Below are 288,358 nucleotides of genomic sequence, written 5' to 3'. Positions count from 1 at the left end.
TGGAGTGGTTCCTGGTTTGTAAAGTAGTAGTTGGGGGGTGGAAGGGCCTTTAAGTATCTCTAAGCATAGTTAGTGGGTCCAGGACCACTCTACCAAGTGTGCCCACTCTCGCAGTCTACACCTTACCCTCCACAGGGGATCCAGTAGCAGCTCCAACTGGTCTGCTGCAAGCTTTTCTTTTTTCTGCCTAGGTCTCTAGCTCAATGTTTCCTTTTCAGAGCGGCAGGCAGAATGCTCTGATATATACTATATGCTGGACTGGGCAGTGGATTTAGGATGTAACTGATATTCCTGTACCCATCCTTTGTCCTGGGTGGGAGACCCAGGTTCTGGGTGTCTTCTGCCTCACTGGAACAAGATTTGGTGGCCTCTAATCAACTCATCTTGTAGAAAGATTCACAGGGCAGTTGTACACACATATATACACTGGACTGGGTGGTGAGTTTAGGGATGTAACTGGTTAGGGAGGATTCCACCAGGCTTGCTTTCTCCCATGTTTGCCTTTTGCCATCAGCAAGTTTCTGATTAGCTTCCATCTGGCTGGGATAAAGTTTGCTGGCCTGTGCTTGCTGACTGTAGGAATGGACGGTCAGAGGGGACAAAATATTCTGCTTAATTGAGGCAAGAAAATGGAGAAATCCCTCATTCCAAAGATCCTGGTACCTGTAGATGGAAGGTGATCAGACCCTGTAGGCAGGAGGAGGATGAGATAAATAGTCTCTTCCTGAAATAAACTAAAGTTGACCTGACCTGCAGGGACAGTTGGCTGTGGCACCAGGAAAGTCCTCCTTCCACTTTCAAGAATGAAATAGTGGTTCAGCTCAACATGGTGGATTGAAGACCCCCAACACATTCCTGTATCTCCACAAACCAGAAATAGAACCTTAGTTACATGGCTACAAGGAAAGGCATGCAAGATAGTAAGCCAGGGTAGGCCACCAGCAAAAGAATAGATATCTAGTGGCTAGACAAAATGAAAAGAAAAAATTATATATATTGAACTTTAGATCTGCAAAAGAAACAAAGATAAAACATTAATCAGGCAGAACCCCTGGTAGCCCCACAGAAGCCAAACCTGATTTGCTCCCTCCCTAGACTCAATGAGCACAAAACAAAGCTGGAGACATTACACAATCTGACTTTAAAATCTACAAAACTAAAATAAATTTAAACAGCATGGTACTGGCATAAAAACAAATACATTAACTAATGCCACATGATAATGAACCTGGAAATAAACCCACATACCTAAAGTCAAGTGATTTTCAGTAGACATGCAAAGAAAGGGAAGGGTCAATATGAGGAAATTACTACTCATGAAATTACTGTTCACTAACAGTGTTAGGAAAATTAGACATACATGTGAATGAAATTGGACCCTTATTCTCAAACCACATGCAAAAATCAACCCAAAATGGATTAAAAATGCTAAACTATGATCCAAAACTATAAAATCACTACAAGGAAACATAGAACAATGCTCATATTAGTCTGAGCAAAGATTTGCTGCATGAATAAAAGCAAAAATAAATAAGAATGCATCAAACCCAAAAGCTCCACAGAAAAGGAAACAATGACAAGGATGAAGACACAATCAACAAATTGGGAGAAAAATAATTGCAAACCATACATCTCATAGGCTAAATCCAGAGTAAAGGAATTCAACTCAATAACAAGAAAATAAAGAATCTAGGCAAAGGATCTACATAGGAATTTCTGAAAAGATATATAGATGGTCAGTAAGTATATGAAAAATGTTCATCACCACTAATCATCAGGGAAATACAAATAAAAGTCACAAGACATCACCTCACACCTGTTAGAAAAACTATTATCAAAAAGATCAAAGCATTGGTAAGGATATGGAGAAAAAGCAACCCTTACACAGTACTGGGAATATATAAATTAATAAAGCCATTGTGGAAAACAGTATGGAGTTCCTCAGAAAGCTAAAAACAGAATTTCTATATGACCATACCATTTCAATTCTGGTTATATATTCCAAAGAACTGCAATCAAATTGTTGAAGAGACATCTGCATTCCCACATTAACTGCAACAACAATAACTGAGATATGGAATCAACCTGTGTCTATTACTAGATGAGTTGGAAAAGAAAATGTGGGATATGTAACTATTTGGCTGTGAAAAAAGGAAATTCTGCCACTTGTGACTACTTGGATGAACTGGAAGATATCACTGCCTGATCTCACTTATATATGTAACCCAACAAAGTTGAACTCAGAAGTAGAGTGATGGTAAATAAAGGCCAGGGGAGGGGAGTGGCTGAGGAAAGATGATGATCAAAGGATACAAACTGTCAGTTAGACAGGAGAAGCTTGGAGAGGATCCAAGATGGCAACTAGGGCACAAAAGAAGACAGCATGAGCTCTGTGAATCCAAAATCTTCCTGAGAAACTGGAGCCACACTTGGCAGAAATAAAGCACTAAGGAGAATCAAAACTTCAATACCCTGAACCCCTAGCCCATACAAAGTTTCTCCACACCACACTACACTGAGAAAACAGGTGGGCTGCCACCACCAGCTCCAAACCTGCTTGGGAGACATTCAGCAGATCAAACAGGTGAGCACTAAGCATCACACAGTATTCCCCCAGCCACCCCTGGGATAAATCAGCATAGCCCCCTGGGCAGACTGACCCCCTCCCTCACAAAAAAAAAACTGAACAATAAACAATGAAGTGAAAACTAGCACACAGCAGAGTGGGCAGAAATGCTGAAGGTGCACCAGAGAAGGGGGGAGGAGCAAGGAGCTAATCTCCCTGTGAACTATCAGTAAACAAATGGTTGGAAAGGCAGGAAGGCCAACAGTGGGTGGGTGATAAGCCACTGCCTGTGGTAGGGCAGGTAGTGGACCACAAAGTTCTTCTCCTGAGCCAGTGAGCAACACCCAAAGTCAAATGGCTCTGCAAAATTGAAAAACAAATAGAAAACCATCACATGCTGACAGCAGGGGGCCAGCTGACAGATCATTGACTTTGCCCCACACAAAGGGGGTGAGGCAAAGAAGCAAGCCCCCAGTTAACAAGCACAGAGAAAACAAACTCCAAATCAGGACAACTGGTGGACTACAGAGCTGACCTCCTGAACCTGAGGACAGCATGCAAACTTAAATTGCCACATTTCACTGAGGGAAGAGCTGACCAAGCAGCTGCTGCTGAAAGACAGAAGAAAAAAAAACATACTACCCACAAGCCAACCACCTAGAGAGACTAGGACAGAGCTTCTGCTGAAATACCCACACCAGGACTGGATGCTGGAGGAGTAACACCAGAAATTAAACCAAGACTGAAATTCTGTTGTTCCTGAACCTGGAGTTGTTTTGTTTCTAGTTTGTTTGCTCATCTCTCCCCATTGATTTCTTTGGCATTTTTTGTTGTTGTAGTTTTATTATTGTGAACTAGTTAATACTAAATTACACCCAGGCCAGGGACAGAAATAGCACACACACACTTAGCTAAAAACCCAATACAGCCACAATACAAAATTAAACCAAGGGAAAGAAAACAGGTGACTGACTGAAACCAACAACTACCCTATCAAGAACATAGTTACACAGTATGAAGTGGAGTGATGCGAAGAAGAAAAAGTGATGGATACCATTCTCCCCCCAAAAAAATATTTAATACAGGATTCAGAGGGAAATGAAGAAAACAGATGCCTAGTTCTGGACTCCAACAAAACAAAGATAAATGATGCCAAGAAACCCAACAATGTCCACAAGAACACCATCAAAGAAGAAATCCTGCAAGTAATCACTGAGAATTTCATGGAGATGTTACTAGAAATGGTTAACCAAAACGTACAAGAGACACTCAAGAAATTTCAAGACACCAAAAATAAAGAATGAGAGGACACAGAAACAAACAAATGAACCCATAGGAGCCCTAAATAAACACCAAAGTGAAACAGAGAACACTATAAATAGATAGATAAATGAATTAAAGACAAAAATAGACAATATTAAAGAGGAAGTGATCCATGATATGGAAAACCTCAGAAAAAAAGAATGAAACAGAAACAAAAAACACAATGTAAGGCCACTCCAGCAGATTAGAACAAGGGGAAGACAGAATCTTGGAACTTGAAGATAAAATAGAAATTAAAGGAAAAACTGAAGAGCTATTAGTCAAACAACTCAAGACCTGCAAAAGAAATATGCAAGAACTCACCAAAGCCATAAAAAGACCAAACCTGAGAATCATGGGCATTGAAGAAGGAGAAGAGGTACAAGCAAAAGGGATTCATAATATATTCAATAAAATAATAACAGAAAATTTCCCAAATCTAGAAAAAGTTATGCCCATGTAGGTACAGGAAGCCTCCAGGACACCAAATGGACTTGACCAAAACAGAAATATCCCATGACATATCATCATTAAAATAACAAGCACAGAGAATAGAGAAAGAATATTGAAGGCTGTTAAGAGAGAAAAAACAAATAACAAACAAAGGTAAACCCATCAAAATCACAGCAGAGTTCTCAATGGAAACCATAAAAGCAAGAAGGGCATGGAGTGAAGTATTCCGAGCACTGAATGAAAATAACTATACCCAGCAAAACTATCCTTCAAAATACATGGAGTAATAAAAGTCTTCCACAATAAGTAGAAACTAAAACAATATATGACCACCAAGCCACCACTACAAAAGATTCTCCAAGGAATTCTGCACACAGAAAATGAAAGCAAACAAAACCATGAGAGGACAGGCAGTACCAAACCACAGGAGAAGAAAGAAGAGAGCAACATTGATTCAGCTGCACACAATCAAACCCTTAAACAACAAAAACAACTAAATGACAGGAATCACCACATACCTATCAATATTAACAATGAATGTTAACAGACTTAACTCCCCCATCAAGACACCTATTGGCAAACTGGATTAAAAGGAAGATCAAACAATCTATTATTTATAGGAGACCCATCTCATTGACAGAAACATGCACTGGCTTAGGGTGAAAGGCTGGAAGAAGACTTACCAAGCCAATGGCCCCCAAAAAGAGGTGGTAGTAGCAATACTTATCTTGGACAAAGTAGACTTCAAACTTACATTGATCAAATGAGATAAAGAAGGACACTCCATACTAATAAAAGGAGATATACACCAAAAGAAATAACAATTATCAACCTATATGCACCCAATGTCAATGCACCCAATTTCATCAAACACACTCTGAAGGACCTAAAAGCATATATTAACTCCAACACAGTGGTTGTGGGAGACTTTAATACCCCCCCATCACCAATAGATAGGTCATCCAAATAAAAAATCAATTAAAAAAATTCTACAACTAAATCACACCACAGATCAAATGGACCTAGCTGATGTCTACAGAATATTTCATCCAACTTCTGCACTACATACATTATTCTCAGCAGCTCATAGAACTTTCTCCAAAATTGAGCATATCTTAGGACACAAAGCAAGCCTCAGCAAATATAAGACAATAGAAATAATCTCATGCATTCTATCTGATCACAATGCATTAAAACTACAACTCAACAAAAAAACAATAGCAGAAAATATGTAAAAAATTGGAAGCTGAACAATACATTGCTCAATGATCAATGGGTCATTGATGAAATAAAAGAGGAAATTAAAAATTTCCTGGAAGTCAATGAAAATGAAAACACAACCGACCAGAACCTATGGGACACAGCAAAGGCAGTCCTGAGAGGAAAGTTTATAGCCATGAGTGCATATACTAAAAGGACAGAAAAATCTCAAATCAATGACCTAATACTACAGCTCAAACTCCTAGAAAAACAAGAATAAGAAAAACCCAAAACAAGCCAGAGAGAAATAATAAAAATAATGGCCAAAATTAATGAAATAGAAACAAACAAACAAACCATACAAAGAATCAACAAAACAAAAAGCTGGTTCTTTGAAAAAATAAACAAGATTGACAGACCCCTGGCAAACCAGACTAAAATGAGAAGAGAAAAAACCCAAATCAGAAAAACAAAAGGGGAGATAACAACAAACACCACAGAAATCCAGGGAATCATCAGAGACTACTTTGAGAACCTATATTCCAATAAATTTGAAAATCTTGAAAAAATGGACAAATTTCTAGATACTTATGACCATCCAAAATTGAACCAAGAGGATATTAATCACCTGAATAGATCTATGAAATTGAAGCAGCAATAAAGAGTCTCCCAAAAAAGAAAAGTCCAAGACTGGATGGATTCTCAGCTGAATTTTATCAGACTTTTAAAGAACTAGTACGAACTCTCCTAAAAACTTTTCCACAAAATAGAAAGAGAAGAAACACTGCCTAACTCATTCTATGAAGGAAATATTACACTCATCCCAAAACCAGACAAAGACACCTCCAAAAAGGAGAACTATAGGCCAATCTCCTTAATGAACATTGAGGCAAAAATCCTCAATAAAATAACGGCAAACCAAATCCAATAACATGTCAGAAAGATCATACACCATGACCAAGTTGGCTTCATCCCAGGGATGCAGCGGTGGTTCAACATATGCAAATCTATAAATGTAATGCAGCACATCAATAGAAGCAAAGACAAAAACCACTTAATCATCTCAATAGATGCAGAAAAAGCCTTTGATAAGATTCAACACCACTTCATGATAAAAGCTCTGAGAAAACTAGGAATAGAAGGAATGTACTTCAACATTGTAAAGGTTTTATATGACAAACCTATAGCCAACATCATACTTAATGGTGAAAAACTGAAACCATTTCCCCTAAAATCAGGAACAAGACAAGGGTGCCCACTATCCCCACTCCTATCCAACATAGTACTGGAATTTCTAGCCACAGCAATTAGGCAAGAAGAAGGAAAAAAGGAATACAAATAAGTGAAGAAACTGTCGAAATATCCCTATTTACAGATAACATGATTATATATCTTAAAGACCCAAAAAACTACCCCAAAACTCCTAGGCATCATAAACAGCTACAGCAAGGTGGCAGGATACAAAATCAGCTTACAAAAATCACTAGCTTTTTCATACACCAACATCAAACAAACTGAGAAAGAATATATGGAAACAATTCCATTTACAGTAGCCTCAAAAAAAAATCAAATACCTAGGAGTAAACTTAACAAAGGATGTGAATGACATCTACAAGGAGAACTACAAACCCCTGAAGAAAGAGATCAAGGAAGACTACAGAAGGTGGAAAGATCTGCCATGCTCACAGATTGGTAGAATCAACATAGTAAAAATGGTTATGCTACCAAAAGCAATCTACATGTTTAATGCAATTCCCATCAAAATCCCAATGACATTCATCAGAGATTGAAAAATCTACCCTAAAGCTCATTTGGAAACACAAGAGAACGCAAATAGCCAAGGCAACACTCAGCAAAAAGAGCAACGCTGGAGGTATCACAATACCTGACTTTAAACTATATTACAAAGCAATGTAATAAAAACTGCATGGTACTGGCACAAAAACAGACATGAAGACCAGTGGAACAGAACAGAGGACCCAGATATCAATCCACACAGCTATGCCCACCTTATTTTTGACAAAGGGGCCAAAAACATACAATGGACAAAAGGCAGCCTCTTCAACAAATATTGTTGGGGAAAATGGTTATCTGCCTGCAAAATACTAAAACTAGATCCATATTTATCACCCTGTACTAGTATCAACTCAAAATGGATCAAGGACCTTAGTATCAGACCCGAAACTCTGAAGTTAGTACAGGAAAGAGCAGGGAATATGCTGGAAGTAATAGGTATAGGCAAGAACTTCCTCAATAGAACCCCAGCAGCTCAGCAACTAAGAGAAAGGATGGACAAATGGGACTACATAAAATTATAAAGCTTCTACACAACAAAACAAATGGTCTCTAAACTGAAGAGATCACCCACAGAGTGGGAGAAAATATTTACCCACTATACTTTAGAAAAAGGACTGCTAACCAGAATATACAGGGAACTTAAAAAACTAAACTGTCCCAAACTCAATGAACCAATAAAGAAATGGGCAACTAAACTAAACATAACTTTCTCAAAAGAAGAAATTCAAATGGCCAAAAAACATGAAAAAATGCTCACCATCTCTGGCATAAAGGAAATGTAAATCAAAACCACACTAAGATTCCACCTCACCCGTTAGAATAGCTACCATCAAAAACACCACCACCAACAGGTGTTGGTGAGGACGTGGGGAAAAAAGAACCCACGTACACTGCTGGTCAGAATGCAAGCTAGTGCAACCACTCTGGGAAAAAAATATGGAGGCTTCTTAAACATCTAAACATAGATCTGCCATGTGAACCAGCAATTCCACTCCTGCAGATATACACAAAGGAAAGCAACTCAGGTTACTCCAGAGGCACCTGCACACCCATGTTTATTGCAGCACTACTCACAATAGCCAAGTTATGGAAACAACCAAGATACCCCACTGCTGATGAATGAATCAAGAAAATGTGGCATTTATACACAATGAAGTTTTACTCAGCCATGAAGAATGAAATCTTATCATTCGCAAGTAAATGGATGGAACTGGAGAACATCATCCTAAGCGAGGTAAGCCAGGCTGAGAAGACCAAAAACTGTATGTTCTTCCTCATATGCGGACTTTACATCTAGGCAAATGCAGCAATGTTGTTGTTGGGTCACACGCTAAGGGGAGAACACATACGGGAGGAACAGGGATAGGCAGGAAACCCAAAACTTGAAAGTGTTTGATGTGTCCACTGCAGAGAAGCTAATATAGAAACCTTAAAACAACAGAGGTCAATATGGGAAGGTGTACGGGAAGTAGTGAAGAGGTCAGGTAGAGATCAGTCAATCCAGGTTGTAATACATTTGTGCATGGAAGCAATGCTAGGAATCTCTCTGTATAGCTATCCTCATCTCAACTAGCAAAAATGCTCTTTCTTATTATTGCTTATGTCTTCTCTTCAACAAAATTGGAGAAAAGGGCAGAACAGGTCCTGCCTAGAAGCGAGGGGCTAGGGGGCCACAGGAATGGAGTTGGGGGTAAAGGGGAGAAATGGCCGAAACAATGTATGCACATATGAATAAATGAATTTTAAAAAGGACAAGAAAGATATAAAACTGAAAAAAAAGACAGGATCTTTGTCTGTTGCACAAGTAATATATTGAGTACTTCAAAATCACCCAAAATAGATTTTAATGCATTCAACACATAAAAATGGTAAGATGATGGCTTGTGAACTATTTTGATTCAATCATTTTACAATGTAAACATTTATCAAAACATCACATTGTACCCCACAAGTGTATTATACAATCATTTGTCCATTAAAAATTTTTAAAAGAAAAAAACAAAGTGGCATTAGTTTTGAACACCTACCACTTTAAATTAATTCATTTCAAGTCAGCTATACCTATTAAGTGCCAGGTACTTAGAAGTTGGCTCCTTAGTGCTTAAAAATTTATTCATGACCTAAGGAAAATTAAACATGCATATGATATGAAGTTTTCATAAAAAAATAAGAACAGCTTGATCTTAAAATTTATACCACACAGTACTATTTCAAACATAAGCTGAAGTTGGTATCATCAAAACTACATGTACTCGGTAAGATACACTAGAAACAAGGCAATTAAAATTAGCTTGGTGCATATTTAATGATAAAAGCTAAGTAACTATGTACCAAGAATTTCATAAACACTTAATTATTGATTTTAAAGCAACTATAGATACAAATTCTGTGTCAGTGTGGCAACCCAACTCATCTTAAGGATACATAGTTCTACCATATCTTATCTCAGGGCAGACAATTCTTCTATACTTAAGGTTAAGCTAAGTGTCTAACAAACAGTCCCATAAATTTTTTCATTCTTTTATGAAAAACAACAGTTATTTGTTAAAATGTTAATAGCTATTTCTGGAAGATGGGTTGTGAGTTTTTAGCCTATTTCTCTTTCTCCTTTCCTATAACAAAGATATTTTTGAAATCAGAAAAAGCAAAACAAAATCAGGGTAAGATTGTGTATTTTAAGAACTGCATACAAATGCTAAGAGACTTACATTTTATTGTGCGAATGAGAATTGTTGAAGGCTTTTAAGCACTGGATTAACATATCTAAATACTTAAAGTACTACAGTTTAGAGACTTTGAGGGCGTTCTGAAAACTGCTTCATGTACATGACTGGATTATCATGCCCTAAGTGATTGCACGATTATTCTGCATTAGTTTGGACAAATTTGGACCGAGTTAAGAATAAAATCAGATTTTGAAATAAGACATTTCTAACAACTAGTCATCTTAAAATGGAAGATCAATCTATTGTATCGTGAGCTCGTTATAGATGATTATCATCTGTTAGGGTAATTTAGCAAAATGGAAGTTTAGGGTAAGGCAAGGTAGCATATTAAGTTTAGAGTAATAGACTTGGATCTGACTCCCAGCTCCGGCATTTAGTAGCTGTTATTTACTCAAGTATGTTATTTCAACTTCCAAACCTCAGTTTTTTCATCTATAATATCAAGGCAACACCTACTCCCACAGGACTAAAATGAGTAATGCTAACACATGACCTCAGGACATGGCAGGTGCTGAAAACATAAAAGCCTTGTTATTATATACTCATTCCTATTTGAAGATTCAATGGTTCTTATGATTTAAAGCAGTAGCATTATTTAAATTACTTTAGGAAGATGGCAGAAATAAAAAGTATTATATTTGGAAAACTTGTCTCTCCTCATCCATAGGTAATACCTGGCAACATATCACACACTCCCCAAATCAAAATAGCATTGGTGCTCTGTTCAAGAAACAGATAAAGGAAGATAAAACAAGACTACAACACAGAGGATAACAGGTACTTTGGTCTGGATCTGAGAAGCCTACACAGACCTACATATTAAAGGTTTGGTCAGAGTCTGTGGCACTATTGGGAAGTAGTCTAATCTTAGGAGGTGGGGACTACTTAGAAGAGGTCAGGTCATTGGAGGTGTGCCCTTGAAAGACATATTGGGACCTTGGCCCCTTCCTCTCTTTGCTTTCCAGCCACCATGAGAACAGCTTTGCTCCACTATGCATGATGCTCACCTTGCCACAGGCCCAAAACAGTTGTTGAGCCAAGTGACCATGGACTGAAACGTCTGAAATAGTGAGCCAAAAATAAACCTTTCCTCCTAATACGTTTATTATCTTGGGTATTTTTGTCACAGTGATAGAAATTAACTAAAATAAAAAGATAGTATAAAGATCTGAACCACAAACTGGTAATCAATACTGCTGTCTTTATGTAGGTAAAGAGATTTCGACAAAAGAAAAAAACAAATGTACCAGAATTATTCTAGTTTCAGACGATTTTCCTTATTCACAGGAGATTCAACTAGCTCAACTGGAAATACAATTTGTGCTTAAAAAGTATTTGTGAAGGACTGAGGGAGTGGTAGAATACTTGACTAGCAAGCACAAGACCCTGACTTCAAGCTTCAGTAGTGCCAAATTAAAAAGAGAAAAAGAAAATACTCCTCAATAAGCAAACAATTTGCTTCTTAACTTAATGCTAAGACTGACATACCACTATAAAGTTGGCTGGGTCATAAACAATGTTAGCTTGGCTTCTGAATTAAGAGATACATTTAATTCCATTATGCAAGGCCCCAAAAGTATTATGAAATCAGAGATCTTTCCAGGAACATCCATGCCTCTCCCACGCATTCATTTCCTACATTTGAGTAGTTAGGGAAGAAATAATCCATTCATTTACAACAGATCTCCACTTCTTGCATTAATAAAGAATATGCTTATCAAACATGAGGAATGACAGACTATGCCACCATGAGAGCAGGAATTTTTGTATTTATTGTTCACTGTCATCTCTATGGCATCTAGAACCATATCTGGCAGCTGTTCAATAACTATCTGCTGAATGAATTAGTGAATTATTCTTTGAAGAACAAAATTATTTTCAGTGTTGATGTTTGTCTTAAGGCTTTGGAAGAGTTCTGTTATTTTACAAAACATTTCCCCAACTTCTCTTATAGAATATTTCAAAAGAAAGAAAAGAGGATTTTTTTATATTCCAAAAAGACAACATTGCCCTAAATAAGCCAAAAATTCACAACCTTGGGGGGGGGGGGGAAAGGTTCCATAAAACAATGTTTCAATATAATTTTATTAGCATTTATTACATCAAAATTCACTTACAGGACTCAAAGGACTGCCTTATAAAATTCAAAAGCATATGTAATTAGATTTTAACAATAGGGTAGAACTTATTCTCATTCTAGCATAGCTCTAAAGTCAAGAATACTACTTAGAATTAAGTGCAGTTCTATTAAGAACTAGAAATGAACTCTGCGTGCAGTGTCAGTTAAAACAAGGTCCCATGAAAATATAACATACTTCTATGAATGTATCAGTGACAAACATCATTCATTGGCTTCAAAACCACTGACAAAGAGTTTTCAATCAAAACACAAGCACAGACGCTTTCATCCAATATAGAGCTAGGATAATTACATAGAGACCCTGAATCTTAAGTACTGATAGTGATTTTATGTTGTGACACTAGTACAAAACACATCAACTCTAATGCATAGATTATAACATATTATGACAACAGCATCCTGTCCCACAGAGCTTTCTCTATATCACAAAATGCTGAGTTTTCCAGTGAAGTATAGAATGCTCATTGCTAATCCAGTGAAACTCTACATTCTCCAGCTCGAGCAGTATTATAGGAATCACAAATCTCACACTTCATGCCTAAAATATGGAACTGGACTGTGGATCGTCCATTACAGTCATTGCAGAGAATCTGAAAAGTGAAGAGATGAATTCAAGGTAAGTATTTAAAAACCTTGTAGATAAAAGCGGCACTATCTGCTCATAATAGTTCCTTCAAAATCACATTTGAGATTTGTAACACACATACGAACGTCTCAACATTTCCATAACAGACATAATTCTTTTCTTACTGAAACCTTAAGAGTTTATTAAGGATAGCTTTCAATTTGGAAAATGAAAAAGCAAATATGAGCAAAAATGGCTTACTTTAAAATAGCTCTGAAATAGTATTAACAATACAAACGAGAAAATTAACCTAGGCATAACCAGAGCATCACCTGATACTTACAATTCAAATAACATACATGATTTTATTATTTTTCACTGGCACTTAGAATTTACCTCTTAGCTAATAAAACTGAAATTTTTACACATTTGCAATATTTTTGCTCATTTTTAGGTAATGTATCAAGTTCTTATTCTTCAATGACACAGGAATGAATTAAAGTTCAAAAAAGAGTGCTGGGAGAGAGAAGGGATCTTGCCCATCCTTACAATGGCAACAAAATGCCATTTAGAAATTAATCTCTTTTGGTGGTGAGATCCTGAAAAATGAAAAAGGTATTAACTTGAAAACACATCAATACATTACTATGCTGTAAAACCATTAGCTTTAGAATAGTCATACCATCACAAGCAGAAAAATTCCAAATTTGCTCTAAATTATAATTATATAGCCTAGCCTAGGGAGTGACTGCTAATGAGTACAGGACTTCTTTTGGAGTGATGAAAATTTGAAAATTGTGGTGATGTTTGTATGATTCTATGAATACACTAAATGGCACCAAATTGTAACTTAAAAAGAACCCACCCATGGTATCTTAACAAAACTATTATTTCAAAAAATCATTGGCATGAACATAGCACACTTCAAACTCTAGTAAATCATATGATTATCAGTTAGCATTCTAAAAGTGACCTTTAATTGTCATTAAACAATTCATTGTAACAATTCAATTACTCACATAAACTATGAAACTTTCCAATGTGAATAAAACAAAGAATAAAAAAAGTTTCTGGTGCTGAGCTACATCCTCAGTCCCCAAAATAATTTTTATTTGGCTTTGTCACGTGGTTTTTATCTTTGTGTATGTAAGTATTTGAAGAAAACCATTTAGCTTTCCCATTCTCATCTACCACTCAATACAATGCTGAGAATAGGTTAAAAAAGCAGCATATCAGTCAGTAGAAAAAAAGATGATTGTCTGTAAGACAAAGTCACAGAAACACTTTTCATGCTTTGCTAATTAAGAGCAAATGAAGTCTAAGACAGGATAAAAAGGACAGTAAACACTAAAATCCAAAAGGTAAAGTTCAAAAATCAAGTAAACATGTTCACCTGAAATAAACTTTGAAATAACTAAAAATGAAACAATTAAAATGACACATCAGCAATCCACCGATAGCCAGTTACATTGCAAGTCTGGGGAGTGATATGCAAAAATTCAGAATAAGGCTTTTGCCTGCCATCTAGTGTTAGAAAAACTGCATAAAGGTATTCTTGGATTTTTTTTTTTTTTTCTGATCTGAGCTCAGCATAACTAAAATTTAAAGACCATTTTGTTCTTCCTATTATTCAATCACAATGGCATTTATGTCAAAGCAGTATATTTTAGGTAAATTTACGCAAAGGAGCAAAAATTAAAAATATCAAAAGAAATCTGAACACTAAGCAGTTTCTACTCACCTCCACAGTCATGTTCTGATATTCTGATGGCATAGGAGTCTGTGCCACCTCAACATCCAGCTGTCTCCAGTACCTAGTCATATCTAAAGCAGAGTGCATACACAATGGACATCTGTAGCCTCTGGAAGAGACATTTTCCACACATGAAATGGATACTACATCAACTCAGGTAACAAGATAATGCAAGCTCTCTGGCACATAAACTGTTCAGGAGGACATATGAAGGTAATCTCTTAGAAAATGCAGAAACATCACACTATAAAAAGTTTAAATTAAATGCTATGTTCTATGGTATTTTTTAAAACACTAAGTCTTTGTTCTTGATTTGTAAAACAGGGAGGAATTAGTCCATATTCTTTGTAGAACATAATTCAACCTACATAAAAAACACCATTTAAGCCATTCCTTAGCTAAATGACTTCAATTTCTTAACACATTCATGCAAAGAAGAGACTATTTCCTAAAAATTATTCAGATCATATTATTTCCTTCCTGAAACTTTGAAAAAGATCCTCAGGGTCTGGCTTTCATTTAGTATTTTTCCTCAACAATCTGCAGGGCAAAAATACAGTTCTCCTCTTTCCTGACTACTTCTCATCCTGTTTTAGTACCAGTTATAAATAATCTCTGTACAAATTTTCTTTGCAGTTCATTACTAAACATTTCTCAGCATGTTTTACAACACCATGACTACCTCTGGAAGCAACTGTGTTTCCTGGTAAGTAACGATATAAAATAAGAGGTATCTGCCTCAAGTTCTGGAAGTACATAAGGCATACTGGAGACACAAGACAAACGTGTAACCCTACATCCCCCAAGATGCCTTGGCCAGTTTAACATTATTCATCTACCCTACTCATCTCAAAATAAGAATCTGCTGTGCACAATACAATGTAAGTACCAGATGTGTTTGCCCACCTCCCAAACACACAAAAAAGCCACGTTACAATTTTTTAAATCCCATCACTCACTCTTTCAACATTTCTTCATAACACGTTCTGAAAGAAAATATAACATTATTTCAGTAAAACAAAAACTATCTCCACTATTTTCAAACATCTTTGAGGAGAAAAAATAAGTTATTTTACTTATGTAGAAGATGTCCACATGGCAAGACATGAGCAACAACACGGGATGTGTGAATGTCCTAAAAAGAAAAACAAGTGTTAGTGCTTGTATAAAGACAACACAAACATCCATGTACTTTAAAGTCAAGAAGGGAGCTGTCCAAAGTGAAGAATATTTTAAGCTTACCTCCAAACATATTGGACAATTCTGCCGGGAAACATTTTCAATGCACTGTTTAAAAGAGAACTTACATTAGCAAAAGCAGTGACAGATGAAAATGTCAGATGATAGTTAAGAGCATTAATAAAAACTAATAATAAAACCAACTTACTAAACACAGTAGCTAACACTGACACAAACTTCTTTTATGTCAGAAAACAGTTTACTAGTTCTTTAATTTTCACAACTATGTCAGTTACACATTATCTGAAACAATAAAAATGCTCAATAAAACTTAATTACTCAGACTACCTTCATTTTACAGATTAGAAAACTGAAGCAGGGAATGAAGATACTTACCCAAGATCCAAAGACAACAAGGGCTGGAACTTTTCTATCTTGTATGTGTTTTACTATAAAGCTCCGGCCTAAATTCACAGGCCAAACTAATTAGTAATGTCGGTAGCAATGACAATTCACACTGAGATTTACCAAATGACGTTTGTTAAGTACAGTACCATATATGTTCAATTCTCACAACCCTAAATGAAACAGGATCATGATTACTTCATTTTACAGATGAATTATTTGAGGCCTGGAGAAGCTGAATAACCTACAAAGTTACATACTAGTAAGAGCAAACTGTCTCCAGAACTTGAGTCCTTATCGTGGCAATACTTAATGTCTGATTAGATGATGAAAGCACCTGTGTAGAAGTCAGGACCACTTAGTAATATAGTAATAAAGATAACAATTATCTCAACCAGCAAAAACCCTTGTTCCTTCCTATTATAGCTTATACTCTCTCTACAACAAAATTAGAAATAAGGGCAAAATAGTTTCTGCTGGGTATTGAGGGGGTGAGGGGAAGAGGGAGGGGGCGGGGTGGGTGGTAAAGGAGGGGGTGGGGGCAGGGGGGAGAAATGACCCAAGCATTGTATGCACATATGAATAAAATTAAAAAAAATAATAAATGAAACAATAATCACAATACGAAAAATGTGTAGCTTTATAAAGACAAGAGTTTAATGCAGACAAAAATCCCTCAATATGAAAATCTGAATTATAATCTGAACTCCACCACATATGAAATCCTTAAGATTTTGAACAAAGTTTTACTTACTTATGAAACGAAACTTATACACATTTCATTTGCTTCTAGGGTACAGTTCACACATAAACACACATTTTAAAATCTCTATAATAAAGACATATCTGACAGCTGAGGGCATGACTGAGCTGATGAAATGCAAGTGATGTTTTGGGCTTGTGCACACACTCTTTGTGGTACATGCACACACTCTACAAGCACACTGAAAGCAGAACAGCACCACAGAAATGTATTACAGAAGATTATTGGTTACTGAAGAGAAAGGGAGGGGGCCTCCATGCACTCCCCCCAGAAAGAAGGGACTCTACATCCACATCTTACCAGGAAACTAATGAAGTTCCTGTGGAACCAAAGTAAAATTTTTAAGAATATAATGGAAAGAAGAAACCTATGGTGGATGTGAAGACCTTAATGCCATGTATGTCAAACTGATATCTTCTGATGGTCACCAATCTATTGCAAAAAGAGAACATGCACTAACATCAGGAACAATAAAAACCACGATGGGTGGCCCAGGTCAGTTGCCTGAGAATGAAACCAGTAAGGTCAATTTTAGAGACATTCCTTCACATATACTATCAAAATAATGTATTTTACCTAGAAAGTTCACTACATTAACAGCCCCACTGAGATTCCCAAATTTCTAATTGCATCTAAAATTGTACTAGATCTGCTGATGGCTGCAAACTTCCTAGACTGTTTAAAAAAAAAAAAAAATCTATAATAAATCGTTTAAAAAAAAAAAAAGCTATTGACTTCTACTATCTCCACTAGCTTAATTTCACAACTATTTTTACTTTATTAATCTATTTATTTTGAGACAGTGTCTCACTATGTAGCCCAGGCTGGCTTCTAACTCAAGGTATTCCTGCCTCAGTCTCTGTAGTACTTAGGATTACAGGAGGGGGCCACAATACCAAACCAGCTTGTCTTGCTATCATCCAAATTTAAGTTTATGAAGCTAGACTCAATCTTGAAACCCTAACAAATTCACAATCTACTCATCAACTACTTTAAGCCAAAACTGAAAATATTGGGAGTCGTCTTTATTAAGTCCCATTTTCTTTTTCTAATTCTCTGTTGCCATAACCTATATATTCACAATTCACCTTAATTTTCCTCACCACTTTACTACTTAGCTCAGGTACTATTTAGTATTGTATTTCTCCAAGAACCTCTTATTTGTATCTTCCATTCAACTTAAAACAGTGCTAAGCAAACTATTTCAAATATTCTCCATTTCTCTGACTCTGCCTCTGTACCCCTCTTCTTTCTCTCACTCAACACTCAGACACAATGTTGTTATTACTGTTCTCCTTACCTAAAATTTTAAATACTTGTAAAATATCACTTATACTTCACTTTCCACCAACCCCTCCCCCCATTCTCTAAGTTCTTACATTAGGTAGAATAAGTATTATAAATGTAATACCTCATTATATTATTTTTAAATAATGAAAGGGAACCTGGGATAAAATTCATATATCCATATTAAAAATAGTTATTCGTTAATCATAAAAAAATTTCATAAATTTTCCTAAATGATGTGCAAATATATTACACTGCTCAGTATTTCTCCTCTTTAAAAGTTAATCTTAGAAGCAGTACCAATGATAAGAATCCATAAACTAAGAAGTCATCCAACATTATGCTACTAACTGATATAAGCATCCTTACACTATAGAAATCATAGGTCAGATGTTCTGAGGGATGTAGTTTTTATCTCCTTAACACTGCTTTTCTGAAAATAAGTAAATATAGTTACACTTGATAATGTGTGAAAATTAGCATGCTTCCAAGACGCAATTTTAGTGGGGCTTCAAAACCATTGTAACACTTTAAAAATTCTGCAAACTGAATTATATACCTTATGTTTTCCTTGAAGATTCATGGCTAGGCATAAGTTACATTTCAAACAGTGGAAAAAATCTTCCTTTGGACCAATCCTAACAGAAAAAGAAAAGCCAAAAGATTAGTTTATTTTTTACTACATTGATAATTTGATCATTATATGATACCTAAATACCACTGTAAAAACAACTTCAGATCACAATGAAGAAAGTGGGGCAAACTTCCATCTCTCCAATGTCCCTCTCCAAATATAAGCACTGAAAACAGAATGGCATCCACCCTTCTGAGACTTTTCTTGTTTCCCTATAAAACTGCATGTATAAAGGGAGAAAGAGGGAGAAAAAGGAAGAGAGAGGGAGAGCGGGGGAGAGAGGGAGAAAGGACAAGGGGAAGAGGGGAGGAGGACACACTTGGACACACGCACAATTTGGGCTTCATTCCTTATACAAATAGATTCTTTCTGTGCATACTGTTCTGCAAGTTTTTTTTTTTTCGTTCAACAATATGTCTAAGGATTATTTTATGTCTGTCTATACAGAACCATCATTTTTTTTTTTTTTGTGCTTTATATTTGTATTTTTTAGCAGCATTTTAGTTGTGTGGGGGGGTTCACTGTGACATTTACATATGTGCTTACAATTTATCTTAACTAGATTCACCCCCTCCATTATTCTCCCCCATCCTCCTTTCCCCCCATTCTTAAAAAAAAATTCAAACAGGTTTCATTGTTCAATTTCCATACACTCATACAAACTCCACAGACCGTATTTGCTCTCCTTCACTCTCTCAGTTACAATATTAATGTGATACGAATGTATCATTATTTTTTTGGGGGGGGGGGATACTGGGATTTGAACTCAGGGCTTCATACTTGCTAGATAGAAGTTCTTGAGCTGTGCCCACAGTCCTTATTTTTAAAAATATTCCCTATTGAACTTTCCAAGATGGCGGCTAGAGGTAGGAAGCAGAAAGCGACCCTCCTATAGTGAAATCTTGGAGAGAAGCTGGAGACACACTTTGCAGGCATAATCACCGAGAAAAGGCATAACTTTGACTCCTCCACATCTCCAGCCGGCGCAGAGAATGTCCACTTCACGTTAAACGGAGAACCGAGGAGGCCCCGGGCCGCCAGTGGCCGGCGCCCATACGGCTTGGGAAGACGCGGACCAGGTGAGCTTCGCGGTACCGCGGTTCCCCCACAGACAAGCCTGGGCCAGAGCAGCATAGCCCCCTGGACAGACTGACCTCCACCCGGGAAAAAAAAAAAAGAGAAACTGAGTACTAAGCAATAAGAACAGTTAAGACACACTGGAAAGAGGGTGGGGCGCCCTGAGCGCTGAAGATTGGGGGAAGGGAACCCTTCCCGGGACTGTAAATAAACAAGCCGGCTGGGCCGGAGAGGTTCTGGCGGGAGCGGGGCGCGCCCAGCAACCAGGAGCAGGACGCTTGTGAGAGGAGAGAAGACCCACTTCCCACGTGAACTGTAAATAAACACGCAGGCCTGACAACGCGGGGCAGTGTCGCCTTTCCCGGTGCTTGGAAAGGGGAAAGCCTGTGGCAGAGGCCGCCGCACAGGAGAAATCTGAGCAAACAAAGCCTGTGGGACCAGGTGAGTGCTAGCTCACCCCAGAGATCTGCATAAATAACGCCGCCAGCTACAGGCTGAGAGCAGCAGGCAGGCAAGCCACAGTTGCAGATACCACTCTCAGAACTGCCTCCAGACGCTTTTTTTTCTTTTTCTCCCTACCTTTCATGAGAGAACAACCGAATTACACCTGCAAGCCGAAAAACTTACTGAAACTGTATTGCATTTGAACTGGGGACACTTAGTGGGGTTTTTTTTGTTGTTGTTGTTGTTGGTTTTTTTCTTCTGTGGGTGTGTGATTGTAGTTTTGTTCTACTTTATGCATCCCCTTTGATGAGACAACTACAGAACAACATCTGAGGCACCAACTCCAGGACTGGAGATTGAGACGGACATCCAAATTATTAAGACTGAAATTGCATTGCATATAAACTTGGAAGTTTTTTGGTTTTTTGTTTTTTGTTTTTTTTTTTTAATTTTCTATTTTCCATTTTATTTTAATTCATTTTTATAAATAGATATTACTTTCATATACTTATTTTTTATTTTTTTATCTTTGATTTTCAATCCTCTCTCTGTCTCTCTATTGTCTATTCAGCTTACTGTCGATTAGTACACTAACACTCCCTGTTTATACCTTTGAAACTCTCTTGTCTGATACCTTGTTCTGCTTTCTCCCCCTTGTCTGTATATTTGTTTTCCCCTTTTCTTTAACTTCTTGCTTTCCATCTCAGCTCACTCTTCCATTCTCAATATTACCATTGTTATTATTACAAGCTAGAAAATACTTAATTACACACAGTACAGGGACAGTAACAACACCAAGGACAATGACAGGAAGACAGAAAAAACAAGGAAACCAGTTTCCCCACAGCAAAAAATTAGTACAGGAACCAGAGGGGAATGAAGACAACAGAAACTCAGAGCCAGACTCCAACAAAATGAAGATAAACTATGCCAAAGGACCCAATGAAGCCTACAAGAATAATTTAAAAGAAGACATACTACAAGTACTCAATGAGAATTTTATAGAGATGATACTGGATAGAGTCAACCAAAATGTACAGGAGACACTCAAGAAATTCCAAGACAATAAAAATAGAGAATTTGAAAAAGCAAAAGAAGAAATAAAGGAAACCATAGAAGCACTGTATAATCACCAAAGTGAAAGAGAGAACACAATGAATAAATGGATAAATGAACTCAGGACAAAAATAGACAACAATAAAGAAGAAAACAGCCAGGATATGGAAAACCTCAGAAAAAAGAACGAAACAGAACTGCAAAACAAAACGGAAGGCCAATCCAGCAGAATAGAACAAACAGAAGACAGAATCTCAGAACTTGAAGATGAAATGGTAATTAAAGGAAAAACTGAAGAACTATTAATTAAACAACTCAAGACCTGTGAAAAGAAAATGCAAGAACTCACTGACTCCATCAAAAGACCAAACTTGAGAATCATGGGCATCGAAGAAGGAGAAGAGGTGCAAGCGAAGGGAATGCGTAATATATTCAACAAAATAATAACGGAAAATTTCCCAAATCTAGAGAAAGATATTCCCATACAGATGCAAGAGGCCTCCAGGACACCAAACAGACCAGATCAAAATAGAACTACTCCACGACATATCATCATTAAAACAACAAGTTCAGAAACTAAGGAAAGAATATTGAAGGCTGCAAGAGAGAAAAAACAAGTAACATACAAAGGTAAACCCATCAAAATCACAGCAGACTTCTCAACAGAAACATTAAAAGCAAGAAGAGCGTGGGGTGAGATCTTCCGGGCACTGAATGAAAATAACTTCAACCCCAGGATACTCTACCCAGCAAAGCTATCATTCAAAATAGATGGAGCAATAAAAGTCCTCCATGATAAGCAGAAACTAAAACAATATGTGACCACAAAGCCACCATTACAAAAGATTCTGCAAGGGATCCTGCACACAGAAAGTGACACCCAACTTAACCATGAAAAGGCAGGCAGCACCAAACCACAGGATAAGAAAAAGCAAGACAGTAGAGTAACATCAAGTTAGGTACACACAATCAAACCTTCAAACAACTAAGATAACTAAATGGCAGGAATCACCACATACCTATCAGTACTAACACTTAATGTTAATGGACTTAATTCACCCATCAAAAGACACCGTTTGACAAAATGGATTAAAAAAGAAGATCCAACAATTTGTTGCTTACAGGAGACTCATCTCACCGACAGAAATAAGCATATGCTTAGGATGAAAGGCTGGAAGAAGATTTACCAAGCCAATGGCCCCCGAAAACAAGCAGGAGTAGCAATACTTATCTCTGACAAAGTAGACTTCAAACCTACATTGATCAAACGAGATAAAGAAGGACATTCCATACTAATAAAAGGGGAAATAGACCAAAAGGAAATAATAATCATCAATCTGTATGCACCCAATGTCAACGCACCCAATTTCATCAAACATACCCTGAAAGAAGTAAAAGCATATATAAACGCCAACACAGTGCTTGTGGGAGACTTTAACACTCCATTATCATCAATAGATAGGTCATCCAAACAAAAACTCAATAAAGAAATCCAAGATCTAAAATATGCAATAGATCAAGTGGACCTAGTAGATGTCTACAGAACATTTCATCCAACCTCTACACAATATACATTCTTCTCAGCAGCCCATGGAACCTTCTCCAAAATAGATCATATCCTAGGGCACAAAGCAAGCCCCAGCAAATATAAGAAAATAGAAATAATACCATGCATATTATCTGACCACAATGCAGTAAAAGTAGAACTCAACAACAAAAGTAAAGACAAAAAACATGCAAACAGCTGGAAACTAAATAACTCATTACTTAATGAAGAATGGATCATCGATGCAATAAAAGAGGAAATTAAAAAGTTCCTAGAAGTCAATGAAAATGAAAACACAACCTACCAGAACCTATGGGACACAGCTAAGGCAGTCTTGAGAGGAAAGTTTATAGCCATGAGTGCATATATTAAAAAGATTGAAAGATCCCAAATCAATGACCTAATGATACATCTCAAACTCCTAGAAAAACAAGAACAAGCAAACCCCAAAACAAATAGAAGGAGAGAAATAATAAAAATAAGAGCTGAAATCAACGAAATAGAAACCAAAAAAACCATACAAAGAATTAATGAAACAAAAAGTTGGTTCTTTGAAAAAATAAACAAGATCGATAGACCCCTGGCAAACCTGACTAAAATGAGGAGAGAAAAAACCCAAATTAGTAGAATCAGGAATGCAAAAGGGGAGATAACAACAAACACCATGGAAGTCCAGGAAATCATCAGAGACTACTTTGAGAACCTATATTCAAATAAATTTGAAAATCTAAAAGAAATGGACAGATTTCTAGATACATATGATCATCCAAAACTGAACCAAGAGGAAATTAATCACCTGAATAGACCTATAACACAAAATGAAATTGAAGCAGCAATCAAGAGTCTCCCCAAAAAGAAAAGTCCAGGACCTGATGGATTCTCTGCTGAATTCTATCAGACCTTTAAAGAAGAACTGATACCAACCCTCCTTAAACTGTTCCATGAAATAGAAAGGGAAGGAAAACTGCCAAACACATTTTATGAAGCCACTATTACACTTATCCCAAAACCAGGCAAAGACACCTCCAAAAAGGAGAACTATAGGCCAATCTCCTTAATGAACATTGATGCAAAAATCCTCAACAAAATAATGGCAAATCGAATTCAGCAACACATCAAAAAGATTATTCACCACGACCAGGTAGGCTTCATCCCAGGGATGCAGGGGTGGTTCAACATACGAAAATCAATAAATGTAATAAACCACATTAACAGAAGCAAAGACAAAAACCACTTGATCATCTCAATAGATGCAGAAAAAGCCTTTGATAAGATCCAACATCATTTCATGATAAAAGCTCTAAGAAAACTAGGAATAGAAGGAAAGTTCCTCAACATTATAAAAGCTATATATGACAAACCTACAGCCAGCATTATACTTAATGGAGAAAAATTAAAACCATTCCCTCTAAAATCAGGAACCAGACAAGGATGCCCACTATCTCCACTCCTATTCAACATAGTACTGGAATTCCTAGCCAGAGCAATTAGGCAAGAAGAAGGAATAAAAGGAATACAAATAGGTAAAGAAACTGTCAAAATATCCCTATTTGCAGATGACATGATCCTATACCTTAAAGACCCAAAAAACTCTACTCAGAAGCTTCTAGACATCATCAATAGCTATAGCAAAGTAGCAGGATATAAAATCAACATAGAAAAATCATTAGCATTTCTATACACTAACAATGAGCAAACGGAAAAAGAATGTATGAAAACAATTCCATTTACAATAGCCTCAAAAAAAATCAAATACCTAGGTGTAAACCTAACAAAAGATGTGAAAGACCTCTACAAGGAAAACTATACACTTCTGAAGAAAGAGATTGAGGAAGACTATAGAAAGTGGAGAGATCTCCCATGCTCATGGATTGGTAGAATCAGCATAGTAAAAATGTCGATACTCCCAAAAGTAATCTACATGTTTAATGCAATTCCCATCAAAATTCCAATGACATTCATTAAAGAGATTGAAAAATCTACTGTTAAATTTATATGGAAACACAAGAGGCCACGAATAGCCAAGGCAATACTCAGTCAAAAGAACAATGCAGGAGGTATCACAATACCTGACTTCAAACTATATTACAAAGCAATAACAATAAAAACAGCATGGTACTGGCACAAAAACAGACATGAAGACCAGTGGAACAGAATAGAGGATCCAGATATGAAGCCACACAACTATAACCAACTTATCTTTGACAAAGGAGCTAAAAATATACAATGAAGAAATAGCAGCCTCTTCAACAAAAACTGCTGGGAAAACTGGTTAGCAGTCTGCAAAAAACTGAAACTAGATCCATGTATATCACCCTATACCAAGATTAACTCAAAATGGATCAAGGATCTTAATATCAGACCCCAAACTCTTAAGTTGATACAAGAAAGAGTAGGAAATACTCTGGAGTTAGTAGGTATAGGTAAGAACTTTCTCAATGAAACCCCAGCAACACAGCAACTAAGAGATAGCATAGATAAATGGGACCTCATAAAACTAAAAAGCTTCTGTTCATCAAAAGAAATGGTCTCTAAACTGAAGAGAACACCCACAGAGTGGGAGGAAATATTTGCCAATTATACATCAGACAAAGGACTGATAACCAGAATATACATGGAACTTAAAAAACTAAATTCTCCCAAAACTAATGAACCAATAAAGAAATGGGCATGTGAACTAAACAGAACTTCCTCAAAAGAAGAAATTCAAATGGCCAGAAAACACATGAAAAAATGCTCACCATCTCTAGCAATAAAGGAAATGCAAATTAAAACCACACTAAGATTCCACCTCACCCCTGTTAGAATAGCCATCATCAGCAACACCACCAACAACAGGTGTTGGCGAGGATGCGGGGAAAAAGGAACCCTCTTACACTGTTGGTGGGAATGTAGACTAGTACAACCACTCTGGAAAAAAATTTGGAGGCTACTTAAAAAGCTGGACATCGATCTACCATTTGATCCAGCAATACCACTCTTGGGGATATACCCAAAAGACTGTTACTCCAGAGGTACTTGCACATCCATGTTTATTGCAGCACTATTCACAATAGCCAAGTTATGGAAACAGCCAAGATGCCCCAGCACTGACGAATGGATTAAGAAAATGTGGTATCTATACACAATGGAATTTTATGCAGCCATGAAGAAGAACGAAATGTTATCATTCGCTGGTAAATGGATGGAATTGGAGAACATCATTCTGAGTGAGGTTAGCCTGGCTCAAAAGACCAAAAATCGTATGTTCTCCCTCATATGTGGACATTAGATCAAGGGCAAACACAACAATGGGATTGGACTATGAGCACATGATAAAAGCGAGAGCACACAAGGGAGGGGTGAGGATAGGTAAGACACCTAAAAAACTAGCTAGCATTCGTTGCCCTTAATGCAGAGAAACTAAAGCAGATACCTTAAAGCAACTGAGGCCAATAGGAAAAGGGGACCAGGAACTAGAGAAAAGGTTAGATCAAAAAGAATTAACCTAGAAGGTAACACCCACGCACAGGAAATCAATGTGAGTCAATGCCCTGTATAGCTATCCTTATCTCAACCAGCAAAACCCCTTGTTCCTTCCTATTATTGCTTATACTCTCTCTACAACAAAATTAGAGATAAGGGCAAAATAGTTTCTGCTGGGTATTGAGGGGGGGAGCAGGAGGGGGTGAAGTGGGTGGTAAGGGAGGGGGTGGGGGCAGGGGGGAGAAATGAACCAAGGCTTGTATGCACATATGAATAATAAAAGAAAAATGAAAAAAAAAAAAAAATTCCCTATTAACTTATGATCCTTGTCCTGACATCACTGAATGTATATTTTGGATTTATAAAAGATTTATACAAGATTTATAAAAGTGAAACTTGAGTCAGATACACTCCCACTAACCATGTGTAACAGTACCCTTGTTCTCCACAACCCAGGCAATTCTGGTTACAGATATGATAGACAAAATATGCCATTTTAGGCAGTATTATCTCAAATTATAAGTGGCATATACTTTAATGCTCATGAACCATTTAGATTTCATCTGTAGGTTGTCTGTTGATATGCTCTATTTTTCTACTGGAATTTTTGTCTTTTATCAACTTTAAGATCTATATAGCCTAGATATTAATCTTTTTCATTTATATTTCTTACATTTACTTTTCAGCCTGTCATCTTCTTTGCTTATATACAGCCATTTTTAATTGCAATGTTCTAAAAAATCCATCAATATTTTCCTTTACAACTTATGCTTTCTGCCTATTGTTCAGGGAAGATTTCTGTACACTATAGATCATAGACAAAGTCTCCTTTCTATACTGCTCATACTTAAGAACTTTTCCTTTTTATATTTTTCTTTAGTTCATTTGCAATTTATTATATGTGGTAACTGTGAGTGGTCTCTAAATTTCTGTTCTCTGCTTCTTCCACAAGAATAGAACATTTAACTACACAATGAATTATTCAGTGCTATCTATAGACATTTTCCAACTTCTCTAGAGGTTGTGAATAGAAGAAAAAAACAAAATTCTGTGTTGTGACCTTAAGAAGAAAGAGTATGCCTCCTCTTTACCTATTTGCCCCCTTTCCTCTGGCCAGAGTATGAACCACTGATTATACAGATAAGAAAATACCTGATGGATAGCAGAGGAAAAAAAAGAGAGGAACCTGAGCTCCTGTTTAACTATAAGATCAGACTTTTCTATAACAAATAAACTTCTACCTTTCTTTAGCCACTATTATTTTGAGTTTCTGTCACAAGATGCTAAAACTATTCTAATGAATATGCAAACTTTTATTAATTAATTTTGTTTTCCAAAGGATATCAATTACCCTAATATTCTTTTCCCTGATTTAAAATGTTACTTTTGCTATTAAGTCATGCATATGAATGTATGTCTGAGTTTTAAACAAAATATAAGAAGTTATACATTCAAATGACATGAATTTTTTAAAAAGTTATGAGAGGTTAGTTTCCAGCAATGCTGCCATTGCACATATACTTTTTAAAAAGTGTTTTGAATTTTTATTATTTAAAAACAATACTGGTGATGCACACCTGTAATCCCAGCACTGAGGAGGCTGGAAGAAGAGGATCACACAAGTGTGAGGCCAGCCTAGGGTTACACAACAGCACCCTGTCTCAAAAACAAAACAAAAATAGTAGTAATTTTTCGATTATCGAAAGTCAGTTTTGACTAAAGATAGTATTTGTCTGTCAATCTCCCCTAATAGGTTTTACTCCTGATATTTTTTAGCAAATTTCTAAAAAAAAAATCAAGAGTTCTACAAATCAAAGTGGATGTGGTGGTGCACACCTGAGTTCAAATCCCTGTACCACAAAAAAAAAAAAAAAAAGTTCTACAAATCTGCCAAGAGGCTGAATTTTCAGTCTGTCATAGGCACTCATTAAAAGCAACCGCAGAACAGACATTTCAAAGACTTCTGAACAATGATAACAGATTTAAAAACTCCTACAATAGCTACTTGAAGTGGTCATTATCATTTGTCTAAAACCTAACTCATGTCATTCTATGGTAATACTATAAAATACTTTTTATTTGAAATTTTCTTAGGTATTCTATACGTTAAGTAGAGAATTCCCAATTTTGCTTCCATGGAATATGAACAAGGTTCTGTGAGGACTGATGAAGCACTCAAGTGGTAAGAACACCTACCCAACAAGTATGAGGCTGAGTTCAAACCCCAGTGCCACCAAAAGAAAGAGGATGTGTGATCAAGTATTAAAAACCCAACATTCTTGGAGATTTACCCTGCACAATTAGCAAATTAGAAGTCCCAAGAAAGGATACAGATAAAATTCAGCATTTTCTGAATCTTTACAACTACAAAACCCTTTATGATATAACATTCATTCCATTCCACGGTCCAGTTCTTTTTTAATCAGTTCAACTATAAATATTAATATTTTACTACCTTATCTTTCTTAAAGATCATCCGAAGAACAAGGAGAAAATCTACTTTAATAGAATAAACTCATTCAATTTTCCAACTACCATTTGGGTCCAATGAACTCTTATAAATCTGATACAATATGGGATCTCAATGATTTTATTTTTCTTATATCTTAAAGCACTGTGATATTTCAGTATCTTAGGAATTTTTTCACAATATCAACTATTCTCAACTATCCTAGCCAAGAGACTAAAATGGAAGGTATGATAGAAACATCTGAAAGGATGATACATGAAATAAATTGCCACTAGTGTAAGATCCTTCCATTTTCTTTTTGCACTGTTCAAAGTATTACATCATCTATGAAGAAGCTATTAAGTAGACACCTTTCAGATATTTTAGCTTTCCTTGAACACAGTTGACAAATCAGAATTTTTCCTTTTTTAGCCGTAATGGCAAATAGAAAAGAAATAGCAGGAAAACTGAGACAAAGAAGAAGATAAATGCAAAGAAGCAGAGAGCAACACTACAGTCTGAGGTCTCTCCACCTAGGCACTGGATCACATAATGGTAGGGAACTGTCTTGTACACTATTGGATTTTTAACAGCATCCTTGACCTCTATCCAGTAATGCCATAGCACTCCCATATTACCAGTCTTCAGACACTGCCAAATATCCTCTGAGAGCAAACTCATCCCCAGTTGAGAACCACTGCTTTGGACTCTTGATGATGATGAAATTGATCCCAAAAGCAATAAATCAGATCATGGTTTTCAGACGATGGTATCATAGATGAATGGCCTCACTCAAAAAAAGGAATGAAGCAAAAGGTATAAGTACTCAGTGGAAGAGCACCTGCCAAGCATTCCCAGCACAAGGGGGAAGGGTAAAGAAAAAAAAAGGGTGGGAGGGAGAAAGAGAAATGAACAATATACTTCTAAAGAAAATACGGTATCTTCAGCTAAAGTCATTTAATGCGGACTTCAAATTAAAATTTATTAAGAAACACCTGAAATCATCAACATTTTGTTAACAATAACTTAGACTATCTCATTTTGCTAAGAGGATGTGTAACACTAATTTCCCATCTTTTATGATGTTTGTACACCAAAATTTACTTAATGTTGGAGGGAGCTTTTGGTTTTTTTCTCCCTTCCTTGTTGGAGTGAGATTTCTCTCACTCCTGGTTGTTACTGAACCCAACTGGCTCTAACTCGGGGTGACTGGAGATACAGAAAAGACACAGGACAGACAGACAAAAAGTGGGGTCAGGTGTGTTGGGCGCTAGGGTGGAGATCCACAACCCTCACTGCTTCTTTTCTCTATCTTTATTCTTTAAGGCCTTACTCCTTGCAGTTCTTTAAACCCTTGCTTCTAAAGTCTTCCTTAAAACCTTGCTTAAAACCTCTTTCCTTTGACTCGCTCTGCCCTTTAGCTGTTCCTTAGCATAATCGCTCTTAAAGTCTTTTGCCCCCAGGCTTGCATTGTCCCATCTCTCTTTAGCTTTCTTAAAGCTTTGGCGCTCAGACATGCAAACAACAGCTGTACCTAAAAACTGCATATGCATAACTCTTAAAAGTCTCGGTCCTTAGACTTGCACTGTCCCATCTCTCTTTGGCTTTTCTTTACCTTAGCTTTTCTAAGGCCTATGTATAAAGTTCTTTCTTTAGTTTAGCTTTTCTAAAGCCTATGTTAAAGTTCTTGGTGCTGACTTTCTATCAACCCCTCTTTAGCAATTCTTTTCCCTTTAGCAATTTCCCTTTAACAATTCTTTTCCCCTCCAAAAGCTTCCCACCAAAAAACCAAAGCAAAAGGCAAAAGCCCAAAAGCCAAAGCATAAAGCCAAAGCCAAAAACCCTCAAGCAAAAGCCCCAAGCAAAATCCCGTGTGGGCAGGCGCAGGTGTGCACACACACACCCACACACACACATTCAAAATCCTCCTTCAGGGGGTCTTTTATACTCAATGGCAAACAGGTAGCAGCGGTTCTAGGAAGGAGCATGACATTGCAAAAGGAAAAACCTGCATTCATGCTTCTCTGAATACAAACAACTTAGAAGAAGCAGTTGTTCTGCTGACCAGGGCTGTGCCAATCTCAGCCTCAAAAAGCAATTAGCTGCATTTCGCCTTGCTTACGTCCAGATCTCATAGGCTTCTCATAATCTGCTCTCCACAAATATGGCTTGTAAGTGGTCAAATGTTGAAGGTAGGTATGTATATAAAATTATAAAGAAGGAAACTGTAAAAATGAAAAAACTCACTAGCAATGTCTTTCAGTTATGATGCAACAATCCATATAGTTTATATGGTTATAAAAAATTTTATATCCTAAGATTAAACATATTTTATATTCCAAAGTTAAATTTAAAATAACTGCACAATCACTTCCCAGTCTTTTGGCTAAGATCAAGTATAAAATAGCAGAGTAGTTGATGGGAAAATTAAATGATTATTACAAAAACTTTGCAGAAAACTTTGCATGAAAAAACTTTGCAGAATAATGTAACAGACATATAGAGACAGAGATATCAAAACTCGTTATCCTGGATACTTAAAATAAATGCATTTTGTCAGATATAAATTATATCCCAACAAAGTTGATTTTAAAAAATATTATTGCCCTAGTACATCAAAAATATTGTTGCCCTGGATTCAGAAATGTACTAGAAAAGTACATTTTATATACAGTACCTACAAATTCCACAGTTTTCACAATGATATTGCTTCTTATCTTTGTCAAACAGATGACATATACTGCAATAATATTCTCCAAATAATGTGCTACAGTCTTCACAAGTCTGTTGGGCCTAAAAAGGACACAAGTCATTAAAAACTGAAATAACTTTACCAAAATATTTTGAATTTCTATTTAAATACCTAGAATTTATATAAAAGTATATTTTGTCTTTTACAAGTTTTTAAACATCTAAATCAAAGGTATTGCTTACTCTGAATTAAAGTCTCATTTAAAAATTTTTGGTTAGATTTAAGTCATCTTAATAAAAATGCCATAAAAAGAAAAAAAAATGTCATAAAATCTTACATGTTGAATTTTTTCACAGTTTATACACTGCACCTCCTTTACTTTAAAGCGATCTAGCTGATGATCCTCATTGTTATCATGACACAACCGGCAAGTATAAAGCTTGTCACAACACGGAGCCTATCACCAGGGGAAAAAAAGAGACAATTAGAAGCAAGGGAAGACAAGCCCACTATGCAAAAAGAAAATTTCTACTTCCTCTTCTTGGAACAAGGTTAAAGATTTCAGCCAATGGGTCAGATACTAACATTTTACTGTTTTTTCGTGTATTTGATGTCAGCTACTCCTTTCAACTTCTATCTATTTGTATGACGAACCTCACCTTAAAACACAAGAATTATAAAGAATGGAAATTTCTAGATGGAAAAATCTCACAGCATCTCATTCAGCCAAAACAATAAACAAGCAACCCTTCTTAGACATTTCCAAGTAAATTCATTTATATACCTCATCCCTTAAACATAAAATATGTTGCTTTTACTACACTAATATTCCCAATATTGCAGAGAATGCAACAAATATGAGAGATAAGAAATAGCCATTGTTTTTGAGAATGGCAAAGATTGCCAGTTGTTCACCAAAATCTATCCTCTCTTTCTTCCTGGGTACATATTGCCTAGCTATACTACAGTTAGATCACACAGATGATCCTATACCCTAACACATGGCAAATAATATAATGGAAAAAACTTGTCCCTAGAATGCCATATGGAGTGAAGACTCAACATTGATCTGAACCTCTCACCTTGGAACTAAACCTTATTACTGTTGGGCTTTTCATTACAGCAACTTAACTTTACCCTAGCCAGTATATCAAGAAATTTCCAAACCAGTGAGCTAACTCAGTGCTTTCCAATATAATATAACCTTGCAGATCTACTCCTTCCTATGCAATGATTTAATAACATAGCTCATTCTTTAAAGATTTAATAGTTTACTGGCTCCCCTTTCTTCCAATACTACTCTTGTCCTAAATCTTAGTGCCTTGACTTTCACTTTTAATAACCTTGTTTTCCAACCCTCCTCAGCTACATATCCTCATAGTCACAGCGTGTGAACAAAGGTTCACAAACATTTTAGTCTCAGAACATCTTAAAAAATTAAGGATCCCAAAGGTCTTTTGTTTATGGGAATTGTACCTACTAATGTATGCCATACTGTAATTACTGATATGTTTTTCAAACAAAAGTAACAATTCCATTACATGTAACATAAATAACATATTTAAAAAAAAAAAAAAACAGTTCCTCCTCCCAATAGCTGGATCCTCATGTTTTTGTATCCAATCAATTGTGGTTGAAGTATATGAAGAAATTCTGGCCTCACACAAATATGTAATTGGAAAGAGAAGAGTATTTTTAATAGCCTTTCAGAGAATTATGGATATTATCTGCCACTACACCAAGACTCAAAAATCTTAAGTTAGGTGCAACAGAGAATCTGAAACCATACCAATAAAACTTCTTCCTCTGTTCCATTAAAATCTGTTGGCAATAATGGCACCAATAGGTTTCAGTTCTTACTGCACCCTTAAGCTTCTATTTTCCAGGGTCATGGTCCTGCCTCCCAGGGTCACAGTCCAGCCTCAAGTCTAGCTTGAACCCTCCTTCTGCCCCAACCTCCAATCAGCATGAACCATAAGACCCTAACCAATCAGATCATGCTGAGTCCCACTGAGGGGCATTTAAGCCCCTGCCCCTCTCTCCCTCTCTCTGCTCTCTCCCTCTCCCACCCCGCAATAAAGAATCTCTTGGCCAGATCACTCCTCTCCACGTGGTCATTTTGGGGCCCACATTTCCTTACAAAATCCATTGATCTGTCTTGCACTTGGAATGTGTCTTTTACTCATTTGGAAAATATCAGTTCACTGAGTTATGTAGATCTTCCAAATGTTCACACATTTGACATGCAATCAAAAGTCACATGTGTTAGGAGTCTTTAGGTACTGGGAAGTTTCCAAGCTCAAAGGAGTTTTCCAAAATTCTAGTTTTTGCAGCAATTTTATGGCTGGCAACAAAAACTGTCAGTTTTTCCCTTGTAATGAGTCTTGATTGCTTCCTTTTTGAGAAAATGTCTGCCAAATACCCAACTCTGATCACAGTTTTTCAAGAAAAAAAAAAAGTTCAATGAAAGAAGCAAGTAGTTCCTTTTATAATCCAATTACACAAGAACTTTTCACAAGACAACCAATGCTTGATGTAACTTCCTATTTTGTCAACAGGATATGAAAAAGACATGCACTCAAGATTCGAGATTTGATAAATATCAATAACTTTACTGCTTCATCAATGATATTTTTAAGTGAAACTGGCTTTTTTTTTTTAACTACAAGTATAGTGTAGTTCAGTGCACTATATTCAACAGTACAGAATCAATGCCTTAATTCACGCATAGAATCTAACAATTTTAATCATTCCTTTTCCACCAGCACTGCAAATGTCAACACACTGGATAAATATCTTAGTATTTCCAGAAAGTAGTTTTGACTTCATAGCCTCATGGATTCCTGGAGGTCCATTCATCACATTTTGAGAGCTACTACACCCAAACCAGGACTGCAGCCTCTTTGTATCTCAATTCCAAGCATGAAATTCTCTAAGCACTAACTCTCCTCTGTTCAACTATTCCAAGTCTTCCCTTGCATATACCGTTACTCCTCTCTTCCTAACAAAATTCCCACCTACCCAAATTCCAACCCTGGTTAAATCCAACACTCTTCTACTCAACATGCCAGAAATAACATCGCCATATTGTCTGGTCTCACTTTTAAGTCCTAAGCACCCATAAAAAGTGAACCCTTAACCATAGTTCCTTAGTCAATTCCCTTATTCATCCAGAGTTTTCAAGACCTAAAATCTGGATCATCATTTCACATCTCCTCTCTCTTTAAAACTCTTTAACACCTCTTCCTCCTTCTTAACACTCTGTTTTCAGAAGAAAACATCTTCTCACAAACCGTCAACCTATTTGCAAATGTGCCTTATCTCCTGCCTTCTCTTCTTTTTCAAAGAACTAGTCAGTCCATGCTTGTTTCTAAGACTAAATTTTCCACATATGCACTGGATTTTTTCCCCTTTGACTACTCAAGGGCAGTACCCCTACAGTACTTCCTCCTGCGTTAAAAAAATGTTCTCTATTAGATCATTTCTAATAATATACAAACATATTGTAATACCTCATATCTTAAAGGGGGAAAAAAAAATCCCATGATCCCACACTTTTCAGCAACCATGGCCTCATTTTTTTTTGGGTGGGAAGGTAAAGAGAAGTGGGGGAGACTCTCCTTACAGCAAGATTACCAAAATTTTCTCTAGATGCTATTTCCAGTATCCACTCCAATCAGGTTTTATCCCAGTGTGATCTCTCCATTGATACTTCTCTTGTCAAGATCACTAGTGACCTCCACCTTGCCAAATTCAAAGGTCAATTCTTAGCGCTTATCTTTTAACACTTGCACTTGATCACTTCTTCCTTGAAACTCTTCACTTGGCTATGGGGAAGGGCAGCAGTAGAAAAGTATTTATCGTTCAGAGAGGTATCTTAGAGCTGTGAAACACAGATTTAGTTTGTGTTTGGGTTTTTTTGGGGTTTTTTTTTTTTTTTTTTTGGAGTGGTGAGTGGAGGGCAGTATGTTAAATTCAGTTCTAGACCTCAAATTTTAGTGAATATCTCAGTAGAAATGTAATCACAAGGATAACATTTAATTCGTTACACAACATTTAGTGAGTAATCATCTTTGAAAGAGCAGTGAAACAATGTGCACCAAACTACAGCCGAGTAAAGGGTTAGGTTGTCCTTGCAGGCCTGAGACTATCACTTACTTGCCTGTAATTACTCTAGTCAGTGACCAGCAGGACTGACTAGTAAAGGAAGTTGCCAAAAAAAAAAAGATGATGTTGATGAGCGGGGTGGTGGTGGTGGTAGTTAACATTTACTACTCCAGGAAATGAAACTGCTGAACACTTCACATGCACTTTAATATGTGATCCTCATATTGTTTTGAAAGGAAAACTTATAAAATCCCTATTTTACATATGGGGTACTTTAAAAAGCTGCTTGCTCAACAATCTCATAGCAGTTAAGAGGCAGAGCTAAGTTTGGGGATAAGGCTGTAGGATTCCAAAGCTCAAGCTTGCTTTCTTTTGAGAGAAGAACTGCCAGGGACTGAACTCAGGACCTGTTGCGTATTTAGCACATGCTCCACCTCTGAGCTACCCGCACCCCAAACCCAAATCTCAAGCCTTCTCAGCTTCTTGAAAGAAAAATCAGGAAACTTTAGGTGTATGAGTGCCAATTTAAATAACTAACTAAAACTCCATTGACCAGAAAGTCTTGTCAAAGGAAGCAGCAAATGTTAACTTATGCGCTGGGCACTTTTCCATACCTAATTTCTAATTTAATGACAATTACATGATTATCTTCCACATCACACATAGATTTTCTCCTTGACAGGTCTGGGCATACACACTGACTCCAAAATGAACCCGGCAGACTGTAAGATTTATTTACGACAGCAGCTGAAATCGCACTGCGCCTCTCCAGCTGCTTATCCTCTTTTCATCAGTTCATCACAACACCTGAAGATGGCCCTACAGAAAAGCCTAGGGCGGGCCTGGCTTTGCCTCAGTCTACTTCCGGTAGCACAAAACGAACTCACTCGCTCGTAAAGAGACTATGTGCAAGCCCAAGATTTTGGGAAACAAGAACGCCCTGCTTGCAAAGTACCAAGCAGGGAGGCACGCTGGTGCTTATGATGGCCCTGCCAAACGTTCTTTGCAAAAAAAGAAACCCAGTTCCAGATGGAGGTTTCCTGACACCTTAGGCTCAAACTTCAACCCAACCTAACCGCCTGCCCCCTCCGCTCCCAGCCTGCCCCGGCGGAAACTCGTAGGGGAAGAGCCCTTTGAAGTCGTCACCTTCAGGAGGCATCCTCTGTCATAGTGCTCACAGCCCCGCGGCTTTCTCTCTTGGCTGTGGACGCCATCTTCCCGCGCCACCGTCGCCATCTCTTCCACCTTCCCCTCACACGCCACAGACCCTTCCCCCAGGTTGGAAACCACGCCCAGAGAAGCAGCGCCGCTCTAACACGCCTCCTCCCCCGGACAGCTGCTACTAGACTCGGGCTGGCGGCGGAGCACGTGACTCGGGGCACTCGGATTTCCGGTTCCCGGAGCGACGGGGCGGAAGCGAAGGGGCACGCAATCTCTGTCGTCGACGTTAGTTGCCGTCCTCGCTGCTAACGGTAATAACTCTTAGGTTGGTTCTTTACCCCACATCGCTGCCCGCCCAGATGTCAGGGCGTGGTTGGGGCGAGGAGGATCGCAGCGGCGCAGACAGGCCGCCGGGCGGCCCTCGCGGAAGGGCCGCGCTCCCGCCACAGCCGCACCTGTGACTAGACGGCCCCTCCCTCGTACCCCGGCGAGAAAGGGGCGGAGCGTAGCCCCGGGCTGGGAGCGCCACGCTGGGCGCTCGCGGCAGCCGCGAGCCGCTGGTGCTCGCGTTCCCTGTTGGTTCCTGCTTAGCTCTTCATTCCAAATAGGTAGTAGCATTTACCCTGTGCCAGTCACCAGCTAAGCCGTGAAGACAAAGTGAAAAAAAAAAAAAAATAGGTACGCCTGCCATGCCCTGATGAAACTCACAGACGGGTGGGGAAGAAAGACATTAATCAGAAAATCACTGCAAAAAACCTAAGATTACAACTTGGAGAAATGGTTGTAAAGAGAAGGGTGTGTTCTAAGAGAACTGGGATTAGAGGCGATCTGACAATCAGACGTCAGGAAAAGTTTCTCTGGGGCAGCAGATTGTGGAGATGAAAGGTGAGTAGCGGGAGCAGGTTATGTGCACAGGTTTTGTGACAGTGCAGGAGGAGATGGAGGACAAACGTGCAAGCCTACAAAATTGAAATTTTAGCCCCCACATCCCAGGAGCATAGCTAAAATGCCATACCCTTAGAATTCTTTCTTGAGTTAAACTGCAGATGTTGGAAGATAATACTTTGGCTTTAGCTTTGAAGTTACTAACTCTTTATCATTTTAATTTTCTTTCAGTTCTGTTATGAGTTGCTAAAATCATGGTGAAATGTTGCTCGGCCATTGGATGTGCTTCTCGCTGTTTGCCAAATTCCAAGTTAAAAGGACTGACATTTCATGTGTAAGACTTTGTTTTGGTTGGCCAAGTACTTTTTAACTGCTGTAAAAAGTGGACAGTTGTACTTGAGTCTTCAGTCTTGAACTTCAGTTCCCAAGTTATTTTTTAAATAACTTTTTGTTAAATTTGAAGTGACAGTGATAGATTTATACTTTTATAATTATGTGCAAAAGTCTGAAGATAGCTGACAAGGAATTAGACTGGTTAACAAAAAATACCAATCATGAGCCATGGGGTGGCTCATGTCTGTAATCTCAGTTACTAGAGAGGCAGGGATTGGGAGGAATGGTGTTCAAGGCCAGCCCAAGCAAAAGTTAGGGAGACTCCAACAAAAAAAATACCAGCATGGTGGTGCACACCTGTCCTTCCTGCTACACAGAAGGCATAAGTATGAGGATCAGTGCGCCCCCCTGACAAAAAACACAAGACCTTACTGAAAAATAGTTAAAGGAAAAGACCTGGGGTGCAGCCCAAGTGGTGGAGCGCCTGCCTAGCAAGTGAAAGGCCCTGAGTTCAAACCCCAGTCCTGCTTCCCCCCCCAAAAAAAATCAAACTCACTTTTACTAATATTATTTTGTATTTTAACATTATATTTTCTTCTTTAAAGAAGTTCGGTGTTGTTTACTTGTAGCTTACAATCTGAATGAAGGCTTTTTGCTCAAATATCTGTCCTTTCTATTTAGAATAAAGAAATTACAAATTCAGACCAAGGGTTATTTAATTGTACTGCAGATAATCAAGATGGCCCTAATTTAGTATTTTAGCCATTCCCCTGACAGCCATAGGAAAGGAGTAGTAGAATTTATTACTTCTTCATTTGCTAAAGATGTTGCTGCTTTTGTGCCACGCCCTGTACTATGCCAAGTGATACTCTTTGTCATCTATAAATGAAGAAAAATTCAATCATGGATCATACTATAAGGCACTAAATGTTCATTGAAACTTTTATTCCGTATAATATGATAAAAATTGAAATGAAGGCCGTGTATCTGAAGAATTATGGGCCAAAAAAAAATCTGAATATTAAAATTGAGTTACACAATCATGAATTAGGCTTTTTCCGAATATCACAGTTCCCGAAAGAAATGATTCTAATTAAGAAATCATAGAAATCATTTTAGCCCTTTCACATAGGACAGCTTTAATTCACATATGTGTTAATAGTATTTGGTTTTAAAATATTTTTTAAATTCTTTTCTAGGTTCCCCACAGATGAAAACATCAAAAGAAAGTGGGTATTAGCAATGAAAAGACTTGATGTGAATGCTGCAGGCATTTGGGAGCCTAAAAAAGGAGATGTGTTGTGTTCAAGGCACTTTAAGAAGACTGATTTTGACAGAAGTGCTCCAAATATTAAACTAAAACCTGGAGTCATCCCTTCTATCTTTGATTCCCCATATCACTTACAGGTTTGTTTATGAGATACTGCTTACCATCAATACTCACTTTCTATGGTACTTCTCATGAATCTTCAACACTCTTGGCTGCATTTATATTGTTTGCTTATTTATTTGAAGTACATTCTTTTAGTTTTTAAATTTGTAGAGGGTGATTTCAGCATTCATAATGTGTAGCACAAGTATTTTGCCAGTAGCCTCTCATAAATATTGGTGTATTGCTAAAGTTGGGTAAAGTGGACTGACTTTAGGAATTGGCATAACTTAAGATTTATCTCTAAAAAATGGAGTTTAACATAAGAAGATTGAACTGAAGTTTCAGATTGGCAGTCCTCAAGAATTCAAGAACAAAACTGTTAACAGGACCCAAGTATACTTCTAAGAATAGCCACAAGGTTAAAACCTTGGTAGGCCCAAAAGTCAGAAATCAAGAAAGATAAGAACAGGAGAAGAAAACAAGAGATCAACAAAAAAAAAAAAAAAAAAATAGAAGGGTTGAGTAAGTAAGCTTTAGTTGAATTCTATTTTTCCTCGGGACTGGCTGCTTTACATTTAGTGTCTCTTTTGACTTTGTATATCTGAGAATGTATTTGCTTCTAACAACTATGGATTGATTGATTGATTCTAAGGTGAAAAATTTAAGGAGAGCCAACATTAACAGGTGTCTTCTTCCTGACAACTAGAAACAAAAGAAATAGTCCAGAAGCGCACCTGCCCCCATGCTGTCTTGGTCACTTGTGCAGTGGTCATATTTGCAGTGCTGGAGTGATTAAGTAGATTGCTTCATTTCTGTATTAATAAATGTACAAAATCTATGCAATCGGTTTGTTTTTTCCTACCAACAGGGTATCTTCTAGCTATAGTATAAAGAAGACTTTAAGAAACGTCATAATAAATCAAATAAACATATATGTTGATTTTCAAGAACTATTTCCTTATAACAGATTTTATTATAATTTGTTACAGGACATTATATGATAAAATCAAAAATAAAAATAGATAATTCAGAGAGAATATTGTGTACTATAGTTTTCCAATCATTTGTAAAATCATTTTGTATAAACTCATCAATATTTATGTAGGTAATCTTGTAAAAAAATTATACTGTATGTCCTTTAGCTGCTTTTTGTTTTTATGTTATATAGTACTTGCTGTCTTTCAGGCACTATTCTATGCACTTTACATATATATCAAACCCTTTTGTCCCTGAGAACTTTTATTCTCATTTTTGTCACTTAGGGAAACTGAGGCCCAGAGAGCTGAAATGCCTTCCCCAGGATCACACACCCATTAAATGGCAGATACTAAATTTGAACCCAGGCGTTTTGGCTCCAGAGTCTACTCTTAGCTGCTACTCTCCATGACATTGGTTAGTTTAAAATACAGAACCCTGTGCCCCAATCCCAAAGATTCACAATTTGTATTTAATTCAGTTTAGGTTGGAGTCCAGGCATCCACACTTTTTTTTTTTTTTTTTTTTTTTTTGGTGGGACTGAGGTTTGAACTCATGACTTCATGCTTGCAAAGCAGACACTCTACCACTTGAGCCATACCTCCAGTCCATTTTGCTCTGGTTATTTTGGTAAACTATTTGCCCAGGATTGCCTCAAACCACGATCCTCTTGATTTTAGCCTCCCAAATAGCTAGGATTACAGGTATGAATCATTACAAGCACCCAAAGATTGTGTTGCAACTTTAATTAAATATATAGTTTAATTTAAAAACATGGATGTATGCATGAAAAAGTACATCATAAGTGTACAAATCACTGGATTTTCATGCATGAATACACCCATGTTACTCCCCTTAGACCATTGCCAGTGCCTTAGAAACCTCCCTTATAGTCTTTCCCAATCACTACCCCCTTAAAGATAGCTATTGTCCTGACTTCCGTCTCTTACCAGTTGTGTAAATGGAGTCCTACCTACAGTATGAACTCAAACTTTTTGTGTGATTTATCCAGATGGCAAGTGATAGTTGTCCATTTATTTTCTTTGCTATGCAATAGTCTATCATATTAATAAACTAATTTCTCCACTTTGCTCTTCATAAACATTTGGGTTGTTTTTCACTTTGAAACTATTATGAATAGGTCACTGTGAACATTTTTGTCTGTGTCTTTTGGTGCACTTACGTATACATTTTGTGTAATACAAATATGCTTCTGTTAGAATGAGAATTGCTACATCCAGGGATGAATATGTTCAGTTTGAGTAGATATTGCCATAGTTTTCCAAAGTGGTTTGCAAATTTATACTGCCACCATCAGCATATAAAATTTCTCTGGTTTCCATATTCTTCCCAATACTTGATGATGTCAGTTTTATAGGACTTTTGTAATGACATTGATCCTACGTGTGACCAGTAGTTTCATAAAAAAAAAAAAAATAAGTACTCATTGGTATATACAGGTTATCTTTTAATATTATAAACAACCCAAAATTACTATTGCTGCAGGTAAATCCTATTCATATCCTTATTTCCCTGAAATTAATTCTAGAAATAAAACTGTTGAGTCAAAGATTATAGAGTTTTGGGTTTTTTTTTGTTTTTTTGTTTTTTTTTTTTGGTGTTACTAGGGTTTGAACTCTAGGCTTTATGCTTGCTAGGCAAGTGCTCTACCACTTGAGCTATGTCTCTTTTTTTCCCCTCTGATTATTTTTGAGATACGGTCTTGCTTTTTGCCCAGACCTGCCTAAACCACATCCCTTTTTATTCTACCCTTCCTGCCATAGCTGAGATGATGAGCACACACCACCACAGACTATTTTCTGTTAAGATGGTCTTCAGACTTCTTTGCCCAGTCTGGCCTGGAACTTTGATCCTCCTGATCACAGATTCCCATGTAGCTTGTAATGACAGATGCGTGCCACCAGACCCTGCTATTGGTTGAGATGGGATCTTGGGAGCTTTTTTCCCAGACTGGCCTTGAGCTATGATACTCTGTATCTCAGCCTCCCAAGTATTTAGGATTATAGGCATGGGCCACTGAGATTGTAGAGATTTTTTAAAGTTTTGCTTTTGGTATAGCTCTTCTAAAGATTGACTAGAAAGCTTGCACTTTCTTCCCCACTAACTGTATAAAAGTATTTACCCTAATCTTTGGCATAAGTTGTGTTCTTAACCATTGCTAAAATTGATAGCCAAAAAATGGCTTATTATTTGTTTATTGTACATTTATATTTCTTATGAGTTCCTTATTCAGGACCTCTTCTGGCAAGGTTTTATTTTGTTTTATTTTGTGGTACTGGGGAGTGAACCCAGAGTCTTGTGCATGCTAAGCAAATGTTCATACACTGAGCTACATCCCCAACCTCTGGTCCTCTTTGTCATCTTTTTCTAGGCTATTTTGTAAAATATTGAGGATAAGAATCATTCAACTGCTGCCTGTATTGCAGTTGTTTGCCTTTAGTTCTGATTATGGCATTGATACATGTTTTTAAACTCACACTTTGTATTTTTTTCTTTTCTATGATTTTCTCCATCACTATCTTAAGATATAACTATTCCCTATTTTTTCTAGCTCCTCGTGGTTTTCATTTTTACATATATTTTTAGCACATAGAATTTCATTGTGGTTTATTATCTCTAAAACACAAAACTGCTTTTCTTAGTTGATTTTTACAACATGATTTATAGACTTTCTCTTATTTAGAATGCCACTTTTATCTTAAAGGCATTATTTACTTGATCTATTTCTAAGTTTTTCTTTCTAGTCCTAAGAAAGTAGCACACTATTTTAGCTATTACAATTGTGTCCTGTATTTTTAATAGCTGTTAGGGAATAACCTCTCTCATTATCACTCTTCTTTTTTAGGAAAATTTGTGTTTCTAGATGAACTATAGAGTTGTTTTAAAGAAATTCTTTAAAAGTAATCTGAGTGGGATTTACTGACTTGTAAAAGCAATTTTCATGAAAAAAAATGTGGTATTAATTTCATTACATGAAGTTAAAAAAAGGAATAAACCTCCAAGAAAACATAGAGTATCTCAGTGATTGTTATTAACTGTTCTTAACAGGAGAAAAGAGAAACGTTTCATTGTAGAAAAAACTTCACCTTCAAAACCCTTCCAGTCACAAGCCACAGTCACCGGTTTGTTGGTGCTTCCTCATGTATTGAAGAATTCCAATCCCAGTTCATTTTTGTAAGTAAAATTACTGAATTGTAAATGCTTTGAAGATGAATTTAACCTCTCCATTAGGATCAAACTTGTCAGAATCTTAGCAAAAACCTAGAGATTTAGATGCTTGAGGTTTTTTTGTTTTTTTTTTTAATATGTAGTATCTCCAAATATTGTTGCTTCCCAAAGTCATTGTAATTCATTTGTATACAAAAACAATATAGAAGTTCTTAATCCTTTGGGTACATATGTAGTTTGAAAAATACTTTCTCAAGGATATTTCTACCAAGAAAATAATTTAATTCTTCACTTTAATTTATTTCTGTATGGAAATAAAAACAGCTATAGCTTTAGGATGTCTTGAAAAACAATCATGTACAATATAGAGTATTCAAGTTTATATTTATTTATTCATCTGTTGTTTATTCATGTTAAAGCCCGACCTGGCTTTGTAATAATTCTCAAATCGGACAGAGTTAGTCCTCCTACTCTATTCTTTTTCAAAGTTGTTTTCAGCTATTCTAGATTCATTGCATTTTTATATGAACTTTAGAATCGCTTTGTAAATTTCCTCCAAAAACCAAATGGAACTTTGAATAGTTTTGTGTTGAGTGTATAGATTCATGTGGGAAGAATTGACATCTTAATAATAGTAAGTCTTTCAACACATGAACTCAGAATATCTTTTATTTAGGCTTTAACACTGTCAGCCTTGTTTTGTCATTCTCATTCACTTTGTCAGATTTATACCTTAGTATTTTGTATGTATTGTCATATAAATGGTATTATTTTGTTTGCTGCTGGAATGTGGCAATGTGGTTGACTTTTTTTGTCTGTTGATCTTGAATCTGGCAGACTTGCTGAACTCAAATATTAATTATAGCAGTTTTGTAGCAGGAATTATACTGTCTACATAGATCATGTTCTCTGTGACTAAAGATGGTTTTTATTCTTCCTTTCTAATATGGATGCCTTTTATTTCTTTCTCTTGCCTTATTGTACTACCTTGAACCTCCAAGACTATGCCGAATATAAGTACTAAGAACTGATTTCCATCCTTGTTCCTGATTTTAGGGAGCAGAAGGTCTATCACTGTTCAATGTCATCTTAGCTATAGGTTTTTCATAAATGCCTTTTATCGGGTCAAGGAAGTGCCCTTCTGTTCCTGGTCTGCTTAGAGTTTTTATCAGAATGGATATTAGTTTTGTTAAGTGCTTCCTGTATTGGGTGTTGATACTTTTTCTTTTTTTAGTTTGTTAATACGATGTATATTGGTTGATTTTTCAAATATTAAACCAGACTTTTATGCCTAAAATAAACCTTACTTCATGATGCATTATCCCTTTTATATACTGAGGATTCAGTTTGTTAAGTTTTTATTTAATCTTTCTTGTTTGTTCAAGAGGGATATTTGGTTTCAATATCTGAATAATACCTCAAAAAATTAGCTGGAAAATATTGCTAATTTTTTCAGTTTTCTGGAAAAGTTTGTTTAGAATGGTACTATTTATTTTAAAAATATTTGATAGACTCCAGTGAAGCTATCTGGACCTATAGTTTGTGAGAAAAAAAAATTGAGTAGATTATGGCTTCCAAAGAATTTGCCCATTTCATCAGTTGACAAACTGTGATGAACCTTATTAACCTAAGGTTATTCATAACATTTCCTTATTAATCCTTTTAATATCTGTAGAATTTTAGCGAGCACTATCATACCACTCATTCCTGATAATTTCTGTAATTTGTTTCTGTTCTCTTAATATTGCTGATCAGTCTACCTAGAAATCTAATAATTTTGTTGATCTTGTCAAAGAACTCACTATTATTGATTTTCCTTCTCACTGGTTTCCATTCTTCTCTATTATTTTCCTTTTTTCTACTTATCTCAATAAAATTTGCTCATCTTTTTCTAGTTAAGGTGGAAGCTCAAGTCACTATTTGAGACTTTGTTCTGGTATAGGTATTCAGTGGTATGAATCGCTCCCTAAGTATTGCTCTAGTGGTATTAGTTTAATGGAATTAGTTTCTCCCTAAAGTATTGCATTCCACAAATGTGCTGTGTTTTCATTGTCATTCATTTAATCATATTTTCAAATTCTATTTTAATTTGTTCTTTCATCCATGGGTTATTTACAGTTGTGTTATATAGTTTCCAAATATTGGGGATTTTCTTCATATCTATTACTAATTTCTAACTTAATTCTTTTGTGGCCAGCAGATATACATAGTATAGCTTGAATCCTGCTGTATTTATTGACATATATTTTATAACCCAGAATATGATCTGCCTCGGTAAATGTTCTGTGTGATTTTATAACAGATGAGTATGCATTCTGCTGGATTACCTAGAATGTACTATAAATATCAATTAGGTCAAGTTATTTAATGGTGTTCTCTAAAGCTTCTTTATCATTATTGAATTTCTGTCTCCTTTATTTTGAGAGGGTTGTTAAAATCTTATAGTATAATTATAGATTTGTCTAACTTTTCTTGCAGTTACCAGTATAGTAGACCCTGGGTATCCACAGGTATACATGGTCCCAAGAAGACTGCCATTGAGGAAAAACTGAATGCTCAGGATGCATAGTTTAGTACTGTACACAGTACACAGTACAGTACTGAATGCTTAATTCATTTTTTCCATGACACTGCCCAACTTCCACTTAAAGGCATGCCACCTTTCAACAAATCTAAAATTTTCATTATAAAATGCAATTATCACTTCAGTAAAGCACATTAGCTTTTACCTTGCTTTTTGGGTACCATTGCTTTTCAGGAGGCATATTTTCACAAAATTTAGGGCAGGAAAACAAAAATACTCAGATCATACAACAATTTAAACTAAACACAACTAATGATAACACAGAACTAACAGAGCTTCTCCTACCAACTGAGCTGTATAATGCTTATGTGGGAATTTGAATTTTTTTTTTTTCAGTTGTACTGGGGGTTGAACTCAGGATTTCACACTTGCTAGGCAGGTGTTCTATCCCTTAAGCCACTCTGCCAGCTGAAATTTTTGTCTTTGAAATTTCTTCTGATTACTTTTATTATTTTTTGACACTTGATCAAAACCATGTGTCATAAATCTGCAAATAAGACAGCCTTACTTGTAATTGGGTTTTTATATTTTGAAGCATCGTTATCAGATACATAAACATTTAAAATTGTTAGAACTTGATAAATTAGCCACTTTATTACTAAGAAATGATCTTCATTGCTCTTAATCTGAGTTTGTCTGATATTACCCAACTGTAGCCCTCTTTCTTCTTAGTGTTTTTATTTATCTTTCAAGTGCATTTTTAAAGGCAGCATATACTTTTGAGTCTTGTTCTTTTTTTTTTTTTTATCCTACTTAACCATCTCTGTCTTCTACTTGAGTTGTTTGGACCGCTCACACTTAATGTGATGATTGGTACAGTTAAGATTCAATCTGTCATTTTCCTATTTGTTTCTTATTTGTCCAGTTTTCTTCTTTTTCTACTTCCTTTGGATTAATTGAATAGTTTTTTTGAGACAGAGTCTCAGTAAGTAGCCCAGGCTGATCTTGAACTTGCAGTCCTCCTGCCTCAACTTCCTGAATGCTAGAATTAGAGGCCACCACACCCAACTTAATGAATAATTTTTAGCTCATTTATCTCATTTTTAGACTCATTAGCTATATCTCTTTTATTTTAGTAGTCATTTATAGGCTTACACCCCATCTTTAACTTATTATAGGCTACATTCAAACAATATTCCACTTTACATATATATAAGAATTTTGAAATAGTATACTTTCTCCTTTCTCAACCTCTGTGCTATTGCTGCCATATATTTTCACATATGGTATAAACAACACACTGTATTGTTATTTTTATTTAAATAAATTATCTTTTAAAGAGATTAAGAAGAAAAAAACCTTACATGTTGTTCGTGTAGTTGCCATTTTTATAGCTTTTCAGTTCTTTATTTAAGCCCATATTTCCATCTGCTTTTATTTTGCTTGAAGGACTTACATTAACGTTTTTTTATGGTGCAGCTATGCTGGTGATGAATTCTTTCAAATTTCTGTGTCTGAAAAGGTCATTATTTAGTCTTAATTTTTGAAAGTCATTTTCACTAGGTAGTAAGTTCTAGGCTGATAGACTTAAGTTTTTTGTTCTTAGTATTTTTAAAGATGTTACTCTACTGTGTTTTCACATGCATTATTTCTAAGTAAAAATCTGTCATACTTGTCTTTTTTTTTTCTTTTAAAAGTTTGTCTTAAGCTGGGAATGGTGGTGCACATCTATAATCCCAGCACTCAGGAGGCTGAGACAAGAGAATAGAGAGTTCGAGGAAGCTACATAGCAAGACCCTGATGCCCACCCCCCAAAAAAAATCTTTGCACTAGTTTCACTAATCTGATTATGTTTTCTTCATGTCTCATGTGCTTGGGATTTTTGAGGTTTTTGGGTTTTTATCTTTGTGCTTAAATATGTCATCAGACTTGGAAAGATTTGGGGCAGGATTTGTTCGAATATTTCTTTCTATTCCAACTTTTCTTCTCTTTAGTAAGGGGATTCCAATGATATACTCGGTGTGTAAAGTTGTGCTACAGCTTGCTGTACTTGGTGTTTTGTTTTTTTTACTATTCTTTTCTGTGTTCTGCTTACTTCCTACTCATGTTTACATCTACTAATCTTTTCTTCTGAAATGTCTAATCTGCCATTCTCTCCAATGTATTTTCATCCACATAATATAATTTTATCTATAGATGTTCTGTTTTAATCTATGTTAGATCTTTCACATCACTACTTAACTTTTTTATGGTTTACAGGAATTTATTATAAATATTTAATTGTCTGTCCCAGAGCATCCATTCAACTGCCTGCAACAAAAACACCCTTGTTGAGCCACGTTTCCACATTTCAACTGAAAATGGTACTTGGGGAACACAGAATCTACTTAACTTTTTTAATGTATGGAATAGATTTGGGTTTTTGGTTTTGGCAGTATTAGAGTTTGAACTCAGGGCTGCACGCTTGCTAGGCAGATACCCTGCTACTTGAGCCGCTCAATTCCCATGTCTGTTAGTTCTAACATTTGTGTCAGTTCTGGGTCAGTTTTCATTGATTGATTTAGCTCTTATGGCTAATATTTTTCTGCTCATTTACATGCTTGTTAAATTCTGGCCATATGTTGCAGATTTTAATTTTCCAAATGCCAGATATTTTGTATTCTATTTTCTTGAGCATTATTGTTCAGTAGTAGTTACTTGGAAATAGTTTGATCCTTCCAGATTTTGCTTTGCTTGTCAATATCAGAATAGTGTTCAATCTAGGGCTATTGGTTATCTACTACTGAGGCAGGACCTTTTTGTGTAGTCTACTGAATGCTCCATGAGTCCTAAAGTTTCCAGCTAGTTTCTGGCTAGTAGAAATCGTGTCTATGCCCTGTGAGCTCAGAGTACTCAGAATTTTTCCTAATTGTTCTTCTCACACACTGTCAGCCTTGGGTAGTTTCCTCACATGCACATGCTTGTCTTAACTCAGTACAGTACTCCAGGAGGAGCCACTGGAAATCTCCAGAATTGTCTCTTTGCAGCTAGCTCCTCCCTAGTACTTTGTCCTAGGCCACATTGTTTTGCACTATTTCTTCAACTCAGTCTGCCAAGCTCTGTGTGGATTTCCGCTCCTTTCACTGCAGCCTACAAACTCTTGTAAGGCAGTAACTGGGGCAGTAATAGAGCTTGCCTATTTCCCATCTTCCCATAACTACCTTCCTTACCTGATATCCATTTAACTTCAAAACAGTGTTTAAGTCTTTTGATCATGCATTGGTTCTTTTAGATAGGAATCAATCTGTCTCTCTTTTTTCATCTTGACTAGAAGCAAAAGTCCTCCTCACTAATTTTAACATTAAATAACAGCTTTTCAAAATTATTTTATGGTACCTTTATAAGATATGTCAATATTATTGTTCCTATTTTCAAATGAAAATGAATATACATATATATGTATATATGTGTATGTGTGTGTACATACATATATCTATCCAGCAAACCAGTGCAAACCCATAATAAATATTGAAAGAGGTTAGATTATCTCTTCCAAATTCCAAGACCAGAGTCCTCTCCAAATTCCTAACACCCAGCCTGAGGACCTGCTCCAGGGTTCTTTTCCTGTCATCTGTTTTAAAGTAAAGTAACTTTAACAATTTAAAATTCGTTTGAAAGATAAAAATTAAGCTTATTAGTGCCACATTTAAGGAACAAAAGCTGTGTGGTTGTTGCAGGTGTCAACAGACATTGCAGGTGTCAGCTGCATGCTCATAGCAGATGGGAACCCTCATCTGAGGGTTCGCATCTGCACTGTTTTGCACTCCTGTCGTTTGCCTAGCACTAGAAAAAAGAGAGACACACAGGCATCCTCAATATTGCTTTTACCCCCTCTTTTTCCTGTATTCTTTAAGCCTCTTGATATCACCAACTTAGAGATCTTCTCTAAGTATCATAAATGAAGAAACAGCTGAAGCTTAGTCATGCTTTTATCTAACTACTTGTCTGTCTGATTTAATAACCTGCTGCTGCTGTTTTTATTTTTAGGAACATAGCTACAGTGTAATGGACAGTCCAAAGAAGCTTAAGCATAAATTAGATCATGTGATCAGCGAGCTAGAGAATACCAAGGAAAGTCTACGGAATGTTTTAGACCGAGAAAAACATTTCCAAAAATCTTTGAGGAAGACAATCAGTGAATTAAAGGATGAATGTCTAATCAGCCAAGAAACGGCAAGTAGATTGGATGCTTTCTGTTGGGAGTGTTGTCAAGAGAGCATTGAATGAGATTATCTTCTGAAATAATTTTATGTTATATTCTACCTAAAATTGACATTGATAGAGCCTTCTAGAAAATAATTCTCATGTGCCAGTAATAAATAATACTCATCATTGAAAGCACTTCTTTAGATCCTCTGGAGCACTGTGCATCATAGTTGTTCAGAGACTTTTTTGAAGATGTGCAGAAGTATGTGGTAGTTATGTTTTTGTGCAACTTGTGATAATTACATTTTTATAGACCTAAACTAGTACAGGTCACTGTGGTAAGATGCTAAACTCTCAAGAAAATTCCACAAAAATGAATAAATTACATCAAATTAACCACATTAAGCTATTGTGGTGGGAACTGAACACTTCAACAGCATCAGATTTTTACTTAAAACAAGTATCTTTATTTGTATATACTTTAGGAGAGTTCATTGAATTTAATATTAAGTGTATTTTACTGCAAAGCAGAATTCATTTAAATTCACGTCCATCTTGGCTCCATCCCAGGGTGTTTTATTTATTCATAATTCTAAAGGATCTTTTTGTCAAGGCATACCATTGCACTGATGCTACATATCAACATATAACAAAGATTTGTTGGCTTTTAAAATTTTTAAAAGCTGATTGAAAAAGACCACTTACAAGGTCTGTTTTTCGGTACAGCTCATCATTCCTCGTCATGATGAGTACTTCTATATGTAAACCACAATAGTTTTTTAAAGCAAAATAATAAAGGGTAATTTTAAGTAATACTGCTGAATCTCAGCTACTTGGGAGTCAGAGATTGGGAGGATCACAGTTTGAAGCCAATCCAAGTAAAAAGTTACTGAGACCCCCATCTCAACGAAACAAGTAGGCCATAGTGGAACACATCTATAATCCCAGCTATGTGGGAGGCATAGGTAGGAGGATAATGGGCTAAGGCTGGCCCCAGACCCCACCCCCCTCCCAAAAAAATGCAAGACCCTATCTGAAAAATAACTAAAACAAAAAAGGTATGTGGGCATGCCTCAAGTGGTAGAGCACCTGCCCAGCAACTGCAAGGCCCTGTCTTCAGATGCCTCCCCAAAAAAAGGTAATATTGCTGACATTTTAAAAAAACATAAAATATATAGGAAATCATTAAAAATTAATATTTTTAATTATAAGATCATGGGGTCTTCCAGTGAACATGGGAATTAGAGGAGTAGATTGTTGTTCAAAGGCTTTATTTAGAGAAATAGGTATATAAAACCACAGATTAAGTCTTAACTATTTTCTGATTCAAGGAATTTGAATCAGAAGTTCAAGTTAAAAGTGTCAGAAACTTGGCTTCTCTCCTAATTTCTTACTAAAACAACAGAAATTAAGAAAATAAATGCTGTGATTAGAATAAAAACCAGTGGCCACAGTCTCACTGCTCCTTGAAGCACATGTACATATGAGCCTTATTCAGAAGCCCACGCTGCAGTACTTACACTTGAGTGTCAGTTGTTTCATTGTCAATAAGAAGTGAATTGCATTTTGTGCTGATTTGTTCATTATAATGTTATTTGTGTTATATTAATATCAAAAAGGTTATGGACACTTGAATTTTTTTGTATTTAAGAATTTTCTGTGTTTTAATGTCTGTTATATTTTTATGTAGGATTCCAAACCTTCCTTCTAAATGAGATTTTATCCATATTTGAAAGATAAGCATTATGCTAAGAGGAAATCACAGAGGTCATATTTTTTTGTTACCTTAAAAATGTTTTTCATTAATTACTTATTTCTTAGTTTAGTTACTTAATTTTGAATTTATAATGGGTACTCTAATGAGAAGTTTGAGTTTAATCTTAGTTTTATGGAAAAGTATTTATTTACTTTGATAGAGATGGAAACTTTTTTCTTCATCCTATTTGTAAGCATATAAATTAAAGTAAGCTAGTGGTCAACAGGAAAGTAAGGGTCCAAATACAGTATCTCCAAATTCCAACACTGTTGTAAGGACCTGGAGCTGCCCATTTGTTCTTTATTCTTCTGGAGAAACGGTTACATAAAAAACAGGGTCCTCACTCACCTGCCGGTCAAAAAATACCTAATCACAGTATATATACCCCAGTCCTTTGTCCCAGAAACTTCAGCACATTTCTTCCAGGGAAGAACTGTCCTGTATAAAGTAAAGCCAAGTCACCCCATCCAGAAGTTTTTCAGGCAGCCAAAGCTGACCTGAGGACTCTAGTTTGCTTTAAAGCTTGGAGTAGCCTCTAGATCCTGGAACACCAAAACACAGTTCAACATTAGTACCAAGTCAAGAGTAAAGGACTTGATGTGGTATTGTTCTCTATATCAAGTGTAAATTGCTAAAAATGGACTCTGGTTTCTAAAGATAACTACAAGTATACCATAGTCTTTAATTTGAGAAAAGATTAAATATACTAGATATTTATTTAGTTTTAATAAAAGATGAAATTCTACAGAAGTAATTGAGAAGTGAAAAAATCCATTATTTGAAAAATAAAATATTTTTCTTGGTAATGTGTCATTAGTTTTTATAGTGTCTGTAATTCAATAAAACAGGCAGGGGAAATGAAGGGTACATATGCAGAGGTTTGCTTTCACCTGCATCTTTTCCCTCCATCAATAACTAATATGGTTCTGCTGGGTTAGATGACTCGAGTGGCAGTCTGGCTCTCTTCACAATATGAACTGGCCATTGAGCCCTCTCAAAAGGGTAAGCCTTTTCATGTCACCCAGTATACAGGAAAGAGCAGTATTCCAAGTGTGAGATATGCTGCCTTCAGAACCCAGAGAGGCCTGCCCAGCATTGTGCTTCCACTCCACAGTAGGGCATGCAAGTTTTAATAATTTGTCTTTACTTTTGAGGGGATGTCCTAGCATGCCCCAGATGAATGGACACAGCTCCCCCAAAATTTTACTAATATTGTAAGTCCTAAGTTTTGTAGATATTTATCTGATCCTATAGAGAACATGTGTTTTATCTAGGCCTCCAGTTTACTGGTTTCCCACCCCACCCCACCCCACCCGCCGCCTTTTTATGAGACAATGTCTTGTTATGTAGCCCAGACTGGCCTGGAATTCACTGTGTACCCAGGCTGTCCTCAAACTCATGATCCTTCTGCCTTAGACTCCCACGTGTTGGTGGTAATTCACCACCACACCTGGCTCACTAGTCACTTCTTGCTCATCTCCTCGAATTAACATAGTAAGCTATGTAATTCTCTTTAGAACGTCTATCTGGTCTAGGTTTCTTCTGATTAAAACAGAAGTAACAGCATTAACAGAGCCTTGAGCAAGACTGTATATGTTTACTGTTGTTCATTCCATGTGAATGTGAACATTCCTTATCCTTTAATAGGGATGGAAAAGCATGCACTGACCAGATCAATGGTTACAGAATATGTACCCATAGCTGTGTGAATCTGCTCTAGCAAAGATCAGATCTGGCACAACAGCTATATTCAGGGCCACTTGCTTGAATTTGCCTTAGTCCATTGTCATCCTGCAGGACAGGTCTAAATTTTGCAGGGGCCAGATGTGAGGTGAGATGAGGGCCAACATGGTTCATGCTGAACACCTGCTTTTCTTCTGGGAATCTGGAATTTGGGAATGTATTAAGCAAATTGTGCCTGCCTTTATGACTAACTCCCAGTAAAACCTTGGACACTGAATCCTTTAATCAGATTCCCCAATCCACCCATTTCATACATGCCACAATTTGGTGTTCCAGAAATTAAGTGTCTCTTTTGTGACTATTTTAAGAAAAGACTCTTGGACTCTTAACATCTGATTTCCTCCAGACTTTGTATGATGTGCCTTTACTCTTTGTTGATTTTGCTGCTTCTTTGTATCCTTTTCCTGTAAGTGAAGCTATACATACAATTAGTTGCTCAATTCTGTGAATCTTCCTAGTGAATCATCAAACCTGGGGATACTCTTAGAGACTCCAGCACAGACATCCTTCCACAGTTGTCTGTCATAGTCTGGGTAAAGAAAACTGGAGAGAATTCACAGGAGAAAGCACTGTCCCCTTTCTCCCACAATGCTGATCTTCCCCCAGCTGGGCTGCTGATCCTGGGATTGTGCCTGATTCATAGCAGGAGCAAGTGAAGGCAGACGTGGAAGAAGAAAATGTTGCATCAGAACGAGGACACCAGGAGCAGATGACAAATAGTAATCTAATTACATGGAGGCTGATGGTGAGCACTAGTAACAGCAGTTGAAGAGGAAATGCTGAGAACAAGCATATTCAACAATTCCACACATTTTTCATTATAGGAACTATGCCAGGGACTAGGCTAGGCATTGGACAAATGATAAAAGACCTGCTTCTGTCCTCAAGGAGAGTTTCTAAAAGCTATAATCCAGTCATGCTATCCAATTTATCTTCTCACGTAACTTTATCCACTGTCATACTTAATGTATCACATATACTGCTTTCAAAGCCCCATACACTTTTTTTTCGGGAGGGGGATCAAAACCAGGATTTGGGGCACGCAAGGTAGGCACTCTACCCCTGAGCTACATCACCAGCCCTTCACATGCTTTTGTGAAGGATTCAAGAATGAATAAGAGGAAGGCATTCATGACCTACAAGGACACAGAAATACCTAACACAAATACAGATACATGGTAGTGGTTGTGGCAATTAAAGATGCTGAGACTGAAACTAATGGAGCCTCAGAACTCCTAAGTGGAATATTAGTGTGTCAGTGTGGGCACTAGTCTGTCCCAGACCTGGTTTTTATTAGCATCCTCATCAGATGTGAGAGTAGGAGACCAAACCACCTATGGAAGAAACTAGCAGACAGATAAACCTGGGTTCAAATCCCAGTCAGGCCTGACACTTTATTTACAAGACCTAGTCAAGTCACTGAATTCCTCTAAAGAGTTACAAAATAGGTGATAATATTTTCCTTAGTTATGGAGAAAATGTTATGTGCAAAACACAAATTATACACTGAGCTTTCCATATATTGTTTGTCTTTCTTCTTTAAATCCCATCCCAGAAACATGGAAAAAGAGGAAATAAGAATAAGAGGAAGGGCAAGAATCAAGAGAAAATGCATTTATAGGGAATGGTAGTGGTATGGACAACAGTGGTCACTTAAGCTGTGTGTGCCTTAAATAACCTTCTCTCTCTGTGGCAGCTCAAAAGCAGGCAAGGAACATTGTCCCGCTTAAAGAGAAATGTTATTTAATCACCATCCTCTTCTCCATCCTCCCACCCCAACTCAAACAGCCATTTAATCCATCTTAGATAGATTCCATTCATTCATTCACTTAACTTCATAAAACATCTTCAACAGTGCTTCTCAAATGTGGTCCACAGACCAGTGTTCAAGTTAAGGAGCTCGCACCAGACTGGAGGGTGACTCCATCATGAAGCACATGGTTTACTTTATCAACACTGTTGTGATAGCAAGACTTTGAATGAAACAACATGTTGATTGACATTCTGAACACATACCTTATCTTCTAAAAGAACTCACAGCTGGCTACTTTGAGGAACACTATCTCAGAATATCAAGTCACCTGCTGAATAATCTTTGAACCAACATGAGCAGTGGTTTGTGGTCAGTTGACAGAGGAGTTCCCAATGGATTCGTGTCAAATAATAAACTTCTTTGTGGCAGAGCTTGTGCATGTGAGAAGTACCATCACATCTGACTCAGCAGATCTGGACCTGTGCTTTTTAAAAACAGAGGTGGTTTATTAAATAAAGGGAGTGAGTGAGAGGCCATGCAGGACACTAACCACAAACACTAGTGATGAGTACCTTGTGGAGACAGGCATTCAACTGCAGACTTGCAGTAAAGTATGCTCAACAAACAATTTCGATAAAAATGAAGGGCACTGGTGCTTACTAAAATGGAAGATTTTATAATGACACAAAATGTTGCCAATCTATACAACTGAAAGAAATTACCTCTGAATCCTGAGGATTTTTTTTTTTTTTTTTTTTGGTGGTGGGACTGGGCTTTCAATGCACAGCATCACGCTTGCTAGGCAGGCACTCTACCACTTGAGCCACTCCACCAGCTCAAAGATCTTAATTTTTTATCTTGCCACTCTTACTGTGACACTTGTAAATGAGTCTTAAGAGAAGGGAGTGTTAACACAGTGCCAGTGGCTCATGCCTGTAATCCTAGCTACCTGGGAGGCTGAGATCAGGAAGATTGTGATTCCAAGCCAGCACAGGCAAAAAAAAGTTCACAAGTCCCCATTACAACAGAAAAAAGCTGGACCTGGTGGTGCAACCTGTCATTCCAGTGATGGCAGGAAGTGTCACATAGAAGGATGGTGGTTCAGGCTGGCCTGGGCAAAAACCAAGACCCAGTCTCCAAAACAACTAGAGCAAAAAGGACTGGAGACTTGGCTCAAGAGGTAATACCTACCCAGCAAGCAGGAAGCCTTGAGTTCACACCCCAGTACTGCCAATAAATAAATAAATAAAAGACTAGGTAGTGTCTTGATTTCTGAGATGCACATTTCTGGGACCATCACCATTATCTAGCTACATTTTGCTAAAAAATAGGAAATGGTTTTAACTAAAAATAAAATGTGACTATCCAAAGCATCAAGCTCACCAGGGCACCACAAAGACTGGAAATTTTAGAGTGAAACGCAAATGCATTTTATAAACTAAAAACCATTTTAGCAAGGTATTTTTAACATACCTGATGGCAAAAAGATTCTGTACCCCAAGTGGTCTATGTGAGGGCTATTTGTAAGAACAGAATATGAAAGATGACCCAAATGTCCATCAACACATAAACGAGTAAATAAAACTATGTAATTAATAAGAGTTAATAGAATTAATAAGCAGCAACTCAGATCAATCTGAATTTATTGACATGGGAAGATAAGACATTTTAAGTGGAAAAAAGAGAAATTGGCAAATCAAAATAGTACTTCATTATATAAAATCGTTTAAAACCCAATTACAAAACAGTTTCAAATATGTGTATCTGTACGCATGTATGATATCTATAAAGTGAATAGAAAAGGAAATAGAAGGATATACATCCAATAGTTAAAAATGGTTACTTAGGGGCATATACTTCCTGTGAAGCAAAGAGACAGGAGAGATGGAGTCATGGTGGGGGAGAAAGAAAAAAAGGCAGGGATGGAGGGAAAGGAAATTATAATAGACAGTATTGCTATGGTTTGTCCCCACCAAAACTCATGTGGAGGCTTAATACTCAGTGCAGCAGTGTGGGAGGTGGGACCTAGTAGAAAGTGTTTGGGTCATGGAGTGGAGCCCTCAAGAAGGGATTAAGGTATTTCCCTCTAGAGTAGGTTAGTTAACTGGTTATTACAAAGCACCCCACCTCCTTTTTTCTCTTTTCTCGTTTCCATTATGTCATGATGCAGCCAGTGGATCTTGAACTTCCAGCCTCCAAAACTGTAAATTAAATAAACTTCTTTTCTTTATAAATTATTCTGTCTCTAGTATTCTATTATAGCAACAGGAAACAGACTAAGATAAACACTCTATAAATTAAAATCAAAACTGTTTCATCTCTGAAAAAGCTGTTTGTTATCATTACATTCATCATCTCCCTGGGACACTGGCTGAAGCTGGGTCCAAGTTTTGAAGTACTATTTCCTGTGACACCTGGAAATTTCAGAAGAATCTCCCCAAACCCTGCCAGCTTAACTGTGAAAATGTCAAAAACCACTGTCTGGGTAGGTGTGGTTATAAGGTTTCATTCAACATGGCTGTGACTGGTCACCTAACAGAACCCTAAAAATAGCCACCTCCAAACCCTCTTGAAAATATTCAATAAGCCCTGATACATCAGAAATATTGCATACTCACATAGAGCTGATAACAGTTTTCATAAATCCTCATTTTTCTGCCCTTTGTTTTGTTTCAGACATCCATGTTCAAGAAATGTCTAAGAAAGAAAATGACTAGTTTTCAGTAATCATGATAAGTAACATTTACAAGGTGCTGATCTCTGTTCTATGTGCTTATACTTTATTAACTCATTTATCCCACAACAAGCCTAGAAGTACTGTCATCATTCTCACTTTACGGATATGGAAATTTAACAAAATAAATCAAAGTAACTTGTCCAAGGCCTCACAACTGGTAGAATGGCAAGAACAATAAGGAGAGTCACATTCCTGTCAACTCTGATCTACAGACCCAGAGACTGGGTTCACTAAATGCTGAATTTTGTGGAACATTCACAGCATCCCAAAGGCCCACCTTCCATAATTCCAATCAGAAGCTCAGTGATAGGAAGAGGGGAGTCAGAAGGATGAACTATGAACTCACCCTGTGTCTGAAGTTTAAAAAAAAAAAGCCACAATTACTCATTACCACAATGTGGGTTTGTGTGATGCTGCCGCCAGGCACAAACAACAGCTGAGCACTCGGGGTGAAGTCACCTCACCACACACACAGGCAAGACATTCAGATATTCCTGGGTGTCTCCAGCACAGGAGTCTGGCTAGGAACTGGGCTTCTCTCAGCTCTCAGAAAGGATTCCTGGAACAAGAAAAGATTGGTCCTTTCTCTGGTCAGGCTTTACTCAGCCACTGAAACTGACAAAACTTTCCACTTCATGAATACATTTACAGTCTATAATCAAACACAAGAATATAAACATTAATAACTTTTTTTGTGACACTGGTGATCAAACCCAGGGCCTTGCACATGCTAGGCAAGTGCTCTACCACTGAGCTACATCCCCAGTCTAACCTTAATAATTCTTCTTTCTGCTTTTGAACACTAGACTTCATATAGAATTGACATTCTCTGTATGACCAAAATAGAAATATTTCAGAATCAATTTTAGCAAATCACATGCAATATGCTGTGTGTGGCTTCAGATATAGCTGGATGCAGGAGTTCAAATAATATTATCTCTATTTTGTTAATCAGGTAGCCCTCTCCCTATGTGTAGGTATGTCTCCTCACAGCTTCAAGTCCAAAGGCAAAATGTGGGCTTCCTTTCCAGTCACTCATACAAAAGACCCAGAACTAGTTTTGATTGGGCTTGATTGCCAAATACCTTCCCCTAAATCAATTGCTGTAGCCATTGAAGAGCTATGCTGTGATAGGCAGCCATAGGCTACACCACAATCCTGGAGCCAGGAGAGTAGGGGAACAATAGTTTCACAGAGGACATGCAGAGTTAGGTGGTCAGAAGAATGGGAGTGGGTGCTAGACTGGCAGGCAGAAACACTGGCAATGGATCTGAGACAGAGAGGGGTCCCTAAGAGCTGGGGTGGAGGGTCCATTGCTGCAGAGCGAGGATTTTTGTTAGGAAGCCTCTTCACAGACATTTATCCACCAAAATAAGGAGAACGGTATAGACATATTTCATCCTTGTTATAATCAGGCTAGCTAAAGCTACCTTTCAGTGCAAAACTGGGTCCACTGGGAAACATATAGAATCAGCTTGTCATTATATTTGACCTAGAAATTAAGTTATATTCCTGATCTCATGACAGAATTGTTCTCCAACTCACTGTGGCCCAAATTCAGCACATTGTTGATCTGTCTGCTCACGTACTCATGAAGTCCGGATGAATCTGTTGAGTAGCTGCCAGCACAATGCATGGCAGGGCCCCAAGTCAATTAGATCCTGGATCTCCTAAGCACGGCCAGCCACTCCACTCTCTCCCTCTGAACTGCTGTTCTTCCCGCTAGCCCTGGAAACAGGGCAGTGGTGCTGTGGACATTTCCCAGACACAATAAGATAAAATGAAGCTGCTAAAGGATGATGTTTTTCTTTTGTTTAGTTTTTTTGTTTGTTTTTTGGTTTTTTTTTAGACAGTGTCTTGCTACACAGCTGAACTGGTCTCATAGCCCAGACCAACCTGGAACTCACTGCCTCAGCCTCCTGAGCGTGGGATTACAGGTCTGCACCACCACACTCAGCTGCAGGATAACTTTTTAATACTTTTAATGATTGTGACTTCCAAAAAAAGAAAAAATAAGAGTATAATTGACTCTAATGCACCTACCACCTAATATTAATAGTTACTAAGCATGGGAATTTTGTTCCATCTCTATTGCCACTTACGCCTCTGATTATTTTGAAGCAAATCCCAGACAGTTTATACTCTAAATATTTCAGCATGTATCTCTAAAAGGTAAGGACTTTGTTTAATTTTGTTCTGAGGCAAAGCCATATGCCATCACACCTAAAAACTATTTAACAATAGCCCTTATTGTCACCACATGCCCAGTCAATGGCCATATTTCCCAGTCAGTGTCCATGTTTCCCTTATTTTCTTTGTTTTTAAACTAGAATTTATTTGAAACAACCAAAATAAAATCCAAGCATTATAACTGGTTGGTATGTCGCTTACATTTCTTTTAATCTATAGCTTCCTTTCCCACCTTGTTTTATTTTCCCTCAAAAATAAATAACAAAAAATAACAAACTTTTGAGGTAAAGCATGTGGTGACTTTTAAGGATATTTTCATGGAACTTTTACTACAATAAATTATAAGGTACAGAGGAATCAAGCACACTGATGAAGGTTGAGAATCCTGTACTTGCCTGAATTTACAGCATGAATCTGCCACTCATTAGCCATATGACTTAACTCTCTGTGCCTCTGTTTTCTCATCTTTAAAATGGAGTTGACAATAGAATAGGTTCTATTAAAACAAACTTTGTTGGGTTGTTTTAATGAATAAGTGACTTGATGTATGTCAATTGTTTAGAGAATAGTAAATAAAACACAGATGAGAAAATTGAGAGGCAATGAGGTGGCAGGACAGGGATAAGAACACTGATTTACACCCCCTCATTTAATGCCATGTTTCAAGCCATTGAAGAATAAGTACTCTCAGTGTAGTAGGCATCACCTTGGTGATGGTCTACTGCCATTCTGCTAAATCCCTGGGAAGACTTTAGGAGCCTTTTCCAGACCTCAGTCTCCCACTGTACAAAATGGGGAGTTGGAGGTATAGCAAAGATTCCTGAAGCCTCTTTTAGGAATCCTGAAGCCGAGCATTAAGGATGCCATATTTAACTTCACCTGACCATTACATCAGGCAAATTAATCAGAAAACAAAAATAATCACTGTTTTTCTTGAGATTTGCAGAGCTAAAAACATCTCATGACTAGACGATTAGGATCAGATGTGCATTGTCTGGCCACATAGAATCTTCACAACAGTGAGAAGGCGCACCCTAGACTGCAGCACCCATCATCCACCTATACAAACTACATGCTCCTAAGTCAGTTTCCCTGCAAGATGGCCTCTGGGTAAGTCTTCTGTCTTCTCAGTCAGTTTCTTGAATAAAATTGCCTCCCTTGCCTCAACACCTTGTCTCTTGACTTAATTGACCTATTCTGTGGTGAGCTGAGGGACTTGGGTCTAGTAACAATCCCAAAAGAAGACACCATCACAAGCCTGACAGGGAAGTCATCTTGGCCACCTCAGAGCTGCACCTTCAAATTGGCACCAACCACAGAACCTCTATATCCCCCAAAGCATCATCAGCCCTAGCCACACCTAGGTTTCGGTGGCTTGACTCAGAGGTACCCACCAATCCCACAGTAATCCTGATCCATTATGGGCCCAATGGCAGCTTCACAGATTACTCTGGGGCCCTGTGGGGGCATGCCTGTCCCAGGCAGCTGTACATATGTCAGCTGCAAAAGGAAGGCTAGCCTAATCAGGTCTGGGGCTGCTTGACTTTGTTTCTCCAAGGCCTGGCTGCAGAAGGTCTGGCTGCAAAAGGTCTTTTTCTGACAGTAGAGACAAGAGAGGCAGGTGACATGGATTCATCCTCAGGCAGACATCCTGGTGAGTCCTAGAGTGCCTCAAAAGCTACAGGTAGACAGAACAGTCCTGCCTTTCTACACATTGCTGGCTAAGCTGTTTAGTCTTTGATTTTTTTTTCTCTCACACTGTTGGCTTCCATTTCAATACAGAAGGGTGGTTTATACTGTCTCAAGTTGAGCATTAAAAATAAATTACTTCCAGGTGCTGGTAACCCACACCTGCAATCCTAGCTACTTGGGAGGCTGAGATTGGGAGAGCTGAGGTCTAGGTCAGCTCAGGCAAAAAAGTATATGAGACCTCATTTCAATGGAAAAAAAGCTAAGCACAGTGGTGCAGTCTGCTCATTGCAGTTATGGCAGGAAGCTTAAAATAGAAGGATTGTAACCCAGGCCAGCCAGGGAAAAAAGTGAGACCATATCTCCAAAATAACCACAGCAAAAGGGCTGGAGTCATGGATCAAGCATTACAGCACCTGTCCAGAAAATGCAAAGCCCTGAGTTCAAACTCTAGTAACACCAAAATAAATAAATAAATAAATACAAAATACAACTTACCAAATTATTTTCATAGTATCCAAGCCAACTATCTTTAGGGCTTGAGCTTCCTGAAATTCTAAACCCATTGTTAAGCCACCAGGAAAGTGGCAGGGAAGCCACTGTGAGATTCTGTCCACACTAAGGGTTCAGTCTGTGGCTGGTGGACCAGAGGTGGAGGGAGGGGCAGCTCACCTCACTGGAGTCTTTCCCAAGTGTCTATATTAGAAGCCCCAGCCTGGAATTCTTGACATCTCTTATCAAGGAGCACTTGGTCATGAATTTCTTTATCCACAAATACCTGAGGTCTTATTTACAAGGAACTGATTTATTAAACCTCTTCCTATGTGTCTACTAAAACTGTGGAGAAGCATGTAATATACATGAACTGAGAGAGAAGAAAATGAGGTGTGTGTTAGTCAGAGTACTCCAGAAAGGCGGAACCAACAGAATGCATATATACCAAGGAAGTTTAGCCTCATGCAGGCTAGCAAGTTCAAAATCTGCAGGGTATTCTATGCAGGCTAGAAACCCAGAGAAGAGCCCATATACTAGTTCAAGTACAAAGGCCATCTGCTTCAGAATTCCATCCTGCTCAGGTCTTTAACTGATTGGGCCCACCCACATTGTGAAAGGCAATCTGCTTTACTCACTTCACCGATTTTAGTGTAACCTCATGGGCTGGGGATGTGCCTCAAGTGGTAGAGTGCCTGCCTATCAGGCACAAGGCCCTGAGTTCAAACTCCCATTCTGATAGATGATAGATAGATAGATAGATAGATAGATAGATGTAATTTCATTCCTAACAGCCTCATAGAAACATCCAGAATAATACTTGATCAAATATCTGGGCCCTGAGGCCCAGCCAAGTTGATATATAAAATTAACCATCACAGCAGGAGAAGGAAAAGAAAATAGATGAGATTGCCCTGAGCATAGATCCAAAAAGCAGGGTATGACAGAGATCTAGAGGCCCCTTGGTTAAGGCTACCTTCCTGCTTTCATGTCTTACCCTGAGAGGGATTTGCTGGACAACAAGGTGCATGAACCCTTCTCGTTTCTCCAACGTTCATATGTTCGTCGATTGCCAAGCTATTTACTCACTATGTGACAAGCACTGAGGCTTAAAAAACTAATCAAGACTCATTCTTCTATACATTTAAAAAAGACCAAAATGGTAATTTTATATATATATATAACCACAACTGTAAAAAAATTAACTTAGTTCATGCCATCCATTAAGGGTCCAAAAGTCCAAAGCAGGAGACCAGAGACAAAACATAATTTCGGTATATAGGGTTACAGGTGGTAAGCTAGGGCAAGCCAGAGAAGCCAGCACCCACAAAGGTCAACAAAAATGGCCTCACTGTCTGGCCTACCTGCCTAACTGATCCTTTCTCGTCCCCACACTGAGCAAAGCTGCTGTGGACATGCGAATGTCATGGCATACCCCAACCAGACTTCTTGGTGGGACCCTCTTAGCACCCCAATGTGAAAATCTCTCTTCTCCAAAACTGCAGTTTCCCGCCACTTGCCCCTTGGCCACCTGTCCACAGATACTATAATAACTGCTCTTAGATTATAAAGTTTCTGAGCATTTACTCACTTAAGTACCACTGTATCTTCCAGAATGAGGCATTTTATTCTCCCAATTTTTATTTAGGAAGAAACAGTATTATAATAGTATTATTTTTTAATTCAACTATATTCTCATCTCCTGAACCCAGTAGTCAAATGCACAAACTCATGATGTTACGATGACTCCCCAGTGTCTCTCACAGCCTCCAAACTATGCTCGGAATCTCCCACACCTCTGCTGCCACCACCCCACTCTGACTCACCATAATCTCCCCTGGAGACTACTGCAGTGTCTGTTGGAACTGCGCAGTCTGCCCCAAGGACCTAGTCCTCACACATGATCAGAGTTGTCCTCTTAAAATTTAAGTCAGATCATGTCATCCTCTCTGCAAAATCCTCCAAGAGCTCCATGTCGCTCAGAATAATAATCCAGACCCTTGTTCATCCTTAACCTTTACCCCTGTGTATCTCCGATTTACTCTACCCCACAACAGCAATCTTCTTGCTGTTATATATTACATGCCAACCCTACTTCTGCCTCAGTGCCTTTGCACTAGCTGTACCCTCTGTCTGATTCACTCTTTCCCCCAAATATCCACATGGAAAATTTCTCTACCTCCCTCAAATCCTAATTCAAATATCATCTTCTAATTAAAATTCCAACCTCCCCCACATTCTTTATCTTGATCATCTCTTATTTTTCTGTAGCACATATTACAGAATGTTCTACCATATTTAACAAGCAAAATGATTTATTCCTGTGCTATATTTATTGTTTATTCTCCGTCACTACCTCACTAGAATGTTAACTTCACTGGGGCAGGTATTTTTGTCTATAGCCCAAATCCTTTAAATAGTGTTTGGCATTTCATCGGCATCCAAAAAGTAGTTGTTAAATGAATGAATAGATGGATGAATGGATGAAGGAATGAATGAATGAGTGAATGAATGATGAGAGAGCAACATTCACATCCCCCGAGCAACACTCCTGAGTATGAGGTGTCTTGCTTCTCTGGGCTGAGAACCTGAGGCAGAGGATATGAGGGACTTTCCCCTAAAAAAAACTCAACGAAGCCTTCTTACATTAGTATTCCTTCTGTGGCAATAGGTATCATAGATACATATTTTTCTGTAACGGTTGCCTAGCTACAGACACTGGACAGACTAACACCAATGAATAATTCCATCTTGATTAACATTTGGTTGGAATAAGTTTACATGCCAATGTGTTTCTGAACCACAAAACCCTTCAGGGCACCAACCATTTCCTGGTATTCTCCCCACACACACAAAAAAATGAATTATAACCATTGCCATACTTATAGTAGCCCTGGGAACAAGTAACAAATACCATGGGAGGTGAGGGGAAGAATTTCACAGGAAAAAATTGAAATATTCATCAAGCTAAAAGTTGGCTGAATAAATTAGAATGATTCTATCAAATGAAACACTGGGCAGTAGCTAATGTGATTGTGTAGATCTAATCTTATTGGCCTGACAGTTTGTCTCCAGCAAAGGGGACAAAGTGGGATGTGTAATTCAGACTAATAGATAAAAAATTACAGATGATGCTTCTCTGCTTCCTGCTCCCATAGCCTCCCATACTCCCTCCCTGGTAGCACTCAAAACCATTTATTGTTATTCCTGAGTTAATATTAATGCCTCTGTCAGGCTATAAATTCCATGAGAGCAGGAACCTACCGTTATTCCAGCACCTCAACCGACGTCAGATACCTGAATAAAGAAGATTCAACGAAGAGGGGTAGGTAGTTCCTCGATGGAAGAAACTGAACTTCTTCTGGACGTTCTGATTCCATTTCAAATGCTGACAAGTTATCACTTAATTATCAGTTCTAGCCAATGTGGTGGTACATACCAAACCCATAGTTCCAGATACTGAGGGTGACTTGAGCCCACAGGTTCAAGACCAGCCTGGGCAACATAGTGAGATCCTGTCTCAAACAACAACAACAAAATGATCTGTTCTAGAACTTTGACTAGGAGTAACATCAAGGCTGTAGGATTTGCTGCTTTCTCATTTGTGAGTGTTTGTCTACCTTCTAATTCATCTTGATCCTCAGTTGGCACAGCCTTCCTCCCTCATTATATTGTCAGTCCTTCAAAACCAGGGACTGTGTTTAATTTTGCTCTTCCAATGATGACGAGGAAAATGCTCTACTCAAAGTGGAGGTCTTTTGAATGATTGGATCATTTGGCAGGTACAATCTCCCAAGAGAATAAATTATGAATGGGGTTATTGTAATTTAATAACAATCACAAACACTCTCCATAGTCAAGCAGTGAGGTTTGAGCTTTACATCAATAATCTCCTTTATTCACACTCTTCAGAGAAGGCATATGCTATCGTTTGGACGTTGACTAGCTCCAAGGCCCATGTATGGAAAGCTTTGTTCCCAGCCTGTGGCATTATGAGGAGGTGGTGAAAACTTTAGGAGGTAAGGCGTAGTGTAGTTAGGTAATCGGGGGTGTGTCCTTTGACATTGCCCCTCCCTTTTCTCTCTTTGCTTCCTGGTAACCACGTGGTAAGCTTTACTATACTCCTGCCATGCCTTTCCACAGGCCCAAAAGCAATCGACCCAATTGCCCATGGACTGTAACCTCTGAACCTGTGAGCCAAAATAAACCTGTTTTCCTTACAAATTGATTCTCAGTTTTTTGGTCACAGTGCTGAGAAACTAACAGCACTAAACCCCACTGTACAGATCAGGCCCCAAAGGTTTCAGCAAGCCTCAGCCACTCGCAACATTCACCCAACTGGTAAGAAATGGAGCCAAGACTGGAGGGTTTTTCCTAACTGCAATGTCCAGCTCTTAATCACCTATGACCACCACCCCTCATTCCTCCAGCAGCTTCTCTTAGGAAACTGCTGATATATGGTATCCATCTTACAGGTGATTTGCTGAAATAGACAGAATCCTGGAAGGACAACTGTTACTGTTACACATCCAAATTCTCATGTTTGTTTAAATAGTGACCATGGTGGCCAAAGGAAAGAGTTTTCTGACTGTTCTGCCTTTGCCTCTGGACAAAAAAAGCAGAGAAGAAAAATCGTCCACCCTGACTAGGGACCTAAGAACAGACCCTTCAAACACATGGGCCAGGAAGCCTCTGGGTCATACTCTCTTCCTCATATTTTTCTCTTTTAACTAAGTCAGCTACACAGAGGAAAGCTGTTGAGCATCTCCTGGACAGCTCCCTTCCCTCACAGAGGAAAACGCATGCACACAAGCAAAGAGAAGGTGTTCACATGGGAAAAGTTTAAAGAATTTAAAAGGACAGTGAGAGCAAGTTTGTCCAAAATGAAGGAGAGATGAATGATGTTTGTTATTTAAAAAAGCTTCTGGTTGATAAATACCGTCTGGTATTTCCTTGAAGGTTTCTTACCCTCACACCACAAGCCCTGGTGGCTGTGGTCCACTATGCAAATACCAATTACCTGAATCAGGCTGCTGGTGACTCACCAACTCCCCTTTAAAGCAACACTGGGTTCAGGGCAGTGACTCTCAGGGAAGAAACCATGGCTCGCAGGCTCTGCTTCACCTCCCGGTTACTGGTCTGCTGGTTGGTGATAACTGTGGCAGAAGGTAAGGGTTTTGTCTTTATTCTACCATGGGTCCACTAATTAATAAGTTGTATGGAAAGCCAGAATTGGCTCCATGATTACACATTCCCATAAATTGGAAATATGTATCTACTTCCATCAGCCTGTGTTGTTAAAGAGGAGACCGGCTTCTTGTCTTAGCACTGTGACTTCAGACATTTATAACTCTCTGAGCCTCAGACACCTCACACATGAAGTGACAATTATAATGACATTTATCACCGGGATTATTGGGGTTGTGAGCACCAAGTGAGCTTCATGAGAAGAACTTCACATGAAACACTCACTGTTATCACTCCGAAGCCAACAGTGTCCCCCACTTTACAGCCCTAGCACCACAGTCATTTGTGCATGAAGGGTGTTTGTCTCTGTTTGTTGCTTTCATTAATCACACCCATGCTGCAGAGGTGAGCACAGGTTTCTTTAGGATTACATGAAATTCATTTCTCCACCATTCCTAGCCCCTCTCCTTTCCCCCACTACCAAATCTCCAGGTGGTCTGAGCCTTCAGATTGGTTTATCTGGGGAAAGGAAAGGACAGGGAAGATAGGAGAGATGGGAAAAGAGATCCTGGGGTCCTGGGTCTAGTGTTTTTTCTGCACTTCATCTTAGTTCCCAAACTAGATGCTGATCATGGAAAAGAGACCCAGAGTCAAGTGATGCCTTTCAGCCCTTCACATTCCTTGGCTTGGGGCAGCTTTGAAGGGACTCAGCCAGGCTGGAGAGAGATAGGGACATCAGTATTGGTTGCACAACACGCAGAGATCCCCTAATCCAACCTTTGCGCACAGTCCGGCCATCAGAGGACAAGGGGGTGTAGATTATAAACACCTGCCCCCAAAACAAGGCCCCAGTCATCACCTGCTGAAAGTGGTATCTAAAAGAGGAATCATAAAATAGATGTAGTCATCTGCCACCTTCTTTCCAGTTTATGGGAATGTGTAACCATGGAGCCAATTTTGTCACATCCTCCTGTCTTTGGGAGTTTTTGTTTTGTTGGTGGTACTGGGGTTTGAACTCAGGGCCTCACACTTACTAAGCAGACAATCTGTCACTTGAGCCATTCTGCCAGCCTGGGAGGTTTTGAAAATATACAGCTCATAAAGTTACAATGAGATAAGAGATTTACTTATCTATTTTTTTAAAAACCTCTAATCCAACTAGTTGGAGGTGGAGATAGGAGGATCGTGGTTCGAGGCCAGCCCAAAGACCCTATCTCAAAGAACAAATAGGGTATGAAGGCACATGTCTGTAACCCCAGCTATGTGGGAGACAGAGATAGAATGATCATGGTCAGAGGCCATGAGCAAAAACTGTAAAGTCCTGTCTGCAAAGTCCTAAGTGGCTGTCTGAACTCATTCTCTTCTCTCTCTTCCATGGCAGTAGCTGCTTTCTCTTCATGCTATCACTTCTGTTTATTGCAATTCTGCTCAATTCACAACATTTAAATGCCCTGTAATATCACCTTATAATAGTGGCAAAGACAATATCTTCCTTAAGATGCATTACTTGAAAATTGCAATCTTTCTAGCACCCTTGAACTCTTATAGCAATCTCTACATCACCACAGATGTGTCACGCTCTACTCCTGTTGCAGGTCCAGGCACTTGTAGCACCTTCCCCTTCCTCAGGCACAGGCCCTGTGTCCTGATAATCTCTACATTTGTCACAGCACCCAACATGGTGACCTGCACATGGTGGTTGAAGTGACTTGACTTTTAGCATAGACTTGAGCAAGGCCTATGGGATACTTTCTGGGCTCTAAATTCTTTAACTTTAAAATGAGAGATTTGACCAAGACAGCCATTCTGTGAGTGCACAAAATGAGTTGAGTTGCAGCAAATGTCAGTTAATCACAAGACCTGCTATTTCTTTCTGTCCAACTCTGAAAGCACATGAGAATTTTTCTAAAAACTCCATGTGCCGTGTAAGGGAAGAATTGCACACTTAAACAAGTACTAAGCTTACTTCCTAAAAATCAGTATAATTCATTACACACAAGCTATTGTCTGCCAAAATAACCACAGAGTACAGGTAATTATAAATAAAGATCTTCTCATCATTACTGTTTTTTTAAAGTGCTAGTTGTTGGTATATTATGAATTTCATGTCTAGACTATAATAAACCCACTTAACATTGATATCCAAATTCCAAGCAATAGTTTAGTTTTTTTATTATACTCTGATATAAATTATTATTGCAAATGTTCTGAGACTGGAATCAAATACTAAGTACTGCAAAAAATATACAGAAAGGAACATTCAGTGTCTTCCTGGCCATTCAATGAATTCATTAAATACTTACTGAGCAGCCCTAGAAACTAAGAACCATTCTGGGTGCTGGGGACATTGGCAATCACCAACAGGGTCAACAGTCCCTTGTCTTCATGGAGGCCCTAGTCTTATAACATCTGAATCATTTAGTCCTGCCCTCAATGCACAGATCTTGTATAAAATGTAACCTGATGGAGTTGGGTGCTGATGGTTCTCACCTGTAATCCTAGCTACTTGGGAGGCTGAGATCTGGAAGGCCAGCCCAGGCAAATAGTTCTCAAGACCTCATCTCCAAAATAACCAGAGCAAAATGGACTAGCTGTGTGGCTCCAGTGGTTGAATGCCTGCTTTTGCAAGCATGAAACCCTGAGTTCAAACCCCAGTCCCACCAAAAAAAAAAAAAAAATGTAGCCTGATGGGCCTAAGAAAAATGGAGCTCATGCTACTAGAAACTTTCTGTAACACTCACGATCGATAATAACAATAGCTAAGGCAACATTCTGAACAGTTTATATCTTATTTCAGATAATCTCACAACAAGCTGTTGAAATAGGTCATATTATTCTCCCCATTTTACAAATAAGTAAACAGACTCAGAAGCTAAGAAATTTGTCTATAGTCATACAGATACTAAATGCAGATCTCAGGGAGCCTGACTCTGGTGTCTTTGCTTTTAAACATGCTCCTCTGTCTCTCAAAATGTTTTCAATCTGCATTTAAAAGTGTGACCTATTTTTGTCTTATTAAGCTTGCAGAACTCTCATCTTTCACATTCAGAGTCTTTGCTGACATGTCAGTATGTAACATATGGGAGACAGTTGCTTATTAATCATCTCACTGTCCTGAGAGGTGGGAACATGGTGACTTTTACAATTATAGAAAATGAGATTTCTCTCAATCACTGCAATTCTACCTCAGGCATTGGGACTAAGGCTGAGGAGATAGCAGGGTACGAAATGGTCATGTAGCTGTCAGTGGGGCAGGAATGATAATCACGTGAATGGTGAGTATGATGCAAGTGACTCACAGTCTACTGTGGAAGCATCTTTAAGGGGCCTTTACCCAGACTCCAGTTAGGGAAGGCCTCCCCAGGAGGTCAGACTTGGGGTTTGGATTGGAGATCCGTGGAAATATGGCAAGAAATGGGGCTCTAGGAATCTGGAACCAAATATTTAGAAGCCCAGGATTATTAAGGACTTTTGTCAAAGTAGCATTTGTAGAGTAGAAGAGGCAGAAGTAGAGTGCAATGGATTAAACAGGTATGTAGTACACAAGTTTCTCTTTAAAGACAGAGAAGTAGGAACCAAAGAGCCTCAAGAAAGATCACCTCAGTTTTCTTTCTGAAATATAATGCTGAGTAATCTTCTTAGAAAGCTATAGAGAATTCTTCAAATAAATGAAGAATGATAAGTTTGAGGGAGATTTGAGGAGATATCAAAGATTCTGAAGACAGCACACAGTAGAATGAGGATAAACAAGAGATAAATGAGGATAAACAAGATCAACTCAGCAAACAGTAGAGACTGCAAATAACATCAACTCACTCACATGTGTGAGCTTAACTTTATAAGATGTGACAAGTTCCCAAATCAATCCCTAGGGCTCCCACATTTCAGAAGACTTGGGCTACCAAGTAGTGACCCAATATAATCACCATGTGTTCAGTTTGCTGGAAAAATGTATTTTTATGTGGCCATGCCCACATTCTTGACTAGATGAATGATCAAGCTTTCATCTTGACCTTGAACTCTTGGAAATTTGTAGAGGGGAGCACTGAACACTACTGGACATCCCAGAGCTTGGAAGAAAACTCACCTATGGTGTTCTAACACCCAATTGCCACAGGACTTAGATAGAGAGTAGCTTCCATTTCAAAAAAGAATATAAGATCAAGGGGTGGGTGAGTGGTTATCTTGTTTTTAACAGCTGCACAGCTTACTGAACACAGAGCTCAAGGCTTACCTAAGCCTGATTTGATAGCAAATTATCAAGAGGGGCTTAATAATAAGGCTAGCTTCTTTCCTAGTGACCTAGATTCTGGGGTAGAAAGTTTTCATGTAACAAAGATTCAAAACTTACCAGAAAGAATGAGATGAGGGATGTGGGATTTAATCATCTTTTGTAGTTATAAGTGTTTTAGTCTAATTTCAATCATAGGATTTCGGTAGCCGGGTAGGTATGAAAGAAAGGGTTGGCATTTTACTCAAGGAACAGACAGCCATTCAAGCTAGCTTTAAAAAGGGCTGGAGGCTGGATGTAGGGGCATAAACTCATAATCCCAGCATTCAGGAAGCTGAGCAGGAGGATCATGATTTCAAGGCCAGCAAGGAGAACACTAAGAATGTCAACCCTAAGAAGGACTGCAGTAGAAAGTTAAGAACCAAGGCTATTCCTCTGATCACCACTCTGTTATCATATGGTCTCTTGTCTCTTTTCTCTGTCAAAGGCCTTCCCCATTTTACTGTTTCTGTGTGTTGACTGGCCTCTCTGCTTCTCAACAATTCAACTGGCCAGTACCTGACATTCCAGCCCCTATCATGCAAATTCCACTGACATTTTCTACTAACTGCATCTCTTCTTTATAATTCTCAAGTGAGGATCAAATTCTCCCCTATAAGCCAATCAATCAGCAGTCCAATCAGTCATAGCCAGAAGGTGTGGGAAAAGGTCATTATATGACCTTTCCAGGGGTTGTGGATAAGACAGAAAATATGGAGGGAACTATGGACACAGTCCTGTGTAAGCATATTCAATGCAGCCAAGAAACCTGAATTCAACTGTCCTAAAAGGAGAATCTAGTTCTTTTAAAATGCATCAGTGCTCCCAACTTCCTGTGGGTAGCTCTTATTTCCACCATCCACACTTGGCCGCCCACTCTAGGCCTGTATTGGTACACCTCCAGGGAACTATAGGAATCACTTTCTACAGGAAAGCTTCCTTTTCTACAGTCATTTCAGCTGGGTGATTTAGCCAAGGGAAGACCTTGACACTTGAGCTTGATCCCAATTTCTTCTTCTTTTTTTTTGGCAGCACTGGGGTTTGAACCAATTTCTTCTCAAAAACTAGTTGTGCCCTGGCCCTCAGCACTCTTTCCCTTATTTTTTTCTAACATTAAATAAGTTCTTCCCAATGAATTTTCTTTATTTACTAATAATTTATACACAATAACATCCTCAAATCTTAAAGGTACAGCTTGATCACATTTTACATGTACATACATATGTATGTATAGGCATGTGGATATGTGTAAGTATGTATATAAAGGTAGGAACATATATGTTACACATGAATGTATGTATTTCATATGTATGTGCGTATATTTACATATATATATCCATTTAATAACCACCCTGATACAAACATAGAACATTTCTAAAGAGTTCGCTGGTTACTTTCTCCACTAAATAATTCCTAAGCTAACACTGACAGCTGAATATTATTGACTTTTTTTTAACCATAGATTAGTTTTGAACTTTGGTCTTTTACGATATGTACCCTTGTGTCTAACTTGTTTTGCTCAACATAACATAACATCAATAGGATTCATTCAAGTTGCTGTAGTTATTAGTAGTTTTCCTATTCCTTGAGGAATACATGTATTTCATTGTATGACTATGCGTGGTTTGTGTATCCATTCTCCTATTGATAAACACTTGGATTGCTTCTAAGTAGAGGCTTCTATGAGCATCTTTGAACTAGTCGGCTTGTATACATATACATTCAGTTCTCTTGGGTCAGTTCCCCAGAGTAGAAATGCTGGATCATAAGGTATGTCTGTTTTTCATTTTGTTGAACCATATAAATACTTTCAAACATGCTTTGAAACTTCCTTATTTCTCCCTTCCCATCTTTCTTTCTCCTTTGCCCCCACTTCCTCTGCTCTGTTACCAGGTCTGTTTCCTAACTTGTATTTTCCTCCCTACAGGACAAGAGATAGTGACTCCTCCTGGAGGCTCAGGAAATAACGTAAACCCCAAAGACTGTCAGATCTTTTCCCTCACTCCTCCACCCACCACCACAGGGAATCCTGCAACAAGGGTCCAGCCTGTCACAAAGGTCCAGCCTGTCACAAGGACATGCAAGTATCTCTTTCAGGTCTTTCCACAAGGAAGGCCCAGAGTCTACCCTAGGTTTCCAAGTGGACCTTTCCTCCCTCCAAACTGCAACCACCGTTTTCATTTCCAGCCATTTTACTGGCTGCCCGGAAGCCTCACTCCTGGTAGATATCTCCTGGGAAGGCAGCTGGAGAAAGGAAGCTCATCCGAGGAAAGCAAAGAGAAAAGAGAAACCACTGAAACACGCTGAAGCAGAAGCCAACACCTCTGAAAAGGCAATATGAAGATTTTTGTTCTCTCTTTTCAAACTAAAATTACTGGATTAGAATGTGAAATATCATAAACATAATAGACTAGAAATTACTCTCTTGTCAGCAATGAAGATATTGGATTACACATTATTTCTGTTTACAAAATAGGGCAGTAAATATATCATTGCTCATCCCACAGGATATTAATGCAAATAAAGCTTTAAATGGGTTCTTTCAATAATTCCTATTCATATTCCTATTCAATGTTGAGGAATTAACCCTCTTTCCTAAAGTAGAGGAAAAAGTATTTTAAAAAGAGATCATTATGAACCAAATGAAGACATTCATGACACTCTTTTTGCTTTTTTTTTTTTTTTTTTGGCAGTACTGGGGCTTGAACTCAGGGCCTCACGCTCATTAAGCAGTGTTCTACCACTTGAGCTACTCAACAACCCTTGTGACTTTCTTTTTTGTATTCATTGGGAAGCTTACAGAGCAAGGTGCATTTAAAAAGTGAACTGTAAATGAAATTACGAAGGTTAAAGCAAAACAAGTTACAGGGAATCTGACTATAGATAATATTTTATAGTTATAAAAAGAATTATCTAACCCAAATAACTATTTTGAATGTAGTATCCAAATTTATTTTAATATTAACTTTATTATTATTTTTTGTTAGCCAGTATTAGTTGTACAGAGGAGATTCATTGTGACATTTACATGTGTTTACAATGTATCTCAATTAGGTTTTACCCCCTCCATTGTTTTCCCTCATCCTCTCTTCACCCCTTTCTTGGATCAATTTCAACAAGTTTCCTTGATCCATTTTCATATGCATATACAAAGTACATTAACCATATTCATCCTCCTTAACGCAGTTTCCCCTGCTCCTTACACTGGTACCCTCTCCCAGACAGGACCTGTTTTGCCTTCCTGACCTTCCTTTTTTTTAAGTTATATGATTGTTGACAAGGTTTTTGCCTTGGTATTTCACACAGGTATACATCCTATTTTAATCAGATCTACCACCTCTATTACTTACTCTTTATTGCCCTGCTTCCCTATTATTCATCAGCTTTCAATGCATTTCATCATGCCATCTTCATACACAGATATAATTTATTTCAGTATTATTCACTCTCATTATATTTTCCTCTCCTGCCTCTCCTTAGTCCCCCCAGACTTAAAGTTAACTTTTTAAGTAAATGGTGCAATTACTTAATTACTCACTGTTTCTCCTATAATGACCACATAACCATCAACTAAAATAAATATTTTCCTCAAACTTTCAACACAGGCTTGTGCTCAAATGGTTGATTTAAAAATTATCTGGATGTTCCATTAACTCTAGAAATCTGCAAAGTTCACTTAACTATGAGAACCTTGTTTTCTCAGGATGTAATATGGGAAAAAAACCCCTATTTGTTTGGCCTTTCTGTAAAATATTGCCAACTATGTGTGCCACTCATCTTGCCTATAATGTAGGCACTTGGGTTTTTGCATGGTGCTCAGTGGCTTACACTATTTCCTTCAAGAACTATGTGCAAAAGATGCTGCTACAAAGAAAGTAAAAGCAAATAACACAAAGACATGAGAACTCTGGGAATGGATGTGTGGGAAAGGGAGAGCTATATAAAGTCATCACACCATGCTCCCTTGCCATATTAAATGATGAAAGGAGAAATAAAGTTATCTTCTTCACTCACTCATACTCATTATAAGAACAGTTAGTTCCTTCAAATTTATAGGCTTAATAAAAAAAAAACTGTTTGAAATTCTCATCAAGAAACTGTATTTTGAAATAAACCTTATCAGCTCTCTTTTTTAGCTAGGGGCCATTGTTGGGTGAACTTGAAGACAGATAAAGGTCTGGATTTGAATCCTACTTTCCTTTCTAACCCTTGTCCTTTGTTCTGCCATACTCACAGCACACCTGTGTACTTGTGTCCTCATAGTGCCCCTACTGTCCAAACCAACTTGACTTTCATTGAGTTTTCTCTCCCCAAATGTTAGATTTTTTGCAATTAAAAGCTTAACAGTTCTGAAATCTAACTCCTTAGGAGATTCTACTAGGTGATATGTAAATCTCAGGCAAACTATTGTAAAAAATGAAATGGAAAGAAATCAATTTTAGCAGCTCTTGCTGGTAGGAAGTAGTCATGCTCACTGACATTTAACCATAAGGGCAAAAACAGAAGCTGGAAGCTGCTGAAAGGAGCTCACAGCAAGGTAACCACAATAGCGAAAGCAGAGCAACAGAAGTAAAGACTCCTTTGCCCCCCTTTTTTTGGCCTGGTAGAGACAGGCTTGTACCCAAATTAGATATGTAAAAGCTGTCCTCCAATGGCATACAATGACCCCTGTCTTGATGTACTCAAAACTTGCTAATGTATAAAAGTAATAGCTCTACTGTGTTTGGGGCATAGACTTTGTGAGTTATGCTGCTGAGCCGTGGCACCGTCAATAAAGTGCTGCTTCCAGACTTCGGTGTCACAACCCCTTTGTTCCTGTCACATTTCTGGTGTGTTGACCAGGAAACTGGAAATTGGAGATGGTGGTCTTCCACCTCCCTTGTTCCCCAGGGACCTGCCAAGGATGCCACGGGACCAGTCACAGCCTCTGGCACCAACGGATAATTTCTCTTGTTGAGGGGGGCCTCTCCCAGTGCAAACACTGTGCACCCCAGTGCAACAATGGAATCTGGGGAGGTCTAGGAACCAGCAACAGATGCTGCCTGTCAGAGTGGTAAGAACCTGGGTTCCATGGTAGTGCCTGCCTCTAAGTGGCAGAAAGGGAGACTGATCACCTCCCAGAGTCAAGTCGTCTGAGTACTTTCGAGTGGATGAAAGGAAACTGCAACTCTTGGGGGACTCTTAAAACAACCCCTGGGTGTAGGGCTGGCATTATATGAGAGTGAGAGCCTGAGACACAGCCCAGCTGCAAAGAGAGTGTAGAGTCCTAACCCACAGATCTGTGGCGAACTCATGCATTTCAGGGTAAGCCCTAACAGGGCCTCTGGTCTGGGGCTTATACAGACTCACTAAGGCCAAGAGGCGCCTAATCTCCATGAGGGGAGTGGCTGGAGATGGTCTGAAGTGAGTGATATTAATTTGCCTGTCCCTTGGGTATCAGAGGAAAGAACCCCTTATCTTTCCTCAAAAACCCCATCCCATCTGTGTGTATCTTGACATCTGGTATTTGGGTGGAAACTGGGTGGACAAAAGATCCAGTGCACCCCCTTAAAATGCATGTTAAGGAACTTTAAAAGGGAATTTACTGCTGACTTTGGTATAAAAATCACTCCTCAAAAACCACAAAGTTTTTGTGAGATTGACTGGCCCAGTTTTGAGGTAGGATAGCCATCCAAAGGGTCATTTGATCCAGAGATTGTCTGGTCTGTTTATTTGGTGGTCACAGGAAAACCAGGGCACCCAGATCAGTTCCCATGAGTGCCGAGCAACAATCTAAGATTATGGTGACAAGGCTGAAGGACATGGGCACCATACACCCAAAGAAACCCCAAAACAAACCTGTCCTGACAGCTGACCCCAAAGACAGCCCACCATTCTACAGCAGTTGGTGGTGCCAACTGCTCCACCAGCACCCTCACCCTCCTCAATGGAGGACTCTTCACCAGAGAGTCCTCCCAGGGCCACAGCACCTACTCCCAAGATGCCACCTCAATCTCCAGAGCTGGAGCAAGTTTTTTCTTGCTCCTTTGTTATTACTGAGCCTAACTGGAGCTAACTGGCTGTGACAGGAGATGCAGAAAGGACACAGGACAGACAGACAGAAAGTTGGGGCCAGGTGTGCTGAGTGCTTGGATGGAGATGCACAGCAGCCTCATTGCTTCTTTTTTCTATTATTCTCTTCATTTACTCTGTTTCTTTTCCCTATCTATATTCTTTAAGGCCTTACTCCTTTACAATTCTTTACAGCCTTGCTTCTAAAGTCTTTCCTTAAGAGCCTTGCTTTTATTTTTTTTTTCAGCTGAACTTTGAACTTTCAAGCTACATTCTTTATGATTTTTTTTTCATTTTTCTTTTATTATTCATATGTGCATACAAGGCTTGGGTCATTTCTCCTCCCTGCCCCCACCCCCTCCCTTACCACCCACTCCGCCCCCTCCCTCTCCCCGCCCAATACCCAGCAGAAACTATTTTGCCCTTATTTCTAATTTTGTTGTAGAGAGAGTATAAGCAATACTAGGAAGGAACAAGGGTTTTTGCTGGTTGAGATAAGGATAGCTATACAGGGCATTGACTCACATTGATTTCCTGTGCGTGGGTGTTACCTTCTAGGTTAATTCTTTTTGATCTAACCTTTTCTGTAGTACCTGTTCCCCTTTTCCTATTGGCCTCAGTTGCTTTTAAGGTATCTGCTTTAGTTTCTCTGCGTTAAGGGCAACAAATGCTAGCTAGGTTTTAGGTGTCTTACCTATCCTCACCCCTTACTTGTGTGCTCTCGCTTAAGAGCCTTGCTTTTAAAGTCTTCTTTTCTGTTCTTTAAAGTCTCTTTCCTTAGATTCGCTCTGTCCCAAGTTTTCTCTTAGCTGTCCTTTAGGATAATCTCTTTTAGAGTCTTAGCCCCAAGACTTGCACTGTCCCATGTTCTCTCTTTAGCTCTCTTAAAGCCTGGTGCTTAGACTTGCATTGATTCATGTTCTCCATAGCTTTTCTTTATCTTAGCTTTTCTAAAGCCTATGTATAAAGTTCTTGGTGCAGACTTGCACGGTCCCATGTTCTCTTTAGCTTTCTTAAAATCTTGGCCCTCAGACTTGCTAGAAAATTCCCTCTAGCAATTCTCCTTCAACAATTCTTTTCCCTTCAGCAATCCTTTTCCCTTCCAAAGCCTTCCACATCAAAAAGCCTCTCTTCAATCCAAAGTCAAAGCCAAAAGCCTGACATCCTCCTTCAGCAAGTCTTTTATACCCAGTGGTAAACAGGGTGAGCAGCAGTTTTCTGGGAGGGACATGACATTGTAACAAGAGGAACCTGCAATCTACCTCTCTGAACATAAACAACTTAGGAAAAGCAGCTGTTCTGCATTTTCCTTTTCTGTGGCTGGGGCTGTACCAATCTCAACCTGCAGAAACATCTTAGGAAAAGCAGCTGCTCTGCATCTTATTCTCACCCTATCCTGTGGCTGAAGAGCTGTGCAAACTCAGCCTACAGAACATTGGGCACAGCTGTACTTAAGTCCAGCTCTCATAGGCTTCTCATAATCCACTCCCCACACAGAGCCTAAGTTTAGAACCCTCCAACCCCATCAAAGTCCAAGAAGTCAGCCAAACAGTCAAAATTCTGAGGCAGTTCAGATGCCCCTGAGGTAGACACGAGCTCTGTTTTATACTGACTAAGAGAATCAAATCCAGAGAGGTCACCACATCTTTCATTACCAGCCATTCATCACCACAGGCCTCTTGAATTGGAAAAACCACACACTCTTATTCACCGAGAAGCCCCAGGCCATGATAGACTTGTTCCAGTCCACCATCCAAACCCATAAATCCACCTGGATGGATTGTCAGCAGGTGCTCCTGACCTGCTTCAACACAGATTAAGCAAGAAGCCTTAAAGTGGCTTGAAGAATATGCCCTGCCTGATGTTGGAGATGCACACTGCTGTGCCCAGAACCAGTTTCCTGATGAGGATTCAGGTTGGGACCCAAATTATGCCCAAGATTACCAGAGATTGCAGCGCTACCTGGATGCACTCATCAGTGGCATGAAAATGGAAGCAAAAAGACAATAAACATGAGCAAGACTGCCGAGGTCCTTCAGGGTGCAGAAGAAAGCCCCAGCCAGTTCTATGAGCATCTGTGTGATGCGTTACACCTATACACTCCCTTTCATCCAGAAGCCACTGAAAGCCAAAGAATGATCAATGCAGCCTTTATGGGCCAATCCCAGGGAAACATTTGCCGAAAGCTACAGGATTTCACTGGAATGAATGCAAGTCAGCTGACTGAAGGATGAAAAAGAAAGTGGACATGCTGGTGGCTGCCCTAAGTGGAAGACCAGACACAAGCAATTGGGGAAGAGGCATACAAGAATGAAGACAAGGAGAGTCTTCAGACAGGGAGTCTAGGACTCAACCTACTGTCACTAAAAAGATCATTGGAAAGCAGAATGGCCCAAGAGAACCTCCAAAACTATGAAGGAAGGAGGACAGACCAGAGGAAGAGGATATCCACCCTTAGAGGTATCTCAAGCCTCAGGAAATTTCATCGACTTGACCTCACTAGAAGACTAGGACAGACCAGGCTCTATTCCCTGAAGAACCTGTGGTCAAAATAATGGTCGGGGGGGGGCACTCAATACACAGGCAAAGAACATTCCATGGTGACCCAGGCCATCTGCCCATTATCAGGAAAACAGACAACAGTTGTAGGGGCCATGCGGACAGCAACACATGGCCATTTCTGAAGCCCTGTTCCTGCAACATTGGAACCCATCAGGTTTCTCATGAGTTCCTGAACTTCCCAGACTGCCCTGTCCCTTTTTTAGGGAGAGATCTGTCAAAACTTCAAGCTGAAATCACCTTTACTCCTCACGGTAAGGCAAGTCTCTCCCTTGGACGGCCAACTGCAAAGATCCTAACTCTAATTTCTCCAGAATCAGAAGAATGGCAGTTGTTTGTGCCACAGGAGCAAGTCAATTAGAGCTGCTTTTCCCTGATGTTCCAGAGTATGGGATGAAGAAAATCCCCTAGGACTTGCCTGGTACATTCCCCCCATAGTGGTGGAACTCTTGCCAGGGACAACTCCAAGCAGACAGCAGCAATACCCACTCCCTCACCAGGCACAATTTGGGCATTATAAAGCACCTACATCACTGTTGAAGTATGACATACTCAAGGTCTGCCAGTCACCATGGAACATGCTGCTCTTACCAGTCAAAAAGCCTAGGACAGATGACTACCAGTCTGTCCAAGACTTGAGGACAGTCAACCAAGCCATGGTGACCCTCCATCCAGTGGTGCCCAACCCATACACCCTCCTCAGCCTCATCCCAACAGATGCAGTTGTTTTTACCTGCTTGGACCTCAAGGAGACCTTCTTCTGCATCAGACTGGCCCCACTGGCCTTCCAATGGGACGATCCAAAACATGGAAGAAGGCAACAGTACACATGGACCAGACTACCTCAATGGTTCAAAAACTCTCTGACAATCTTTGTACAAGCACTGGCCTCAGACCTAAAGATGTTTCCAGCCGGACACATGAGATGCACACTCCTACAATATGTGGATGACCTCCTATTTGCAGAAAGGATTTCAGAAAAATGCACTGAGGGGACATATCTGCTCCTCAAACATCTCTGGGAGGCTGGTTACAAGGTATCCAAGAAAAAAAGCCCAATCTGCCACCCTAAAGTCAAATATCTCAGCTTCCACATCTCTCAAGAAACTAGGTGCCTGGGGAGTGAACAAAAACAAACTGTGTGCTCCATCCCCGTTCCCACTACCCAAAAGCAAATTTGAGAGGTCCTAGGTCCTAGCAAGATTTTGCTGAATCTGGATCCCCAACTTTACTTCATAGCAAAATTCCTTTATGAAGCCACAACGGGGGGAGAACAGGACCTGCTGTTAGGGAGGACTACAGGAAAAAAACCTTCAAAGATCTCAAACAGGCTCTCGCTCAACTCCAGCACTGGGACTTCCAAATTTAAATAAACCATTCCTCCTTTATGTGCATGAGAGAAAAGGCACAGCAGTTTGGGTGCTCACTCAGGTGCTAGGGTCATGGCATTAACCAGTGGCCTATTTGTCTAAACAATTAGACCTTGTTGCCAAGAGATGGCCTCCCTGCTTGTGAACACTAGCAGCAATAGCACTTTTTAGTGGCTAAGGCAGACAAGTTAACTCTGGGACAGAACCTGACAGTGCAAGTTCCTCATACAGTGTTAACTTTCATGGAATAGAAAAGACAATATTGGCTGACAAATGCCCGCATCACCAAATACCAGGGCATGCTGTGTGACAACCCACACATCTCAACTGAGACGGTAAAAACCCTAAATCCTGCCATGTGCCTTTTTATGCTTCCAGTAGGACCAGACCATAACTGCATTAAAATTATGGATGAGATCTTCTCCGGTCGTCCGGACCTAAGTGACCAACTGCTTGATCACCCAGATGTGGAATACTTCACTAATGGAGGCAGCTTTGTTCATCAAAGAGAAAGGCTGGCAGGCTATGCAGTGGTCACCCTCCACGCTGTCATCGAGACCAAAAGGCTTCCGAAAGAAACCGCTGCTCAAAAGGCTGAACTTATAGCTCTCATCAGAGCCCTACAATTGGCTGCAGGGGTCCAGGCAAACATCTACACAGACTCTAAGTATGTCCTTACCACCCTACCTAGCCACAGAGCTCTACACAAAAAAAAAAAAAAAAAAGGACTCATAAATTCAGAAGGTAAAGACATAAAGTATGGCCAAAAAATACTTCAGTTATTAAAAGCTGTTTGGGTCTCCAAAAGGGTAGCAGTAATGCACTGTTGAGGCCATCAAAAAGAAAATTCAATTACCACCCAGGGACACCAAAAGGCAGATCAAGTGGCATGACAAATTGCAGCTGGCAGTGAATCAGCCTCCCTGGTGCCTGTTCTGGAGGCCACTCTGCTACCAACACCACTAAGAGACTGGAACCTTGAGTAGTCACAACATGAACAAAACTGGCTAGACACTGAGGAGGGGAGACTCCTCAAAGAGGAGTGGTGCCTGCACAAAGATGGATGGATAGTTATCCCAAAAACTCTAGCCTTCTCAGTGGCACAAATCTTACCTCCAAGACACCCACGCTGGCCAGACCACACTAGAAGCCACTCTTGAAAAATATCTCTACATCCCCAACTATCCACCATAGCCCGTGTTGTTTGTGAGTGATGCGTGCTTTGCACCAAAAAGAATCCACGCCAGGGGCTCAGGCCACCATTGGGCATCCAGAGTATTGAAACCATCCCATTCGAGAACATCCAAATGGACTTTACAGAGCTTTCCTGAGCCAGTGGAAACAAATATCTACTAGTATGTGTGTCTGCACCTTTTCGGGTTGGGTGGAAGCCTTCCCAACTGGAACTGAAAGAGCCCAAGAAGTGGCCTGACTTCTCCTAAAGGAAATCATTCCCAGCTATGGCATCCCTGTCATCATAGGATGAGACAATGGGCCTGCCTTTGTGGCGGAGGTTGTGAAAGCCCTATCACGGGGTCTAAACAGTCATTGAAAGTTGCACACTGCCTACCACCCTCAGAGCTTAGGCAAAGTACAATGCATAAACCGGACTTTATAACTGTAGCTAAGTAAATTGTGCCAGGAGCTCCACCTAAAATGGATTCAAGTTCTACCTGTTGCCTTAGAATCAGGTGTGGCCTTAATAAGCAAACCGAATTCTTTCCTTATGAACTCTTGTGTGGAAAACCTCCTCCTTTGATTAAAGGTTTTAGAGGAAACCTATCAAAAATTGGCAACAACAAATGCAAGGCTTAGGAACATTTAGTCAAACTCCGTAAATGGGTCCAAGAACATCTCCCAATAAGCCTCTCTACTGTAGTATACCCTATCAGCCAAGAGATTTAGTGTGGGTAAAAAGTGAAATGTACAACCATTAAAGACCCTGTGGAGGGGACCCTGTACTGTCCTCTTATCCATCCCCACTGCTGTCAAGGTGGCTGAGGTGACCCCCTGGATTCATCACAGCGGTGTCTGCTGAGGGCCCTAGCTCTTTTCCTCTTCTGTTTTGCTACCATCCCTAACACCCTGTAAAGAGCATCATGTCCCCCTCTATGATCATGATGCTCATGCAAATCGTTACACCCATGGGAGCCTCCTCTCCAGCCAAAGAGGCCAAGTTCCCATGGTGCTCATAGAGTTATAAACTGAGTTATAGCTGAGTCTGTTGGGAATATCAGACCCTCCTTCCAAAAGAGGTGCTCACCCTACCACCCAAAAGTCCAAAAGATGCTTCCCATTTTCCAGCCAGGAAAGAATCTCTTTGTAGACCTGGCAGAAAAGGTAGCTTCTGAGCTAAATGTTGCTGGTTGCTGGATATGTGGAGGAGCTCTCATGAGTGAACAATGGCCATGAAAAGGGACCAGTTTAAATGCTAAGGAACTTCCAATAATATGAAATAAAATCAATAAGCAGACTAAAACCAAACAAAAGAAAAGTCAACTCATGGTCTGAACCCTTTTTTCTAAAGTAATCAGGGAGAATACATAAAAAGAGTAGGAACAAAGTATGTTCCTAAGGTTAAAAACACCCTATGTGAAAGAGTACATATATATAGAGAGAGTACATATATATAGAGAGAGTATATATTTTATATAGAGAGTATATATTTATATATATATATAAATGAGACCAAACTACCCTTGTGACCCAATAAACCTACCTGGTACTGGTCAGCATGGGTAGCAGTGTCAGAAGGATCATCCTACATTGGATATGGGGGCCAAACCTTCTGGAATTGCACCTCTCCTAAAAAGGCTAACCCCTTCCAGGTCATTGGTAAACTAAAAAAATCTGGAAAAACCCTCAACATTAGCTCCAGACAGTGGACAGCCCTATATGGGCTGTACCAGACATGCGAATAGCTAGCATACAGTCCTGCCTGGCAAATGGAAAAGAAGCTGTACTATAGGGATCACACAACTTGGATTTTTCCTCTTGCCCAAACCAAAGGAAAATCAGTTAGGGTCCCTGTGTTTCAAGACTTAGAAAAAAAAGAGGGGTGGTGACCTCCCTGGACTAAAAAAACTCTCAAAAATAGAAGGTGCACAGAGCTGGACAGAGGACAAATGGCCACCCCCAAAAAAATTATTGAGACTTATGGTCCAGCCACTTGGACACAGGATGGTAACTGGGGATGTAAAACCCATATGTATATGCTAAATAAAATTATCAGACTGTAAGCAGTAGTAGAGGTCATAACCAACCAAAACACCACAGCATTAGAGCTTCTAGCCAGGCAACAAACCCAGATACACGTTGCAATATATCAGAATCACTTAATGTTAGACTACCTGTGAACAGAGGAAGGGGCAGTATGTAAAAAATTTAATCAGTCAGACTGTTGACTCCAGATAGATAATAATGGACAAGCTGTGAGGGACATTGCTACCAATATCAGGAAAGCAGCCAATGTCCCAGTACAGACTGGGAAGGGATGGAATCCAAATGACCTCTTTGGTAGATGGTTTTCATCTCTGGGTGGATTCAAAATGCTGCTACTTTCTCCTTTGCCTCCTTTCCTTGATCACCCATTCTGCTTCCTCCTTCATTGAAATGTCAGTCAAAAAGAAAACTGCATCTCATGTTCTAGCTATGTGGAAATATCAACCTACAACAAACTCAGACTATGAGAATGATACTCTCTAATCTTAGAAGATTCGAGCATCAAAAGAGGGAATGTGGTAAAAATGAAATGAAAAAAAAATCGGTCTTAGCAGCTCTTGCAGGCAGACAGTAGCCATGCTCACTGACATTTACCCACAAGGACAAAAACAAAAGCTGACAGCTGCTGACAGGAACTCACAGCAAGGTAACCACAAAAACAGAGCAACAAAAGTAAAGACCCTCTTGCCCCCCTTTTCTTGCCCTGGTAGAGAAAGGCTTGTGCCCAAATTAAAAATGTAAAAGCTGTCCTCCAATAAACATGTGTTGACCCCCCGCCTTGATGTACTCAAAACCAGTTAATGTATAAAAGTAATAGCCCTACTGTTTTCGGGGCTCAGACTTTGGAAGTTATCCCGCTGCCCATAAAGTGCTTCTTCCAGATCTCACTGTCATGACCCCTTTATTCCCACTACACTATGACACACTAATGGTGGGTTAACAGCTTCAGTGCACCAATCACTGCATCTGTTGTAGAAAGTAGGCTACTTCTATAGTGTTTCAGAGTAAAAGCCTTTACTCTATGCATCATTCCTCATCCTGAACCCTACAGAGTTACTTATATGAGAATTAACTCATGTTTACATTTAAACATATGTTTTTGTGACTTTAAAATATTTAGTTTGCATAACCTCTTTGGGTTAATAAATTTTGCTTTTAAAATATAATGATTCCTGGCAGATTGGTTGAGTTAGGGGGATAGAGTCTTCAGTTATTAATTCCACAAAGTGAATTAGTTTTTCAAATGAATTCCTTTTAATCTTAGCTACTTTTGAAGCAATAGGGGTGTGTTGGAAGGGTATGACAACTCTTTGATGAATCTATTGTTTCGAAGCAAGAATAACCTATGGAATTCTAAAATTCTAATTATGCTCCAAACACGTAACCTAAAAAAATTCAAATTGAGGGACATTTTCAAAATTGGTATATTCAAAAATGTAGACATCATGAAAGACCAACAACTAAATGAAATATGTGACCCTTGGAAAAGGGAGGAGAGGTTTCTATAAAGGACATTACTTGGACAACTGGCAACTTTTGAATATGCCAGTATTAAACTATGTATTAGATAATAATGTTATGTCAACTTTTTTCATGGTTCTGGGGGTTGAACTCAGGGCCTTGTGTTTTGTTTTGGTTTCTGGGTTTTTGGTTTTGTTTTGTTTTTGAGACTGTGTCTTGCTATGTTTCCAGACTGGTCTCAAACTCCTAGACCCAAGGGTTGTTTTGTTATTTTGTTTTCTTGCAGTGCTAGGAATCAAACCCAGGGCCTCATGCAAACTAAGATCTACCATTGAGCTATATTCCCAGCGAGAGAATAGTGTTAAATTTCTGAATTTGGTTTTTTTTTTTTTTTTTTTTTCACATTAAAAAGTTTTATTACAAAATTTAAAATGACAGTATGTTAACTTGAACAGCTAGGTTATGTAAGGTCTGAAAATTCTCCTTTTGATATTATCCAGTCTTCAAAACATGATTGATTGCTCTAACTGCTGGCTGGAGTTGAGCAAAGACATGGCTCAGTTTCCCTCAAATCCCAAATCCATGGATCTGGGAAAACAAACAAAACAACAGTCAGTAATTTTCCCAGCCTGGCATTAAATCATCATTCACACTTAAACCATCATTGCTAGAATTTGGTATTTGGTATTTTGTAAGAGAACATCTGTTCTTAGGAAATAGATATTAAGGCATTTGGGGGTGAGTGAATACAATTTCTGTAATTAAATCTCAAATTATCCAGATAAAATTATGTATAGTGATAAATAATAGATAGAATGATAGATAGGTAAACAATATGATGAAATGTTTTTATAATTAATGTACCTGAGGAAAAGATATATGGAAATTCTTTGAACTACTCTCGCACTTCTTCTATAGTCTAACATTATTTCAAAATGATAGTTTAAAAGAATTATTTAAAACAATACAATAATTAATAAGTTTACCCATGTCTTGAAGTTAAGATAAAAACAAAATTCCATTCCAATCTCCCTGACTATGAACCTTTTAAAGAACCCACATTGGTGTCAAGAGTTACGGGGCATCTAAACTGGCTGAACTGGGCCTCCAGTGACCACTGATATCTAGGAGGTTGGTGTTTAATTAAGAGAAAAGCAAAAAGTTTAGAAGTTTAAGTCTCAAAGGGAGACATCGAAGTCATGAAATGGCATACATATACTCCCCAAAACCGCCAGCAGCGGCCAGCCCCCTGGATGCCATTCAAGCCCTGGCTCAATGGATTTGGTGAACTCCAGAAGTGATTAAATGTCTAGTGACTTTGGAGGCCTTTGACAAAACAGAGCTACTTCGAGACCAAAGCAACAAAGGGTGGCACAGGTTTGAGAAGGGGGCCATTATCCCCACTCCGCACAGAACTCACTGCTATTGACCTGCTTTCCTCAAATGCAGCCACTTTTAGACAATTAGGAAACAGCAGCGCCCTCATGTTTCATCAGAGAGAGCTGCCAGCTCAGCAGGAAGGAAGTGCCTTCCACGGTTTCCTGAACAGAGGGGGTCAACAAGGGACAAGCAAAACAGAAGAAAGATGTGTAGGCTGCGTGGTTTGTGATTCATTTAAGCCATGCTCAGCACTGGGGTTTGCTAAGTTCCTGATTAAAGTGGAAAATGTTTTTAAAGAGCCTGCTTGGTTTTTTATAAATGTTACTTTATGTAATTTGGAAAATTATTTGAGAAGTTATTTTAGTTTGTTAGAACTGCTGTAACAAAATTACCATCACATCATGGCAACCAGGAAGCAGAGAGAGAGAGAATGCCTATGGTTCTCTTAAAAAATAGAAATTCTTTTTCTCACAATTCTGGAGGTTAGAAACCTAAAATCAATGCGTTGGTAGGATTGGCTCGCTCTCTCTCTCTCTCTCTCTCTCTCTCTCTCTCTCTCTCTCTCTCTCTCTCTCTCTCCTATGCAGATGGCTGTTTTCTTCACTTTTCTCTGGGGCTCATGCACATGCAACCAGTGTTCTCCATGTATGACCAAATTTCTTCTTTTTATAAAGACATCAGGAAACTGGATTAGAGCCCATCTTAACAGCTTCATTTTAACTTAATCACTTCTTTAAAAGCTCCATCTCCAAAAAAAAAAGTCACTGAAGTATGAAGGGGGAGATGGCTTCAACATATGAATTTCGGGGAACACAATTCAGCTGATGACAAGAAATACTCAATTCTGGTACAGTAACTACAACTCAGAACAGCTGCATACTCCAGGGGAAGCTGAGTCTGAGTCTAAAGGCGCCTGGGGTTATAATGCTCAGTTATCTTTGTACATAAGAAAAAAACTTAGAACCACTACTTTTTTCAAGCACTGAGAAGATTTGACTTGTGTTTATAGTAAAATGTAACTAGATACCAGATTCCTAAAGGAAACTCCAGGTTTGTTCTAAACAGCAGAAAGACAAAGAAAACAAGGACGGTGGTATGGTGAATTTTGATCGTCAAATTGATTGCACTGAGAAGAACCTAGGTTAACAGAGCATTTCTCTGGGCATGTCTGAGGGCATTTCCAGGGAGGACAGCTAAGGAGGGAAGGTTCGCCCTGAATATGGGCAGCACCATCTCATAGGCTGGGGACCCAGACGGAGTGAAAGGGAGGAAAGGAGAAAGCCAACAGCACAGGTCTTCCGTCTCTCTCTGCTTCCTGGTCTCCATGATGTGAGCTTCTGTGCTTCATCACACCCTTCCAGCCATGACGGACTGAAACCTGTGAAACCTGAGCCACAATAAATCCTTCCTCCCTTTGGGTTTTTAGTCTCAGGTATTTGGTCATAGCAATATAAAACTGTCTGACACAGAAGGGAAGTATAAAATAGTAGGCACACTGAAACAATCCGTGTAGAGCATCCATTCTACATACCTCAGCAACATCTAGGGTCAGCACCAAGAAAAACCACTGATTGGTCATAAAATAGCTCTAAACTGAAAACGCAAATGTCCATCAGCCAGAGAATTGGTTTTTTTGTCCTACACTGGAACCCCACAGAGAAATGAAAAACAATGGGTTACATAGCATTGGTGAATCTCATAGGTTTCATATTGAATGAAAGAATCCAGAATACATAAAATTTCATTTATAGAAAACTGAAGTACAGATCAAACCAATCCATAGTAAATAAATTGGTTGGCTGGTAAATGCCTGACAATAAGCAAATGGAAACCTGGTATGAGCTGGAAATAGTCCCTGTTTTGCTGGATCTGAATGGTGGTTACACATTTATATATTTTACTATATGACAATTTAAAAAATTTTTAATGCAACACTGTAAAAGAAATTAGTATATGCACACTAATTATACTGGTATCTTTTGTTTACCAAATAAGCATTTGAATATTCTACTGACAGGCAGTTAGCAAGACTGGATTAAGCAGGATTTCCCTGAAGATTTTTTTAGTATGTACCAGTAAGCATTTGCCTTCCCTAATTAGGGCAAATTTAAACTAGAAAGTTTTTTTGAACGGTTTTAAACTTAATTCTGTACTCCGCACAGTTGGCTAGTAGTGAACCACAAAAACAGAGACACATCCCAAACAGTAAATCTCCCTCTCAATTTCAACATTGGAAGTGTAGTGTAAGCATGAATTGGACAGCAGCAGTTAAATGATTTGACCATAAGGGACCATGGCAAACAGTTACAGCTGACACTTTTTGACAGGGACATTTAGGGTAGCCCTCAAGACCTGCCTCTATGCTTCTTTCCCATCACTGCCCCCTTTCTCTCTGACCTCATTTCACCCTACTCTCTTCCTCTCTCCACTACAGACATGCTGTTTTTCCCTCTGTTCCTCAAACCAATCAAGCACACTTTCTCCTCAGGGCCTGTGCCATTGCTGATCTGTCTGTCTGAAATGTACCTGGCTCTCTCCCCACCCTCCCTTTGGGATGTTCATGGAGTGCCACCCCTCAGCTCCCTAGCCACTCTATTGAGAGGTACAGGTTCACTTCCTCTTCCTGTTCCCAAGGGAACAAATCTACCTTCCAGCATCCATATGTATTCTTAGTTATCTTGCTTGTTGTTCAGAGAGGTTTTTGTCTATTTTGTTCCTCCTTTATCTCTACGGCTTAAAATACTGTCTGTACATACTATGGAATCAACAAATATTTGTTAAATGATTTTTTAAACCTCCTGATAGTTGACTTTATTTGCATCCATCAACTCACACAGTACTAGCAAAAGTCTCAAGATTTAAAAATCTTCGTCAGAATAAAAGAACTTCTATTGAGGAGAGAAAGATAACCCATACGCTTTCCTCCCAAATAAAATAGTTACTGACCACTGTTCCATGCTGTCAACCTCCTTTAAGGAATTTTTTAAATAAACCATTCTCTATTTCACTAAAGATACAATTTCTCTCTTGCAGGATAGTTTGTTGGAAGAGAGTTTGGATTGGTAACCAGAGACAGAGAAGCCACACAATTTTATTGCCACATAATTTTGTAATTTTTCAGGCATTTCTTAGCAGTATCTATTACATTAAAAAAAAAATTGAGTCCAATCCTCTTTGTAAAATCCCTCATCCAAGTCTAGGTCAATAGCCTTCGGGTGGACTAAAGGGTGTAACTCAGTGCCAGAGCACTTCCCTTGTGCATGGGAGGCCTGGGGTTCAAAACCAAAGCCAACAAAACACACACACACACACACACACACACACACACACACACACACACACACACACACATATACAGATTTCCTGGGAAGGCTAATTATGTAAGATGGCTATTTAAACTGTTATTCTTCAAAAATCTGTTCAACAGCACAAAGAAACTGACTTTCTACAAAATTTATCTACTTCTTAGCTTATGTTTTAAATGGGAGTTTCATCACATAATAAACATTTTAACTTCTTTACAAATATCTTTCACAATTCCTTTCTTTCAGAGAATTAGATATCCACTCTCATTCAGAATAGACTTAGATTTTATAGAATCATAACAATAAAAGATTGTCCAAAATGTGTTTTAAAGTTCTTTGGTGTCTATTTTGTCAATACATTTCTTTTCCCATAATTCCACTTCAGTTTTATTTGGTGATCTTTTTTTTTCAAATTGGTATATTGAGATTTTTAATGACAAGTTTTATACAAAGCAGATGGTTTATTTCCCCTTAAAAACAATTATGCTCTATACTTTCTAAATTAAGAATTTCTCTGGACTGACAGCTGCCTATGTAAGGCACACAGCATTAGCCAAGTGCCATCAAGGTTGGAAATGTGTCTGGGCTGCGGGATGCAAACCAACACCATCAAGGAAGAAAGTCAGGGCCAGTGTGGACTAATTTTCACATTTCCGTTCATTGCAAGGATTGACTTACATTTTGCCCCTTACTTAGACATCATACTTGCAAACCCGTTCATAATTAATTCTAAAGATGATCAGAGCACCTATTCAATTGGTACTTATAGAAGTCACATGACTGCCCTTCCTGCCATTCTTCATTTATCCTTCTGCTCAATTTAATTTCATAAGGCAAACTTATTTTCATAACTCTCCAACCTCTTTGTCTTTTACTCAGGATTCTCAGTGAAGTCCCCCATGCTCCCATCAGCTACTGGCTCTGCTGTGCTGACTTCTGAGTTACCAGCCACCTACCGAGATTAGGGGAGTCCTGACATAATCTCAGAGACTGCAAGGAGGCCATGTACATTGGCTTCTTCTGCTCCCAAAATGCTTCATAAACCCTTAGGAGCCTGGACTACTAGAGTGTTTAACAATGTCCACCAGGCGGTGCCACTCCACTGGTGGTACTTCTGATGGCCATTACAATTCTCCCTGGCAACCTCTACGGTTCACATATACAGCACTCCTTGATCGCTCTATGCCTTAACAATGGGAAAAGAGGAGCATTTATTGGATACATAGGGGTGTGTGGGGGGAGGAACAGATAATGACCCTTAGGTAATATTTACCATTTTCCCCCTTGGGATGGATATGGCTTACAATGAGTGTGGCTTGACTGCCACCTCCTGGATTAAGGTTTGGAAGCACTGGGCAGCTCTGGGCAAAGTCCCTGGAGTAGTGAAATTTATCAAAAGCAGACTGCTGCAACTCCAGAGCTGTTCTTTCATAACTCTCATTAAATAATTACTGTCTGTTCAAGCAGAACTGACTTCTCCTTCATCCCATTACTTTAGGAGAAGTGCTTATTTTTCATTAGTTTATTCCTCCCAAGACCCAATAGAAGAAGTGGAACCTGACCACCTTATTTAAGGTAATTAAAAATACATTCATCTTGGCTATCTATCACCAAGAAAGCAACAAGAACTGCTGGTGAGGATGTGGGGTAAAGGTATCCTTATACATTGCTAGTGGAATGTATTTTAGTGCAGCCACTATGGAAATCACTATGGAGTTTCCTTAAAAATAAAAACTAAAAATAGAACTACCAAATGATCCTGTAGCATTCCTGGCCATAAACCTGAAGGAATCAAAGTCAGCATACAGTAGAGACACCTGCACAGTAAGGCACTATTCACAATGGCCAAGTCATGCAGCCAACCTAGGTACCCATCAACAAATGAATGGATAAAGAAAATGTGATCTGTATATGCTAAGAAGTATTATTCAGCCACAAAGAATAGCAAGACAAGGTTATGTGCAGGACAATAGATGGATTACATTAAATGAAATAAGCCAGAGTTAGAAAGATAAATATCGTAGATTTTCTAGGTGGAATCTAGATTTTAAAAAGGAAAATATATGAAAGCAGCAGAGAGAATCAATAGCAGAGGGAGGACTAGAGGTGGCTCAAGTGGAAGAGTACCTGCTTTGCAAGCACAAAGCCCTGAATTCATAACCCAGTCCCACAAAAAGAAAATGAGGGGGAGGGGACCAATTGAGAAGAGGAAGAGGAAAAAGAGAGTGATGATCAAAATGTAATATATGCAAGTATGAAAATATAATGAAGACTACTCTTCTGTAAAATTAATAATTTTAAAAGCAAAAATACTTTCTTCTGACTTGGTTGCATTTCCCAGCATAAAATACTTGATCCACAATTTTTGGATACACAATTTTGAAAGCACATTACATGTGAATATATACTTAACATATTTTCATAATGTCTAATGTGGTGTTTGCCTTTGTTTTCAGGGGTAGGAAAATATTTACAGAGGAAAATCTCCAGTACTCAAACTAAAATCTGATTTACCTTCTATTTTTTTTTAAAGATCTTTAATATCTTTTATTCAAAAAAGGAGTTCAAATACTCAATAAATGTATTAAAAACAAAAAATTATGAAAATATGTATAATCTCAGCAGTAGTCAAGAAAATGTAAATCAAAGCAAGATCATTTACACCAGACTAGCCAAAATGAAAATTATTTGGTGCATGCCACTGGCCTAGCTACAGTGATTGCATCTGTGGTGAGCAATATGCTCAGTGTAGTTAAGTTCTGCTTAATAGCTGAGGAAACTCCTCACCGCCTCCTTTGGAAGTAAATGAGAAAGCCTGTAACTCCAGGAATCTAAACTCACAAAGCCTGTATTATCTAAATGAATGTTTCATTTGTTTTTTTAAATCAAATTCAGACCTAAGTGATCACAGCCATATATTTACATCAACTTAAACTTTCATGACTTTCTTATTTATTGAATGACACTAAGCAAATTTTTTAAACTTCCTAATCCTATTACTTACTATGTATAAAATATGAGCAACATTCCTGCTTTCATAGTTACTGCTTTCGTTATGTACAAATCACTATACTAGACAATGTGGAACAGAATCAGATGAATCCTAATCTTTAGAGACACTGAAAATTCAGTGAGGCAAAAACATTGGGTATCATTCTTGCCTATGCTCCTGACAGGAGATCCCACCCTCATCTAGGGACAGGAAAACACGCTAGATTGACATGTGTTGTTTTCATTTCCCAGATCCATTGTTATATCAATTCATGTTAACTGACTAAACATTTTCCAAAATGTTATTGGAACCTTCCTCACTTTCACAAGAAATGACCCTGTGTGCCAAAGTAAAGAATAAAAAGAATTAAGGCTGTACAAGAGGGAAATAAATTTTCACTGCCAACAAAGGATATTTTCTAGGTGGGTGTTTGTTTTAAAATTTTCTGTAATATATTTAACAGCAGACATCCACAAATCACTATAAACACAAAACTCTAAATCATAAATTACTTACAAGTGATGATGTCAAGACTTGTGGTAAGGTGCTTCTCAGAAGAGCACATTAAGAAACAGGCTTATGTTAATTAAATTTTCAAGTTATTTCATGTTTGAAGCTATCAAAAGAAAAAAATAAGATCCTTTAGAAAGTTACGAGAACATAGCTTTTCAACAAATAGTGTTAAGGGCTCCTTTCTAATGTAAAGACACTTAACACAAAACAATAGAGAAAAATCCACTTGGTCCAACTTGCGAAGACTAGCCTAAAGTTTTAGAAGCAGTTTTTCTAATTCCTAGCCAGTGGTTATATAGAGGAGGGCTTAAAATAAAAAAAGCCAAGCATATTTTTCAATCAAGTCCGATTCACTACTTAGTATGGACCCAGCCTTATATTGTAGCACAATAAAGATAAAAGAACCAAAAATGTGAGTCACATGAGAAAACATATCTTCTGTGATCCCATTTCAGTGGGAAGTCAGACAATCTAACTAAGCAGGAGAGCCCAGTTCTAACCCTGAGTCTGCCACAGCTTTGCTAGGTAGTCTTCACATGACATATTATTTTATCAACATGCTACTTGTATCCCCAGCTGAACAAGAAAATTAACTTGGTACCTGTATTAGTTACTTTTCTCATCACTGTGACAAAATACTTGACAGAAACAACCAGATAGAAAAAGGATTTATTTGAAGACACGATGCACAGATGTCAATCCATAGTCCTCGGCTTCACTGACTGTGGGCCATGCAGAGGCAGACATCATAGTAGGAGCAGCACATAAAGAAGTCTGTTGGTGAACATGGCAGACAGGAAACAGAGAGCCAGGAGGGAACTGGAGACCAGATAATAATACTCAAAGGCACACCCCAAGTAACCTACCTCATCCAACCAGCAACTAGACCTCACCATCTTAAGTTTCCGGAACCTCCCAAAAGAGCACCACTGGCTAGGGAAAAAGCATTCAACACAGGAGCCAAGGGAGACATTTTATTTTTGCTCAACCTTTTTTTTTTCCTTTTTTGCTATTCTAGAGATTGAACGATGGCTTCATGAATGCTAAGTAAGTGCTCTACCACCGACAGACATTCCATATTCAAACCATAACACCACCCCTATATCCAAAGTTTCCAAAAAAGTAAAGAATAACAAACTATTTCAAATTTATTTACTAAATAAATGCCATACAGTGGTATGTGTGTGTATATATATATATATATATATATATATATATACGTATATATATATATACATATATATATAAAATTTGTAAACTCTTAATGAAATAAACCTAAATTAAAACCATCTGTGGAGGTAAGATATTTATTAATTTTAAAACATGCATACACACAGTAAGTTCACTGTCTCCTACTAGTACATATACACATTTCATATTAGTATGTGGTCAAATCATATCTTTGTAAAGACTAAATAATCATAAACTAAAAAAAGAGATTATTTTGGATCAGTATCTACAGTTCCAATTTGCAAAATCCTTTTGAGTAATTCTTCCAAGGTTCTAACCAGATATAATCATAAGTCTCAACATGGTCTTACGTGAGTTTTAGTTCCTTAATTCTGAAGTTACAAGGTGACATAACAGGCAAAATATACCAAACGCAAATATATATATTATAAGGTAACTGATCCTAGACCCTCAGACATTAAACTAGTATCTTCACATTGACCTTTATATAAAAACAGCATTGAAATAAGTTGGGATACCACTTGACTTTAAGTATTGTCTGCTTTCTTTGCACTAAAGTTGGTTGGCACTATTTGTGAAAGTAAAAAATAAACTGACTATTTTAATTTGAAGCCTGTCAATGCTAATATGGTGATTGTTTTTAGCATGTTAGCCTTGCTAGTCAAGTCAAACTACTGGTCAGAGATTAAAGGTAGAGCTCTTAGATCAAAACCACATTTCAATTTAACCACCACCTATAAATTTGTACAATGGAACCCTTTGTTTTACCTCCTTGTGAATGTCCTACTCTTTTGAGGTCTAAGTCTCCAAGACCAGAATTTCAGTATTAAGCTATTCAGAATAATAAAGAATTATAGTTAACTCTTCAGTTAAGTTATAGTCAATTGCTTTTGGGGAAAAAAAAAGAAACACACTTTTAATTTTAAGGCAAAAAACCTGCTCAAATTCTGGCCCCTGTTCTCTAAAATGATAAATGCATACCATGAATGGAAATCCAAAAACCAAGAACCTAAAACAAAATTGGTCTAACCTCCCACCTAAAAAGTTGAGGACCTATGCACTAGAAAACACGTGTGGGATTTTGCACCTTGGTGAAAAGCTTCTGAACATTATCATTCGAAAACTACCAGTGCACAAGACTGGAGTCCATAATAACAGATGACCCTTCCCCAAAGCCTCTTCAGCGAGGTGATTAATAGCATTTGGCCCAGAGAAGAGTAACCAGCCCAATTAATAGGTAGCCCTGCTTCCCCTCTCCTATTTCGTACATATACCCCTTTTGTCAATGAGCAACACAGGGCTCAACTCCAAGGTATCCTTCTCTACTCTTGTTCCATTCATGTTCCTTCACATTAGCACCAGAATCTTACAATACAGAGAACTACTCAATGCCAGTGTTGTACTAAGTCATTAGAAATAAAGGGTTTCTCTGCCAGATCTGCATTACTGTGGTTCGTAGAAGATCGGCAGAGAGACTAGGTTCCCACAATACACAGATTGAGCATTAATAAAAATCACAGAAACCAAAGATACACATCTACCATGGACAGCAGTTACAAATCACCTTAATGCCTAGAAACAAGCTCTTTAAATGTATTTTTATGGTTAAGGTAAATAAAACATTTTCTCTTATGGATCCTAGTTTCTTTATTCATTCTCCTCAACTGTAAACATTTATACAGATAACACACAAAGTTCAATGCATGAATAACATGACCTTTTACAATGTTTAACTCCCTTTCATTTACAACTTTTAATCTTGGATAACTTTAAATATACAATCTACTAGCAGCAAATACACACTCATGTAACAAGAATCCTATCTCTATTCTTTCATTGGACATATCTTGAAACAGCATCAGTAGATTAGAAATGCAATGGGATAACAATTGAGGGAGCCTGGTTGGTGGGGCTGGGGGGCAGCCTTGTTCAATTGTCCTTTGAAACATTTTGAAATCTTCATCTTTCTTCTTCTGCAAGGCTTTTCTTAAAACAAAGGCAGTTGAAAAGGAAACCATCAAAACCACGGTATCTCCTCCTAGCATATCAGCACTCCTGTTGCAAGAGGACATTATCTCAAGGGTGAGAGCAGCATCTAAAAGCACAGAAGGATATACCACCAAACAGTTTACACACAGTCTCTCTAGAAATTGATTTCTATGTCACTTGTTTTCTCACATTGTATGTACTGATAGTATTGGTGGGTGCTAGGTAATCTAAGAAAACCTCAGGTTATAGGTATTAAAAACAAGATTTTAAGCTAGGTACAGTGGCACATGCCTGTAATTCTAGCTACTTGGGAAGTAGAGATTGGAAGGATGGTGGCTGGGCTCAAGCGATACAGTACCTAACTAGGAAATGCAAGGTCTGAATTCAAACCCTAGTACCGCCTTCCCCACCCCCATCCAAAAAAAACCCGAATTTAAACCCTAGTACCACCTTCCCCAACCCCATCCAAAAAAACCTCGTAAGATTTTAAAGATGATCTTTAGAATAATTATCAATCCAAACTAACATCAGCACCTCACTGCTTCTTTTATGCAAATGGTAAAAATTTTGACAAAATCAGATTCATGTTTTGTAAGGCCTGCAACTTGTAAAATTTATATGAATTGATTGATCACAGTTCACCTGAACTAACTCAAATGAGACACTGAAACGACCTTTCCCTGGGTCTTGGGAAGCCCTGTGCAAATGAGGGATTAAAATGTAAGCTTTGTTCACTTTACAGTAAATTCATCTTTGATGTCACAGATATTGAAAATGCTTTGTGGAGATTACAGACTAATTTCAATAATATGGTTAAGGCTATGAGAAAATGGAATTATATCACCATCATATTTTATACACAGTTAATGAGTTATTAAATACTTAATGACTTGCTTAAGGTCACATAGCAAATTATCATTTGAAAAGGTCTGATTTTGGTTTGAAGGAGTTTTTAGTACTAAAAAGCTATATTTAAGATCATTTGGTATAGTGTTGATTCCTCTTTATTAGGAAAGAGATTACCAAACAATTATCAAATCTATCCTCCTTTACAAATCCACAAAAACTAATAAAGGAGATAAATAAACATCTTTCTTGAGCATTTGAATGCTAAATTCACATTCCATATCCAATAAAACACAGATTCATTTGTGAACAAAAGATGTAAGCTCTATGAAAAGGGATTTCATCCATAAGACAAATGATACTTCTCATTTTTCAACTGAAATAACTCCTTCTCTGTCAGGAGTTCCCAGAGAATATTTCAGTTGAAGATTTTCTTCAGCAAGCAATAAAATATTTCTCACATTCACACAAGTTTAAGTGGAGAAACCAGACCTACCCTGTTCAGAATCAAAATGATTCTCCGTGCTGGTGCTCCATCCGAGGCAAATCAGTCTCTGAATGATCTGACAGGGGAGATCCTGATGCCTACAAATTAATAACCAAGCATTATGAGGTTCTCAGTAACTGCAAAACTCCCACTCCCTAAAAATTCCAATTCTGGATGTTCAAATATCAAATGCCTAGAATTAACTATTCATAGCTCAAATTGCTTGCATGGAAAAGAATGAAGAGGGTATCTTCCCCTGACTTCTTAGTCTATACATGTGTTCAAAGACACTTCTGAGACAGGTGCGGTAGCTCATACTTGTAAGCACGGCTCTCAGGAGACTAAAGCAGGATGATCTTTAGTTCAAAGACAGCCAGGGCTATACCAAGACCCTGTCTCAAAAATTTAAAAAAAAATTAAAGATTAAAATAAATATAAACAAAAAAAGATACTTCTGATCTGCCATAGCCCATTGCAACCCTTCTCCCTTACTTACTGCAAAACAAAACCAAAAACCTGTTGGAACCATCATATTAAGACTTCAGGGCTGGAGTCATGGCTCAAATGGTAGAGTGCCTGCCTAGCAAGCATGAAGCCCTGAGTTCAAACCCCAGTACCACCAAAAAAAAAAAAAGACTTCAAAGCAGCCATTCTAACTATGATATGCAAAGTAAAGAAAAACATACTTAAAATAAATATACAGGAATTATTAGCACAGACATAGAGACTATAAAACAAGAAACAAATTAATACTTAGGACTAAAACATACACTATCTAAAATTTTTAAAAACTTAACTGTATTGGGCTTAATAGCAAAATGAAGATGACAAAGTAAAATGTCAGAGAACATAAAGATAGATCAATAGAAATCAGATAATCTGAAGAATACAAAGAAAAAGATTAGAAAAAAGTGAAGTCAAAAGATGTAACATGTAGATCAAAAGATCTAATATGTCACTAGATTCTCAAATGGAGGGCAGGGATGCAGCTCAGTGGCAGAGCGCCTGCCTAGCACTTACAAGGCCCTGGTTTCAATCCATAGTACTGAAAAAAAACAAATCTCAGAAAGGAGAAAGAGAGTGTCACAGAAAAATATTTGAAGAAATAATGACTAAAAACTCCCCAGACTTGGTAAAAGATAAAAATTTGAAACAAAGATGAAATCTGGAAAGCAGCTACAGAAAAATGAGACATTGTGTATAGGGAGAACAACAATTCAAATGCCTGAGAATTTACCAGAAATCAGAAAGATCAAAAGAAAGAAAAAAACCTGTCAACCCCAATTCCATATCCATTGAAAATGTATTTCAATAATTAAGGCAAAATACAGTCATTTCAAATGAAGGAAAACTAAGAGAATTTGTCACCACCAGCCCTGCTGTGCAAGAAATGCTAAAGAAAAATTTTCAGGCTGAAGGGAAAGTAAAATCTAGGAAAGAATGAGGAATAACAGAAATAGTAAATAGCTAGGTAAATATGAAAGACAATTCTTTTCTTATAAATTGTTTAAAACATTTATGACTGTTTAAAGCAAGAAGTATGACATGGGTGGGTGGGTTTTCAATGTATGTAAATGTGGTTAAGTATGATAGCTTTAACATAAAGTTCAGATGAGAGGGAAGGGAATATGTTTTCAAGGATTTTGTGGTTTACATTAAGTGGTACAATGTAACCTGTGAAAGATTGGCTATGTGTATTGTAATCCATGCAGCAATCTATTTTTAAAATAATACAAAGAGATAGTACAAAAATACCAAAAATTTTCTAAAACAAAACAAGATCAGAAAGGAAAAACAAGGGAACAAATAAAAATGAATAATAATTATATTAAATGGTAATATTCTAAACATTTTATAGTCAGTAGAATTATAAAGATATGCCCATAATATTCCTATCCCTGGGTTATCAAACTAATTTTGGTATTGACATGAAGGGACTTTACACATGGGATTCATGTTATTAATCAGTTGACAGTAAGACAGAGATCTTTCTGGTAGGCCCAATGTAATCATGTGAGCTCTTCATAAAGGAACCTGACAGAGAAATGAGGCCAAAAGGGCAGAGAGATACCAAATGTAAGTGGGATTTGACCACTGGAGCCTGATTTGAAGATGAAGAAGCCAGCCATCAGTCAAGGAATGTGGGTGGCTGCCAGAAGCTGTGAAGCATCTCAGCTGTCAAACAGAGGTCAGTCAGCAAGGAAACAGATCTCAGCTACACAATTGACAGAATGGATACAAAATTGACCCTACTGATATGCTGTCTGCAACAGATACATTTTAAACTTAAAAATAAGTTAGATTGAAAGTAAATTAAACTTTAAAATATGTATAAGGAGGCTGGAATAGTAGGGGGGTTTTTTGGAGGTACTCTGAACTCAGAAAGCACTATATCACTAGGAAAGCACTCTATCACTTGAGCCACTCCAATAACCCTAGAATGGCTATTTTGATCTCAGGTAAAACAGACTTCAAAGCATAAAGCATTATGAAGAGAGACATTTTATAATGATAAAAGGGACAATGTATTAGAAGAAGCAGCAATGTATGTGTGACTAAAAACAGAGATTTAAAATACATGAAACACTGGGCGCCAGTGGGCTCATACCTGTAATCCCAGATACTTGGCTGAGATTGTGAAGATTGAGGTTTAAGGCCAACCCAGGCAAACGCTTTGCGAGACTCCCTCTCCAAAATAACCACAGTAAAAATGGACTGCAAATGTGGTTCAAGCAGTAGAGGGCCTGCTTTCCAAACACAAAGCCCTGAACTCCAACCCCAGTTACACCAAAATAATAAAAAACAGAATTTTCAATCACCTAGCTAGACTGATCAAAAAAAAAAAAGAGTAAACACAGTAAAATTTAAATAAATATGGTACAATTACAGGCTTCACAGATATTAAAAGAACGGTAAGATGGTACTATGAATAACTTTAGGTCAACGAATGAAAAACTTTGGATGTCACAAAGTCCTGAGGAATATAACTTACCAAAAGAGACACAGGAAGAAACAGAAAATCTGAATTACACTACATCTATTAAAGAAATTGAAAATTTTATTCCAAGCTTTCCCAAAAGTAAAACTTCTTGGATGGATGGCTTCACTGGAGATTTCTATTGAAATGAAACTTTTTCAGAAAATAAAGGAAGAAAGATCACTGCCCAACTTCTTTCATGAGGCTAACAAAACCTTATTATCAAAACATGCCAAAAAAAAAAAAAAAACACATGAAAAAATGCTCATCATCCCTGGCCAAAAAGAAAATTCAAATCAAAACCACACTAAAATTCCACCTCACTCCTGTTAAAATAGCTATCATTGAAAATAACACAAACAACAAATGTTGGCAAGGATGCAGGGAAAAAGGAACCCTCATACACTGCTGGTGCAATGTAAGATAGTACAACCACTTTGGAAAACAATACAGAAGCTTCTTTAAAAGACTAAACACAGATCTGCTACATGATCTAGCCATACCACTCCTAGGGATATACCCACAGGAATGTGACTCAGGTTATTCCAAAGGCACCTGCACACACATGTTTATTGCAGCATTACTCAAAATAGCCAAGCTATGGAAACAGCCAAGATGCCCCACTACCAATGAATGGATTAAGAAAATGTGGTATTTATACACAATGGAAATTTCACTCAGCCATAAAGAAGAATGAAATTTTGTCATTTGAAAGTAAATGGATGGAACTGGAGAACATCATTTTAAGCAAAGTTAGCCAGGCTCAGAAGGTCAAAAATAGCATGTTCTCCCTCATATGCAGATTATAGATCTAAAACAAATGCAGTAATATTATTGGACATGGGTCACACGCTAAGGGGAGAACATGTACAGGAGGAATAGGGAAAGGGAAGGAAATCTAAACTTGAAAATGTTTGATGTGCCCACCGTAGAGGAAAAATAAAGTAATCTTAAACTGACAGAGGTCACTATGGGAAGGTGACCAGAAAGTAGTGAAGAGGTCTGGTAAAGATGAACCATTTCGGGTTGTAATACACATGTGCATGGAAGCAATGCTAGGAATCTCTCTTTATAGCTATCTTTATCTCAAGCTAGCAAAAACACTATGTCTTTCTTACTATCTCTTAGGTTTTCTCTTCAACAAAACTGGAGAAGAGGACAGAGCAGGTTCTGCCTGGAAGCAAGGTGGGGGGAGAAGAAGGGGTGGGGAGCAGGGGGGAGAGATGGCCCAAACAATGTATGCACATATGAATAAATGAATACATAATAAAAAAGAAAAAAAACCATGGCAAAGACATCTTTTAAAAAAGAAGGAAATTACAGTAGCTGCAGTAGGAGCTTGAATACATATAAAAGAATTAAATAAGTATATTAAATTATCCACGGAATAATTTGTAACTAAGTTTCCCAGTGTTGAAGAAGGGAATAAGAAACCAGAACAAATTATACATTGGATTAGCATTAGATGTGTCTGTGTAGCATAGGTAAGTGTACAAATACATAGCAAATGTGTGTATGTACAAGCATGTACACACCTTGCTCTGTCCTCAGAATGAAGACCTCCCAAGAAGCAGAGAATACACCTGAAGTCCAGATTTTGGTTTCCAAATATGACTGGACCTTGAAGAAATGGCTGGTTCCAGAGCTGAGTCAAAGAAAGTACTAATGAGTCTGCTTTACTGGTTGCACTACACAACAAGGGATTTGCTCAGAGAGTGATGGGGACATGTCAAAAGGACCCAGAATCTACCTTAAAGGGAATCCCATGATGAAAGTAATAGTTTGGTTATTAAAATAAATAGTGACCCAACGATAGGAAAGTAATCTATTAAATATGGGCAAAATATTTGAGCAAGCATTTTATCAACAAAAATATATAGATCTTTCATGTGTAAATAAGTAATGAAAAGATCCTCATTAGAGAGGGATATATAAATTAAAACCACAATGAGATGCCACTCTATACCTAATGGAACAGCTAAAACTAAACTGACAATACCAACCACTGATGAGACTTAAAAACAACTAAAATTCTTATGCACAGCTGGTGAAATGCAAAACAATAGTGACTCTCTTTTTTATAAAGTTAAACACACAGTTTCCATATGACCCAACAAACCCACTCCCAGGTCTCTATCTGAATGTGAAACCCTGCGCACGCACACACACACACGCACACACACACACACACACACACACACACACACACGTTTGGTGTATTCACTTTTAATCATCAAAAACTGTAAATAACCCAAATGTCCTTCATTAAAAAATCCAGATAAACAGATGATACATTAACACAAAAGCACATTACTCATCAATAAAAAAGAATGTATTATTGGTAAATGCAATAGAAATTTCTAAGAGAAAGAAGTCAGATACAAAACTACATATATATGTGTATGCATATATGGTTTCAAAGCACTTCCCCATGAAATTCTTATTAATTACAAAGGGAAAAAAGTAACTTCATAAGGAGAAGCTTGTCAGACACCAATTTTAGTCATCAAAGTGAACATAATCAAAATGTGACAAACTGAAATTCTGTGCCTTCTAGGATATAATGAAAAGAACGTGACATCACTCTGTGCTTTTCCTGCCAAAGACACAAAATCAACTGCTTTTCATGAGGAAACATCAGATAAATTGAAACTGAGGAAAATGTTATAAAAAAAATTGGCCTGTGACTGCCATGAAAGACAAGGAAAGATTAAAGCACTATTCCAGAACAAAAGAAACAAAAAAGACATAGCAACTAAATGCAGCATGTGATTCTGAACCAGATCCCTTCAATACAAAGGATGCTGTTGGCATCACTGGAAAACTGAGTGTTGTGTGCAGATTTGATAGTAAATTTTATCAGTACTAATTTCTAATCTTGATGGCTCTATTGTGCTATGAAGGAGATTGTAAGAAATACACAGGAAAGAATTCTGCGTTGATGGGACATTGCAACTCACTCTCAAATGCTTAACTTGAGTTCATTGTATTGTTCTTGCAATATTTTTTTTTTCAGGTTTCAGTTTGCTTCAAAATTTAAACGTCTATACCAAAAGAAAAACATTATAATCTCCAGACCACACCCCACGCATGCAAAGGTAGAATGTCTGGAAGTGGGGTCACAAAGCAGTATTTAAGCCTCCTCAGGTTGCTTTACTTGGACACCAAAGATAAGAGCCACTGCTCTAATCAATCACCAAGTCATGTTGATCCCATCCCTGCATAACTCTTGATCTTCCCTCTGTTCAGTCCATACCACTATCGTTTTGTGGTGGATCCAACAATTACACCGATTCTAAACAAATATTGCTTCTGCTGTTTTAGCTGTTATAGTCCTCAAATATATTTATTGCCTCCTAATGCTCTAGGAAACACCTTTAACAGTTAAGACTACCTATAGATAAGTGTGTAGCTAGGAATGTGTATAAATATATAGCGTGTAAGTATGCAGGGGTGAGGAACTCAAGACAGATCCATGGGTTACGCAACACTTGACTTAAACAAACCTATCTTCCAGAAGGCACATAACAGACTTTTCCACGTGAAAATTTTTGTATTGGATAGAGAAGCAAAATGTAGTTCACTGTATTAAAGAAGACTAGTGAGGAGGAGTACCAGGCAAGTCAGAGCTTCAGCCAGAAGGCCTCTGTTTTCTTTTTCCATTAAGATTTCCCATCCATAAACTCATTTATTTTCGTGTTAATCTATGTAATTCCTATACTTACTTTCTCCTTTATTGTATTCTGTGGTTGGAAATTGAGTAAGTAAATTGAAAGTACAATAGAGAATCAGTTTATAAATATAAAAAGATTAGAACAACAACTGGGCATGGTGGTATATGCTTGTGATCCCAGCAATCAGGAGGCAAGCGGGTAGTGAGTTCAAGGTCAGCCTTGGCTACATAGCAAGACTTTGTTCTCAACAACAAAAAAAGCAAAAAAACTACAAGCAAAAAAACCCCAAACAAACAGAAAAAGAACAAAGGATTAGAACAGCAAATAAAAATATTGAACAAGTGTGAAGGCAGCAAAGGCCTTTCTTTCATTTCATGAAACTGGATGTGGTTATATCAAACCTTTCTGAAAGTATTTTGAGCAACAGTACACTTACAATGAGCAAAGGGAAAATCCTGCAACATTAAAATCCATATGAAATTTAATTTTAGAGGTATACAAGGAATTTATTGAGACTTTATAGTTCCCAAATGCATCTTTACACAACAGGAATTTGTTCAGTTTTGACTCAATGTTACTACTATAGAAACTGTCAGGAAGAGATAAAGCAAAGCAACAGCAGCAAACCCTTTCCTCAGTATCTTTGGGTAACTACCCGTATAATCTGTGATCCTCAACAATACTATTTCTCTTGCTTGTACAGTTCTACAGAACTCTGAAAAGGTAAATATAGAAAAAGCATCCTGCAGGTGGTACACACCTGTAATCCCAGCTACTCAGAAGGGGGAGACAGAAGAAGCATGGCTCAAGATCAGCACAGGCAAAAGATAGCAAGGCCCTATCTCAAAAAACAAACTGTACAGGGTGGTGTACATCTGCAATCCCAGCTATTTGTAAAGCGGACGTAGAAGGATGGCAGTTCAAGATCAGCCTGGGAAAAAGCACAAGACCCTATCTGAAAACAAACTAAAAGCAACAGGATTGGGGGTGTGGCTCAAGTGGCAGAGGTCCTGCCCAGCAAGCATAAGGCCCTGAGTTCAAACCCCAGCGCCACCAAAGGAAAAAACAAAAAAGAAAAAGCAGCCACGTGGATAAGGAGGCAGCATACAGGCACTGTCTACAAAACAGAAATTCTTTGATAATGAGAAGGAAGAACTAAATTCCAAAACAAAAGTTGCCTTGCTTCAAGCAACACTGAGAAATGCTTGAAGAAGTAAATGGAAAGTACAAGTCGCACCCAAGGTTTGTAGTTAATTATGGTTGGCTCAGGAGACTTAAAGTTTTCAAATTTTCTTAGTGTAAAAATGAATGATATGGCTATTGTTGATATAAAAGTACAAGAAACATTCATATTCTGAAAAGCAAAAGGGAATTATAGAGAAAGATGACTGTATGAAACAGCAATCGTTTTATTTATTTATTTATGGGGGCAAAAAGAGGGTTTGAACTCAGGCCTCTTGCTTGCAGGCACTCTGCCACTTAAGCCATGCATCCAGTGCCCTCCCCACCTTTGCTTTAGTTATTTTTCTAGAGTCTCATGGTTTTGCCTGGGGCTGGCCTCAAACTACCATACTCCTACCTACCCATCCCATGTAGCTGGAATTACAGATGTGCACCATCACACCCAGATTATTGGTTGAGATGGGGTCTTGCTTACTTTTTGCCCACGCTGGCCTCGAATCGCAATCCTCCTGATCTCCGCCTCCAGAGTTGCTGGGATTATAGGTGTGAGCCACTGTGCCCGGCGAAACAGCAAATCTTTAACATGGATGAAATGGATTGTCTTGGGGAAAAAAAATGTCAAGGAAACGATTCATTTTGAAAGAATAAAAATAATTCCAGAGATTCACTCTTTTAAAGTTAGATTTATAACTCTGAAGTTAATGCAGTGAAATACTACAAACTGGCACAGACCTATTGTTCTATAAAGACCACAGCTAGACTATATACACACACACACACACACACACACACACACACACACACACACACACATACACTCTCACACATTTTAATCTGTAAAAAATGAATTACTGCCAGGGGTAGTGACATATGCCTGTAATCCCAGCATTTGGAAGGCTGAAGCAAGAGGATTAAGAGTTTGAGGCCAGCCAGAGCTACATAGTAAGTTACAGGCCCTATATGTAACAGGGCCTGTAACTATATAAAACAAAATTCAGCAAGCAAAATCCTAGGTCCCATCAAAAAACCTACCCAATTCTTAAGAGCAAATTTTTCCTAAAACACAGTTAAGTCTGAGAGCCCATGACCCTAAAGTACATCAACAATAAGTCTGTGGGAGCCGGAGTTCCATTGCAAAGAATAGTTCTGTACCTGATGCAAGGCAATACTGGGGGCGTGCAGGTCGATAGCAGCCAGAGAAGGAATTCGAGATTCTAAAACAGTTTTGTTCTCTTTCTTTATTAGCCTAGAACTTCGAGCTAGATAAAAATAACCATAAAAACAATGAAAAAATTAGGCATTTTGTTAGTTTTTCCCATTCCAGATTGTCCCTCAGTATGGGCTCTTACCCTTAAAGAAGTATGCACATATTTACCTACTTCAATATGTAAAGTTACTATAGATTTTTGTTTTTTAAATTATGTTTATTTAACATGCAATTTAAGTAACATAAACACAAAGGTTGAAAAAAGCAAAAGCATCATCAACATACCTATGCCTTCCAAGGCTTTCAGTTCAGGGAGATGGTTATAGTTTAGTTCAGGCAAGCGGACATCCGCCTTGGCACACTCCCTTCCCTTCTTATTTGCCTGAAGGAGGCTCTTTTCAGTAGAGACCTAACCATCAGAATGGTTAACACAAATACATTAGCTTACAGGCAAGCTAGGCTTTCTTTCTTTTATAACTACTATGTTCATATCCTAAGATTTGCAGATTTGAAGGGCTAGAATAATTTTTTAAATTGAAGGATATTAATAACACAGAAAACAATTTCAACCAATTACTTTAAACCTCTTCTTCACAAAATTTATTAAAATTGCTAACAAGTGGAAAACCTGATTGTTCTGCATTTCTCCTACCTCTGGCAACCTCCAGTGTAAGTCCTGGCAAGCAGTAAAAGGTTAAAAGATAGGCACAGATCCCCTGGTCCTTCAGGCCAATGAGGCCAGGCCTACAATACTTTTCAGGAAATAGTTGTCATTATTTACCTTAATTTTGAACAGTGTATATTCATGTGCACTGTCACATCTCCTCCATTTTTTTTTTTTTTTTTTACTTTCTTAATACGATCTTGCTACTTGTTTTTCTATAGGTGTCCTTAGTCGGCACAGAATACTATCTTCCCAGGAATTGTTTATTAAGTAAAATCAGTATAGCTTCAATTATTTTCCTAATTTTATTATTATTGCTTCCTAATTTATAAATTCAGAAAAATAATAAAGCAAGAAATAGCACTGTGATTTTATGAATTTGAATTTCCTTTTTTTTTTTTTTTTTGGTGGCACTGGGGTTTGAACTCAGGGCCTCATGCTTGGTAGGCACTCCTATCACTTGAGCCGCACCACCAGCCAAATTTTATGAATTTGAAATCTTATTCATTTAAGAGTCATAGAAATCCTATATTCTTTTCCACATTTTCAAAACAAGTGGCACAGAGAAATTATATGATTTGCTAAATGAAAAAAAAACTATGTAGGATGAAACCATATATGTGTGTATACATATGTTTGTTTATATAATGAAATACACACACAACAAACACATATATAATGATTCACATATAAACCCACTGGGTTTCCTTAATGCCTCAAATTTAATATTCTGTGAAATATGTCACTCTGCCAGGGAGACTTTAAAAATGCCGTAGTGACTTGAAACTCTAAATACAAAAGAAAATTAAATTAAAAATGAATTCAAACTACCAGATTTACCCATTCAAAGAGCAACAAATAAGACACACAATATGTTTACAATTATATATTTATTCACATCTTAGAATCGGGCATACAGTATGGGACAGGTGAGTTGATCTTTAAACTAGAAGTTGAAGAGTCTAGGTTTAGCTCTGCCTGCACTAATTTTATTAAGAAAAGACTCCAGAGGGTCTTCTCCAACTCACTAATCTTTGCCACCTTTCTTGATTATCTTTCCAAAGAAGAACAACAGAAATAGGATCTAAAATTTTCAGCAAGCATTGATTATGCAGTGCCTGAAAGCAGGTTAATATCAATTCTGGCAAAATTGCATTGAGCTAGCTTCTTTGAAAAGCTTTGTTAATTAAAATAATCTTCCAGAGCAGACCAGGATTACAAAACACAAATAACCACAAAGAAATCAGTAGGGTATTATCAGAAAGGAAAGCACTATGAGCAGGGAAATTATAAACTAAGAACAACTAACAGAGAACCAAACACAGTTTTCAAATCATGACAGATACACAGAATGACTTTTTTCAGCTCTGAGGAAAATGAGAGTAAAGAAATTTGTGGAAAGACATGAAAAAAATGCTCACCATCCCTGGCCATAAAGAAAATGCAAATCAAAACCACACTAAGATTCCACCTCACTCCTGTCAGAATAGCTACCATCAAGAACACCACCAACAATACATGTTGGCGAGGATTCAGGGAAAAAGGAACCCTCACACACTGCTGGTGGGAATGTAAGATAGTACAACTACTTTGGAAAACAGTATGGAGGCTTCTTAAAAAACTAAACATAGATCTGCCATAAGATCCAGCTATACCACTCCTAGGGATATACCCAAAGGAATGCGACACAGGTTATTCCAAAGGCACCTGCCCACCCATGTTTATTATGTTTATTCACAATAGCTAAGCTATGGAAACAGCTAAGATGCCCTACTACTGATGAATGGATCAAGAAAATGTGGTATTTATACACAGTGGAATTTTATTCAGCCACAAAGGAGAATGAAACTTTGTCATTTGCAAGTAAATAGATAGAACTGGAGAACGTCATCTTAAGTGAACTTAGTCAGGCTCAGAAGGCCAAAAATCACATGTTCTCCCTCATATGTAGATTACAGACCTAAAACAAATGCAGAAATATTATTGGACATGGATCACACACCAAGGGGAGATTGTGCACGGAAGGAATAGGGAAAGAGAAGGAAACCTAAAACTTGAATGTGGTTGATGTGCTCACTGTAGAGGAGGGAATATAGTCATCTTAAACTGACAGGGGTCACTATGGGAAGGGGACCATGAGGTAGTGAAGAGATCTGGTAAAGACGAACCAATATGGGTTGCAATACATATGTGCATGGAAGCAACACAAGAATCGCTCTATATAGCTGTCTCTATCTCAAACTAGCAAAAACGCTGTGTCTTTCTTACTATCTCTTATGTTTTCTCTTTAACAAAATCAGAAAACAAGAGGACGGAACAGGTTCTGCCTGGAAGCAGGGGTGGCAGGTGAGGGTGGGGTGGCCCAAATAATACATACACATGTAAGTAAATGTAAAAATGATAAAATAAAATTAAAATTATATATATATATATATACACACATATATATAAAGAAATTTGTGAAGAGAATGGCAGACAGTGAATAATTGAAATACATCTGTGTAGGAAGATGGCATAATGAAACACAATGAAAAAAGCTGTTGAATAATACATGATAGGGAAAGAGTGAGGAATAATAATAGAGGGGGTTAATTTAATTAAAGTACAATATATTTACAGGTGAAATACCATGGCAACCCTTTTGAACAATGAATATAGCTTAAATAATATTCACTTAAATAATAGGAATGTAAAACAGGTCCTATTGACGGAGGGTATTTGTGGGAGGAGGAGGAGGGGGAATTGAGAATTACTGGAGGGTAAATATGGTTGATGTACTTTATATATTTGTATGAAAGTAAAACAATGAAATCTGTCAAAATCATTTTAAGTAAAAGGGAGGAGGATGAGAGAGAATGATGGTGGGGGTGAACCTAACCAAGGTACATTGTAATTGTAAGCATGTATGGACATGTCACAGTGAAAGCCTAAGTACAAGTAATATATGCAAATAAAAATGTTTTATAAAAAAATTTTGTGAGGAAAAAAATACTCCTTTGGAAATACATCCATACTTCCCTTTCTCTGTGAAAAGAATTCAGACATTTACCACAGTATGTGTATGTGTGTGTGTGTGTGTGTGTGTGTGTGTGTTGAACTCAAGGCTTTGTGCACACTAAGCACATGCTCTACCACTGAACAACACCCCTCTTGTCCCTCGTAAGCAGTTTTCACGTGCTAAACACTGTTTTAAGAGATGCGGTAGAACAGTGAGGAAAACAAAGCACAAATCATTGACTTAGAAGCTTACAGTCTATTGTGGGGAGACAGACAATACAATGGGAAAAATTATACAAGGGGAGGGATTAGAGAGTAATAGGAGACCAAATGAGTTACAATATTAAAGAAGACTTCAGATTATCTTTGATGAGGGCTAAAGAAGAGAAAATGCACATTTGTTGTGTTATCTGGGCGAATAATGTTCTAAAGCAGAGGAAATGGCAAGTACAAAAGCCCAAAGGCAGAAGTATGTCTGGCCATATTCCTGGAAAAACAAGGAAACCTGTGTGGCTGGAACAGCTCAAGAAAGAAAGTCAACAGCGACTGGATAGAGGAGTGGGGGACTCTAAAGATGTAGGACTTACTGGCCCTGTAAGGACTTTGGCTTTTACTCAGTGTTGAGAAGCCAGTGGAGGTTTTGAGAAGAAGAATAATGATTACTTAACTTTTAAAAGCAGCATTGTTGCTAGGCGCTGGGGGTTCACACCTATAATCCTGGCACCTCAGGAGGCAGAGATTCGGAGCATCACAGTTTGAAGCCAGCTGGGGCAAAAAGTAGTTTACAAGACCATATCTTGAAAAAAATGCATCACATAGAAAAGGCTGATGCAGTGGTTCAAGTGGTAAGAGTGCCTGCCTAGCAAATGTGAGGCCTTGAGTTCAAAACTCCAGTGCTGCCAAAAAATAAATAAATAAGCCACATTCTGGAGGCTATGTTAAAAATAATAATGCTCCTTCCTGTCTATCTCTAAACCCTGTACATGCTTTTAATGTTAAAATTTAAAATTTGACAGTATTTTGTTGTTGTTGTTGTTGTTGCTATTTGCAGTGCTGGGATTTTAACTCAAAGGCCTCATGCTTGCTAGGTAGGTGCTCTAACTACTTAAACCACTCTGCCAGTCCTTTTTTGTTGGTTGTTTTTCATTTTGCCCAGTCTGGACTCAAACTGCGGTCTTCCTGATCTCTGCCTCCTGAGTAGCCAGGATTACAGGTGTGAGCCACTGATGACACCCAGAGACAGCATGTTTTTAATTTGTTGATCTTTGACTAGACCATGAACCCCATAAAGAAGTTGATCTAGTTCCATTCCAATGTCTTACATGCAATAAATGATCAATAAATATTTGTTAAAATTTGATGTGGGTAAGGTAATAATATATTTATCTTCTCATTTACTCTTCAAAAAAAAATTGATCCACAAGCATCAAGTTAGAAAAACTTATTATGTTGTCAAAAAAAACTAAAACACCTGACATTGAAATAACATCCTTCAGACTTATAAAACTTAAACTTTTAGAATTCTACATTATGACCATGACAAACTGGACTGATACACACATAATTAAGGCTTCACGTTATGTCTACAAATACAACTCTTCACTTTGATATTTAATATGAACACTGACCAGAACCTGCTCTCCCACCACCGACAATGGTCTACTTACTGATGTGGTCAAGTTAATATTACACATTCCTGATGGAGAATGTTTATTTGGTTTAACAAATGGAATACAATACTTCTTAGTTTTCTCATCCACTCTGTAATCAAAAACAAGGTTTTTTTAAGTTAATCAGCAATAATTATTTTTTCAAGCACAAAACCAAATGATTGATCAGAATTTAAAACCTATTCCCAAATACCATGAACATAAACCTAGTGAATCATTCTACCATCTATCACCACACTCATGCTTCCTACTAAATAATTTACTTTCTTTTAAGTAAAATTCCTAAAGGGAACTTCTGTGTACCACTAAGTGCTCACAGCCATACCGTACAGCAACCATTTCTTTTATTATAATAATCTCCTTTCACATTATTAGCTCTTCGCTTTAGTTTAGACAACCCTACTTTCTTAGGACTCAGGAGAATTTTTTTTTTATCAAATCCTAGTAATTTTCATCACACAGGTCAAAAAGTTTTAACAGCCATCTGACAAGTATGACTAGCATCCAGAATTCTGAGAAAAAACAAATGTACATGAATTAGCAAACACTCGTAATTTACAAATATATCGTCAAGCAATTTTCATCTTATTTTCTAAATTCATACCTGTAACTCTGAACTGGGATAGTTCCTACTCCAGAAATAATACCGGGCGCAACTGCAGAAAGACTGTGTGTAAGTGGAGGAATTGCCGTAACTGGACTCCTGGTGTGATCCATGTGCGTATTGCTGCTGTCTCTGAGGCTTGTGGAAGACACTGCTTTGGTGTGGCTTGTCTCACTGTCACAGAGACAGCCAGAATTTGAAGCTCTGCCTTTTTCAACTTTCTCTCTATCAATTTTTGACCCTTTTATTTTAATTACTTTAGAATCCTTAATTTTGGGATCAGCATTGGTATCCTGAACGTTAATAAAAAAATGTGAAGATTGTTAATGGTCTGAAAAGAATGAAAAATCACCTCTTCCTATAAAGTACTTCTCACCCAGAGCAGAATTTCACAAGTATTTCTTTCTCATATACATTATCTTTATTCTACCTATGAAATTAAAATCAGAGCCAGGTCCCTATTCAAATAGTCATTGTGAAAATACAAAGAGAATGGAAATGTAATTCACACCAACTCTGATACATGTCTCTGTGTGTGTACATGTGTTTGTGTGTATTAATAAATTTCAGTAGAAAAAACATGGAAAAGGAATCAAGAATGCCTCTTTCACTCTCTATATTCAAGAGTGAGACAACATAAAATTGAAAACTTTTTTTATTTTGGTTCACTTGATGGCAGTGAGTTGGTAGTTGATCTGAATTATCTAATCAAGAACAGTTCTGGGTACCTTCACAGAAAAAGTTAACCTAAAATAGACAAATCTCAAATTTAAAATACTCTACAGAAAATTCTAAAAGCAGTATTTTTCTCTCCCATCATTAAGGAAGAAAAGTGGTGTGGTGTGTGTGTGTGTGTGTGTGTGTGTGTGTGTGTGTGTGTGTGTGTGTGTGTGTGTGTGTGTGTGTGCGTGCATTTGCTCCCATGTGTATGTCTAGGTGTTCTTGGATGAGTATGTAGAACTGAAGTTCTCTGAGGCAGCCACATGCACATTAAAGATCCTGCAGATTGTTTGACCATGGCTGAGAATATCTGATTGTAGAGAGATGGAATGTTATAGATGGGTGGCCAAAATTATTTTGGGCTCTTTTAGGCCCTTTAATTAGCCATTTATTTTCAACCTCTGTATCTGACAACATCCTTGTGACTATTAGGTAAAAGTTTTACAATGTATTGGTAAGCTTAGCAGACCTCTAGCCTACACCAGCCCTCAAGCTGAGAATGCTGTAATCTGAAACTTATAGAAAAGCTTTCCCCACTCTGCTGTAGCCCACCTACCTACGCGCCCAACAATGTACTTGGAAAATGAATTTATGACTGTCTTGTGACTATAAAAGTTTATGTAACTTCTTCCACAGAGGAACATGGCACGCAGGGTAACATGAATCCAGGTTCCAGAGCTATGGTCATTCATATTTGGCTCAGAATAAACTATTTTATTTCCTTCAAAGCAGAGCTATTATTTTACATTGTTTGACTTCCTGAAAAGTACTGTTATAGTCTAATACACATTAGGCACTCAAAACGTAATATATAAAGTTTTTTTAAAATAGGCAATTCTAATAGGGAAGGTTTTTTTATAACTAGGCTAAAAGTTAACAAACTTGCTCACTATTTAAAAAAAAACCTCTTTAAAAAAATCTTCATTTTTCCCCTCAAATTTAAGATTTAAAGCATGAACATTTACCTGTACCACAAGCATTTTTCTTTCTTCACCTAAGGAATCATCTTTTTCCTTTTCCTTCTTTCTGTTTTGGGATTTTTTAGTTAAAGAAGTATTCCTGGCATCTTTCTGTATTTTTAACTGTAGTTCCTGAGAAAATCTACATAAAAATGCATTTCTTAATAAAATAAAATTATATAAGAAAGATAAACCTAGAAGAAATGTGATTTTCAAGATTATTTTTATTGATTTATTAAACCAGTGTATTTTATTTAAAATGAGAAAAAATCATGCCCTAGATCAACAGTTCTGAAAGGGTGGTCTGTCAACCTTTGGGGATTCCTGAGACCCTTTCAGGAGGTCCATAAGTCACAGCTATTCTTATCTTAACATGAAAATATTGTCTTTCTCATCCTGTTAACATTTGCACTGATGATTGAAACAAACAAAAGCAATAGTGGGTAAAACTGCTGTTTCAATTCTTACCAAGAATTCTTACCAAGAATTGAAACCCTGGCACCAAACTGTCCTGGCAGTCACTGTGTTACTGCGTTCTTCATGGCCACACATTCTAATTTACAAAAAAACAAAATAAAATGCAGTTTCACTTAAGAATGTCCCTGATGAAGCAGTGATGAAGTATTAACTTCATTAAAGCTAAACCCTGGGACACATGTCTCTCTTCATATTCTGTGTAACAAAATGCATAAACACATTTTGTGAAATGTCTAATACACCTCTACTATGACCCAAAGTGCAATAGTTATCTTAAAAAAGTCACTTGTAGGCAGCTCACATGTGTAATCCTAGCTACTGAGATCAAAGCTCACATGTGTAATCCTAGCTACTGATCAAGAGGATCACGGTTCCTGGTCAGCCCTGGCAAAGAGTTTGCAAATCCCCATCTCCAAAATAATCAGAGCAAATGGACCAGAGGTGTGGCTCAAGTGGTAGAATGCCTGCTTTGCAAGTGCAAATCTCTGAGTTATGTAACTCAAGTGGTAGAATGCCTGCCTAGCCAAGTGCCAGGCCCTAAGTTCAAACCACAGTACTGCAAAATAAACAAACAAATAGGACTTGTTACCTCAAGGAAAATGACTTGGTAATATCTGTGTAAATGTTAAAATTCAAACTTTCATGCAAAAGAAATTAGAATTTTGTTAAACTTTTCATCTTAGTTTTCCAATAGTTAAAAAAAATTTGATGAGCTAGAATTTGATTTTTTTATATTATATAATGAGATATATCAACATTTTAAGATATGCATAACCCAACAAAACCAGTATTTCCCAAATGACTTAATGCATGGTGTTACAAAAATACACATGGGTGAAAGATCATTCAAAAGACAAGACAGTGGAATGGATATTTCCTCAACCGAGGAAGAGTTCATTGGTCTGGTTTCGGATTTCACAACACAACCAATATTTAAGAAACTTCCACTGCCAAGTTTTGGTATAGCATCAGGGTTCAATACAGAATCAAAGAATACCACAATGATCTAAAAAGGCTATTAAAATACTCTTCCATTTTTTCAAACTACGAATTTGTGAGAGACTAAAATTGTTTCATGTTTTTAACCAAAACAAATTGAACAGAGGCAAATATAAGAATCCAGTACCTTTTATTAAGCTACATATTAAAGAATTTTACAAAAAAAAATATATAAAGCAGAGTCACTGCTGTTCATGTCACTATATTTAGTTTTATCAACCACACTGATACCAGCCCCTGGGACAGCACTAGAGACTATGCAGCAGTACTGGTACCCACAGGTCTGGCACAGGAAGGCATTCAGCACATCAGCAGCATCATAGGACTTGGTGTGGTTTGAGTTTGGAAGAAACAGGAAATGGCACATTTGATATGTCATCAGCACCTAAAATGATGGCATCATGCAACTGGTAGAGCATAGGAATCAGTGATTCAAATGGTAGAAGTCAACACAGAGAAAGACAGGAAAAAAAGCATGAAGAGACTAACTACTTCATGAAAACCGTCAGTACTGGCTTAGTAAATGAAGGAGACCACTCTTGGAAGTACATTATTGCTATGGGTGAATGGGGGTAAGATACAGTTATTTGTAAACAAAAGGAAGAGAAATACCCTGTGTGACTGTTGTGGAAGCTTTACTTTTACCCTATGTTACCACAGTCTGTAAAACATGGATCACCACATACCTCTCAGCAAACCCATCCATCTGAAAGAAATCATGTTGTAGGAGCTCAGCACAGACAGGCCTTTTGTCTGGATCAACATGTAAGCATTTCTGAAAAATCAGGAACACATAAAATTCTTATTCAAGAAGTGCCTACAGCTAAAATTCTAAATATAGAAAATTTCTCTTTATAGTCAATTAATTTTAAAAATGTATAATCAAGGATAAAGAATAAAGCACAAATTCAGGACAAACCATCAATGGTTGCTAATATCACAAAAAGAAAAACCACCAGACATTCAGTGTCTCTAGATGGAAATACACAAACTCCTGTGAATTAGTCTTGTCAAAAAATAAACCTGACACATTAAACTACATTATATAGAAAGCTATAGGGGACATACAGACTAGTTGCTTCAACAAATTGCAAAATCTAAACAAAAAAAACAGATTAAAAGAAGCTTAGCTAAGCATTGTGGGGCATGCCATATCGTCCAGCACTCAGGAGACTGAGGTAGGAGAATCACGAATTCAAGGCCAGCCTGGCCTACAAAACAAAATCCTGTCTCAAAAAAAAAGAAAAAAGAAATAAGCCAGACTGAGAAAGACAAATATCACATGCTCTCTCTCATATCAAAATGTAGACTTTAAAAAAAAATAAGTATGACACAAAAGTAAAATCAGAGGGTGGGGTACTGTGTAGGGGTAGGAGCCAATGGGAAGAGGAAGGATGAAAGAAAAGGGTGAAGAGAGGGGTGAATACAATCAAAGTATTTCATACGTATGTATGAAAATATAATAATAAAACCCATCAACATTGTTTAAAGGGGGAAAGGGATTTAAAAAAGTAATAGAGGGGTGAATTTGATCAAAGCACATTACATGCACATGCTCATATGCATGTACGGAAGTATCAGTGAGGCCCCTTTGTGCAATTAATATGTGCTAATAACAAAGGGGAAAAGAAAAGACATCGATCATTTGCAATCTATACATGTCATTTGGATCCTAATTTAAAACTATGAAAAGAAATTATGTCAAAATCAATTAAAACTTGGCATATTAACTACATACCTAATTACATTAAGGAATTAATGTGAATTTTTAAAAACTTAGTTTTCTCAGAATGGAAGAGAAAGGGCCTAATCTGTAATTATTACTGTAAGAGGTCTTTTCCACAGATGATTCTGTTTTAACACAAGTTTTCACTATGACTCATTGAAACCCCTCAATGGCAATGAAAATAGAAGGACTCAGTAAATAGCTTTAAATGAACAAGATAAATTCTATGAATTATTTTTAAACTTATATTATATAAATGAAATTATATACCACGTGATATTTGCTTCAAAATATACCAAGAAAAAAAAGTTGAATGGACAGATTAAACAAGATTATCAAAAAACTTAGTAAGTGCTTAAGTGCTGAAGCTAGATGTCAGGTAAATGAGGATTTATTATACTATTATGCTTTCAATGTTTGAGATTTTCTATAATAAAATGATTAATAAGGTATTTTATTCTACTTTAGGGCTATAAGTTGAACTACAGTTTAACCTTTATTCCCTTGAAATCTCTTTATAGATAGATCATAAAGCTGGTCCCAATGAAATATATTTCATCTATTAGATTACATAGAAAAGTAGAAATATATTATTCTAAAAATCTGTTAAAGATAGTTATATATAGTTACATATAGTTATAAAGCGCCCTAAACTTTTTCTAATGAGTTAAAGAAAACAAAAAATGTTGAATAACTGTTACCTGATCCTGGTGTCTTAGAGATGTTTGTTTTAGCAGTAGCCTGGACAATTCTAACTAATGAGAACTTTTGAGCGAATAATGTTAAAGGGTAGACATCTAAGACAACTTGAAGCAGTGAAAACCTCCCTGTATCTTCCCCAGTTAAATACAAACAAAAAAGATGGTCATTCATAAATTGGCTTTAGTAAAACCAGTGTCTAAGCAAGTCTCTCTGACATTACTACAGATGGTGATCCTATGTTCCACTTTAATTTTTCCAAATTCTCTAAGCTTGTTTTCACTTCTTATCCTACTTTTCTTCCCATTTCCATTTAAACATTGTAAAATAGTTTTTATGTTTTGTGTGTTTTTAGATAAGAATGTTTTCAAAATGCTAGACATGTTTTCTAATGCATTTTAAAACAGGTAAAATGTTCAGGCTTTTATCTCTGAAGTACACACACACACACCCCAAATTCCTGAAACTGCTTCTTAATATACAAAAATTGTTGACCTAAAGGATTAACTAGAAAAAAAAAGGCAGAGAGAAAACTATATCTCCATAATATCTAAATTCCCTATCAGAAAATGAAAAGAAAACTATGATTACCTTTGCTAAATTTATCACAACTTCAGAGAGCTGAGGGTAGCGTTTCTCAAGAGGTGCTGTTTCCTTGATTTCAGGCAATCTTACTCCAGCAAACACAGGATTTTTATAAAACAGCTCCTGATGTCTTGGAATTAAATTACCTATAAACGAAAACAGCCCACTTCTCTGTCATACATGATACAAATGGTGAAGAGACAGGTGGTATGGAGTAGAGGAAAAAACAGAACACAGCTTATGGAGTTTGGAACTCTCTTAATATGTAAAATAACCAAAGATAGAGCTCTTACTGAAATGGCAGGATTTTGGTTTTGGTTTTTTTCTTTCTTTGTGTTACTGGGGTTTGAACTCAAGGCCTTGCCCTTGCTTGGCAAGTACTCTACCACTTGAACCACACCCCCCCAGCCCAGATAGCAGTCTTTAACACAAGTCAACTAAGGAAATTAATTTTGCTAACTCAACACACTCATTTTAAAAAGTTTATATGCAACCATGAATAGAATCAAAGTAAGAGAGCATAGGAAAAAGACAAAGAATGGTTTATAATTTTATAGATAGAAGTACTGCACTTCATTTCTCACAACAAAATGTATTGCACTGACAAAGAAAATGAAAATATAGTAATCTCATCTAAATAAATCAGTGCCTCCCTTTAAGAATTTAATTTTTGGGGCTGACAGAGTAGCTCGAGTGGTGGGACATCTGCCTAGCAGATGTGAGTCTCTGAGTTCAAACACAGTAAAACCGAAAAAAAATTTTTTTTAAATTTTTGGTCAACAGATTTTGTTTCTGTATCTGAGGTCATATTTGAACATTTTACCTTTTTCTCTACTTCAACACCTAACTTATTATGAAATATGTGTAAAAATACTACTGTAAGAAATCATATACAGTACATTTGTTGAATTCTTTTTTTTTTTGTGGTAATGAGATTTGAACTCAGAACCTTGCACATGCTAGGAAGATGCTCTACCACTTAAGCCTGCCCCCAGTCCTTTATGTTTTCATTATTTTTTTTTTGTTTGTTTGCTTGTTTTTGTTTTGGCAGCACTGGTGTTTGAACTGAGGGCCTCACACTTGCTACGGAGGCACTCTGACTACTTGAGCCACTCTGCCAGCCCCTGCCTTCGTTATTTTTCAAATAGGGTCTCACATTTACATCTGAGCAGGCCTGGACTGTAATCCTCCTATTTATGCCTCCTAAGTATCTGAGATGGCAGGTATGTACCACCACACCCAGCTTTTATTAGTTGAGATGGGGTCTCACAAATATTTTGCCCAGGCTAGCCTCAAACTGTGATTCCTCCAATCTCTGCCTCCAAAGCAACTAGGACTACAGGCATGAGTCACCATATCCAATCTTGAATTCTTAATTCAACAAAGAATTGAAACTTAATATTAAATAGTTAAAATACCCCAAATGTTTTCCCATTATTTCCATCTTCTGAGCTCTATATATGAACATGAAGTTGTTATTTCAACAAACTCAAGACTATGATAGTCTAGCTTTGAAATTCTAGGCAAAGCACTATATCAACAGAAGTCAAATCTGAGGCAAGATTAAACTACCTGGGAAGTATCTGTATCTCTCATCTTGAAGGTAAGGATGAGGCTAACAACTGCATTTCACCAAAGGCTTAATGGTCCAAAGATGGTAAGTGATTGCTTTCATCCTCTCTGCATGTGATTAACTGAATGTAAAAGTGCAGAGAAATATACAATCTCTGCTCTATTTCTTTTCTGTGAGGGGGAGGCAGAGGTGAGCATGATTAGGAACATGCGTCAGATAAACCAAAACGTATACATGTGTTTTCCTAATTGTTCCCTAGTATCACTTAGCGCAGCATCACCTTTAACATACCAATAACTTTAAAAATCAACATGAACAAACACATGGGGGAAACATCTAAAATTGAAACACAGATGTGTAATCTTACCTAAACACATCATAATATGATATAGCTGATCAATATCAGACTCTCCAGGAAATAGGGCCTCCCCCATGAGCATTTCAGTTATCAGACAACCAATGGCCCACACATCAACAGCCCTGAAAGAAAAGCAATGTGATATAAAACATGGCAACCTATTTAACATGTTTACTGAAACTTCATCTGTTCTGCATATTACTATTTGGTATTCTTGGTATTGAGAATAGCAGTATCAAGTCCTAAATTACCTATAAAAAGACATTTCTCTGTAAGTTAAGAGCTCTAACTCTCAATTTTCACAAGTGAGATTTTCAGAAACTTCAATTGGCACTAGAAGGAAAAGGCTTCTGAAAAGTCAAAACAGTTATGATATATACTTTATTCTGAAAATAAGATTCTCAAGCTTCTATTCAGGGCCTATTTGCTTACACATAGTTCTAACAAGACTAATCAGTCTATTCTTTGGTACACTGAAAAAAAACACACCAAAAAAAGGAGGCAGTTGGTGAGGACAAATAGAGTTACAAAAACTGAAAGCTAATAGGGAGAAAAAGGAAAAAACTAGCTTAAAAATCAGAATAAGAACTCAAAGAACATGTTAGCATCATTGAGCATAGGCACAAGAACCTTGAAGTTTCTTAAGGTCATTAGTAAAGTGTAAAACGGTACAAAAATTGTAACAGCAGGGCAGTAAAATGAGAATTCAGAGTAATTCACAAAATATTAATGTTTAATGTAGTCTGAAAACAGAGAAACTACAGAAAATATTTTAGAAAGATTTCTGTCAAAAACAATAAAGATTACAGTCTTCTTTGAAGAATTTACTTATGTTGTTTTATGTTTTAAAAATGTTTCATTCAATTCTATTTTCCCCCACTCTTATCTACTCCACCCCACCTCATTCCAAGATTCCAAAAGTGTAATTTCTCCAATCAATATGAATTTCTCTTTGCAAGTGAGATATGGAGAGAGAGAAAAAGAGATTTCTAAGCCATTGTATATAAAAAAAAAAAAAAGGCAGACCATTAACTTAATTTCCCCACCTTTAAAATAATTATACCCATCTCAGCTTGGTTCACAGGATTTTTTTTTTCAGTGTTGGGGATCAAGCTCAGAGCCTCTCACATGCTAGGCAAGCTCTCTACCACTGAGCCTTACTTCAAACCCTCACTAGAATTTTTAAAGGGAAAGCACCAAAAATGAAAATAATTACATATCACTTTATAAACTTCCCTAAACTTGTCTTCCTTTCAGTATTAGAAGGATCATTTATTATTATAAACATACTCTACTTTATCAAGAAAACAGAGTTAAAATCTGTTCCTTGTTATTATTGATGTCTTACTTGCCATACTTGACATCACCAACCAATAGTTCTGGAGCTCTGTACCATCGGGTGGCCACATAATCAGTATAAACTTCCCCAGGAGCTGCCAACGTTCTTGCAAATCCAAAGTCACATAACTTGACAACACCAGACTGGGAGACTAATACATTCTCTGGCTTTATATCTCTGTGTATGATCTAAGACAAAAAAGAGCATAAAACATATGTTAAAAATTATTTGCAGGATACCTGCCATAAGCAGGGCACTGGGTTTTTTTGGTTTTGGGCCCTATAAAGAATACAAACAAACACATATACAATTGTTCCTGGATTTAAAGAATGTGGGACCTAGTTGGGCAAAAAAAAATATTCAGGCTTAAAGTTTTATTTAAACTATCAAAGATATTTAATAAAATATATGGTATTAACAAATTGTTCATTTAATGACTTCTCTCAAAATTGAGAGTAAAGCTCTCAGTAAAGACTAGGGATAGTTAAGGAAATTTTTTCATGAAAAGGGTAACCTCCATAATAAGTTTTTAATACAGTAATGAATTGATCATTCATGTGTCAGGCACTACTCAAGTATTTTACATATTTAACTTATTTTATCCAGATAATAACACTGAGATAGGTGCTATTATTATTTCCATTTAACACAGAGCTAGGTCTGAGGTTTAGAGATGGGGTTTTAGAGGTTTTGGGAGAAAATTGGTATAAAATCATAATCTAGAAGATTTGAGAAAGAATGGGTAAGGAGAAAGCATATGGATATCAGGCAGTGCTAAAGCTCCCTTGATGTACATGGTCATAAATTAGAGAGAGGCTGGTTCTCTCCCCATAAAAAAAAAATCACATTTTACATAGATTAAAGGGGCATACGAATGCTCTGAAGTTTATGCATGGAACCACTATATATTAAAACCTCATTCCTTAAAGACAAAATGACACTTAGGCCAGCAACATTGCCTGAGTATACTAGTATGTCTAAAGGTAGAATGTGCTCTTAAACATGAATTGACTGGTCATTAAGGTGTAAAATATAAAGAGACACAGAGGCAAATGAAGACAGAATACATTCAAACACTCTTCAAAAGAAAGATAGCCAATGATGTTTTTGTATACTGGTTCCATTGGCAAGCCTACCTTTAATGCAGAAATGAATGCAGAGAGCTCAACTAACTGTTGTTAAGTATTACTGGTCCACTGAGAGGTTATTTTATGAGAAGGATTAATCAGTGTTTTTTAAATTGAAACCACTAAGTATTTGCTTCCTTAATACCTCATACTGTTCTGATTTCCTGCACACCCAATATTATTATTACATTTCATATATTCCCTTGTAATAATCATTTCTCAAACTTTACACTGGCATTGAATTTCCTGAGCTTGGTTAATGTAAGTCTGCTCTAAGAGACAGAATTATTCTCAAAATTAGGATTCTCAAAATCAATGTTCTAAGACTAGATCATTCCAAAGTTGCTAGGAGGCCACTTTGGGGGTTTCCTAAAGATGCCCAGACAGTGTTTCTAGGTAGGAAATAGACATTTGCCCTATTGAGCAATTGTTCTAATATATATGTATGTAAATATATATATTATGAACTATACAATATAACTACTATATAATAAAATTATATATAAAACTATAAAAAAGACTTAACAAGAAAACTGAAAATAAAGGCACATAGATTATTTTTTCTTCTTTTTCTGATTATCTTCATTTTTCAAATTTTCTACCATTAGCATTTATTACTTTTATAATTACATAACAATGTTACTTTAAATATTTTGTAAAAAATGGACGAATATGTTGTTATTCATTTTATACTTCATAGGTGTCATTTTTCCTGGAGAGTAATACAGTATAGGATAAGAATATAAATACATAAATAAATATATAGATAGATATAAATATATTGGGGGGGATACTGGGGTTTGAACTCAGTGCATCACACTTGCTAGGCAGGTGCTCTACCCTGTGAACCACTCTGCCAGCCCTTTTTTGTGTTAGGTATTGATCAAGATAGGGTCTTGCAAACTATTTTCCTGGGCTGACCTCAAACTGCAATTCACCTGATTTCTGCCCCCTGAGTATCTAGAATTATTGCCCAGCTAAGAATACATATTTTTCATATTTTCATACTTAGGCAAGAAAACATGAATTAACTAATACATATATCCTTTGTATATGCATTTATTAAAGCTCATCATTTCAAATTTTTGCATTTCAATCAATAAGTGTTACCCTAAAAAAAGAACAGTGGACAAATATTTAAGTCTCATCAATGATATGCACAGATAAAGAATTTAGTGTTGAACAAGTATACAAATGTCTACAGTTTACTTTAAAATGCATAAACAAATAATACAGGTTAATAGATTAACAGATGAACAAATATGTGAGAAAGCAAATACAGCAACATTAAGTACAGAATCTAGATAGTGGGAATAGGGGTGTTTAGTATGTACCTTTTCAACTTTTCCGTGTGGCCTAAAATTTTTATAGTATGGTGGGAAGAATCAATACATATATTATGACACATGAAAATTGACAATATCAAAGTAATATAGTTTATTTCAATAATTTTACTAGTTCAAACTTTAAACCAATATCTCACTAAATTAAGTGACTATTATCTGGACAGTTAAAGATTAATTATAATCAAAATAATTATTTAAATTTAATACTTACATTATGACTGTGACAAAATCCAATTCCATTAATAATTTGAAACAAATATTTTTGAACTACTTGGTAGTCTAGTCCCTTTGGAAAGAGTTCCAAGTCATCAAGAATTGTGTGGTCAACAAATTCAAAGACTAGGTACCATCGTTTTTTCTTCTTACACACTTCCAACAAATTCACCAAATTTTCATGTCTCAGTTGCTGTCAAAACATGCAAAATTGTTTTTATAAAACCAAATTATTGGCAACGAGTCACAATCTAAAACAGAACATTGCAAAAGAAAAATATATAAATATAAAATAAACAATTATAAAAGTATATTCTGATTTTAAAATAATAGTCTTAAGACTACTGTTACTCTCTCCTCTCAGAGAACACAATAAAACCAAAGAGAAAAAGAAATGTGACTCCATCTTTGATGAAACTAGGAGGGATCTATGACCCTTACACACCATAATAAATGAATAAATGAAGTGGAACTACCAAATGTAGTCAGGTCAAATAGGAGTGTAAGAAGACACCAAAATATCATCTGTAACTATAAGTTGACAGAGCAAGAGTTCTCCAAAGTTGGAATCATAACCTAAAAAGAAAAAAAAAAATCCTTCCTTAATATAATGGGAATAGGATTCTTGGGTAGCAGGGAAGGCACCCTTAGAACTGAATAGAGCAAGGGAGAAAGGGCTGAAAAAGGAATCACACAGAAGCACATGTTCTGGAAATAATCTATCAGAGCAGAAGGCAAGTAATTCATTATGAAGAAAACGGAAAGTACAAGTTTCAGAGAAATAAAGGCTAACAGAATTCAATCCCACACTCAGGCCTACAACATAAGAAATGTCATTGGTGGACTCCTGCTAGGCTGAAACAAAATCCTAGCCTCTTCCCTAAATGAACCTCCTACCAATAACTGGTCCAAGAAGGATCACTTTATTATGAGAAATATTCAAGAACCTGAGAGCATAGCTCAGTGGGAGAGACTTAGATGAGGCCTTAGATGAGACCCCAGCACAAAAAAAAAAGGAAGGAAGGAAAGAAAAAAGAATCAAACAGAAATCAACCTCGGATCTGTTCAAAGATACTATAAGAAAAGAGAAACACATACAAATGGCCAATTAATACTACCAAAAAAAAATTGCCATCTTTAAAGAGAAAGAAACCACTAGAATATAGCTCTTAAATCCTCAAGGAAAGACATGATAGCCAACTAAATTGTCATTTAAGTAAAAGGCAAGACAAATTTTGAACATTTCATGCAGAAACAAATCTTATACAAATGTGGCATTATGGTTATGAAATAGAAAATGAATATTTAAAACTCAACAATATACAAACGATATTACTAACACAGGTAGAAAAAGGAAGATTCAAACAGGATAAAAGTGTATGTAGGCTGATTTCTTTGTCAGTAGGTCAAAATGATAGCATTTGACCTGAAAATTTAAACTTCAATGTCTAATACTTATGGGTTTAATATTTAACACTAAGAAATATTCTAATGCCAGATGGAATATGCCTGGGAGAGAGGGAGAAATAGAAATATAACAATTGCAGGGTTGGTGGAATGGCTCAAGTAGAGTTCATGCCTAGCAAGCATGAGGCCCTACTCATGCTTCAAACCCTAGTACAGACAAAAAAATATATATATAACAATTTCTTTAGAAAAGAGTATGTATATTATATACTGCTATAATTACAAAGGTAACTAGCTGCACAAAAATAAAACCTTTCCAAATTACCAAAGGAAACATCCAATAAAAAAATAAGGAATTCAGAAACCACATAGAAAAATACTTTTCAAGGAATAATAAAACAGCATATTATAAATAACAATAATACTTATATAATACCTACTATGTTCCAGGCATTAGGCTGAGCACAAAAGTCTATAAAATAAGTACAGTTATCCTATTTTATAAATGAAGAAACTAAAGCACATAGAGGTTAAGGAAGCCGTCCAAGGTTACATAGCAATAACTGCAAACTGTGGCCTCTGTCTTCTCTTGAAGACAGCAAGAAGTTCTTGCTCATTCCTCCTTTCTTCCTCCATGTCCAGAACACCTACACTGTGAACTCACTCAGGCTCACAATTGGTTTGTATGCAAGAAACTTGGATTTCTTTCTTTCTAAAGCAAGGTAGGCAAGGGTTCTACCCGTGAGTTGCATCTCCATCTCCTAGATTTCTTATTTTATACCACAAAGTTATCTTGACTTTAGAGGGAGAAAAAATGGAAACTAAGACCAAATGTTATCTGTTACAATATAACTCTAAATAGGCTAATTTCACATATTAAAACAAAAGATAAAAGATTAGATCATAAAGCACATTCCAAATATAATACTGGTTAAATGAATGAAGGTTTGTTCATACAATGAAATCAAATGCAGACATTAAAAAGAATGAGGAAATCCTACGTCTACTGATAGGCAATAATCACTAAGGTATGTTAAGCAGAAAAAAGCAAGATGGAAGTCAGTGTGTAGAGTTTGTTCTCATTTGTTACATGCACATACACCACCTCATGCATACCCAGAGAACTGTGTATGAATAGAATCCTCTTATTTTGGGATGACTAACAGTACTCAACCTATGAATAAGTGTGAACCATAAATAGACTATCTCAAGGACTCAAATCATGTAAATCCCTCAAATAGATCAAGATGATATCAAAAAGTTAGTAACACTGGGTTTCCTGAACACTAGGTCCTCAAGAGTCTCACAGAAGCAAACATAACTCCTCTCAAGTAGAAAATATCATTCAGAAAGTCAAATTATATATATAATTTTTAGAGTAGAGGGGAGGGGAGGGGAGGAGAGAACATTAGGAAAAAATAGGAGATCCAGATTACAGAGTTATTAGATATAAAAGTCTATATTTGAAATAAGAAAGAATGTAAAATGGAGAGTTTCTTGAAACCATAAGAATGAAATGGAAAGTCTAGGCTTGAAAAGTACAATATCTTTCATTAAGAAATCAATGGTTGGGGGGGGAGGTAAAGTGTATGCTTAGCATGCACAAAGCCCGGAGTTAAATTAGAAAGAAAAGGGAGGGAAGGAGCGAGGGAGGGAGGTTCGGAGGGAGGGAGGGAGGGAGGGAGGGAAGGAGGTTGGGAGGGAGGGAGGGAGGAAGGAAGAAATGAAGGAAGGAAGGGTTGAATTTAATAGAAGATTAGGGACAGCTGAAACAGTATTGAAGTAGAAGATGTCAGAGGAAAATATGTACAATGAAGCATGAAAAAGACGAAAAGATGAAAAATATAAATGAGAGTCTGAGACCTCTGTGAGTAAGGTATACATATGAAACTGAATTCTCAAGTAAAGAAGAGAGTGGGACAGTAGCAATATGTGAAACAATAATAACTGAACATTTTCTAAAAACGACAAATGACATATTTTACAGACACAAGACCCATGTAATTGAAGCAAGATAAATACAGAGATTCATACATAGGCAAAGTGTTATAAAACCATAAAAACCAAAGTCAAAGATAAAGCTTTTAAAAGCATCCAGAAGAATGAAGATATTAATAAGCACAGTAAGAGGTGGCCCAAACAATGTATACACATATGAACAAACGTAAAAACAATTAAAAAAAAAAAAAAGAAAGAAACACACGGTGGCTACCGCATGTAGTTCCAGTTACTTCGGAGGCTGAGTCAGAAGGATCACTTACGACCAGAAGTCTGAGGTCAGCCTAGAGAACATAGTACAGTAAGACTGACAGCTCATGTTCAGTGGGAACTAGCAGCACAGTACAACTCAATTTTCAACTTAGAATTCTATGTTCCGTGGATATAATCTTTTAAACACAAAGTAAAATAAAAATTTGTTTTCAGACCAACAAAAATGAACAGAATTTCATGCCAGAATATCTGCTTTAAAGAAAATAATTTACCTGAATAGAGTAGGAAGGATAATGAGGGGATGAACCAAACCAGGGTATAATATATATATGGAAATGTTACAGTGAAACCCCCTGAATAACTATCATATACTAATAAAATTTTTTTTAAAAATTATTTTAAGCACAAGGAAAATTATCCCATATATAATGACTGAATATTTGGGGAGGAATTTGACTATACATAGAATTAAAAAATATGAGAGTAATAACACACATTCCTAAATTGGCAAGGGAAGAAAGGGAAGGAGTAAGTAGAGTTTAAATTTCTAAGATTTAAGGAATATTTCTAAGATTTTTGCATTGTAAAAGTACCCATTTGGGCATTAGTAATCAAGATTGTATATAATACCTAATAGAATCTCTAAAAGACTAGTAAAATAACTAGGAATATAACAAAGGGGATGAACTTGTTCAGTGTACATTATACAAATATATGGAATTACCACAATGAAACCTCCTTGTATTATTTGTTAATGTATGTTAATTCAAAAATATAATGAAACTATTAAAAAAAGAATTTTAGAAAAAACAGTAAAACATTTCTAATTAATGAAAATACTTATGATTTCAATTTATTTGTGTTTTGTTGGTGATTCCTATGGTTTGGATATAGTTTGAATGTCTTCCCAGGCTTCAAGTGTTGAAAATTAAGTCCCCATATTATGAAGCATGAAGAGGAAGAAAATGTAATCTGGCTATGGTGGGGCCTTTAAGAGGTGATAGGGATTTGATAAGGTCATTAAGATGGACTCCCATGATCAAATTCTGGTGTCTTGACAAGAAGGAAGAAAGGGACCAGAGATACACATACACATACATGAGCTCCCTGTCTCTTGCCATATGATACCCTATCTCACCCCAGGACTATACTAGCAAAAAAGGCTACCACCAGGTGTATCTCCTAAATGTTGCACCACCAGAACTGTGAGCCAGAGTAAACCTCTTTTTCTTTCTAATTTGCCCAGTCAGTGTATTTTCTCATTAACAACAGAAAACAGATCAATGAAGTGATTTTTATAGCTATAATTACTATCAGTAGAAACAAAAAAAATGCATTTGGGTTCATTTTCCTTTCTGGAACATAACACCAAAGCTCACAGAATTAACACTGAAAACTTCACAAAATAGCAATTACCTAAAACAATGAAAATCATTTGAACTTGATAATTACTGTTATGTTGCATTTTCTCAGTGGGAATATGTAACTATTTTGGCTTCTCAGATGAATAAATGAAAGATATGCCCATGGTGGGGGTAAGAAACTAGTAAAAGAATTAATAATAAAAGAATTAAAAAGGGATACGAAAAATAGAGAAGGCAACTAGGAAGATGACAAACACAAATACAAATATATGAGTAATAACATTAGATATAAAAAGACTAAACACTCCAATTAAAATAGAGTGCCAGACTAGACAAAAGAACCAATGATATTCTTATAAGAGATACAAAAGGCACAGAAGGTAAATAGAAAAAAGAGATTAAAAAGTATATAAATATCCAAAACAGTTGGCATAGCCATATTAATCACAAAGTATATTTTAAAATAAGAAGACCAAAACAACAAGAAATTATATAATATTTATGGACTAGATGCAGTATTGTAAAGATACCAATTCTCCCCAAACTGATCGACATAATTCAATAAAATTCCTTGAGTTTTCTGTGGAAATTAGTAAGTTCATTCTAAAATGTATATGGAAATGCAAAAGGACAAATACAAACAAGACAATTTTGCAGAATGAAATAAAAACTTACAAACCAGATAAAAAAACTTACAAACTAGAATAAATATGTCTTATGGGATATTGGCACAAACACAGAAATAGAACAATGGAACATAAAAATGGCAGAAAAAACAACTTACATATAAGAACCTTCACTTAGCAAAAGGGCATTCAGAATAGTGGGGAAAAGATTCTATTTTCAATGAACATTTCTTGGACAACTGGACATCCACAGGAAAATGACATATGATTTAATTGTACCATATACCATAATTAAGATTAGTTCCATCTCAGAACTGGGAAGCCTGAGGCAGAAGGCCAGCCTGAGCTACATAGTATGACCTGTTCTCTCTGCCTCTCAAAAAAACAGAAAAAGAAAAACATTTTAAATAACTCAGAGGTTAAGGGAACTAAAAGGGAAATGGGAAAATATTTTGAACTAATAATCAAAACTTCTGGAACACATACCAAGCTATTTTTAGACAAAAATATACAGTCTTAAACTCGTGTGTGAGGTTGGGGGGGCACTACAAAATAACCCATCCAGAATAAAAGAAATGAAATAATAAAAAACAAAAATTAGTGAAATAAAAAACAAATATACAATAAAGAAAATTGAGAAAAATCAAATGTTGGTTCCTTCTAAAGATAAACGGGAGAAAGAGAGAGACAGAGACAGAGAGAGAGAAATTGAGATTTTACAGCAGAAATTTAGGATTGAAAGCTGCTTGCAAAGCGGGCCCTTTGCTGGCACCAAGGAACGTAGATTTCAGGAGGGTTCCTTCATGTCCAGAACTGATCTGGTGGCTCAGTGCACAAACAATATTGTTTCTACTGAATATCTGCTTGCTTTCTGGAAGTGTAGAATTTTGACAGGTGCCAGACAGAGAGTGCCTAGGTGACCAGTCCCTAATAAAAGCCCTGGGCACTGAGTTTCTAATGAATTTCCCAGGTAGACAGTATTCCACATGTGTTATCACAACCCCCTGCTGGAGGAAATAACCACATCTTGTGTGACTGCATTGGAAGAGGATTCTTGCAAGCTGGTCCTAGGTTTCCTCTGGATTTCACCCTTTGTTCCTTTTGCCTTTGCTGATTTTACTTTATATCCTTTCACTATAATAAATCATAGCAGTAAGAACTACTATATGCAGAGGACCTCAGGGTAGTCTTTGGGACACCCACCCCCCATCACAGACACTAGATTGACAGCAGATAGATTCAGAGAGAAGAAACAAATACTTTTAAAATCATTTACCATTCACTAGATAAATAAATGCACATTTATATAATCATTTTATTTCTTCCTATTTCCAAAAGGAAATTTATTCTTTAAGTTCTATAATAAAACAAATATCAAAACACAGTAATAGTTGCCTAACAGCTGTAACAATCTTGATCAAGAAATGATACATATTTTTTCAATTCAATGCATGTATTCACTTACCTTTAGTAACTTGATTTCTCGCATAGCGATTTTTTTAACCATTTTGTCATCATCACTTTCTAAGAATTTCTTGATGGCCACAATTCTTCCACTATCTTTATTCCTACACTTCATCACCATTCCATAACTCCCTTCTCCAACCAATCCTAGATTCTCATATTTTTCCATTTTAATTTAAAACCAGTAAGAATTTTTCTTGCTGTGGAAACCAACACATAGAGTTAACAGGTTAGACATAATAGTTTGCTCTGCTGTCCCAGCAAAGTAGCTCTTTCCTGCTTGTTTTTTACTCATGGTGTACAGGCTACCTGTGCCAATTCACGATTTCTTAAGTGTTTCCATACCTAAGATATGTTTTCAAAATATTCATACACATTTCATAATAAACAAGGCAAACAAACTGAAGTCATTGAATTTAAATTACTATGTGTCATGTTAATGAAATTTAACATATTTTAATTTACATAAATACTTAAACTATCATACAAAACAATATGGCTCATTTTGGAAAAGCACAATTCCATTTCACTCAAAGGTGAAAAAAGGCCACAACTGCATTTAGTTTTAATGAAGATCAAATTTTTTAAAACCCAGTTTAAAAAGTCAAAGTTGGAAATCTTTATGCACTTTCTACTCAATTGGTAAAAATATTTTATCACAAAATAATCATCAAACTTACACTGAATCTTTGATTTTTTTTTACTTTTCTTCAACACTAATTACTTTATTGAACTTATAAAATAAGACCAATGACATCACAGAATATAAACATATTTTCAAAGAAATTAAATATTAGTGCCACCAAATACAATGTCAAGAGGCAGAGTGACTGCCTAGCAAGCAGGAGTCCCTGAGTTAGAACACTGTACTGCCAACAAAACAAGGAAAAACAGCCTGTTAATGATTAATGACTGTAAGCATGATCACTTGAATATTGTGGTTAGGATTCTTTTACATCCATTAGATGGCATTTTCTGAATAAAGTTAATGATAATAGGATCTCTTGTTTTACCAATGATTGATGGAGGTCCAGTAATCATTTCACTACATGTCTTGGTACAGAAAAAAATTATTTCAGGACTGAGGATGTAGCTCAGTGGTAGAGTATGTGCTTAGCATGTACAAGGCCTTGGGTGTGAACCCCAGCAAAACACACACATACACACACACACACACACACACACACATCCAGATACAAATAGACTTTTTTTCATGAGGTTTGATTACCATGATATTAAAAGTTATTAAACTACAACTTCAAAGGTTAATTATTTTTAAAATCTGATTTTTGAAGTAAATTCCAAAAGCCATGCATAAAAACATTGCTCTAAATCCCAATGTGGTTTCAGTGGTTTTGAGAGAAGAAAAGAAGTCTTTTTGTAACTTTACATTCAAATGATCCATAGCTGAATTTTTAAACCTGACAATATAAAACCACTCATTCATAAGACGGTGAAAGAAAAAAATTTCCTGCCTGTTATATTAATTGTGTACTTATGGTAATCTAAAACTAATTTACCCAGATTGTGAATCCTGGTGATGTTTGACTTCCTTCCCTGTTGGTACACAGCCCTACTACCAGTTTTGATAGTAGATTCTACCACAAACTATGTCAGAGCAGTGTCCTGAACACTGACTTTCCATGTATTCAACATTTTAATTTCTATTTAACTTCAATTAACTATTTTAAAGTCAGATTTTTTCCTTGGGCTTTACTGGGATTTGAATTCAGGGCCTCACACTTGCTAAGCAGGCTATCACTTGAGCCACTCCAGTGGCCCTATTAACTTTTTTTTAATAAAATGTTTGTATTTGAAAAAATTCTCAACGTAATTCCATCCTCCTTTCCTTAATTTTTTGTCCTTCCATGAAGAATGTATGTTTTATTAAGGGCTAGGCTTTAGGTTTGTCATACCAATGACAAAAAATAGAATCTATAACAGGGGTCATTTTAAAACATTTTGTAATTGGCATTCTTAACGTTTGAAAATGCAGTGAACAAAATAAAAATTGTCTTAAGTATATCTCAGATGTTCTGAAGCACATCACAAGCTAATATTATACCAGCTACCTGCTCCAAGTTTATTTTCTCGACCAACTGCACATTTGGACACACCCCACTGAACACACCTGCTTTTCTAAGTGGCACTGCCACAAATACCTTAAAAGTATCACGGCCTACAAAATCCCTTGGTTCCTGAAACAGTTACTTATAAACCATTTCTTTTATGCCTTCTACTCCTGAACCTAAGGGTAACACAAAGTTAAAAAAAAAAAAAAAAAGCTGGCGCTGTGGCATTTCAGGACATGTGTCATGTAAGCATATGGTTCTAACACCACCAATTTAGGTAAAAAATACTTAGAAAGTGCTAGCTTTTTATTTTGTTAAAGACAGATTTAGAAATCTGACAGATAAAAGAACGAGATAATCGAAGTTTTTAAAAGTACTATACTTACTGTTTCTTCAAATCCTTCCACCTGGAAAAATCCAAAGGTTTTCAACTTGGAAACAAATTTAAGGTGAAATGCATGTCGCCAGCTGGTCTGAAAGACGCCGACTAGCAAACTACCAACCCCAGGGCTGTGATTTCTTCTGCAGACGCAGTGACGGGTCCTAGGTCAAGCAGGCGGGGAGGCAGACGGGCCTCCGCCCTCCGCAAGCTCACACTTCCGAGGACCGCGGGCCGCATGCTGTCGTCGTCAAGGCAACGGCCTCACTCTGTCCCCAGCCATAGGCACGGCCCCCAGAGACCCAAGCCCGAATGCGTCCACTGCAGTCACCAACACCAACAACTGTCAAAGCCAAGGCCGGTAGAGAAATAAGCTGGGACCAAAGGGCAGTGCTTCCCAGCTCGGAAGCCACCGGGTCCCTCGAGTCTCCCTGGCAGCACCGCTCCAAATAGCCAGGGGCGAAGGCGTTGGCCCGAGCTGCAAGGGGCGGGTTCTCACGCGCCTGGGCCCGCCCCGCGTGCGCAAGGCCCCCCTTGTTCTGATTGGCTGGGTGCTGTCGTCAGGCGCCATGATTGGCTTAGCGCCAAGCCCCCCCCCCTCCCACCTCCGCTCCTACACCTGGGGCTCCACCCAGGTTCTGCGAGATGAAGTGCGGCCCATGCAGCTCTTCACACCTACGTTCTCAAGTTAGGAAGCACCTCTCTTCCCTGTCCATGGACACCTCTGCTCGTCCCGGAGCGCAGAAGGTGAGTCTAGTGGCCTTGCGGAGAGTTAAGGTGACGGTTATGTAGGACAGAGAGCGCGATGGAAGAATCTTCGGCACGCCCGCCCCGGGCGCCTCACGCCACCGGCAGGGGGTGCTTCCTTTCCGCGCCAGTCGGGCCAGGGAGGAGACGAAGGTGCGCGCTAGGAAGCGGCCAGCAGACGACACAGGTGACAGAAGGTATAAATCAAAGAAAGGGACAAGCACAGGAGTGAGGAAAGAGGAAAGTGCTGGGATGGGCACAGCCAGTGGGATGGGGTTGAAGCTTACCATATTTAAACCTTGCCTTAGGTGTGAGGCACACGCCATCCATGACAGTATCCTGCATTTGCTGAAGTCACACAAGAAGCTGGACTTTCCTCAATTTCAGGGAATTTGAGGCGGTAAAGCCGCTCATAATAGCCACACGTTTTATAATCATATTTGGTTTCTAGAAATAGCTTGACCCAGGGAAGTGTCCTGCATAGCAGACATTTGTGCCCTAGTCAAGGTATTCATAATTAACGTAGTCATTCTTATGTACTAAGGAATAAACATTGCAATCGTTTGAGTTTGGTTAGCATGCCTTAACCTTCCCATGCTATGTTAGCCAAACTGCTTAAAATGTAGTTCTGAATCAATTAAGACTAGACCTGGATATGGAAATACCCTTCTTTGGTCAACCCAAGGTGTGAGTCTTAATAAAACAGTGAGCTCTGTCCTTATCTGTGACCAAGTTGGAGGGAGCCATGTCCACATTTTGTTTCCTCTACAGGATATAACAATCTGATGAACCTCTTTTAGGTGAGGGACATACCCAAGTTTGTTCAGTGTGAAGCCTAAGAACAAGAGTGTAAAAATATTTCATTTTGCAATTTTGTAACAACAAGAGGCTCTGAAACTTAGATAACCCTGTTTATATTCAATGGAAAAACAAAAAGATAAAGACTGAAAACACTGGATTTGGTGAGCAGGTGATACTTGAGAAAACAATTTCAAAAAGATTGTTTAAAAGACAAGTTTAAAGGAGATGGAGAGTGTTCAAGGATTATACATCTTGGGAAAAGCCACCTTTTGTTGAAAAGGAAGTAGTATGTAGAATCAGGATTATGTTGTTTTCTTTTTAAAACAGGGGAAAAGAGTAGAGTGATGCTTTAAAGAGGCACCAAAAGGAATAATTAATGAAAAACCAAGAAGTAGTGAAGAGGTTTTAAGGTATAAGAGCTCTGACTTGAAGTGTTTTAGAGCAAAGAGGGAAAACAAAAACATACAGGACACATTAACTAGCCTAGATCTTAGCCTTTAACATATTAAAGGCTCAGATATTGAGGCTCAGAGATTGTAAGCAGAACTTCTTTCACATACATAGTCATGACAAGAAGTCATTTAGATATGAAAGGAAAGCAAAAATAGCATAATGTACTCACCTAAACCTGAATACTATGAATTAAGTGACACCAGTTCTTTTTCATAGAACTTGGCAACCACAGGGGCAAGAATGAAGAAAATAGAACGTATGTAGTACAAGATTAAGAATCACGATGCTGGAGAAAGGACCACTGGAATGGTATGTTATGGGTTCCAACTAAATAATAAGATAAATTAGGACAGCAGTTGACTAACTGAAGATAGGCAAGAAAATGGAGGTCATCAAAAGCATGAAGAATAAGTTTAATAGGCAGGGCACAGTGGCTCACACCTGTAATCCCAGCTACCTGGAAGGTGGAGATGGGAGGATGGCAGTTTGGGGGCACACCAGGCAAAAAAGTTTGCAAGACACTATCTCAAAGGACAAGCTGAGTGTGGGATATACACCTGTAATCCCAAATTCATGGGAGACATAGGTAGCAGGATTGAGGTCTGAGGCCAATCCAGACAAAAAGTGCAAGACCTTATCTGAAAAATAAAAGCAAAAAAGGGCTGCAGGCATGGCTCAAGGAGTAGAGCACCTGTCTCAATAAATGCAAAGCTCTGAGTAGTAGGACCTATTACTAGTAGCCCACCCCCCACCCCGCAAAAAAGAGTAAGTTTAATAGAAAAGTAGGAGGAAAAAGATGTCAGAGAAAGCAGCTTGTAAATTCAGTATTGTACTTGGCACAAGATGCTATGTTCCATAGTGTGAAATATTGGGACTTGACATGTGGCTTAGTGGTAGAGCACTTGGATAGCACGCATAAGGCCCTGGCTTCAATCCTTGGCACTGCAAAATAACAGTAATAATAAAGGGTGAAATGTTTGACCTTTGGTAGGTCAGCTACCTTTGGTAGCTGAAGTTGAGCAGAAAATGTCATTGAGTTCAAAGAAACTTGAGGTCAGAGTATGAAGTCATTAACACAAACTACCCATCTAAGACTACAGTGGAAAAGTTTGGGAGGGGCATTTTAATTACCAAAGAAAGTGAAAATGTAAAGAAAGCACTGTGGGAATGAGACTGACTTCAAGAGAGGGATGCTTCAGACATGGCAATGAAAATAGACTAAGGAACATATGACTCAGCAACTCTACTTCTGGGTACATAACCAAGAAAAATGAAAACATTCACACAAAAAGCTTGTACATATATCATAGTAGTATTATTCATAATAGCACCAAAGTGGAATCCCAAATGCCCATCAGGAATAAGTAAATTCTGGTAGGGCTGGGAGTATAGCTCAGGGTAGAGCACGAGCTTACCATGCATAGTCCTATGTGTGGTCCCAAGCACAAATCGAGTATAGCCATTTGATGGAATATTGCTCAATCATCAAAAGGAAATGCTGATTCATGCTACATGAATGAATATTGAAATTATGTTACATAAAAGCAGCCACACACAAAATGCCACATTATAACCCATTCATATAGTGTCCAGCATAGGCAAATCCACAAGAGTAGGTTAGTTGTTACCATGGAGAGCGGCTACTAATGGGTATTAGTTTTGTTTTGAAGGTGATGAGAATGTTGTAGAATTAGAAAGTGGTGATGGCTATAAAACCTTGTGAAATACAGCTGGGCACAGAGGCTCAAACCTGCAATTCAAGTTATTCAGAAGGCAGAGATTAGGAGGAATGCAGTTTGAGGCCAGCCCAGGCAAAAAGTTCATGAGACCCCATCTCAACCAGTGGCTGAGCACAATTGTTGCATGCCTCTCATCCCAGCTATGTGAGGAAGTGCAAATGGGAGGATCATGGTTCAGGCCAGCCCAGGCATACAGCAAGATCCTATCTCAAAAATAACCAATATAAAAAGGGCCATATAATAGCCTCAAGGGGAAGACTACCTGCCTAGCAAGCACGGGGCCCTAAGTTCAATCTCCAAATCTGCCAAATAAATAAATACCTTATGAAATATACTAAAGCCACTGAATTGTACACATAAAATGATGCATATAAAAGTTGTATCTCAATAAAAACATAGCAAGCTAAAAAATAGAGCCTCCACCCCACAGTGCTTTAATTTATATACTTTAGCCTACAGTAGACACATTATTTTGTAGAGAATGACTGTTATAAGAATTTTTGTCAAATGATTCTTACAACCATTCTTTACATATCTGACATCCAAAAAAATGTGTCTGAGCCATTTTCTTGCTTCACTACCCACCTCCCACCAAAGAAAAAAAAAAAACCTCAGTAGGTTCTGAGATCCTAGTTTTCATGGGCTGTGGCATAGCCTCAAACCACCTAGTAAATGGAAGTGTCATAAAATCTTCAGAATGTAAGTTCTTCATTCTCAGCATATTGCAGAGCATGCAACCATAAGCACATTATAGCACTGCTGAGAAAATGGAGGCGTGGTATAGCTCAGTAGTAGAACACATGTGCAAGGCCAGGGCTTTGATCCCCAGCACACACAGAAATAAGTAACGGTAAATAAAATAAACCTTCATTTTCAAGTTCAGTGTTCTTTGATGGGAAGATGATCCCTCGCACACACAGAAATAAGTAACGGTAAGTAAAACAAACCTTCCTTTTGAAGTTCAATGTTCTTTGATGGGAAGGTACTTGCCATAGAAGAGTTAATTCTAGGGCTGGAGGCCCTATTTCTTACCTCCTGTCCTTTCTTGGGTATCATCCTTATCACTTGACTGAGATAGGTCTTACTAAAAGTCACTATGACCTCCATCCTGCCAGAGCCATATGTGGAAGATTGCTTGCTACTCACAATAAGCTGGTTCCTCTTTCCTCAACAGATGGCTTACTTTCTGCCTCCAATGAAGTTAGGGATAGCCATGTACTGAATTCTAGCCACTGGAGTACATGTACCATTCCCAATCCAGGCCCATAAAAGCTCCCAGTCAAGATCCTCCATGTTCTTTTTCCCTTTTAGCTGGCTATAAGATGACTCCAGTGTGACCCTGAAGACACCATGTATTAAAGTTAGTAGAGCCTTCATTGACCTGTGTTCCTAAATGACCACGTGGAGTAATGACAGACCACTGGCTTCTTCACCACCACTCTAATGCCTTTTATATGGGGAGAAAGGAACTATAGCATCAAGTCAGACATTTTATGTTCTAATTCATTCACTGTTTTCCTTTACCTCTAAGCAACATTTAGCACAACTGCCTATTCTTTCCTTCTGGTAAACTCTTGAAACTTAAGCTTTCCATAAATGAGTACCTGTCATATTTCATGTGCCTCCCTCTACATGCATCTCCTGTAACAAAGCCCCAAATTTTGGGAAAATGAGAGCTTGCTTTCTTGCTGCTAAACTCGACACACATCAGACAGCGCAGAGCTCTCTTCAGACTCCTGAATTATACATTTAATTGTCTAAGGCTTCTTTTGGATATCCATTTGGCATATGAAATTTAAAATAGCTAAAGCTGATTCTCCCCCGCGAAATCCACTCTGCTTCTTTCCCATCTTGGTGTACAGTACCATCTTCTACTCCAGTTGCATAAAAATTTCAAGATTCCTCTAGTCCTACCTCTCTCTCACATTCAAAATCCAATATCCACAAGCAACTCTTAAATTCTACCTCCTTATCTATCTTATAGCTGACTGCTTACAATCTTTACTGCTACTGTATCCAAGCCACCATCACCTGTTACCAGATAGCCTTTCCTAATTCAGACCACATCAATTCCCTGTTCAGACCCCTACAATCCCAGCATGAGTAAAATCCACACTACAAAGCCACACTTGTTTTGGTTCTACCTACCTTTTGATATCATTTGAATTATGTTAGAGCTATATTGGTCTTATTACCCTCGAACTCATCAATCTCCTTCCAAACACAGGGCCTCTGCAGTTCTCCCACTTGGAATGTTCTTTCCCAAATTTCCTCAAGGTTGCTTTCTATTCAGCTCTCATATGTGCCTCCTTTTCATTATCCCCTGGGCAGAACAGCCACATTCCCAGTCATTATTTACGGTCCTCTACTCATTCTACCCAGGGCTATTTATGTGGTCCCGGATAAGTAGTGAACCTCACTGTGCCCAAGTTAATCATTCTATAAAGTAAGCTGTACGACTAATAGGATTATTAGAACTAAATGAGTTGTATTCTGCCCAGGACTAACTGTTAGGACTGAAATTACTTACATTTGCTGCCTCTCTCCCTCAAAAAAGCACAAGTTTTCAAAGGATAGATTATACCTACTGCATTGCTAGCCAGCACTTAGGCAGGTTTCTAGTACATGTTACATGCTAATAATTATGCACTGACTGCTGTAAAAGTCCTCATGTCTTTCACACATTTTACTCAGGTACTTGTGCCTGTTTTGAAACACCACGCTAAGTCCTTCCTGATAACAAGTAAGCTCCCAAGATCTCTCATCTCTGATTTCTATACTCATTGCCATGTCAGACAGGTTGGGTTTTTGTTTTTCGTTTTGTTTTTCCCTTTTGGATCTCTTCAAGCTTCAGTTCACCTCTTTAAAAAAAAAAAAAACTTAGTAAGAGTTATCAGATTAGAAGGTATAACATATGCAAAATAACCCCTCCAAAAACACATTTCTCAGTTCAGATATGCAGTATTATTCAGCTACTTAATTTCTGTTCCAACTCTCTGCCTCATTACTTAATGCTGTGCTAAAGGTATGTAGTTCCTGATTAAGGTATCTATAATTTTAGGCTTGCTAATGGTAGAGGCTATGATTTTACAATTTCCTAAAAGTCAGGGTAAAAATGCATTCAAGTTTAAATATCTGGTGATTTCTGGCTTGTAAAATTCATCTGGAGGTTTGTTATAGTCTCTTAAAATAGACCAACACTTGATAATCCAATATTCCAAACTCCTTCATAGAATGCAGTATTCTAAACCTCAGACTCATTGGCTATGATATGCACTTAGTAGTTAGCTTAGCAGCTTGTCTTACAAGTCAGGTGCTGTTTCTCTCAGATACAATAGTCCTGAACTAATAGCCTATCATCCCCATTGCCTACCACCTATTCTCAATACAGCATTACATTTTATCATCCTCATGCTCAATTCGGTTTCCTATGGCAATTAGAAAAAAAAAATCTTATTAAATCAGCTTACCTTGGCTTGCAATGTTACATGATCTAGTCTCTTTCCTTTACTTCACCTCTTTCTGCTTTTGTTACTCCTTAGCTCACCCCACCCATCCCACCCTTTTCTACTTACCCTCCAAGCTTTTCAAATTATACAGGCTTTGCCTTAGCTGATCATTATGGAGAATGCCTACATTAGATGTCAACTCAAAATGAGTGACTCAGAACACATGCCTAAAGTGGCACTCAGCTACTTTGTATACTGTAATGCTTTGACTAGCATTTATGACTACTTCTTGATTATCAAGTAAGCAAGCTCAGGGAACTGAGAAGGCCTTGTCCATTCATTCATTCATTCAGGGCCCGGTACATAAAGGTGCTCAATTAATACTTGATATTGTTCAATGATTTGTCTTGATTAAAATACGAAAAAGTTATCTTAATAAGCCAAACAGCTGGAAACCAGTGGTTCATGAATGTAATCCTACAGGTTCAAAGTCAATCCAGGCAAATAGTTTGCAAGATCCTATCTCGAGAAAACCTAACACTAAAATGGGCTCGTCGAGTGGCTCAAGTGCTAGAGTACCTGCCTAGCAAATGTGGGGCCCTGAACTCAATCTCCAGTACCACAAAAAATAAAAAATAAAAAAAACCCACCTAAATATATATGCCAAGGTATTTTATTTTTATAGGGATTGTCTGTATGGCATTATGAGAGTTCATTCTTTTGGATCATCTGCATGTTCTAATAGGCATAGTATGTACACACACACAAAAGAAAATTGTGACAAAATACATATCCAAAAGGAGTGCCTTCCTAACACTACGCATCTACTCTCTCCCCACAGGGCTTTGGTCGTTTTTAATCTAAGAGCAGAGAACTTTCTTTAATTCATCATACATTAACAGTACCTAGAACAGTGCCTGGCACTTTGAAGCTTGATAAATAGTTAATGGATGAGCAACTGCAAGTTAATCAGAATAGTCCCCCTGAAAACTTGAATACAAATAATGGAGGAGGGAGACACAACCGTGAATATAACACATGAAACTTTAAATATTGCTAGACTGATTAAGCAGATCAGAAAAAGAGATGTCCACTACTCAAGAGACAAGTACTCAGGTAAATTCCTTAGAAAAGTTTCAAACTTGGAATTTCCACTTATCTGATGTCTCCAAGGCACTGTGGCCAAAAAAGTCACTTAAACACAGAATCGACAGTAGAAAAAATTGTAACAGTTCTGACATTGTTTTAGGTGCTTATGTTCATTGAATGCTTATAATCACCTATCTCATTTTACAAATGTGGAAAGAGGCACAGAAAAGGGCTCACTACTGAGCCCAGGCTATGTCTCCAAAGCCCTGTTCTTGACCATTAGGCACCATATGGAATAATTTACAGGTAGTACCTGGCCTAAATCTCCAAAGTTTGTGGGGGAAAGAACAATGGAAAGGGTGAGATGGAAGATGTTGGGGAATTTACTTCAAGGAGGAAGCCAGTCTTATCAAAATTTTAGAAATCAGATCAGTTAATGTGACAGCTTACAGAGGGCTTATAATTTTCCTGTGATTGTCTGAGTCTGCATTTATAGTATATTGCCCAGTATTTGGTAATGCTAAAAATGGACTTCTTAAAATTTGTAAGTATGTAATACATATATATACATATACTACATGAGCATATTTTAAGATTTTAGCTCCCGTCAAAAGCAGACAGTAATTTCATTATTTAGGAGTTATCTGACTGTACACTGCAAATGATTTTTGAAAATCAGTTTTTAATTTTTTAAATTACTTTCTATATGAGCCTACTGAAATCTAATCACAAGTATTCTGAATACAGAATTGAAAAAACCTAGTCTTTATTGATCTGTAGTTAAGATATAAATTAAAGATGAGCAAGTCAAACTAATCTAAAGGAAATACATGAACTTGATCCATTGCTCTATTTTCATCTGCTACATTTTTAAAAGACTATCATATAAGTGAAATGAACTTTTTGGAGAAAGGCTCTCACTGTGTTGCCCAGGGTAGCCTCAAACTTGTGATCCTACTGCATCAGACTCCGGAGTGCTAGGATTACAAGTGTACACCAACATGCCTGGCAAAATGAAGCATCTGGAATGGCTAAAACTTTCAATATTTTGCTCCATGTAAATTTCTTGGACTGGACTTGGGGTGTTCAATGAGAAGGTACTTGTTTAACATTAGCGAGGTCCTGTCTGGGCTCAATTTCCAGCAAGCAAGCAAGCAAGAAAAAAGGACTGGGGGTGTGGTTCAAGTGGCTGAGCAAGAGAAGGGGTGAGCAGAGGGAAGCTGGGCAAGGTGTATTCCAGTATTCAGGCAGGTGGATCCCTTGTGTCTTGGTGTTCAAGACCCACTTTAAAAAAATTTTAAAAACTTCCCAAATTAACTTGCTTCTTCAAATCTGGGTATACTTCAATACAATGTGAGATACACATTTTGTACTCCCTAAAAAAGTTTTTTTTTAGTCATGAAAGATAAGCTATAACATTACAATTGAGCTTAATATACATTTACAAAAATCTTAAGATTATTTAATGGTTATTTTCGTTTTTCTCCAAGATAATTAATTTAAGAAACTTATCACTAAACAACTATTTCTCCTTTAATAGTCTCATAGAGCCTTAAAATTTGTTATTCTGATTTTGGATCATAACCATAATTTCAAGTAAGCTCAATCTTCTCATCTACCTTTTTCTTTTCCTAAGGTGATACAGTCTAACAATCATTTAAAACCCAAGGTTGGGCCTGGCATGGTGGCAGAACACCTGTAATCTCAGCACTACAGAAGCTGAGGTAGGAGGATCATGAGTTCAAGACAGGCCTGGGCTACAAAGCAGGACCCTGTCTCAAAAACAAAACAAAAAGAGAAAAACAACAAACCCCCTCCCCTCAAACAGCTATTTACAGGTGTGCTTTTAGCTCACTCTCACCTTCCTTGTAACTTATTCTAACGTTTTTTTAACTTGTATTATAGCTAACTAACAGGACTGGGCTGAATCTCTAACAATGACTGTAACATCTGTTTTTGCTTTTTTAAACACAAACTTCACAAACAATACACAGTTGATTATAGAATAATTTCTCACTTAGGCTGTATGAAATGCAACTGGGAGAAAATAGCTGGGAACATAAAACTACAGATTAAATTAGGGACATAGATAAATGCTGAAGACATCAGTAGTTTATTGTTTGTTTAGTCCAAACACATTCAAAATGGAAACTCAAAAGAATACTTTCCACCTGAAACAATTAAACTAGATTCTACTAGCATATAATGCTTAACACATTACAGCAATAAAGATGGTAATCCATTGTCTTCTATACCTACTAAAGCCAAGATGGTAAAGCCAATTTGGTTGCAATAGTGTCACAAGGATAGAATATTACCATCGAAAAGTAAAATAAAATCAGCAAATAACTAATGGTAGATGAATAGTTTTACTGTTTCACTGAAAAGGGGACAAAATGTTAAAAGTCCACAGTACTGCAGGTGAGCAATCACCATGTAAACTTCTCCATACGATGTTTCATTTGTGGTATGTAAAGACTGAAGCTGAATGGCTCTTTGCTCTGATTTTCTATTACACTTAACATTTGTCATTTCTTTTGGTGCCAGAACCATTTTTATGGGTTAAAGGGCAAAATATACTGGATTGGAAGTATGTGTGTACACAAACACACGTGTACATACATACATACATATATATATAAAGGGATGAAAAAAGAATAATACAGGGAAAAATACACCTGGGGGGGTGAGGGGAAGAAGAAACACTGACAATAAAACCACTTATTTAATAGTTTGGATAAAAGCTTCAAAAACTCCAAAGTAATTTTCTAGTAAGAACTTCAAGTACTATACATCAGAAAATGTAAAACTGTTTCAAACAAAATAAAATATTCTCAAACCCCCCAAAATCGAAACTATGAAAAACCTGTGTCCCCAAAATATATGCAATAGTGCAAGACTTTTCCTCAGACATGGAAGACCTCATTCAAGGGGTGGGGGGGTGTGGGAAAGACAATAGACTTAATTTTACTCACATTGCCCAGTTCATAAAAACAAAATGTGTGCATCATTTGCCAGTTTACTAAATAGCAAATAGTTGCAAAATTCCAAACCAATCTGCTACTATGTCAAGTGCACATTTTTTTGTTTGTTTTTACTAAGACAGGATGGAGAAGTCTTCCATGCTAACAAGCAGCTTTAAGTGGTCATACTTATTTATCCCACTTCTTGCCTGAAACATCAGAACCTGGTATATACTGATTGCTCCAAGCATAAAATTGAGTAACCTTTGCTGTATTTGTGATTTACTAGAACTTGCTATAAAGACAGACAATAACCCAGCAGCTACAAACTTTGCTCACAGAATTGTTTAGAGATCCATGTAAAAATAAAAAAGTCACCCCAGACTTAAATTCAGGAGCCACTCAGGTGCTGACATTAGTTCAAGAATTGTGCAAAATGAATGACAGTTCCCTGCCCCCCAAATAGAAAATGCAAACACTTAAGAGCTGCTGTTCTTTCCTCTGAAAATTGCAGTATCCTCACTTTAGGTTTATTTGCCATTTATGGAATCTGACTGCTTTTAAAATGTCACTAAAAATATACATCAAATTGATTGACTTTTCCAAGCATTGAAGTGATACGTTTCAACGTTCACAGGACAAGAGAAAAGTCAACTAGATACTTACTCAAATAACTGACTTCCTCCTTCCCTCTCCCTCCCAAATACCTGACTCCCTCCCACAGAGAACACAAAAGTTGTTAACTAAAAAACAAGATAAATAATAAACGTCCATTTTACTGATTTTTAAAGATACTGCAATTTTTATATATTTCAATGATTTTTAACATTTTGCAGCTGTTTGGCTTTGCAGCACAGCAGTTCATAAACTATACTGTACAAAATTACCAGCAAGACTGGAATGATGTATTAATAGAAGGCACCATCATGCTTATTACATTACCAGAGAACAAAAATACAGGAAAGACAATTTTCACTGTACACAGCTTAAAGAAAGAAAAAAAGGGAGGAGAGGAGTGTGTTGAGCAGCCAGCCATCCCTGTACTGAAGAGGGGCAGGTAGAAAACTTCTTAGATATGGAGCTACTAAATCTGGTCTAATATTCAAGACCATAGCATTTGAAGTTCTGATTTTTGTTATTTAGTTCATAACTAAATGATTTCCTTCTGGAATATATTTGTAGTCTTGTTAAGGTTTTATGTGTACACACGCTGGTCACAGCAAGCAGATAAAATGCCCTCATCATTTCACAAACTATTCTCTACTGGAAAAGATGAAAGATTTTTTTCCCTGTTGCCTCCTGTTGCAGATGTCAATGTTAATGAGTTCAGAGTACCCAATAGTGCATTTTGATGAGTGCATAACAAGTTTCTGTTGGTTTGTATTTGGGGGGGAAGCCATGAAAAAAGGCAAGATTCTCCAATTGCACAAATTGCACTATTTGTGTTTCCAACGTTAATAGGCAGAAACAGTAACACTTAAACAAAATGTGCAGCAGAGGATTTTTTACACTCAAAGGACCTGAATTCAGTGGGCATGTCCTTTTAAGTTCATTTTGTTGTAGATAGTTTAAGATATGGTCATTCCTCAGTCCTTAATTCTCCAAGTCTACATTTATAAATTAACAATGTGAATCCTGTTGTGAAATTGGGGAAATAATGTCCACCTCAATTTAACTGATAACCAAAGATGCTTTTCACATCAAAGAAATGATCAAAAAGGCTGTGTCACATTCCAAAGCCAAAAAAAATTAACAAGAATGCAAACACGATGAGTAATGTACCACTGCCAAGACTATGCCAACAGTGGAGCTTCAGCGACGCTGTCCTGTGAAGCGGCCTTCCATTTGCCCGGTTCCTCTTCCAGAGCCAAGTTTCTGTGTCATGCCACCTCTTGGGGGAGGTCCTCTTCCATCACGGTCACGCATCATTCCACCACCCACTATTCCACGTGGACCACCAGGACCTCGATCATTGCGTCTAATATCCCTGCGATCATCACCGCCACCTCTGGTTTCTCTCTCTCTTGCAGCTCTTGTTTTCTTCTCTTCCACATTTAAACGTACTTCTCCTCTAAACATAATTGGCTTTAAAAGAGAAAAATATTGACATGAGCAGGTTAGGCAGCAGTAAGAAAGTATTCTTGCACAGATAAATTAGAAAATCCTAAGAAATAAAATTTTGATGAAAATCTTAATATGCCATCCTTCCAACTTTCTTCAGCAGAGCAAATAACGTTTAAAATGATCCATACCTTAGACTTTTCATACTACTACTATATCTTTATTCTTTGCATAAATACCATTTCACATGAATTATTTTTAGCTTTACCATTAAAAAAAGGTTTTCTATGGTTTTAAAATGCACCAAGTTAATATTATATACAACAGAAATAGTAAGGTCTTGAATTATGCCCTTTACATCACTTACTTTTGCAATTAAGATTCTCTGAACTGGTTCAGAGTCATCAAAAACCACAAAACCAAAATTTGGAAGCTTTCCCCCAACACCCTTGGTATTGATGCGAAGTTCCACAACGTTTCCAAAACCTGTGAAAATATACATTACACCAAGGGTTAAATATTTTGACAGAATACTCTTGATGGTTTTAATTGTTCAGGATGAATAACCTTAATGTCCTTGATCCATTTGAAAATAAAAGATGCAAGCTGCTACATCGAGTGGCAATTAAGGTACATTCACTCATGTAGGCCACTTAAGATACTAAACAGCTGGCCTGGCTGTTTTGTATCTTTTATCATCTTTATTGGTCTATTCATAAGGGAAGTTAACTGCAAAGTTTTAGAAGGACAATATATTTTCCCCTATTACTGAGTAGTATATGCCAAATGAGTCCTATCTTCAAATTTAAGACTCATTCATCCAGTCTTTTCTCCTAATCTCTGCTGCACCAGACCAAGGCAATAGTAATCAGTCACTGGGAGACATTTTAAAAAGTCATTTATTCCCTTCTGACCAGTTATGGTGAGATTGGTAATGGGGCACAGTATATAAATTTGTAAACATTTTTTAAAAACTGGTTATGAAAAAAGGTCTGTACTCCTCCTGCTTGATTTAAAATAATATGTAAATTGTAACTTAAAAGTATAATATAAAGACAAAATAAGCTACTTACTCATAAAGAATTCTTTCAGTTCATTTTCATCAATATCATGTGGCAAGTTACCAACAAAAAGTTGATGACTGTCTGGATAGCGAATAATTCTACGGTTGTCAGAGTCATTCTGTTCCATATCTCCTCTGCCTGATGACAGAGATACAGTAGATAATAAAGTTTACAACAGCATATAAAAAAAATGGTTCAAAGCAATGAATGTAAAAAAAAAAAAAATCACTTCATACTGATATTCCTAATTAAAAAAAAAAAAAACCTGATGAACTCCTTGAAGAGGTAAAGTACCTATTATTAGTAGAGGTTATTCAGAAAACAACATGACAATGAACTGTAAAGTAAGGGTATTGACTAGATTGCCAGTCTCTTCTTTTAGACTGATTGGATTATCAAACTCAAATACTGAAAGTACATGTTTCATTCCTCCTTAACCAAACTGTTGCTGTCACCCTGCAACCAAGCATACTAACTCAGTCCTTTGAAATTCAAAAATTAGGGAATCTTTGTATGATATTAAACCCGTATCAGTAAATTTTAATAGTATCAATATCTCATTTTGCCGTCTTTTATACATATTAGAGTACTCTCACATTTAAATAATCTTATTTGATTTTCCCAATAACACAAGTAGCACAATGAGCCATACAAAACAGGCATCACACAAGGATTTTTTTTTTTTTTTTTCAATAACTGAAAGGCAGGAGAAGCTTTAAGAATTTCACTCAAGATCATAATAAACACCCTCAAGTGGCAAAGCTAGGGCAAAACCCCTAGCTCCTGTGACACCTGGTTTAGTAACACATTTTTTTTCTTTTTTTGGTAGAAGAATAATATTCTAAAACTTGATGTATACTAACTCCTACTTCCTCCCGAAAACAATCTAAACATTCTTACAGAAGTCAAAGGTATTACATTTATTAGCTAATGATGTAAACAAAAAAATCATGACAACTTATTTAATACCTAAGAACAACCAAAATAATAGTCAAGATGTGTTTAGTGTTTATCTGTAAGTGACAAGAGTATTAAATAAGTTATTGGCAGCTCAGTTCTGAATTCTTAAAACCAGTGACAATAACCAAATAAATAAAACTTGTCTCAAATCTTTTATGCCTTTAAAATACATGCCTCCATAGCATGTTAACAAATTCTCCCCTAAAAGTTTGTTGTTCTGTCCCACACTGTATTTCAGCATGCTGCTCAACTCTTAAAGCAACTTGATCTTCTCCAAGGATCTGTGTACACAGCTAATTAATTTTTCAAAATTCAGTCTTTTTGAACTTTCCAAATGCTAAATGGTAAAGACTAAAAAAGGAGGTGATTCACCTGGTCTTGGTCCTCTAGGAGGGAAACCAGGTCGTTCTCTAGGCCGTTGTTCACGTACTCGTGGAGGCTGAGATTGAACTTCTGGTTTAGCTTCAACTCTTGGCTAAAATATAAGGAGAAAAACACATTATAAAGAAGCACATTCTACAGGAGAAAAAAAACAACTAAAATAACTAACAGCAAATCACCAGCAGGCATAATGATAATTTTAAATTTGTAATGTTTTTGGCATGTTCTATGTATTTGGAAAAACATTTTAAAAGATATTCTGTACCAATCTAGGACTGTAGGGTAGGTTTTATTTTCCCACTCAACATTTTTTAAGTCACAATAAACTACTCTTTATAATCTCACTTTTTTATTGAAACTGCACAAAAGGTCTTGCTACCAAAAAAAAAAAGAAAGCAAGCAACATGAGCCACTCCATATAAATATATAAAAAAATTAAAAGCTATGTTATCTTAGCAAACAAGAATACAAGACACATAATTTCTAAATATCTAGTCTGCTGCCCTTCAGAAGTAAATGTTCACATCTTCTAACCCTACCTTATAACCTTAAAACCAGTATTTTAGTAGCTCAAAGTATACAATTTACATTGCTCTGCCTCTAGCTTTGAATGTATACTTAAAAAAAAAAAGGACAGGAACTTCTATGTAACATCTCAAATAGTCAAGGAAGTCTTTAACAGCTTCCTACTGTTTTTCCTTATGATAAAGATGTACATTTAAAGTTATTGACCAGGGCTGGGGTTATGGCTCAAGTGCTAGAGTGCCTGCCTAGCAAGTACAAGGCCCTCAATTCAAAACTCAGTACAACCAATAAATAAGTAAAGCAAAGTTTTGACCCAATAATTTTCCTTAACTATGACAGGGGTTGAGGAGTAATAGGATAGTTTAAGTTATCTTCCAAAAGTTTCTGCCAACTGCTAAATTAAACACATCAAGTGACTCTTAAAACAAAATATCGTACACACCTGCCATTGCCTTGTCCTTTAATACAACAATATTTTCAGTGTTCCCAGTTACTTCAGGCTTTCTACCATATTATGGTCCAAGGAAGAGACAAAATAAATGAATCTTTATTCCTTTATGAATAAAGATGCTGAAAACACCCAGCAGGATATGGAGAACATGTCCTCAAAATCAAGAGCTAGACTCATATTTATAGGTAATCATCTCTGAGAACCTTGGTTTAAGCAGTGGCTCAATTGTTAATTGGGATATTGTAACAAGTACAAATTTAAATATAAAAATTATACTTAAAAAAATTGTTTACTGTCAATGATTTCAGCCACTGTAACCCAAAGATACCTGCTATGCTAGCAATTTTTCAGATTTGTCTGCCTCTTCCAAAACGCTATCTTCAATGTAGATATCGTTTCCCTCAAGATTAAACTGTTTTCCATGTCCTAGAATTCTGTTAGTTTAAAAATTTTAACCCTCTTCAGATATTTTTGTCATTTATATGTATTAATTCCTACTTTAATTCATTTTTACATCACCAAAATAACCAAGCACAGTGCTGTTTACACAGAAGTTCAGCAATTATTGGCTCATTTAAATTAAATTTTATTTTTAATTCTCTGACCCAAAACATGTAGGAGAATATTCGATGTTTAACAAGGAGACCTAATGGCATCCCCAAGACTACTACTGTCTGTATTTAGAGACTGATACTACATAACTGATCCAATACGTGATGCCTAAAAACATTGGTTATTTAGAAATTTCAACTAACGGACTCTAAATGCACACCATTATTTCAGTTTGAACATGAAATAGAATTACAGAATATATGTACTCTTTCCAGAGTTTAATAAAGCTAGTGCATTAATGAAGATTAATAAAAAACAGTAAATGTATCTTGTATTTAAAACTTTCAGAAAAACCTTTGACTTCACCCAAATGTTATAAAACAACTTGAGGTCCTGACCTTGATAGACTGAAATGCTTTTAAAATAGATGACCAAAATAAAGTAACTGTAAGTAGCAAAATGAAGTTCTTTTTCATCCTTTAAAATTTTTAAATTTAAATTGGTATAAACTTAAATCATTTCCAACATCCTCCAAATAATAATGACTTAGCAACCTGACTTTTATAAGTAGACATTTGATGATGCCAGTGCATGAAAAATATGAAACCAAAAAGCTAACAATGTTCCTTTCAATAATTGATAAATAAAAGTCAAATATGTCATTATGTACTTATAACTCTTCAAGCCCAGTGATTAAAAGTAGTTATTCCAAAGAGATAAAAAGGCTGGTATCTCCACATTGTTATGGCCTTAAAAATTAATTTCATCTAACCAGAAGCATGACCTCAAGACAAAACCCACAAATGAATGTCAAACAGAATATGAATAAAAATGGAACCATCAAATCAATAAAAGCAGGTATAACCACAACTATAAACAAGTCCTTTAATTAAACATAAGCTATTTAAAGGAGCTAGTCTTTTCCAGACAAAAAGTATTTTACCAAGAAATAACTTACCTACTTCTAAATTAATGCCTACCAATAACCTAGAATTAGACTTAATTTTTTTATATCAATCATCTATATTAAAGTGTAAGGAAACAAATGCTTTTCAAAAGTAATAAAACTGAAGTGTTATTCAATCAAGTGGACATGTTATGGAATTTAATATAAAGACAGTATAAAGTGGTCAGAAAGTTCCTTGAAAATTTAAATTTTAAACATTTAAAATTTTCATTCTCCTAAAAGAGTGGAGTGGAAAATACAATCTAGTATCCTAGAATTTGAAAAATCACTTCAAGAAGTACTTAAAATGTAAGATAATGAACAGTTATTTTCCTGGGCAAGAGTCTAGAATCCAACATAGTTTAGGCAGGCATTAAATAAAGTACTTTAATACTAACATAAATACACACAGATACGTTACCCTCCAGCAAGGTACTACTGAAGAAATGTGTAGGTTTGTATAAGTCACACATGGAATAAGGTGTCCAACTACACAAAATCAAAAGCCAGCCCTATATTTAAGCTGTCTAACTTGGGTGAGTTATTCTAGGCCTCAATTTTCCTATCTCTAAAATGGGAATATTAACAGTGGTTTCCAAGAATTCAATAAGAATAAATATAAAGTATGTAGTTCAATGCCTGGCATATGAAAGGTATAACATTAGTTACTTAGCTTTTAACTATTTAAAATAAATATAGTCAAATTTGAAAAAATGAAATAATCTAAAGGTTGCAAATCCAAATCTAATAAGGAATCAAGATTTCAAAAGAAAGCCACAAGTCATGTATCAGGTCTCTGAATGGACTGAAAAGCACAAATGACACTGAGTAACCTAATTTTCTTCATTAAAATGGAACTCAAATTTGTGATCTAAGGTAACTCTTTTATATCTAACTGGAAAAAAACCCCCAGGTATTATAGCACTATATATTCAGTCATTATGTAGCTGATTGTAATGTATACCAATATCAAAAAGTTTCTAATTATTATTAGCTACTTTTGAAACCTCAACATTTTACTGTTTAGAGCATATAAAAGATTTATACACTAACATTTTAAGTGTAAATTTTCTAGTAAAAGTGAAATGAGTTTTAACTCAAAATACAGGGAAAAAGAACTGGATACCCTTTAACTATGCCAATAAACTTAAAATTCAGTTAATCTAATTGATACCTAACAAACATGGTAAAGAGCCAGTGTCGTATCTTCCCATTTTTGGAAAGCTCTGAAATGGGTAAGATGGCAAACAGACAAAAAAGCAGAATGCTGGAATGATCAGTTAAGGTGAACACTACAGTCATAAGTTGGTACAGGCTTCAATTAAAAGGTGTGAACCACTTACGGACTAAGAGCTTAGGCAATGTATATTAAAAAAAGGTTTTCTATTTTTTAAAAACAGTAATTCTGTACAATGCCATACTTCTCTGTCCCTTTCCAAATTTCTTACCTAAGATATTTTTGCTAAATAAGATGTAGAATTTTTTAAAGAAACTTTTTTTTGTTATTTTAAGAAGCCTTTTAAATGTCAATATTATGTATTGATAAACCAACTTAATCAGTATTTCACACACCCAAACCCCAAATACCACCTATGTAGATGATGAATGGAGATTTGGCATTTAAAGTGGGTGCACTGACATTTAATACAGTTTTTTGTATGTTTAATCCATAATTTCTGATTGACTCATTTAAAAAGTATTAAAAAAATATAAGCAATTGGCAATGTAACAAGGATACAATCCAATGTGTTCACAGATTGGTTACCTGTGAGACTGGTGCTTTAACATGGGGTGGAATTCCAGAGGAAGAAACAGTACCACTAGGAGGCAGGTTTTTACTGGTCACTGAAGCCCAGGAGAAAGCCTGCAGGAAATGCAACAAACCTAGACTACTAATCATGGAAAACCACCAACATTCCTAAAGGGAAACTTCCGAATATATATTTTCTTTTCATTTCTAAACTATTGCTCTATAGTGAAGGACTCCTAAAAGAAAGGCACACATACACATGCCAGTCTATGTGCCAGCTTTCAAAATCTCATTATGCAAGATTAGTTATAACTCTTTTGTCTGAACTACTAAAACCACAAGCAAGTTCCTACATACTCTTAAGTAAATAAGCAAGTGGCAAACAAAATCACTAACAACTAAACATGCTAGAAAAATCTGAACCTGATAGAACCAATTTCTTTCCCCTTTATGGGGAAGACAGGGTGTGTGATGGTGTCAAAGGGAAAGGGGAAGGATAGGAAAGAATAGAGTACTAGCTGGAAACTTTACAGATATTCACAAATTGAACAAGGAATCCCTCCTCACACTATCCAAATATACTTTAACTTTCTACTTCAAAGAGATAAAAGAAGATTTACATGAATACACTATCAGTGTCACTCATCTTTACAAGATAGCTTAATTGGTGTAGTAAGGAAAAACTGATCCCACTAAATCACAAACGGGTATCACTTATATAGGCCAACTTAAGTTGGGAAATTGCATGATTCCTGGTGCATCACAAGGAAAGAGCAACTGACAGCCTTATATGAACTAAAATAATTTCATGTAAGTTACTAAACACTGCATACAAAAGCTAATCTTTATAAATTTCACTTAGAACTATTTGGGGGGTAAGGGAACAATGAACTATCTTCAGGATAACAACAAAAAAAAACCTCCACAGCTTCCTTCATATGCATAAAAAAAAGTACAGTTTACTATTGTAAACAATTTAACATAATAGAACAAAGTCATGCTTCGTTAATGGTACCAAATATGAAAGTATGAGGTTAACGGTCTGAAAAGTTCCTTTGATCTAACCTTTGGTGGTTCCTGTGGCAGAGAAACAGGTTCTGTAGGAGGAGGAGTAGTAGACTTCTCCTCTAACTCTTCCAAGTTCTTCTCTTCTACTTGTGGTTTCAGCTCTTCAGTCTTTGTTTCAGATTCTGGCTCAGGTTCAGGTTCGTGAGAGGATTCTTCCAAAGGCTCCTCTATGCCATTACTACAATGAAGTATTTAGTTCACTTTTCAGTATGAGTAAAATAATCAGTTCAAATAAGATAAAATTCAATTTCTCTCCAATCTAATAGGTATAATTAGTTATGTGTCAATAACCTATTGTGTTCTAAGGAGTTAGTTTGTTGTTGTTGCAGTACTAGGGATGAAACATGGGGTCTGCCTGATATGCACATGCCAGGCAAGTGCTCCACCACTGAGCCACTCCCCTGTACCTATCGTGTTAACTACCAAGAAGAATGTTTACCTTAAGGCTAACTATAAACATGCCATGTTTTATAAAAATAAAATACTTAGTGTTGTTCCAAGCATTTGACATTATCAGTAAGTGACTACTGTTTTGGTGCAAACCATGTTAAGTTTTGAATTAAGTAAAACGATTCTTTCTCAATTTCTTGACATATGTAATAGGTACTTAAATACTGGTCTAACAGGTAGTTCTATCAAAAATTTACTTAGAGGGGCTGAGGGAGCAGTTCAATTGCAGTATGTGTGTTTTATATGCATGTGGCTCTGAGTTTAATCCCCAGTGCCATACACACACACACAAAAACCTTTTAACTTCCAACAGTGATCCTAGGAACAAAGACTACCTTGCAACTACACTACAGTTGAGACCAAATGTAACCTTGAAATACTACTCTTACGTCACAGGGTGAGCTTCATAGTAACCACTGTTAGCATTTTCTTGCACAGGTTCAGGAGATGGTTGCCTTTCTTCTTGCTCCTCTTCTACTTCATCTTCTGATTCTGACAATACATAATACATCACATCTTTTTTGAAAAGGGTCTATGTAATGTCTAATATACATATTTTTGTTATGTTTAAGGAAGTGGTATGTTAGTAAAAAAAAAAAAAAAAAAGTTTATTTTTTACAAAGGCAATTGCAATATTCCCTGTTCTCCCAAAAAACTGGAAAAAAAAAAAAGCAGTCATGTAATTATTTACTGTTCTGTTAGTAAGAAAAAGAAAAGGTAGGAAATAAGTTAAAAGCCGTAACTCAGTTTCCTTTGTCACATCTACTTAATAGACAAATAATGATAAATAGGGAAACAAACAAACGTGTATCAATCAAATTATTACAGTATAGCTGCAAAATGGAAATGGACCGCCAACATTAAATGGGGAAAAAAAAGCAGCTTGTGTCAACTTAATCCTTAGATAAAAGCAAGTATTGGAAAAAAAAAAAACCAACCTACACTAAGCACTAAACTTTTGGTCACCTATAAGAGACTGAGGGAAACCTCTTTGTCTTCTGAGCCTGATTTTTACAAAATTTCATATAATGCACATCTATATTTTTCCTAGCAAAAAAACAAAGGGGTGAGGGAGAAGAGGGATTTTGACTCAGTCACAATTAAAAGTCAAATTACTACAAGTTTCATACTTTCACAAACTAAAGAGTACTTATAGAGTACTTATCAAATATTGACAAAATCCTCTTATCTTCAAAGTAATCTTACCTTCATCAAGTTCTGGTTCAGAATCACCAAATACTTCATCTTCATAACGAAACATATCATTGTGAACATAAAATTTATTTGGAACAGATCCCTATAGGAAACAGTGTGCAAGTATTACACGAATACCGTTAAGTTTGGTATTACATAAGGAAAACAAATTACATGGCAATTACAATCTTAATTTTTACACCAGAGTCTGGATTTAATGTAATGTACCCAAGCTGAACATGCTATGACTTTAATATAAACTAGAAAAGATCACTGAAAGAATATTAGAATCCAAGAGAATTCTGAAGAGAATCAGAAACAATTAATGAACTTTTCAATATTCTTCAATATGTAACCACTTTTTAATATGTCAACAAAATTTTTGTATTCTTAGTCATCCATTCACACATTGTATCAGCACCTAACTTTTAATTCCAAACAAAACACATGAAATAGCCCAAGTTGAAATAAATTGTATCAGCAAGGCCAATAAAATTTTTCAAAAACTACAAATTACAAATTTAAACCTATTAGAAGAAACTCTTGAACATTCAACCAACTAATACTAGCCAAGTTAAATCATGTAAGTGAAAACTAAGTGAAATGAAAACTTACTTCAGGAGCCAGAACAAAGGTTTGCATGAACTTCCTCTCTGGCTGTCCACTGTTAGACAGCAAACCCATGACCTGGACAACCACTCCATCACTCAAGGTTGCATGAGCATCCACATGACGAATTTTGGTATGACATTCACTGAAGTTCAGCGATAACACTTTGTGGTGTATATCCTTTCATAGAGGGAGGAAATACAAATTCTTATGATACTGCATTACCTACACAATACTATTATCCATCTGTGTTGGTTTCCTCACAACCCTAAAATGTTCACTATCTTTCTACTTCATTTAAATGTGTTCCACTATGCTATGAATCAGCAGCCTGCTGCTTCTAAGCCACCATTTTAAACATGTCACCTTTCTACACAAGTAAACAGAATAGCTCTGTTAGCTCTGTTATTGGAGAGCCATTATGGAGCAGCAATCTAGACTTTATACAGCCTTCTCCCCCATTTCAGTAATGAGTATTTAGTCATTCTCACAAACTGCACTGACGGCTCCTTGACCTCACACCTAATTTTACTTCACTGTATGCCATTTGTCAATGCCATTTTTCTACTTCCAATTTCTTCAGGTTTGGAAAGGCCAAATCCTGAGTCTAACTGAAGTCCCACATCCTCTACAAAGTCTTCCATCCCTGTTATGTCACAAGGAGCATATACTTCTGTGCAGTCTGGTAATACAGAGTTTAGTTCCACATTTATAGAAACTGAATACACTGTCTTCAATTACTTTGTGTATAAAATACATCAAGGGTACAAAACATCATCTCACTTTCTCCTTTGTATCCATCCCAGCTTAAAACCACATTTCAAACAAAATGACTGCTTAACTAATAGCACAAAGCACACTTGACAATTACTGAAACTCATTCCTGTTACAACTAATGATCGCACTGAAAAAGAAATCCACAGCACAAAAAAGCTATGTTTGAATTCTCTATCTTAACGTAAGAAGACATTTAAAAAACATGTATGAACTGACTTACATTTTGGCCATAAACAGCTTCTTGGGGCTTTCCACTAGCATCTACTCCACCATGGACGTAGGAAGAATTCCTGCCATAAAACCTGCAATGTAAAACCATTGATAATTAAAGATAAGCTTAAGAAGCGGTAGAGTTCTGATGTCAAAACAAACAGATTAGGTTCCAAACAAAGTCTAACTGTCACTTATTAGATATGTAATCATCAGCAAGTTACTTAACTTTAAATCTTTAACTTTAGTTTTCTTGGTAATAAAACAGGAGTGAATAGTAGTTACTTCCCATGGGGATGTCCTTAAGGATTAAATGAGTAATACATATAGAAATCTTAGTGTATCTGGCATATTAAGTAGACAATCAATCATTAGCTACTCTCATCTAATTATTATCAGTTATCTTGTTAAATCAAAAACAAGATAATCAAAGTACATTCTGAATATATACGCTTTAGTAACTGATCAATTTTTTTCTTCTAATTAAAAAAAAAAACCTCAGTCATCTAAGTTTGAGAATCAGAAGTTCTGTTTAACACTACTGAAAGCTCCAAATGATTGCTAATTCCAAAGGGTAAGTTTAAAAAACAGTTTATCTGGGTGTGGTGGCACCTGTCATCCCAGCACTGGTGAGGCTGAAGTAGGATTGGAGTCTGAGGCCAGCCTGGGCTACACAGCAAGACCTTGTCTCAAAAAACAAAATGAAACAAAAATAGCTTAGTTACATTTAAAATAATTGAAATAATTCAGAAACCAAGTCAGAAGTCTGTAATTACTTCAGCATCTAATTTTCTTATTATTTTTATGCTGCTCTACTTTGAAGTACATGATAAATTAAGACTTTCTCTGGCATTACCTAAAGCAATTAGAATTAACATCTTTCTAAAGGTTATCAAAATGCAAAGTTACTTTCTGCATAAAGAGACTACACCTCCCATCATAATGAAACATATAAGAGCTTCCTTTGTGCCACGTAACAGTTTCAGTACATGACATGTATTGATTCTTTTAACCTTCCTAATAACCTCATAAAATAAGCACTATTATCTAAATAAGCAAACTGAGGTTCAGAACAGGTTAAATGAACTCTCCTCCTACAATCATATACCTATCAAGCAGCTAAGACAAGAACCCAGACAGTTTGACTCCATAGTCCATGTTTTTAACCACTACCCCACATTTGAAATTTTATGTTATTTTCTCTCATTTATTACTGGCAAGCATATAAACTAGCATTATTTTTTTCTAAAGGGCATTTTGGCAGAGCACATGTGTATGTATGAAAGGCCTAAGAGATCATGATACTTCTGATGCAACAATTCTCCCAAGAACTTATTCTAAAAATGTATCAGGGGGGCGGGGGGTGTTTGGCCTAAACCACGTATACACACGTGAAAAATGTAAAAATGATACAATTTTTTAAAAAATTTAAAAAATAAAAATGTAACCAGTAAGGTAACAAAAATGCATGTTTAAAGATATTCATGATAGTATTGTGTATACCAGTGAAAAACATACAAGCCACCAAAATTTTTGCAGAGAAAAAGTGGTTAAAAAATCTAGGTATAAAATGGAAGTCCGTGATGGTACAGAACTTTGCTATTTCAAACCTTGCTGTTTTCATTACAAAAAAAATGCTACTACCTACATTGTGAAAAGACCAAATTTCAGATTAAAAGGCCCTACTGATTCTGCTTTCCCACACTTCCCTCACATACACTGTCAACAAGAACATCTTTTTTTGTAAGAGAATCATATAGCTAGTCATTTTGGGGAGTCATATATGTTATACTTTATAATCACTACATTCCAGTAGAGCATTTGGGCTCTGCAGTAGGAACTCAGCTTGAACACTAGCTATGGATAAAGCTCATTTACTTACTGAGTGATCCTTGATGAATTTCTAATCTCCTTACTAATCAAGAGTGATTCTGAATTAATTACTAGCCTTAGCTGTCCAATATGTAAAATGAAGTAATAAAAGCACCTATACTTTCTACACTTTCCATGAAGATTACATGAAATAATAAATGTATGTCAAATACTCAGAAAGGAAGCCCAGCAGGCAGTAAACATAAAAATGCCTCCTGTATAAGAAAGACTATTATACCTATCTTCAACGTGCAAGACAAACTGCAAAATCTAACTTTTAATGCCTAGTGAGGACCTACAAATAAAGAATAAAGAGTAGGTCTTTTTCACAGCCTTTCCCAGAAAAAGTGACATTCATCTATTTATCCTTAACTCACTTAGCTGGTGTGTTCTAGCTACTGTGTTCAACAAATATTTAATAAAGACTAATTCTTATAAGAATCTCACTTATATTCACCCAGAAGAATAAAAATTAGTAAGAACTATCTACCATGCTAATAAATTTTATTTCAATCTCTGGAAAAAATAAGCTTACAAATGTCCAACTTTTGTCAAAATAGTAAACAAAGTTACTGTTGCTGTTTCACAAGCGAATACTATTTTGCAGATTAGAAGAAACACAAATTTTCACAAGTACAACTGATTCATTTCCTAATACTATGACAAACTTAAAAAGATGATTTAATCCATTGATTTATAATTTCATATCAGACCTCATTAGTTGGTCAGGCCTTACAATGTTTTTAAATGAAATATGAAATACCAGAGTACATATAAAAGAATGTGTGTATATAGATATTAAAGTGCTAGGTACTGGGATATGTTTTCTTACTGTGGTCTACAGCCAAAAACCTTAGAAAAAATACTGACTTTAGCCATCATATAGTTAAAAATACGTGGCATGGTTTAGAGATGCTTACAAAGACAGCATTGTTATAAAGAGTCAAGAAAGGTAAAATACATGTAACCACAGCAAAAAAAAAACCACAAAAACTAAATACTAAACAATTTCTTTAAAACTTTACCTGTGCAAATATTCTGGAGCTTTATTCAGCAACGTATAATATTGCCTCACAAACTCCCGCCCTACAAGCAGCGGACTGGGCTTCTCCATAACCATTTCTTTGCTGCACAATGTCAAATGCTGAAGAAACAAGCACAAAGATAAGAGCTATTAAAAATTCATCTTTGTAAGCTACCAACAAATAAATTTTCTTAGGCACACAAAAGGGGATAAAGAAAATTTATTAAACAATGATTTACAACAGCAATACAATAAATTCCCAGTCTCCAAAGTTTGGACCTCCCTTCATCCTTTCTTGATTTCCATACTGCTCTGTACAGGGAGAAGTACTTTCTAATTTTCAAGAAAATATTAGCACAAATGAAACACAACTTCTCCTAATTTACTTTATACATAACCCCTAGAGAACAGTCTAAATTGCAACCAACATTAAGGACTGGAGAGAAAGGAAAAAATATGAAATTTTAAATATTACTCATTGAAAAAAAAATCAGACTGGGTGGAGGTGCAGTTTAGTAGTAGACCAAGTACTCTGCATTCACAAGGCCCTGAGTTCAATCCTCAGCACCAAAACCAAAACAAACCACAACAAAATATAAAATCAAGCATCCTTTCTTGTTACACTTAAAAATACTGAAAAAAGAATCATAATATGTAAGTGTAAATGGACTGGGCAAGTCAGAATGCAGCTTCAATTCATATTTTAACTATTTCAATATAGGGTTCCTTTAAACAACTAAATAATTTCACAGCCAAAGACAGGAACAACAGTCATTACAATATGATGCTAATCTTGATAAAAGTCAGGTAAAAGCATAGAGGTAAGACTGTAGTGCTACACAATTCTAGTGATTTCCAATTCAACTTTACATTATACTTGTAGGTTCCTTCTTTATTCTTTTGCAACTGTCCTTCTAAACTCCTAACTCAATCTAAAACAATCCCCAACTTTTTTGTCTGTCTGTTGTTTTGGTGGTACTGGGATTTGAACTCATACTCTTGCATTTGCTAGTCATGCACCCTGCCACTTGAGTCACTCCACCAGCCTGCCCCCTCAAATCTGTTTAAGTGTTCATAATGTCTCACTTGCTTTCAAAATACTTAATTCACAAGCAGGTTCAGATAATGACATTTCAGGTGCCACTGGTTTTCTGCAAAACCTGAAACTTCAAATAAGGGTAACAACCCCTAATGCATAAATAGACTCATCTGCAACATTTCAAGTAGCAAAACTTGGTTGAGTACAGCTCAACAGAAGCGCAGCTCAAGGTCAGCTCCAAGTTCCATCCCCAGCACCACAAATATAAATTACATAAAATAAAGCAGCAAGGTCAATGACTTTAATATTGTTATCTGAATGATGAGAGAAAGTGAATAAAGTAGTAAAGTTTTATAAGAGAAATAAAAATGAGTGTTGAAGTAATATTCAAGTTTGATCCTCAGCACCACAAAAGTTAACAATACTGAGACATGGGATGATACTAAATTACCCTATGGATAAAATTCCAAAGTTCATAGTCAAAAAACTTAACAGAAGTGCTTTACAAGCAGGAAGCCCAGAGTTCAAACCCCAGTCCTACCAAAAAAAAAACCCACCTAAAACTAAAGTTAGACTAGCCAGGAGACTGAATATCCCCTGTAAACCTCATGCTGAAATTTAGTTGCTATTATACAATATTAAGAGATATTAAAAGATAAGATTTTAAAGCAATGATTAGGTTCTTAAGGGCTTTGATTCCATGAATGGATTAATGCTGTTTTCACAGGATTAATATAAAAGAAAAAAAAAAAAAAAAGCTTAAGAGGAGCTTCAAATCTAGTCAAGAAAAGTACCATGGCCAGGACAGCACTGATTTAAATCAAAGACAGAAAGGGTAAAAGAGTTAACTAGTAACTGATTTATCATTATTCAGTATAACTTATTTAAAGTAGGAAACATGAAAAGTAACCTCAAATAGCAATTAAGAAAAGGTATACAGCAAGCTATGCAGAATCCACTTAAATGATTCAGAATTTAGAAAGCTAAAGTATAACTGATAGAAATCAAGGAGAAAATGAAGGTACCTTATGATTAAAACAAAAAAAAAATCTCACTACTTAAGTACACTCTTATCTCACCCATATTGCAATTCTCTGGCTTCCCATTTTCTCTGGTAGAGTAGGAAGACAGTTCAATAAATAAGAAATGACATGAAATAAACATCTGAGACAGACTATAGACAAGTCATCCAACAAGGCAATTTGGGTAGTTGTAGAAAAAAAAAAGACTTAAAAAGAAAAGTCAAATTACACATTCAGAATAAATTCCAATACTCAGGAGGCTGAGGCAGGAAGACTGTGAGTTCTGGGCCAACCTGGGCTATGTAATGAGATGCAGTTTCAAAAAACAAACAAATAAACAAAATATAATTTACAAAAGAAACCTGCCTTTTATTCCTCACAGCTAAGTAGCCAACTAATGGCTGGATTTGGAACTTTTGCTTCTTTTTTTTTTCAAAAGTTGCTGAAACAACATTCAGAAAATAAAAAAAAAAGTTTTATCTATGTATTTATGGCTTTGAAACAGTCTCAATCTTCCCAAAGCTCAATCTCCTAGTATATCAATTTAGAGAAAGAACCAGCCTACAAGAGATCAAACCTTTAAGACTACATAGTTCCAAAGATAGCCAAGATTAAAAAATAGTTATGTAAAAAACAATCTTCAGAGCCAGGTGCTGGTGGCTCACACCTGTAATCCTAGCTACTCAGGAGGCAGAAATCAGGAGGATCACGGTTCAAAGCCAGCCAGCCAGCCTGGGCAAATAGTTTGAGAGACCCTATCTCAAAGAAACCCATCACAAAAAAGGACTGGTAGAGTGGCTCAAGGTATAGGCCCTGAGTTCAAACCCCAGTACAACAAAAACAACAATCTTCAGGAGGTTGCTCTAACACCTTCAAAGAGCAATTATCACCTATCGCCTTTTCAGAGAAAACAAAATTCCAGGTATTAAACCCTACTTTTTCCAGTGGTACTGCAAACAGAGAAACTGCCATTATACAGGAATGTACAATGTAAACTTTACTTTGACACATTAGCTCTACGCCAACAGACATAGGCTTTCTAGTGAACAAACCTGTCTTTTACTTGTCAACTGAAAGCATTAACACTATTTATTCATCTAGATCAGCCTCCTTCAGTCTATTCAGCCTCCTTCAGTGTTAGTAGAGCCTTAACTAGAGGTGAGAGTCATTCTGTTTGCCAACTCTGTCCATTCTTCATAGAATCTCTGTGAATTTTCATCAACATCCTGTCTTATCCACCGTTTTCTTAAAATGTTTCCTCTCCATTTGTCTAGACTAAATTCTGAAGCAAATATACTCCAGCTCTCATGAAAAATTGCTCTAAATCAATTGTCGTCTTTTCTGAGTCTCTTAATAATTACATGTATTAAGAGGGGAGTAGCAGAAATAAGGCACAGATATGAGATACAAAAGTCACATATCTTACACAATATACTTAGGTTTCCTCAATTTCAAACTTAAAAAACACACACACAAACACACACACATCACAACTTACCAATTGAAGTTATCACTCTTTTCCTTCCTTAACCAAAAATTCAGCTTTGAGGCAAGAAATACTTGCTTAAAATATACTGCATGCGTATACGGAATTTTTGGAATTTTCACATGAAACCCCTCCGTACCATCAATGAATCCTAAGTTTTAAAAAAAGAGAAATACTTAAGACTTGTTTTGTTTTGTTTTTTGGAGGTGGTACAGGGGCTTGAACTCAGGGCCTGGCAATTGCTAGGCAGTCACTCTACCACTTGAGCCACAATCTCCAGCCCTTGTTTATTTTTAAATTAAGAGTAAAGTAAGGGGGCAGGGTGGAGAAATGACCCAATCAATGTATTCGCATGTGAATAAATGAACAATAAATAAACAAATATTTTTTTAAAAAGTAAATTTGGTCTCAGGTATTATAGAGAAGCCGCCAAAGCAAACAGTCACAGGCTGTATTAATACAGATGCAATGTTTAACAGAAGTTGACAGTTCTGACTGAATAAGGTAAACAGAAATTACAGGAAGGTAGATTCGGGTTCAATATAATACAACACTTGTCCATATATCAACAGAGCTACTTCAGGAATAGCTAGATAGCTATTCACTGCAGATTTCCAGAGGCTGAACAATTCAGTAGAAACCTAGTAAAGGAGTCCAAAACAGTGAGAGGTTGCTCCAACACTAAAATTCTCTAAGTGTTAAAAAGAATCTGGACTTTGACTTCTATTACATATTCATTCCATACCTTCCAATCTGTAATGACGAAAGCCCTATGCATTCAAATGGGCCCAATTAAAAGTACACCCTGACTCCTCAATAGAATGTCTTTCCTCTGAGTTCTCAAAGTACTTTGGGCCTTTTTCATGGCACTTTAGTAGTCATATTTTGCCCTAAGTTACTCATTGTGCAGCTATTCCTCCTCTTCTTTGTTCCCCTCTCAAATATTGTAATACAGCTCTTTCTAGAGTGCAATTCTCTAGAACTCACAATTCTCAAAACTCCAATGTCTTTTCCTCAGTCCTCCACTTCATTATCACTGTTGACCACTTCCTCTTAACTCTTTGAAAGTTCAATGATCAGATAACTTTCCTTCTTATCAAAATGCATGTTATCTTCAAGGTTCTGTATTCTAACTTGACAGATATTCTAATGGCTTCAGCTCTCATGTCTACCTAAGTAAATAATCTCTACCGTAGCCTCAAAATTTACATTTCTAACATGTACTGAATACTCACATACCATCTCATAGGTAGCACAATATATGCACCACTTATACAGAGAAGGCTATGTCCTCATCGCTATTGATGTCTCCTCTGCATCTTCTTGACTTTCTTGAAAGCTTTAGTCAAAATAGCTTTCCACCCTTAAACTTTGCCATTCAAGTTGTGAAATCCAACTCCTCTCCTTTTCACTCCCACTGACTTAATTCAGACCTTATATTTCTCCCTCAAAGTTTTCCATGGCAAAACCCAAACACCTGCATTCAGTTAGGCATATTAGACCCTCCACAGAAATGCAGCCTGACACTGAAGGTCCTAATCAACTTTTCAAATTTACCTCCCACTACATTTCTCTCTCCTGTAAAAAGCTCTTGGGAGTACCGTACCACTTAACATCATTCTCTGCAATTTTCTTTCTCTGAGCCTTTGACTTAATTTGTTCAACACAAGCCGAGTGGTAGGCGAGCCACAAATTCATTCCACTTACTGAAATGAATGTGTAATAATATATTACATACATTACTATACATGTGTCTGAAATCATGCAAGGAAAAACTATGATGAACATGATAGATAATGCTCTGATATCCAAAGAAATTTAAAGTCCAATGAGATAGAATGCCTCAATATAATTATCTTATGTGATAAATATTACAAAACCACAATTGCAAGAGTAGAAATCTGACATGTAGAAAATGAGAACTGAATATTCTAAAGCAGAGCTAAAAGAGAAAAAGAATTTTTAGAAAATGACTGTCTCCTCAAAACACCAATACCACCAAATCCCTTCTACCATCCAATTTCAAAATCCTACCCCAGTTCTACCTGGCTCTCCTAACAAGGTCCTTGCGCAGCACTAACCATTCTTTCCTCTTACTATTACTCTCTCTCTTCTTTAGCTCCTTACTAATTTGCCTGGTACTGTTTAGAAAGCCCTCTTGCTAATTAGCTGAGCACTTTGGTGCTCTTAGTTGAGATTCAAGACATTTTTCTTACAGCACCTACATTTGCACATAATGGGATTAGAAAACATTTTTTTTGAGGCTAGAGCACGGCTCAAGCAGGAGGCCCTGATTTCAAACCCCAGTATCACAAACAAAACGAAACAAAAATTCAATCTGATACTAAAGACCTCTTCAGAAGAAACAGAATACAGGTTATTTCAATTATGAATAAAGTTGTTATGGGGCAATGTCAATAAATTAAACACTTAAATCATTAGCCATACAACTTCAAATGTTTTTAAGTCCATCTTCTGCAATCTATTTATATTTAAAATGTATAAGTGTGTACACAGTTACATAAAAAAACAAACTACTCCATAATAGTAAGTCAGAAGTGAGAGTTCTGAGACTAAAGATCCAGATAAAGTACACCAAGTTAGCACAAAATAATTTTAAGAACTTTTAAAGATACGAAATTTCAGAAATAATATTATAACACACTCACATACATAGTACCTTTATCTTCAATGGTACCAAGCTAATGATTCTGCAACACCTGACATACATTCACATGATATAAATAAATAAATACTTAATCTATATTTTGTATCGTGCCAAAATTAACTGGGAATGGGCTACAGACCTCAACATAAAACTCTGCTGGGTGCCAGTGGCTCATGCCTGTAATTCTCATGATCAGGAGGATCAAGGTTCAAGGCCAGTCTAGGCAAATGATCCTCCAAACCCTAATCTCCAAAGTAACCAGAATAAAAATGGACTAGAGGTGTGGCTCAAGTGGTAAAGTACCTGCTCTGCAAGCTCAAAGCCATGAGTTCCAACCCCAGTCCCACCAAAAAAAAAAACTAAAACACAGAAAAAAGTCTCTGCAACCATGTGCTAAATGAAGACTTTAGATGAGACACAAAAGGCACAACTGAAGAAAAAAACTGATAAATTAGACCTCATCAAAAGTTAAGACTTCTGTTCATTTAAAGACATATCAAGAAAGGAAGACAGGCCCCAGAGAAAATATTTGCACAATATGTACCTGTTAAAGACTTAAATCCAGAATACATAAAGGACTCTCATAACTAATTTCAAGAAGTTAAAAGCCCAATTTAAAAAATGGACAATCTCCAGTAACTCAAATACTATGCAGAAGACTTGTATATACCACTTCATCAACATAAACACATGAAAAGATCCTAAAAAATTATTGACTAGAAAAATGCAATGAAACCACAACATAACACTAGCATCTGTAATAATGGCTAATATTAAAAATTTAAAAACACTAAGGAGCAGCAAGGATGGAGAGTGGTTAAGCAGGAAAGAAGAAAAGATACACTTTGAAAAAAAAAACCAAAAATCGTATGTTCTCCCTCATACGTGGACATTAGATCAAGGGCAAACACAACAAGGGGATTGGACTATGAGCACATGATAAAAGCGAGAGCACACAAGGGAGGGATGTGGATAGGTAAGACACCTAAAAAACTAGCTAGCATTTGTTGCCCTTAACGCAGAGAAACTAAAGCAGATACCTCAAAGCAACTGAGGCCAATAGGAAAAGGGGAACAGGTACTAGAGAAAAGGTTAGATCAAAAAGAATTAACCTAGAAGGTAACACCCACGCACAGGAAATCAATGTGAGTCAATGCCCTGTATAGCTATCCTTATCTCAACCAGCAAAAACTCTTGTTCCTTCCTATTATTGCTTATACTCTCTCTACAACAAGATTAGAAATAAGGGCAAAATAGTTTCTGCTGGGTATTGGGGGGGTAGAGGGAGGGGGCAGAGTGGGTGGTAAGGGAGGGGGTGGGGGCAGTGGGGAGAAATGAACCAATCCTTGTATGCACATATGAATAATAAAAGAAAAATGAAAAAAAAAAAGAAAAGAAAAGAAAAACAGTATGGAAAACAGTATGGCAGGATTTTGGTTTTTGTTTGGCATGATGGGGATTAAATTTGGGGCTTTGCACATGCTAGGCATTTACTCTACCACTGAACCACATTCCTAGCCCTAGAGTTTTATAAAAACATATTCCCCACTACCCAGTAATGCCACACTAGTATATTTGCCCAAGACAAATTAAAGCATTAGGTCCAAAGACCTTCATATTGTAGTTCATGAATGAACACTACTTTACTGGAAGCAATCCAAATGACCATGGTAGCCAGGTGGATGAATGAGCAACTGGGTAAATCCACAAAATCGAATACTATGCAACAATAAAAAGGAACTGTTGATACAGGTCAACATGAATCAGCTTCAAAGTATTAACAGAAAAGCCAACACCAAAAGTTTCTACCAATTCCACATTCTGTAGGCAAAATTTTAGCAACAAATCAGATCAAAAGCTGGAGGTAAAAGGAAGTTAAAGACTACCAAGGGGCACTACGATAACTTCTGAGGGTAATGGAATTATCTTCTAGCCTGATTGTGGTGTGGTTTCGTAACTGTTTAAAGTCAACAAAAGTGGTTTTTACTGCTCATACAATTATTCTTCATTGTGTCAACATTTCGCATTTATGAAAAATCGACTGCATACTGAGTATTTTTAAGAGAAACATGGTACCCTATAATCAACAACATCCACAGTTCAAAAGACAACAATTCACTCAAAGACACCATCTTTTTACCAATTAAATAAACAAAAGTGAAAACAACTGATAATACCTACTATTACCAAGGGTGTGGGGAATGGGCTCTTTTACATATAGTACTGGTAGAAATATAAATTGCAACTTTTTAGAGACTGAAATTTCGCAGTTTTATTCAAATTAACTATAATACAATGTACTAAAAAAAAGAGTAAGAATTATAAATGTAGACAAGAACACCCAAATAAGTTAAACAATCATCAAAAATTGTAGACAATGCTCCAATCTCATCTTCTGAAAAAAAGTATACTGAGTTATAGGTATGGGAGGGAAGTCCTACTGTATTGTCTAACTGTTACAGCATCTATTACCTTTGTAAATTTTTTTTGGCTGTACTAGGGTTTGAACTCAGGATCTCATACTTGCTAGGCAGGCACTCTTACCACTTTACCCATTCCACCAGCCCTTTTTTCTGTTGGATTATTTTGATATAGGATCTTGGGAACTATCGAGGTTAGCTTTGAACCTCAATCCTCCTGATCTCTGCCTCCTGAGTAACTAGAATTATTACAGGCATGAGCCACCAGCTCATGGCTAACTTTGTAATTTTTAAAATCCTATTTTTCAGTTTTCACTCAGTTTCTGATAACCATCTAACATATGTATGTTAGTAGTTAAAAAAATATGGTTCTAGAATAAAGGGTCAAAAATACAAAAAGTGGACTGGAATGTCCTGGATGCCATCCCCAGAATGGTTAAGAAAAAAGGTGGGGAGGAAATGGGCTCAAGTGGTAGGGTGCCTGCTTTGCAAGTACAAAGCTCTGAGTTCAAATACCAATCACACCAAAAAAGAAAAGGAAAAAAGTGAAAATTCACTTAGCACTGATAGTGAAACTAAAAAGAATTTGCTGCCAGTATACCTAATTAGTGACAATATATTTCTGACAAAATATTACTAACTGAAGGAAGTTGAGATGGGGAACACACAAGTAAAAAAAAAAATACTGGAATAAAAAATGGTCAGCTATGTAGAAAAAGAATAATAAAGAAAAACTAGCTGTACATGGTGGTCTATGTCTGTAACTTCACCACTTGAAAGTCTGAAGCAGAAGGATCATGAGGTGGAGGCCAGCCCAGGGTTCAAAGGAGAGACCTTGTCTCAAAAACACACAAAAAGAAAAGAAAAGAAAAATAGTACTGCTTAAATTCTCCAATTTTAATGTTTCCAAATGATACACTGCAAAACATGTTTGATGGTTCATATGCAGACAATTAAAATTTTGTCAAAGACAACAGAATCACACAGAATCAGATTGGTGGAGTGGCTCAAGTGGTAGAGCACCTGCCTATCAAGTATGAGGCCCTAGTTCAAACCCTGGTACAGCCAAAACAACAACAAAAAAAACAGGACAACAGAATCATAAAACACTGAAAAACAGTATAAAATTTACAACTAAGGTACAATTTCACTAATACAAAGGCAATGCACACAATATGAGTGAAAGAATGAAATTAACCGGGAGCCAGTAGTCCACTGTAATAATCCTAGCTACTCAGGAGGCACAATCAGGAGGATCAGGGTGCAAGCCAGCTCTGGGAAATAGTTCTGTGAGACCCTATCTCGAAAAACCCTTCACAAAAATAGGGCTGATTGAGTGGCTGGAAGTGAAGGCCCTAATTCAAGCCCCAATACCCCCCCACACACAAAATTAATTTATATTCACAACAGACAGCAAAATAATTATCAGAGCAGACTACAATAGAAAAGACAGGGTAATCCAAGCAAAATAATTTGTATTCCATCAATTCTCATTAGTTTTAGGAATCTCTAAAATGATTTATCTCCATGTTCTTATTAAAAGGACTTCTCCATTACCACATAGGGATAAAAAGGCTAGATCTTCAAGAAATCTCATTTTAACTGTTAATTACAAATACTCAGCCATCACCACTACTGTTTGAAAGTTTCAGATTTCAGAGCATTCCAGCTTTGGGATTAGGGATGTTCATCTGGTAAAGCTATCCAAATATTCCAAAATCAAAACCCCCTGAAAGCTGAACACTTCTGATCCCAAACATTTCAGACAAAGAGACATTAAACCTTTATAAGCATCAAAACACATAACCAAAAATTCACTCCTTGCAAATTACTTGCATGCAACTTCATCTCCTTCGGTGGCTATTTCAGTATTTGGAGAAAATGACAAAATGAAGACTACTAAGAAGAAATCACTTTTTTAAACTGCAAACAAAAACAAGAAACCAAAACAAAATGGCATATAGAAAAGGAGAAAAAAATCTTGAAAAATAAACTTTTAGCTCTGAAATGTTATACATTGCAAATCTTACTTCTTATAAAAAGAGTATTTATTCTCTGTAGTGGGCTGCAGTTCTCTTTACCACAAGCTATGCTTTCAGAGGACATGCCAGCAGGAGGCCCCAGCTTCTCTCCATAATAGGATGCTTGCTCCCCATTTCCTCAGGAGGCTGACCCCTTAGCTGGCTCACACTGGACAGGTCCACACCCTTCTGAATTAAGTGCTATACCGTTTTTCAACTGGCAGCCCATTTTAATAGTGCAACTTTCCAATATTCCTGATGGTCTTTGTTTAAAGTGACTTTAACAATCACAACAACAGTACTGTACCTTTTCAGAGCAGAGACCTCCAATTTGTTGTGGTAGACCATAGAGAGAGTGAACACTTCACAAACAAGATCTAAGAACCATAGTGGCATAAATGAAGATGGAAATTATGGATTAAGCCTCATCTTTCCTCAGGTCCCAAAGATAAGGAGGCAAGTTTGAAGTTCAAAAGTTATTTAACTGACCAAGCATTAAAAAAATGGAAAAGCTGTCCCACAAAAATAAAGGAATATATTTATATTATGCTTTCAAATTTAACAAGTAACCATTTAAGTGCTTTGAGATAGGCAGGGTATTAGCTTCATTTACAGAAAAGGAAACTGATACTTAGAACCTAGGGAGGTCAAGGTTCCTCAGCTATAGTTCTAGGAAAAGGGATTTGAAATTCGGCTACCTGCCTTTAGCAGTAACTCCGTTACTTAACCTAGTTAAGAACAATTGCTTTGGATGTGTAAAGAATGAATAATACAAAAAAAATTAACTTTAAAAACCCAATTTCTAGCTTATTTGAAACTGTTGGGAGGAGTAAAAAGCAAAAGAATATAATAGGACAATAATAGAAAGTTCAAGAGTCATTCCTAACCTACTCAGGCTTCAACATAGGATACATACCTACAAATTAGAAGATTTAAATAAGGAGAGGCAAAAAAACCGTATTTTATGTCATGGGCTCTGGAAGAAGAATCAATTTGTTTGATCAGCTATTAAATATCTACCAGTGAAGAGTGACTAGGTCATGTTTGTCAATTATATTATATTGCATTTAAATTCAGAAGCAATCCTTAAATTTATGTCTTTCAAAATAAGCATTTAAAGAGGGTTATCTGCCATCTTCACACCCACCCAACATAAAATGTTAGGAAGAAGTCTTTTAAGTCTTTTACTTAAATAATTTTTAATCATTATCATAGGTAATAAGCAATAACTCTGCAGGACTAAGAAGCTGTTAAGAATCTAAAGACACTGAGTTATTTATAAATTTTCATTAACTGATACTGAAATTTTGATTTTTTAATCTCTCGTACATTAAACATGGATATAAATTTCATGGTGCCAACACTTTCCTCAAACCATAAATTGCCTAGACAATTTAACTACTCAGCAACTAAGTCAACATTTAGTTAAATCGATCAGTCTAGTTGACTATTAAATTATCAAATGATTCTTCACTTGCTGCTTCAGAGTTCTAGTTCACTCATCTTGATGCTTTTTCACGGAACTTTCAACAACCTGAACCATGACAGATCTGCGACAGTAGGTGATCCATTTAAAGGCCCCTGTCTTCCCTACAATTCTTAATTTTTCACAATTAAACAAGTTATAGACGTTAGATTATAGCACAAGGACACACATGACTAACCCTATTTAAGAAAAAGTCAGTGTAATATCGCCAAAGAAACAATACATAATTCAATTCTAAGGTTCCAAACTGATCAAACTTTCTACTTTTTTTAGGACCAGGAATCTTGGTTATCAAAAGGACCACTGGATTTGGCAAGGTCAAATGTTTACTTAGAAACTTTGGTTCACATGCCTAGGGCTATTTAACTGCCAAATATGGAGCTGGACAAGGAATTACCATCATCTTCCACTCTAGTGTAGTGGACTCTCTTAAGCGCAGTTAATGGTTTCCTAGATCCAGGTACTTGCAATATTAACGTATGGAAGACTAGCACGAGGTGTGGTGCCTTGAACTCCCAATCAGTTTCTTAACCTAACTTCATAGCACAACAATCATGGGGGGAAAGATGGAAACAACTTTCCTGTTCGGTGCACGTGTTTTGTTTTGTTTTTAAAGAGGTCGAAAGCACCAACCTCCCCAAAACTCGCGGTAAATATTAGTTGTACCTTGGGGGAAAAAAACCTGATCTATGCGGAAAATTGTTGGAGCAAATCTATATTCACCCCAAAGCAGCATAGGGCCATCTTTTAAAATTTGCTTTTAGAGAAGCAGAAAAGATTTAGTCGGATTCGTCTAACAAAATCTACACAATCGGGATTTCCCCAAAAGAAAAGAAATGGGGGAAGAGAGAGAAACCCACTCCTCAAAGCTTTTCGGTGAACAGATCTTCTGCATAAAAAAAGGATGGAGGAAGCGCACGTTATAACCCCAGCGTGCGAACGCGTTCCGGATAAACCTTGGGGAGGGGTCAAAGACGCCGACCGCCGAGCACCGGCCAAGAGCAGCGGCGGCCGCCTTCAAACCCGGATTCGGTTTCCGAGCACAAAAATGGTGCCCGGAGGCCGCTACTTTCGCATCTGCGTCGCTTCTGCCTCCGCCGACACAGCCTCTTTTCCCCTCCCCCACGGGCGGGGCGGCGATCGCGTCCCCGCACGGAAGCCACCGGGTATAAGAACCGCAAGTGAGTTGGAGGCAATGCTGCTGAGCTCCCCACCTTCAAACACCCTCTCGAGAAAGCCCACTCCCCCCCGTCCCGGAGAAGCCTCCCTGCCTCGGCGCGCCTCCGGGAGCTCCTGCGTCCCTCTTCCCACCTCGCCACCTCGTCCCCACCAGACCTTCGCCTCACCTGTGCCCTCGGAACCCTTGGTGGGCACCACGCGCGCTGAGTCGCCTCCCACCCCTCACCTTGGAGGAAACACTCGCCTCTCTCACGCACACACGCAGCGTAGGCAGACGGCAAGAACAATGTGTCTCTCTGCGGCAACACCTCCGACACCGGGGCTCACGCACTGGACGGTGGCCGCGCGCCGCGGAGCGCGAACGGAATGTCCCCTTCTGACCACCACATCGACCTCCCCTCCCGGCCCCCGTACACACCTCCAACCAACAGCGGCGGCGGATACGTCGCGCGGAGGTCAGCAGGGGAGACGCCGAGAACCGGCTGCAGCGGGTTCTTCTTGCGCGCCGCCTCTTCCCTCCGACAAACCCGAAGCCTCGGAAGCCGGAGAGCCGCGAGCTCGCTTGCCTTACAACCACCTCTTCCCGGGCGCCAAGCGCTGCGGCGAGCGACAAGGAACACGGACGTCCCGCCCCCTTTGCCACCGCCCCCTCTTATTGTTTTACCCCTGCCGAAAGGGCGAGGGAACCCCCCAGCACAGCGATAGCCAATCACGCATCTCCTTCGCGAGCCAGAACCAACCTTCTCGCGTCCCTCAGTGGAGCACGCGCAGTACGCCGCCCGCTCGCGTACACTCGCGCCCGGAAAGCCGGGGAACCGGAACCGGCCTAAAGCCGGGTCGGGAGTCCGCTGATTTGACGTCACAAGAAGGCTGCCTTTCTGCCCGAGGCTTGAGCCGCGCCGCCTTTCTTCCAGGTGGCGCGAACTAGAGCCAGTTTGCAGCGGCGCTGTGTCTTTTGCAGACTGATATTCCCTGCTCCCTTAATTCACGTTATGAGGGAGGGAATTTAGTAATCTCTCTGAATTAGGTCTTTGCAGGTTGCTGCCCTAGACGAGCATTAAAATGCAGCCCGTGGCTTCAGCTAGTTGCACACTAAACTCACCTGTATTTATTAACCCATTTTGGGAATGTTGATTTTTAAGCCCCACCAAAAAGGTGGCAGTCATCCTAACAGTTAAAAGCAATACATTTTAAGGGCCTACTGGGTGCTAGTCACAGTATATTGGAAAAATACATGTGCTCTACAGAGGGAAGAGACTATTTCCTGTGGTCTTTATGTATTAAACATAAGTACATATTAAGCATTTCACATACTAAGGCTTGAAATACCAAGAAATGTCAGGATTCCAGTCTTGACCCAGATCTAGGCCCAGACTTGCCTCTTGGACTTAGCTATGGACAACACTGACTCCTGACCTTGATTCATGGACAAAGTCAAATTTTGTAGTCAAGATGCTACTTTGCCCTTAGAGTGTGGCAATGTTTTCAGAGAAAATAGCAGAAGAATTTTGGAATGAAAGGCTGAAGAGATGGTGAAAGAAATGGAAGAGCAATTAAGGAAAAAACATTTATTAATACCCATGAATGTGAACGAAACACGATGCTTTTTATCAGTTTTCTTCACAATCCTAGAAGAGCAATTTTAACAGTTTACAAACAAAAACAGGTTCATAAAGACAATGCAAACATTTGGGCCTCCAAAATCTATAACAGCTTTACCTTAGATTGTTTAATAATTTTGTTATATGCAAACTATGTGGACAGACCATCACTTTTATGAAATGAAACTCAGATGCTTTTCCTTAAAGCACAATACATGTGGCTTGCCTTTCAAATATAAAACTTACATAACCAGGCACTCTTCTAACTAGTTTATTGGAATTACTTTCAGTCTCACAATAACCTGATGAAGTATTTACAACATTAATTCCCACTTTGCAGAGAAGAAACCTGGGTTTAGAAGGTCAAGTAACTCACCCAAGGCCACAGTGATTACTCATTTCAAACACAAGCAGTCAGCCTCTACAGTAGAGCCCATGCCCTTGATTACAAGCTATATAGAATATTGCCATTGTATTAATTGTTACAATTTACTTCTGCTAACATTTCAATTGTTTCCAATTGGAGGCTCTCCTGTGCCATGTTGTTGTAAATATCCTTCACTATGTATCCTGGTGCACAGATGCAAAAGTTTCTCTAGAACAGTGCTTCTCAGAACTTAATATAGGCCAGAATCCCTTGAAGGGCTTGTTAAACCAAGCAACCCAGCATTTCTGAATCCTCAGTCTGTGCTGAGGCCTGAGAATTTGCATTTCTCACACGTTCCTAGGTGATGTTGCTGCTACTGCTGTAGGAATCACACTGAGAACCAGGCGCTGGTGGCTCAAGCCTGTAATCCTAGCTACTCAGGAGGCAGAGATTAGAAGCCAGGCCAAGCAAACAGTTTGTGAGACCCTATCTCTAAAACAATATCTCTAACACAGTAAAGGACAGTGGAGTGGCTCAAGTGGTAGAGCACCTGTCTAGCAAGCATGAGGCCCTTCTTGAGTTAAAACCCTAGTGCCACCAAAAACCAAAAACAAACAAAAAATGTAAGCAACATCCCTAGCTTAGCTCTAGGGCTATACAAAAAGCAGTCTCAGGCAACTCCTGCTGCAGGGTGTACACCAATAACTGGTTATGGATTCAGCTATCATCAATTTTAGTAAACAACTCTAACCTATTTTCCTAAGTGGCAATTTTTACCTCCTCCACATCTCTCAAGCCTGTGCCCTCTGAATACCTCTCCATACTGATAGCCTCTGTCCAGGTTCAGGCCCTTTTTATCTTTACAGGATGGGAGCAGTAGCCACCTAACTAAATCTCCCTGCCTTTCAAAATAACCCCCGTGAAGCAACCCCTGTTCCCATAGACTAGGCAGGGAGACCAGTGTGAATGACATTCACTCAGTTGCTCAAGCTGAAAAACTTCAAGTCACCCTGGACTCTTTTCCTCATACCATACAACCAACGTCAATAAAAATTCTGTTCCCTTTACCTTCATTTCCACTAGATTAAACACTTCACTATTATTGCTACTATAGTAGTTCAAGTCACCATTGCCTATTACAACTTTTAATTTTTAATTTTTTTTTCTGTACTGGGTCTTGAACTCAGGGCCTTCACCTTGAGCCACTCCACCAGCCCTATTTTTGTGAAGGGTTTGTTGAGATAGGGTCTCTCGAACTCTTTCCCCAGGCTGGCTTCGAACCTCAATCCTCCTGGTTTCAGCCTCCTGAGTAGCTAGGATTATAGGTGTGAGACCCCGGCACCCAGCCTCATTTTAATTTTTTTAAAGAGAGCATCTTGCTATGTAGCCCAGGCTGGTCTTAAACTCACAAATCATCCTGCCCGGCCTCCTGAGTGCTGGGATTACAGGCAGGTACCACCACACCTAGCAAAACAGTTTTCTACTTGGTAGAAATCCTTCCACATTTATTCCATTATAGCCTATTCTCCTCACAACAGCTAGATCCTTTATAACTATAAATCACATGACATTCCCATAACTTTCCACAGGCAACACAAAATCTCAAATTTTTACCATGGCCTACCAGGATACCTAATCTAATCCTTGCCTATTATTTCCACATCTCTTCTTACCATTATTTGTCTCCTACAATCCTAACTCCTCCTTTAACATTCTGATTACATTCCCACCCCAAGGTCTTAGATGAAAACTTCTGTCAAAGTTATATAAAAAATCAAAGAAGATTGTATCTACTGATATCCCCCACTATAACTGAAATAACTCTAGCTTCCTAAATGAGTTAACTATGATTTTTTCTTATGCAAATCACCCTCCTTAGAATTTCAACTAGCCAAATACTGCTTAAGTGATCTATTAGCTTGTCTAAGCTATATTCAGTGATTATTTTGTATGGTTTATAGTTCCTAGATTCTCTTGTATATTTTTATTTTGGTCATACCAGGATTTGAACTCAGGGCTTTGTGCTTGCTAGGCAGGTGCTTCACTACTTGAGCCATCCACCTGTCTTGTGTATTTTTAAATAAATATAAGTCAAGTGGCATGCTATACATTGTCTGGTAGAGTGTCTACTTAGTAATAGTTTAGAGGATTTTTTTAAAACTACTGGATTCATTTATTCAGTAGCCACCAATGAATGCCAACGTATCAAGCAGAATATAAGATTCAGGATGGGACAAAAATAATTCAAATATAGTGTCTTCAGGGATTTGGGAAAGACAGAGAAGGAGTGTGAGAGAAGAAAAACAAAAAACCAAAGAGAAGGAAAAAGGGAGAGTCAAAGAAAGGCAACAGGAAAACAATTAAAATAGAGGGTATTGCTAAGTGGTATTACACTAGAGACACTGAATAGCACAGCACTTTGTACCTGTTTTGAGTTTATGATTTAATATCTGTTATCACCACACACACAGCTCTAAATCTGTGAGGATTCATTCCATGAGGAAATGGAAGGTGAAAAGTTCCATAAGGGAAGAACTCTCTCTTTGGTCTCTTAGATCCAGCACCTGCTACTGTCCTATCAAAAATGCCCCATAAACTTGTGACCACAGTGGGATCACAGAAGAAAGCAATCTTTCTCTTGACTTCCAGTAGTTTTTTTATGGTTTTGCCTTAACTTCTAAAACAGTATAAGATTTGTTTATTTTTAGTCTTTCTTGATTAGTAGTATTTCTAAGGCTGTGGCTTTTCCCTTGCCAGTATTTTAGGCCATATGCCATAAGTTTTATTCATATTGTTGATTTTAGAATAAATTGGAAATGCAGACTAGACTTCTTTGATTCAGTTAGTACTTAAAAGAGAGATGGGGTTAGGGATATAGCTCAGTGGTAAAGAGCTAACGAAGAATAGCTAAATAATTTGTATTTTTAAATTTAAACTTCCTCTTTTTGCCCGTTAATTTTAGTGCACTATGGTCTGTGAGTACAGCCTAATTTTGGCACCTTATAGAATTTGCTGAAAATGTTTTATGACCTAATATAGGTACATTTCTTAAAAATTTTAATTCTTTATTGGCAGTACTGGGGTTTGAACTCAGGGCTTTGTGTTTGTGAGGCAGGCGCTCTACTACTTGAGCCATGCCTCCAGCTATAGGTACAATTTTTATAAGTTGTCTATAAATTCAGCTCTAGTCTATTGAAATCACCTTCACAAAGGTTGCCTATTTTCTGTCATATGTAGAATCTTGACCTAAAAGATATGTACAGACACATACACATGCACATAAAACATGACTGTAATTGTGAGACTCTGGGAGGACAAAGAGAGAGGAGAAAAGAAAAGAGAATAATGGGGGGGGTGAATAATATTAAAACACATTGTGTCTATGTATGAAGATGGCATAAAGAAACCCACTGAAAGCTGTTGAAAAGCAGAGGAGACAGGGAAAAAGGAAAGTAATAGGGTTAATCTGTTCAAAGTACAATATATGCATATGTGAAAGATCATGGCAAAACCCTTATGTACAATTAATATATACTAATAAAAATGTTCTGCTGTCTTTTATTTTTTCTTTTCCTAATGATGTGCCTTATATATTCTTAACTTTTTATTTTGAAACAGTCCTTTCCATAGATCCTGAAAGTTTGCAAAACCAGTAACAAAAACATAAGCCTTTCACCAACATTCCTCAAATGTTAATGGCTACATTTACTTTGTCATTCTCATTAATTTTTTTCCCTGTTTTTCTTTTCTCTGAGTAGGCTCAATTCCCTGAGGTCCCTATATTTTGATTGTTTTGGTCTCATTCTGTGCTTAGTACTGTGCTTGAGTCTGCACACAAAGATAATTACTGAAGGAAGAAAACAAGAGTTTTAAAGAAATCTATATGTGGTTATTATGGGTACTCTGCCAGATAACTAGTGGATTGCTAGGTGATTTGTATCCATAAAAAAGTATTTAGACCAGAGGCTGGGGGTATGGCTCAAGCAGTAGAACACCTGCCCAGCCAGAATGAAACCACTGAATTCAAACCCTAGTACAACTAAGACAAAAAAAAAAGTATATAGACCACATTGTATGTACTCTTCCTATTTAAAATTAACCACATGTACTTTAAATGTACTTTTTAAAAGCATCCAGAAGAAATCTTATTTAAATTTTTTTCTGACATGATGTACCTTTACTCTCTAAAACATGGAAGCTATTCTCTTATATAACCAAAATATAATGATCAAAATTGGATATTGCCATTCATACAATACTTTATATTTAAATTTTCATCAATTGTCCAACTAATATCCTCTCTAACAAAATTATTTTCTGATCCAGAAAATCAATTCAGGATTACCAATTGCATTTATTTATCATGTCACTCAGTGTTCTATAGTCTGAAGCAGTCTCTCATTACTTTTTCTTTCATGACTAATATTTTTAAAGAACATAAGACAATTATTTTGAAGACTTCCTTTCTATTTAGTAATCTTAAATGTTTCCTTATAAATTATATCTAGGTTATTTTCTTGTTGTTTTGATGCTGGGGATTAAATCTTGGGTCTTGGCATATGTTAAGCACATCCTCTACCAATGACTATACACCCCAACCCCAAGGTTATAATTTTTTGCAGGTGTTTCTTGTTGTTGTTTTGCTTTGTTTTGTTTTGCAGTCCTGGGGATCAAAGTCTTTTTGACCCAAGGCTCTGTTCTTCTAACCACTGAGCTACATCCCCAGCCCTGGATTATGTACTTTCGACAAAAATACAACAGAAGTGCTGTTGTGTGCTTCTCAGTGCATCATATCTGGAGGAACATTATGTCCACTTGTCCCACTACTGGTGACGTTAGCTTTCATCACTTGGTAATGCATTCTCTGCCAGGATTCCCCAGTGTAAAGTCACTACTATTTTTCCACTTGTAATTAATAAGTATCTGGTGTGGGTTATACTTTGCGACTATGTACATACTGGTGTCATATTTTCACCCACCAGTGTTACCTGGCTGCAAATCATGTTTTCTTTTTTCTAACTCCATTATTCTTCCCACTCTTATTAGCTGGAATCCTACCATTAAGGAAGCTCTTTCCTCCTTTCCGACTTATCTTTTCATTCATTTACTTATATCAGTGTGAATTCGTAGGTTCCTACTTTATAATCCACTGCTATCAATTTTTATTGTCTTGCTCAAATTTTCCTCAATTTGGCCTGTTATAGCCCCATCAAATTGTCTCTCCTGTTTTGTATATTTTAATTTTATATTACTTGACAGATAAAAATGAATTAGTACATTTTTAAGTCGATACATTTTTATTTAAGGAATTTCACATGCGATTCCTTCACTGCATATCAAAATCCCATAGTTCCTCTAAAGCTGAAGTTCAAGATTTCTCTTCAAGATTGCCCTTTTCAAAAGGACTGAGGATCCAGTGGTCCTATCAGCCTACAATTCTTTTATCTGGGCTTCTTTTATCTTCACCTTAATTATTGACATACTGATGACAACTTAGAAGTTCCTTGTTTGAGATTTTTGGGATCTAATTTCTTCCAGTAATTTATTTTTAGATTCCTGTGAGGATGGGTGAAACTTCCTGGTTCTCAACTGCTGACACCCCACTTCTCTAATGTGAATGAGTTTAGATCATATTTGCCGCTGTTACACTCAGGAACAGCACAGCTCTGACAAATATTGTTAAATGAAAACATTCAATGTGCAGAAGTGCCTTTGTACGTTTCTATTGGAAGTTAAGATAAGCCCATCCCTTAAAAAAGCAATTTAAAACATGTTTGTATTTTGGAGCTTGGAGGATTTTTTGTTGTTCTTTTTTATTGTTTGGGGGTTTTTGTTTTGTTTTGATTTGGGTGCTGGGATTGAACCCAGAGCCTTGACCATGCTACGTGTGCACTCTGCCATTGAGCTAAACCCCCAGTGCAAAACGTTTTTATATTATAAACCAATTATTTAACTTCTGGGTATTTACCCCTCTTAGGATATGGACCAGGAAGTTCATCAGGATGTTATGTGAACATTTATTATCATTTAAAATATTCAATAATAGTGAGCAGCTAAATAAACTATGACATGTATACCTGACACATCAATATCTAAAGCTATAAATTTAAATATTTAAGAAGACATTTTTATGTTACATATTTATGCTTCAATCTTAAATCAAACATGTTTATGATACAATTTAAGTAAAAAGTATACTGCTCAATTTTCTATTTCCTATTAAGAAGAAACATGTTTTATGTTTTTGATTGGCTTAATGTTTGTTTTTTGTTGTTGTTGTTCCTACATTTATATTTATATTTATTTTTATTTATATTTATATTTATATTTAGTTGATACTACTTTCAACTAAAAAAAAATTATAAAACAAGGATTGCCTTGGTGCCTGAGGGAAGGGAAAGTTATAATTTTTCACTCTCTCAGCTCTCTCTTCTCTCTCATAATAGATAAATTAACATGTATATGATCTGACTAAACACACACCAAATAAAACCATCAGATGGTATAAGTGGTAAACTAAAAGAAATGAAACAAATAAAGAGTAAGCCAGAGAAATCAGACAAAAATCTTCAGGTTGATGTTGATAAGACAAGGCAGGGACTGAGAGCATGGCTAGGTAGGAGAGCCCTTGCCAAGCATGTGCCAGGCCCACTAGGAGGGGCCACCAGACATATCATGGATGACTGATAAATTGTCTTTATCCAAAAAAGAAAATGAATCAGATCAAAATCACCATTAGCAAATGAATTGTTTTTGGGGGGTAGGGAGTTGGACTAGAGTTTGAACTCAGGAATTCATGCTGTCTAGGCAAGTGCTCTACCGCTTGAGCCACACCTCTGGCCTTCTTACTCTGGTTATTTTTGACACAGGATCTTGCTTTTTGCCCAAGCCGGACTAGACTGAGATTCTTCCATTTACACTTCCTGCCATAGCTCGGATGATAAGTGCATCACCAGGTGCCCAGCTATTGGCTGAAATGGGATCTTGAACTTTTTGCTTGGGTTGGCCTTGAACTGAGATCCTCCAGAATCAGCTTCCCTCTTAAGTAGCTAAGATTACAGGCATGAGCCACTGGTGCCCAGCTAGCATTAGACAAATTAATACATTTAAAACATGTTTTTAACAGTGCCTGGCATACAATAAGTGCTCATTAGACACTGGCACTTAAAGTTTGGTTCTTGAAGAAGTGCATGCACCAACTGAATACCTTTTTCACTGACTGCCCACTGCTTTGCTGAGGTAACAGCTTATGTTTGCATACCATTTCATCATATTCAAGACACTTTCAAAAGCATCATCTCATTTCAGTTGCACAATTCACCATGTAGGCAAGCTGCACAAGACTAAAAGTGGCCAATTTAGAAAAAAGACCCCAGAGTCTCTGACTCACTTCACCATACCACACCTCACTGCAAAAGACGAACTTCCACAGCCTTTGAGCAGGACTTCTGATCAAAAACATATTACTTGAGAACTCCAGGGCTCTCTTTTGCTGCAACTGCTTTCCTTACAAAGCTCCTAAATGCACAGAGAAGCCTACTCCCACGAGTAGGATGAAGCTATTCCTTTTAGAGCAAGAGAGGAGAAAACCTATTAAACCCTGAAGACAGAATCAAATATGAATTTCTCCCTGCAATCTTTCCATCCATTATCTCTTTGTGAGGCTGGGTCAGGTAAGGCCATAGAAAGGATGTTTACCTTCCCATTCCATTATTGTTCAAATGTGTAAAATAAGTCACACATTCAAAATAGGGCACGGAACATTTTACCACTTGCCCATTTTATCCCTTCCTCAGAATTTTGACAGTCATGCCCAAAAATCAACATGCAAGGAATTAGATTACGGGATTACAAAAGTAAGTCACCTGAGTTGGTGACTGTAATTCTTAGGAAGCTACAATGACAGCTAAAATCACTCCAGGCAGCATGATCTAACAGATAGGTAAACCTGGAAAGTACAACAGCTAAAGGTAATGTAAATACATGAGGAGTTATCTACCTGAGTTGCCTACAGTCCAGAAAATGACTCTGAAAACAGGAAAATTTTCTCCAAGGTGGACTGTACTGGTCAGGCGAGAGTATTCTAGTCATTACTGAACTGCAGGCCTTGTGGTCTGGATATGAGTTGCCTCAAGCTTATCCAAGTGTCTCCTCTCTGATTTAATTCTCAGAAAGCACTATAGGAGTCTGGTCAGTAGATATTTTGTTTATTGGTAAGGCATATCTCCCCTCATGAAATGGAATTCTGGTGGTTTCTTAATCCGTCTCCTATGGATAAAGTTAGTGGCAAAGAGTATCTCTGTGCCAGATTTCTCCATAAGAGGAAGTAGGGAGGCTATACTGAGAGAAGTCAGAGCTGAGGAGCCAATTCTCCACTTAAATGCAGAATCATGAAACATATGGGTCAAATCCCATTTTCTTCACTAAGTAGTTCTGTGACACTGGTCAAGTTAGTTCTTATCTCTGACTCTGTAATACAGAATCATGAAACACATGGGTCAAATCCCATGTTCTTTCACTAAGTAACTTGGTGACACCAGTCGGGTTAGTTCTTATCTCTGACTCCTAGGTTCCTCGTGGACAAATAGCCTGACTTAGGGTCGTTGTGAAGATTGCTTATAGTGTTTAGCACGGCTTCTGTAAAGTGTGTATATGTGTATGATTCCTGCAGTAAAACTGAACAAGCCAGGCATGGTGGCATGACCTGTAGTCTTAGCATTCAGGAGGCTGAGGCAGGAGGATCACTTGAGCCCAGTAGTTCAGGTCATGCCCGGGAAATATAGTGAGACCCCATTTCTTAAGAAAAACAAAACCAGTATCTGGGGACACCAAGACATATATAAAGTTACAGACAGCTGGCCCATGTCCCTCCTCCACTGCTCCATTCCCTGTTCTTTTCTTGGGACAAATACTTGGATATTGAACAGAGTAGAGAAACCATGGCCTGTCTTTGTCTTAATACAGTCAAATTCAGAAGGCGGAGGAAAAGGATATAGTACCTTTGAAAGCAAATCTGTTTCATTAATCTCTTTCAGCAACCTGGCTGTAAAGTTATTTAACGTAGTAAAAAAACAACTGCACACAAAATGCAGGGCATTCATTCATCAGCACACAGAAAACATAAAAGATGGTAGAGTCACTGTGAGAGTTCTGATTGGAAAAAGTTCTCCACACAGAAATGATGCAGTTAACAGACACAGTGAAAGCACTGTGGTTTTCTCTACCTTTAGGCCAATTTAGAGTGGAACACAGCCAAGCATCCCTCATGCCGGGTCAGCATCAGCCCTATTTCTACCCACACATTTCCAGCACAACACTTCCTTGTAGAGTCCAGCTAGTTAAACTCTGGGTTCTGGCACCATGACAGAGGAACATTTCTCTGAGCTTTACCTCACCAGGAAGCATAGAAGAGGTTTAGGTCCCAGACAGGAATCTTCCTCCAAATCAAGATGTACCCTATTCTGGTTAGACCATAAGCCTAGCTTTTTAAAGTATCTATGCCGTCCTCCTTCCAGACCATCACTCTGACCTATCTGTTGTTGACTCATTATCTTGGTGAGTTCTGGCTGTAAATTACCTAGCTTCTGGCAGGTAGTCCAGAACTGACAGGAGCTCCTAGTTACTTTCCTATATTCAGCTGGGAATCAGTGACCCAGCTGGGCTTGGCCCTGACTGTAGAACCATGACCCCAAATTACCCAAGTTCTTGGTGGTGACCTGAAAAGGGAAACAGAACTGAAAGTTACTGCCCAATGGCTTAAGTAGGCATAGATAAAATGTGTTCATAAGGGCAATAATGTTGGAAGCAAAGGGTTCTTTTTTTTAATTCTTTTCCTGTAAGCAATCAGGCCCTACAAGTGAATGCAAGAGACTTTCAGCCCTTTATGTAGAAGAGTAGTAAGAAAGTTGGGAAGTGGGAGAGGACAAAGTTCTATAGGGAGAATTAGAAAAAGACAAAATGGCATTATTAATAAAGATGGTCAAAGAGCTTACAGATTTAAATAAATGAATGTGTTTCCTTAACTGTTGCTATAAATCAGAAATTTTTAACCTGAAGTCTATGTGCATTTTGGGAGATCGGTATAGGAAATTTGTGAAACTATGAACATTTTGTGACTTTTTTTTTTTTTTTGCTAGAAGAGTCCATATTTCTTTCTTTCCTTTTTTTTTTTTTTTTTTGCAGTATTGGGGCTTTGAACTCAGGGCTTCCACCTTGAGCCACTCCATCAGCCCTTTTTTTGTGATGGGGTTTTTCGAGATAGGCTCTCTCAAACTATTTCTCTGGGCTGGCCTCAAGCCATGATCCTCCTGATTGATCTCTTCATCCTGAGTAGCTAGAATTATACATGTGAGCACCCAGCTGGAAGGGTCCATATTTCAATGTCTTCTAAAATAGGCTATCAACCCAAAAGGCTATGAACCAATGATCTAACCCATGTACTTTTTTCAATGTATATCCAGGTAATGAGGAGGCATTTCCTCAAAAAAGGCTTTATAGTACAAAGAATGCTATTTTTATTAAAAAGACATTTAAAATTCTGTGTTAATCAATGTCCTCAGGTTATCAAAACTATAGAATGGTGAACTACTTCTTGATTTTGATCTTGTCTATAGTCACGCAGGATGTCAGTGTTGGGGGAGGCAGGTGTAGGTTACAAGGATTTCCCTGTTTAATTCTTTGTAACCTATTATTAATCTATACTTAATTTATTTAAAAATAAATATTTTTCAAAGTTTTTTTTAAAAAAAAAACATAGTTCTGGCATCTGGTGAAATTTGGTTTTTAATTCCATCTCTATATTTAAAATTTGTATGTTAAGTTTCTTGAGTCTGCTTCCTCATCTGTAAAAAGGCACGATCACTGTTTCTACTTCATAGAAAGGTTGCACATACAGCTCTCAGCACAGGGCCTGACATACAAATCATCATATAAATGTAAACTATCAAGATTATTTTTAGGCCATATGGTCATAGTCCAGACATCAGTCATTATAGTGACAGGTACATGGCTTTCAGATATGGTTCCCAAGGGAAAATAAACTGTCTCCTTTGGGGTAGTCTTAGAAACCCAAATCAATAAAGTGACAGTAAACATCATAAACAAGGCTCTGCCCTTTGAAAACGAAAAGAAAGAAAATCTAAGGCTGAGGATGTAGCTCAAGGGTAGAACACTTGCCTAGCACAGGTGAAGCCCTGGGTTCAATCCCCAGCACCACACAAAAAAACAAAACAAAAGGAAGCAAAAAAACTAACAGAGAACAATAAGGAGCTCAGAAAAGAGGAAAGAAAGGATGGGAAACAGACGCATGCACATACACATAGTAAATGAAAGGTATGAGACCACTTTTAAAAATTCAGTACATGGGAGCTGGAGGTATAGCTCCAGCAGTAGAGTACCTGCTTTCCAAGTGCAAAGCCCTGAGTTCAAACCCCAGTGCCAATAGGTTAGCTATTTAGCCTGGCTGGTGGCTCACGCGTATAACCCTAGCTACTCAGAAGGCAGAGATCAGGAGGATCTCAGCCTGGGCAAATAGTTCACGAGACTCTATCTTGAAAAACTGCATCACAAAAAAAAGGGCTTGATGGAGTGGCTAAAGGTGTGGGCCCTGAGTTTAAACCCCAGTACCACAAAAAAAATTAAAGAAAAAAATTCCACTCCATATTTGCTTAAAACCACCAGCATGCTTAAGAGTCCTGAAGGTTAGAATTGTCATCTAAATTGTTTCTATTTAACAGATTTTTTTTTAAAAAAATGATAATGTCCTTTTCACAAAGCTACCTGTTTTCCATTAAGAGTTATTTAAACCTGCTGGCAGTTCATACCTATACTACTACACTATTCAGGAGGCAAAGACCAGGATGATCGCAGTTCCAGGCCAGCTGGGTAAATAGTTCAAAAGACCCTATCTTGAAAATACCCAACCCAAAAAAAAAAAGGCCTGGCAGAGTGGCTCAAGTGGTAGGAACGCCTGCCTTGCAAGCATGAGGCCCTGAGTTCTAAACCCTATGACTGCTAAAACCAAACAAACAAAAAAGAATTATTTGAACCTAAAGTTTGGAAAGGGGCTAATATGATTTTTAAAAGAAAAGTAAAAGGATGGCCAAATGATCCGTCACATTTATTAACTGTTTGCTTTCAAGGACTATATACACTGATGGGAAAGGCAGACACAAAGAAGAATTTTGGTATCATTATAACACATTAAAGTTTAAGAAAGATTTGCACAGGGTCCAGTGAGAATGAAGAGACAGGATAGTTACATTCAACTAGCAGTTCAGAATTTCTGGAAGAGATGAACCTGAGCTAAGGTTTTTTGGGGGTATTTTGTTTGTTTGGTTGGTTGGTTGGTTTTGGGTTTTTTGGAGCTGGAGGTTGAACCCAGGGCTTTGTGCATGCTAGGATATCATTCTACCACTCAGCTACATCCCCAGCCCTCTAAGTTGTCTTTCTTTTATTTTTATTTTTTGGTGAGACTGGGGTTTGAACTCAGAGCTTCACTGCTTGAGTCACACCTCCAGTCCAATTTGCTCTGGTTATTTTGGAGATGGGGGGGTCTCAAGATCTATTTGCGTGTGCTGTCCTCAAACCTCAATCCTCCTAATCTGTCTCTCAAGTAACTGGGATCATAGGGGTGAGCCACCAAGGCCCAGCCTCTGAGTTGTCTTGAAGGTCGAGTAAGAATGAGCCAGTAAAGAAAGTTAACAGTTGTCAATTGCTGTCCCTCGCAGAAGGAGCAGCAGTGATGTGCTGGCACAAACATTGCTACCAGATCAAACAGGACATGACGTTCAATAGCATGATACTTCAGGAAGAAGGGAAATGTAATTTAAAGTAAAATGTTTTTCAAGCATTCCCACTGCATACAAATCCTAGAAAAACAATATTGTGCAAGACTTCCATCATAGAACACCTGTTTCTATGGTGAGCAAGGATAAGACATATCTGTTGGTGAATAAACCACATTTCCTCCCTACTTTTCTCTGAGAGTTGAGAAAATGCAGTTTTTAAGCATTTAAAGGCAGCACTTTTTCCCCCTTAGAATAGGCATGAGTGTGATGACCTATTTTAAGGATCTTGAGAAAATCATAGCAGAAGCTGGGACCCTTGTTTATAGAAATCTATAGAACTGATCCATTGGCTTAAGGATACATTTTTCAAATCCTTTTGAGGGAATGCTGGTGTGAGGACTAAACATCACTGCTAATTTTATGGGTACAAAGAAGTTCTATCTAGTGAAGGAAATACATTCATGGTTATTATGTTAGGTATGTATTATTTTATTTATTTATTTTTATTTATTTGGTGGTGCTGGGGTTTGAACTCAGGGCTTCAACCTTGCTAGGCAGGTGCTCTACCAGTTGAGCCACTACTCCAGCCCTTTTTTTTTTATTGTTGGATATTTTCTAAATAGGGTTGTAAACTATTTGCCTGGGCTGGCCTTGAACGGCAATCCTCCCGATCTCTTTCTCCTGAGTAGCTAGGATTACAGGAGTGAACCACCGCAATGGGCTGTTATATATATTTTAAACATCACAAAGTCTTAGTTTCCTATGGTTCTGTTCTAGATGGCCTCAAACCAACAAACTGATCTCACACTCCCCTTCACTCTAATGCAGCTGGAGCTGATTACAAAATCTGTAACCTCTGTCACTCTCAGAGCCTGCCCAAGGCACCTGAACGTTGAAATATATTAGGAAAGGTCTGATTCACAAAGACCATACTTATTCTTTGTTCTCAAAAGCAAAAATATTGATTGTTCTCAAAGGCAAAAAAGAAATTCCAGGCTGGGTGCTGGTGGCTCGTGGCTGTAATCCTAGCTACTCGGGAGGCAGAGATCAGAAAGATCACAGTTCAAAGCCAGCCCTGGGCAAATAGTTCACGAGACCCTATCTTGAAAAACCCCATCACACACACACAAAAAAAAGAGATGGCGGAGTGGCTCAAGTTGTAAGAGCACCTGCCTAGCAAGCAGGAGGCCCTGAGTAGTTCAAACCCCAGGGCTGCCAAAAAGAAAAAAGAAATTCCATAGGAAACAAAGTTTTGTGAAAAGTATTTCATCATGTTTAGGAAGCATTCTACTAGCTTGTTTGAGAATGGTGAGTGTGAAGATAGACAAAATTGCTAAATAAACTAGGAGTAAATTATAAGGCGTTTTTGAACACTTGATGAGATGCTTAAAATGCATCACAACCAATCTGTGCCTGCTGATGTACATAATTTAGAAGATATATTCTTACATCTTCTTGTATGTACTGAAGCAGCACTTCATCTCTAACTATATGTTTAGTCTTAATCATTCCTTCGTGAAGAAAGGGGTTGGTCTACAGTATTGATTACATGTGAAAGAGAAAAACAAAAAACTAGGAAGAAATATCATAAGCAGTTTCCAAAGACATAACCAAAAAAAAAAAAAATCCCTGGGAGAAAGACCCTGATAAGACATTCAATCTCTGTATCTGTGAAATTGTTTATAATCTATTTGAGATTCTTAGTCAATTATTGAGTTTAATACTGTCACTCTTTTATGAGAAGTTCAGGTTTAACGACCTATATAGCTAGCTCTGCAAGATCAAGACTTTGTTCTCAACATTAGTCTTCTGAATTTAAATTTTCAAACAAATCCTTAAGGGATTATTTTCATACTGACCAAAGGAGGTGGCTTATTCAATAAATCATCTGAAGAATTTTGGTTTCTGCAAACCCTTCCAAATAATTTATTCTGAAGAAAATTGGGTGAGTTTAATAATATCAAAAGATCATCTTGTACCTTAAAAGCAACTGAGGCCAATAGGAAAAGGGGACCAGGAACTAGAGAAAAGGTTAGATCAAAAAGAATTAACCTAGAAGGTAACACACGCACAGGAAATTAATGTGAGTCAACTCCCTGTATAGCTATCCTTATCTCAACCAGCAAAAACACTTGTTCCTTCCTATTATTGCTTATACTCTCTCTTCAACAAAATTAGAGATAAGGGCAAAATAGTTTCTGCTGGGTATTGAGGGGGTGGGGGGGAGAAGGAGGGGGCGGAGTAGGTGGTAAGGGAGGGGGTAGGGGCAGGGGGGAGAATTGACCCAAGCCTTGTATGCACATATGAATAATAAAAAAAAAGATCATCTTGGCTACAGGCAATACTATAGATGAATCTCACAAACAATATTGAATAAAAGAAGCCAGACACGAAATGGGATGTTTCATAATCCCATCGGTATAAAATTCAAAAGGAGCAAAACTAATCAATGCTTTTAGAAGTCAGGAGGAGTGGGGCATGTGAGAAGCATCTGGGGTGCAGATAAGGTTTGCTGGTTACATGGGTGAGTTCAGTGTGCAAAATTTCAGACTTATGGCTTATGCTTTTTTCTTTACATATGTTATATTTCAACAAAAGAAAAACATAAATAAAATTTGCAAAGGCCATCATGGCTCCTTCATCAATGAAGTGTTTGGGTTAAAGAACCAACATTAAGGGACTGAGAATGTGACTCAGTGGTGGAGCACTTGCCTATCATGCATGAGGCCCTCAGTTTCATCCCAGTGTGGCAAAAACAAACAATGAACACCACTAGAATGCAGAATAGGGAAATCTACAGAGACAGAAAGTAGATGAATGGTTGCTTAGGCTGGGGTAGGAAACAAAGACAGCAAGGCTAACAATTGACAATTGAAGCAGGGCTGCTTCTTTTTTTTTTTTTTTTGCAGACTGGGGTTTGAACTCAGGGCCTACACCTTGAGCCACTACACCAGCCCTTTTTTGTGATGGGTTTTTTTCAGATAGGGTCTCTCAAACTGTTTGCCCAGGCTGGCTTCGAACTGCAATCCTCCTCATCTCTGCCTCCTGAGTAGCTAGGATTACAGGCACGAGCCACTGGTGCCCAGCTAGAGCTTCTTTTTGAGGTGATGAAAATGTTCTAAAATTGATGTGGTGGCGGAAGCACAATTCTTTGTATGTAATAAAAACCACTGAATTGTACACTTTAAAAAACATAAACAGAGTGAATTATTTGGAATATGATTGTCGTCCAATCTGAATCATTGAATCTCCCTGACTTGTCCTTTTTTCATTCCCCAAACTCCCGGAAGGGTTACTGGTTAGGAACGAGTACAGAGGTACATTTTCAGTTGGAGAAAGAAGAGCTAATTAAAATCTGATTGCCTGAGTTCTCCCTGACCTCCACCTGTGTATCGCTGCCTGTGTACCTTCTTTATGAACACTGCACAGCAGGAGTTAGTAGTGTGGGATGAACAGAGGTTCCAGACCTCGGCAGCACATTAACATTACCTGACGGACTTCAAAATCTACTGACACCTGGGTACTACACCTACAGAGTTCAGTCACTTGGTATGGAGTACAACCTAGGCATCTGAATTTTGTTTATTTTATTTTATTTTTTGTGGTGCTGGGAAGCAAACCCAGGACCTTGTGCATGCTAGGCAAGGGCTCTACCACTGAGCTACCTCCACCCTCAGACCCTAAGCATTGAATTTGTTAAGCACTTGTAGTGCTTTCCACAAAGAATGGAAAAATCTAAATTCTCATTCTGTCATTTAGAAGTGGTGTGACAACAGTAAGCTACTTGATCTCTTTGAACTTCAGGTATCACATGAGTTATATCTGGCATATAGTAAGTTTTTTTTAGAAAAAATTTGTAATGCCACCCTTCCTTTTTTCTTTCCCTTGAAAAACTATGTAATTTTATTTTTTAGAAAGGGGATTTTTGTGACTGTTACCCAGTTTCATTCTGTTCTTTGGCAGCCTGTGCCTAATACTTGCTCAGGCTTCTTAACCAAAGTTACTGAACCTCCTGTGCTCTGGCACCCTGTTCCCTGGACTTGTCAATCAGGAAATCTGATCCCTGCCTTGGCTGACCTCCCAGGATTTGGTTTCTAGACCACCTGTCAGCCCATTTCTGATTTTGGCTTCCTCTACTCTATCTTTACTGCAGCTAAAAAACCAAGCATGCCACAAAGAAGGCTTTGAGTTGTTTCTTAAAGATAAGTAAGAGTTAGGATTTGGATCCATGGAAGGAATGGGATTGGGTAGCCCAGATAATGAGATATGTCAAAAGAAAAAAAATGCAAAGTGTCAGGGAACATGGAAGGTCCTAGAAGGGCTTCTAGAGAGAAGGGCTTGCAAATGGGTGACCTACAGGTTCCATCTAGCTTGCAGTTGCTCTGCTTAGGCCTTAGGTATTTAAATGGTTTTGGAAAAGGATGCTGACATATAAAATTTAGATATTTCACATCAAAATCCAAACACCAGTTTCTCTTGAAAAAAAACATGACCTTGTATCAACAGACCCCAACCCTTCCACATGGAGACTGTAGGAGGATCAGCAGCTGCTGCCCTCTTGGGAGGGGGCATCCTCTAGTTTTGCAGCCTCCACCTACTTCATTTTATTTACTGGCCTGCCTCTCTAGGTGTCAAAGGTTTCAAACCCTGCTAGAGAGACAGGCCTTCCCTAAGACAGGTGTTCAATAATCATTTAGTTAATGAATGAATTCAAATGGGAAGAGCCAAGTGCTGTAGTGCACATCTATAATCCCAGTTACCTGGATCACTTGAGTCCAGAAGTTCAAGACCATCCTAGGCAATACAGCAAATACTGGGACTCTTTCTAAAAAAAGAAGAGAGGGAAAAAGAGGAAGAAGGAGAGGAGAAAGAGGGAGTCCCCTATTGATAATATTCAAGAGTAATTGTTGAACTGGGAATACACCTTAATGGTAGACACATGCTTGCTAGCATGTGTGAAGCCCTGGGTTCAGTCCCAAGCACAAATAAAAAGAAAAAGAACTGTAACTCTAGCTACTTGGGAGACTGAGATTGGAAGGATCACAGTTCTAGGCCAGCCTGGTCAAAAAAAGTTCTTGAAACCCTGCCTCTACAGAAAAAAGCTGAGCAAAGTGAAGCACAGCTATCTATCCCAGCTACTGCAGGAAGTGTGAAATAGGATCATGGTCGGACAGGCCTGCACAGAAAGCAAGTCCCTATCTCCAAAATAACCAGAAAAAAAGGCAAAAGTGGTAGAGTGCCTGCCTAGAAAGTAGGAAGTCCTGAGCTCAAACTTCAGTACTGCCCAAACAATAAAAAACAAGAGTAATTGTGGAGGGCCTTAAATAGCACACTGATCAGGATGGGCCATGATCTGGGCTAAAAGGTACCTGAATGTATTTTTCCATTCAGCAACATGATTAAAGTATTTTAAGCACAAATTTGGCTAACACACATGCCAAATTTAGTTTAAAAATTTACCTAAATTTGTAGGATACCAACTGAGCAAGGCCCTCCAACCTTTCACATGGTACTAGGTGAGAATAAGTAATGAAAAGGTAAGAATACTAACACAAGGAATAATTTAAAAAATCTGCTTCAGAGGTATATCTTTATACCTCACTAAGTTCCGGAAGGGATGTAAGAACTAGCAGGCAGGATGGATAAAAGGCTGAAATATCACATCTAGAAATAACAGCTGAAGGCATTTTTCAGTAGTTTTGGGCATGAGAAATGTCATGAAGGAGCAGCAAGACACAGAGGAAGGCAAACCTTGAGAAGGTGCAATGGTCAAGACCTAGTGAACCCTCTGGAGAACAGCCCAAAGGCTCAAGGTCAAGGATCCTGAAGGTTCAGTCAGCGAAGTGTGATACACAACACAACCAATATTTGATTGTCTGAGAAAAGATATGGTAAAATAATCAATGTCTCAGGGCCTCAGAAAAAAAGGGTTCAGACCTATAGGGAGAGTGAAGTTACTGGGAAGAAGAAAGGCAGTATGTGGATCCCAGGAGGAAGGGCTGTGACTCCAAAGGCACTCAGTGCCACGTGGTCCATCAGGGCTGCCTGATTTACAGCAATCAGTTAATTCTGAGATCCACACACTGTGATCCTTTGCTTGGATGACTGTCCCCTGAACTGGGTGGGTCTGAGCCTGGAGGGAGTAGGCACTGGTGTCCAGGGCCTGACAGAGGAACAGGCTGGCCTAAGAAGTCAGAGGTAAGCAAAGCCAACGTGGAAATTCCCAAATTAGCCAGAAATGCGGGGCTGGCACTCAGGAAAAAAGTTAGGCTTGAAACACAGTTTTGGGAGAAAGAGTTGACACTGAGGGGAGAGTGCTAAGAGAGAGGTACAGGTAACTGTCGCAGTCAATTGGAGGAGCCACATTTAAGGAATAAGAAGAAACTACCATAGGATTTTGCTCTTGCAAAGCAGGCACTCTACTGATTGAGCCATAGCTCCAGTCTGAGAACCTAGAAGTTTAAAGAAAAGGATGTTAATAGTCACTGAAGAAAGGACATCTAAGACAAAGACTGAAATAATATCCAGAATTTGGCTGGTAACCTTCAAAAGAAGACTTTTTTACAGGAAGGAATGGGTACCAGACTGAAAGGGGTTAAGAGAGTAAGTGGTGAGGAAGTCAGGGGTGCCAAATACATCCGTTGGTGTTTATAGTAGTGAGGTTTGAGCTGTGTTTGTTTTGGCTGTGGAGTTGCTAGGTTATGATGAGTGTACACTGAACTGTCTGGAACTCAAATCACCTGTATCACCTATTCTTTCCTAGCCCTAAGTAAAAATTGAACTTGTCACATACCTTCTTTTTCAATGTGGAAGCCAACAGATTTCTCATCCTGCCAACAGTCCATGGCAGTGTGGGCTGTGGTCAACATAGGATCACAGGCCTATTGTCTGGGGAATGTGGAAGGGTCACCAAAGAGCAGGCAGACTGTGAAGAAGGGGGTTATGCTCTTTCCTCTGTATGCACATTGGTTTTTACCTCCCGGTGCCCAGTGGCCCTGGCAGAAAACATTTAAATTGCCAGCCTAGGAGCAGTTGTTCCTGATTGTCAAGTGTCGTCATGGAAAGAGGACTAAAACAGGAGTGTGGACACCAATGGGCAGCCTGCTAACTTTACAAATGTGATCCTTTTGTACAGTTCTCTGTTTGCCTACACAAGGGTAATGTGAAGTTACACTCACAGCGTTTTCCACATGACAGGTGCTCAAGCATACTTGCTTAAGCTGTTTGAAAATGGCAGTTCCTAATGAAGACAAGTTGAAGAAAGGAAAGCATCTCCTTTAAAAGGTGCAAAAACAGACACTGCAGGGGATAGTTCCGCAGGGCGGCACCTGCTAGCATGCACAAGCCCCGGGTTCAATCTCTAGCACCAAGAGCAAACCATTTAGACTTTATGATTTTTATTTCCTTTAAACAGGAAGTGAATTGGGCTTCTTTTTCTGTGGGAGAGGAGTACATGGCACACACAAACACACAAAAAAACCCCACAACTTAGAGACAATTATTCGTGAAAATGCAAGTCATTGAAATTAATGTATTTTGTTGAAATATTTATGGATGAAATGATATAACTAAGTTCAAAATAATAAATACAGGAGGAATGGTCAAGGGATTAGTCTCAAATTGATAACTGTTTAATCTTGGTGATAGGTATGTGGAAAGTTAATACACACTATTCTCTCTTAATTTATTTGACATTTTCCATAATATAAAGATTTAAAAAATTAATGTACTTATGTGAATTAGCATTTAGTAAACAACTGAAAGGTAAGCAACAAACTGGAGAAAATATGCTATAAATATACAGAGTTCACTATGCAGCTAACAAAAAAAGTCATGGATAATTAATTTATAAAAGAAGACATACAAAAACCCAATTATATGAAAACATATTCAACTTTAGTAATTATGAAAGACAGAATAATAGTCCCCTCTCCAAAGACGTCTGTGTCCTAATCTGTATACCTCTAAATATCTTACCTTACATGGCAAAAAAGGACTTTGCAAATAAGATTAAATGAAGGATCTTGAGGTGGGGAGATTAGGAGAGCCCAAGGTAACCATGAGAGAGAGTCCTCATGAGGCAAGTGTGTCAGTGTTGAGAGACAGCTAAATGATGAAGGAAGCAGCCAGTGAAAGAATTATAATGGAATAATGGACATTATGCTGCTGGCTTTAAAGATGGAGGAAGGGGACATGAACCAAGAAGTGCAGGTGGGCTCTAGAAGCTGGCTAAGGCAAAGAAACTGATTCCCCTACAACTGCCCTGCTGACACATTGACTTTAGCCCAGGAATTGCCACTTCCTGGAGGAAAACAGACATGTCTGATCTCACTTTAAATTCTTGCTTACTGACTTCCAGAGGCACTAGGTGGCCCTGCCTCTATGAGCACCACAAACGTACAATAATTACTATCAATTTACCCTCCTACTCTCCTGAGGGACTATTTCACAGCCTCTGAGCTCTCCTCAAGTAGCCCAACAACTTTTGGTCTTGCTGAAGGGAGGGACTTAATGATGGAATCAAGAACACCCAGGTCACTTTCAAACTCTTCCATCTCCACTCACACCAGCATCTGTAACCACACACCTTTCCTACCTGATAGTTTCCAATATACTGTCCTCCACCTAAAGCCAAGCTCTCCTCTGACCCCTCCCTAACAACACGGCCCCTGCAAAATCTCTGACATCATTAATTGTCCCTCTACCCTGGAATAATCTATCATCCCATCACATGCTATAAAATACATCTGTTTAAAAACAAGACTTCCCACATCCCCCTCTAGCTACCACTTCATTTCTCTGCTTCCCCTTAGAGTAAAATGCTTCAAAAGAGTTGTCTATACTTGCTTCTAATTCCTCTCTGTCCTTTTGGAGCTAGTCCAGTAAACTGTTAATCCATTCTCCACACAGTTCTGCGCAGTGGGAATCATCATTTCTATTATACAGAAGAGGAAACAGAAACCCTGATTGGTTTGGGCAAGTTGTCCAAAATAAAACCACATATCAGTAAGCACTGCACTCTGAGGTGTGTGCTGTTTTAACTCGCTGCTTCAGGCTAGCCCTCCAACGTTAGTTCCAAGCAAGCTGGGTTGCCCTGCTGGCCTCTTATAATACTGCCTTGCTTACGTTTCTTATAAAGAAAATGGTTGAATCCAATTAGTTTATGAACCACAACATATTTATTTTGAAAATAATATATGTCAGATTATATCTGGTTCTGGCATGGTTCACGTGACATATGTTTTCTTTTTTTTCCTGTGGTACTGGAGTTTGAACTTAGGGCCTCATATTTGCTAGGCAGTCGCTCTACCACTTTCAGCTATTCCACTAGCCCTTTTTTGTGTTGGGTATTTTCAAGATAGGGTCTCCTCAGGAACTCTTTGCCTGGACTAGCCATGAACATCAATCCTCCTGATCTCTGCCTCATGAGCAGTTAGGATTACAGGTGTGAGCAGTGACACCCCAGCAACATGTTTTCTTATAGTGATTGCTTTCAGGAAGGATTCCATGGATATTTATATTATGTTATATTATTATAATCTATGCCATATTATTTATTTGCTTATTTTTTACTTTTATTTAAGCAGTACATGCTTTATATAAAAATGTGGAAAAACAGAAACATAATTACATAATTGTACTACTGAATACAAATACTGTTGGCACTTTTATTTCCTTCCAGGTTTTCATAATATGTTGCTTTCCCTAGTTCTAATTATAGCAAATGTATAAAAGTAATCTTGTATAAAAATGTCTATTAGATATCAAAGAAATCAACACATAAAAGGTGCCAGTAGTCAAATATATATGATATGAATTATAATTCAGCATAGGAAAAAATAGGAAATAAATGTTTATCAATAAAAGAAGAGTTATATAACTTGTTTCCTCTTGTATAAAGTAGAAATAATACTAGTATTCCATTGAATTGTTGTAAGAATTAAATTATGTATGGGATGCATACAGAATATGAAGTGGCCAATAATTGACCTGTAAGCAACTGTAACAGGTTATCTCCTCAATCCTTTGGAAAGTCTCACTACTCTTTCACATTCTAGATTCCAATTAGATGAGGTTATTCTGAGAAGTCAATAGATACTAACAAAATTTCTTCCTTTCCATACTACCTCCCAAAATCTGAGTGTTGCTGAATTAATTTGTAAGTACTGAACCTGTCTTTCTACCGACCTAAATCTTTTCCCTATTTCAACCATAATTAACCAGTTCTAAATTTTCAGGAAACATGGCTGCCCTGGCTAGATTTCCAGTTTGTTCTTTTCTCTTTTGATGACAACTTTACTAATTTGTTCACTTTTCCCTGGATAGCAAGACAGTCTTCAGCCCTGTACTTGGTTTTCATAGCCATCTTTGACATATCACAAAATCAAGGTTAAAATAAAACTTCCAAATAGAACAGTGCCTGGTACAATAAATGTTTGTTGAATGAATGATGTCATTTATTTTCTTTGTCAAAAAAAAGAGTGTAGAGAGGTGGAGGAGCACTTTCTTAGCATGAATGAGGCCCTGGGTTTCTGCTCTAGCACACACACACACACACACAAATCAAGAAAAGGTGTATGTAACCCTTAAAAACAGGGGGAAAGAATTAAACAAAATTCACTCTAATAATTTTAAACCATTTGGCTTAAATAAAATCTTTTTCTTAAGTCTGGGAGATGTAGCTTGAGTGGTAGAGCACTTGGAGCACTTGCCTAACATGTGCAGGGTCCTAAGTTCAATAGAGTCTTCCTACACTTGGAACAACAACATTACCTGGGCACATTAATATCCTAGTCATGTGTTTATTTTCTCTTTGCTTTATATCTTAGTGATTTGTTTCAAGGCTTCTAGACTCAAATACAAATACTGATATAATTTTGAACAATTTCATCTAATTATCTTCTACCCACTGGATCGCCCTATAGAGTAAAAAGATGTCACTATAGCATTACAACTCTTTTCAGCAAAAGGCATTTCAATTTCTGAGATCTCTTACTGGTCTAAAAGCAAGGCCTCCCAAAATAACTCAATTAGTTTAAATCCCCTTCCCAGAAACAGCCAAGGAAGACTGACTCTTATCAACACACCTAGAAAAACACTGTCACTATTATATCCCCTATTATAATAAGAGATGGTATAATCCCAGCAACTTGAAGGCGGAGATCAGGATAATCAAGGTTCTAGGCCAGAACAGGCAAAAAGTTAGTGAGACCCACCTCCACCTTCCCCCGTTTCAATCAATCAGCTGGGAACGGTAGCGGGGAGCCTGTGATCCAAACTACAAGGGAGACCATAGGATCTCAGGCTGAGGCTGACTGGCAAAAACATGAGACTCACCTGAAAAACAAAGCAAGGGCTGGGGGCATGGCTAGCAGAATGCCTGCTAGCAAAGTGTGAGGCCCTGACTTCAGGCCTCAGTGAGACCCCAAAATAAAGAATAACAGCACTGTATATGGAAATTACAGTAGGGTAATGTCTGCTCTTGATACCTGCTGACTAGTCTCCAACCTTGGAATCTGGAAATAAGGCTGCATCCATGCTTCCACAAGGTAAACCTGAACCATCACAGACTGAAATGTAAAATTATCTACAATAGGCAGAGAAAGCTACCGTTCAACCTTGATTGCCTAAATGTGGAGCCCAGGAAACAGCTCCTGGGTAATTTCCTGCACCATAGGTTGGAGGGCCATTTGGCCCCTACACTGAAACAGTATCCATGGTAGGAAAGGGGAGCATCTTTTAAGTTCCCTCAGCTGAAAGACATTCTTAGATCACCTGCAATGTTTTGTTGCCACATCAAGTAGGCCCTGGCAAATGCTACAAAAGAAGGAAGGACAGAGGCTCCTAGGCAACCTTATGATTGTAATCTGGCTTCCCTGTAACTTCCTGTGGAGAGAGAAAGTGCTACCCTGAGGCACATGGAGTTTCTTCCTCCGTGAGTTAACTTTTCTTCTTACACATTAACAAATGAGCAAATTTAAGTGTGGTACAAGGTTCAGTTGGCAGAAGCCAGGTTTTCAAACAGTTTCTGTACCTGTCATAAAGCACAGACAGCACTCAGTGACAACTGACAGGACACAATGTGGAGTGAGTGCCAGCACCCAGAGGCCTCCACTTCTCAGTCCTCTAGCCAACAGCACTTATCCTTGACCAATTATGCAATTTCTATTGGTTTTCCCTCCTCGAATCCTTTCATTCAGTATTTGCTAAGTGTCCACTAAGGTCGAAGCACTAAAACATAAAGAACTGGGAAATAGACAAATAGGGTTTTTAGCTTCATGAAGACTGAGATCTGCTTAGCTGGGGAGGTAGACAGCAACCAGGCAGAGTTTAACACAGAAAAGCTAAAATAGAGACATATGGGGTACACAATTCTGGTGGAATGGGGAAGAGGTCTTAAGAGTCAAGGATAAGAAGGAACCAACTTTGCAGATGGGAAATGGTCCAGGTGGAGGGTACAGTAGAGGCAAACTCTTGGGGATCAGATCAACCAGGAAATGAGTCAGGCACCAATGGCTCACATCTGCAATCCTAGCTACTCGAGAGGCAGAGATCAGGAGGACTGTGGCTCAAGCCTGGCCAAGGGCAAATAGCTTGTGTGACCCTATCTTGAAAATACCCAACATTACTCCAGAGGCACCTGCACATCCATGTTTATTGCGGCACTATTCACAATAGCCAAGTTATGGAAACAGCCAAGATGCCCCAGCACTGACGAATGGATTAAGAAAATGTGGTATCTATACACAATGGAATTTTATGAAGCCATGAAGAAGAACGAAATGTTATCATTCGCTGGTAAATGGATGGAATTGGAGAACATCATTCTGAGTGAGGTTAGCCTGGCCCAAAAGACCAAAAATCGTATGTTCTCCCTCATATGTGGACATTAGATCAAGGGCAAACACAACAAGGGGATTGGACTATGAGCACATGATAAAAGCGAGAGCACACAAGGGAGGGTTGAGGATAGGTAAGACACCTAAAAAACTAGCTAGCATTTGTTGCCCTTAACGCAGAGAAACTAAAGCAGATACCTTAAAAGCAACTGAGGCCAATAGGAAAAGGGGACCAGGTACTAGAGAAAAGGTTAGATCAAAAAGAATTAACTTAGAAGGTAACACCCACGCACAGGAAATCAATGTGAGTCAATGCCCTGTATAGTTATCCTTATCTCAACCAGCAAAACCCCTTGTTCCTTCCTATTATTGCTTATACTCTCTCTACAACAAAATTAGAGATAAGGGCAAAATAGTTTCTGCTGGGTATTGAGGGGGGGGAGCGGGAGGGGGTGGAGTGGGTGGTAAGGGAGGGGGTGGGGGCAGGGGGGAGAAATGACCCAAGCCTGTATGCACATATGAATAATAAAAGAAAAATGGAAAAAAAAAAAAAAGAAAATACCCAACAATGGTGGAGTGGCTCAAGTGATAAAGTGCCTGCCTTGCAAATGTGAGCCCTGAGATCAAATCCTACTACTACCTACCCGGAAAAAAAAAAAAAAAAAAAAAAAACCACAGAATATTCAGGAACTGAAAACTATTTAGGTCAAGCTGGGGCTTAAAACAGGCAATGTAGCCAGGCACCAGTGTCTCATGCCTATAATCCTAGCTACTTGGTAGGCTAAGAGCAGGTGGATTATGCTTCAAGGCCAGCCCAGGCAAATATTTTAGGCGGCCCTAACTCCAGAATAACCAGAGCAAAATGGACTGGAGGTGTGGTTCAAGTGGTATTGCTCCTACTTTGCAAGGATGAAGCCCAGTCCCACCAAAACAAAAACCAACAGAAACAGGCAATGCAGAAAAGTGCTAAGGGCAAGGTGGGTAGAAGAGAAGTGAAGCAAGGTTCAAACTCTGAAGCCTGAAAGGTCTTAACAAATGTAACTTTTTCTTTTCTTTTTTTTTTTTTAGGGGGGGTGCAGTGTTGGGGATCAAACCTAGGGTCTCACACAGGCTACATAGGCACTCTACTACTGAGCTATGCCTCAGCTCTAAATCCAGTAGTTTAAATTTTACCATGAGGGAAATGGGGAACTACACAGAGCCTTTAGTCAGGTAAGCTTTCCTTCTTCTTCCCTTCTTTTGCTATTCTTTTGACTCATAAGCTGTCTGCATTGAAGGTCATTTCATTTTCTTACTTTCTGAAATTTCACTTTCTTATTTTCTTATTATGTTAGGGGTTTTTTTGTTTGTTTTGTTTTTTCGGTACTGGGGTCTGAACTCAGGGCCTACACCTTGAGCCACCCTACCAGCCCCTTTTTTTGTGTGAAGGTTTTTTCCGAGATAGAGTCTCGTGGAACCATTTGCCTGGGCTGGCTTCGAACCTCAATCCTCCTGATCTCTGCCTCCTGTGTAGCTAGGATTACAAGCGTGAGCCACCCGCACCCAGTTTATCTGAGTTTAATTAAAAGCTAATTTCAGCCTAAACTGTTTTGTGGCAATGATTCTGTGTATCTCAGAGTAAATGCTTCTCTTGACCAATTTTAGATCTTAGGTAAAAAGCATAATGCTCTATGAAAGATTTATCAATTTTTCAACCTCTCCACCTGCCCAGAGATCTAAACTCAGTGCCAAGTTTAGGGAGAAAATGCCTAGAGGGAATAATTCTCCCTACTCCTCCCCATCCAAGTTCCAGTTTGGTTTAGCTACCTGACTTTCACCTCATTTGCAGCTTCCTCAGAGATGCAAATTGCTCACCTTCAGGAAAGAGAACACGCACAAAAGCCTAGGCTGCCCCTTTAGGCTCTGAAAGCAACTGATTCCCACCAAGGAACAAAGTAGTAATTCATCTGCTTTACCATTTCCATAGAAGTCAGGATTTACATACCAGAGCAAATTAAGGCACTTTAGTACTTTCCTGGGGATTTTCCTATCTATTGTCTCCAGTCTGCTGTTTCCCAGTGGTGATGAACTCTAAAGCTTTTTTAAAAAATACAAATAAAAGGGCTATGCAGGTAAATGCAGTCAGAGAAGAGTACATCCCACCCAGCTGGGGAAGTGAGGCCCTGGGGAAGAGTTGACTGGAAGGCCCATAGGGAAAGAGAGTGGGGGGCAGAGGAGGCCCAGGGTTAAGGAGCAGAAAGGCCTCACAGAGTCCTTCTACAGCCATTTATTTCTGTGTCACCTAATGAACTGGGCAGGGTCCTTAAAAGAGGGAATAAGGCAGACCAAATCCTGTGGATGAAGGGCTGGAAAAAGGAGAGTGCAAAACCTTCTAGGTGTCTAGATCAGAAGAAGCCAGAAAGTTTTATTTTCATTATAACAATAGTAAAAGAATAGCATCAGTTTTTGAGCATAGGGACAGTGCTTACAATAATAAACACTTGCTATATGCCAGACACTGTTTCCAGTAAACACCCCTGTCCCCGTCTCTCTCGTTTAATCCTCACAACAATCTCACAGAGGTTTGATCTATTATTGTCATTTTACAGGTGAATAAACAGACTCAAGAAGATTAAGTAACAAGATATGATTTAAAGGTGAGTCTTTCCACAGCTCTGAAGATCCTACTGACACTTGAACTTTAACTATCTAACACCTGGATATTGATGCAGTATTATATATCCCTACATACTGTTGTGGACTCTGGAGCTAGATTGGGTTTCAATCCCAAATTCTGCACTTGCTAAATGATCCTAATGGGTTATAACAGTGCCTCTGAATAGGGTGGTTATGAGGATTACATTAGCTAATACCAGCAAAGTCCTTAGAACAAGGTCTGGAATACAATTAAAGTTGGCCACTGTTAAAGGTTCACCTTAGGTCACACTGAGGGAATTACAGTGGCAAGGCCTATCAATGAGAACTGAAAGCTAACAACCTTAAACACAAGAGAGAAATAAAAAAACCCACAAATAACCAAGTACCTAAGTGTAAATGTGTTTACTATGAGAAGGTAATAAAAGACAGGTACATACAATAACACATGTCCCTAGATAAAAAAACTACACATTTACAAACAGGTTTGGGTGAAGAATATAATTTTAAAATTGATGAATGAGGATATCATTCAGACTTTTTTCTATAAATGATCATTAATGGTTACTTTAATTCTAACCCTACTATTTAACAAATCAAGTTTTGAAAATTTTGATTAGGTCTTAGTTCTGTCAAATATAAATTTTATGAAATGACAAGAACTCCTATTTTTCACATTTTATGGCATTTATTCAGGGCAGTACTGGATTTAGTAAAAGCAGAATTCAATGTTCAATATTAATCTTGAGAATAAAAATGTAGACATTCTAATTTAATGAATTAGCTAATTAGCTTTTGTTAGCTACTGTTGTTACTTCTACTGGCTGCTTTTCAGCCAATGTAGACACAAAGCAGAAATTATTTCATGGTAAATTTAAATGCACGTGCAAGTAACAAGCTGACTCTGTTATTAAAGTATTCCAAGAGTGCATGTGCTGAAATGGCTGCCCCCTGCTGGGGGAAGGGGTATTGCCTGAAGGAAAGGAAGCATCCTTTTCAATTTCAAACCAAGAAACTAGGGGCCCTGGTAAGTCTTGGGAGGGCTGTCATGACCACTCCTTTGCCAGTCTATTGGCCTGATCTTGAGGAATCTAGGTGACTACCCTTCTCCCTGTCTAGACTTGGGTTCTGGGAAGGGATTTGCATGTTTTGTTTTACTGCAGCCTCTAGCATGCTGGGAGTAAAAACAGCCCAGTCTCCATGAAAAGTCAAAGAGCCAGGAAGCCAGGAAGCCAGAATCCTAAATGAGCTGCAAACTGAGGGTAAATAAACTCATCTTGTGAGGTAGATTATCTAGTCTGACATTACTCTGAACTTCTCTCCTTAGCAGCTAGAACTCAGCACAGCTGAACAAGATTCACACCACCTGACCCACAGCCTTACAGGGGAAGCAGTGCCCCCTAGAGGCCAATATGCTGGTGCAGGAGGAATTTGTGAGACCTGAGGAGAGAAAACATGGTCTAGGTTCATTCTCTCCATTGAGAAGTTTAAAGTCTGTGGTTTATTTTTATTTAACAAGTACAGGTTTCTTCTTTTCTTTTTTACAGTATCATCTATTCTAAGGGTTGCTAACCTGTTAATTTTTTTTTGTTTTTTTTTTCTTCCATTCAACAAAGACTTATGGAGTGACTGTCACTATACAGATGCTGGAGACCAGTAGTCCCTGTTCCCAAAGAACCTGCTATTTTAGGACAGAGGCTTGCAGAGTGGCTCAAGCAGTAAGAGCACTTGCCTAGGAAGCATGAGACCTAGTGCAGCGAAAAAAAACAAAAAATAACTTAGGGCAGGAGAGAGACATACTTCAACTTCATTAACTCACTCTGGATTCTCACTTGGTTAATAACAAATCAGCTCTGATGGTCGTCGGCTTTAATTTTATGAGAGGATATAAGTTAAAATGGACTAGTTGAATTTAATGGAAAAAAGAAAGAAAAGCTTATTGAACATCTCACCACATACCAGGTACTGTGTAAGATATTAGGCACTACACTGTTACTGAATATTTAGGATAGCTCATAAAGTTGACACAGTGTAGGGTGCATTTGGACTGCTTTTTAGTCTGGTGGATGACTTAATACGAGAAACCTGGAAGGCAGTCTCTCCTTGTCTTGGCTCCATGAATTCTGGCAAAATCAGAGATTTGTTAGGCTAGAAACAACTGGGGAAATACTGTGACTGGGTGGATGGTCTGGACCTCCACCGGTTACTTTTCCCCATCTCACAAATTATCTGCTTCTGCAAGGTGACCGAGTTTGCCTGAAAAAGTAAGGACCACGACCAGCATTAAGCTGTCAGAAGCAGCCAGTGACTAGACTGAAATAGAAAAGCAAAAGGGAACACAGGCTCTGCAGACAGAGAAATCTCATCTCAAACCCCAATCACTATGCTTTGTGACCTTCTACAAATCACCTCTCTTTCAATAATTTCCTTCTGCATGAAAAGGGGTGGGACTATAGCTCAGTGATAGAGCACTTGCCTAGCAGTGTGAGGCCTAGGGATCCATCCCCCGCCCCAGGAAAATAAAGAGGTTGGAACAGTTAATAGAGGCAGTGTAAAACTGATGATTCCAAAAGGTCTTCCCAACAGGATGTACCAGATTTCTGGCCCTCTCATTTGCCTTACATTCTGTAAGTCAAGATTTTAAAAAAGGAAACAATAGGACAGTGTTTATTAAGTACAGCTTATGATAGGACCAGGATGGTCATGTGGCTGAACTTGAGCCAACGAGACTCTGAGAGTCATACTGAATCAGCTTCTGGGAGCTGAGCTGCGAGGTCTTGCTGAGTTTGGGCTGGGGTCCAGGCAGTGGCTAGAATGGCAATTTGCAAGCTTAACATACAGGTCAGCAGAAAGGCCATGTGAGTTCACAGAGAAAACTGGTGTGAGAGAGAAGCAAAGGAATGGAATAGACAAAAGAGATTCTGAAGCCTGACACACATACCACAGCACCTCCATGTTGACTCTCCAGTTCTCTTGAGGTCAGGCTTCTTGAATAATTCTCTGAACGTTTCCCTATATCCTTATAATCAACCCTTCTTTGACTGGAAAGTCCCTCATGAGACTTTGGGTTCCTTTAAACAGGATGGACTAGACACTTAAAGGTAAAGGGTGAACCCAGAAAATAGGGAAATGCACATACAAATGACAGCAGAACTTTGGCATCTTCATATTTAAAATCTTGGTTATCTTTAGACTCAGGGTCTAACAACTAAACTACCACTTAAAAATGTGAGCAAGAAGCCATACAATAAATTAGTGAAGAGCCTGCATTTACATCTCCATGGGGCTCTGTTACTGATTCTTACTCATTTCTTTCTTTCTTTTTTTTTTTTTTTTTTTTTTTTGCAGTACCAGAGCTTGAGCTCAGGGTCTAGCTACACCTTGAGCCACTCCACCAGCCCTTTTTTGTGTTAGGTATTTTCGAGACAGGGTCTCTCGAACTATTTGCTTGGGCTGGCTTCAAACCGCGATCCTCCAGATCTCTGCCTGAGTAGCTAGGATTACAGGCATGAACCACCAGCACCCAGCTGATTCTTACTCATTTCTTGTACAATTTGTAAGGGAGATAATACTCAGGAGTATTTCCCAATGTGAGGGATTTGGGAAGGCCACAGATACCTCCCTCAAGAATGCTCAGATTAAGGCACTCTTTCAAAAACTGTGGTCTTCAGAAGAAAACCTGGAAAGATCTCTGCGTCTTCTCCCAAGACAAAATTATGCTAAGGGTAAAACTTGTTCTCAGTCTTACCATTCTTCTTTCTGAATTCTTCTTGTCTTTCCTAAGTCACCTCTTTCCCCAAGATTCTCATACTGCCAACTCTGAAATCCACTGAAGTCTATCCTTCTAACAGTCCTCTCATCAAGGAAAATGTCTTCTCTTGCAAAGCATGGCTCTCACAGAACTCTGAAGGTATATGACAGAATTCATGCTAATATGTAAAGGACTAGTATGCCTAGTGACAATATACTCTTTCCACTGAAATTTGTGTTTTCAAAGATGTTTGTTGATCCAAAAGACTAAGTCCTAAATGACATAAATTTGCACACTGTAGTCACTGACAGTTGATTGGGCAGATATTTTTTGATCCAAAGATCTTTCCAGGACCTCTTAAACCACACTGATTTCTCTCTCCACTAGAATAGTATAATTTTCACAAAGGCAAACATTTTTGTCTGTTTTAATCATTGCTAAATCCCTGGGGAGGGGGCACAGTTGCTGCTCAATTCATGTTCGTTGAATAAATACATGAGGAAACTGTGGTTTGTAGTCCCTCCTACTTTATCAAGTATCTCTCTTTTATAATTAATCTTGTCATGTACTTTATATTTAGAGGAAAAGAGAAAATAAACAAAGGAAAAGAAGAATGGAAGGGAGGAGTAAGATGGTACCCAAGTGGATGGAATGAAATTTGACCTCAGGCATCAGCTGCATTGCTGCAATGTGCAGCCCTTGGGACTCTCCTTCCAAGCAGATGAATAGTTTTGTTAGGACTCCAGATGATGCTTCTCTTCCATAACTGTTTCTGTTTAATATGTTTTCTAAGTCTGTCACTGTTTGTGATTAAAAAAAAAAAAGCTGGAAATTATGAACAGTTGGAAGAAAAAAATATCACCCAGGATCCTTCCATCAAAATATAGCTACTCTTTTTTTTTTTTTTGCAGTTCAGGGGATTTGAACTCAGGGCCTACATCTTGAGCCACTCCACCAAACTTTTTTTTAGTGAAGGATTTTTTTTTTTTTTTTGAGGTAGGGTCTCTTGAACTATTTGCCTCAGTTGGCTTTGAACCAAGATCCTCCTGATCTCTGCTCCTGAGTAGTTAGGTTTACAGGTGTGAGCCACCAGCACCTGGCTCTTAATTCATATTTTGCTACACTTTCCTTCTAAGCCTTTTCCTATGTATATATTTTAACTTAGCTGTGATCATTCAGTACATATAATTGTGTGTCCTGGTTTATTCCTTTTCTAGCATCATTTTTTATTTCTTTCATGTGCTGATATTATTATGTCATGATTTTCATTGTAAAATTCTCAGGTAAATGAAGTGAGATTTTGCTACCAACAGTTATTAAATTTTCATGTTCTTTCATATTGACTTTGTGACAGGAAATTTTAAAATTCTAATATTATAACTAGCAAGACAGAAAAGATATTTTGTTCCTTCTATTAAATATTTTCAAAACTGTAAAGAATCAATAAACACAACTGTGTTTATAAATCAGAGCGAATGCTATTATTCTCTATTTTCCCCTCCTATATCTTTCCAGATTATGATCACAGGGGGAATAAGTGAACCGCTATAAATCCGCCCCCCCCCAAAAGACAACTGTCTTGGACAGTAAAGGAGGTGAAAATATCCAAATAGAAAGTAATATAAATCAGGTTTTTCTATTTAGATTACAAAGTGCTATCTTTATCTAATTAATAGGACCACTCCACAAACAGTACCGTAGTATATAGTATAGAGGTAGTTTTAGTTATATAGCTGGGGGTGGGAGTGTGTGACAAAAGGTTTGAGAGAATATAAAATTTTTTAAAACTAATGAAAGAGAATCATAGTGTAAAGGCTTGATTAGAGCTTGCGGAACTGTTCTGCTATTTACTAGCTGTGTGACTAAAAGTGATCATAAAAACAAAATCCTGTCCCCACAGGTTGGGGACATTGTCAATCATTATTTAATATAATCATTACAACAATGTTAGTAGATTGGCAAGTTGCTTACTTGGTTACTCCTTTTTCTATGACAGAATAAGACCATACCAAAACAAAATATCAAAATAACACACTTCCCAGGCACTGTAGCAGCTAAGGATGGATCCAGTTCTTAACTAAATGGGTGGAAGTGGAAAGATGGAGCTTTCTGGAAAGTTTTCATACCTGGAGACAGACTGGCAAACACTACTGAAGCAGGAAACAATATGAATAGATGCAGCTGGGAGTTTAGCACTGTGGTAGAGCATTTGCCTAGCATAGTCAAGGCCCTGGGTTCCATCCCCAGTCCCACCAAAAAGTGTGTGTGTACACTAAAAGAAATGGGATTTCTTCAATATTAAAGCATGTCAGCAGGGTACCAGTGGCTCATGTGGTTTAGGGGGAAATGTAAATATTTCAAGAGAAAGAAATAATAAAGCAATTAGGGTAAAAATTTGAAGGATATAGGTGAAAGTTATACTTGGGGATTCTTTTTGAAAGAATTGAGGAGGGGTGCTTCAGTTGGTAGATGCTTTTTGTACTTCTTTACCTGCCTTCCTGCCCAGAATAAGGCTGCAATGCTGGAAATGATGCAGCCAGTTTGTAAACATAAAGAAGGCCTAATGGCAAGTCTGACTACACAGATGCAACTTGGATCCCAGATGGACTCCTAGAGCCTCTGTACTAGTCCTGTACTATCTATCTCCTGATTTACTTAAGACAATTTTTGTTTTAGTATATGACAACTGAGACTGCTCAAAGCCACACAGTCCAAAGTGGCAGGATTAAATGAAACCCAGGTCTGCCTCTATTTGCAAAGAAAATGTGTCTTTCTGGTTTCTGTCATGATGAAAGCCCAGGCTTCCTTCTCTGTGAAATAGGAATAAGAACTTCTAGTGATCTTGAATGAGATATGCACAGGACAGAACCTACTGCAGGGCCTGCCACAGAGCATAAAGACTTGAATATTTGCTGAATCAATAATTCAAGACACCAAGCACATCTGTTTTCAGTATTCTGGTATACTGAGCTATTTTAAGTACTGGGGGAAAAAAGCTGTATCTATGTGGGTGTAATACTCTAGCTGCAGATATTAGTCAGCAATTTCATTCAGTTTCTTGGATCTCTCTCACCACTCTATCCCCTTCCTCCATTCCTTCCTTTCTCCTTCCTCGAAGCCCTTCTACCCTTTCTTTATCTATCAGCTCCTGCAACCCCATCTCCCCCAAAAGGAGGGAAGGGCTGAGTAAGGAACCAGGGAGAAAAGCTCTCTGAACAAAGCAGTTCATTGGCCAAGGAAGGCAAGAGTTTAGAGCACAGAAAGGACCACCTTTTGCAGGTGGCAGAAAAAAAAGTGCTGCAGCTGGAAGCTCTGGCGAGAGCTGAGCAGCTACCCAGAGGCTGAGGCTCTAAGAGCTCTAGGCAGAAGAGCTAAAGTTGCTGCAAGACACTGAGTTCTGGCCAGATCAACCCCTCAGATTCCCTGGCTCTTCTGAGGATGATACAAATTGTTAATATGAAATATACTAAATATTATTGCACTGATTGGTCTTAAACGGAATGAATTCTGAACTTTTTATGCTGACTTTTTGTTTTTTGGTTTGTTCTTTGGAAGTACTAGGTTTTGAACTCAGGACTTCAGTTGCTAGGTAGGTGCTCTATGACTTGAGCCATGCCTCCACAACCAATTCTGAACTTTTTAAAAACAAATCATAAAGTAAATACCAATATGCAGGCATAGTCCTTTTGCTCTGACCCAGATACTAGAACCAGACCTACATAGCAGCACCCTCACGGGAAGGACACTGGCTGCCTCAACAACCTATTGAGATCTTAGATTCTCAGTTACTTAGGAGTCAATACACATACTTGGGAGAGGGAGCACTTCTAGGACTTGGGTCTGAGTCACTTTGTGTCTCACTGACTTTGTGGCCCTGCCTTGGAAAGCCATATGTATATGTACTATAGGGAGGAGAGAGAAATGGGATGGGCAAGTTGGAGCTCTTCTAACTCTATACTACCCACAACTAGCATGGTGCTTATGAGATCCTAGGTAAGCAGCCTCAGGAAACAGCCTCTCTGCTAATGATTTCACCTTCTTATCTTCTATGTCACTGTGATGGACTCCTGGCTGCTGGCAGATTATAATGTCTACATCCAAGTCTCTCTTCTTTCTTCAAGCCACCTGCCTATGCAGGTCTGGGCCCTCCATCTAACAAGTTACTGAGTTGAGCCCATCTTAATTATCTGGGTGGTGTATTTGCTAATCACAGGCCACTAGCATTTCATTAAAGAACTGGATTTGGGGTGGTAGATGTAGCTCAAGTAGGAGGCATGCTTAGCATGCTGGAGGCCCTGGGTTTGATCCCCAGTCTCTCTCTCTCTCTCTCTCTCTCTCTCTCTCTCTCTCTCTCTCTCACACACACACACACACACACACACACACACAAAACAAAACCAGAAGACCTTGAGAGTGTGGGCTGACTTTGAAAAACTCTGCTCTGAATCAGCTACCATTTGCTGGCCTCAATGCCTTGTCTATTCTGACAGACTGCATTTTGATGTCAAGAGACAGACAACCCTGCTAACTTCTTCCCCCCATATATGTTCACTTGGCTGTAGACTCAGGCAAATGACACAGATCAGCTACAACTTGCTCTAGGATCATGACTTACTGGTGAAGGTGGCAGTGACTCCATAATAAATCATTTTAAGCTACCATGGAACTTTGACATCAGCCAATAATATGAACTTCAAAGGCTGAACTCTAGCTGTGGAATGGGACAATAAAAACGTCAATCCCACATCTCAACTATTCAGGACCTGTCTGTTCAGCTAGATGTAGGGCAAGGGAGAAGACAATAGGTGTGGGGAGGTGACAGGCAAATTCTCCTCAGGATGCCAGAGTGCCAGAACCTGGATCTGATCATTTATTCCTCAATGTTTTTTTTTTCTTTCTGCTTTTTTTTTTTTTGGCGATACCTGGGCTCAGGGCCTACACCTTGAGCCACTCCACCCGTGCCATTCCCCTTTTTTTTTGTGTGATGGGTGTTTTCAAGATAGGGTCTTGTGAATTATTTGCCCAGGCTGGCTTCAAATTTCAATCCTCCTGATATCTGCCTTCTGAGTCACTAGGATTACAGGCGTGAGCCTCTGGTGCCCAACTTAGTTTTATAAAAAGTCTTTTGGAAGTGAAAATGTAATTTCTTAACCTGGATGCTTCATAAATAAGCAGTTATGTTTATTGTATTTTCTTAAAAATGAAAACATTCCCGGACAATATTTTTTTTTAAAGAGGTAGATTTGAGATTTGCTTACAGATATAAATACAATGCAATATAGTTTTGTTTTGTTTTTTTTTTGTGGAACTCAGGGCCTACACCTTGAGCCACTACTCCAGCCCTTCTGTGATGAGTTTTTTTTTGAGATAGGGTGTCACAAACTATTTACCCAGGCTAGCTTCAAACCACCATCCTCATGATCTCTGCCTCCTGAGTAGCTAGGATTACAGGTATGAGCTAACAGTAGCTATTTTAGCAGGATCTTTTAAAACTTTTGCAGAGTAAATGAAACAAGAAAGTTGGCAAGCAGTTAAGTCCATTGGGGGATATAGTAAGCAACTTCTGTTTTTCTATCCTGATAAACTTTCTCCCGGCTCAGTACTCCAGTTTTCCTTTGAGGAATGTACCTATCCCTTATTCTTAAGCAATATGCTTTGGAATAAGCAGAGGACTCTCACTCCTTGCCTTAGAGATAGGCATGTTACTAAAGGCCTATCAGAACCTCTCAAATCCTAGACTATAGGAATTGGCTCAACTCATGGGCATGTGACCCAATTAGATTCAACGAGACCCAAGGAAACTTTGGTACTACAGCAGAATCTTCTCTGATGAACTTGGATCTGGGAGATCATAGGATTGTAAGTGCTGGCAATTACCTTGACCCTCTTTGAAGCTGGAAAAAGAAACCAATAGAACAGGGTCCAAAAATATTGAAGGGCTAGATACTAAGGAAAATATCTTGTCCTATACTAAGCTCACATTTGAAGTAACAAGACTTTTTGATAACATGCAATAAATACAGTTGAATTGGTAATATTACAGGGTATATCTTTAAATGTTCAGTTGTTAAGAAGTTGATAATATACACCAAAGATAATCTGGGACTTCAATCTAAGCTTTATTGAGTACTTACTGTGTTTGAAGTACCAATATTATCTAATAAAGTCCTAAAAGCAACCACATGAGGTAGGTAACAATTACTGATCCTTTTGAAACAGATGGAGCAGGAAGTCTGGGCTCTATAGCAAATGCAACACCTCAACTATTCTAAGACTCTGCCTCAGTCACATTTCACATCTAAGAAGGGTAGCCGTCCAACATTTTGGCCTCTGAATCTTTTTGTTCGAATGAAACAGGAAGTATAAACAAACAAAAACAAGTGGAGTAGGATAGGGCTCCGGAACCCTCTTTTTTTGCAGGTGGGGGGAGGACTCAATTTTGAACTCAGGGCTTCACACTTGTAAAGCAGGTGCTCTACTGCTTGAGCCACACCTCTGATTATTTTTGAAGATAGGGTCTTGAGAAGTATTTGCCCAGGGTGGCCTCCAACTTCGATCCTCCCTAACTCAGCCTCCCAAATAGCTAGGATTACAGGCGTGAACCACTGGCTCCCGGCCAGAACCCTCTTTCTTGTACCCTCCTCTCCCAAGGAATTGCTACATCTTTAAACATACTTGGAAAAGTGCTTCATAGACCACATTAAGAAAGAATAAAGAAGCCTTCTATATATTGATATGGAATAATCTCCAAGATACCTTATGTAGAAAAAAGTAGAGCTGGGTAAATAACTGGATGGTAGAATGGATGAGGCCCTGGGTTTGAATTCCCAGTACCACTCTCACCGGCCCCCATCCCCTAAAAAAAGCAAGGGGAAAACAGTGTATACAATGTGCTACATTTATTTGTATTATTAAAAAAAGAGATTGCATATACATGTTTGTATATCCAGGGAGATCTATAGAGTGGTAGGAAGAGTTTTCATATACTGTATGCCCTTTTGTACTTTTTAGGTTAGCCATGTATGATGGTTAATCTTGACTGTCAACTTGATTGGATTGAGAAGTGCCTTGATTAGTACAGTACACCTCTGAGTGTATCTGTGAATGCATTTCTAGAGGGATTAACTAAGGAGGAAGACCCCGAATGTGGGCAGCACCATCCCATAGGCTGGGGTCTGGGTGGAATAAAAGGAGAATGCCAGCCAGCGTGAGTGCAGGCATTCTCTCTGTCTGCTTCCTGGCCATGGCAATGTGAGCTACTCTGCCCTGCCATGCCCTCCCCACCACACACAATGGACTGAAACCTCTGAAACTGTGAGCAAAACAAATCCTTACTCCCTTAAATTGTTTCTGTCAGGTATTATTGTCACAGTGATAGAAAAGTCTGACTAATATACCATGTGAATGTGTTGCCTGTCTAAAGGAAACAGAAGAAAAGCCAGTGTAGATCTGAAAGCAAGACATGCTAGCCATAAGGAGGAGGTTGAGATAGCTTTTACAATGGCCTGAGATCTAATCCTAAAAATATAAGTACTTTCCTATATAGATGTTTATATGTGATAAAAGTTTACTGTTTAAGTTAGTTATTAAAGGTCATGAAAATATTTATAAAGTAAAATTAGTATGTTAGTAAAATTTCTGAGGACATTGATTCAGACTTGAGGAATTCTGACTGCCATGTCATGTTTAACAACAATGCAGTATTGCTTCTGATGCGCACAGTCCACAGTGGAGATTTCTTCACTTGGGAAATCATTCAAGTCCCTTAGTTAGCAAGCTACTATTATGTGCCAGATGCTTTGCTAAACACTGATCAAATAATTTATAAAAAACTACAATCTTTGCTATCATGGGGTTAGAATTCTGGTGGGGAAATAGACAACAAACAAGACAAATATGTGAAACATGTACTATATTTCATTAATCCTACAATTCACATTTTTTCCCATGTTTTAAAACCTGAAACCAGGATGTATCTTTTGGTAGATTGCACTGTACAACTGAAGGGTTTTTTTGTTTGTTTTATTTTGTTTCCTTTGTCAAAGGTACACTTGATGGTGTAGTAGATCGAATGCAATACAAGAAATATTGTACATAGACTAATGCATCACACTGATAAATGCTACAAAGAAAAAATAAGAGACGAGAGACAGTATGAGGAGAATGCAATTTAGAACAGTCAGGAAAGACTTATGTAAATTTGAGTAAACTTAAAGAAGGTGAGGGAGTGAGGCAAACCTCTGTGTGGACATAAGCATTCCAAACACAGCAAAGACCAAGCACAAAGAACAAATGGGCAGAAGGGTCATGCTGTGTAGGACTTTCCACTCAGTGTATGACCATAGTCTTTAGTCTAGAGAGGTGGGATAATATAATACTTAGAAGAACAGGCTGTAGAGCCAGATTGTTCCTCTTGCTCAGCTCTGCCACTTCTAGCAGTTCCTTCATTGGTTCAGTTAACTTTCTTGACCCATTTCTCCATCACTAAAACAGGACTATTAATGCTATCCTTCTTATAGGGTTGTTGTGAGGACTCAATAAATTACTATTATTATTATTATTGCAGTACCGAGCAGTATTATTGAACTATTAAATATAGAGCCTCACTAATGCTAGGCAAGCACTGTACTACTGAGCTACACCTCCAAGTAAATTATTTTATGCAAAGCATTTTGAACAGAGCTTGGCAAATAAAGAGTATCACGTGGTTGACATAGTTATTATTTATTAGTTGGGAATTTTGACTGCTGCTTTACCATTATCAATTTATTTTGTTGTGATGTTGTTCAGTTAATGGATAGTAATGTATACTTGTTTTTGGACACTGATTTTCCAGTAACTACTCTTTAAAAATCTGTATGTGATATATTTCAAATACAAATTGATTTCTACTCATCCTCCTAAGCAAGTAGAGACAATGCTCCATCTTACCACCACCTCCCAACGAAACAACAATCTTGTGCAATGATGCTTCATTGTCTTAGCTGAATTTTCCACTGAAAAGTAAGAAAGGATGGGAGAAGTGAGATACTGAAGGAAGCAATTTAGTAAAATGGATTGAAAACCAATGAATTTTGTTAGAGGCTCTGTTGTCAGGTTTGGTTTAGAAAAAGGAAAATCATTCCTATTTGCTTAAAACTTTGAATTATGTATTTTTTAATGATTCACAGCATTCTTATCTGGAATGCCTAAATTCATGAAAATTAGAAGTATAATAGTGTAAGTCAGGGAGTCACAACTCTTTCATGTTTTTTCTTCCTTTATTAAACAAAAGGTTCTTAAGCATTTACCATGTTAAAGAATTTGTGCCAAGATGATGAAAGGGTATAAACAGGAGTAAGACATACTCCCTAACTTTTCTCCATAAATCAGTGTTAGTGGATTAATATGTAACCCTCTTCCTCTTAAACAAGGAGTCCATCGTCCATGTTATGGTTGTTCCATAGTCATGATGCTTCTGTTCCCCTTTTAGGCCCTAATTGGGAGACAAAATAGATACCACACCCTCTTTGCCTTGACTTCAGAGTGGAAGTAGGGAGTAGCTCCCCTGTTCTCAGGCACTAGAGTACAGGCAAGATCTCAAGGCCAGAGAACTTGGATGGTTCCACCCTCATCTCCTCAGCATCCAACTGTCCATCCCTCCTGCCCATAGTCCTTCCTGCACAGGGGATTCAGCCCAGGGAAGAAAAGAGGTCAAATGAAAGAAAACTCATAATACACTCTTACTACTATACTTACCAAAGTATAGTAACCTATCATATTCACCAAAGTTTAAAAAATACAGGACATTTTGACAAGGCCGTTGTCTTAAAAACAACCTTGCTAAAATATCAAGGTGTTATGCTTCATTATGGAATAATAAGAGGAGTCAATATCCTGAGGCCCCCCACCCATCTCAGATCCTCATCCCTGATGATGGGGTAGAATAAGGCTCAGGGAGGAGAGGAGGTGAAGCTCAGGAAAGGGTGAGGCTTAGGGACTGGGTGAGGTTCTTTGCACGCATAACTTGGTATTAAAATGCCGAGCATTTATTGGTTACTTTTTTTAGGTTGCAACAAAATGCCCCCATGGAAAATGTCTGAAGTAAAATGTCAAGTGTTTAGTTTTAAAGTAGAGGACAATGCTTAACACATAGATTTTTGGCAGTATTACTCTAGCGTTCTTCAAATCACCCCAGCTTAAAACCTTGGCACTAAAAAAATGAACTTTCACCATATGGTATGTGTTCTCCACAATTCCACTCCACAAATGAAAAAAGTACCCTCTTCCTTAGCATAACACTCAAACATTCTTTCAATGATTTATTCATTGATCCATCAACATTTCTTTGTATGAGACGGTGGTAAGCAACAGAGATATAAAAATGGGTAACATGGTTCTGCCAATAAATTTGGCTTAACAAGTTTTTATTAAGCGTCTACCTTATATTAATATCTGCCAAATGCTAGCATGTAGATAAGCATCTGGATTTCAAGGAAAGATTCGAGGAAATGATGCCAGAGTTGAGGCTTAAGGAACTAGCAGGAATTTGCCTGATGAAGGAGAGGGCAAATGAGGCAAGAGAAAAATGCCCAGAGTATGTGTGTGCTTAGGGGCTAGAAAGGAGGCAGGAGCCAGATCAGAACAAGCCTGTAGGTCAAACTAAGGAATTTGGATTTTATTCTAGAGAATGGGGAACAGCTGGAGGAGTCTAAGAAGAGGACTGACATGAACCAATGTTTTCTTCTTGTTACCCAAGAGTGGAATGGACACTGCAATGGCGGGAAGCTGAATGCAGACAAACTAGTCTAGTTAGGAGACTCTTGCTGTAATCTCAGTGAGAAATGATGAGAAGAATATAAAACATGTCACAGGAGGAGAGGATGGACAGCAAAGGACCTAAATGGGATACATTCTATAAATAGAAATCATACACTCGACTGTTGATTGGACATATGAAGGTGGAAAGTCACAGATTTCCCAATCTCCTCCTTCTGCCTCAGGCAATTACTTGGATAGTGGTACTATAGAGCATAGCAGAGCACACAGTGGAAGCATGTTGACTTTTTTTTTTTTTAATAAGGGAGGCTGGGGAAGATGATGAGTTCAATTTTAAACAATGACTCTGAGATCTACAGGGAATCCAAGTGGAAAGGTGTATGAATCAGATAGTTGGCTAACTAGACTGAGCTTTCAAGCTCGAGAAATTTACAAGACTACTCCAGAAACATGTGTACCTGGCAACCTCATTTCAAAAGGAACAGGCATACCGGTTTGGAAAAATGACATTCTTCATGTTCAAGAAAGAAACAATGAAAATGCAGGAGTTGAGAGTTAATAACAAAACATGCTAACTCGTTACTAAACTCACACTTGGGAACAATATATTTCTATTTTCCAATTTCTTCTAGAGTAAGCTAAATGCAGGTTTCGATGGGGTTACTCCTCATAACACTGAGAATTAGCGGTGTACCTGGTGTGTGGATCTAGGAATTCCTTTTAGCAGGTTTGAAGAGTAAGAGCTGAGAAATGCGCCCTCCAGTGGCAGTGGAATGAGGGGGTCTCTAGCACCGTTCTTACATCAAACAAAGCCCTGTAAAGAAATGCAATTCACAGGGATCAGAAGGCCACAAAGCTCGTACTGCTACACCAAAGAACCAAACGAACCCTCCCAGGGGCCAGGACCCCCTTACCTGTCACGTTGGCCGAAGGAAAATTTCACTTTCGACTCAACAGAATAAGACCCCAAATTTGATAGCTTGCCGCAAGTTCCGTCGGCAACAATTAAACACCCCACAAGCCAAAACACGTAGTCTAATCAGATCCCCTCAAGCCGGCTGGGCTGGGCTTCAACCACGTGGGCGGCATTGGCCAAGCAGGAGCCATCCGCAAAGGGCGGGGGAAGGAGGCGTGGCGGGGAAAAGGCGTGTCTCTGCGGCGGAGGCGGGGCCCGGCTGGTGGGCGGAACCTGGCGGACTGCGGCTGCCTCCTCTCCCCTTTTGCCTTCGCCCTTCGAGCTGCCACGTAACGCCACGTACCCGCGCATGCGCACCTCGGCCTGGGGCGGCCGCTGTTTCCGGGCTAAGAGGGCTGGAGCGGCTGTGGAATAGGAGGCGGTGGTGGCCGCGGCCGGGGAGTTCAGAGTAAGGGCTTGGGGACCCGGCCCTGCTGGAGGGCTGGGGAAGTTGTCTTTTCTTTCCCGAAGGGGCTGGTAAAGCCGGTGACTGAGCGGCAAGATGAATTTCCTCCGCGGGGTAATGGGGGGTCAGAGTGCCGGACCCCAGCACACAGAAGCCGAGACGGTGAGAGGAGCGGCGGGTTCGGGACTTGGGAAGGGTCCGGGTAAGGACGGGGACGGAGGACCCAAGGGCCTGGAGGTCACTTCCCGCGCCCCACCGTGGGTCGGGGATTCAGATGCCGCCCTCCCTTTGCCTTTCTTCCCTTCTTAGAACCCCCGAGTTCTTCCTTCGCGCCCCACCGCGGCGGCTCGTTGGGCCCGTCCGGCCACTGTCAGCCGCGCCCCGCGGCCCCGGCGAGGAGAGCGGCCGCAGTGGACGGATCCGGGGCAGAGGTGCGGCGACCCGAACCCACGCCCCTGCGCCGCTGCCCCTCCCCCTTTCCCTTCAGCTGGCGCCGCCGCTGGCCCGAGGATCCTAAAGTCCGGCTGCCTCCCTGGCCCGCTGACACGCGGCGTTGGGGAAGACGGGAAGGAGGTTTAAGACTCAGCTGTTGGCGAGAGCTTGTGGCTAAGAATAAAACGATATTCTTTAGGGCACAGGGCCACCTGCTTCTGTCCCATCAACTGAAAGGACGGTTATTCTGCCTAGTGCCATTAGTTAAGACGCCCGATTTTCAGGCTCACCCAAAACTGTGTCATTTAGCAAACTAACTCAATTCACATTGTACAGCTATTTCATGCTCAGATCACTTTGGGGACACATTTCCCGCCTTTCTTCGATTTTTAAGAGCATTAAAAAAGTATTAGGCAACAAAAACAGTATTTGGTAGTTGATTAGATTTTAGGTATTAGATGCACTTACTTTGAAGTTTCATTAGAGTCTATTGGAAATGATAGTGTGTGGCATTTTCTAAAAAACTTTTTATTTAAGAATAACATTAGATCTACAGAAAAGTGAGTAAGTGTGACATGTAAAGGTAAACTTTGACTAGTTGTCAGAATCAACTTTGTTACTGGGACAGTAAAGTATAACAATAATAGTTTGCATTTGTCAAGCCCATACCTTGTGTTGGATGCTAGGCTGAACTCTTTTATTCCACATTCTCCTTTAATCCTTAGTTTTACCCTGTAAGGTGGGTGATAGTATCTTCACTTTACAAGTGAAGGAATGAGGCTTAGAGAGGCGAAATAACTTGACCAAAATCTTAGAGCTAGGATTCTACCAAGGTGTGACTTCCTTCAAAGCCTACACTTTATTGCTGATGCCCATATTTCAGTTCCTATCTGGGAATTTTGGAAATTTATACAGCACTAAAATTAATTGCACAAATCTAAGCTAGAACTTGGAGGGGGGGGCACATGCACTGAGAATTGATCTCAGGGCCTTGCACATGCCAGACAAGCAATATACCTACCACTGGACTACACTCCTAACACAGATTAGAACTGTTTAAAGCAGAAGCTGAAAGCTAGTGAATCTCTTGGTTTCATTTAAAATTCAGGTCTCCTCCTCCCTCTCCCCTTCTTCGTCTCTCATATGTGTACACATAAGTGTACACACATTCACACAAATGATATTTGACTTTCCTTGTCAATTGTCACATGGCAACAGGCGCAAGCTACTCTTATCAGAAAACTATGCTTTTTCTCCAGATTACCATAGTCACAAACTACCTCTTTAGCCTTTGTCCCCTTATTTTGTCTGGTTTTTGTGTTCAAGACACTCAGCTTTTGAACTGTGGCTTATTAGAACTTGCTTTGAAATTAGACCCTGACTTGAATCCTGATCTTTTCACCCTTAATCGAATTGGACAGAAGTTAGATAAGCAGTACTCTAATACTTTCTAAATAACGTAAAGACAGTGCCTGAGCTTAAGGGTGTACTGAGGATTAAGTGGAAGAAATAGGAAGAAGTTGGCACTTAGTAAATACTTAATAAAGGTTAGTTTTTTACTGCATGTAGGTTAGAGGAAGAATACCCTTTATTATACTTGTTGCAATGACTTCTGTAGAAAAGATGGTATAGAATTTATCATAGAATATAGGATTTTTTTGTGTGTGTGGTACTGGGATTTGGACTCAGGCCCTACACCTTGAGCCATTCCACCAGCCTGTTTTTGTGAAGGGTTTTTTCAACATAGGGTCTTGCTAACTATTATTTGCCCTGGCTGGCTTTGAACTGTGATCCTCTTATCTTTGCCTCCTGAGTAGCTGAACAATTTCGTATAGATCATCCAGGTCAGGCCTCTTTCTTTTACTAAGCAACTTGTACAGTATTGAAGAGCTGCGACTAGAACACTTTGATCTTGTCACTGTGAATGGAACAACATAGTTTTTATATCATGATTTCAAAATGTAGCGTGGGTGTCACTTGTGTATATTGTATATATAAGCTGAAAGGAAAGTAAGGGTCCTTGTTATTGCTTAACTTTGAGTGTATACAGTCAAAATTGAAAAAGTAATTTGTCTTCTGAAGAGAATCAATATACTCTGAGCTACAGTATGAATAAAATTTGTCAACATCTCATTCTATGAGGAAGTACAATAAGGAGTCGTAGGTCACTAGAAGTATATTTAGAGTATCAGTGGAGTACATCTAATATTAGATACTTTGGTTGATGATTTGATCTGGTCTGGGTATTTGGCTTATTAGAGCTTGTAACCTCTAACTTATATCATTTAATACTATGTAGTTTCTTTTATTTCTGCAAAACTATATATTTTTAAGTGTAATTTTCCATCTTTTCTCATCTTTCTAAATGGAAGATCTCTTTTGTCTGAATTGTATCTGGTCTTCAAATTCATCACCATTGTCTTCCCTAATCTGCATTTCTGACTTCTTTCCCTCACCACACTGCAGATAACTTTTTCCCCCTGAACTGCCTTTGCTTCATAACTAGATTGTACTTTTCTCGTGCTTCCTACCATTTACACACACCTTATCCCTTGTAGTCTGTTAAAGTGACTTTTAGTTCAGGGTTCATATGTATTCAGCCTTTTTTTTGTTTGGCAGGACTGGGGGTTGAACTCGTCTCATGCTTGAATTTAGCCTCCCACCTACTAGACAGGTGCTGTACCACTTGAGCCACTCTCCCAGCCCTGGTTTTTTTCTTTATAGTGGGACTGGGATTTGTGCTCAGGCCTTCACATTTGCAAAGTAGACACCCTACCACTTGAGTCATGCTTCCCATCAATTTTGCTTTGGTTATTTAGGAGATGGGGTCTCATGAACTATTTGTTTAGGGTGGCCTCAATCTTCCCGATCTCAGCTTCCCAAGTAGCTAGGATTACAGGTGTGAACTACCAGCACCTAGCTCAACCCTGTATTTCAAACTTTGTTTTTCCCTAGTACATGCTCAGCAAGTGAATTAATTATAGTTTTATTTGAAAGAAATCACAGCTCTATAATAATAGCAACATAAATACTAGTATTACAGGTATTACAAAACTACATCTTAAGGGTTTTAGAAATCAAAGTTCTCAAATAATTGAAATTCATTGTGTCAAACTTCTATCAAACATTTCAGTTAGGGATTTTTCAGCTCACTGATTGCTTTGACTGTTTTCCTCCTTTTTCTTTCCTTTTCTTTAGAGAGTGTCAGAGAGAGAGAGAGAGAGTGTGTGTGTGTGTGTGTGTGTGAGATGGGGATTGAAACTTGGGCCTCCTACATGCTAGACTAAGTGCTCTACTACTGAGCTACATCCCTGCCCATACTTTTTCTTGTTGAACTTGTGTCTTTAAATGTATGAGAAAATTGATTATTGATTATATTGTACCTGTCTTTTCATACTTTAAGTTAATAGTAACTTTGGCCCGAATTAAGATGTTCTTCAGAACCAGTCAAATAGTAAGTGCTTGTTTGTGTCTTAGAATTGCTGACAATTCTGTGACATACTGAAGTATTTTAAATCTGGAATTCTATCCACGTTAAGCTTTTTATATCTTAGAGTCAAGTACTTTTTAATTTGAATTTTTTTTAATGTGAAGTAGAGAAAGTCATTGATTTATAATGATTGAAGCCTTCTTAACCTTGACATACTTTACTGGGTACAAAGAAACACTATTATAGTAAAAATCTTACTTAGACTTATGAATGCTCACATGTGCTTAGTTTTACATCTGCCTTTCAACTAGTACCCTTTAAAAATAAAATCCCAAGTTTCTTAAAAATCCCAAGATCAGTGAATACATTTGATGATAAATCATAAGGTGTGTTCTGCTCTCAAGTTGAATTCTGAGACTTAAAAGTTGTTAACATCCAGAAAAAATGTACAGAATTACTTTGCTGCTCTGGCATCTCTCTTTTTTAGACCAGTTTTGTTCAGCTGGCTCAGAAAACAAAAGGGCTAACAGTAGATACAGCTGTTAATTAAAATTATTATTAAGGAGTGTGGGCTTTAAGTTTAGAAAGTTTTGGGTTGATCAAGTACATCATATACCATGTTAATATAAATGTAATATGAAACTCATTCGGGTTCATGTTTCATATTTTATGTTAATAAGTAGGTCAGTGTTATAACTGGAATAACCATAAAAAACCAAACCAAAACAAAAAACCCCAATACCTAGTTAGCATTATATTAATTACAGGAAGAACTTGTGTCTCTTACACTTTTCCTATTATCCCTCTTTCTGGTTCTTCTAAATTAAGTCTGATCTAAATTTTGCTCAATTTTTTTTTCTCTTTAGTACTATTTTTTGTTCATATTATAGTATTCAGTTGTTTAATACAAGAATCACACACTCAAATTCTAGCTGGGTAGCATCAGTGAAGCAGGCAGGTTAGAGGAAAGATCAGTGAAGCCCAATCTTGACTTAAGGATATAGGTAGTGCTCAACACCAGGCAGTTGCCACCTCCAGAAATGTGGGCCCAAAGAGCCAGTTGAATGTGGGAGGGTTAGCACTCAAACTTCCTTACTTTGAATCCCTTCCTGCCACTTTGTGGCTTTTAAACACAAACAAGCTACTTAACCACTGTGCCTATTTGCCTCATCTCTAAAAGGTAGGTAGGTAGTACCTGTCCTATAGAGATTTTGGTGAAGATTAAATTAATTTTAAAATATAAATCATTTTAGGACAGAGCTAGCATGTAATAAATGCTATATATGCCACATTTTTACCAAGTCAGATGCACATTAGCATTTAAACATCTGAAATGAGAATATAGCTTGTAATTTTAATTGTTTTTCTTGATGATATGTTAAAAAAAAATAGGGAGTCTTGAAAGCGATTGCTTCTTAAATTGTATGAAATACAGTGTTAATTACCACTAGCCATCAGGCCAGTGTTTTTCAAGAAAAGATACAAATCTGAATTTTTCTGTGAAATCTTTTGATTTTATATTACACTTTTTTTGGTGGAACTAGGATTTGAACTCAGGGCTTGACACTTGCAAAACAAGTTCTCTACTGCTTGAGTCACATCTGCAGTTCTGAACTCTTACATTTTAAAAGCTAGCTTAAATATTGTTTTAAACACTACGCAGGTCAAGTAGGTTTCAAATAGTATAGTAACAATATTATTACTTACTAAATTAAAATCAAGTATTTTTAAAGTATTCCAAATTTTGAGTATTAAATAACCTTAGAGTTCATCTATTTTTTTGCTTCCATTTTGCAGATAATGAAATAGACTCAGAAAAATTATATTTAGGGTACAGTGGATTCTTATTATTCATTAATCCCTTATTTGTAAATTTGCCTGTTCAGCAAAATGTATTTGTAACCCCAAAACTAATGTTGCAGCACTTTCATGGTTACTTGGGGACATGTGCAGAGCAGTGGAAAATTTGAGTTATTCAATGTATGCACCTCCAAGTGAGGTCAGGTAAGGCCAGGCTCTCCTTTCTGTTTCAGTCCTTGTACTTTGTACTATAAACAAATGTCCTTTTCATGGTCTATTTATATTTTTTATTTTTAGCATTTTAGTCTTTTATTGGGGATTTTCCTGTTAAAAATGTCCTCCTAATGTTGTGCTGGGTGGTTTTCCTAAGCACAAGAATGCTGTGATGTACAGTATAGAAAACGTGTGTGTTAGTTTAAGTTTCACTCAGGCATGAGTTATAGTGCTCTTGGCCATGAGTTCAGTGTTAATAAATAAGGATATGTGTTAAGTTAGATGTCTTTAAAGAGAAATACAAATAGAAGAACAAGGTTTTATATTGATTGGTTTGATGAAAACATTGTGACCAGAGGCTCACAGGAAACTGACCTTGTATTTCCCTTAGGAGCAATACTTCATTATCCATCAACTCAGTGTTCATGGTGACTTTATAGAACGTAACTGCCATGAGCAATGAGAATTGGTTGTATTCATCAAGCAGATAGTGAGTCAATGAGTTGGTATGTTAGAGCAGATTATTAGAAAAAAAGCAAGATCTAATATATTCTGGAAAGTTCTTTAACTTTTTTCTCTTGTTATTGAAGCAAGAATGAAGAAGTGCTTATTGGAAATAAATCAGTATAGTCTATCTCACTTTCTATCATCAGGAGTAATTTCTAATAAAGTTTGGTATGTATCTTTCTAGTGTGTGACTTTTTTTTAAAGCAATATGTGTATTTACACATGTGAATTTCTTTTTAAGAGTGAAATTATATTGATACTTGCTTTTTAAAAAATTTAACAGTAGACATTGGAGATTTTTCTACTCACTAATCATTGAACATAGTACTTTTCCCAGAGATTTTTACAAAATATTTATAAATTTATTTCAAGAAAACAGGTTGAGCTGGGCACCAGTGAGTGGCTCTTGCTTGTAATCCTAGCTACTCAGGAGGCAGAGAACAGGAGGATTGTGGTTCAAGGCCAGACCGGGCAAATAGTTCAAAAGAGAGTCTATTAAAAATACCCAACACAAAATAAAGGGCTGGTGGAGTGGCTCAAGTGATAGAGCACTACCTAGCAAGCGTGGGGCCCTGAATTCAAACCTACAACTGCCAAAAAAAAAGAGAAGAACCTGGGTTTTGTTTTGAGGAGGGTGTGTTGATGCAGCGGATTGAAGTCATGACCTTATGCATTATGCTCTCTACTGAGCTACATCCCCAGCCTAAACTTGGTATTGTTTTTTTGGTGGTTTGTGGATTTTTTTTGTTTTTGTTTTTGGTTAATTGGTTGGTTGGTGGGTTTTTTGTTGTTGTTGGGGTTTTTTTTTTGATGGTTTTGCTTTGCTTTGTTTTTTTCTATAGTAGAGTGGCTCTGCTCCTCAACATACCTGGTGGTTGCTTTTCATCTTTTTCTGCAACTAGGATGCTGTATTGTTTGAATCATTGAAGGTTCTTCATTACCATCAGGTTCAAGTTCCAGGTTGGGGGAAGGAGAAAGGAATGAAGAACAAATAGTTTCCTTTTCAGAATGTGACCTTGAAGGTACAACTTGTTGGCAGTCACACTTCATACCAAGCTGTAAGGAAAGTTTAGAAGTAGTCAGGGTGGCCAACCATCTGTCCAGCTAAATCACAGCTTGTAGAAACTAAAAGGAAGAAGAGATGAACGGTATAGCCCCCACAAAAAGCCTTAAACAAAGGCCATGTTGGTACCTGACACAAAGTATCTGCAATAGTTCAGTGTAATAGTGCTGCATAAATAAACTATTTACCTCTGATTCGTTGGTTTGGAATATGGTTTCCTGATTTGAGTTTAATTGTCTTAAGTTATTAATGAGAAAGTTTTAATTAAAATCCTCAATTGAATAGAATATGTACTTGCCATTAAAACCCAGCATTTTATTTGGGAATAGAAGTAATTCATTTTTTTAAAAACAAGTTCAATAGATAAAAAGCATCTTTATTTTCTTAAAAATATCCTTGATATATATTTACCAAAACTCAGAAGTGAATGAATTTCATTTCTGTACGTATAAATAATATACTTTAAAATAGTAATTAATTTTAATATTTTTCTTTTTTGTGTGTACAATACTGGGGCTTAGAACTCAGGCCCTCACACTTGATAGGCAGAAACTCTACCACTTGAGCCACATCTCCAGCTGCCCCCACCCCCTTTTTTTCTTTTGGCAGCACTGGAGTTTGAACTCAGAACCTCATGCTTGCTAGGAAGGCATGCTACCTCTTGAGTCACTCTGCCAACTCTGTTGGTTAATTTTGAGAGAAGTTCTTGCTTTATGCCTTGGCTGGCCTGGACAATAATCCTTCTGTCTGTGTTCCCACAAATAGCTTAGATAACCAGTGCACACCACTGTGTCCAGCCATTGGTTGACATGGGGTCTTGTGAGCTTTTTGCCCAGGCTGGTTTTGAACCATATCTTCACCTCCCAAGTAACTGGGATTACAGGCATGAGCCACCACAACTGGCTAATTTTACTATTTCTAAGGTACGTTTTGCAACTACATCATACAGAAAAAAAAAAAAAAAAAAACCTGATTGCTTATTAGAGCCTGTTGAAGCAGGTACTTGTGAATGTATTAGGAGATAAATTTGGGGGGGAAGGGGGCCCACTGGAGTTTGAACTCAGGTCCTCAAGCTTACTAGGCAGGCACTCTTACCACTTGATTCATTCCACCAGCTCTGTTTTGTGTTTGGTTTTTTTCTAGATAGGGTCTCACAATCTATTGCCCCTGGCTGGCTTCAAACTGCAGCCCTCTTGATCTCTGCTTCTTGAGTAGCTAGCATTACAGGCATCAGCAACCTGTGCACAGCAGAAGTAAATCTTTTTTAGTTAACAGTTTAATCTTGGGTATTCTTTTTTCCATATTATTTTTGGTTAATCATCCCAGAAATAACAGTGATTTAAAATTTTTATAAGGGCTGGAATGTAGCTCGGTGGTACAGCGCTTGCCTAGCATGCGTGAGGCCCTGGGTTCGATCCCAGCACCAAAAAAAGAAAAGACAAAAAAAAAAAAAAAAAAGACCTCTCCCCTAAAATTATTATAAAAGGGAACGTTTTCGGGCTGGAGGTATGGGCTGAAGTGATAGAGCACCTGTCTAGCAAGCCTAGACAGGTTCAAAGCTTCATACCACCAAAAACAAAAAAAGAGGGACAGTTTTCATATTTTAAAAGGTTCTCCTTTGATGTATTAACTTCAGTAGAACATATATGTGTGTGTGAAAATATATAAACTGATTCATATAAAGTTCAAAATCTCATAGATAAGTTCTCTTACTCTGTGAAATGCTATTTTCTAAATTTAAAAATGTGTAAACAATTATGAAATAAATTGTTTTCTGTCCCTGGAAGTCCATCCCCATGTAGTTTGGTGAAGGATGTACCCTTTAACTCATTACTTATGTTCCTTCTTGATTCAAGATTAATATACCATTTTTATTTATTTATTTTGGTGGGACTGGGGTTTGAACTCAGGGCTTCATGCTCACAAAGCATGCACTCTACTGCTTGAGTCATACCTCCAGTCTATTTTGCTCTTGATTATTTTGGAGATGGAGGGGTCTCATGAGCTATTTGCTCAGGCTGGCCTCAAAACACAATTCTCCCAATCTCAGCCTCCAAAGTAGCTAGGATCATAGGCATGAGCCACTGATGCTGAGCAATATGTCATTCTTAAACAGTTTTACTTCCATAGAGAATTGACTACTTTTTTATGCTTAAAGAATACATATTTGTAACTATTTATATGGCTGGCTGCTTGAACAAGCTCATTGTGACCATATTTTACTTTGGTTAGCATAAGAACAAATACATGTGTAATGTGCACTTGTGTTGTGTGTTTGGCAGTACTGGGGCTTGATTTCAGGGCCTTCACCTTGAGCCACTCTACCAGCCCTATTTTTGTGAAGGGTTTTTCAAGATAGGGTCTCGTGGAACTATTTGCTCGGGCTGGCTTTAAACCACGATCCTCCTGTTCTCTGCCTCCTGAGTAGCTAGAATTGCAGACATGAGCCACTGGCACCTGGCTCAATATGTGTTTAATGGCTGTACATTCTAGTCTACAAATTGGACTTTATCCTTTTGGCAGTGGGAGCCAATTGAGGATATTTTTGTTGTGGTAACTTATTTTTACCAATAGCTGATTGCATTTTGTTTTGAGCATAAGAATGAAGGTAGCATCTTAAAAAGATGAGTTAAGTTAGCCATGAGACCATCCTAGGAACTCCAATAAATCAGAAAACCACTTTAGGGAAGGGGGAAGTAATGACCCAATCATTGTATGCACATATGAATAAAGGAAATTTTTAAAAACCCACTTTATTTCATAACAAGTCTTTTTTGTCCACAAAATACCTGGGTTGGGGGTGGGGAGTGTCTAAATTGGTGGTAAAGTATGTGCTTAGTGTGCATGAGTCCCTGGATTTGATTCCCAACACACACACACACACACACACACACACACACACACATAAGTAATACCTGTTCATTATCAAAAGACAGATGTGTCAGAAATAATGTAAAAAGTGAACACTTTAGCAGCCCACCAAAAAACAATATGGTATATAGTCTGAATTTTTTTCTGTGCAGATTCATACAGCTTAAGTGTTACAGTTTTAAACCAAAATAAGCTCCTGCTTCATATACAATAGCGTTTTGTTTTGTTTTTTCCAATGCTGAGGATTGAGCCCAGGGCCTCCTAATGCTAGGGAGGCACTCTACTATGGGGCTACATGTACCCCAGTCCTCAGTGTGTTTTTTTTTAACTTAATGTCTTGGACATCTTGTCATGACAGAACATAGGAATCTGCTTCATTCATTTATCAGGTGCAAAATGAATGTGCAGTAGTTCTCTGATTTATGGGTGAACACTTTGATTTCTTTTTAAACTATTAGTATTGCTACAAAGGATATAGCGTGGGTGGGTTTTTAAAGGCTAAGTTGCTAAAGTAGAAGTACCTGGCCAAATTTTTAGATTTAACATTTGACAAATTGTCACCTTCTTAGGTTACCTTCACTCTTGAGAATATGAGCAGACTCGTTAATTTATATCTTTTTCTGTCCTTAATAGATTTTTTGGGGGGGTGTTCTAGGGATCAAATCCAGGGCCCTATGCATGCTAAATAAGTGATCTATCACTGAACTATATCTCCAGCCCGAGTACTATTAAAATCCTTTTTACTGAAGAATATAGAAAAGTGTACCTGTCATATATGAAAACCTCGGTGTATTTTCATAGCTTCAACATACTCTTAACTCTGGTTAAGGAACTGAACATAACCAGTATGTCAGAAATCCTCTTTTGTGCTTCATTCATTCAGTCACTGCCCACACCCAAGAATAACTATTATAATTGTTCCGAATAGCATAGTTTGGTTCTGCATATTTTTGTATTTTATAGAAATGGAATCACTTAGTATGTGGCAGTATTATTTTTGAATATTTGTGACTCTAATAGACAAAATCTCATTGCTATTTTAATTTCATGTATTTAGCTTCATGGTTGAGTTTAAGGTTTTGTTTATGTATTTCACAGCTTTTTAAAAAATTAACAAGGCTCAAATATTAGCTTGCTTAGAACTCAAAGACTGAGAATAAAACAAACCCCCAAACTTCCCACCAATATCAAATAGCTTTTATATTTCCAAACTCAATACATAATGACTGAAAAACTTCCAGATAAGGAAATTTATATTTTGACACAAATCCACCTATACCAACCGAAAAGGAGCTGAAGCTGGAGTTCAGTCATGCATAGTCTTAGAACTAAGTACTTCAAGGGAGATAAAAATTCCATATCTAGAAACAATATTTCAGATCTCAGGCTAAACTGAAGCAGAAAATGCCTAGAAACAGTTTCCCATTCATAGTATCAATTATAAACTACCTTTGGAAAAAACTAACAAAAGATGTACAATACCCAGTTCTATTCAGGAAAACTATTTTTGACTCACATTCTTTAAATTGAAAATAAGAGTCATGTTTTCAAGAGATAGTTAAGCAGTTTTTTTCTAATCATAAAACATTATAGTAGAGATGGGCACCGGTGGCTTACATTTGTAATCCTTGCTACTTAGGAGGCAGAGATCAGGAGTACCAAGGTTTGAAGACAACTAGGGCAAATAGTTTGCGAGACCCTACCTTGAAAATATCCAACATTAAAAAAAAAAAACAGGGCTGGCAGAATGGCTTAAGTGGTAGGGTACCTGCCTAACAAGTTTGAGGCCCTGATTTCAAACCCCAGTACTGCCAAATATATATAATTATTTCTATTTGAAAACTCAGTGTAATTATTATGGAGGTAAGTGCAGTGCAAGAGTCATTTCTAAATGTGAGCAGTTAAGAAGAAGAGTGAGGCTAGGCTTTATATTATACTTAGTCTATAATGTAGAGAAATGGAGATCAGCATAGTAAAGTCTCTTAGAAAGCCAACACTGCAGAAAACTTTAGTTTTATATAATCCTATGTTTCCCACCTGGTCTGTTACAGAAAATCTGTTACTGTTTTCTGGTACACTGTAAATTGCAAAATATAATTTGGAAACACTGTTACATGTATTTAAATACCATTAATTCAGATACATGAGGTGCAAACATTTGTGTGATATGCCAAAAATCTCATGTATAGAATCGTTGTAAGAACAGTCATTGAAGAACATATAATAACTTAACAGTGGGCACTGATGGCTCATGCCTATGATCCTAGCTACTCTAGAGACAGATGAGGATTGCAACTAGAAGCCAGCCCAGACAAATAGCTCTCAAGACTTTATCTCAAAAATAACAAACACAAAAAAGGGCTGGTAGAGTGTCTCAAATGGCAGGTCACCTGCCTAGCAAGTTGAGGCCCTGAGTTCACATCCTGTACCATACCCCCCCCCAAAAAAAATGTAATAGCTTAAAATACCAAGCTAAAAAGAATTGAATATAGTGGTTTATTTTTACATAACTTATTTTGATACTATTCACTCCCCCCATCCTCATTGCAGTGGTTGTTAAACATATATTCTTCATCAGGTGTTTTCAAATATTTTTACCTGGTTTGTGGTTTATCACTTTCTTAACGGCATCTTATAAATAGCGGAAGCAGTGTACATCTGAGAATTCTTTGCCCAAACAAAGGTCACAGAGCTTTTTCTCCTGTGCTTAATTCCAGAAGTTTTACAGTCCTAGATTTCCAAATTCTTTTTTAATGCAGTTTTATAAACAACTTGGTACTTTTGCTTCATTGGGTCCTAATTGACATGTAGTTTTACAACTTCTTTTTCTTCCCTCAGTAATTCATTGTATCATGGCATTTTTATGTCTGTATAGTTAATTATTTTGAATAGCTTTGTAGTATTCCACCAGAGAATATATTGGAATTTATTTAGCTTTTTTTCTAATGTTTCAATGAACATTTGTCCAGGTTTTTCATATTGTAAATAATTCTCCAAGGTTTATTTTTAAATTCAGTTTGAATTTTAATTCCAACAAATTATTGTTTTAAAATAGAAACATTTCATCTTTATAGATTTTGAGATACTTAAAATTTTTAAATTGTAATGTACAGTATTGACTTTTCTTATTCAAATATGTAGTCAAAATGTTCAAGTAAAATTATGATGTAAATAATTGTTTTAAAATTTTGAAATACCTTTCTGTCTTCTCCCATACCACTGTTGGAATTTGCCTCCTTTTTGGTTTAAGCAGTCGTGATAGGCACATGTGCAAAGCTCTGTTGTACCACTGATTTCTCTTAATTCCTCAACTTACATGAGTTATTTGGCTACTTCTTCACCCCTTCCACTTTTTAAGTCAGTGGAAAAACTGATCTCTGTGAAGAGACAATACTACATAAATGTTTAGATTTGTGAAAGACCACTTCCTCAATGCTGATTTCTTTCCCTGAAATTAGATAGTATAAATTTGGGAAACAAAACTTCATGGTTTCTTTTTATTTGCTTAATGCTACTTTGTTTTTCTATGATAGATTCAAAAGCTTTGTGATCGAGTAGCTTCATCTACTTTACTGGATGATCGAAGAAATGCTGTGCGTGCTCTCAAATCGTTATCCAAGGTCTGTAACATTTTATAAATTATTAAGGTTTCTAAGTTGGATATAAATTCTTTTAATAGCATTTTTCTTCTTTTATGTGCAGAAATACCGCTTGGAAGTAGGAATCCAGGCTATGGAACATCTTATCCATGTTTTACAAACAGATCGGTAAGTCTTTATCGAATGACTTTTTTCCTCAATTTTTCTTGAACTTGTAGTTAATTGTGTTAGAGTTAACATCATTATTCCAGAGAATATTGACATACTAAAGCTATTAAGTTTTTACTCTCAGTTGTCATTTCAATAATATTTATTGAACACCAGGTACAAGCCACTGGGCCAATCATTAGGATAGATATAAAAATAAGATGAAGTAACTGCTAATTAAAGACTTAAGATTTGGGGTCTAAACTGAGCAAATGGATGTTTTGTTACTCACCTAGAAAGACTACTCTGTATAATAATACAATGTAAATACTATGGTATGTCAGTTATGTAGACTTCCTTTTTTTAGAGAAATACAACGTGCAAGTAAGAGCAAAGTGTTAAATCTGCTGTCTCCTCAAAGAAAGATGACTCAGCCTATGTTTAGCTCTTCCAATTTCTTTTTAGGAGATTTTATCTGCATCTTTAGTTTTAATTAACTATGCATTGATAGCTTTTATATCTTACCTCTGGTCAAATATGTCTTTTATGCATTAGTTGTTCATTATTTCTACCATCCCAAGATCCCTCATAGGACCTCAAATTCAAAATGTTCAGAGTTCATTTATCTCTGGTCCTCCTGCTCCTAACCCCTCTTTGCCCACTTCAACTGCCTGCTTCCCTGAGTCATCCCAGTAAGCAGTACCTCTCCATTTAAGCCAGAAATTGGAAGATTCATGCTGAATTCATCCCTCTACTTAACCCATTGTACCTTTGTAGACCAAAGAAAAACTGGAATATACACGATTTTTCTCTCTCTGTTTTGTTATCCTTAATTCTGGCACTTAGTATATCCATCACACAAACCATTTTCATAATCTTTTACTGTGTAAATAATGCGAACCATAACATCAAAATGTAGTGATTCAAGAACTATTTATTACCTCACAGCTCCTGTGCTCAGGAATTGAGGAGCAGTTTAACTAGGTAGATTTAATGTCTGTTATGGGGTTGCAGTAAAAATATCAATCAGGACTGTCTTCTGAAAGCTTGCCTGGGGCAGGGGGATCTTATTGCAAGATGGCTCACTCCCATTGTTTTTGGCCACCTTGCGGCTCTCTGTAGGATGCTTGAACATCTTCATGGTATGGTATCTGCCTGTAGAGCCGGTGATCCTAGAGAACAAAGAGAAAGCCAAAATGCTTGTTATGATTTAGTCTCACAAGGCATATACACTTCATTCCTCCACATTCCAGTTGTCAGAAGTAAGTTAATAAGTACTGCCTAAACTTAAGAGGAGGTTAATTTAGGTCCTACCTTTTGAAAAGCATCATATCAAAGAATTTTGGACATAGTTTAAAACTACCACCACCTTCAAAAACTATTTCCTTTGCCTCTGTTCTCTATCACTTACTGTGTTTAGTGTGTTTCACTAGCTCAGTATAGTGTGAAACTCAAATTACCTGAAGCAAAGAATGTAAGCTTTTTAAGGATCTGGGTATTTCCAATCTGTCTAATATCATAGCCCCCTTTTCAGTTATAGTGTAGTACCTGTTTGCTTAAACTACTTAGGATCTTTCTTCCTTTTCCCCAGATAGTATAGCTGATATCGACTACCTTTTCAAAACCAAATAAGCTTAATACATTTGAATAAAAGCATTGTTGATGTCAGGACTGTATTATTCACAGCATAGTCTCATAATTTTTTTCTTTTTGGCAATATGTGGTTTGAACTCAGGGCTTCACGCTTCCTAAGCAGGGGCTCTAACACTTGAGCCACTCCACCATCTCTGGGTTTTTTTGTACTGGGTGTTTTTGAGATAGGGTCTCACAAATTATTTGCCTGGGGCTGACTTTGAATCAAGATCCTCCTGATCTCTGCCTCCTGAGCAGCTAGGATATCAGAAGTAAGCCACTAGCACCCAACTTATAGTCTCATAGTTTTTGCTGACCCAGTTTGACTCCAATAGTCTCAATTTAGATCCAGCTATGAATTGCATGTTCTTTTGCTGACAGTTTAAATCTTGAATATGTTTCCTTAATTTCTAAAGCTTTTTCTGTGCATGTTCAATCATATAAATAGAGTATCATTATATACTTTCCAGGTAATGCTGTGGCGTTAGTTCCAGGATCTCAATTTGAACTGTTTGATGCTCTCATGGGGCCACATTCTTGCCATGCAGTAATGGTCACTTTCCTGAGACAGGCTGGACATTCATATCCTTTCATACTATGTGAGCACTTCCATTGGTTGTGGAATTTCTCTTTATGTCAGTTTCATAAGCAGAAAAATCCAGGGCTGTCATGTAGCTTGGGTAGTGCTTACTAGGTCACATCTTGCAGATTTCTTCTTCCACCAGTGCTGTAGCACATGCCAGGTGCTTCATAACCTTGGTCAAAATACTACAGCACATTCACCAAACTCTCTAACAACCCAGGGACCTTAAGTTCTCCTTGCTGTTTTGTGTGTGTGTGTGTGTGGTCCTAGGGATTGAAACCCATGACCTCAAACATACTAGGCAAGTGCTCTACCACTGACCTATACATCCAGCCCTTTATTTTATTTTATTTGTTTATTTAGTTATTTATTTGGGGGTTCGAACTCAGAGAATTGCACTTACTAGACAAGCATTCTACCACCTGAGCCAGACCCACATCCCTTTATCCCTATTTTATTTTATGACAGGGCTGCCTAGGCAGGCCTCAAACTTGTAATCCTTCTGCTTCAGCTTCTCAAGTGGCTGGGATTATAGGCATGTACCACCATGCTAGATTTGTCTTTTTTTTTTTTTAAATGGCCATCCTAGTGGATACAAAGTGATATTCTCCCTCTCCCAAGGAACTGGGGATTGATCCCAGGGCCTTGTGCTTGCTAGGCAAGTACTATGACTTAGCTAGAATTCCTAACACCAAAAGTTGGTATTTCTTAATTTCATTTTTTGATTGTGGTTTTGATTTGCGTTTTCTTGATGACTGATAATGTTGATCATCTCTTCATGTGTGTACTGACAATTTTAATATCTGTTACTGACATTTGTTTTCATAGTTTGCCCATTTTTTAAATTGGTTTAGTCATCTTTTATTATTGAGTTATAGTAGTTTTTTATTTATTCTGGATATAAGTCCCTTTTTAGATATATTGTCTTCAGATATTTTCTTTAATTCTGTGGATTGCTTTTCACTTTCTTGATTGTGTCCTTTAAAGCACAAAAGTTTTTAATTTTGATGAAGTCCAGTTTTATCCTTTATTTATTTTTTTTGTGGTACCAGTGCTTGAGCTTAGGGCCTACACCTTAAGTCATTTCACCAGTCCTTTTTCTGTTAAGTATTTTCAGAATAGGGTCTCAGGAACTATTTGCCTGGCTGACTGCTAACTGTGATCATCTCTGGATCTCTGCCTCCTGCATAGCTAGAATTACAGATGTGAGCCACCAGCACCCGGCTCCAATTTTATTTTTTGTTGTGCTTTTGGTGTCCTACCTTTAAAAAAAATAAAAATCCTAATACAAAATTTAGCCATTACGTTTAGGTCTTCCATTCATTTTGAGTTGATTTTTATATGAGGGATCTAATTTCATTCTTTTCATGTGTAGGTCTCTAACTGACCCTGTGCCACTTGTTAAAGAAACTTTTCTTCCTCTTTGAATGGTCTCGGTTGAAATAAATGTTACTGTTTCTTTCCATTAACTAATTAGAATAACTAAATAGAATAGACTTTCCATTCTATTTAGTTGAGCTATTTGTGTTTTCTTTTTCTTCCCTTTTTTTTTTTTTTGGGTGGGATTGGGTTTGAACTCAGGTCTTTGTGCTTGCAAAGCAGACATTCTGCCACTGAGCCACATCTCCAGTCCATTTTGCTGTGGTTATTTTGGTGATGGGGGTCTTACAAACTATTTGCCCAGTCTAATCTTGAATAATGATTAATAAAGATTAATCCTAAGTAGTTAGGATTACAGGCGTGAGCCACAGGCCCCCGGTTTATATGTCTGTTCTTATCCCAGTGCCACACATCCCCCACTCTATACTGGGATTTAACCCTGGTCCTTAATGCATATTAGACAAGTGCTCTACCATTGAGCTATATTCCCAGCTCTAGTCTTGATTACTGTGACTTTGTTCTTAAGTTTTGAACTCAGGAAGTATAAGTCCTTCAACTTTGTTGTTCCAGTTCAAGATTGTTTTGGTTATTCTGTGCCTTTCCATATAACTTTTTATGATCAGTCTGTTCTGTCAGTGTCTGTAAAAATGGCAGTTAGGATTTTGATAGGAATTGTGTTGAATCCATTCTCAAATCAGGTACCTTTTTTAGTAAAATTTAAAATAAATTTTATTTATTCCTGTCTTTTTGATGTTATTTAAATGAAATTGTTTTCTTAGTTTCATTTTCAAATTGTTCAATTTTTGTATATTGAGCTTGAATTCTGTGACTGCTGAATTTAGTAGTTATACAGTTTTTAGTGGATTCCTTAGAATTTTCTATGTCAAAGATAGCTCATCTGAGAATAGGTGTAGTTTTATTTCTTCCTTTCCATATCTATGCCTTTTATTTCATTTTCTTGTATATCGTTCTAGCTAAAATTTCTATTTCAGTGTTGGATAGAAGTAGTAAGAGGGGGCATTGCTGTCATATTCTTGTTCTTAGAGGAAAAGCATTCAGTCTTTCACCAGTATGTACAGTTGTGGGTTTTTTGCTTTGTTTTGTTTTGGCGTAATAATGGGGATCAAAGCAAGGGCCTTGTACTTGCTAAGCAAGTTCTCTACCACTGAACTACATCCCTAGCTAACTCTGAGTTGTAGAGTTTTTGTAGGTACCCTTTATCATGTTGAGGGAGTTCTCCTGTATTCCTGGTTTCTCAGTCATCTCTTGTCAGATACCCTTCAAAATTTCTCATGTGGAGTTTTTATAGGTACCCTTTATCATATTGAGGGAGTTCTCCTGTATTCCTGGTTTCTCAGTCTTCTCTTGTCAGATACCCTTCAAAATTTCTCACAAACAAAACAATAATAATTTGTGTAAAAACCCAGTTCATCCAATATTTACATCCTGTGATTGTAACCCTCTTTGTCTGTTGTCTTTGTTTTCATCTATCACTGCTGATGACTTCATCACATTCACTGGATCTTTCAGACCTGTATTTTACTCTTGCTACTTAGGGTACTATCATCATCCTATATGATTTCAAAATTTGTCTATAAGCAATTACAGAATCTTATACTTCCTACTCTTACAAGTTGTATGTATTTTCCATGAGATGCTTTCTTAGGAGAATAAAGTGTAGAAAAGGGTAGTCCATCCACATCTACAGATAACGTTATTTTTATATAGATGTACACATGCATAAAATTAACCATATTTTGCTGTCTTTTTTTTTTTATTGTTGTTTTTGGTGGTGCTGGAGTTTGAACTCAGGACCTTCCACCTGCCTGCAAGTGCTCTACCACTTAGCCATGCCCCCAGCCCAATTTTGGTGGTTTTAAAGTTTATCGTACAAGTTTATATATATACATATATATATTTTTTTATGTGTGTGTATATATATATGTGTATATGTATATATACACACACGTATACACATAATATATTTTGCTAAATGGAATTATTCCGTCCATTAATTTTTTGATTCAATTTTTTTCTACTTGGCATTATATTATGGTTTTTTAAATTACCATGCCATTAAATATTCTTTGAAAATACAATTTTTTCATTTCTGTTTTATATGTATGGATTTGCCATACTCTAATTTTGATTGTTAGGCATTTAGGTTGTTTCTAAATTTTTACAATTATAGATGATAAGCCTTTACACTTTCTTTTTTTTTTTTTGGTTCTGGGGATTGAACTCAGGGCCTACACCTCGAGCCACTCCACCAGCCCTTTTTTTTTTTGTGATGGATTTTTCCCAGATAGGGTCTCATGAACTGTTTCCCCAGTCTGCTTTGAATCGTGATCCTCCTGATCTCTGCCTCCTGAGTAGCTAGGATTACAGGCATGAGCCACTGGCGCCCAACCCTTTACACATTCTTTACAGTGATACTTAAGTAGGTTTTTAGAAATGGAATTTCATATGGTTTTGCTAAATAACTGTATAAACTTGGTTATAATGGTTTACACTCTAGCCAGCAGTGTATAAGTATAATAAATTTCTTTTTTCCAGTTCGGATTCTGAAATAATAGGTTATGCTTTGGACACACTGTATAATATAATATCTAATGATGAAGAAGAAGAAGTAGGTAAGTTTCCAGTATTTTATTGTTTTTTTTTTACAAAACTGAGTTGTGCCAATTTTGCTGATATAAAGTTGATTTTATTTTATAAGTTTATACATAAGATTTTTTCTTCTTTTTAAATTATTTTTTTAAATCAATGAAAACATTGAAACTATTCCTTAAAAAGTAACTCTAGGATGATGCTAATTTGTTTGGAAATTATGATGAGATGTAATAAGATCCTTCCTTTTTTTTCTATTTATTTTATTTTAAGAGACAAGGTCTCACTGTATAGCCCAGGGTGACTTTGAACTTGAGATTCTCCTGCCTTGACCTCCCAAGTGCCAGAATTATAGATGTGTATCACCATGCTTTTTGTTGTTAGGGCTTCCTTTTGTTGTTGTTGTTTCGGGTTCGATCTGAGGGCTTCCAGCTTGTTAGGCAGGTACTGTACCATTTGAGCCATGCCCTGGTTCTTTTGTACTTAAGTTATTTTTCAGATAAGTTCTTGGACTTTTTGCCTGACTGTGGCATCATCCAATCTATGCCTGTTGAATAGCTGGGATTACAGATATATGCCACCACACCTAGCTAACTTTTTTGCTCTGGTAGGCCTAAAACTATGATCCTCCCAATCTCCATCTCCAAGTAGCTGGGAGATCTTTCTTTTTCAAATGTATTTTTCCCCTCTTTGTATTTGGTTCTAATTAGACAGGATGTATATTAACCAGTTCTGAGTTAAATAACCCCTTGTGGCTATTCATTGAAAATCAAACTATTTCATATATGGTATGTGTGTGTGTGTGTGTGTGTGTGTGTGTGTTACTGTCTGGTAAGTAGTATAAAGTTAGAAGATGTTTTTTCCTGATCATATTTACACTTTTTACGTAAGACTTATGTTAACTTATAAAGAGCAACAATTTTACTAAATTTAGAAAGATGTTTTATTTTTGTTTTTTTTTCACTTACATTAAGTCTATTTGGTATGAAATTATTGAATCAGTTTGAAATCCACTCATTTCTTTGGCACAGCCTCCTATTCCTTTCTCATTTCAAAACACTTGGATATGTAAAGTAAGGTAGCCTTCATTTACCTTACTTTATTATCACTACTTGAGATGCTTGACTGGATGTCTGTACATTTTCTTCTATATATTGCAAAAATATATGCACCAAGTAACATTTCACAGTACTGATGAAGAGTGCATTCCTCATACTGTAGGACACAGTACATTTTTCATTATTTTAGAAAGAAGGACATTCATTTGTTTTATAAATCTAATTTATATTGAAATCATATGACAACATAAAGAAATACAGATGTATATTGACTTTGCTCATATTTCATTAAGATAAAACTAAAGCAAGAATCTGTGTAGATGTTAACCCCTAGTAATAGGAAAATTTGAAATGAGGTTGTATTGAATAGCCATAATCCCTTAGGCTTAAATATACTTCTTCAAATTTTATTTCTCTGTAATTTCTAGTTTACAATTTTTATTAATTTCTCTGGGGTGAAAAATATTTAGTAAACATAATTTGGTACCCATGAAAGAGGAGATTATTGGTCACCTAATGATACTTAGATACAAAACACAAAAGAACATATTTTGAAGAAAAAGATACTTACTTCCCTTAATTGTTTCTAAGACGAGAAAATTAGATGCAACACACTGGTTCAAACATGTTAAAGAAAAAGACTTTTTTTTTTTTGCAGAGGTCGGAAAGATTTTATTTGTAGAGAAGAGAAGAGAAAGACTGCATATTGGGGAATGCAGGGGGACCTGGAAACTGGTGATCCCCAGGGTCAGGGTGGGGAATGGGGTTTCATAGACTTTTTTGCATTGCCTAAGGGCAGAGATGCCTTTCAGATGCAGACGGGCATTCCCTAGGGAGAAGAAGTGTCTCGACCTTCCACGGTCTGTCCTTCAATACATCTGAGGTGCAGCAGATGAAAGTTCTTAGAACTTGTTTTTTGTTTTGTTTTAATTTCCTTTAGGTATTTGGGCTTTTTTTTTTTTTTTTAAGTAGGTGCTAGGAATGTGCTCTTTATTTTTGATTCAGCATCCAACAGTCTTCTGGATCAACAGTGGGAAAAAAATTTTGGGGGGGTGGTACTGGGGATTAAACATGGCCTCATGCTTACTAAACAGACTCTCTACCATTTGAGCCACTCTGCCAGCCCAAAAAAGTGTTTTTGATAAACACTCCTAGAATAACCTTTCTTAGGGACATTATCTTCTGAAACTACTTGTTCCGAGTCAATTTTTAAAATGTGCCCTTCAGTTCTATTGTTAATACTTTTTTTTTACTGTTTCATTTAAGTAGTTGACAAAATGAACACTATTTTTAGAGTTCTTTTATCTTGAGAATATTTTATGGCCATTTATGATAAATTTGTCTCATACCCCTAAAGATATAGCATATTCTATATCCTTTTCTCTCTTTTAGAATATCTCATGTATTTGACTAAAATGAATGAGTCTCCTTTCCAAGAGATTGTATTGCTTATTTGACCTTTTAAAGCTTTTTTTTTAATGTGTATACATCTACATAAAAAACTATTTTCTTTGTTACCTACTTTTCATTTATTTATTTTTGTCACTTTTCAGATGATGTTAAAGGTAAAAGATTGCATTTACAAACGCATGATGCTTTTAGGCATAATATCTGATAATATAAAAGGACACTGTCAAATGATATTCTGGCTGATAAAAATGCAGATTTTTTCATCAAATCAGAATTCCTTATTAAAGAGAAATAGCTGATAATCTTATGTTGCTGTTGTCTCTTATAGTTACTAAATCTTTTTACCATCTAGAACACAAAAATATTCTATCTAGTACATCTTTTAAAAAAATTAAAGCTTTTTCTCTGGTAGAACAGTGTATTCAAAATTATTTGTGTCTACTTCCTGGAAAAATGTTTTAGTTTATTTAAACTTGGTACATGTAATATATATATGCATGCATATATATCATGCATATTTACCTGTATTTAATGAGAACTAGAAGGTATTCCAGTTTAGAGCATACATGCTTATTGATATTGTCCCTTTAAAGCAGTGCATGCCCAGTAATATTCTGATTACTGACATTTTTTACAATAATTCATACAACTCTTTAAATTTTTCTTTTCTCTAATGGTCTGTTTCAAGTTCTATTAACTTTTAACAGTGGTATTTCTTTTCCTCATAACATTCAAGTTTTATTTTCTTTTATTTTACTAGTTTTCTGAGATTTTCTTTTAAATGAGGAATGAAATATTCCTATCTAAAGTAGATTTAAAATGTTACATAACAAAGTTGACTATAACTAACAAAAAATTAACAAAGAAACTAACTTACTAAGATATGTATCATTACCTTTTGTGACATTTGAATCCCTACTTGAAATCAGAGAATTGTGCTTTGACTCTTGTCAAGCTGTTTCCTTTTTGGATGGTACAGATCAGTAGTTTTTTCTATTATTTTTTTCTCATATTTGTATAGAGCTTTAAATTTCACAGAGTCCTTTCATGTCTATTATCTTACTTTATCCTCATAGGAGAATTAAGCTTGTGAGGTAGGTGTTACTTTTCTCTGTACTAAAGATGAAAAAATAATGAAACCCCAGAAATTGTCATTTATATGGTATGATGCAGTTAATGGAAGTACAATATTTCTCACTGTCCTTTTTAAGTATTCGTAGGTTTTCAATTGAATAAATTGTGGTAAAATTTTTTTTCTGACCTAAAATTCTTTATTACATTATGTAATTTACATAATTGGTTGATAAGATTTAGATAAACATTAAAATACATAGGCATGGCTATATATTTTAAAAGTAAAAGATTACCGTTTATTCCCTTTCTTTGAATTAGGACTACTATCATTAAAATATCTCCTTTTATAAAGCAGTTTTGTTCTTCATAATATTGTTTGTGAACTTGGTATGGAATGGAGTGCCAAAGAAAGATCCAGAAATGTTTTTAAATAATGTTTACACTTTTGGAAAAAGTACAATTATAAACTTTTTTAAAATAAATGTATCAAATATGTATTTAGCCAGTCATATAACAATTCTGAAAAGTTTTCAGAGGTATATAAGGACTTTAAAAAGTAGTCTTTCCTTTTACATAATCTATTTTAGGTTTATTTTTACTCTGGTAACAAAGGACCATTTCATTTTTATTCTTTTACTTATAGCAAAGGGTCATTTACTTTTACAGGTTATGATAAGTATAGCATATAATATATAAACTATAGGATGTAAAAAATGAAGTCAGCTGTAGCTATTGTAACAAGTATCCAGAAGTTAATGAAAGAGGATGGTTTACTTGTCTCATACCTTTGATTAAATGTGTAATAGATATTATTTCTCATAGTTGTAGTTTTGGTTTACAACTTTTAGATACAACTAATGTAGTAGTTTACAGTAATTTTAGCTTAATAACCACTAAAAGCTTTTGTGTGTTATCTTAATTGCTTAGCAAATTTGGGGCACTCCTTTAAATTTTTGAAGTGCTGTCCTGTGGCTGTGTCTTAAAAAAAAGTAGAGTGTCTCGTCAACAGTCAGAATCAATACTGACAGTCTTAAATCAGAAGGAACCATTCATCCTTGGAACAGGACCATCTCTTACTAGTTCTATTAAAAATGTAGACCTTGGACTAGGGGTGTAGCCCAGTGGTACAGCAGTTGCCTAGCATGCATGAGGCCCTGAGTTCAAACCCCAGCACCACACACATAAGAAAAGCAAATATAGACCATAATTATATACTGATAAGTTATAATGTATTTTTTATGATACAGAATAAATTAAAAATATTAATTCTAGTTCTTGTGCTTAATGCAAACATTGAATTAAACTTCTTCTGTTATTCAACTTGCATTTCTGAAAGTGTAGCACAAAGGTTCTAGAGAGGGCTCTGTATAAAAGAAGTTAATAGTTAAATAAATGTGGCATGCAGTGTTCCTTCTGAAGCTCCATAAACTTCATGTGAGAATAGTAAGCACTGAGAAGCCTGCGGCGAAGAAGCCTGGTAAGCTTAGCTTTCCCCATAGGTGCTTTACCCACAGGTACTTGCTCTGCCACATAACTATCAACATGCTGCACTACCTTGCATTTTGAAAAATACTAACCAAGATTTAAACCCCTGGAATAGTTTTGTCTTTACCTACATATCAATATTACAACTTTTAACAAAGCATTTCATTCATCATAGGATGAATTCCATCAAGTCTATATATTTTTCCCCCTTCATTTTTATATTAGCTAAGAATTTTTAATAGTTCCCCAAATATCAGTGGACTTTTACTTCGCGCTTTTCTCTAGAAGTCACGAACTTTTGGCCTAAGGACATTGTCTGTCTTGTAGGCAAGATTGTTTCATAAATTTACTATTTTAAATTATTTGAATCAATTGCCAGTATTACACATTGGGAACTTTCACATCTTTTTTTTTTATTAGAGATTTATAACACCTGGGCCAGCATTCCCACATGGCTGTTGTTCATTGGAGCTGAGGAACTGCTGCCTCCCTTAGGCCATATCCTTCCCACCCTCCCTGTTGTGTTGCACTCAGCCTGCTTCCCTCACTCATTACTTTCTTGTCCCTGTGGTTGAGCTCACATTCTCTAATATAGTCACACCACTCAGATAAAAGCAGTTACACTATACACTGTTTTTTAAAGCATGATCACAATAGTTATATACACAAATATTATCTCAGTTGACAAATATAGATGTATACAATTAGAAAATAAACCTTAAAAGTGATTGAGTCAACATATTGCTATAATCTTAATTTCTAGAGACAGAAAAGACTAAGAGGGAAAGAGTGTATTACTTGTCTTTTGAAGTGTTTATTTGATTGAGTGAGCAAGTGAAACAGTCTTGCTATTTGAGGCTGGGCTCAAACTCCTGGACTCAAGGGATCCTCCTGTCTCAACCTTCCAAGTAGCCGGGACTACAGGCATGTATCACCACAACCGTTATATTGTTACTTGTCTTCTAAATACAGATTTCTCATGCATTTGGAGAGCTGCTGATTTGTCACATGTTCCCCGTGGACTACTTTTAATTCCATTTTCTTGGCTTTTTTTGTTTGTTTGTTTTTTGGTGTTGGGGATCAAACCCAGGGCCTTGCACTACCACTGAGCTAAATTCTGTATTAGAATTTGGCTGGATATTTGTCCCTTGTATGGTCCCCCACATAACCACAGTTTATTAGGATTTTGGGGTGGCTTTAAAGAGAGAGGCCCATTACCCCACCAAATCTCTGTGATATTTCACTGGGCACATGGCATTTACTACACTGGAAATCAGGGCTCCTATTCATAGCTGATTCTAAAGAGAAACATTTTTTAAAGATTTTATCAGCTTTCATATTCTCATATCTTTTTCACTTTCTGTACAGTCTCCCTTTCCATGGTCACATCAACTTGCACATAAAATGGGAAGGGCCCACAGTTTTTGCTGTGTACCTCGTACAAGGTTTTGATTTTGGTTTTCGTTTTCAACTCCAATCATAAATTCACCTTTGAGCTTTGAAAGTCCCAATTTACCAAGCAAGATTTTACTTTAGGGTTCTGTGACTAGTTAAAACACAGAATTTTATCAGCTCTCAAAAGAACAAAAGGAAATTTTTTTTTTTTTGGTGGCACTGGGGTTTGAACTCAGGGTGCCATGCTTACTGGACAGACACTCTACCACTTGAGCCACTCTGCCAGCCCCAAAAGGAAATTCTTTATGCAGAGATCCGTAGCACAGAATGTTCTTTGAAACTACTCTAGTTGTATTTGAATATTAGGCTTTCTTAGGATTAAATTAGGCATTTGGAGCACTAAACTTCTGCTGCCTTATATAATACCCTCAACATGTCAGTGAGCATGCAGTATCATGATGGTAGCTTTCTCTCCCCCCTTTGATGGGACTGGAATTTCAACTTAAGGTTTCATCCTTGCAAAGCAGGTGTTCTACCACTTGAGCCATGCCTCCAGTCTGTTTTGCTCTGGTTATTTTGAAGTTGGGGGAGGGTCCCTCAAACTATTTGGACTGGCCTTGAACCTTAATCCTCCTGATCTCAGCCTCCCAAGTAGCCAGGATTACAGCCAAAAGCCACTGCTTCCCAGCTATGATGGTAGCTTTTAAGTGACTTCTTTTTTAATCCTTTCATTCCTCTCTACCTGTTTGGTACTACTTGGGTTGAACTCGGGGTCTTGAGCTTACTAGCCAGGCTCCCTATCGCTTGAGACATGCCCCCAGCCCTTAATTTGGTTAATTTTTAAATAGGGTCCCACATTTGTGCCTAGACTTACCTAGACTGTGATCCTCTTATTTATGACTCCCTTGTAGATGGGGTGAAAGATGCACACCACCATGCCCAACTTTTATTGATGAAGATAGGGTCTTTAGAAACAGCTAGCCTTGAACTGTGATTCTTCTGATCTCTGATCTCTGCCTCCCGCATAGCTAGGATTGCAGCCTGGAGCTACCATGCACAGCTCTTCAGAATTGTTTTAACTGTTTTAGATTCTTTCTTTTTGCATATTACTTTTAGAATCAGCCTGTAAATGTTACCAACAAAAGGCCAGCTGAGATTTTGACTGAGGTTCTGTTGACTGTCTAGCTTGATTTCAGGAAAACTGACATCTTTTTTTTTTTTTTTAATGGAACGCCTCACACATTTGTGTGTAATCCTTGTGCAGGGGCCATGCTAGTCTTTGTATCATTCTAATTGTAGTGTATGTGTTGCTGAAGCGAGTATAGGAAAACTGACATCTTAACAGTTTTGTGGCTTATAATATAAGAATATAGTATATCTTTTTACTTACTTAGGTTTTCTTGTAGCGTTTTCACAGTGTAAGTTGTGTATACATCTTGTCAAATTTATCCTTTCTGATGCTGTTGTAAATAGTACTGTTTTTTAAATTTTAATTTCTAATTGTTCATTGCTAATAAATAGAAATATAGCTAAATACAATTTTGTATATTGAATCTTTTTTTTTTTTTTTTTGGCAGTACTGGGGTTTGAACTCAAGGTCTTGTGCTTGCACTCTACCACTTAAGCTATGTACCACCTTTTATCTTACAGATTTGCTAACCTCCCCCACCTTTTTTTTTTCAGTGGTGGCAGTAGGAGCCAGGAGCACTCTACCACTTAGTCACATTTCCAGCTGCCACCTGCTACCACACACACACACAAACACACACATTAACAACTGCCAAAATGTTTTTCAAGGCAATGTAATATTTTATTATATACATACATATGTCACAGTTTTTTTCAGTGCATTGCTTCATACATGCTGAGCGAGTGCTTTGCCACTAGCCTGCATCCCAGCTGTTAAGCTCACTTACTAATTCTAATAATGTTTTTGTAGATTCCATAAGATTTTCCACATAAACATGACAGTTTTACTTTTTCCTTTCTCTGAGCCTTTTATTTCTTGTCCTACTTCACAACACTGAGCAGAATCTTTATTACAGTGTGGCTAGAATTGTTGAGAGTGGGCATTCTTAGCTTCTTCCTGAACTTAAGGGGAAAGCATTCAGTCCTTCACCACTAGGCAGGATGTTAGCTTTATGTTTTTTTAATGTCCTTGTCATCTAGTTTTCTTACTTTAAGTATCATTTATCTATTTACCTTTCTAGTGCTTGTATCCATCCCAGGCCTCTGCACTGACACTCTTCTTACATTTATCCATCTGCTAACTTGATACTTCCTTTGGATTTTCATAAGGGTCTCAAACTTAACATTCAAAATCAAACATGTGATTGTATCCTAACTTGCTTCTCCCTGTGTTTCCCATCTCAGTAAATGGTGTTTCTATCTTCCCAGTTTTTCAGACCTAAATCTTGGATCATTTAAAAAAATTTCTCATACCCCTCTATGTATATTTGAGCAAGCCCTGTTCCCTCTGTTTTCATTAAAATATTTTGACCTCTAACCTTGCTTATTGCCTCCTGACCTGTTACCTTGCTTCCTTTGCTGCCTGACAATATTCTCAGCATAGCAGAGTAATTCTTTTAAAACATGTTTTTTGCTTAAGGATTTGATTAAGGCTCAGAAACAATGAATAATACAAGAGATGGTTAAGAGAAATATTCCTTAGTATTAACGAAGGATAAACCTACCATATCTAGATGAATAATCAGTATTGGAAAATACATTTGTTCTCTTTTTTTTTTCTCTTTCCTCTACAAATAATTCAGTGGGATTGTCACTGTCACTCTTGATTGCTCTGTTTTTTCTGTCATCAGCTGGGATTTATTTTTTCCATTTGTATACTTTATTAATATTAAAATCTCAAATTTAAAAACAATTTAAAACTTTCTGAGGACTAGTAAGCAAGTTTGGTGACTGCCAGTTCCATTGGGTTATCGTCCTTGCCTGGAACAATATGTGGAAAAGGATTCTGCTGCTCAGCATCTATTATGCTCACTTAGCTCTGTCTGGTACGGCTAAGGGAATGGTGGTGAGTAGTATTGATTTCGTAATGTAAGCAGATCTTAAGTGCTAATTTGCTTTGGCAGTTGTTACTTCCATTTTTACTGAACCTTTACATTTGTTTGGCAAAGTATATTGAAATTAATAGTTCAGAGAATTTTGAAGCATTAAAGGAATATGTAGCTGGGCATGGTGACATGCTCTTGCAATCCCAGCATTCCTGAGGCTAAGGCAGGAGAATAATGAGTTTAAGGCCAGCCTGGGCTACATAGCAAGATCCTAGCTGTAGGAAGTAGAAAGAGAGGGAAAAAGAAAAGAATAATATAATTTTTTAAAGAACAAATCTTTTAAAGAAATTATATGTTAAATTCTAATTTTATTGCCAATTTAGTTGATCTACTTTTATAATTAAGTTATTTAACACGGTGGCGGTAATAATCAGCCAGGAGTATACGTTCAATAGTATTTTGAGAAGGGAATTTTGAGATTTATGTACAATAAAATGTACTCTTTGAAGTTAGATAGTCTTGTGAGTTTGGACAACACAATGCAATGGTCAGGGCTGAGGATGCAGCAGTGTTAGAATGTTTGGCTACCATGTGCAAGGCCCATGGTCTGACTTTTAGCACCACAGGAAAACAACACAACAACAAAACCGTCACTGTAGTGTAATTACTACCACATTCAAGATAGAATATTTTTGTCACTCCAAATAATTCTCTTGGTAATAGAAATTTAACCTAGCAAGACACCTATGGTGCACGCCTTTGATCCTAGCTACTCAGGAAGCAGGGATCAGGAGGATTACGGTTTGAAGCCAGCCCTGGCAAATAGTTCATGAGACCCTATCTTGAAAAACCCATCACACTAAAGGGCTGGCGGAATGCTCAAGTGGTAGAACGCCTGCCTAGCAAGTGTGAGGCCCTGAGTTCAAACCCCAGTGCTGCGCCCCTAAAAAAAGAAGTTTAACCTTATGTTCTTCAGGAAATGTGACATTTAAAGGGCGTTTAAACTTGTTTAAAGCATACAACTTTCAGGCCAGGTATGGTAGCTCACTACCATAATCCCAGCTATACAGGAAGCATATATATTGAAGAATTACAGTTTGAGGCTGACCCCAGCAAAAAGTATGAGACCCTATCTGAAAAATAACTAAAGGAAAAAATGGATGGAAGCATGGCTCAAGTGGTAGAGCACTGCTTAACAAGCACAAGGCCCTGAGTTCAAGCCCCAGTACTCCCTCTACAAGAATATAGCTTTCCCCTATAATTGTGACATGAATATTAGCCATATTGTTCCAGTGTTGTATTGTTTAAATATCAAGAAAATTATCATTTCTGCTTAATTCCTCAAGAAGAGATACTTTAAAATAATGTATAATCATGTTGAAGTACTTTATTTTTGAATATTACAGAAGAAAATTCCACAAGACAGAGTGAGGATTTGGGAAGCCAGTTTACAGAAATTTTCATTAAGCAGCCAGAAAATGTCACTCTCCTGTTATCTTTATTGGAGGTAAATAGGGATCCTTGATGTTTTTGCCATCTTAATAAGCTTCCTTTACTGCCTTTTTGAGTGTTTGAAGAAGCAATGTGTGTACCTTTAAAGGTACTGAAGTTGTTTTATCGTATACTTTCTACATGAATGTAAGAGATCCATGTGCATTTTTCAAGAAATACATGTTAAAATATTGTCTGCCTGTTTGTAAAAACAGAAATAAGGTTAATTTCATCACTAACACTTTAGTCAGTTTAATCAATTCACATTAACTCTTTTCTTTATGTTGCTTTTTATTTCTTAAAATTACCTGTTACACATTTGCCATGCTTCCAGTTTTTACTTGTAGTTTCTGGTACTACTATTAGTTGATAAATTGTTTTTCTTGAAAATTTGAATTATAAATGTTAAATATTTTAAATTCTATATTGCAGGAATTTGATTTCCATGTCCGCTGGCCTGGTGTGAAGCTTCTGACTTCTCTTCTAAAACAACTGGGGCCTCAGGTGCAACAAATTATTTTAGTTAGTCCCATGGGTAAGTGACTTCCTTTCCTTAAAAAATGAAGATCATTTCCTAGAGAAAGTAATTGAAACAGTGTTTTAATAAATTATAATTTGAATCACTATTTCTATTTTTGGTCTGTCAGTATTTTTCTCCTGGTTTATGTTCTAGGTGTTTCAAGACTGATGGATTTATTAGCGGATTCCAGGGAAGTTATACGTAATGATGTAAGTTAAATATGAAAAACATCCAAGAATATGCATCTCTTTTTTCTCTTTGTAAATAAAATCCTTGTTGACTGCATTACGAGTTATAGGAAGTTAGATTTGGAAAGTCAGGGTAATAGTTAATCTTTTAGCCCTTTTTAAGTTATATATGAGACCGAATTATTTCTTTGTTTTCTACCTTTCAGTTAAACCATTTTGCTCTTCAAATTTATTCCTTCCACAAATTTAGGCTATCTTCCACCCTCTCTAAAGAATTTCCTTGTCCTCCTAAAAGCAGAAGAAACATTCCCAGATGTTGAACTGTGTAAACTTAGCAAAATACTGCATTTAGCATTCCCCACTCTCATTTGATGGAGTATGTATTTCCTAGAATTTTCCTTGATAATTTCTGTTTAACTATAGAGCGTAATTTGCTTTGTATTTTCCATACTGACATTTATTTTAATATTTGTGTGTAAGTTTGAATATTTTATATTAATGCTATATTGCTTTGTTGTTTGAACATTTTTCTGTATTGTTTCCTACAACATGATCATAAATCTGTAACACATTAGACAGCATTTTGAAAAATCTTTTCTTATTTTTGGAGATCAGTTCTCACTGTGGAGCCCAAGTTGACCTGGAATTTGTGATCTTGCCTTGGCCTTCTGAGTGTTGGGACTGTAGACATGCACCACCACACCCAGCTTGGAAGAATCTTTTAAAAATTAAACTGTAGAGCTGAAAGAACATATCAAGCTAATTCATTCTTCATGTTTACAGTGAGAAACCTGAGAGCCATAGAACCCAAGTGACGTGTTCTTTGTCAGTCTTGTCTTGCTCATATTCATCTTTGTATTTGTGGTTCCTGTTCTGTGCCTTTCTCATCCTAGATTCTAGTGAATATCATTTGGATTACTCTTAGTTTAATAACTGGTTAGTGGCAAAGCAGAAACAAAACTAAACAAAACTCTTGTCTTCTAGTCTACATAGAAAATTTTAACTTAGATTTCACATTTTGTAGTATGTATATCACAGCAATAGTGTATGGGCAATAAAATTATGTAGTAGTGTAACTTATGAGAACAACATATTTTATTCTTTAATATTTAAATATTTACTTGTTTGTTTTGAGACAGGGTCTCACTATGTAGCCAAGGCTAGTCTTGAACTCATGACCCTTTTGCCTTAGCCTTCCACACAGTAGGATTACAGACATGTACCCTCAGTGTCCATCTTAAATGTTATTTTTAAATGAGCGTTCATCTTTTGAAATAATCTATTAAAATGATTTCCTTGATTAAAATATGACTGTATTTTAAACCTATAGTTTCTGTTCTGTTCTCTTTGCTCTCAGTTTAAATAAGAAGATACCACACAATAAAAATCTATTTAATGAAGAAATTCTGTCCCCCTAAATTTCTACTAATGTTATTACCATTTATTTTAATGTCATTACCATTTATTTTAATTTTTACATAAAAAATCACCTCTTTTTTGGTGGTAGTAGGGATTGAACTCAGGGCACAGGGCTTACTAGGCAAGCATGCTACCACTTGAGCTATGCTATCAGTCCTTTTGCTTTTATTTTGTTCCTGAGATAGGCTCTTGCTGACTTTTGCACAGGCTGACTTTGATCTCTCAACCCTCCTGCCTCTTCAAGTAGCTAGGATTACAGGCATGTACCACCATGTGTGACTTCTCTTGCTGTTGTTTTGTTTTATTTATAGCTGAATCATCTTGGCTCTTAAATCTACTGTTTTCTTTTAACTCTCCCACTCCCTTTTTTTCTGTTCCTAACCTTTTTAAAGCAATTTTTGAGACAGATGATATGATTCCTTATATATACATATATATATATATATATATATATATATATATATATATATATATTCTTTTTTTTATGAGGGATTAAGTTCTGCTTTTTTGTTGTAATGTCTGGATTCTTAGTTTTTACATGTTTTATAGCCATTTTTTCTTTGGCTTTAGTTAACCTATGCAAAGGATACAGGGAAAAGAAACTAACGAGTATTGAAATTTAGAACATAGTATGTTCTATGGAAGCTATTTTACATTCTTCAGTCTTTACTTAAAATCTTGTGGAAAAGATACTGTCCTATTTTACAAAGTATACTGAGACTTGGAATGTTTTTAAATTATTTATTTTTGTTTATTTTTGACTTTATTGGATAGTTGAACTCAGGGCCTCACGCTTGCTAGGCAGGCACTGTACCACTAAGCTACTCTTCCCAGCCCAAGACTCAGAATTTATGTGTTTTGCTTTGAGTTGAACATCTAGTGAGTAGGGCATCTGCTTTTTAAGCATACTTTATCAAACCCAGAGCCACTATGTTGTTCCTACTGTATTTCTTCTTCCTTTCTTAACAGTTAAACTTATGTCGGCAGCATTTGACCTCTGAAAATAACCTCTCTTGCCTTTCTCTCTTACCTTAGAATTGAGGCTTAATTGTCAAGAAAATGAATGGAACAAGCCAATAAGGCTGTGAGCATTTTTGGTGTTGTGTGAATACTTAACCGACCCAGTACCAACAGCCAATAGTTGATTGCCTCTATGGGACTTTTGAACTACCTATCTGCTTCTTCTGAACTAATAATAGCTGCTGTTTTCATAATGTATTTGCTGTCTTTTTCACCATTGTGGTCACTTAGGGCTCAGAAGTCCTTGCTCTTTGATACTAAAACTAGCAGAAATGGGTAATAAGCAGAAAAGTGAGGGGTTTTTTTAGGATGAGAAAGAGGTGCCAAAATAAATCAACTAAACCTGACTTAAGCTGAGAAAAACTGCAAGAGGAGAAGACTATTATGAACTTTCTTTTGCTGGACATGGTATTCATAAAGTATGACTTTCAGCTTTTTTCTATAGATTTAGATCAAGTTTTAGGAATTTGGAAACCAGATATTGACAAGAATTTCTGATCTTTCTAGAAGTTCTACCAGATATGTGTAGTATTTGTTGATTTATTTATTGTTGTTGCGAAGCATGTTCAGTGACATTCCTGAGGTATAACTCACTTAAGGAACAATGAAAACTATATAGTGATTGATGAATATGAAGGAATCATATACTTATATCATACAGTGGAAAGAGAATTGAGCTAGTTGTTAGATGTGGATTCTAGTCAAGGCTCTATCCCTTTGAGACTTTAGAGAAGGCAAGTTGCTTAACTTCTCTGTTGTTGTTTTCCGTACATTTAAAGTGAAGAAGCTGAGCTTGTGAAATTCCTGTCAGTTCTAATATTTTATGATTTTTAAAGTAATTTTTAAATATCTTGTGTTGTACTCCACTAAACATTATTTTTCTTCTCTATCAGGGTGTCTTACTACTACAGGCACTAACAAGAAGCAATGGAGCAATCCAAAAAATTGTTGCTTTTGAAAATGCTTTTGAAAGACTACTGGACATAATCACAGAGGAGGGAAACAGTGATGGAGGTATAGTTTGAAGAGATTCCTTTCTGCTGACTGAATTGTTAGCTTCTAGGGAAACACATGGAACAAGAAATGGGAACTCATATATCATACTCTTTCTTTCACTATGGCGTCTTGAATATGGATTTCTTTTTCCTTATCATGTTTCATATTTGTTAGGCTTCTGTGATCTAGTTTGGTGTCTTTCATCATTTCTGAAAAGTCTTAACTATATCTTTTCCAAACCTGTTGTGCTGCATTTTCTCTTTCATTAGGCGTAGGTGAAGATCCTTTTGCAGATTCAGTGATAGGGGGTCAAGTTGAAGACAGAGTCATATGTTGAGAGTGAAGGACGAGGACACAGTCGAAAATTAGTGGAGAAAGTTAGTCTTTTGGAGAATAGAAGAGCTAGTTGATTACTATAATTAAAACTTCCAGTCAGGGCTAAAGCCCATTTAGGGTGTTTACCACAATACAGCACTGCACACTGCTTGATTGTGTGACTTTGCTTCCCCCCAGTTGTATGCTGCCTAGATGAAAGTATAGGGGGAAAAGTCAGTTTTTCACAGGGTTAGACCTTTTCCAGGATGGTTTAATGAAGACAGCAAGACCAGAGTGCTCAACATATTATCTGTTGAATAGAAAAAATGAAGATTTATATACTGTAAGATATAGAGAAGGAAGTGAAGATAGAAAAGGGTTTCTAGAAAGGGAGAAAGGGACCTAGTTGATGGATTAAAGCTCTCAGGAAAGCCAAGAAGCCATAGAACAGATAAATTGAGAATATTTGAGTCAGAAAGTTTTAGTAAGAGTAAAAGTTGTTATTGAAGATGAGACCACAGAACTGAGAGGTCCAGATGTTAATTGGGCTGTTGTTGTCATTGAAAATCAAGAATGACAGTACAACTTAGAGAAAGAATACTTTGAACAAGATACTTATGAGATTTTCAGTGAGCAAAGACCAGTGACCACAAATTTGTTATGTAACCGTGATGAGGAGTAGCAAGAGATGGACTAGCCAGATAGTGTGAACCTCAAGGAGCATGAGTTTTTTATAAGAGGGTAGAGGAGCTGTGGTCTCTGGAAAATACACTGTACTCAGAAGATCAAAGATTCAGCATCCTAGCTTTGAGGTTCATGCAACTCATATCATTCAATGCCTTTATTTGAGAGCATTGCAGGATAAAGCAGATTTGTTAAAGGAACATTTCAAGAAGTAGTTGAGGGTATAGCAGATTTTATTCATCAGTATTTGAGATTTTGAGACAGAATCATGGTTTTAAAATAAGGTTAAGTGAGGGAGAGGAAACCCAAAGATGAAAAATGAGAGAGCATAAATGACCAGAGAGGTGTATGTTTTTGGAGGTGAGTGAGGAAAATGGGGTTTTAATGTAAAGTGGAATTAACTAGCCTTCAGGGTTGCTAAAATAGGTTCCAGTAGTTCTTTATAACTCCTTATAAGGTGAGGATCCATATGTTCAGCAATATGAGGTAAAGAAGCCTCTACTGTAGAGAGATCCAGACTGGTTAAAACAGAGAGTCTTTAAAAGCGATTAAAGCTATCCCAGCACCAAAAGAAAAAAAAACTATTTTTAAGCTAAATGTAATAGAATTATTATGTATGTTCTTGGGGATTTTGTTTTGTTTTGTTTTACAGATTTTTCTGTTATTTATTTGGTGGGACTGGGGTTTGAACTTGGGGCCTTGTTCTTAAAAAGCAGGTGCTCTCCTGCTTGAACCACACCTCCAGCCCAACATGTATGTTTAAATACTAATTTTTTTAGTTGGAACCAGGACTTTTTCTCTGCATAGTTGTTGTCTGTTGATGGAAGTTTTCATAATCCTCTTTCTAGATACAATACCTGTAATTTGACATGTAAAATTTGCATTATGGCTTCTTTGAAATAGAATGCAGAATCTTTTAGTGTTTTTACAGTTCTTTCCTTATCATTTAGAATTGTGTTATCCATATTTAATCAGCTAGCTGTTTTTAATGATTTGCTTTCATTGAGTTTTGCCAAAAACTTAATTTAGTTTTTATAAAAATATCTCTTTTCACATTTATATTTTGGCAATTTACATAATATTTAATTAATAACAAGTGTAAATAGCATGACAAATTGCAAACAGAGACAATTAGCTCTTAGATATATTATCAAAAGCATGATCCTTGAAAGAAAAAAGTTGATAAATAGGATTTCATTAAACTTGAAAACTTGTGCTCTTCAATCTAAGACACTGTTAAGAGAATGAAAAGATAGGCCACAGATGGGAGAAAATTATTTTCAAACTTCACATCTGAAAAAAGACTTACATCCAAAATTTACCATAAACTCTTCAACTAAACAATAACAAAATAAGTCAATTTAAAGATGGGCAAAAGATCTGAATAGACACCTCACCAAAGAAGATACACAGATGGCAAGTAAGCATACGAATAAATGCTCAAAATCATGTGTCATCAGGTCCAGGCACCAGTGGCTCACGCCTGTAATCCTAGCTACGTGGGAGGCTGAGATTGGGAGCATTGAGGGTCAAAGTCAGTCTAGGCAAAATAGTTTGTGAAACCCCATCTCTAAAAATAACCAGAGCAAAAATGGCTCAAGGGGTAGAGTGCTTGAGAAACTCACTCATTGCTGGAGGAAATGCATAATGGTACAACCACTTTGGAAGACAGTTTGGCTGTTACTTACAAAGCCAATTGAATTTTGCCATGTGATCAAGCAATGACGCTCCTTGATATTTACCCAAATTAGTTTAAAATTTATATCCACACAAAAAACCACACATGAATGAATGTTCATAGCAACTTTATTCATAATTGCCAAAACTTGTAAGTAACCAAGATGTCCTTCAGTAGGTGAATGGAAAGAGAAACTGTACATGCATGCAATTGGATATTACTTAAGAGAAACAGAAACCTTATTCAAACCATGAAAAAGACATGGAGAAACTTTAAATGCATATTGTTGGTGATTTTCACTATGTAGTATTCTGGGAAAGGCAAAACTATAGTGGCACAAAAATATCAGTGTTTACCAGGGAATCAGGGGTGGGAGAAAGGAAAGGATAAATAGGTAAAATGGTATTTTCGGAGCAATAAAATTATTCTATATGATACTGTAATGATAGATATATATGAGATTATATATTTGTCAAAATCCATAGAACTTTGTAGCACAGAGTGAACCCTAATATAAGCTGTGGGTTTAAATAACTGTGTAAATTGTAATAAATGTACCACACTAGTGTAAGTTGTTGGTGATAGGAGAAACTAGGAGGGAGAGAATATATGAAAACTTTCACTATTCGCACTCAGTTTTTCTGTAAACCTAAGACTGCTCTAAAAAGTCTTTTTATTTAAAGTGATTGTAAACACACAGCTCAACTAGTAGGAGCATGGGAGGACCTGTGAGACAGCACGCAGATTATGGTCTGTGCCTGTCAGAAGTCCTAACAGACTGTCTGCTTTGCCATACTGAAGAGATGCTGAGCCTGGAGATTTATCTTTTTAAAAATGTTTGGAGATTAAATTTTCCTTCAAATTTTATCAACCTTAATATCTCCATTTTATACTCTCTCCCCAGGTATAGTAGTGGAAGATTGTTTGATTTTGCTTCAAAACTTATTAAAAAACAACAATTCAAATCAAAATTTTTTTAAAGAAGGCTCATATATCCAGCGTATGAAACCTTGGTTTGAAGTTGGAGATGAAAATTCAGGCTGGTCTGCACAGAAAGTGACCAATTTACATCTTATGCTACAGGTATGCTGTATTTACACATAAGCATGATAAGAATTTTGTCACTGGTTATTTCAAAGAAAAGAAAATTGCTTACATTTGCTAAATCCAAGCTATTCAGTTGATTTCAGATGAGCTTTTTTTTTTTTTTTTTTATTCTTTTATTCACATTCAGGTGAGCTTCTTTGTTTGGTGGCACTGGGATTTGAACTCAGGGCCTCACACTTGGCTTGGCTGGTGCTCTACCACTTGAGGCACTCCACCAGTTTTTCTGTGTTGGGTTTTTTCTAAAAAGGGTTTTACCCAGGGCTGGCTTCAAATCACGATCCTCCTGATGTCTGCCTCCTGAGTAGCTAGGATTACAGGCATGAGCCGCTGGTGCCCAGCTTAGGTGAGCTTTAAAAAACACCTTTTAATTGGAAATTTGCAGTTATATTCAGAGATAGAGTCCCATCTCCAACCCACCCTTCGCTCATCTTTGATAATTGTTAACATCTGATAGTTTTATTTCATCTTTTATTTCTCTTTTTTGCCTTGCTGTATGTTAAAATTCAGATGTCTAGTTTCCTGACAGGTTTTACATTAGGAAATAACAGGTTCAGCTGTTTATTTGTATTTTTAAATATCTGCTTTCTTCAAGGAGGGCTCTAATATAATAAATTTTAATATTCAAAATACTAAGTTCAGATAAATTCTTTCAGTAAATACTTACTAAGAGCCCAGAACTGGATACTAGGAAATGAATTGTAATGTCCTTGCTCCCAAAGATCTAGTCTGAGTTTTAAAACAATTCAGGTTAAATTGGCAAATTGCCTATAATTTTATGTAAGTTTCATGGTGAAAGTTTAGTGGGATTAGATAGTAAAAATAAGATAGTAGGGTCCCAAATGATTTCTACATCTGAGAAAAAATTAAACTTCTTAAACTTACTTATTTATTCCTTTACTGAATTCACCTTCTCCATATCCTTAAGGTTATACCAGCCAACTAACCTAGGAACTTCAGTGATTCTTTGGGTCTTTGAATGTCTCTGTGTTGTGCCTACATCTCTGAAGTCATGTACTCAAGACTAGATGGTTACCCTTCCAGTAATGAGAGTCTAAGTATTGTTCATGCTCAAGGAGTTGCCTACATAGGATTGGTTGGTAATCAGGGTGATAGTGTGCCCCAGTTTACCAGGACAGTATTCATTTTGTAATTACTAATAGTGTCCTCTTTAACTTCAAAAGTGTTCTTGTTTGAATTATAAATTATGTCACTACTATCTTTAGATTATGCCTAAAAACTGTTAGGAAGGTATTTTCCCTGAGAATGTGGTCACAGAGTCAGTCAGTTTTATTTATTTTCCCAATTTTATCATTTCTGTTTTCACATGTCAGTATTACACATATCAAGAATTTATTAGTTTTAGAAACAGCTTCACTAAGTGGTAAATTCGATAATCTTTATATAACACTGCTCTCTTAATAAAGGAAATTCCTCTAGAAAAGTAACGTTTAGAATGTGATTAGAGGGCTAGAGGTGTAGCTTAGTGGTAGTGCAAGGCTCTGGGTTCCATCTCAAGCACTGCATTAAAAAAAAAAAAGATTAGACCGTGAAGGAGTGAAGAGATCTGATGATACTTGAAGACATGTATTTCCTACCAAAACAGTGAGAATTTAAATTCTCAGTGCTTGGGGAACCTGCTCCTGTTTTGTGGCTTAGGGTACTATATAAAGAATTATTTTGAAGCAAATGTTAATATTCAAAAAGTAGAGTAGTATTTTACCAAAAAAATTTTTTAATATATTGCAGTATATAAACAACAACAAAAAACACAGAACTCTACTTACATAACAGATTGATTCTTTAAGTATTTTTTATTTTATATCATTACTGAATTGTAAGCCATTGAAAGCTGAAGTTGAATCTATTTAGGGATTCCTTTTTTCTTTCTAAGAGATTGTCTCTTAATTTTCTGCTTAGGCTAGCATTGAACTCTTGAGTTCATAGTACTGTGCTACTATGTACTACTTTTGTTTGGGATAAAAAAATGATCAAGGCAGTTGTTACTCTTTTGAGTTCACATCACCAGAAGAATATAACCTTAAGCAGATAGCATAATGTAATATGTACTATATATAATAGACTGATGCCATGGGAACACAAAGGCAAGAGCACCTAGATTTGGCTGAGCAGATAAGAGCATGCTTCATACAGATGCTGTTGTTCAAATAGATCAGATTAGCCTCAAGCCATTATAGATAGAACACAAAATTTTGTTTGTCTTTCTTTCACAGCTTGTGCGGGTACTGGTATCTCCCACTAACCCTCCTGGAGCCACCAGTAGCTGCCAGAAGGCTATGTTCCAGTGTGGATTATTGCAGCAGCTTTGCACTATTCTAATGGCTACTGGAATTCCTGCTGACATCCTGACTGAGGTAAATGAAACTAAGGAAGAGGCCACTCTGTACAAGTTGAAACCAAGAACCCTTGGAAGAATCTTTTTGGGAGGAAGGGGTTATTTTTCTCTTCTCTGAGTTATAGTTGTATTTCTTTTATTTTTTAAAACATATTTTTCATTTTACTGATTTTTCTACATGTTTGTACGTACTAATACTCTTAAGTTCAACATATCATTCCCTGCCCCCAGCCTTCTTCTGCAAACCTTCCATCCTTCTCCAGTCTGGACTCTAGTTCTGCCACACAGCTCTGGTCCTACTTTTTTTTTTTTTTTTTAATCTTTCATGTGATTTAGATTCTTTGATGTTCTAGATCCTGTATCTTTTTTTACCCACCCCATTGTCTTATTTTTCTTAATTTTCTTAAAAAAAAAACACAGTAAATGACAATAGATTTTATTTAGTTCTTTCATGCTTGAAAATGTCATCCTCTCCCTTCAGAGTTAATATTTGTCTAGGAATGGAATTCAGGGTTGTAAGTCATTATCATTCCAACCTTCAGAACTTCATTCTCTTACTGTTAAAAAGTACTTCACTCTTCTGAATTCAAATCTGTTTTGTGTACTGTGCCTTTTCTCTTTGTTTCTGGTTTTCTGAAATTTGCTGATGATGTGCTATACTGTGGACCTTCTTTCCACCTCCCAATTATTTTTGCCACTCACTGGGCTCTTTGAGCTGTAGGCACATGATCTTCAGTTCTGAGGATGTGTTTGCTATTCTTAGTAATTCTCTTTTTCTCTTTCTGTAACCCTATTAATAAATTATTAGATTTTTTGAACCTAGTTTGTCTTCTTTTAAAAATTAATTATTTTTAGTTGATAAATAAGAGAAGATATTTATTGTGTATAAATGAAATATATATAGCTTATCCTTTTACTCTTGAAAAAAAGTAAGTTTTCTTGAAAGTTTTTTCGACTTAAATTGAATTTTTAATGTGTTACATTTTAAATGTGTTCTCTGCTTTTATTTTAAAACATTTTTTCTAATTTTGTTGAGATTTTAAATGCATGTGGTCAAGTATTATTTTAATTAGAGACTCACTCTTAATGTTTTAAAACTTTATCTTGAGAAAGTATTACAAGATTATAATGCTGCAACTGATTTTGGGGATATCTGAATTTTGGCATTTAAAAACAAAAAGCAGGATGTAACATTTTCTTTGTTTTTTTTTTTTTTTTTTTACAGTAGTAGGGCTTGAACTCAGGGCCTACACCTTGAGCTCCTTCACCAACCCTTTTTTGTGATGGGTTTTTTTGATATAGGGTCTTAAGAACTACTTCCCTGGGCTAGCTTTGAACCAGATCCTCCTGATTTCTGCCTCCTAAGTAGCTAGTATTACAGGCATCAGCCACCAATGTCCAGCTCATTTTCTTCTTTTGAAAATGTTTTTCTTCTTTGACTTGCTTTTTCTAAATAGTCTTTTTTCTCTCTTGCCAGACCATAAATACCGTATCAGAAGTTATTCGAGGCTGTCAAGTAAACCAAGACTACTTTGCTTCTGTAAATGCACCTTCAAACCCACCAAGGTAGGAAACACTGAGATTGCTCTGAAGAAGTAAGAGCTTGGTTTGGGTAATTAATATATCTCATATATACATCTTACTCTTTTTAAGAAGTTCAGTTATATGTTTTAGAACTGGAAATTTTGTGACAATATAAATAAATTGCTATTTTATAAGTATATGGTCTTTGGAAATTAGGTATTTTAGGTTCAGATGTCACCCTTGCACTTCTCAGATATGTGACTTAAACAAATCACTTTGCTTTTCTTAGCTGCAATTTCCTTATCTGTGAAGTGGAGTTGGAAATGTTTAATTTGTTCGTGTCCTAGTTATGGTTTTCCAGTCAACAAAAATGATTAGTAACTGATCTATGTTTTGAGGTTGTAATTCATTTTCTTCCTTTCTTTTTAAATGCAACAGACCAGCAATTGTAGTACTTCTCATGTCTATGGTTAATGAGAGGCAGCCGTTTGTTTTGCGCTGTGCTGTGCTTTATTGTTTCCAGTGTTTCTTATATAAAAACCAAAAAGGACAAGGAGAAATTGTGTCAACACTTCTACCCTCCACTATTGATGGTAAATAACTTAGTTCAAATTTGTATTTTTAAAAGTAAATAATTGTTTTCTCAAGCTTTCATTTAAATTTTTTTCTCATGCTGTAGTCTAAAATACTTTGTATGCTTTGGGAAAAAAATCTAAGCTCCAATGCCTAAAAATAAATTTAGAGAACAGGCTTTGGGGTCAGACCAGAGTTTGCATTGCAGATTTTCCATTTCTCCTGCTTTATCAAGTTATAAGGAGATAATGATACATCATTAGAAATATGAGAATTAATGCAATTATATATGAAAAGCACTTAGCTCAATACCTGGCATATAATAGATGCCAATAAACAGAAACTGCTGTTAGTAGAAATTACCACTCTAAAGATAAATCCAACCATTATATCATACCCAACAAAGTGGTCTGTTGTTCTAGTATAGATTAGAGCCATTAGCTTTCTTAAGGATTTTTTAACATTTCAGTTACTTGAGATGAATGTAAATATTTACCTTTTTTAACATTAAACATTAAAAGCAATTTGACATAGGTGATTGCGAACATTAGTAGAGTTTATTTTAATCGCATAAAACGTGAGGGCTTTTTTCTCTCAAAATTTTAGGTCTATTAATGATATTTTACCAAAATTATTCTTGGTAAAAAATAACGCCATAAAAATGATGTACTATAAATGACAGTAAATGCTGGAGGTTGTGGAATAATTAAAATAAAATTCTTTAGAATTTTAGAATTGTTTTCAGTTAAGATAATAAGTTTCTGGACAATTACCATCATCAATTTGATGCCTAGAGTGTTCTAATATTTCTTGGTTCTGCCTCTTCTCTTCCAAGATACCTTTCTGTCATTTATTTTGTTTTAAAAAGTAGAGTTATTGTTTTGAAAATGTTACTTCATAATACTAACAAATGTTTAGATAGTATTTTGTAATATTTCATACTAAATTCATGAGTGTAGAAATTAATTTTTATGAATTCTGTTTAAATTTTATTTTATTGCTGCGTAGTCAGCATCTAATATGTTATTATCATCTGCCTGCCATCTTTGTTAGCAACAGGTAATTCAGTCTCAGCTGGTCAGTTATTATGTGGAGGTTTGTTTTCTCCTGATTCACTTTCAAACTGGTGTGCTGCTGTGGCCCTTGCCCATGCTTTACAAGAAAATGCTACTCAGAAAGAACAGCTACTCAGGGTCCAACTTGCTACGAGTATCGGCAACCCTCCGGTTTCTTTACTGCAACAGTGCACCAACATCCTTTCACAGGTATGGCATTGCATGCAACTGCTGAGGCACAGTGAGGTTCAGCTTTCTGTTTGAAATGTCAGTGGTACAAAGTCTTAAGGCTGATTTCAGAAGATGCAGAAGAAAAAGGAAAGAAAGCATTTATCTACTATTTTTATTATAACCAGAAACAATTTTGTAGAGAAGAAGCAATATTTTATAGGAATCATTTTGCCAAGTAGTTGTGTGGTCTACATCATGATGAAAACACAAGTTTTGGGCAGAAAGATGTTTTGTTTGTTTTTTTTTTAAATTCAGGCCTCACACTTGCTAGGCAGGTGGTCTACCACTTGAGTCACTCCACCAGCCCTTCCTTTAGACTTTTAATGAGAAGAACAAAGCTGTTCATTTAAGTGTGGCTGCTAAGACATTAAGGAATGTTCCTCACTACATGATTGCCCATATGTACTAGCTTTGCTGTTCAACAATTGAAGTTCATGCTTTAGCAAAACTATAAAGTCACTGATATTCAGGCTACTTAGAGAAAAGTACAGTGTGGCTGAGTCTAAAAATTTCTGTTCACTTGCTCTAGCAGTAGAATTAGCCTGCTCACTCCCTCACCGTAGTGTGCTGTGTTCTTCCTTAATTTTTAATTTTGTTGCACATTGCATTTTTTCTTGTGTTGAGCTTTTTTTCTTTTTTTGGTGTTAAGCACACCCTCAACCACTGAGCTACACCCCCACTTCTCAACTCTTATTTGAACTTTTAAAGAAACATCAGTTCCGTCTATGAAGTTACAAATGAAAGCTTAAAAATTAACTATAGTGAAGAGAGTGTTGAATGCTGTTTAAATTGGTTTACTTCAATTGAAAGTTTGTCACTTATTTCCTAGTGGTTAAAAACAAAAACTACACCATATTTTCCCACATCTTATTTAATGCTTGCCATTCACCTGTTGCTGTCTTTTGAAAATGCATTTTTTTTTAAAAAAGGCAAACAGGAACTGATCCATCACCACATACATGCTTTAACTTTGTAAGTGCAATGAATGCAGAATGGGAAATACTAAAGATGATGGTGTGGTGTCTTCCCCCATTCTTTAAGTAATCACAGTTATTATACAATTAACCCTATTTAGGCCTGTAAAATGTATATCATCGTTAGACAATAAAAGATTAGAACTGCCCTGTCCCAAATTACTGGCTTAGATTGCAGAGACTGAAAAAGTATTTGAGGAACTGTTCTAGTTTTCTAAAGTAGTAATATTTATGAATAATTTTTAATGTATAATTTGCAGGGTGATAAGATCGACAGACGGGTATGTATAACTTGATTAAGCTTAGGCATTTTCTTCTTACAACAAGGCTTTTTCTTTGTCTTGGGTTTTGCTCATTTTTTTTTTAACTGCTTGTTTGAAGTTATATTCTACTCACACTTTTATATGTCAGCAAGTTTATCTCTAAGTGGCTCTCTAGTTTTCTCCATGGGATACTCTGCTGGTATTACTAAGAACTGTGGGAATGAGAATCTAAAACCTATATTCTTGTGCCTCCTCCGGGGATGCTTGCACTTTCTGAAATTCTCGGTTTTGGTTTTTTATGTATCTTCTCCAAGCTTGTTTCTTTATTTTCCCTGAAGCCATTTCAAAGGAAGTAAAATTTAGGGTTAAGAATTTTATGTTCATTTAATCAGTTTGTGAAGAATGCATGACTTTTGTTACTTGATTATTTAAAGTGTGCATTAGTAAGTATAATTTTTATAATCTGAATTGTTTTAAGTTAAATATTATGGATTATTCTAGATACAGTTCATATGCTACTACCATCATCAGAGATTAGCTTTTGATGTGTTGGGGAAGAGTGCTCTTTGTGTTTGGTTTGCTTTGGTTTTTCTTTTGAGTGTTTGGCAAAAAAATCAAAAGTGTACTTAATATTTGTGTTGTAAGCATGTGTTCAGTTGTATAATTTGAGTAGTAACAACTGAGGTCCTATTAGGAATTTTACCTTTGTGTATGAGCGTGATTTAACATGTAGTTATAACTCTTTATACACACAAACACACACACATACATTCGGCAGTTTCAACCTGCAGTTTTGTTTTGTTTTCTTCTGTGGTACTGGGCATCAAACCCAGGGCCTTGTGCATGCTAAATAAGCACTTTGCAATTGAGCTACATCCCATACCCAGAATTTTTGCTATTAGGAAAAGTTTTTTATAAGTATATATGTCAGTTATTTGAAAGGGATGTTTAAGGGATACTAATTTATGCAGAGTAAAATACACAGACCTTATATTTTCAGTTGATGATTTTTGATGTTTGAGTATACTTCTGCAATTACCACTCATAACAAGTTATAGAACATTTTTATAATTCAAGAGCTTCATCTTCATCATCTTTCTTTTCTGTGTGTGTGAGTATGTGTGTATTCTTTATCGTTGCCGGGTAGGTTCATCATCCTTCTTACTAAATGAGTTAAAAGTGTTGCTGGTGTTTTGTTTCCAGAGGCCATCACTGGAAAATGAATTTAAGCATATAATGCTAGCACCTCATTGTAATACTTGAACATTAGAAGTTTAAAATTCAGCTTATTTATGTTTTTATAAAGAATACAGAAATACTAACTTGAAATGCACAAAGGAATGAGAGGGATTTTTAATTTGAAAATGTAATAGAAAAAACATAATAGCTTATGTAAAGGTGAGTCAACTTCAGATGTTTTGTTTGTGGTTTTTAACACCTAAACCCCCAGAATGCTCTGAAATTACAGTTTTAGCCTCCTTTTTTTTTTTTTTTTCAAATTTCCTCAGTGGTTCATGCACTCAGAGGCTCTAGGAAGAGGTGTATATGTTTTTTTGTATTTCATAATCTCTGCTCGTTTTATATTAAAGAATTTAACCTTTGTCTCTCAAAATGAGTTACATGTCTTTTCCCTAGCATGTCATTTGTCTTTTGACCTTGGTATTTTGATTTGATTTTTTCTTAATTAGTCTTTTCTTTTTTGGCTTCTCTATTTTAAGTCATACTTAGGCACTTTTAATACTTAGGAATTTACCTGTATGTTCATCTTGTAATTTCTGGTTTCTTTTTAAAAATTTAACTTTATTTCACTTTTCTCAATGAATCGGATCCACTGATCTTTTTCTAGACAGCTGTCTAGTTTTGCCACAACATTTTTAAATCTAGCTGTAACACAGTGACAGTTTTATGGAACCTTGCTTGCATACCAAATTCTCATTTGTTCTAGCAATCACTGAGACCATGGGCAAACTTAAATTCTCTAAGTTATAGATTCCCCATTTATCCTAAACTAAAGAGAAGAACAACTTTGTAGGAGTACTAGAAAATTAAATGAAATAATGTTTAAACATGCTGAGTGTGGTGGCGCACACCTATTGTTCTAGCTGTATAGGAGGCAGAGGTAGGAGGGTAGAAGTCTTGAAGCCTGGCAAATTTATTTTAATAACATGTCTTGGAATCAGTAGATTTTTTAAAGCCTCCACATCATAGAAAGTGTTTTTCTTAGTGGACCACCTTTTTCTGCTGATAGTGTTTTAAATAACCCAGTATATGCTTATACACATGAATCAGTTCTAATTTTGGCACTGTGTTCATTTTGGCAAATATGGTTTATGGTGGACAAAAGAATCCATTCTCTTTAACTTTTCAAAATCCACTTTCTTATACATCTTTTATATGATGTTAAAGTCTTTTTATACAAATGGGAAGGGATCTTAGGGCAACTTTGTTTGAAAAAAATAAAATGAATAGAGATTTCTGCCAACTTATGTGTTGCAGGGAAGCAAAATACAGACAAGAGTTGGATTATTAATGTTGCTTTGTACCTGGTTAAGCAACTGTCCCATTGCAGTAACACATTTTCTCCACAATTCAGCCAATGTTCCATTTGTATCCTTTATGTTTTAGCATCATACATGTAAGTAACTTATATCTCTTAAATTTCTTCTTCTCAATTAGAGGTAGCTCTGTACCCCAAACTTTTGAGTTCTTTGCCATGCTATCCATATTGCAACTTTTGGAACTATTACGGGTATAATGATGCATACTTTAGCTGTGTGTGTTTGTGTGTGTGTGTGTGTGTGTGTGTGTGTGTGTGTGTGTGTGTGTGTGTGCGTGCCATTATTTGTTTTATGGCAGTTGGAATACATGTAGAATTTCTTTTAGGAAATCTTATATGAAATATGTTACAAAGTGAAGAATTCTAGGTCTTATAAATCATTAAACTCCTTAACAAAAGTTTCAGCTTACAGGACAAATTGCAGAAAATCTTGGAGAAGAAGAGCAGTTGGTCCAAGGATTGTGTGCCCTTCTATTGGGTATTTCAATTTACTACAATGATAACTCACTTGAGAACTACATGAAGTAAGTAAGGACAACATGACCCTCTAACAGCATCCAGAGATAAGGATATATTTTTCTGCTAAAGTGTAATTAGACTAATCTTTTGTAAGCATCTCAATACATTTATTTCTACAGAGAGAAACTAAAACAACTAATAGAGAAGAGAATTGGCAAAGAGAATTTCATAGAGAAACTAGGATTTATTAGCAAACATGAGTTATATTCCAGAGCATCACAGAAACCCCAGCCAAACTTTCCCAGTCCAGAATACATGATATTTGATCATGAGTTTACAAAGTTGGTAAAAGAACTAGAAGGTAAGGCAAGAAGGTTTATATTGATATCTATAATTATGATTATATTGTGTTTTGTATATTCTGGATGCATGTAGATTATATGACAAATCTATCATATATGATCTGTAGCCCATTGAAAGACTTGGATTTCTGTAAGATTGGGAAGATTGTTACATACCTGTCATTAGTTAGGCTATTTTTATGGATGAAGTTGCAATAATAAAATATTTACAGTGTTTAAAACAGGACTGGGGGTGTGTATCAGCTCAGTGGCAGAGCATGTGCAAGGTCCTGGGTTCAATCCCCAGTACCACAAAAGCAAACAAACAAAAGTTTAAGACAAATTTAAATACACTTTCTTTTACAGGTGTTATAACTAAGGCTATTTATAAGTCCAGTGAAGAAGATAAAAAAGAAGAAGAGGTAAAGAAAACATTAGAACAGCATGACAGCATTGTAACTCACTATAAAAATATGATTCGAGAACAAGTAAGTGTCAGTGAATTGTACTCTCGTTACTGATAGGTACTTTCCACTTTAGGAAAGAAGTTTTCCTGGCACATTAAATGCAAAAGGATGCAGAAAGTAAAGCTTTTATTTTTGAAAGTATCTAAGTATTAATATGTGCTAAGCACAGGTGGGATGTTGTGGATAAAACTGTGAATCAAACATATTCTTATCAATCCCAGGGAGAGACAAACCTGTAAATAAATTGTCATAGCATACATATAATAACATATTATGTCTAGTGATAGAGCTAATCACAGGTGTGGCAGCAGTAGGAGGTGGGTAATGTAGCCAGATAGGACTAAGGGCCTAAAAGCCATCTCCTGAAAGAATGCAGAGAAGTAAGCTACACAAAAAGAAAGCTAGGGAAGGGAGGCAGAGGACTGTAAACAATTTAAATCTGACTAATGCTGTTGCATATACATAGGACACTCTGCTGACTATGTGAAGGAAAAAAATTGAGAGCCAAGGCTAGAGGGAGGGAGCCCAAGAAAGAGGTTATGGTGGGAGTAGGCTAGTGGAGAAAATTAGAGCATTGATGATAACAATGATAATGGTTACCCTTTTTTATTTATTGTAGTCTACAAACTTATCAGCATGAGTTTTTTTTGTTTTGTTTTGTTTTTGTGGAACTGGGAATTAAACTCAAGGTCTCATGTTTGCTTGGCAAGCACTCTTTTAACACCTGAGTCATACTGCCAGGCCTTTTTGCTTTAGTTTGTTTTTCAGATAGTCTCGCACTTTTGCCTGGGCCAGCCTCAGAACTTCTATCTTCCTACCTTTTCCTCCCATGAAGCTGGAGCAACAGATGTGTGCCTGCACAGTCATCATATTTAAACACTATTTCATATAACTTTTCACAGTACCCCTACAAAGTAACTCTTATCTTTAGTTTAGGATAAATGGGGAATATGTAACTTAGAGAATTTAAGTTTGCCCAAGGTCTCTCAGTAATTGCTGAAACAAAATTCAAATACATGGGTGGGAGACACTACAGATCATACTGTATGTTGTAGAAGGGACAGAATTAAGAGATGTGGAAACTAAATATAAAAATTGGCAGGACTAGGTAATGTTTAGATACAAGTGGAAAGGTATAGAAAAAGTCAGCTGTTCCTAGATTTTTGTCTTAGACAATTGAAGTGATGATGCTGAGTAGATAGTGAGAGATACTGAATAGATAGAGAATAAACTGACTTATTAAGAGTGTGTTATGATGAGTTAAGTTGAAACTATATTGTTTGAATGTCAGCTGACTTTTTCAGAATACTAGTGAACTTCAGTTATTTACATTGTATTCAAGACTTGAAGGCTTCCATTACATTCCTTTAAAATGTGTCTCTTGATTTTTGCTCTTACTCAGTTTCTTTCATGTTATATGTATGGTTGGAATTCTGGAAGGTATTGTGGTATTATCTGAAAAATTAGATTATTGATGTCATTAAAATTCTGATGTCAAAGAACACACTGATGGCAGTTCATGTGTGTTTTATTACCAATTCATATTATTGATATTGAAGTTTTAAGAAGGCAAAAATTTGTGTTACATTTCACATTCAGTCTTACCTTTTCAGTTTAAGCAAATCAGTAAACTGGAATCATTTTTTACCAAATTTGAATCATCAAACTGCTTATGGTTATTAGGATTTTTCATTTATAGCATCGTACACCTGTAGAGTCATTTCCAGTTGATAAGTAGTATTTTTGGAGCAATGAAAAATAAGTACTTGAGCAGGGTGAGAAGAGGGGGGAGGTGGCTCAAACAATGTATACACATGTAAGTAAATGTAAAAATGATAAAAGAGAAAAAAAGAAAAAGAAGTACTTGAACTGTGATGTATAGCCTAAATTTGGGGCTGATAAGTACAGTTGATTTGGGAGAAGAAAACAGTGATTTGATACAGTTGCTATAATTATTTATTGTTAATGTTAGTTTTACATGATGTTCTCACCAATTAAAATGCTATTTGGCATTAGATAATGTCATCAAGCACTTTAACCTGTTTAAATCGTTCGGATGCTATTTGAGAATCCATCGTAAGGAAATTATCCAGATTTCAGGAAGATAGCTATGTGGACTAAGATATTAGTATAAGGTTATTTATAATTTTAAGAATGGGACAACATCAGTGTTAACAATATCTAACATGAATTATATTGCACCTACTTGATCAGGTATTAAGTGAGCATTAAAAATGATGATTATGAAAATTGTATAACAATGAGGGAAAAATTATGGACAAATAGTAAACATTACAAAGCTATGTATGACTGATTATGGCAAGCTTAAAACCACAGATTAGAAAATAAATTAGAAGAAAATAATATCAAATTTCAACTGTAGTTGTATTAGGGTAGTAAGAGTTGAAAGCTCTTTTTTTTTTGATCTTTTAAATGTTCTGTTATATAGTTGTGTTTCATTGTTAAAACAATGCAGATGCATATGTGTATTTGCAGATAGTAAGTTTCTGAAATAGTTTGGTATAAATTTCTTAATGGTTTGATAGATCATAAACTGGAGCTTTTCACTTGACTTTCTTCCATATTGCATTGAGACTGCAGGCTGTGCCATCATGCTTATTAGTTGCTTGAAATCTTAGTGTTCTGCTGCATGTTAATTGGCTTTGGGATATATATTCATGTATTAATAATTATTGAATGATTTTGAAAGTGTTGGTACTTTTAACTACTAACCCCAAATAACATCTGCATTTTTAATTGTTCGTAATACTTAAGGCTAATTAGAATGAAATTAAAACCCTTGAATTATGTTTTATTTCACAGGATCTACAACTAGAGGAATTAAAGCAGCAGGTTTCTACATTGAAATGTCAAAACGAACAACTCCAGACAGCAGTCACACAGCAAGCATGTCAGATTCAGCAGCACAAGGATCTGTATAATCTTCTTAAAGTACAGCTAGGTAAGTTGTAGCTAGTCCTCAGAATCATAGTCTCCAGGTCATTCTGTCCTGTGAGCTGGGCAACTCAAACAGATTCTTTTTGTAGGATATTTTTTCTCTAACCTTAATCATTATGACAAACATGTAGTGTTTAAGGCAAAATGGCTTGGTAATTAAGAGTAGTTAGGCCTCGATCTTTAAAATTTGAACTCCAAGCTCCTTGCTACTACTTGATTACTTGACCTAATGATCGTCAACACTGGCTACTGGCTACACATTAGAATCTTGTGAGATACTTTTTAAAAACATCCCAATGCTGACACCCCACTAGAGTTTCAGATTTACTTCATCTGGAGAAGAGCTTGGGCATCAGTAGTTAATCCAGGTGCCCAGGTGATTCTAATATGTTGCTAGTTGCAAATGATCTAATTTTTCAGTTCTTCTTCTCCCAAATGGAGATAATAGTGTTTGTGTAACCTGAGAATTAAATAATTATCTATAAAATTCTAGTTCATTTCTCAGAAAATGGTAAGAGCTTAATACTTACAACTTTTTTTGTGTGTGTGGTGCTTGGGATCAAATCCTGGACCTTGAGCATGCTAGGCAAGCACTCTACTACTGAGCTCCTCATCCAGTCCTCAAATACCAGAAGTACAAAGTTTATTTATATGAGTGTGACTAAAGCTTTCAGAGAAAAAACATCTTCTTCCTTTATGTATGGCAATAATTTGTCAGCTATTTCAGCCTGTTATAGGTAGCTATTCCTCTGAAGAATTTTAAAAGGAATTTTACTTTATCTTACATGCATCAACAGAATTGGAATTGAAACTGATGTAATTCGTAATGATAGATTACCAAACCATACAGTTTAATCAAAACTAGAAACTCTGAAAATGTATCAGTTCACTATTTTATCGATACACTGTTCTGCAAAGATGAACTGTGTTTACAAAAGTGCTGCCAAATTAATTGAGTTAAGGGAGTTATATGCATTATATACATATACATATTTATGTATATAAATAGATATGCTATATATATAGCATATCTATATATATAGTATGTCTATTTATATATACAAATATATATATATATTTTTTTTGAGATTATGGTTGGTTTTTATTTACTTCTTTTAACTTTTTTTTCAGTTTTTTTTTTTTTTTTTTCTTCTTTTATTATCCATATGTGCATACAAGGCTTGGTTCATTTGTCCCCCCTGCCCCCGCCCCCTTCCTTACCACCCACTCCGCCCCCTCCCTCTCACCCCCACGCCCTCAATACCCAGCAGAAACTATTTTGCCCTTATTTCTAATTTTGTTGTAGAGAGAGTATAAGCCATAATAGGAAGGAACAAGGGTTTTTGCTGGGTGAGATAAGGATAGCTATACAGGGCATTGACTCACATTGATTTCCTGTGCATGTGTGTTACCTTCTAGGTTAATTCTTTTTGATCTAACCTTTTCTCTAGTTCCTAGTCCCCTTTTCCTATTGGCCTCAGTTGCTTTTAAGGTATCTGCTTTAGTTTCTCTGCGTTAAGAGCAACAAATGCTAGCTAATTTTTTAGGTGTCTATTTTTTAGCATATCTATATATATAGTATATCTATTTATATATATTTATATATACAAATATTTATATATATATTTATATATACAAATGTTTATATATACGTATATTTGTGTGTGTGTGTATATATATATATATACTTTTTTTTTTTTTTTTTTTTTTTGGTACTGTGATCTGAATTCAGGGCCTCATGCTTGCTGGGCAGGCACTCTGCCACTTGAGCCACATCCCCAGCCCTTTTTTGTGTTGAGTATTTTCAGGCTGGCTTCAAGCTGTGATCCTCCTGATCTCTGCCTCCTGAGTAGGTAGGATTTTAGGTATGAACCACCAGCACTGAGCATATATTTGAATCTTATATCTATATTAATCTTATATTTCACTCTTTTAGATTAAAAAAAATGGAAAACTTAAGTTTCATTCTGGTTTTTCAAATTTTATGCTGTTTAACAGGAAAAGACAGTCATCATCAAGGTTCATGTAATGACGGGGCTCAGATGAATGGTATTCAGCCAGAAGAAATTAGTAGGTTGCGAGAAGAAATAGAAGAATTAAAAAGTAATCAGGAACTTTTACAAAGCCAGCTGGCTGAAAAGGACTCTTTGATTGAAAATTTGGTAAGTAAATGTTAAATTTAAATAAGCAGTCAAGAGTAATTCTCATCTTGTTTGTTTTGCTGGATCCCTTAAGCCAGAGGAATCATATATTAAGATTTTAGAATAAGAGCATTGGAATCAGACTGACTACATTCAGTGTTCCATAGGTAGTTGAATTTAAGCAACTTGGTAAGCCTCTTTAAATTTGTTGGGTTTTGGTAGAAGTGGGTTTGCACTCAGGGCCTTGCACTCCACCACTAGAGCAATGCCCCAGCTTCTTTTGTTTTATTTTTCAAATAGGGTCTTATGCTTATGCCCATTCCAACCTGGACCACAATCCTCCTATTTACACCTCCCATATAAGTGGGATGTCAGGTGCACGTGCACCATCACACCAGCTTTTCAGTGATTGAGATGGAGAGTCACTAACTTTTTGCCTAGGATGGTCTTGAACCTTGATCCTCCTGACCTCTTCCTCCCAAGGAACTAAGCTTATAGGTGTAAGCCACTGTACCCAACTGAAAAACTAATTTCCTAATCTATAAATGGAGATGGCAATGCCTATTTTTAGAGACTTAATTGAAATAATCTTTTAATGCATGGAAATAGTTCAAGAAATACCTTTTTCTCTACAATCTCAGTTAAGTATTTAGATTTAATAAGTATAAGTTTAATTTTATTAGCTGTAGAAAAATTATAGATAATATATGCTATGTTGAAATTTTATCTGGCATATAAACTAAAATGCTGATGTGAAATTTTTTGGTGATCATCTATAAGATAGAGCTGATACGGGTATAGTTCTGTTTTAGTTTTTCCCTTTTTCATTATACTGAACATGATTCATATTTTATTTCTGTGCTATTTGTAGAAATCTCAAACATCTTCTGGCATGAATGAACAATCTTCAGCAGCAGCTTCAGCTAGAGATTCTGAACAAGTTGCAGAATTAAAGCAGGTAGTTTTCCAGCTTGACCTAAGTTTTGTTTTGTCTTGTGTTAATTATAATAGAGTTACAGCCCTCTATTTAATTATAATAGAGCTTAATCAATCCAGAACAACTTTGTCAGGTGTAACATTTGATAGTTAAGACAGACACTTGAAAATCCAGAAGCAGTTTTTAGTTATATGGTAATAGTATTTTGCTTAATTTACTGTGTTTTTGGTTTTCAATGGTGTTCTTTTAACAGTTTCTACCATCTCATTGATTATTTCTATATTATCAGTGAAAAACAATTTAAAATATATTTGTAATATAAAATAAATATAAATATTGCAGTATGTTTATAAGTTGCAAATATGAAGATATGAAATCTTAGTTTTCATATACTATTAAGATAATTGCTTGACCAAATGTATTGAGTGTTGAAACCATTCCATCTAGAAAAGTTACTGAATTTTAAAATTGAAAAAGAATAAACTCGTATATATCTCAATTAGATGACTCCAGCTGAAAAGCAAAAAAAAGTGTTTTTTTTCTGCTGTAGTAATTGAGAATATTTAGAAAAACAACTTAAACCTCTTCTACTTGGTTAATTTATAATATTGATTAATTCCTATTAAACGAGTGCAGATTCATCTCTATCCAATGAGAAAATTAAACGTCTTTGTTCAAGAAAAGAACCAGAAACTGGCTAGTGGAGTGACTCAAGTGATAAAAGGACCTAGCAAACATGAGGCCCTGAGTTCAAACCTTAGTGCCACACACACAAAAAAAAAAGGAAGAAGAAAACCAAAAACAAATAAAGGAACTGTTCATATACAGAACTGAATTATGTAGTAATTGGAAGAAAAACCTAAAACCCGAAAAAGTATCATTGCTCATTAGTATATTATTCCTAAACAGATTGGTTTGTTTGTTTTTTTAAACTTTAGTTTTAAATTTCTTTCCTTCCCTTTTCTTTCTTTTCTTTGTTCCATCCTTTCTTCCTTCCTTCTTATTATAGAAGGAATGCATGTTTCTTTAAAAGAAAATAACAAGCAATTCTGTTACCCACCTAAGACTGATTCCCTTCTCCCTCCACAAGTCAGTTTGCTCTAAGTCATTGATGTAGCAGATCTGAGAGAGCAATGACTGTACACAGAAACTGTGCTTTACGTTGTTAATAACTCTCTGCCTCAAAGTACATTCTAAAATCACACCTTTTTTTCCCTAAATCATTTGTCATTAGGATTTTTAGGTCTCTAATGTGTGTCTACAACGTTTTGTTTGTATAGGGAAAATTAGTATGTATTTTGGTTTTAGTAAGTTTACCTACACTAAAACTACATCAGTTAAAGGGAATAAAGTTATTAATATATAGCCTTACTTTGTAAATTCCAACTAAAATTTTTTGCTGTTACTTAGGTGTCCCAGTAAAACTTTGGTGTGATTTGTTTTTGGGTGGTACTGGGGATTGAACTCAGGGCCTCACACTTACTAGGCAGGCTGCTCTACCACTTCAGCCACACCCCCAGCCCTTTTTGCTTTTGTTATTTTTGCCCAGTGGTCTTGCTAGCTGGCATAACAACTACCACCACACATAGCAGTTGGTTGAGATGGGGGTCTTACCACCTTTTTTGCCCAGGCTGACTTCAAATTGCTATCCTACCAATCTCTGCCTCATAAGTAGCTGGGAATTCAGATAGGAACTCCACACCCAGCCTGATGTAATATGTTTATAGAAGAAATTGCTTTTTAGTTTTTTTACTTTTCCAATTTTCTTTGATAAACTTTAAATTGTTGCACTATATTTTAAATCATGGCTTTATTTATTTACCAACATAGGATTTTATTTATTATAACATATTATAAAATATTGTATAAAGAAGAAAACCAGAATGATTCATAATATCACCATCCATATACTCATTTTGAGAGCTTGTTCAGAGGTTCTAGCAGAGGACTGCGGCTACTTGTATACCCTTGACCATTGACTGTTGCAGTGGTTGTCCTTTTCAACCAAGCATACAGCTTCAGGAGGGACACATATGTAATGGTGAGGGAGGAAATGGACACCCACCTAGCCAGCCAGATCAGCCAGATCAACCCAGGCAATTAATGGGGTGACAGATGTTGTACCCAGATCATCCTCACATCCCACATACTCATTTTGATAACTGGAAAAAGAAAAAGATTAAAAGCCATATATGTACATGATAAAAATTTTAAAGAGAACAAAAGAGAAGAACTTTTTACATGCCTGGATCCCACCACTTACCCAGTGTCTCTAGATAATGCCAAATGTCCTGAGGGGTAAGGGAGTACCCCTAGTTGAAAGTCACCATTTTCATTGCTTTCTTTTTCTTTCTCTGCTTCCTTTCTTTCTTTCTGTGGTACTGGGGTTTGAACTCAGGGCTTTGCACTTGCAAAACAGGTGAGCTCAAGTGAACTTGAGCCACTCCTCCAGTTCACTTGTGCCCAGCTTGTTGCTTTTCTTTTATTGTACTTTTACATGGCATTAGGAAGGAGAGAAGGGAAAGAACATTGAAGAACTCAACATTAATACAAACTTTCAATTTGTTGCTCTTTTTTCACAGTAGTACTACTGCTTTCATCTGTTTGGTGGCCCCTAGTTTAGAGTGTCCTATCCTTGTCCAATTATTTTGAAATAATTAACCTTTAGTCTTCAGCCAAGAGAGGAGAAACAGTAGCCTGATGTGTAAGATTTGCACAGGAATCAGATAGTCTTTTTGTTAAATAGACTTTCAATCACTCCTGCAGTTTTTGAATCTCATTTTACCTATACTTCTAGAAATATCTAATGATACCAGTTCTCAGACCTTTTGGTATTTGCAGATTCCTTGTAAATCAGGTACCTGCTTGGCCTTCTCAGTGGTTAGCCTAGGGTTCAGCTTTCTCAGGTATACTGTCAGTTACCACTGTTACTTGCTTTCTGAATTCCCCCAGTCTTATTCTTTCCTCTTATTCTGTTTGTCCTTCTGTCTGCTTACCTAACTTCCTTTCTTCCCCTCTCCTCCCTTTGTGATTTTATTGCACAAGCTCTCAGGAGGGAATAGGAGTAAATGAATACGTTTAATTTTCCTCTTAACTTAGAGTTCAAGGAATAGTTCTTTAGAGTTAGATTTTAAAACTTGGAAGCTACAATTTTAAAGGATAGGGTCCTGTAAATAGACATTTACTTGATGAAATTAAAACTATTTAATGTTACAACTCACCTATTTTTATCTCTTAGGAACTGGCAACATTAAAGTCTCAGCTAAACTCACAATCTGTAGAGATCAGCAGACTACAGTCAGAAAAGCATGAGCTGTTACAGAAAACAGAAGCATTTGTAAGTTTTGTCTTTTTATCTTTCTGAAAGGTAGTAAGCACAGGGTTAGTATGTTATATCTCTGCTGCAATTAAAAAAAAAAAAAGATTCATCAGCTATCCACCTTCTCTTTAGATTACTCACCAGCCAGAGTCTTAGTGACATAAGATTCCTGGCCATGGTGACAGCCATTTTGTAGTCATATTCTCCAAGTCAGTGTATTCAGTTACCGGTTTATTTTGCTGTTGTTGCATACTGTGACTGTCCCTTTTGGTCCAAACTGATTCCTTTTCTGCTGTCCAAATAATGAGATATCTGTTGGCCTCCCGTGCAATTCCAAGCCATCAGATAAGAAAGTTCTCCACAGGTACTTACTGGATAATTTCATCACTGATTCATCTTTTACTGAGCTGCTTGATTGGATCCGTGAGTCACACACGTAATCATTTTATACATAATTTCCCATACCCTTGATGTTTTCTCCAGAACACTTTCTCATTTTTTTTGCAATATGTATAGGCTGAAAATTTTCAAAATCTTCAAGTTCTGATTCCTTTTTGTTTAATTATTCCTTTATCAATTTGTTACGTCTTAACATTTTACTGTAAGCAGCAAGGAGAAATGAGGCTGTACTTTATACTTTGCTTAGAAATCTCAAGCTAAGTGTGGTGGCAGTTGTGAGTTTGAGGCTAACCTGGATAACATAGCAAGACACACTCTCAAAAAAAAAAAAAGTAAATAAAGTTCTACATTTGACAAACTAACAAAACACAATTCCACTAAGTTCTTTGCCACTTTATAACAAAGATTGCCTTTCCTCTAATTTCTAATAACAAGTTTTTCATTTTCTTCTGTGACCTCTCACCAGAAGCACCTTTTACTTTCGTAGCTCTAAAATACTCTCTTCATGATGGTATATGTTTGTCCCTATGACCATAGAAACTTTCTTTACAACTCCTGTCTTTTCATTCTGAGTCCTCACCAGAATTGCCTTTTATGTTCATATTTCTACCAACAGTCTCTGAAGTAAGTTAGGCTTTGCCTAACATGAACCTCAGAACTCAATTCTATTACCATTATACCAGTTCCAAAGCCACTTCTACATTTTTAGGTATTTATTAGCAACCTACTTCCTGATATTTTGTAGAGAAAAGGAAAAGAAAGGTAAAGACTGAAAAACTTAGATTTAATAGTACCTCCCATGGCACTTAGGAGGTACTATTATATTTCATCAATTCATGGCATTTGGCTCAATTTATTTACCTATCTGAAATGATAGTGTGGACTTAACTTACAGTCAGTTTATGAGAAAAGAATTAAAAGTAATCTCTGCTTACTAGATACTGTTACAGCTGTGTTGGAGGTGCCTTGTTGATTATTTCTCTGGGCTGACTTTGAAGCAGCTTATCCCAGCCTTCCTCAAATTCTGATAAGATTTGAGGCTTCTCCACTGTGGGGACAGCTCATCTGCCAGTGGAGAGCACTTTCTTACACATAAGTACATAGGAGTTATGCTTTTTGTTACTGGAGATGAAATTTCAAAACACCAAGAAGATTAATCCACTACTTTGAAAGTTACAAATGTTATTTGTACCTTTAAAGAAATATTTTTTTCCCCAATTTCTGCTTTTAGGCAAAATCAGTTCCTGTACAAGGAGAGAGTGAGAATGTAATCACTGCTAAAACCACTGATGTGGAAGGAAGACTATCTGCATTACTACAAGAAACTAAAGAATTAAAGGTTGGTTTTTGGTGAAACTTTCTTTTTCCCCAGCTCCTGGCTTGGTGAAAATTTTATCGTATATAATAAGAGATGAACTCCAGGAAATTTGATTTTAATCGCATTAATCTCTCAGATTCTTAGATTTATAAAGAAAGCTATGATGGATGGGGGTGTAGTTATATCTCACATTTCCATTCCTATTTTGGTGACTAAAGACACAAGGGAAGTTTTTCAAGCCATTTCAAATAATGGTACTGAATAGATAAAATAAGAATTTATAGGAATGGGAGTGTAGCTCCACAGTATAGCACTTGCCTACGGTGAAACCCCAGATTGTAGCCCATCACTACAAAAAAAAGTTAAATGCATACTATGAAAGCGAAATTCAGTGAAAATACTTTTTTCTTAACATCAGTATCTAATCACAATAATAAAACAAGGAATACATATTTGGCTAATACCCAGCCACCTGTAGGCTTCCCATAAGATTGAGGAACACAGAAACATTAAATTCTGCCAGATTATTTTGTGACAGAGACTTCAGAATAAAATCCATGAAGAAAACAATAAGGTGACATTAACGAAAAACAAAAAGTAATAAAGAGAAAAAGGAAGACAATGTACAATTATGCTTTTTGGATTATGGTCAAATTACTTTATTTTTAAACCATGATTTTATGTGAAACCTCTTCACTATATGGCAGTTGGGATTTTTTCCTGCTAATTTGAACTTTGAGTTCTAATTCTCTGTTTCTCTGAAATAATTTGTATTTTTGAATCTCAGGATTGTTTGAGAAATAGCTGAAACTAATTTTTGGATGCTGTACTCCATTTTTCACAATATCCATCTTTGCTGAATAGTCTAACAAATTATCAAGTTACTAGATGTATATGTATTTTAAAACATGTGTGCCTTCAACTCCCATACCCGAACACCTCAAATTAAATAAGTAAAGTGATTTGTTATAGAAAGAAACTTTGTTAGAAACTCTAGGGGAGTGAGTACTAATTTAAAATTACTGGGTTGAGTGCTTGGCTCAAGTGGTCAAGGCCCTGAGTTCAAACCCCAGTATTATTTCCACTGCTCCCCTTCTCTCCCCCCCAAAATTACTGACTTTCACTTTTCTGTTCCTAGAATGAAATTAAAGCTCTTTCAGAGGAAAGAACTGCCATTAAAGAGCAGCTGGATTCATCTAACAGTACCATCGCCATTTTACAAAATGAGAAAGACAAGCTGGAGTTGGAAATCACAGATTCTAAAAAAGAACAAGATGATCTTTTGGTGCTGTTGGCTGATCAAGATCAGAAAATATTGTCATTGAAGAATAAGCTCAAGGATCTTGGCCATCCAGTAAGATTGAAATGTTTCCAAAAATGACTCTTAAGGCACATTTTAAAATTTAATGTAGCATGGAAAAGTTGTACCTATGGGCATAGATATGTGAGCTCATGAATATGGTACTGTCTATACTTCTTTACTGTTCAGTGGTTAAATTATATTTCAGCATTTGTAGACTGTTGTCTTTTGGACTTTGAGCCCAGAATGTGGGTTGATTTGATGGCTTCTGTGGTAGCAAGACTCCTACCACCCAAGTGTGCCATTGTCTTTACCATGTTTGGTTCAGATTTGTGTGTAGAGAGGTACAACCATTCATCACATAACTGATTAATAGAGCTCATTCATATTAAAAATAACAAGGAGCCTTGAATATTAAATCAAGGTAACCAGATTCTGTTGTAATTACCAGAACATAAACTTGTCAACATGTATATGATAGGTATACATTTATCATGGTTATTATTCCATGTCAGTGTGAAATGAACAAATCTTCACAAAGCTAAATTGATATTTTCTGTTTAGGTTAAAGAAGAGGATGAACTTGAATCCGGAGACCAAGAAGATGAGGATGATGAAAATGAAGATTATGGCCTTGACCAGGATCATATCTAACTTTAAACTCTCTAGGAATGATAGAGATTATGTTGTTAACTTGAAGATGAAATTTCAAGACAGTGCTTTGGTTTGCCTCCACAGAAAATAAAGATTTAGAAACCAAGTGGAAGCATTCACTAATAAGACTTTTGATGTATTTTTGTTTTAACGTTGCCACCCATGTTGAAAACTCTAAAACCCCTACTTTATGTGGAACACATGTGTTTTATTTAAATTCATCTGAACTGCTGAAAAATATAATTTGCAAAGAGTATGAGACATTAAAAGTGCACCATTTTAATTGTGGTAGCAATGCTGTTTGCCTTCTTAGTTTGTTGGTTTACTGTTCAGAATTCATGACTTTTAGTACTAACACAGTTAATGTGTATTGATTGGAATCATTGTTTCTAAATTCAGCATTTGAGTTCTTAGCTGGTGATTTCCTGTTAAAGAAGGGAGTTCATTTAAAAGCAAGATGACCCACACTGGGGGATAATGTTATGTCATCAGCCCTCCATCAGTGTGACTCCCAAGAAGAGCAGGATGGGCCAATGTAGAGTGAGTGCCTTTACATCCACTAGGGTTGTGTTCTGTACCTATGTAAAGAAGTGGCATACTGACACAGTGATGTGGAAGGCAATTCTAAGAAACTTGTAATGTGGTTGGTTTTCTCTTTATTTTAAGTTAAACATGAAAAAACAAATTACAAGTTAACAGTTCATATAACTCGGATCTAGTGTTGTTTATCACAAGACATGTCACTAGTTTTAAAAAGACCCACTATGATTTATATAATTTATTGGCATTTTTGCTGAATAGGTTTAAGTAAGATAATAGATTTTTAAAAAGCAAATGAAGCAGTGTGTCAAAGTTTAATGTTTTCATAATAAAAATAGATATTATGTTCACTTAACCCCCAGTCATGGTTTTCTTTTCTCTTTTTCTTTTCTTTTCTTTCTTTCTTTCTTTTTTTTTTTGACAAAAGTATTTTATTCTTAATAAAAGGTAAGGCATGAGACTTCCCTTACTGGGGATACATTACTAAAACTAAATGTTAAAGCAATCTTATTTAAAACTAATGACCAGTATTCCATAAGATTGTAAGGCACTAGTTGGAACAACTGCAAGAGTAGAAAAGGTTAGAGAAGTGTTTAGATGTTTCCACACTCAACATTGGGAGTTCTTAGTAATGATTTCCTTTTAAAGAAATGGATTGGGTTGGTGGAGTAGCTCAAGTTGTAGAGCACCTGCCTAGCAAGTGTGAGGCCCTGAGTTTAAACCCCTGTACTGAAAAAAAAAAAAGAAAGAAATGGGATTACTTAAAGACAAGATATCCTAGGCCAAGGAATGATTTATGTCATCTGCCTTCTGGGTTCATGAATGGTTGGAGCAGTCCACTAATGGGCATAAACTTTTGAAAAGAACTATTCTTTACCTATCTTGAAAAAAGAGATGACTGTGTGTTAAAAGCACAATAGAACAATGCAGCATGTCCCCTTGCACACTACCATTGCCACCACCGTTCTAAAATGGTACTTGCCATCAGTGAACTACCTCTTACTCAGATTATGTGAAGTCTTCTGAAGTTAACACTACATGATGGGTGATACAGTAATAACTTCATTCCAGGCTACTGTTAACAAGGTTTCAAATGGATCAGGGATGAGAATTCATTAGCAGGGAACACAGAGATCTTCAGAAATAAGTGTCTGCAGAATCACTGCTGGTGTGTCAAACTCAGACACTCACACTGCCCTGGAGTAAGAAAGGCAAGGAGGCCTCATAGCTGCACAGCTCAGGCTATGCAAAGGGGACATGTTCCTGATGACCCCACCGATAGGTTTTTGGCTGTATTGCTTCTGTGTCCTCCCAAACTGGTCTCTTATCTTCAGTCTGGTTGGTTGTTACCTTTCCACCCCACCCTTTCACCATTCTCCATCTTTACCACAGTAAGCTTTCTAAAATGAAAATATGAGCAAAAGATAGCACAGTTGCCTACTATTTGTGGAATCCTTAGCAAGACAGGTAAGACCCTCTTGCACTCTGCTGATCTTCAAGTATCATATTTTAGAACTATAACCAAGATTTTTGATATTCCTCACTGCCATGATCTGAATGTTATGCCCTCTCCCATTCAATTATTTCAATGCTTACCCCCAAGGTGATGGTATTAGGAGCTGGGGCCTTTAAGAGGTGATTAGATCATGAGACACAGAGCCCTCATTAGTGGGATTAGTACCCCTATAAAAGAGGGCTCCTCCTTCTGCTGCATTGAGGTGAGTGAGAAGATGGCTGTCTTGAAAGAAGCTGGCTCTCACCAATCTGTGGGCAAATCTGTGGGCATCTTGATCTTGGAGTTTGCAACCTCTGGAATTGTGAGAAATGAATTTCTGGATTTGTCTTTTTTTTTGTTGGGGGTGGTTGTCTTTTAGGGGGTCTTCTAAAGGACTTTGCATTTGCAAAACAGGAACTCTACCACTTGAGCCACACCTCCAGCCCATTTTGGTATGGTTATTTTGGAGATAGTGTCTCAAAGCTATCAGCCCAGGCTGGCCTCGAACCACTATCCTTAAGTTGCTAGGATTATAGGCATGAGCCACCAGTACCTGGCTGTATTCAGGTTGTTTATAAGGCAGATGATCTATGGACTAATAAAATAGATGGTATACTTTGCTCTCATTTCTCATTTGGCTTTTACACATAAACACTCATTACAGGTGGTTTCCATGTATTGAAGGCTGCACAAATGGAGCAGTAATCACAAAGCATGAGACATTTTTGTCATGATATGAAACTTACTCAAATGTAGTTTATACCTCTAGCACCTCCAACAAAAGAAGAATAA

At 37.2% G+C, this 288,358-nt stretch overlaps 6 protein-coding genes and 2 pseudogenes across 18 annotated transcripts; 4 read left to right on the top strand and 4 right to left on the bottom strand.

Annotated features, from left to right (window-relative positions):
• Window positions 1–9,145: 9,145 nt before the first annotated feature.
• Window positions 9,146–36,886, bottom strand: Rchy1 (ring finger and CHY zinc finger domain containing 1). Of its 2 annotated transcripts, XM_074041996.1 has the most exons (9): window positions 36,753–36,886; window positions 31,837–31,956; window positions 31,485–31,600; window positions 18,696–18,774; window positions 15,745–15,789; window positions 15,579–15,637; window positions 15,462–15,488; window positions 14,491–14,611; window positions 9,146–12,774 (listed from the first exon to the last, which is right to left on the bottom strand). In XM_074041996.1, the coding sequence occupies exons 1-9, from the start codon at window positions 36,840–36,842 to the stop codon at window positions 12,652–12,654; spliced, it is 780 nt and encodes a 259-aa protein (XP_073898097.1). In that variant the 5' UTR covers window positions 36,843–36,886; the 3' UTR covers window positions 9,146–12,651. The 2 variants fall into 2 exon arrangements, with proteins under 2 accessions (XP_073898097.1, XP_073898098.1); XM_074041997.1 differs by lacking the exons at window positions 31,485–31,600; window positions 31,837–31,956 and having other exon boundaries at window positions 36,753–36,883.
• LOC141410948 (elongin-C pseudogene) lies at window positions 17,206–18,205 on the top strand (annotated as a pseudogene).
• A 55-nt stretch (window positions 36,887–36,941) lies between the features above and the next one.
• Window positions 36,942–53,220, top strand: Thap6 (THAP domain containing 6). The gene is made up of 5 exons (XM_020182889.2): window positions 36,942–37,078; window positions 37,884–37,986; window positions 39,185–39,392; window positions 43,402–43,527; window positions 50,072–53,220. Exons 2-5 carry the CDS (start codon window positions 37,907–37,909, stop codon window positions 50,309–50,311), a joined length of 654 nt encoding a protein of 217 aa, XP_020038478.1. The 5' UTR covers window positions 36,942–37,078; window positions 37,884–37,906; the 3' UTR covers window positions 50,312–53,220.
• A 14,437-nt stretch (window positions 53,221–67,657) lies between these two features.
• Window positions 67,658–74,517, top strand: Odaph (odontogenesis associated phosphoprotein). Its single transcript, XM_074041083.1, has 2 exons — window positions 67,658–67,758; window positions 73,975–74,517. Exons 1-2 carry the CDS (start codon window positions 67,692–67,694, stop codon window positions 74,352–74,354), a joined length of 447 nt encoding a protein of 148 aa, XP_073897184.1. The 5' UTR covers window positions 67,658–67,691; the 3' UTR covers window positions 74,355–74,517.
• A 21,674-nt stretch (window positions 74,518–96,191) lies between these two features.
• Cdkl2 (cyclin dependent kinase like 2) lies at window positions 96,192–136,531 on the bottom strand. 4 transcript variants are annotated; one of them, XM_074041992.1, is made up of 15 exons: window positions 136,040–136,531; window positions 133,583–133,781; window positions 126,508–126,702; window positions 123,833–124,011; window positions 122,494–122,606; window positions 120,560–120,699; window positions 118,230–118,318; window positions 116,074–116,209; window positions 114,389–114,681; window positions 113,782–113,875; window positions 108,739–108,862; window positions 108,399–108,505; window positions 103,926–104,035; window positions 99,423–99,511; window positions 96,192–98,186 (listed from the first exon to the last, which is right to left on the bottom strand). In XM_074041992.1, exons 2-15 carry the CDS (start codon window positions 133,748–133,750, stop codon window positions 97,861–97,863), a joined length of 2,163 nt encoding a protein of 720 aa, XP_073898093.1. In that variant the 5' UTR covers window positions 133,751–133,781; window positions 136,040–136,531; the 3' UTR covers window positions 96,192–97,860. The 4 variants fall into 4 exon arrangements, with proteins under 4 accessions (XP_073898093.1, XP_073898094.1, XP_020038491.1 ...); XM_074041993.1 differs by lacking the exon at window positions 103,926–104,035 and adding an exon at window positions 107,722–107,847 and having other exon boundaries at window positions 98,049–98,186; window positions 136,040–136,529; XM_020182902.2 differs by lacking the exon at window positions 103,926–104,035 and having other exon boundaries at window positions 98,049–98,186; window positions 136,040–136,529.
• Window positions 136,532–146,400: 9,869 nt separating this feature from the next.
• G3bp2 (G3BP stress granule assembly factor 2) lies at window positions 146,401–222,296 on the bottom strand. 6 transcript variants are annotated; one of them, XM_020182894.2, is made up of 14 exons: window positions 222,141–222,296; window positions 221,921–222,040; window positions 166,727–166,865; window positions 163,169–163,287; window positions 160,282–160,363; window positions 159,291–159,464; window positions 158,688–158,778; window positions 157,871–157,973; window positions 157,029–157,209; window positions 155,979–156,077; window positions 151,731–151,833; window positions 150,408–150,536; window positions 149,702–149,820; window positions 146,401–149,358 (listed from the first exon to the last, which is right to left on the bottom strand). In XM_020182894.2, the coding sequence occupies exons 4-14, from the start codon at window positions 163,261–163,263 to the stop codon at window positions 149,086–149,088; spliced, it is 1,449 nt and encodes a 482-aa protein (XP_020038483.1). In that variant the 5' UTR covers window positions 163,264–163,287; window positions 166,727–166,865; window positions 221,921–222,040; window positions 222,141–222,296; the 3' UTR covers window positions 146,401–149,085. The 6 variants fall into 6 exon arrangements, with proteins under 6 accessions (XP_020038483.1, XP_020038486.1, XP_020038482.1 ...); XM_020182897.2 differs by lacking the exon at window positions 166,727–166,865; XM_020182893.2 differs by lacking the exons at window positions 166,727–166,865; window positions 221,921–222,040; window positions 222,141–222,296 and adding an exon at window positions 176,907–177,129.
• A 168-nt stretch (window positions 222,297–222,464) lies between these two features.
• Uso1 (USO1 vesicle transport factor) lies at window positions 222,465–286,426 on the top strand. Of its 4 annotated transcripts, none has more exons than XM_074041990.1 (25): window positions 222,465–222,590; window positions 236,437–236,523; window positions 236,606–236,670; window positions 242,801–242,877; window positions 253,697–253,797; window positions 254,214–254,316; window positions 254,455–254,510; window positions 257,822–257,942; window positions 261,506–261,684; window positions 263,940–264,080; window positions 265,539–265,627; window positions 266,024–266,178; window positions 267,212–267,423; window positions 268,679–268,699; window positions 271,178–271,288; window positions 271,644–271,762; window positions 271,877–272,058; window positions 272,405–272,526; window positions 275,329–275,467; window positions 277,462–277,625; window positions 278,476–278,562; window positions 281,780–281,878; window positions 283,491–283,598; window positions 284,716–284,931; window positions 285,442–286,426. In XM_074041990.1, exons 3-25 carry the CDS (start codon window positions 236,636–236,638, stop codon window positions 285,529–285,531), a joined length of 2,727 nt encoding a protein of 908 aa, XP_073898091.1. In that variant the 5' UTR covers window positions 222,465–222,590; window positions 236,437–236,523; window positions 236,606–236,635; the 3' UTR covers window positions 285,532–286,426. The 4 variants fall into 4 exon arrangements, with proteins under 4 accessions (XP_073898091.1, XP_073898088.1, XP_020038495.1 ...); XM_074041987.1 differs by having other exon boundaries at window positions 222,471–222,749; window positions 267,218–267,423; XM_020182906.2 differs by having other exon boundaries at window positions 222,472–222,749.
• Window positions 250,496–250,595, bottom strand: LOC141411201 (U6 spliceosomal RNA; annotated as a pseudogene).
• Window positions 286,427–288,358: the final 1,932 nt, after the last annotated feature.

This window comes from Castor canadensis, chromosome 9 (assembly GCF_047511655.1).
Source record: "Castor canadensis chromosome 9, mCasCan1.hap1v2, whole genome shotgun sequence".
NCBI lineage: Eukaryota > Metazoa > Chordata > Mammalia > Rodentia > Castoridae > Castor > Castor canadensis.
This window is presented reverse-complemented; position numbering and strand designations above follow the sequence as displayed.

What these genes read in the sequence shown, in the direction of transcription:
- Thap6 (XM_020182889.2), top strand. Translation starts at nt 37,907, where the DNA reads ATGGTGAAATGTTGCTCGGCCATTGGATGTGCTTCTCGCTGTTTGCCA. An exon ending in AAAGGACTGACATTTCATGT is followed by an intron (nt 37,987 to 39,184) that starts GTAAGACTTTGT and finishes ATTCTTTTCTAG; the next exon opens with GTTCCCCACAGATGAAAACA. An exon ending in ATTCCCCATATCACTTACAG is followed by an intron (nt 39,393 to 43,401) that starts GTTTGTTTATGA and finishes TGTTCTTAACAG; the next exon opens with GAGAAAAGAGAAACGTTTCA.
- Rchy1 (XM_074041996.1), bottom strand. Translation starts at nt 36,842, where the DNA reads ATGGCGACGGTGGCGCGGGAAGATGGCGTCCACAGCCAAGAGAGAAAG. An exon ending in ATTGTCCAATATGTTTGGAG is followed by an intron (nt 15,638 to 15,744) that starts GTAAGCTTAAAA and finishes TTTTCTTTTTAG; the next exon opens with GACATTCACACATCCCGTGT. An exon ending in TGTGGACATCTTCTACATAA is followed by an intron (nt 15,489 to 15,578) that starts GTAAAATAACTT and finishes ATTTTCTTTCAG; the next exon opens with AACGTGTTATGAAGAAATGT.
- Cdkl2 (XM_074041992.1), bottom strand. Translation starts at nt 133,750, where the DNA reads ATGGAAAAATATGAGAATCTAGGATTGGTTGGAGAAGGGAGTTATGGA. An exon ending in GAGAAATCAAGTTACTAAAG is followed by an intron (nt 126,703 to 133,582) that starts GTAAGTGAATAC and finishes ATGTTTTGACAG; the next exon opens with CAACTGAGACATGAAAATTT. An exon ending in ATCCCAGTTCAGAGTTACAG is followed by an intron (nt 113,876 to 114,388) that starts GTATGAATTTAG and finishes TTTTGATTACAG; the next exon opens with AGTGGATGAGAAAACTAAGA.
- Uso1 (XM_020182906.2), top strand. Translation starts at nt 222,684, where the DNA reads ATGAATTTCCTCCGCGGGGTAATGGGGGGTCAGAGTGCCGGACCCCAG. An exon ending in TATTTTAGTTAGTCCCATGG is followed by an intron (nt 254,317 to 254,454) that starts GTAAGTGACTTC and finishes TTTATGTTCTAG; the next exon opens with GTGTTTCAAGACTGATGGAT. An exon ending in GCACCAACATCCTTTCACAG is followed by an intron (nt 267,424 to 268,678) that starts GTATGGCATTGC and finishes TATAATTTGCAG; the next exon opens with GGTGATAAGATCGACAGACG.
- G3bp2 (XM_020182894.2), bottom strand. Translation starts at nt 163,263, where the DNA reads ATGGTTATGGAGAAGCCCAGTCCGCTGCTTGTAGGGCGGGAGTTTGTG. An exon ending in TATGAAGCTCACCCTGTGAC is followed by an intron (nt 157,210 to 157,870) that starts GTAAGAGTAGTA and finishes ACTTCATTGTAG; the next exon opens with TAATGGCATAGAGGAGCCTT. An exon ending in AGAGAATCTTAATTGCAAAA is followed by an intron (nt 149,359 to 149,701) that starts GTAAGTGATGTA and finishes TCTCTTTTAAAG; the next exon opens with CCAATTATGTTTAGAGGAGA.
- Odaph (XM_074041083.1), top strand. Translation starts at nt 67,692, where the DNA reads ATGGCTCGCAGGCTCTGCTTCACCTCCCGGTTACTGGTCTGCTGGTTG. An exon ending in GGTGATAACTGTGGCAGAAG is followed by an intron (nt 67,759 to 73,974) that starts GTAAGGGTTTTG and finishes TCCTCCCTACAG; the next exon opens with GACAAGAGATAGTGACTCCT.